We start from the raw sequence: 288358 nt of genomic DNA, 5'->3' as shown, positions 1-288358 counted from the left end.
CTCTGCCTTAAAGCTGTGAGTTTTCTCTGACTGAAAGAAGACAGACGGGCCTCATGGCTGTGGGAGGGTCTTGGTGAGAGCAAAATCAAATGAAAAGATTTATTCACAGGCACTTAAATGTGAGGCCATTCCTGGAGGTACATATTGTGGTGATGTTTTTATAGACAAAACATGTTTTTCCTGTGGCTTCTCTGCATGGGATGAAAGAAACACTGATTTGGAAAGCTTTTCTTTCATTCCAAGCCTTTTCTATGTGGAATGAGGGGAGTGGGGAAGGTGATTTGGAAAATTCTACTTTCACCCGTAGTTACTGCAGCCTCCCAAAAATGTTCAGTTTGTGAACAAATCTAGTCAGGGGCTAAATGTGCAAGAAATGTAACTTGGATTCATGGGATTCTAAAGCTGGAAGCTAACTAGAGCCATATGTTTACTTCACAGATGACGGAAGGGGTGCCCTGGTTAGTAACTGCCTTCCCAAGGGGCCACTGAGGCCGAGGTGGACTTCTGAATGGCACTCCCAAAGGAATGGTACTTTTAGTTATTTTTTTTAACCAGGAGGAGCTCCGAATAGGATTGTGCTAGCGTACCACACAGCCTTATTTTCATTCACTCAGTAAACACATCGGGAGGACTCTGTGCCAAGGAAAGAGAGGATAAAGATAGGACTGGGTTCTTGTCTTCAAGAAGCCCATCTTCTCAGAGGGAAGAGGGAGGGTCAAAGCAGAAGTGTAGTGTCAGAGCAGTGTGGCCAGGAGGAGAAGCCCAAGTATATGTGGCATGGCTGTTGGAACGGACCATGTCTGGAAGGTGACAGGCTGTCCTTTATTGATATGTGAGTGGTAGGGGCTGTGTAAGCTGCCTTACTCTAGGCTCTTTCACTTGCTAGGCTACCGTCCAGACTACTTAGTGGGGCAATGAACTTGTAGACAGAGTCTAGCTAGGGAATGCGGCCAGCCCGAGAATACTGGCCTTTCACCATAACTTAAACATTTGAGATCTGGATGATTAATGGTACTTAAAATCAAATCTGACAGTTCTCAAACTTCAGCTATACCCGTATTTTCATTCTTTAGGCAGGTAATTCATGTCTACCACGTGCCAGGGACTATGCTAGGGCCTGAAGACAGAGCAATAAAGAACCCACATGTGTCCCCAAGCAGGTTTTATGAAGCTCACAGCCCACTCCTCCCTTTCACTCTACAGAAATGGTCCCCACCCACTTTTGCATCGCTGGCTGTTTCATTGTTTAGTTCTTGCTGACAAGATTGTGCCTAACGTCACAAGCAAGTGCAGGCTTCAAAGGTTAACCTAAACATCTCTGGCTCCCACAGGTGAAGAAAAATCATGAACAGATTTGGTGTTGTCATGCTGGGTCCAGTAAAGCCACCGTTCCTTGAAGAAACCCATTTTGGACTTTGTTTCCTTAACACTGAGTGCACAGAAGACCTTAGTCAACCTAGCTAGTGCCCCCAGAATGGACTTTCCTTTCCAGAGTTTGTGACAAGTACGCTTTCTTTCTTCTGTGGGTCATAAGAAATCAATACCGGAAGGAAGGCTTGGGTCACCTACAGGAAGTAATTGCTACTCGTTTGCATGTGTGGTTCATTGGAACATTGAGGTTTCCCAGGACAAGCTTGTTAATGGTTGAACGAACTAAACACCAATCAGGAGCGAACCATTTGTTTTCCATGAATACTTCCACTTCTTGTGACCTGGAGCCTTCCCCTCAAATCCCATCTATTTAGGGAGAATTCGGGGACAAGGGATTAATGGCATTAATATTTCCCTCTTCACCTCCTGGAGAGCTTGCATTTTTCAGGAGAAGGTGACATCAGTGTGAAACTCACCCTTCTTAAGCTTTCAGAAACATGTCTCCTTATTTAAAGATTAGATTATCCTTCTGCCATTGTTTTCCATTAGATTTTGTTTCCTTTCTCCTTTTTGGGGAAGGCCAGCTCACTATTTTTAAAAGGTGATGGACCATGTCAGGATTTAGAAAGTGAAAGGAAAGAGATTGGTTTGGATTTTCTCACTCCCTTTGTGAGCTCTAAAGCTCAATATACTTCGAATGGTGACTGCAGGTATAGGGGCAGAGGAAGGCTTTTGTATCCTTAGAAAACCTAGGTTTCAGTTGGATTATAGAGGTAGTCAAGGGATAGGGGAAAAAAGTTCAAATAGCACTTTGACTACTTTCCATGTCAATGGATATGTATCAGCCATATTCCATTGCTATAAGAATCAGTATGGTTAAGTATTGATAAAAGTTTTTTAAAGGACACAATACAAGTTATCAAAAAATTGGATGAGTTTGTTGTAATGAAGACAGGACTGTATGTAGTTTATATTCAAGTTCATGGATTTTTCTGAATACTGAATAAACTGTCAAAATGGTACTAAAACTCTTTGTAAAAGAATCAGTCCAAACTGTTAATCTGCTTGATACATCTTTTTGTGATTTTTTTTTTGAAAGACTCTAAGCAAAAATTTTAAGCTCATTCCAGCACTACTATATAGATTCACTGGGATTTGACTATATTCACTTATTGTGTAGGTCTAATGTCACCTTTCTTTAGAGCAATTTACAAAATACCACAGCATACAGCGTATCTACAGCAAGCGGTAAAACCAAGATGTGTGATTCTATGGCAGGCTTATAGAAAGGAGGGCAGTTTTTTAGTCTATGCTTAAACTCTGAAACTCAGCAGCAGTCGTCGGTCAGGATTCATCAGCCCGTATGCCTCCCCAGTTTCTTCGCCCAGTAAATACATGCTACAAGAGCAGAGTGGCCTGTGGCCACTCACGGGTTAAAATATTAACTTATTAAAATTTTCCAGTTTTCACCACTTGCCTCTTGGGAGAACTTGGGGATCTCTGTGAGGGACGAGAAGCAGGGAGTTAGCGAACTTGAATTCACAGCCAGCCCTGGAGCTCATTCACCTCCTTTACACAGCTATGTTGCACTCTTCATTTCTGAGTCTAGCTTAGAGATCTCTTTCTGCTGCCGGAGAGTTGTGCATATTAGCAATGACTGAGAAAAAAGTCAAGTTTTTATGTGCATGAGGGATTAAAGATAATACATCTACCCAAAGTTAAGGAATGACTGAATGACACAGGGTACTATCACTTTTTTGTCGTGACTGCTCTCTAATTTGGAGAAAGAAATGCTGTGTAATAATTATCAGATAGCCAGTGCTGCCCGCCACTCTTTCTTTTCATGTCTTTTTATTTGTGTCCACATATGTATAAAGGGAGGATAAATTAATTAACTGTGCATAATTACCAAATTCTCCAAACACACGCAGACTTTACCCAGTGGAAGCAGAAGCAGGCTGTACATCGCACGTAGTTGGTGTAGACGGTAGATAGCCGTCATCTATTGTAAATCTATTCCCACAGCAGGATTAAGTGAATTCAAATTCAAATGATGCATCCATAATATGTTGTCTAATGTGAAGCATTGTAAATTTCCTCATTGCAAAGATGGAATAACACTTTCCATACAGGGTATTTTTCAGAACTGTACTAACTACAAGATGCATGTAGATATCAAAAGATAATGAGAATATAGAGAATATAGGCTTTATATAACTTTAAATTTTTGTGATTGGGTAGCTTTGTTATTTGGCTAGGAGTACTAATTTAATTAAATGTACAAGAGGACTTCCTCCCAATACCCAGAGAAGACTATTTGCATTTTTAAAAATTATCACAGCTTGTTATATAATTGCAGCCACTGGGGCTGGATGCCTTGCAACAATGCCCCTAGTTTTCGCCTCTCTACTGCTTCTCTAACGCTAATACGGTTTCCCTTCAAAGTTTTCCAGCGTATAGCATTCTATAACTCACATCTTCTTCTAAGAAGCAAGTTTGTTGGCTCATTAACACAAAACTTACAGAGAAGGTTCACTACATATTGATCTAATTATGTAGTTTTTGAGTCAGGACAACAATAATAATGGGATTAATTATTGTAATTTGTGCAGCTGAAGTAGATACATAAATAGGTAATCTTTATTTTTCAATATCACCAGTGGAAAATGATTTCAGACATTAGGACCTGGGAGAGCCGGGAGCTACAGCTGCTGAGCGAGTGCCCCTCCCATGGTTCTGGCCAGCAGCCCCGACATCCTTGCACAAAGTAATCACAGATCACAGCATTTAATCACTGAAAACAAGCACTCCAGAGGACAGCAGTGTCAATATCCCACTCTCTCATTATCTGTTTGGATTGCACATCCACACTGTCAGATAAACAGAGTGGAAAATTAAGATTAAAAATATGGTAATTTCATTTCAGGCAGCAGGCACCACTCACTGCCCCTATTATGCTATTGATTACCTCTGAATTCAATTTTTCTTTCAATGCAAACTTTAATCTGTTTGCTACCCAGCAATTCAACTCCCCAAGGGCTATTTGAGAGTAAGTAACCATTTAATCTGATGCTAACTGAAAAATCACCGTCCTTAATGAATTGTGTAAATCATTCAGCTCTAAAGCACCTTTGACTTCTATTTCATTTTTTATTTTCTACTCAATATAGGAAAGGATCGGCGTGTGAATAATTACAAAGTAGCAAGTATTTTTACATAGAGCAAATATGATAAAAACCCTATTATAGTGGGGCATGTGTAATGAACAGTACTTTTTAATTTCAAAATAGCTATTCATTAAAAAAGAATGGAAGATTAAAAAGAGAGGCTCAAAGCTCAAGGTAAAAGTTGATAGACATTGTAATTACATGGTTAATTTCAAAGATTTATATGCTGTTATGATTTAAAAGGAATTTTTATGACCTGACACTTTCATTTGAGAAGATTTTTTTATTTAAAATTAATCTTCGAGCTCCTATTCTTAATTATTTCTTGGCAAGCGATAAATGAGAATACAAAAAAAAATGCCCTATATCAAATTTTAAGCAGAATAAATGCATGCGAATTTTCGAACAGCAATAAAGTGGTTTTTACTTATTTGAATTGCTTTACATTGAAATCCTCGGTTGGAGGAATTTGTGGGAAAGAGCTGGAAATTATTGGCCCATTTAAGGGAGCAGCAATCTTACTGCAATGCAGCTTTTATGACATTTCAAAGTATCAAATTGGAGAGAGGGTTTTGCTCGGGCGATTTGATTGTCTTTCAAGTTGGCCTTAAGAGTTTTCAACAGGTCTCTTTCCCTGCTCGTCCCAGACCCCGAGGGCTCCCAGGAGGGGGAGGGGGGGGCGCGGACAGCTCGGCCTCGCTCTCGCACCCCTCGCGGGCAGCAGCAGGAGCCCAGCCTCCCGAGTCCCGCAAGCGCCCGCGCCGGGTGGCAGCTCGGCCTGCTCTGCGGGCGCCCGGCTGCGCGACCGAGGCTGGGGCGCCGGGCGGCCGAGCGCTCCGTCGTTTGGCTGCTCCCAGCAAGCCGATGACAACGGCGCTTCCCCATGAAGAGCCCCACAAAGTGTAGGGCCTCGGGAACAACACGGCGTGGCGCCTAATTCCCCGGCCTAAGAGGCCCGCGCGGCCGCGGAAGGTGGTGCCCGAGTGCCGGCCGGGGGCTTGCAGCCCGCCAACCCCTGCCTCCGCGGGCTCGCGGCCGGGGCGCCCTTCACACCCTCGGCCTCCCGCAAGCGATCGTAGCTGCCCGCGGGGCCGGTCCCGAAGTTTAGGGTCGAAAGCAGACAGGCAGGTCCTTTCCTTCTCTCCCTTTGCTGCTTCCACGCTCCACGGGGGCACGGGGACTTTGCAGGCCCCGATTCCCCATCCTCGCCTCCACCCTTGTTCCTCTGCTGGGTTTGGGCACGGTCCCTGGCTCCCCCTTCTGTCCTCCCCCAGCACCGCGGGGCCTCTCACCGGGGTGGGGGGGGGCGTCCCGAGCGCTCTGGGGGCTACAGGGAGGGGGACCGCCGTCTGAAAGCAGGAACGAGCTGGGAGCGGGTTTAAATCGTCGAGTCCCGGGAGGAGCGAGGTGGCCCCCTCCCCGGGCGAAAGGGGGGCACCCCGGCAGAGAGCCCTAACCAGGTCCCAGAACTCCTGGGCGCGCGGGAAGGGGTGGGGCGGCGCGGGGTGCGCGCAGCTCGTTCGGGTTCTGGCACCGGGCGGGGGCTTTGCTCGTTTCGCTCGCGTGTCCCGCTCCACCGCCCCTCCGCCTCGGCAGCGAGCGGGCGGCTGCGGCGGCCGCCGCGTGTGCCCGAGGGCGGCGGGGTGCCCCGGCAGCCCCTCCCTGCGGCCCCGGCGCCGGGGAGCGCCCGCTCGGAGGCCCGCACGCGGGCGTCGTCAGACCCCGGCTCTGCGGCTCCGCCAGCACCGAGCCGCAGCGTCAGCCTGCAATCTCCTCGGCAATTTCACTTCCCCGGGGGAGGAAGGGAGAGGGGCAGAAAAGAAAGGAAACCGAGAGCGCCAAGCAAGGAAATCATTTCGGCCCCGTCGGAGATACCCTTTTGCTCGAACTCCGGGTAACTTAAGAGTCTGCACACAGCTCGGGGCCGGCGAGGAGTCCCGGAGTGGAATGTACAAAAGTCGGTTGTGCCGGCCAAAAACCGAGGCTGAAATCCTATCCTGCCCCCAGCCCATGCTCTGAAATTCTGAGCTTGAGCTGACGGGTGTTATTTCAGGTCAGCCGCACTCCTGAGAAAGCAGGAGGGCAAACTTCTTACTTGGTGCGATTCGCCTCTTCAAGCTAAAGTATGAGCCTCTCTAGCCTACAGCATGGTCAGGGGCCCAGGTGGAAACCCTTTCGGTCTGTGGATTTCCACTTGCTCGGAGGTGTAACCACTCTGTAACTAAGCCTTTAGTTTCTTTCTTTCTTTCTTTCTTTCTTTTTTTTTAAATCAACATCAGCAAAGACTTATTTCATTCATTAGCTATTTACTGAGTATCAGACACCGTGCTAGGCAGAACCCCGTCACGGTTCAGGCAGTTTTTTAAAAGCATTTTATTTTGTGGAAAGCAGTGCGCGGCTGCATAACAATACTTAATATATTTTAAATACATGCATTTCTTCTCCAACTGGCTGAAGTAACTTCCTTCGAACTCATCTGAACTAGACTGGCCATGAGGGTTTGAAGACCGTGAATGCCACAGATTACCAGCTACGAGGTGCTGGCCTGAAGATGAGCTGTGACTTTTTAAATGTATTTAAAATTGTTAAAAGAGATCACAACGCCGAGAATTCTGATGGGGCTTATATGCAGAGCATATTTTGACTACACATTGATTCCTTTTTTGCACACCTACATTTTAGGAAAAAGTTGTCTTCTGTTTGCTTTTTCCAACATTCCAAAGACCATGATCTCCATGTGTCTATGAGGCAGCACATTTTTCAATTTTAAAATATTGAATCATATGCAAATCTCAAAGGGAAAAGAAAAGAAAAAGCAACATTTGTCCTGATCTTTGCTCTAAAAATGCCTGGGCCAATTTATTTTTTAGCTGTGGATTTTTAAAGGAACCCTTTCACTGAAAGGAAGGTGGGACGTGAAGAGGCTGAGCCATTAGGTTTGCATTTTCTCAATCCGAAAATGCATGCAAAGCAGCGACATTTGTAGACGCAGACCTATGACAATGTATGTAAGTGAAATAATCGATGCAAAACCCCTTTAAAATATTAACAGTCTGATACGTGTCATATAATATGGCAAAAACGCAGGTTTGGGTTCTTTAGTGAATTGTATTGAAAAACTGAGGATTTCCGATCACCGCTCTATATTTTCTTGATTTTTTTGAAGTTGTTTTATTGTTTAAATGATCGTTTCTTCTGGTATGACTATTGGGTGGCCATCAGTGAAAGAGGCTGCTATGAGAAGTATAAGGCTTTATTCCCTTGCTAGTGTCATTCCCCCCTCCTCTGTCCCTAAAGTATATGTCAAAAGCAACCAAGCGCATGAGTTATCTTTAACATACAAATATCACTTTCCCTTGATTTTTAAAATCTAACAATGGGAAATAAGTGGCATTAAAGGAGCTATCACTTTACAGTGACAGTGTTACTGTTAGAGGTAATTGGGAAAACAAGCCCAAATGATTCTCCTGGTGAAACATTTCTGAATCCAAAGCTGGTCTGACCAACAACCACCTGGACCCGGTCTCCACTGAGGAAGGACAGTGTCAGTGGCATTATCCGGGGGAAGGGGGCGAGTCCATCTGGAGGAGGTAAGGATCATGCCAGAAACTCTACACAGGGAATCGCATACACGGAAGCTCCCAAGGGCAGGGGACCAAGAAGCCTGCTGAATGCTCATTGGTAGAGAACAGTTGCTCTGCACTGAGAACATTTACAGAAAATTAAATAACAAACCTGTTTGTGGTTAGTCTAGATACGGGAGATCGCTCAACTTTTTGCAAGGAAGTGGGGAAATCCATGAAAAAATATATTTTAAAGGTATGGGTGTAAATTATAGAAATGTTCAAAACTGGACGAAAAGAGTAGGAGGGAGAAAACACATCAGGGGTTTGGAGGCATTTGTTCTTTCATTTGTTCAACAAATGTTTATTGAGCACCTACTAGCTCCAGGCACTGAGCGAGCTCTGGGGTCACAGACCTTTCCCAAATGGAGCTTACACTGCATTCATTAAAAGTAATGCATTGTTGGGAAAGAGAAAAAGCATTCCTAATTTGTTACTGGGTATTAATTGAATGCTTTGCTTTAGGACTATACCGTCTCTTTGGTCAATGGAATCAACAAAATTCCAAATGGAGTTTTACCCATTGACTCATTCAAGTTCAGTTGAATGAACTCAGGCCATCTGAACTCATCAACTTTCACATAGGGAGAGGAAAATTAACATTTCAAGCACCTACACTTGTTCTGGGGGTATTAGAAACATTAGCCCATTTAATCCACAAAATGACACCCAAGGCTATTAGTATCACCTTCTCACAGATGAGTAAACTGAGGCTCAGAGATGTTAAATTTCTTACGCATGCCATGTAGCTCTTTAGTGGGAGAAGTCGATTTTGAATCTAAGTCAGTCTTCCAGAGCCTGCCCTCCTCCAGCGGGAGAATCCATCAAGCTGTGTGAAGTCACCTTAGAAACGGCAAGGTGTTCCCTAACTGCAGGTAACTCTTGGTTTACTTTCAAATATCAATTCTTACAGTGATACGTAACAAGACATGACTCTCATTTCATTATTATTAGTGAAATGACACTTAAGCATCTTCTTCTCTAGTGATTTTTTTTCGCTTGAATTATTGGTATAGAAATAGGGCCAAAATAGTCTGCCTTCGGCTCAGGGCGTGATCCCGGCGTTACGGGATCGAGCCCCACATCAGGCTCCTCTGCTATGAGCCTGCTTCTTCCTCTCCCACTCCCCCTGCCTGTGTTCCCTCTGTCGCTGGCTGTCTCTATCTCTGTCAAATAAATAAATAATTTTAAAAAAAAGAAATAGGGCCAAAATAATGATTTATCCTTTTACCCATAGATATCATATCACCGAGGCCCCTGTCCTGAGGTAGTCTGTTCTGAACAATTTGTGTCCTCAAGCTAATACCTCTGACCCAGGCTCTGTGTGTGTTAATCAGCTATGGTAAAGATTAGGTTTCTTCTAATTAAGGCACTCCAGCAAAAAGAACTCAATTAGAATGAAAACAGCAGAGTCATTTCAAGCTTCTAGACAACCCCACAGCTACTAACTAAATTTTCTTTATAATCACTTTCTGTAACTCTCAGAATAGTTCAGCATTATCTGAATGTCAAGAAGCATCCTTGGGACAGAAGCGATCTCTGCAGTTTAATTACCAAACTCTAGAAAAATACAAATGAATCTCTGGAATCTGAGCGAGCGAACACGGCCACTGCCGGAAGTTTCTCCACTGCGCACTGATTGGTGGAGCCATGCGTGACGTCACAGTCTCAAGCAACAAAATGCTGAGCTTCCGGAAACGTCGTTTTCCCTTTCTGGAGACGTTGAAATCAACTCAATGGGAAGGATCAACGGTGGCGGTTTTCAGCTCTGTAGAGCGAACAGCGTGTTAAGGAGAATCCAATATCCCGTAGATAATCTGAAAGGAAGGCAGGCACAATATTGAATGATTCACCTAAGTTTGTAAGGCTTTAAAGACACAAAAATAAATGTTAAAATGTTTATTTTCTCCTCCGAAGTTTTCTTGCCAGTTACGTTTCCTTCCTGTGTGCCTGCTGCCATGAAGATGTGTCCGCAGAGAAGGTCACTTCATAGGTTGGTTCTTAATCACTGTTGTGGGGCTTCACTCTTGTGTGTGGTTCCAAAACCAATCTGGTCCTTTTTCAACATCCATCCGAAGCTAAGAGTTTTCTGTCAACCTGTTTTCATGGAAGCCCTTCATTTTGTACCGTGTTTTTTCAATTCACAGAGTTCTACAAACGTTCTCTCACTTTGGTCTTCAGGCCATTGGGAGGTGGGGAGGTCTGATGGTGTTTTCTTCGATTTGCAAACCGAGACGAGGCATCTGAGCTGCAGTGAGATGCCGGGACTGGTCCACGACAGGACAGCTAGGGAGTGCTGGAGTCCCACCCCGGCAGTCTTCCCACTAACCGCCCTGCCTCCACAAGGGAACCAGGTTGGGTCCCACATTGAGCTGTCAGATTTTCCACTTAAAAGTTCCCAGATCTGGGGCGCCTGGGTGGCACAGCGGTTAAGCGTCTGCCTTCGGCTCAGGGCGTGATCCCGGCGTTCTGGGATCAAGCCCCACGTCAGGCTCCTCCACTGTGAGCCTGCTTCTTCCTCTCCCACTCCCCCTGCTTGTGTTCCCTCTCTCGCTGGCTGTCTCTATCTCTGTCAAATAAATAAATAAAATCTTAAAAAAAAAAAAAAGTTCCCAGATCTGCTCAGACATATAAATGATAGCATGATCAAGCTTAATTAACAGAACAACAAAGTTCAACGCTCCGTTTCCCGTGAGACCTTTTAAAGCGACCTTTAATTCTTCAAGTCATTTTTTATTTCTGACCAGGTGGCATAATATATGATCTGTGCCCTATGGAACCATGTTTATTTTCAGGCAGCTTAAACTCTTGCTTCTACTCCGTAGAATATTTCAGGTTCATGTTCAAAAGCTGCTTAGCTGTCCAGCTGTCGGTCGATTGGTCAGTGGGGGTGAGTGAATTATGCTAAAATAGTGCTGGCTTGGCTGAATTTTAAGGAGTTATTCACAGGAACTAAATGTTTCTACCAGCCATATGGATCTGAGGCTAGATCCTGATGGGTTTTTTTCCAGTTGCTTAAGGAGATTCTCTTTTTTTATTTTCTTAAATATGCATCCTTAGCTGGTCTGTCTCCATCAACTGAAGACGTCTGAGGGACAGTCCACATTCCGGCCATAAGACGATGGATGCTGCTGGTCCTGGATCCAGCCGCATCTGCGGCATCTCGGCCTCCACCCAGGGTGTTAAACAGATTATTTTTCTATCACTCTTGCCCATACTGAATATGCTGAATGGCTGTATCTCTAAACTAGCTAGCCCACTCTCACAGCCTGAGTCTCTATTATCGGCAGCCACCGCATGCATATTTCTTAGTTTCCAGTCCTTGGGGAATCCTCTCTCTGTGCCCTTCCTGAGTAACAAAATCTTTGGATTTTCCCTTTTCTGTTACATCTCCTGAAATACTCATCTTTGAATGTGTATTCGGAACGGTTACAGATAGCCCTCCCACAACGGTAACGCCCCTGCCTGCTTTGAATTCTGGCACACGGCGTCAATGCCATCATTTTATGCATGCTTGCCTGTGTCTTCTGGCGGCTTTCAGTCCCAGTGCATGTCTTGCTGCAGTTTCCATGAGCACAGTGGTTCACAAGCTGTTCTAAAACGCGCACCCTTCATCACAAATCCTCGCCTGTTTGCTTTGGATGTGCAATTGTAAACCAGTCTCCTGGGTAAGGTACTAGTTAACTCTCCTTAAGCTGCCAATATTGGGACACTCCTATAAAACCAACACATGCAAAACAGCGGATTTATATTTGTACACTGAACCCTCTAGTATAGACAATAACAGAGGCACTAAAATGACATTGAGAATTATGGCTGGAGCGTTGCAGGTGTGCAGTAGACAGACTGGCTTCCCTACAGACAACACACTTCATCGCAAGGACAAATTCGGCATTAGGAAAGAAACACAGGATGGAGGACCTGCTCTCTTAGCCCAAAATGCCCCCCGGAATGGCACATCTTTTCTTTGCAATTGAATCTGTAAGATGACAAATTTATTCCGGTGTTCTTCAAAAATAACTCATCTTTATTCCTCTTCATGGTTTTCAAACTACCATAAAATTGCTAGAGGCATGTGTCTAATATGCTCTGTGTACCCCCATGGTTTTGATCCTTTGAAAGAGAGCAGTTGCCAAGGTAAGGATCTGGGAATATGATTTTGTTTACTTTCTGGATACATTTTCTTAGGAACAAACAAGCCCTTTGCCAGCTATGATTTACCCAGGAGAAAGCGTGACTAAAAGCATCTCGAGCACAAGGAGCTTTCTCTGACTGAAGAGTCAAAACAGGCTTGCCTTTCCCCAGGAGCAAACTCACTCAAGTAGCCACGCTTATCCTTACCCTTAATTAGGGCTAATTTGCACTTCGACTTGGGAAAGGCGGATGTCACAGCCCCTGACGAGTCTTTATCAGGATTCCCATTTTAGAGGCAGAGCAAAGGAGGCACAAGGTCAAGCGATTTGCCAAAGGGGGCAATAAGTCCTTCCATCGGTGTTTCCACAGTACCTGGGATCTCAGGGACAGAGATGTGCTCCCACAGAACTATTAGCAGAAGGAGAGAGCAAAAAAATTGCATGGAGCACTGGCTGTTATACGCAAATAATGAATCATGGAACACTACATCAAAAACTAATGATATACTGTATGGTGACTAACATAACATAATAAAAAATAAAAATTAAAAAAAAGAGATTGGTGGAAACACGGCTGAAACCTGAGGCTTATGGTGGGGAGGAACAGCCAGGAAAGCTTGCTACAAGAAGAAAGAGATCGGGTAGAACCTGCCTTTAACTGGGCCGTGGGATCAGTGGGTAACCAACCACCCATGTTTCCTCGCAGAAGGGAAGTAACAGAAACAGTCATCCAATGATTGAATGTGTTTTTACCAAGGGGCTGCTGTGTAAATGGCACTGTTCCAGACATCTTGTGTCAAAGTACAAAGAAATATTAAATTAATCTTCTAGGACTTTTCCATACAATCAGGGAAGCAAGACAGATAAGCATAATCGAAAGCACCCAACCAGGAAGTGCCAGTACCGGTGTAAGTCCTGGGCCACAGGAGATGCTCAGCAACCATGTGTCAAGCTAACAGTTCTTCACTCACCATCAAGCCCAAACTCACACTCTGCCCAAGTGGTCGTGCATGTGATTTGACTGTCGAAGGTTTAGGTAGTAGGTTTCAGGGAAATCATGCTTAAACTGGTTGTTAGAGTAAGTTTTAAAAAAAAATGTGTAACCTTCAATTTTCAATAATTTCTGACTTCCAAAAAAGTTGCAAATACAGTAAATCAATTCCTGTGTATCATCTTCATTTTTTTCTTTTTTTTCTTTTTTTTTCATGTTTCAAGTTTTTATTTAAATTCTAGTTAGTTGGGGTGCCCGGGTGGCTCAGTTGGTTAAGTGTCTAACTCTTGATTTCGGCTCAGGGTCGTGAGATCGAGCCCCTTGTGGGGCTCTGTGCTGGGGGTGGGGCCTGCTTAAGATTCCCTCTCTCCCTCTTCCTCTGACCCTCCCCCCTCCCTCTCTTAAAACAAAAGTCTAGTTAACATATAGTGTAATATTGGTTTCAGGAGTAGAAGTTAGTGATTCATCACTTACATACAACACCCAGTGCTCATCACAAGTGCCCTCCTTAATGCCCATCCCCCACCCACCTCCCGCCATCAACCCTCAGTTTGTTCTCTATTGTTAAAAGTCTCTCTTATGGTTTGCCTCCATCTCTCTTTTTATCTTTCCCCTAGGTTCACCTATTTTGTTTCTTAAATTCCACAAATGTGCGAAATCATATGGGATTTGTCTTTCTCTGACTGACTTATTTCACTTAGCATTATACTGTCTAGTTTTATCTATGTTGTTGCAAATGGCAAGATTTCATTCCTTTTTATGGCTGAGTAATATTCTGTTTTATATATTCACTGATCTTCTTCAAATGTTAACATCTTACATAACCACAGAACAATTATCAAAGCCAGAAAGGTAACGCAGTTACAATGCTATTAACTGGTCTACAGACATTCGGATTTCACCAGTTGTCCCATAAACAGCTGTTATCTGATCTAGGATACAATCCAGGACCACACATTGTATTAAGTTGACATGTGTCCTTCCTCATGTGTAATCTGAATCTGTTCCTCAGTCTTTCTTTGCCTTTCATGACCTTGACACTTTTGAAGAGTTCTGCCCTGTTACCTTATAGACTGTCCCTTAATTTGAGTCGGTCTGATGTAGCCTCTCGATTAGATTTAGGTTGTGTCTTTTGGGGCAAGAATTCCACTGAAGTGCTGTTGTGCTCTTCCCAAGAGCATGAGGTCCCTATGGCTTAATTTGGGTGGTGTTCCTTTTCATCACTGGGTTCTGCTGGTATCTGACAGTTTCTCCACTGAAAGCTTACTGTTTTCCCTTTGTAATGAATGAGTTTCTTATGGGAAGATACTTAGATACTTGCAAATACTCTGTTTCTCGTTACACGTTTGCCCATTAATTGGAATGCTGCACCCATGAGTCTTGCTTGCAACAATTACTACTGTGGTATTTGCTGAATGGTGATCATCTTCTTCCGCCATCCCTCTCACATTTATTAACCAGAATTCTGCTATAAAGAAGAGCTGTTTCTTCCCACATTCATTTATTTACTGAACTGTTTTTAAAATAAAGAATAGGATTTCCTGAAGGCAGGGTGCTGGGCTCTACCACAGCGAGCCCTGGGCAAGCAGTGATCGCCAGGTTGAGTGAGGCTAAGAACAGAAGCTGGGCCCGTGATCAGAAATATCAGTGTCTGACAGTAGAAAATAAAGTCTTCTAACAGGTTCTGAGAAGGCAGGACCACATCAGAGGGCTAGTCAAAGAGGGACATCTCAGGTACAGTTGATGGCCGACGGAAGGCTGGCGATGAGGTACAAGGTATCTAAGGACAGCTGGCAGAAGGGTGAGTCAGTTCACAACAGGGGAAAAGGATGATTCTGTCAACCTTGATGATGACAAATCAGTGCAAAAAGCACGGCAGCCACTTCGATGGTGACTGGAGGGGTGGGAAGTCCTGGGGATTTTGTAGGAAAATGCAAGGAACCCTCCTTGAGTTGGGACGAGCTCCACCTGTGAAGCATCCACACCATGTCCCGGAGTCTGAGAAATGAGGGAATGGAGGCAGCCAGTGCTGGAGGGCAGGGCATTCCCAAATCTGGGAATCTGGGGGATACCGGCCCTTCATGCTTGATGCTGCCTCACCCAGAGTGAATCATGCTATCTTGCCCGGGTCGTGTCGGGCAGGGCAGAGCGCTCCGAGAGTATTTAGCGATTACATAACTTTCTGCATTCTTTTGAAAGAAGAAAGGACTCCTCCAGGGTCTACCATAACACGCTCCCCCACTGCGTGAGCCCAGCTCATAGAAGTCAGCTCCGTGTGTGCAGCTCTCCTCAGCAGGGAGCCGTGAACCTGCCGAGTGGGAGGGAGCACCTGAGGCTTTTCTTATTCCATCTTCTCTTCCAGCCTCTCCCCCAAAGAAGTCTGGTTTGAGCACCTCAGGCCGCGTGTATCCCTCCAAGTACCTCGACAAGGCCGGTCCTAGACCCCCATGTAAATATGTTTGAAATACAGCTTTGGGGACAATGGGAATTTGAACGAACTAAAACTCCTTTCTGTTCTTTCTTTGGTTGATGAGGGCAAAGGTCACCTCTGTAAACCCTGTCCTGAGCCTTTTGAGCCATCAGAGCATTAACCCATTGCCACCGCCAGCCCTTATAGGGTCACTAAGCCTGTCTGTCAGGCAGAGGTGGCCTCCAGTGGCATCTCTCTTTGCTCTAACCCTTCATTGAGGGCTAGCTCTCGCCATAGGGCAATGGAGATCCCAGCTTTCAAACTGGTAGGGTGGCAGCAAGGAGATACCCCAGGAAAAACCCCAAATTCCTTTGCAGAGATGCAGAGCATTGCGTGGCTGGCTGCACCTCTGTGTGGCCAGCAGGGGACAGGCGGGTCAGGGCATTGGCCTAAAACCTGCAGCAGAAGAGAGAAGGGCAGCCCCCACCATCACTGCACAGAGCTCCCAGCCTTTCAGAGACTGAATTTTCATTTTCTTGTGGAGAGAGAGTACAGTGCTGCTGGTTAACAGCAAAGCTTCAGCTTCAGACCTGTGTTCACACCTCAGATGACAAGTCATCTATTCTATACATTTGTTTCCTCAACAGCAAAAATGGCACTTGAGTGGCACTCAATGAATGGCAGCCATGATTAATATCATTGGCGAAACCGGTTGTCCCATGGCCCTATTCTGATGCTTCTTGCCTCATAGTTCGGAAATCTGGGGATTTTTTTCCTCATGATTACTCAGATTATCTTTTTACACCACTGCCATCCACTTTATTATTCTTGGGAAACTGGATAACGTCTACTAGTCAGAGTGTTGTGCATATGGGGACAGATTATTAAGGCATCGTCTGTTTAAAATGTCATAATATTATATTTAAGTATCAATGGATAAAAACCAAAGCGAAGTTCAACAAACCAAAACTGCTGCTTGCAACAGACAAGTGAAACTGTTCTTGACAATAGGTTTCTCAGTACACTCATTTAACCCTTAACGAATTCACCCTGTGCCTGGGAGAGTCATCCTGGTTGGCCACACCACGGTACGTACTTTGTTTCTTCAGTTTTACAAGTGTAGTTTAGTTTCCATTATTTCTGATAGTTCTTAATAGCATATATTATCCAAATAATGATGACCTCGTATTATGAGACCTTACTGAAGATCACTGTTATTAAGTCCTGCTGAGAAGTGGGGCACGACTGCCAAACTTTTTATAAGAATTACAGGTTTCCTGGGCTCAAAGCAAGGTATGGCCAGACTCGGCAGTTCAAGACAAATGCCTAAGACTATTAAAGCCAGTGGAGGCTAGAGGCAGCTCTGAGGAAGGAAGTTAGTGGACGGAAAATATTGTTCAAGGGCTGGGTGCCAAGAATCTCATAGAATTTCTGTGAAAGGAGCACTTGCATTAATTATTAGTTTATTCCCTTAAACTGGGAGTAAGATATCTTTGCCTAATCCAAATATATGCCTATATTGAATAACGAATGAGTGTGTGTATATGTGTTTCCTCTAATTACACGTGGAAGATCAGAACAGAGATGGAAACTCAGAGGCGCTGTGCCTAAGAACTTTCACCAATAAGCAGTACTTTTAAAAGCCCAACCATGTGTGGAGGTTGGAATCCTGCCCTGAATATTTTTTAGGATTCTACTGAAATATCCTCTTGGTCACTAAGTTTCTCGTACAGCCTAGTGAAGGAATTTACAGGCTTGGGTTTTAAGTCGGTTAGTATCCAGAATGGCTCTGGGTGAAAAGTGACATGCGCTCATCTCTACTTTCTCCCCGAGAGAATAATCGGTGGCAATGTGCTCTTGCCTCGCTTCTGAACGTGTGCCCACTGAGCCCTTAGAAAGAAATGACTTATGTCAGGCAGGTAGAAAATGATATAGTTTTTATTACTTTATTACATGTGAATCTCCTTGTGTGTGGCAAGATGATTAAAACTTTCTATGGCCTGGTCTATTTTCATGCAGATTTGCAAGGCTGCCTTGGCATTTCTCCATTCCTTATAATTTGGGCATTTATGACATACTTTACAAGGCACTTGTGTAATATGATATCAAACTTGAAAGTGGTATTGTGTACACAGAAACTCTATTAATAAAAATTACTAAGTGGTGCCATTTGTTTATAGTAAAAGGAGCCCCACTTATACATAAGATGGAAGATTCTTCTATGCACAGTGATTTAATTAGCGATTTGGAGGTTCGTTTTCCAGTTTAGCTATCTGAGAGACTGATTTCTACAAAATTCCTTGGCCAAACTTATTTCAACTATTTACCTGTCCCTTCCAAATCCAGGTATTTTTGATTCTCACACATGGAAGAGTGTCTATATGATTTTTACAAAACATGCATGAAGATATGTTTTAACTCAACGCTCTACGGGATGTTGACCTGGTCAATGCAAGCGTTGTGTTGGCTGTACCATATGCAGCCATATCCCTCACTCCACTGAAAAACCCAGTGGAATAAACTGAGTCTAGGTTGCCCCTCTCAGAGTGTATCTCTCTCAAAGCGTTTTTAACAGCCCTCTCAGGCCCCAAATTCTGTGAATTAACTGGAACCTAAAGTGACCTCCTCATCTGACTCTATCCACAAGCAATCTAAATTGCTATCCTTACCTTGACCCCATTTCCATCGCAGAAAGTAAATTAGAAAGAAGTGCTGAGTCGGTCCTACTGCAGCCAGCGGAATGACCAGCAACAGATACAGTGGGGTGTGAAGCCCAGAGACACTGATTTCGTGCAGTTTCTCACCTTCCCCTTCATTAAGTCCTCTTCACCAAGAAGGATGTAAAACAGTGGTTCTCGAAGCATAGCCCTCAGACCGGCAGCATCAATAGCATGTGTTAGAAATGCCAATTTTCAGGTCCCACCCCAGACCTACAGAATTAGAATCCCTGGGGTTGGGAGCCCCCCGCCCCCGAGTCTGTGCAATTCGGATTCACCCTGAAGTTGGAGGAATGACTGAATGAGAGAAATACTTCCATGCGTGGCAGCGAGAAGCAAATCTATCAATTGTTCGGGCCTTTTCTGATGGCTTGTCTTTTTAGGGGTCCTTGCCACCAAAATTTCTTTTTAACTACAAACTTGCCCTAAGTCCCAGCATGAAGACCCTAGCATTTTCAAAGAATTTATATGAGGCCTTATTTGTCCATGCTTTTTCTGACGCTCAGCTAAATTCTAATTCAAATTCAGAGTGAATTCGGATTGACCTATACCCCTTTTGTGAGTTTAAATTTCAGAGAAATCTTTACCTAACCCCCCTTTTTTTCTTCTCAGACAATGAAACATTCACCCTCTACTCCTCTGACTAATCCAATTCATTTTCCATCCTCACAGGAAATAAAAGAACAAAATTAAATTAATCAATGACAGGACTGTGTCAAAGACCACATACATGGTACACGCTACAGACTCTATCTGATACATTTATCTATGTTTTTCCATGGAATTTCTTATGATCCTGCAAGTGCTTTTGCATTTTTATGTGTAATGTATAAAAATTAAGTATTTAGTTATTATATGGTTCAGCCTGGATCGGAGCATTAGGGTTATCCAAGGAAACAAAGAATCTTATAAATGAGTATCATAATCCCATTTCTCAGATCAGGAAACCGAGGCACAGAGAGGTTGTTTGGATATAAACATTAGGCAAAAGTCCCTGTTGGTTAGCTCAAAATGAAAACTTCTTCAAGGCAAATTTCCAATTCAAATATATTATAATCAAATAAGTGATAACAGAGACTCTATCTCTAGTATTTATGAATAAAATTCAGATTATTCATGGGCGCAGTGTGAGATTTAAATGTAATCACTATTATCGGCAGCATTTAGTAAGCAGCTAGATAGGATACAGCAGTCACCTTTAGTCTATGGGAGTGACAAAGGAAGTAAGAGTTCTAATCTGGGATCTGGAAAAGGGTAGAGGAAATGAGAACAAATGAAAATTATATAAATGAACACACACACACACACACACAAGTGATATGCAAATAAATACAGACTTACGTGGCAGAGAGATAGTGCTCACTAAATATTCCATGTCCTTCCCCACATTCCCAGCTTCCCTTGCAGTTAGATTGGCTATGGGATTAGTTCTAATTGACTGTGTGCAAGGGCTAAAGCAGTTCACACCTGGAGGAGCTCCTCCATTCCTTTCTTCCCCTTCTATGGCAACCTTGGAGGCCGTGTATTTCACATAGTGTAGCTGCAAAATAAGGAGGGAGGACTGCCCAACCCACCTAAGTACTGACCTATGAGAGAAGTAAAACATGATTGTATTAAGACTTTGAGAGTTGGGATTTGTCTATTGCAGTACCCCATGTTAATTACCCTGACTAATTCAACCTGGAAATGTAAAGCCCTGCTGTGCACCTGTGCTTCCCCTCTGGCTCACTCTTCCCTCATCAGGAATGCCCCGTACTTCCCCCCCGACCATGTAACTGAATCCTAATCTTCTATGACCTAAGTCACAAAGCCAAGTCACTGATTCATTAGACAAATATTGTTGCATACCTAGTATGTGTCAGGTATGCATTCATTCTTGAGGATTCAACTAGGACAGACACACCCAGGCCCTGATTTCATAGAGCTTACACTACAGCAGGGAAGACAAGGAAATCTAACAAGTAATTATAATCCAATCCCCAAACAGAAGTAATTTCTTCCTCCTCTGAGCTTTGGCAGACCCTCATACACACTCAGCCCTTTCTACCCTCCATGACTGTTGTTATTAGTAACATTGTCTCCCTTGCCTGCCAAGTGGAAAGCACTTTGATGGTAGGGAATTTATCTGTGAGGCTTCCCCCAGCTTTTTTGCACATGGGAGACTCTATAAACAATTACTGATGACATATATGGAGGGATATGTTACATGTGTGAAAGCAATTGTTAGAATTATTTCTGAGAATTAAAATTTAGAGGGGTTTGTCCAGGAAGCCTTTATGGTGACTTTTCAGGGGTGTCTGATTGCAATCTAAGAATTGATCATTTATATTTTCTTCCAATGTGCTTGGCACATGGGAAGCACTTTATACATATATTAAATGAATGAACTGAATGAATGGGCTATCCACTTTCTTATTGATCAATGGCTCTCCTGATTGAATGAATTCCTACCCTAAGGTATCTTCAGTAATTGAATGGGCCATGCCATGCAATTTTGTGGCAAATACAGACATTTCCAAGCCCACAGAGCAGCCAGAATATTTATTTTTTTCCTTTTAACATCTTGAAAAATCAATAGACTTACACTGTTTCTGATCATTTAAACCAACTCAAACATAATTTTCTTTATAAAGAAAAACTCAATTGGCAAAGTTTAGAAGGCTCTTATTTAAAGTTTGGTGAACTTATATAAATTATGAATTCATGATCTTGGGATTCTGCTAATCTAAAATAATTTCCAGGGTCGAAAGAAAGTGTATAGACTTCCATAGTAATGGAATGAATTCAATTTTCCAAAGCTGCTAACTTCCATAAAAAACAAAATAAAGACTTAAAGAAAGTTAGGTGATTGTATTTTTATACTAAATTTAATTCCACTTTAGGAAAACAGTTTGCTAAAATGTTTTATTAAAAATTATAAGACAATTGGGGAAATTATATTTTTACTTCATTTCCCACCGTCCCTTCCTTTTTTTCTGTGGAGGATCACCAAGGACATGCCATCATTTTGTGTCTGTTGTATGTTCTTATAGTCTTGCTTGTTATCGTTCTAGACACTGTGTGATATTCTAGGTTAAGTTTTTAACCACTATCTAAGCAATATCACTTGGGAATATTGGTTAAATAGTCATTTTGTATGCACTGATTTTATATTTCTAAACACTGTTTTTGCTTTTGAAACATTATTTACTTTGCCTCTTAAATTTGTATAAGTAGTGATTAAATTGTTAAGATTGGATTTGTCCTCAAATAGAAAAAAAGAGATTACCCTTACTCTATAATAATACTATTCAGTAAATATAAAATAGAAACTGCTGTTTGTTTGTTTACGGCTCAGAAGAAGCACAAAGTTAACCTGGCATAATGAAGCAAGTGTAAGTCACATTAAAGAGAAGGACATGGTAATAGTAGTAACATATGCTAATGACTTGCACGTTTTAATTAATGGAGTCGTTTATCGGGCTCCAGACAGCCAGGCAGGAGTCTCTCCTATTATTTTTGGAGGCGTACAATCTTGCAAATTCAAAGTTGTTGCGTATGGAACAAATCCAGTGAGCTCCATGTAATTCAGAGGAGCCTTTCCAAGCCTGAAGATTCATTTTAATTGTAGATATTAGTAAGATGTGTGTTTTTACCTATGTCCTTCTTTGTCTGGTCTTGCATGTTGCCTGATTTCTATGTCACTGTTGAAATTGAGACCAATTGTATTAATTTTGGTCATTCTCAATGATGGGACATGAAATGAATTAGAACTATCCTAAGCGAGTGTGTAGAAAACAAGTCCGATTTTTCAAAACACTTATTTCTATCAATGAAGGAATTAGATTGCTTTTCCTCCTACCAACATCTGCTGAAGTGAAGGTTGACTAAAGGCTTATCGAGCTCAACTGAACTCAGATGACTTCAATTCAAATCAATATAAACTATGAAGAATGAATAGATGGGTAAGAAATCTGGAAGGCCAAACTTGGGCACTTCGGTTTAGTGGAGTAGATCTCAGAATCCCAGAATCTTAAAGTTGGAGGGGATCTTAAGCAGCTACCTGGGTGTATGACTTCTGGCTGGACCAGGGGGAGGCCCTAGTAAAGTCACAGCACATGGTCATGGTCACCCAATAATAACTCAGCTGGAAGCACTGTCTGAGACCTACTCTAGCCGAGCGAGCTTGCACCCAGCAGGCCTCCTCCTTTGAGATCTTGAGTGAAATCTGTCTGTGTGAAATCACCAGCTGACTGTTTTTCAAGCTCTCTAATAAGGCCATGGTGAACAGGGGCACATCCCCTCAATGAAATAGTGCGCAGCCATGAAAGAGAATATTTACAAAGGTTGCATAATAACACAAGAAAGTCGCCGGAAGGGAACGATAAAAGCAGCAGGGAAAAAACTCTGTGTGTGTGTAATGACAATTGTTTCTGTAAAAGCCCTTAAATAGAAAAAAGAAGAGAGGAAAGAATTGAAAGTGTTCTGTATTTATATTTGAATGGTAGGACTAGCAAGAAATAGTTTCCCTTATTCCCAATTTCCAATACTTTCAACGTTATAAGCGTATCCTGTTTTTACTTTTTTAAAGATTTATTTATTTATTTGAGAGAGATTGAGCGTGCGATGAGAGAGGCAGAGGGAGAGCAAGAATCTTCAAGCAGACTTCACGCTGCATGAGGAGCCCTAACCGGGGCTTGATCCAACGACCCTGAGATCAGGACTTGAGCCAAAATCGAGAGTGGGACGCCCAATCTACGGAGCCACCCAGGCATCCCAAGCACATCCTGCTTTAAAGTGGAAAAGTGAGAACGACTGTTCTTCTATGTTTGAAGATAGCTACGGCAAAGTCCTTTTCAGTGGCTCCAAAGGTGTTTTCTGGAGCAGGATAAACACTCAAGCACAGAGCGCAAGCCATCCACTCAAGAAGTTGCAGTGAGGGCACTAGTAGCCATCCTCCGGCCTTTCTTTCTTTCACAGGGAGGCCCAGGCCCAGGAGGCAAGAGAATACTCCCCACCCCACACTCAGCCTGAGCCCTGGAAGAGAGGTGTATTTAACAGGAGCAATAGAGGGCATTTGTCCCAGGGAAGACAAATCCGTAACTAGAATCTTCTCCAAGCACCAGGGAGCAGACTTGAGCAACACACAGGAAGGCTCCCGACCCTGAAATCTGAGGGCCTAATTGAGATGGGGAAATCCTGTGCTCCCTCGCACTGTTCTGTTACTCATTTAAATTGTGATTATGAAACATCCTGAAACATGGCAACTTTCATGGTCCCTCTGCTTACACGGAATCCAGAACACCCTTTCTTCCATCATGCCTTTCAGCCATTTCTAAATTCTCTCAAGTGTTGGATTCCCAATGGCCTTTCAAATGGCCTGCTTGCTCTCCCAGAGGTGGATGCTAACATCTCTTTTCTAACAACTTTATTGAGGCACAGTTCACAAGAAACGAACTGCACATTTTTAAGATTTGCACTTTAAAGAGTTTTAACAAATGTATAGACCCATGAAATCCCAACCGCTAATATGACACTGACGTTTCTATCGCCCCCAAACTTTCTTTGTGCCTCTTTGCTTTCCATCCCTCCTGGCTCCCCCCAACCCCCTGCTCCCTTCCCTGGACAATCATTCATCTGTTTTCTGTTATTATAAGTTATCTTTCATTTTCCAAACATTCATATCAGTAGAATAGTACAGTAGATACTCTTTTGTGTCTGGTTTATTTAACTCAAAATAATGGTTTGGGTATTCATTCAACTTGTTAAAGGCATCTGTAGATGGTTTCTTTTTATTGATAATCAGTATTTCATTGTTTATTCACCTGTGGATGGACTTCGGAGTTGTTTCCATTTCAGGGGGTGTCTGGAGTTGTTTCCATTTCGGGGAGTGTCCCAAGAAGCTGCTACGAAAATTCAGCACAAGTCTCTGTGTGGATGTGTGTTTTCATTTCTCTTGGGTAAATGCCCAGGAGTGGAATGGCTAGGCTACATATTGGGCATATGCTTACATGTTGAAGAAAACACCGTTTTCCATCTTCTGTACCCGTAGCAGTGTATGAGAGTTCTGACGGTTCCACGCCCTTGCCATCACTTGGCATACTCAGTCGTTAGCCCCTCTGGTGGGTACTTATGGGTATTTGGTTGTGGGTCATGCCTCTGCATCCCATCCTGGTCTCCCTGGAAAAGCAAGCCCAGAGAAGGACTACGAACACAACCTACTCTCACTTCTTGTGTGGAGGGTTTATTCTTCTCTGTGTTTGAGTGTCTCTTCTGCTTTAGAAAAATCTTTGGACTCCATAGAAGGGCTTGGCTTCTGCCTGAAAATGATTCCAAATGCTTCTTTTCCAAGCCTCCTACTGTGTCCTGATCATGAAGCGAGACAGCATTCATTGAATTTTTACTGTATTCATTTGCTTGGGCTGCTGGAGAAAAAATAGCACAAATGTGGTGGCTTCATAAGGTGGAAATTCATTCTCTGACCTTCCTGGAGATCAAAAGTCCAAAATCATGGTGTTGGGAGGGTTGGTTCCTTCTAGGGGATTTGAGGGAGCATCTAGTCCATGACTTCCCTTGGTCCTTCTGGGGGCCGCTGCAGTCGTGGTGTTCCATGTCTTGTGACCACATTGCTCCAATCCTGCCTCTGTCTTCACATGGCCTTCGGCCCTTGGGTGGCTTCTCCTCTGTGTGTCTGTCTTAAACCTCCCTTTGCCACTCTTACCAGGACCTCGGCATAGGGTGTAGGGCCTACCTGGACAATCCAGGATGATCTCATCTCAAGATTCTGAATCTTATCAGAAAAGATCCTTTTTCAGGATTCTAGGAATTTGACATGGATATCTTTGGGGGAGATCATTTTTCAACCTCCCAAACTTGGTAAGAGTTAGGTACCAGACTAGACACTATATTGACTCTTTGATTTCCTCAAAAAACCCTGTGGAGTATGATTCCTATTGTTCAGGTAATACAAGCTTAAGGAAGTATGTTGTTGAAATGCAGAGCCGGGTAGACGGAGAACCAGTCATCAAACTCAGTTTTTCCTGCCTCCCAAAGTGCCCTTTGCCTCTCTGCCACAGAGATTTTCAAACCCCCAAAATCCTGAAAGTCCCATTGAAACATATTTATTAAGTGGCTTCTTGGAGGTCTACCAATTTTGCTCCATTATTGAATGTTCTAAATGGTCTTTAGGTCAGTGGTTCTGAATCCTGGCTAGATAGCAGATTCACTTGGAGAGCTTTTTAGAAATGATTGATGCCCATTTCCCCCCTGAACCATTAAAGCCAGATTCTCTTGAGGTGAGGGGTTGTCTAGCTTTCTTTGAAAGCTCCTCAGGTAATCCTTTTGTACAGCCCGGGTTGTGGAACCCTGGGATGCTTTACCAAACCCATGGTTTCCACGCTATATACCATTTTCCTAGGAAGTACTCTGAAATAGGTCAATTCTATTCAATGATCAGAAATGACCCTCAAATCTTCCAGTATCAAGGCCCAATTCCTGTTTTCTACTTACCCACCATGTCTTTGGAAAGTGCAAGATGAGTGACTCAGATTATCAGCTCATTGGCTTATCAATTTAAGTTCTATATATAGGAATGAATGAAGAATGAATGAGCTTATTCCATAGATCTGCCCACTTTCTCTGGCTCTTCAAGTCAGCCATCACCAAGGTGCTTCTGAAGACAGAGATTTTTTTAAAGTAGGCTCCACGCTGGCCAACGTAGGGCTTGAACTCATGACACTGAGATGAAGACCTGAGCTGAGATCAAGAATCAGACGCTTAACCAACTAAGCCACCCAGGCGCCCTGAAAGAGAGATCTTGTAGACCTTTATCTTTAGAAAGTTACATATCAAAACTACATCACCAAAAACTTCACACAGAAAGACTAAATGAAAGACATCATTTCCATCAAAGGAACATAGAGTCAATCGTAATGTTTCTTCTTTATATTAAGAAAGGCGTCTTATTTTCTCCTTTCACATAATTAAAAGCGGCTGGGTGGATTTCATCTGATTTTTTTCCTTTAAAAAAAAAACTGCCTACGGATAAAAAGCGAGCATGGAAAAATTTATCTCCAAAGTAAATATTCAGGAGACAGTTGTGACACCTTAGTATTTGCTCCTTTGAACACAGTAATTAAGGAATTTAGATACCTGTGTTGATATACTTCAAATGTTCACTTAGAATACCTTATTCTGTGTTCTCTATTTGTCGGTGCAGTTCCCATGTGCCTTTGAATATGACTCTACTGGGCTCCCTTGTACGTGACATTTCATTGTGATTTCTCTCACCTGACACACTTCAGCTGAGACATTCCCCGTTTTCGGGCTTCTCTGCACAAAACTCATTATGTGCCATATTTTTTGCTTTGCTCTCTTGTATTCTTAAGGGGTCTGTTTGCATATTTTCTGTAGAGAACCAAGGGCTACTCAAGGCCGCTCTCGAGATTCACTTTTCTCTGTGTCATCTACACATCGGAATAGAAATTCGGCTCAGTTGCCAAGTAATCTCTGAGTTTTTCCCAAAGTCTCTTTTGCAGAATATTCAACCGAGGGTAATAAGTTGTACTCAGCAGATCAGATGTCTGAGTTTGGGTCTTGTCAAATAGAAGAGTCCCTGAGGGCTCCTTCTGCGGAATATGAAAGCTCCTGAATAAAGAATGTGTCGTGGATCTGTCCTCTGCCTGGATGCACAGCAAAATGCACCGAGGACCCTGCGTGGTAATCATACAACCTTATTCCCCAGTGCGATCTGAGTAGACCCCTAAAAACAATAGCTCCCTAGGGCACTCTTTTCCGAAAGAATTGTGCAACTTCATTTTTTCCCAGAAAGGATTCAGCAGGGACATTTTTTTAAATTTCCCCTCTGGGTGCACTGAGAGGGCAGTCCTCACCTGTCTGAATGGTTGGGAAGAGAAGTTCCAGAAAGTACAAGTGGAGGCTTGCCAAGAGAATCTGCATGATAACTCGGTCCTCAAATGCCCCATGGGTGGAGGGTGTGGCCTGAAGAGAAGGGAACACGTAATAATTTTCCATTTAGTCACACAGTAAGTACAGTTCCCACAGTCCGTTGATTGGGGTTGTTTGGGCCATTGCAGAGCTGACTGGAATGCCACATCCTTGACCTGCTTTAGTTATTAAGAAGGCCAAAAGCGAGGGAAACTGGCATTTCAGAGGCCAGTGATTTCGGCCAAATCTATTCCTGAATCAGATGTCTATGAAGGGTTCCAAATGACTGTTAGGGCATCAGACCTGAAGTGCCCGGAAGTCACTGGTCAACTGGGCAAATCAGTCTAGTTGCAGTCTTACTTGATCACAAATGATGGATATTTCTCCACTTTATCTGACTTTAAAGAGGGTTAGCCGGCATCTATTACTCAGTCATTTGGGGGGAAACATATTGCTTACAGAGAGCAATAAATATTTATAAAATGTGGCCTTTGCCTTAGTGGACTTCACAGTCTCGATGAAAGACACACCATTAGCTCATTGACGGAGCTTGAATTAGTAACAAAACATAGGGCCGGAAAACCTTTCTTTGGGAGTCTTGAAAGGAAGCAAAGCATCCGTGGAGAACAGACATCAGTGTGCTCATCCCCCATGAAGCCAGCTACTGGAGGTGGCAGATGAGTGAGGGGAACTGAGTCTCAGAGAGGAGGACAACAGAAGCCAGAACAATGGCACGGGGTGGGTACTTACTCTGTGTTTGCCAAATAATCATAATCCAGAGCCACTGCTCTAGGACTCTTTCAGTGAGCGTCAAAACACCCACTTAAATTTATTTAAACAAAAAAGGGGGGATGGGAAATTTATTAATGTTCCTGAAAAACTCAGACTTGCACATAGACTTTGCTGGATACAGGTACTCCTCATACTCAGGTTGCAGTCTGTCTCTCATTTCTTAAGGTTGAATAAGACTCTTATTAACATCAGCTGGGTTTTCTGTAACATAAATTCTTAGAGTTGGAAGAGCCTTTGAGAATACTTGGCAGCCACTCCAAATTCCTCTTCATGTGTTGCTCTAAGGAGCATAAGCCAAGCAAGGCTCATTGAATCCACTTTGGGTCATGTCCCTGTTCCCAGACCAATCGCTGTGGGTAGGAGAGATGAAATGTCTTGATCGGCCAGGCATGTTTATCCGCTACGGCCGTCCCTTGGCCAGGGTGGTTATGCATGGCAAATATGAAAATATGGTCTCTGTCCCGAAGGTGAGGCAATGGATGTGAGTCCAGAATAGAAGATAAACTTCCACTATAAATAACATGCCGTGTGTATTCAGTAAGTGCTGGGAACAGTACGGAGAGCGTTATAAATGGTAGAACATTTCATCTACTCAACACTCCCATGAAGGTGGGAGGATAGTCAAAATATTTACAGTCACCTGTGAATCAGAACAAATGTGGGGGGGCCCCTACAGACCTGGAGCAGGTTCCCAGAGGCCCATCCTGCACCAGGCATTGACCCCTTATTTACTGGGTCAGAAGGACTTCTGGAGAAGGGAGGTCTTATGGGAGAGACCAGGACAGCTGGGTGGTGGACAAGTGTGGAGGGCTTGAGGCAGAGAGCCCTAGTAACTGTTCCAGAAGTACTTCCCTATTTTCTAACAGCTGGTGTGGCCATATTAATGCCTACCAGCTAGTTGGTAGTCATGGATTTAGGGAGTATCTCTAGTTTGCAGATGAGGAAATCATATCTTCCAGAAGTTAAGTAACTTGCTCAAAGTCACATTAGTAAACTGCAGGACTGAAATTCAAAGCCAGGGCTATGTGATATGAAAGCCCATGCCTTACAAAGAATTAGAGTAATCCAGAGATCCTTCCTATATTATAGTACGTGTCCATGATGATGCCTCCCAACTGGTCGAACCAACTGAAGGTCAGCCCTCAAAGCAGCCCAAGTGTGTTTCTTTCCAAGCAGGACAGAGAAGAAGAACAGAGAACGGATGAAGATTGAAGTGTCAAAGGGAAAACCACCACCACACACATCAAAATCATTAACAGATCTTCAGATGTGCCTGGTCTACTATGAAGACTGCTCACTGTGACTTTAACTCCAGCTGGCTTGAACACACATTTTAAAATATCGTAACATGAAACTGGACCACTTTATTTCATCATACACAAAAACAATCTCAAAATGGATTAAGACCTAAACATGAGACCTGAAACCATAAAAATCCATGAAGAGAGCACAAGCAGTCATTTCTCTGACATCAGCCATAACAACATTTTTCTAGGTATGTCCCCTGAAGCCCACAAGAAATAAAAGCAAAAATAAACTATTGGGAGTACCAAAATCCTATAGACTGGGTGGCTTAAACCAGACATTCACCTCTCACAGTTCTGAAGGCTGGGAAGCCCAAGCCCAATATGCCAGCTGAGGGGAACCCAGCTGGCTTGGTCAGTAGAGCCTGCAACTCTTGATCTTGGGGTTGTGAGTTCAAGCCCCACACTGGGTGTAGAGATTACTTCAAAAAAATTTTTAAATAAAAATTTAAAAAAAGAAAGTAATATGCCAGCTGATTCGGTTCCTGATGAGGACCCTCTTTCTTGGCTTCCAGATGGTCCTCTTCCTGCCATACTCTCACACAGCAGGAAGAGAGAGGAAGTTCCCTGGTCTCTTCTTACATGGACACTAATCCCATCTTGAGGACTCCTCAAGGCCTCATCTGAAGGTAATCATCTCCCAAAGCCCCACCTTCTTACAGCGTCACGTTGGGAGTTAGCCCTTTGACACCTGAATTCTGGAGGGACACAGTCCATAATACTACCCCTGCATCCTCAATAAAACAATGTAAATAAAATACTTTACAAGAAGAAAAAGAAATCCAAGATGAAGGAGTGAGGCCAGAAACAACGATAAGCCCAGAAACTGGGGTAATGTACACTGGTAAAAGTTAACAAATATTTATTGATAAAGCTGACCGATTCCTGTGCAATAAAAATGAACATTGAATTGCATTGTGTTTTTCAAAAAGGCAGAACTTCTAATAAAACAATAATAAAAGTAGTCTGTTTCTACATCGAACCGATGCTAAAATTTAGTTGACCGTGGCCTGATTTTTTTTCATGACAGCTATAATTTCTTATAGCCTCAGGCCTTATAGAATGAACACATTTATTCTCATGACCAGGTGTGTTTTAAATAGACCTTTTACTTTAGGATAGTTGCAGACTTACAGAAAAGTTGCACAGACCCAGCCCACCCTGTTTTAATATCTTGCCTTCTTATGGTACGTTTGTTACGACTAAGGAAACAACACTTTTTTTTCTAATGTCCCTTTCCTGTTCCAGGACCATCCAGGACAGCCCGTTACACTGAGTCACTAAGCGCAGCCCACACTCAGGGAGTGGCGGGGTGATCCCCCTCTCCTTGAGGGCGATATCGACATCAACTATTTGGAATTCTGTACCGTGTATTTACCTCTTCTCCCGAGTTACTGAATTATTCAATGACTCTTTCGTATCAGTGTGGACTCCTGGATATTGATTTTATACTTTTGATTACAATCCAACATTTATTACTCGATTGTTTCGGCTTCGGCCGCTGTGAGCTCGGACAGGTTGTGTCCCTTTGACGCGGCCCCATTGTTTTGTTTTGAGCACCTTCCTTCCTTCCTGCTATTTCCAGATGCTCCAGGCTCCTGTTGTAGACTCCCTGCTCCAGCCCTAGAATCAGCCGTCTGTCCACAGAGCCTGGGCTCTTTATCATGACTAGCTTTCAAACAACCCCAGAACAAAACGAAAATTAAACTCTGGGATCAGAAGCACATGATTTCTAGCTCCTCCTTTAGCCCACGGAGCTCTGGCCTATCAGCAAACGCAGTGCTGGTGAGCTAGCCCGTGACTAGCGCCACTGACCAAATGGTGTTGACCCGAACAGCTTTTTTAAAAAGTCAAGATGCCTGGGCCACCCACGTGGGGATTCCGACTCGGGAGATCCGAGATAACGTTCAGACCCTTCAAGTTGCGTAGGTGATCGTAATGAGCAGACGGGGCTGCAGACAATATATAAATTGGCAGCTTTAAAATGTTTAACCTTTGATAATCTAGCATTTATTGAGCACCTACTGTAGGCTGCATGCATGATCTTACTTACTCACCACGACAGCCCTAGAAATGAAGGTTATAATCCCGCATGAACCAAGGCTGAGTCATCGGCTCGAGGTCTCAGAACGGGTGCGCCCACATTGAAATGGTTTTAATTGAAGTCACAGTCTGGGCTCAATTCTCTGCCATCTTGTTGCCCACTTAAAAGCCCTTCTGCAAAGCGGCTCGTTAGGGTAAGCAGCACTTCCCGTCCGTGGTTGGCCAGCCACTGGAAACAGCGTACTTGCCCTCATTTTAGGGCCACTTATCCTTTTCCACAGCAGCTGAAGTAATACACTGTGTTCAGTTGAGTACCCAAATCAAATTATTCTAGACTTTGATAAATTTGCTATTAAAGGCTATTTAGTGGAAAGGAAGGAAAGCTAAAACAAGAGAAAATGGAGAGAGGAATTTGACTTAATGTCCTCCCAATAGCCAGGCAAGATTTGAGGCCCTTCATCATGACTAAAGTTGCAAAATAACGATGTGGACTTTAAGCTTGTTAAACCAATTCCCTAAAAGGCACCAAATTTAGGGATCCACTCATTGTAAAACTTCTAATCTTCCAGGGGAGGATCCCTTGACAAAAACATGGAGGAGATAAAGAGACAGAGATTGTGCGCATTTTCTGTTGCCACATAACAACTGACCACTAACTTCTGTGGCTTAAAACCACATCCGTTTATTAGCTCACGGTTCTGTAGGTCAGAGGTCTGGGGGGACAGCGTGAATAAAGGTGTCAGCCGGCCTGATTTCTCCCCTGGAGACTCTGGGAAAGATTCTGCTTCCCAGCTCATTCCAATTGTTGGCAGAATCCGGTCCCTTGCGTTGTAGGACCAAGAACCCTGTTTCCTTGCTGTCAGCGGGACCTGCCCAGCAGCTAGATGGAGGTGGCCCGCACATCATGTCACTTGGCCCTGCCATCCCCGTGTTGGCCAGTCCCTGTCATGCTTCCGTTTTCTCTGACTTCTTTCTTTCTCACTTCCAGACCCTGAGTCCAGGCCTACCTGTTAATCTCCCTATCTTAAAGTCAACTAACTGATTGGGGACTAATTACATCTGCGAAATCCCTTCACAGCAATACCTAGATTGGTGTTTCATTGACTAAGTAGAAAAATATGTGTTTACACCAGGGGCCAGGATTTGGGGAACATCTTAGAATTCTGCCTACCACAGAAAAAGAGAGAGAAGAGGAGGGGGAGACTGAATCATTAAGCAAAATCATTTTGTTTTCATCTCTCTGTTTGCTGTCTTTATTAATAATATTTCTATATTTCTTTCCCTTTTCTCTCAATTTCTCCTCTAACCAAAAGGTTCCCTGCATTGAGTGTTACGTTGTAGGTAAAACTGAATTGGAAAATTGAAATGCCCTGAAATGTATCCAGTCCAGGGGTTTTCCAACCTCTTCGTGACCAGTAGGGATTTCCCTGTTTCTAAAGATGGGCAATGGAAGGCTGGAGACTGCTACCTGCCACTTTGCCCTCCCTTCGAGGAGTCCCAGCAAAGCCCAGGAAAAGACCCACCCCACCAACCAACCAACACAGCCTCGAGGGGGCCCCATCTACTGGATGGGGATCCCCGAGTGTTCCTTTTCATTTGGATCTGAGGAAGTTGTGGACAGACCGTTCGTGGGGGGTAAGGGCGTGGAACCAGCTCTCCCCCTCTCCAGGACAGCGAGGCTCCAGCTAAGCCTACGGTTCATACTTCATACCCGGTGCTGATGTGTACAACATACTGTTGTGCTCTTCAGAAAAAAAAGAAAAGCGTTAGGGGCGCCTGGGTGGCTCAGTCGGTTAAGCGTCTGCCTTCGACTCAGGTCATGATCCCAGGGTCCTGGGACCGAGTTCCGCAGTGGGCTCCTTGCTCAGCGGGGAGCCTGCTTCTCCCTCTACCCCTGCCTGCCGCTCCCCCTGCTTGTGCTTTCTCTCTCTCTCTCTCTCTGACAAATCAATAAAATCTTTTTTAAAAAATTAAAATTAAATTTAAAAAGTTAGATTTCTTGATGTTATATGCTCCTCAAATTATGCCCCCCACCCCCCCCGCTTGTTACCAGACGATAATTTTTTGAATTCCCACCCCTGTATCAGAAGGAATCACTATCAGAAAATTTAACAGAGCTGCTAGCCTGAGACAATTGAGGGCCGCATGTATTGCTTCTCAAAGCCTGACAAATCTTCAGAATGACTTGGGGGAGAACAGGGAAGGCCCTACACAGACCCAGAGACTCAGAATTCCTGGTGGGAGAGGGTTGCACTGTCGCAAACTCCTTCCCCAGTTGACGTTTACACATGCTAACGTTTGAACTCAAGCGATCTAGAGTTCAGAAAAAATTCCATAAAATAACGGATGTGAATCAGTTTGGTAGTGGTTTTCTCCTTAATGGGCAATTCTTTAAAACAAAAATTCTATGCAAAGAGATGTCTTCTAAAATGTATTTAAAATACATAAGACCAATATTAAATATATTTATATAGCAGTTATTATTAAATTCAGGTACTCTACCTTCTAAAATGGCACAACACACGTGGGGAGACGAGGAAGTCGGGTGAGCTGGTGCACACGGAGGGATGATGCCCGAGGGTCCGCAAGCACCCGCGCTGATTCACTGCGCATGCGCTCTCTTCCATCAGCGCGGCCCGTTAGGAAGCCGTCACCTCCGCCCGTGCGTGTGAGAGTATTCAGCGCTCTTTCCGTCAGAACGCGCATCGCACCCAGCTTTTCTCATAGGTGTAGCTGAGAGAAGGCAGTTTTAACGAAAAGCCGATCTTATGGCTCTGAACAAAGCGTTGAACAGTTCAGAGCGAGGATGAGTAATTCAGCCTCCAGATCCTGAAAAACGGGAAGGTGAGCTCTCCAAGATGAAATAATTAATGATTTTTGGAGCAGCCCATTGCAAAGATACCCAAATATTGCAAAACATGCCATTTGTGTTCTTCTTCCCTTTGTTACAACACCCTCTGCGCTCCAACAAAAACAGCGTAAATGACTAGACTTGATGTTGCTCCTGATACGAAGTTCTGACTCAGCCCCATTGTTCCAAATGTTAATACCTGATAAAGAGACATAAAATAGAGTTCATTAAAAGTCTGTTCAGTATAATACAAAGTATAAACTGAAAGACGTTTATTCTATGCATAGTATGTCATATAGTTGTTCAATAATATAAAGCTGTATTTCTATAAGGTCTTGTCTGTGATAGTGTATATTAAAGGCATATAAATTATTGATAATAAAAAGACAATTCAGTAAAAATTGAGCAAAAAAGGCACCTGGGTGGCTCAGTCGGTTTAACATCTGACTCTCGATCTCAGCTCAGGTCTTGATCTCAGGGTCGTGAGTTCAAGTCCCGAGCTGGGCTCCACGCCGGGCGTGGCACCTACTTAAAAAAAAAAATGAGCAAAAGATTTGCATGGACTTCTCACCAAAGAAATAAACAGATGCAGAGACGTTCCACATCACTACCTAGGAAAGACATGCAAATTAAAACTAAATGAGACACTACCACACCCGCATGAGAATGGCTAACATTTTTTTAAAAATTGACATTACCACATGCTAGACCTCAAGTTTCGACATGTATTTTTTAAAAAACTGACATTACTAGGTGTTGTTGAGGATGTGGAGAAGCTGGCATTCTCGTTCATTGTTTAACATGACAGACCTTTATTCTCTTACCGATCTGGAGGCCAGAAGCCCAAAATCGAGGTGCAGGCGAGACGGCTGTCTCTCCGGAGGCCCTAGCGGAGAGCCCTTCCTCTTCTGCTAGTGCCGGCTATCGGCGTTGGCGGGCGTTGGCTGCGTCTCTCTCTGCGCTCCTCCACGGTCTATCTCTAAACTCCCTCTGCCTCTCTCCTGAGGGCACACCAGAGGGCTCAGAGGGTCCACCCAGATAACCCGGGACAAAGTCTTCCTCTCCCTTCTTATCTCAATCACATCTTTTGCCGGGTGAGGTCATTTTCACAGGTTCTGGAGAAGAGGATGCAGATGGATCTGGAGCCCACGACACAACCCGAATGTCCGTCAGCTGGTGAATGGATAAACTGACAGATGGATCGATCCATGCGGTGGAATATTACTCAGCCCTAAGAACGAACTAGCTGCCGATAAATGCAATAACATGGATGCATTTCAGAAGCGCTCTGCTAAGTGAGGGCGCCAGATTCAAAAGGCTCTACACTGTATGATTCCATTACAGGATATTCTGGAAAGAGCCACACTGTACGGATGGAACCCTGACCAGTGGTTGCCAAGAGCTAGAGGTAGATGAAGGGGCTTGACTTCCAAGCGAAACAGAGAACTTTTGGGGGTGATGGAAATGTTACCTATATTGATTATGGTGTTGGTTACATGACTACATACATTTCAAAACTCATGAAACTGCATATTTAAAATTGACAAATTTCATGTTATATAAAGTTTACCTTAATAAACCCACTTTTAAAAGGCCTATTAATGAAATTTTGATAATTTCTTGAATTTAAATGGTCATTTTTTTTGAGCTCCTGATAATGTTCTGCCAATGAGTTATAATTTTTCATGTTGTCGTGGAGTTTAAAAAAAGTTTGGAAAATGCCTTCCTTCTGTGCTTCCGCCTTAGAAAACATTATTAGCCACTGTGAAGAAGATAAGAATTCTATACCAAGATCACATTCCTCTGAGGGACATGGAAGTCATCTGTTTCTGGAATGTCTTGTAATAACTCCGCAGCTCGACACATTTCTTCCCCAGCCATGGCACCCATCTGATTAGTTTATGGGCCCTCACCTCTCTCCACTTAGATCCCTACTCCACAGCGACACCAAGGTCACCTTCCCAAGAACCAAAGCTGCTCATGTACATTTTAGGCTAAACAATTATTTTTGTTCTCTTTTCCCTGTAAAATAAATGTATATGCCACGCCAGTTACAACTCTAAATAATAAACACTTCAACGTGTCTTCCAGCCTCATCATCGACCACCTTTCATAATGTACACTCTTCCAGCTTCTGAACCTCTTAACTATTTCTCGCATACAGTGCATTTCACACTTCGTGTTTTTGCTTATGTTCTTTCTGGGTCTCTGTATTTCCTCCCTGCCACTCACCTCATCATAAGCTCATTGGCTTAGGCCTCAGGCGGCCGCCCATCTCTGACCCCATCATTGTGGCAAAGGGATGGGAGTCCTCCGATGGTTTGCACCTGCGATTCTCAACGCCACTCCACAATCAGCCCCCACTCCGGGGATTCCCATTCGATTGCTATAGGAGTTGCTGGGCGTCGGAGAAGCTCCCAGGTGGCTCCAATGTGTAGCCAGGTTTGCGGCCAAGCCCAAAGAGGCTGCCGCTCACTGGCGGTGGTGAGGATGGATACCAAGAAGGGAACCACAACGCCACCTACCAGCACAATCGCATGGCACTGCTGTGCTCTGTTGATGGGGCAAATGCCTCTTGAGGAGCGCTACCCTGAATTCAGTAACACCTCATTTTTTAAAAAATATAAATTCAATTAGCCAACACCTAGTACACGGTCGTTTCAGATGTAGTGCTCAACAATTCGTCAGTTCAACAATTCATCAGTTGCTGTAACACCCAGGGCTCCACGTCACGTGCCCTCCTGCAGTAACACTTTAAAATAATTCTTTAATTAGTCCCACCCCCTCCATAAATTTGAAAGACAGCACTGCCTGTTTCCTGGACATGCCATTTGGTTTCGTTTACAGGTAACGCTTGGTGAGCCCATGCACGGAGGGACTCCCTCCAACAGCTCCGCGTGGCCTTGTCCATTGAGTGGGAACCCTACATCCACACACCGGAGGTCAGCTTTCCTACGCCTCCTGTAGGGCGGGCTAGAGGACCTGAGGGCCCCCAACACACACGGCAGGCAGGGAAGGCGGCTCGGGAGCCCACCTGCAGCGCGCGGGCCACCAGCGGCGGGATGACAGGTGAACTAACCGGGCATCGTCACACCCGGGGTTGTGGGCAGGATCCGATCCCTTTAAACCCGATCCAAGCCTGCCTGCCTACTTCATACGCACTTCATTCTTTCTTTTCTTGTGGCCAGGGACCTAAGAGGGCAGATTCCTCAAAAAACATTCTAGAAGAGCCCATCCCCAGCGCGCCCCTGACTAGGCGGCTATCGCCGGGCGGTGACTGCGGGGCGTCGAGCACAGCCTCTCCTGGGGCCGCTTAGCACCGTCCTCCCTTTCGCCCCAGAGTCCGGAGGACTGCCCCCTCTCCCCGGCGCCGCCTTCGCACCGGCCGAGGACCCCCTGCGGGTGATCCGGGAGAAGCCCTCGCCGAGCCCCGGACCCCCGCGTGGGAACGCGCCCGCGGTCGCCCTGCCCCGGGGCCGTGCCGCGCCCCTCCCCGCCCCCGGGGCCCGGAGGCGCGGCCTGTGATCGCGTTCCAGGGAGCAGGCGGGCTCCCGGGCCGGGCCGGCGGAGGGCGGGCGCCTGTGATCTGCGGCCAGGGAGCGCGCGCGCCGAGCGTCCCGGGGCGCCCGCCTCTGATCGCCCGCCAAGCGCGGCTCCGGGCCCGCGCCCGGTGCTCCCGCTGGGGGTGGCCCCGGACAAAGGGACCAGGGAACCCGGCTCGGGCCGGCGGCCTGGGTGTGCTGCGGCTCCCCAGAGGCCTCACGCGCCCGCCTGCACCACGACCTTGGGCGAGTCCGGGGAGGGCCCCCTAAACCTTCGCAGCAGGGATCCCTCCGGTCCACTTACGTCCGGACAGAGCCCGGGGGACCCCCCCCCCCATCCCAAGCCGCATGACTGGGCCCTCGGCTGTTCGTCACGTGCGCGAAAAAAGAGGAAAAGGTGGATTCGTGCCGCCTTGTGGTCAGCGGCGCCTCTGCGGAGCGGGGGTCCAGCCAGAGAAGACCGCCCTGGATAATACAGGGTGGTTATTAGAACAGGTGTGAATCGTTTAGCCAGAAAGAAACATTTCTCCCATAAACGACTCCCTGGGCAATCTCAAAGCAGACAAAAGCCTCACATTAGCATAGGTTTGCAAAGCCACCTGTTCAAATAACTCGGGCAAATAGAGAAAAACAGCCCTGGAAGAAGAAAAGAACACAAACCAGTGCAAATACTTGAAAACAAGTCTAAGGATTAAGCTTCATCAGAGTAACAGGCAGGAACGGGGAGAGGAGTTTCCCGCTTGTAACACAAACTCGCAGGAGATATTTTTAGCGGCCTATTTGATTCCATTAGATGTTGAGATAGCAGTTTTCACAGCCTTGTCAAAGTAAAAATGCGGGAGGAAAATCCAGCCTGCTCTAATCCAGCACGAGTTTATGTTTGGAAATCCTGATTTCAGGTAATGGGTGAGCAGATGCGGTTCTTACCGAACAATAGCTGGGCACTGGAGAGACCGCGTCCCTGGTTCTTAGTCTGCTTAGGTCCCAAGAAAACAAAAACACGATTTCATCATCATTCATTTTCAATATTTTTGAAATGTTATTTTTACATTTGTTTTGTGGCGTAAGAGAAAAGCGGGGGAAGGAGTGGAACACTGCAGGGAAAGGAGCCAAGAGAAACTTGACTTGGGGAGAGTGGGTGGGAGATCAAAGCGGGTGGGGGCAGAGCTGGGGGGGGCAGGGCCTCGCACTGTGGGAACAGAGCCCGTTGATGCAATGGGAACACGGGCAACAAGGGGCCAGAACCTCCCTTAGATCAGGGCAAGAGGCCAGTCTCCATGGGGTGACGTGTCTGAGGGCCAAGGGACACAGCTCTCCGGAGCCCCTTCATTCGCGGGCTCAGTGCGCGGCGTGGTCCATGAGCCAGGAGCGTCGGCATCACCTGGAAGCTTGCGCAGTTCGGGCTCCCGGCCCTGCCCTCTGACCCATAGCACGTGAGCAAGAGTCCCAAGTGGATTTTATGCCCGTTAAGGATGCAGAAGCACTGATCTAGCCTCCTCAGGGCAGCCAGGATGCCGGAATGGCCCTCCCCCACGGCCCCGGCCCACTTGAAGGACGCCTTGCACGGACCTGTTGCCTGACTCCACCCTCAAAGGGGCCACGTCATCAGGCAGCACTGGTGGTAGGAGTTGTCCTGGGCCTGGGAGAGCCTACTGGCCAGGGTAGGGGGTGGGACAGCACTTCCTCTGTCACAGGGGGTGTCCTGACTTGTGCGACTGAGGCTGTTGCTGGTGTGGGCTGTGGCCGTGGGCCAGCGCTCCCCACACTTCCACCTTTCAGCCCAGACCTCGGAGAATCCGAGAATTCTAAATGTGAACCAGGCCTTCCAGGTGATTCTGAAGGGTTTGCAAGATGGGAGGAGAAAACGTATTTTAGTGAACATTGTGTTAGCTTGATTTTAGCTTTACCTATTTAGACATATGCTATGTGGGCCTCTATTTGTTCTCTTGCTCTGAGCTGGAAAATATTAGGGTGGGACCTGCCAGTAGTAGATACTTTCTACATTAAAGCAGAGAAAAACCAGAGAAATAATTGGCATAAATAGCACACTTAATACGCAAATACACGTCTCCAGTGATCTAAAAGTTTGAACTACATCTGAATTTTTTGATGTTGAGATGCCCATGACAGTTGTTTGCCTGAAACAAGGATCAACTTGTTCAACAATACTCAGTATGAAAGCCACTCATTCTTTCAGCTGACACTGATTATTCTTCTACTGTGGTCCAGATGCCGTGTTTAGCCAGGCTCTGGTAAAAGAGAACTGGCTGGCCTCGAAAACTCCCTTGGCACCTTAAGGCGGAGAAATTTCTCTTGACTAAGCCAGCCTAGTTCTTCAAGTTCCTTCTTCCCAAAATGATCTACTCCAAGTCAAATCCTCCAAGATCCTTAAACCATCTGGGACTCAGGATGGATTTGAAGGATAATTCAGCTTAATAGGCAAGACTGGCAGGTGGCTGGGGGTCACATGTGTCTATTTGTCTATACACAGTCAAGCCAAACTCAATTGCCTGTGTGTGATACAGGCTGTTGGCAATTTCCTTATTGTGTTTGAGATTATGCGACATGATTGTTGAAATATCTTTATTGGTAAGGTTTGTGTTGTTTACTAAGGATGAGTTCTTCTCCCTTCCAGACGGCTTCTGAATACCACTTCCTCAAAATCATGTGGGGTATCCATTTCTTCTTCCGTTAGGGAGAAAGCAATACAGTAAACTCACTCACCTAAAATATTAGTGACTTCCTGTTTTACCCCTTCATAAGAATACAGTATCTTATTTTTAAAAGGAAAGAGCACAAGGTATCCGTATGGATGGATCACCAATCATCGCCCTTCAAGCATCAGTGGGAGACATATTTTGTGTAAAGGATTTTCCCAGGGCTCCTGAAATCACAGTACATGGGTGAGTACCCGGTCTACCTACTCAAAAGCCGAGCTTTGAAGAGAGGCTCTGGCACTGATGAAATGAACATAGTGATATCTTTATCAGGTAGGGGTAACTATTGCTGGCTTCGGAGTGGAACTGATTCTCAAAAAGACTGTACTGTCTCCATCCAAAGACCAATAGTCAGGAAATTCTTTAAGCTGGAGTCATGTTCTACTTAGTGGGAGAGGGAACAAAGGCGAGAAAGCAAGGAAGAGAACCCAAAGCTACCTACAGACGGCTAACCTGTCCTCCTCCATGGGCGGCACGTGTCCGGGCACGGACATCACGGCTGAGCTGACTTGTTGATACAGTCTACCTACTCAGCCTCTCCCCAGGAGCCCACCTGCTCGTGAAAGACTTGACAGTCTAATTGCCACCCAAACAAGTAATTGTCTTAGACTCCTAGCTGTCATCTGCATTTCTGCCCCTACCCATATAAATCCAAAGCTCGGACATTATTACAAAATGGGGAAACACCAAGTTTCTCTGGGAAAATTTGCCTAAACATTTGTCTTTGCCCAATAATTTGATTTTAGGTGCCTCCCCCAAAGACATGTGGTAGCAAATTTAGACCCATTGTGTAATTTAGAAGCCAACATTTCAGTGAAAACTAATGTGATACATAGCCAGACCATTATTGTCGTTGTTTGGACGGTGCATGGACAAGGTAGGTTGGGCTCATCACTGTTAACTTGGTTTTCTTCTTAACCCTTCCATAGTGACATGTATGTCTTTATAAAAAAAGATTTCCACGTTTTAGAAGTAATTATCTGTCCTAAAAGTGTCATTCAAAAATTGTTTTTGAATGCAAAGCCTCACTAAGTCCAGGATTCACGTGGTCTGCACTTTTAATGGGAATAACATTGGAATTTTCAACTGGAACTGGCCAGCTATTGCTAGAGAATAGGAACACTGGAACGATACGTAGACAATGAGACAAAACTTTTCCGCGGAAGCGCACAACTCATGAGGTAGCCTAGCATCTGATGTAGAGATATTGAAGCTAAGAGCATCCGCGTGGACAGATAAGACATTATTCATAAATAAAATATAAACTCACTATCCTAACTGAAAGAGGCATTGTGACTTCTCTTTACATAATTTCTGGGCCTTAAAATTAACCCATGCTTGCTGTAGGTAATTTGGAAAGTGAAAATAAAGAAGAAAAATAAAAATTAGCAATAATCAAACCAGTCAGAAATAACTATTGTTAATATTTTGATTACGTAATTTGAGAGCTTTAAAGTTACAAATGTGCTTTACAAGATGTTTAAAAATTAGATGATTTTTCTCATTTAATATTATAAAATGAGTATTTACTGACATCATTAAATTATCTTTGGAAAGACTATCTTGTTGGCTTCTTAATACTTTATTGCATGAATATACTAAATTTGGATCCTTTCTGGGATATAGCTTATTTCCATTTTTGATATTACAAGTAATATTGCAACAAATAGGTTTGAATGTAGGGGTTTTTTGTTAGAATTTATAGTTACATCTTTGGAGTAGATTCCAAGAAATTTTTGAGCCAAAATATAGGAACAGTTTAAGGACCTTAACGTGTTACTATGTGACTCTTCAGAAAGTTTTCAATTCACACCTCCACCAGCATTTTTGAAAGTGCTCGGTTTGCTGTGCCCTTGCCAAAAGTAAGCATTGTCTGCGTTAACTTTGGCAAATTGAAGAACATAATGCACCCTCATTATTTTCACTATAGTCACCATAAAACAGCAAGGAAGAAAAACTAGAAATACTTAGTAAAAGAAATCAACTGTAAAAGTGATTCTTAGTAAAAGAAATCACTTTTCAGAACTGTAAAGTGACCAGAGGTGTTCATCTGTTTTGTAAAATCAGACATCCCTATTTCTCAGCATTCTTTCAAATTGCCAAGGTGAACTTTCTTGAAATTGGTTTCCTATTTGAAGGAAAGGGATTCTAGAATGAATATCCTTGTCTTGTGTGTTTGTATGTTGTCTTGGTTACGACATTTACAAGCAGCATCCACCTAGCCACAATGCTTTCTTACAAAGTTCACTGGTGGCAGAATCAGATCGGTTAAACCAGATCTTTAAGAAAACGAATGGAAAGGAGTTAGTTCATTCTCAGATCAGGAAACTGCATACCAGGATAAGCTTGACCGGTCCAACTCCGGATAGGAGTATCTATGTATCACGGGGAAGAGAGAGAGCCTTCTGGAGAAGAGGAATTGACACCAGGACACAGAGTTTGGAATCGTCCACAGTGTTTCTGTTGAACGGCAATGAACAACACTCGGTGTTTCAACTGTGTGTGGAGGCCCCAGGCATCCACTCCTACCGCTGTTCTGTTATTGACAGAACCTCCACTCAGAACCCAGGGGGATCCCACAGGTGGCTGCTCCCTCCAACAATGGAGTGAATAACAGGCCTGGAAATTTGGCCCATAGTGATTCTGCATTTGACATTATTATATTCTTAAAAGATCACATCATGCTGTATCTTGCCTACGTGAAAAATAATGTTGTTAGCAGGAAGCACCTTGACTCACACGCTCCCTCGTGAAGAAGAGCTTTCGCTTCTGGCTAGACTGGAACCCTGCAGCTCGAGGGGAGCTGTGCCAACCATACTCACAAAACTAAAATTGTCTGATGATTTTTATAGACTGCATAGGGTCAACGCTGGCTTATCCGGATATGGGGTCTTCACTTCGTGGTTGCGCTGTGGAACATTTTTTTTTTTAATTTTATTTTGAAAAAAATTTATGTCTACATAAAAGTTGCAGTAATGATACAATGAACTCCAGTGTAAGTTTCATCTTTTCATCAACTCCAGTGTATCTTTCATCACTTGTTTAACATTTTTTTTTTAAGATTTTATTTATTTATTGGACAGAGAGAGAGACGCAGCGAGAGAGGGAACACCAGCAGGGGGAAGGAGAGGGAGAAGCAGGCTTCCCGCTGCGCAAGGAGCCCGATGCAGGGCCGATCCCAGGACCCTGGGATCGTGACCCGAGCTGAAGGCAGATGCCCAACGACTGAGCCACCCGGGCACCCCTCATTTAACATTTTTAACTACATTTGCTTTCTGTTTTTATAGATAAGATAGATAGGCATATTGTTTCTGATCCAGGATGATATACAATATGTTATATAATATATGACATATATATAATATCCTTTTTATTGAACTATTTGAGTAAGTTACAGACATCATAACCCCTCCCTGCTAGATACATCAGTGTGTATTTCTTGAGAATAAAAGGACATTCTCTTACATAACACGGTATGAGAAAATAATGAGAAATTTAATATTGATACAACTCTATTATTTACTATACAGTTCTTATTCCCGTGGTGCCAATTGTCTCAGGACTGTCATGATTTTTTTTTTTTTTTTGGATCCAGGATCACACATGCTTTCAGTTGTCATGTCTTTGCATTTAATCTGAAATACTTCCTCCACCTTTAATTGTCATTGACATTTTGAAAGAGTACCGGCCAGAGGCCCTGGATGTCTCAGTCGGTGGAGCACGTGACTCTTGATCTTGGGGTTGTGAGTTCAAGCCCCACATTGTGCATCAGATTACTTAAAAATGAAAAATTTTTTTTAAAAAGAGCACAGGCCAGTTGTTTTGCAGAATGTCCTCAGTTTGAGTGGGTTTGTCTGTGGACTTGAGGTTATGCTTTTTTTTTTTCCTTTAGTGGAGAGGCAGAAATACCCTGGAAATGCTATGATGTGGTCATTGCCTCACACATCAAGGGGCAAGGGTGTCAGGTGGTCCATTATTGGTGATGTTAACTGCTCACTTGGTTAGGGTGGTGTCTGCCAGATTTTTCCACTTTAAAGATACAATTCCTCCCTTATGAGCTAATAAGTCTGAGAAGATACTTTCAATCTCTGAAAATGCCCTGTCCCCCCCCAATCCCCCCAAACCCATTCACCCTATATTCATTTAGCAGCCAGTGTTGGACTGCGTCTGAATTATTCTGACAGTGAGGACTGCAATGTGGTACTTCTGTCAATCGTTCCACAGGTGCTAGTCGGTATTTTACTGGGGGGGGGGGGAAGCTTTCTCTTTTATGTATCACCTATCTCATTAGAATCAGTGTGGATTCATGGATTTTTTTTTTTAAGATTTTATTTATTTATTTGACAGAGATAGAGACAGCCAGCGAGAGAGGGAACACAAGCAGGGGGAGTGGGAGAGGAAGAAGCAGGCTCCCGGCGGAGGAGCCTGATGTGGGGCTCGATCCCAGAACTCCGGGATCACGCCCTGAGCTGAAGGCAGACACTTAACTGCTGTGCCACCCAGGAGCCCCAGATTCATGGATTTTTTAAAAGCCCTTGTGTTATAAAATTGAAATTTAAAAATCCTCAATCCTCTGTTGACTGTTCCTTTCTTACAACACTCTTAACATGATATAAACTCTGTCTCAAAGAGACTCGTTTTTAATTTTTGTCTAGTAGTTTGCAAAATTTAATTTAAAAAATGTTTTTCACGTAATGCCCTCCAAAATTAAATATGATTAACTTTTGGATCAGACACTGTTTTGGAATACCCAAAGCTTCCATCTATTGGGATGGATAATTGTGAGTTGGCTAGTTTTATGAGCATGGTTGCTGAAAGACTGAATTTAGTCAAAACTATCCAATGTAAGCTTTCCGTAAAACATTCTTAGTGTATCTAAGTCTTGATCTTGGTTCTTCTTGAAGAATCTTACAATCCCAATGTTGACCCCCAAGGCAAGTTAGATGGGCCTGGAGTATACACGGAGGTCTTTTAGGGCTGGGGCATGTTATTCCTTTTATTAATGTTATTTTTAAGTTCTAAAATCAAATAAACATATGCTTCTCTCTGTTTTTCAATACAGACTGCTGTTTTAGTTTTTAGGGGAAAATGAGGTTATTTTCCTTAGAACATTAGATTTAAAAAGCAAAAAGCTCAGTTAATCCATATTCTTTCTGTTTTTGAAGGGAAATCAAAAGCTTACACATAAAACCTTAAGTTTTTCAGAGGATTTTTAAAGTGGCCTGGTGTGTTCCCAGGTACCTTCTCCAAGGCCATGCTGTAGATTCAAGAATATAGCGAGTATAGGGGCGCCTGGGTGGCGCAGTCGTTAAGCATCTGACTTCGGCTCAGGGCGCGATCCCGGGGTTCTGGGATCGAGCCCCACATCAGGCTCCTCCGCTAGGAGCCTGCTTCTTCCTCTCCCACTCCCCCTGCTTGTGTTCCCTCTCTCGCTGGCTGTCTCTATCTCTGTCAAATAAATAAAATCTTAAAAAAAAAAAAAAAAGAATATAGCGGGTATAAACACATGCATGGTATCGTTTTAAAATATCTTTTTAGACTAAGGGAAAAAACCCTCTAACTTCTAGCAGGAATTTAATTATTTTTAACTTTTTAATGTCATTAAATATTGCAAATGCATAGTAGAGACTTTTGAAAGCCTATGAGGTTGAATTTTAACCATAAATACCATGGAATAATTTTTGCCTGATATGGTAACAATAAAGAGGCTAGTATTTATTGAAAGCTAAGCACCTTTTCAGCACCGCTGAAAAGCAGTGCTTCTCAATTAGAATCAGTTTGATGATTTTATTTTTTTTAAGATTTTATTTATTTATTTGAGAGAGAGAGAGAGAGAGCACAAGCCTGGGGGAGGGAGAGGGAGGGGAGAGGCAGAGGGAGAAGCAGACTCCTCACTGAGCAGGGAGCCTGATGTGGGACTTGATCCCAGGACCCTGGGATCATGACATGAGCTGAAGGCCGATGCTTAACCAACGGAGCCACTGAAGCACCCCTATTTAATTATTTTAAATTTTCAGTCCATTGCAAACACAGATTCTACTGCTCACGGCTGGGGGATGGCTCAGGCTACATGTTCCTCACCACGCAAGGTCAACACTCAGATTGGTCTCTAGCCTGTTGGACAAGATTCCACCAATCCAGAGTGTGGATGTCATGGCAATGTCAAATGGCTGAAGTGTTTCTAGTTTTCTTGAACGTCCTAGTACAGTTCATGGGCAGGCACTAGTCCACAGACCTTACACTGTGTCACAGTCTCGTTTAATTTTTGCAAGAGCCCTCTGGGCAAAGTACCATCCCCACCTCAGTCTTACAAAGGATTGAAGCATAGTGTGCTTCCTGACCCTAAGATCCCGCAATCAGCAGGCAGTAGAGCTCCGGTCCACAGCCAAACAGCCAACGCACAGAGGAGCCAGTATCTGAACCTGCAAGACTGTCTCCAGACCTTGGGCTTGTTTCCTTTCAACTCCATGTGAAGTAGGAACAGTTTGGTGTAGGCCATCAGATGATGAGCTCCACAAATGCACCTTCTATGGTCCGCAAACCCACCTTCATCCACACCCACCTTGCTCTCTTCTCTTGGTGGAAGAGGGGGACCCTCTTCTCATCCAAGTCAATGATTCAATCCTGTTTCTTTGGGTGCTCTTGGTCCAGTGATCATCCCAACCAAAGCAGCTATGCAAGGGAAGGATAGATATTCCCTTTACAGATGAAGCAGCTGAGGTTCGCACAGATTGAGAAACCCAAGCATGGGAGGCAGGCCATGTGGCCAGAGGGTGACCATATCCTGTTTTTTTCGAGGATGGCGCTCGTTTATTGCCCTGGCACCTTGGCTGCTTCATGCTTTCCTTTCAGTCAGAAATCTCCCACTCTGGACGGCACATTCTTTGGTCACCCACATTGCTAGCGAATGGCAGAGATGGAACTGGCGTGCAGATCTGTGGGACTCCAAACCAGGGCTTTCTATCATCCCAGGCTACCTCTTACAATGTCAGAATTATAAAGTTTAGAAGGAAGATTTCTTCCGTGGCCCCTGGGTGGCTTAGTTAGTTAAGTGTCCGACTCTTGGTTTCAGCTCCAGTCATGATCTCAGGGTCGTGGGATTGAGCCCTGCGTCAGGCTCTGCGCTCAGCATGGAATCTGCTTGTCCCTCTCCCTCTGCTCGCGGTCTCCGTCTCAAATAAATAACATCTTTTTTTTTTTAAAGGAAGATTTGTTCTGTCATTATTCATTCCAGCAAACATTTATTGAACACCCCCTATGTGGCACTGTGCTATAAGATGTAATTAAAAAAACAGGGGGCACGGCTCATGCCTGTAGAAGCTCTTGGTTGAGTGAGTAAACAGGTCATCTACACATACTTCTAGTTGGGGTAGGCTACAGAATTTACAGGGCCCAGGGCAAGATGAGAAAGCAGGGCCGTTTGTTTAAAAATGAAGTATTTCAAGATGGCAACCAAAGGTCATCACATCAAGTATGGTTCAGCTTAGCAAATGGATTGGTCGGGTATTACCAAAATACATAGGATATAAGATGGCTTCCTAGCAGGGATGAAAACTGCGCTGACCCTAGAGAATGAGCCTACGTCCCCTCCATGGACACTCTCCTCTATTTTTTAGACCAGGGTATTGAGGACAATCATTTAGTCAATCACCAAGAGTCCTCTGCCAGCACACCCTCATCATCCCCCTCCAGAGCCGGGACACACCACGTGGACACGGACATACTCTGCCCAGACGCCCCTTCAAGGACGTGGCTCCAGCTGCTGGAAGTGCTGCTAGGGGGCAGCGTCCAGCCACCAGCCCTTCTGGGGGCAGCCCATATGCAGTGGCCAATCAAGGCAGGGGCATCTTTAAAGGCCTGGCCATCGGCCCATGGCAGGACAACCCTGATGGGCCATTGAGCTCCAGAACCCCCAGAGGGGTCAGAGAAGTCACCCAGCTGGCATTCCAGCTTCATTTTTCTCTCTGCCCTATCCTGTTTCTTCCCTCTTGATTCCACAAGCACTGATCTCAAGGGCACCCCTAATAAACATCCCCAACAGCAAGTCCACCTTGCAGTCTGTGTGCCAGAGAACCAAACTAACATGGATCAAAAAAGATTCTAATAATTGGGGGGGGGGATTTGAAAATGTGGTTATCCTTTGTTTAAAATACTCAACTTGAGGGGCGCCTGGGTGGCTCAGTCAGTTAAGCGTCCAACTCTTGATACCAGCTCAGGTCCCGAACTCAGGGTTGTGGGATCCAGCCCCAAAGGGGGCAACATGCTCAGTGGGGAGTCTGAGATTTTCTCTTCCTCTTCCTCTGCCCCTCCTACCCCCTGTCCCCCCTACCCCCTGCCCCCCATGTGCTCACACTCTAAAAAAAATAAATCTTAAAAAAAAATACTCAATTTGATAAGGATCGGCATGCCCATGAAAACACCTGTTATATTTTGTGGAAGTGAATCCATGAATTCATCGCAATTCTTAAGGAAACCTACGACAATTTTTCAGGCTGTACTTGTGGATAATGTAGTTTAAAACTTTCTGATGAAGAATATAATTTCCTTTTATTGACATACTCAATTTTTAATAAAAGATCTTTTGAGAATTCACTCAGTTGATCACTAAAACGGGGTTAATCATTAACATGGCTTTTAGAATTTTTGCTGTTTTAATTTGAACTTTCTTAGTTTTCTTCATTCCAAGTGAAGGATGTCTTACCTTTTGGTCAAAATACATCAACCATTCCCTGAACTACATTAGAGGAATTACAAACTTTTTTTTTCCCCCTTGAGACATGGTGGCCAGGAATGTCATACGTTTTCTAGAGTAAAAATGTATCTTGAAAACACTCCAAAACAGAATTGTGGAAAGTGACTTCACGTTCCGGTGCTAAATTTAACACACTTCAAGGCATAGGATTTCTAAACATCATTAAACTTTTCAGAATTAGGTAGGATACAAATACTCGGGTAATCTCTGGTCAAATCCTCTGTAAGAAAAACAGATTTTCATCAGCTCACACAGGAACAAGGTAACCAGCTGGTAAGTTAACCATTCACTAAACAAATTATCACAAACCTTGACAAGTCTAATTCACTGCAATGAATTAACTTATTTATTCACAAGGCAGCAACCAATTACGGTGTCAGGAGGAAACTTTTGGAGGTGATGGGTAAGTTTATGGTATCGATCGTGGTGATGATTTATGAGCATATACTGATCTCCAAACCCATCAAGTTGTACACCTTAAAGATGCGGTTTTTTGTATGTCCATGTACCTCAATAAAGTGGTTGTTAAAAAGGAACCCGGAAAGCTCTTATGGTTCTTTTTTATTTCTCCTTAGAGAGGAAGTGGAATGTATCTTATTAATTGGCCACAGAAAATACAGACCCGGACCTCTCCCATACCAAGAGCTTCACATGAGGCCATTAGCTATGGGTCACAGGACAAGGCTTCACCAAGTTCGTGTCTTAAGAACTCAGCACAAGTAACTTCCCAGATACAGGTTAGTCACTGGATGTGAATGAGAGTCTACAAGAAAACCAAGGCTGAGAACTTTTTCCCCCTGAATTGCAGAAAGGGCATCAACAGAGAAGTGCAGAAAATGAAGGAACACAATACTGATCTAACCACCGCCCAGTCAAAACCAAAAACCAACCAAAAAACAAAAACACGTATATATCCTAGAAACTCCCTATTTCCCCCAATTACCAACACCTTCCACCTCCCCAAAGTGAAGCAAGTGTCATGACTTTGAACCCTCTAGTTTGAACTATGCTGAAACTTTGCATGAACAGAGTAGAGTCATAAATATCTTTTGGGGGCAGATTTCGGTTTTTGAGATTCACCTGTGTCGTCCATGTGGTTTAACCGCTTCCATCGGTGTGGACTGTTTATCACATCAGTGTGTTTTCCTTCTGCTGATGATGAGCTTTTGGGTTATTTCCGGTTTGGGGCTACGAGGAATTATGTTTCTGGAACATCTTCAAACATATCTCTCGGAGGACACGTGTATGCACTTGGAGTAGAATTAATGGATCACAAGGTGTGCAGCTTGAGTAAATGCCATCAAAGTGTTTTCCAAAGTTGTTTATTCGATACACACTTCTTTATAACACACGGTAGCGCGTGAGAGTTCCCATGGCTCCAGGGGCACTCGATGGGTATTCTTTTTAATTTTAGCCATGCTAGTGGGTGTTTAGTGCTATCTCATTGTGGTTTTAATTTGCATTTCCCTGGTAACTAATAACAGTGAGCACTCTTCCAGATATTGGTCGCTTGGATATTCTCTTTTGCAAGGTGCCTATTCAAGTCTCTAGTCCATTTCTCTAATTGGGCTTTTCTGTGTTGTTCTTAATGAGCTTTTAGCTCTTTATGTTCTACGGTACTGGTTCTCAGACGTTCGCCTGCATCAGAATCACCCTAAGGGGTTAAGACAGATTACTGGTCCACACCACCCCCGTTTCTGATTCAGTAGACCTGGGAAGAGACACAAAAACTGGCATTTCTAACAAGTTCCTAAGTCCAGGGACCACACTTTGAGAACCAATGTTCTACAGTGTTCTAGGGTAGCAGCAATCAATGTTTCCTGGTAGTTCAGGGCAAAGTCACCTTTCAAAAAAAACAAAAACCTCAACAACTTACTACTTGTTAAAGCCTAGGGCATAAGCTAATACTCTCTCCCTTCCTGGAAGGGGTGCAACCAGGCTTCGATAGCAGCTGTTTCAACCTGTCTGAAACCCACCTAGCTACAGAATATTTGGTACAGCTAGTTAGCCAAGAGAACCAGTTGATAATGAAGACATCTTTTGATCTCTGGAAAACTCGTTGGCTTTCCACGGCAAGGACGTGAGTCAGTAATCCCTCTAAGAACAAAACACAGACCTCGGAATGGAGATGAAAACTGTCATTTATTTCAAATGAGTTTTGTTTCATTAAAAAAAAATGCTATGACATTAAAACAGAAATAAAAGAGAAACATGCTTTTAAAACTGCCTTTAACCTCTAAAGACCAAATAAACACATACACGTTTCCAGTATTTCCACTGTTTTAACAAACCTCATTATCATCACTGTTGTCATTTCAGTCTCCTGAAATGCTATCCATGACTACGGAACAACTTACTAAACATTCACCATATTATTTCTAAATACAAAGAGTCGAACAGCGACTGCACTCGATGTATCTTGTGTCGTTTGTTGTGTTTGCTTTTTAAGGCTTGATGCTACAAAACAAGTTTCTCTCTTTGAAGAGTCCAAAAATCTGCTGTGTGAGGGCATAGCGATTAACATATCCAACTGCAGGGTGGTTACCCCTTACTCTAGAGGTCACGAGAGTCCACTTGCAACCACAACCGTAAGACCTTCAGCAATCTGAACTCCCATATCACAGCCACCACCCGGAAAGACGAAGACCCACGGTTCAGATAAAGTGCAGCAGGCCTTGGGAGTATAGTGGTTTGCGGATTCACGAATCAGAAAGACCCAAACAAAGTGCTCTTAGTGGTCAGAAGGAAAATAACCTGGGCAGGTTCATAAAAGGGAGCCTCCCGGGTGCACCCTGAGAACACGCTGCCCAATTACAGCCATTGCTGGCGACGATGTTTGGTTCTTCTCACCAAGTCAGGAGAGCCCGCACATGCAGTACAGAAGGGATTTAAAGAAAGTCTAAACCAAAAAGGCTTATAGTCAGCAGACAGCCATCGGTAAACCAGAAACCCAAGTAAGACGACCGCTCTGCGGTCCAGAATTTCAGCTAGCGGTTGGGCCTTCTCTGAAAACGTCACCATGCAGAGTCGTCAGACCACAGCGGTCCCCATGCTGGAGTCGCGTCCATCTAGAAGATGATGGGTGATCACACTTGCGTCCTTCACGATCAAATCACCTATGGGGGCTCCAGGGTTGAGAAAGCATTATTTTCTCTTCCTTGTCTTTCAGAACATGTAATTAAATACTGCCCTCCTGTATGTTAAGCGTGTATTTTTTTTGTCACTATAACGTCACTTAAGTGTATTTTAAGTTTTTCCTATTAGTTGTATCTGTACGATTTCAACCAGAGGCCTTTAGGGAGAAATAATGGATCGTAGTTATGTTAAAGGAAGTGGCCAGACAAAATGGCAACTTCACACAGTCTTCAAGTAAATAGAATCCCTGATATCGCTGGCAAGTAATATGGAATTTGGGAGGGCAGTTGAAAAAAAAAAAAAAAAAAAAAAAAAGGTCTGTGACAACTTTGTCTTATACGTAACAAAATGAGGCTTGGCTCTGAAGTCTCTTTAAGGCACCAAACCTAGTCAACAGCTTTTACTGGTGTCCTGCACCTGTGATTTGGAGAAGAAAAAAAAATACTTTAACATATAAATAAAAAAATATTACATCATCCTGCTAGAGCTTGAAATCATTGAGTGAAGCTGGAGGAAAAAATCCAAACATCTTGCGTGTGTAAAATATTTTTTGCTAGTGTAAAAAAAAAAAGTACAATATATAGTTACACAGTGCAAAAACTATTTTTAAAAAATGCCTTTGGAATCGACTTGATGTTGTGGTAGGATCACAGGGCTGTCTCAAAAATAGTAAAGGCTGAGGGCTGTCCATTGGAAGCATTCATAACCACATGGTCACTGTGAGTAATATCTGGATAATTCCTTTTGAAGTACACCTGTACAAAAAAAAAAAAGAAGAAGAAAAGACAGGTATAAAAACAACACGTTTACAAGCTTTCAAGCCCTCCTCCCCACGGTGATGCATGTCTACGTCCACTTCTTCATGTGAAGGACATCACATCGCTAGTGGAGGTACAATTAGAAAAACAGGGATGTGTTCCCCTCAGTGAGGGAAGCAGCCCTATTAACCCCTCGGCGGGGCTGGGCTTCATGCCAAACAACGCGTAGCTCCACTTTGCTTCTGATCATTCTGATTCACAGATATGTTTTATCACTACATTAAATTGATAAAGCAAAATCATTTTACTGACTCAAAACCCGGAGATAAATTAAAAACAGGGTGACAAAGAGGCCGGGGAATCTAGCGTCCGTACGAGGGTTTCTCATTTTCACGCATAAAATGAGCACAATAGATTTGGATGTTAATATCAGGTTGTAATCCCTGTATTTTATAAACTCTGATTGACAAGCATTGAAACGCTGGCGTATATGTATGAAATATCCCAGTGTTTAATTTGTGCGGCAAAGCAGTTATAGGGCCTATAGAAATGGGATCTGTGGATAGTGGGCCACAAGAATGAAAAGAGAAGCAAAAGCTTTAACAATGACTCAACCAAGCAACTTCTCTAAAATGTAAGATGATACCAAATAATAGGACAGTTCTTTGCAAAGCCTTTGAGTTCTTGAATTCTACCAATTTCTAGCGGAACTAGAAGAGATACAGGTTTTCTGATAAATGTATAATCAGAACATAAAGGGAATGAAATGCTGTCAAGTTTCTCTGTTCCACAATCATCAGTTTTCAGTAGCTGTATCCTATCTCAGCTCCTTGACAGATGTGCGTAACAAAATGAAATAATGTCAAGACTTGTGAGCTCTTATCTCAAAATGTGTTTGGGTGAAAAAGGACTTCAAATGTAATTTTTTTCCCCCAAAGAAGAATGTGAAAAGTTTTGTTTGAGTCTTTAAAACAGAAAATGTACCATCTATCTGAAGGTTGACACGTGTCATGAGCCGGGGTCTCTTAGTCATATGATTCTGGATCTATTTTATAAAACCTGGCTCCAAATATATTTGTGGGTACTGTCAACAAAGTTATCATAGGAGATAATGGGCTTCACATACAAAAAAGAAAAGTGCTGGGACACCTACCTGCAGATTAAGTGTATGTACTTTCTTTTTCCCTTGTTGCTTGCATACTTGCTACTCCAAAAATAACATTACATTTGAAATATTATATATTAAAATGTCACTTAAGGAGAAAAAGAAGGATTTCTCCAAGAATGTTTGGATCGCACTGGGAGAAATCTGAGGCTATTTCCATTATAATGTAAATATTTAAAAATAATACCTTGGGGGGTAATTGTTTAACTTTTTTGGTAAATCTAAAGCTGGCCATACTTTGTCTGGTTATATATTTATGTACTTCAAAAACAGCTATTTCTTGTTGAAACTAAAAATAGCCAATAGGATAAAAACACATCTTCATTTTCTACTGTTTGATAGTCCTCTCCCAAATAAGCCGATGCCTTTCCCCATAACCCGCTCAGTGTAATTTTTTACAGAGAAAATGTCATTATTGGCAATGCTTCGCTGAAATGGTCTTATCTTCCTGGTCGGAAAAACCTGAAGCCAAACACTGAAAGCGAGCTTCCTGTGTATTCAATCCTCGATTGACCCTTCATTTCCTCCTGTGTTGGCGTGTCTGGGAATACACTGCAGGAACAGAAGGGCGAGGGGAGGCATCCTTCCCCAGGCGGGTTACGAAGGCACCTAAGTGAAGGGTCCCCGGGCCGCAGGCCAAGCCTGGGATGGGGAGGCCCACGTCCACTGTCTCTTCCCGGGACTCACTGCTGATCCCGGGAAGAAAGAATCGCTCAGCCCTCTCCGTCCCGGCTGCTTCACCTGCGAAGTGAGACAGCAACTTACCCCACAGGGACTAATTACCGGCTACAAACTGCAGATGAAAGACAGGCCACGGTAAGTGGCGGGTGTGATTACGAGGCCGCTCTGAGAAGTGGCCCCCGGCCCGTGGAAAGGAGCAGCCCCCACTCGAGTGAGGAAAACAAAACAGCTGGGAGGCCCTTCTGTGGCTCTTTTGACTTTACAGAACCCCCGGGGGGCAGCTGAGTCGCCTCCAATTCAGGGAACACGGTCACCAGGTGGCGGAGGCGTGAAAAGACGACCCGAGTTGCAGAGTTAACGCTCACTGACTGCTGGCTGACCCCTTACGTAGGCTCTTCTGTCTCAGTTTCCCCATTGTCAGAAGGGACAATAACAATGCCGGCTCACAACAGTTGGGAAGAATCAAGGAAACAATGCTGCAGAAGTTCGAGATCAGGACAAGAGGACGGTGAGACCAGTGAGTATCGGGTTTCTTGTCCCTGCCCCCTCCTTCTCTTGGGTTTGGTTCATTGCGGTCCCTCTGACGGAGGCTGAGACGAAGTTGAGCGTCTGACTCCAGCGTGTCAATCAAGCAACCAGCACGGACACAGACCTCACTAAAAGCAACACAGCAATCAAAGCTGCCCATGCGTGGTGGAAGCCCAGCGACGGGGCTTTTATTTACACTGCATTCAGAAGGCATCGGTTCACTATGTTGAATTCAGGCTCCAGACCCTGTCCGTTCATTCTCACTACACTGCATGGGCCTGGCTCCGTTCCAGTAACTCTCCAACTCGTCTTTACAGCAGGTCCGACTCCGGTGCACACACTGGTAGCTGTGTCAGCAAGGTTAAAGAGTCCTGGAGAGTCAGAGAAGACCTCTGCTTTCACCATAATGGAAATGGATTTCCCCTCCCCTTCTCCTCTCAGAAATCACTCCAGGCAGCAAGGGTGCTGTGAGATAGAAAATAAGCCCATCTCTGATGAAATGAGGAGTCCTCGGAAATCCCAAATGGCAGGATACCCAGATGGGCTGCCAGATGCCACCGGATCCAGTGCGGCTGCAGTAAGCCAGAGCAGAGATAGCTATGCGGGATCTGGGCAATTGTGGGAGAGCACGGGTGTCCAACTAACTGGCGAATTCTAAGGTGTGTCAATGAGGAACCGATCAGAATCACCATCTCTGCCTGAAGCATGCACGGTGATGAGGCCCTCGGAGACGAGAAATCCTGAAATGCAAGGAACCGCCTATCTCTGCAGGCTCGGAAGGAGGACAGGCCAAATGACCATGCATTTTCAATTTCTCTCTTTTGCTTACACGCACACACTCTGGGTCACAAGGAGCTTCTATGTTAAGGAGAGAATTCCCTTTAGCCTGAAATAACGCCCGAGCCACCATTAGCCTAAATATACGGTCCAGGAAAAACTCAATTCAGAGGTTGGTAGTAGGAATAACAACAACAACAATAACGCAGTAGTAGTACACGGTCTGTAACAGTCACCAACAAAAAAGGGAGGAAAAGGAACAAGACAAACATACGGCAAAAAAAAAAATACCAAACAGATGAAAATTGTAAAAAAAATAAATAAGCGATGCAGTACATTCAAAGAAAATGTAGTAGATCGGCCTGGGGACAACAGAAATTCGAGCGTTTAGAAATATGACACAGCAACACAAAGTGATGAACCAGGAGCTGACGGAGGCCAAAAGTGAAGCAGAGACTATGAAAGCATCACGGAAATGACAGGTGTACGAATGCGGCACAAAGTGACTTTGCCACTGCTGGAAAAAACAGGATGAGACATGGAGGACAGGGTTGAGAAAGCAAGCGTAATTAAAAGTTAATAAAGAATTAAAAAGGATCCAGGAGAAAACAGCTTTATAACACAAAGGACAGACAACATGTACATGATAGATATTTGTAAAGGCGAGACTCCAGTAAAAAAAAAAACTTCAAAGCTATAATTCAGGTTACTTCCAGAAATAAAAGACTTAAAGCTAGGGACCAAAAGAGTACAGAATACCCTAGGAAAAACTAAGTGCCTTCAAAATAAAGAAAGAGTCCTTCAGGCATCCAGGAAAGAAGATCGAGTTACTTCTAACTTGGCCTTGGACTTCTCCATATGAATAAACAATGGTAGGGCAAAGTTTACAGCATACTAAGTGAAAGAAAGTGTGACCCAAGAATTTTATAACCAGAACATTTGAATTAGAGATGCAGCAAATACTTCATACATGTGGTAAAGTCAGGGATTCTAACACCAATGAACCCTCCTTTAAGATGGTACAGAGCCCTGTTTTCCAACCTTTTATTTTTACTGTCACCCACAATAGTAAGTACATTTCATATTACATTGAAACTCAGGAGAGATCAACATCTATATTGAAAGGACTTCCAAGAAATATTTACTATTACTATGAAAGACACACTGTTCTTCTTCTTCCACTCCATTCTTTTGTATCTCATATCTTAAGACACACTGGTCATGACTGACTAAACAGATTTTACAGCTTCATGAATGGATCACAACCCAAAGTCTGAAAGACAATATACTAGAGGACAGATTTTAGCCAACTAAGAGATGGAGAAAGTAGCATTTGAAACAAGTAAGTAAGTAAAGTAATAGGGGTTTAAGTATTTTTAAAGATTTGAAGGTAAATAGTAGAAGGAAAGCTATTTAAACAACTAAAATCTGGTGGGAGCACAGAGAGAGGGGGAAGAGATGTTGTCATTGTTTACAATGGGGAATCAATAATAATAAAGAAAGTGTTCCTAGAAGAAGTGAAAGGTACACACATAAAACAATGAACAACAATAAAAAAATAGAGGTGCCTGGCTGGCTGACTCGGTAGGGCATGCAACTCTTGATCTCAGGGTCATGCATTCCAGCCCCACGGTAGGTGGAGATTACTCAAAAATTAAACAAAAACAAAAACTTTAAAAAAATACATACTAATTAAAAAGCTTTTAAAAGAACACTAAAAGCTGAAAGCATAACATAAGATAAAATATACCTGTAATCTCAATAAACATAAATGGACTAAATTCATCTGTTAAAAAGGAGGGGGCGCACCCTAACATTAAATCTCAGAGCTAAACTGAACCATATGCCATTTACAAGAGATATATCTATAATTTGATACTAAAAGACAAAGACATACCAGGCAAATGAAAACAAAGTGAAGAGCAAGGGACTCAACTGCAGTTTGAACCTGCATGCATTCAGAGCCAGGTGCATTAAATAAATCTAAGAAACAAAAGCACTTTAAAATGGTAGAAAATATAATTCAGAGCAAAAATCCAAGTCATGAATATCTGTGTACTAAAATATTATAGCATCAAAATTACCAAAAAATTTTGGTAATTACCAAAATTACCAAAAAAATGACAAGAACTACAAAGTAAAAACCTTTTTACAATGAGACTAACATAACATGACATCTCTAAGCCACATCAAATGGACCAAAGAAGGATAGAGAAGACCTAAATAATACAAGGTGTATCTAATTAAAAGTTATTAAATGCTATACCTTAAACAGACAACAGTCCACCTTTTTACATGCCCAAAGAACATTCACCAAAATTGCCTATACATTAGAACACACAAAAGTATTACTAAACACTGGTTTTGGGTGGAAACAGCACAGACAACTTTGTGATCACAAGGCAATGAAACTCAACATTGATGAGTAAAACAGAAAACAGAAAAAACAAACCCCAACTCCAGGAAGTTTTAAAGACCTCTTTCTCAAACAGTTCTTGGACCAAAGATAAAATTAAAACCAAAATTGTAGATTTATATATAAAAACGTAACTATGACGGAAGCACTATGTATCAGGACCTATCGCATACAGCTAAAACAGTATTCAGAGAAAAGTTCACCGCCTTAAAATATGTGCATTAATGAACAAGAAAGAATGACAAGCAAATGCAGTCAAGAAGCCACAACAAAATAAACCACAGAAGGAAGGAATTAATGGATATAAAAGCAGAAAGTGATAAATTGTAACACAGAATACAAGAATCAGTTAAGTAAATCTGAAAGCGCATTCTTTGGGGGGGAAAAACAGAAAACAATAAACTTAATTAGAAGAAAAAATGGGGAAAAAGGAGTGAAGAAAGCAATACTGTGCAGCCATTAAAAAAAATGAGATAACTATATGCATTGATATAATCGGAGATGAGAAAGTAAAACATGGCTGTCATTGGTGCTTAAAACACAGAAAGGCTGTGTCCGCACACGCTCGTGTTCCTACACGCACGGTATCAGCAGAACGGTCATAAAGGGTGCCAAGGCTCCATTCTGAGGGAGGTGCCGAGTCACAACAGAAGTGGGCAGATGACTTACTTTTTCTTTGTAAACTAGAACTATTCTAAAAAACAGCAAAGATTTTGAATTCTGTAGCATTAGCGTGTATCATCTGTTGAAAACAACTTATTAAAAATAAATTTCATTTATTGAAGAGTCTCTAAAGCTACCTAGAAGAACTCTGGGCACTTCTTTTGTTATTATAGGGAGGTAAGAGTTCCATCGACGGCTTTTAAGAAACTAATCCCCCTGTGATCGTTGAGAGATAAAACTCTTCTACCTACAAAATGCTCTGTATTCTTCAAGCAGGTAAGTATACACCGTCTCATCTGATCCGTGTAGTGAGAGCTCAACGAGGCGGGGCAGTGCTGGAACCCCAGCACGGCAGATAAGGACCCCGAGGCTCGGAGACCTCAGGAGACATACAGGGCCATGGGGCTGCTAAGCGTTCTTCCACGTATTCCAACTGGGCCAGGCTCATGGGTCATAGGCTATCAGGATTTCCTAACTTTGGGGCTGTATCTGGTGATCTCACGAATAGTTAAATGGCATCTGTTACACACTGGGAACAAAGGAACTCCAAAAAACCTCAACTGGTCTGCTTCATCATGGAAGAGAACGAATGGCAGGCATTCACCCTTGGTTATGGGCTGAACTGTGTCCCCTCAAAATTTGTATGTTGAAGTCCTAACCCCTCCGTATCTCAGAATGTAACTGTATGTGCAGATAGGGGTCAGTTAAGTTAAAATGAGGTCACATGGGTGGGTCCTAATCTATTCTGATGGGTACCCATGAGAGGTGATGAGGACACAGGCAGACACAGAGGGAAGACCATGCTAAGAGAGAAGAAGGCCAACTACAAGCCAATGAAAGATGTTTCAGAGGAGACCAACCCTGCTGACACCTTAATTTCAAAATTTCAACTTCCGGAACTGTGAGAAATACATTTCTGTTGCTTTAAGACACCTAATGCACCTTTCAGCTTAATGTTCCTAAAACACAGAAAGGCTGTTTCATGGATCATCTACGAGGGTCAATCAGAGAGTGATTAAGCTTGCCTACACCAACATTTTCAGAAAAACAACTATGTGGTCAAGAAAACATGACTAGGAAGTACCTTTCCTAGATGCTGAGTTTTCTTTCCAAAGGAATGAATTCCAATGTGTTAGGAGCGGAAAGCTTGTTGACTTACACTAATCTTCCTACTGTTATTCTCAGTGGTGCATTGCTATTTGAAGGTCACACACTTAAAAAGCTGACAATCTGAGAGCCTGTTCTAAGAGGACCAAGCATATGCAGAAATCATGTCAAGAAGATACTCAACTGGAGTGAGAACTGGGGCATGTATTTCCTCACATCTTTCCAGAGAGGGGACTTGAGCCAGTGGCAGGATCGAAATCCCACAGGGATGTTCTGCCATTATGAGAACCTGGCCCCACCTTGGACACCACATAAGAAAAGGAGCAGGGTTTTAAAACTTAACACCTGGACTGAAGCAGCTCTCAGCCTCACCCAGCAATCTGCCCTTGCTCTCCACTGACCAGCTCTGTGACCTTAGGTGAGTCCTTGATTCACTGTCCTCATCCATGAACTGGTATAAGAAAAAACCGCCATGAGGATTAAGTGAAATCATACACGTGAGAACTGTGTAAGATAAATGATAAAGAACGACCCAAATGTGGGAATGCAAGCTGGTGCAGACGCTCTGGAAAAGAGTATGAAGGTTCCTCAAAGGTGAAAATAGAGCTACCCTATGACCCAGCAGTTGCACTACTAGGTATTTACCCCAAAGATACAAATGTAGTGATCCGAAGGGGCACCTGCACCCCAATGTTCATACAGCAATGTCCACAATAGCCCAACTATGGAAAGAGCCCAGATATCCACCGACAGACAAATGGCTAAAGAAGATATGGTGTATATACACAATGGAATATTATTCAGCCATCAGAAAAAAAAGAAATCTTGCCATCTCCAACAACATGGGTGTAATTAGAGGTATTACGCTAAGTGAAAGAAGTCAATCAGAGAAAGACAATTATCATATGATCTCACTCATACGTGGAATTTAAGAAACAAAACAGAGGATCATAGGGGACGGGAGGGAAAAATAAAACAAGGCGAAGTGAGAGAGGGAGACAAACCGTAAGAGACTCTTAACCATGGGAAACAGACTGAGGGTTGCTGGAGGGGAAGGGGGTGAAGGGCTGGGGTAACTGGGTGATACACTATATGTTAATTAATTTAATTTAAATTAAAAAAAATTATAGAGCAAGATAAATACACACACACACACACACACACACACACACACACACACCGAGAACTACCCAAACGTAAATTAATATTGTTAAATGTGGTGTGAGATTACTAGACCAGGAACCACAAGATTTCTAACTCTGTGACCTATAAACATTTCTGTACGTACCTTACACTTGCATTAAAACATGTTAAAAGAACAGATTTCTAATTCTCTGTCCGCTGCAAACTAGAGTTTAACATAAGTTAGGGCCACCTTCCTTCTACGGGGCCTTAGTTTCCTCATTTGTAAAATGAGGGTGTTGAACTACATACGATCTTATGCTATCTGGAACTATCTGTGATTTATTTCTCATTCCTCAATGTCTTGATAATATACAACGATAACACATTTTTAAAATGGAGGCTTTGACACGTAGGTGGGGACCCATCTGTTTGATGTGAAATGCCTGAGGTCAAAGAACAAAGGGGTTTGCGAGATTCCTGGCTGTTTTATGAGTAGATGATACAGGGGATCCCCAGGGACTGACTGGGTGTCATGAGGGAGGTGCTGACTGGGAGACGTCGAGTAGATGAAAGCAGTCTAACTTCAGGTATGAGAGCAACACGGGCTCCAAGTATAGCTTCTCTCCATTCACATACAACGCACGTATTTACAAAAAGTTCAGGATACAGATGTCCTCGTCCCTAACCCTCGGTCTGAACTCTGAATCTGCCTATTATACAGCCAGCTGTGTGACTCTGGGCCATCTCCTTCCCCTCTCAAAGTCTCAGCCTCTTCAACCAGCACCCACGCAAGAGAAGCTCTATCACAGCCCAGGGCGTGGCGCACGACGTCAAAGCCTCGTCCTCTCTTCCACATGGCTCAGCATGTATACGGAGTACCTCTGCTCTTCTCCATTCTTGGGTTTAGAGACGGGATGACTAAGGAACATATCCGCCACGTGAGTTCCCAGCATAATACTGGGCACACGTCTACACATTTACCGAACAGTTTTTGAGGATGGAAGCAGAATCCAAAGAAACCCCCTACAAACAATGGAAGGTCAGCTCTTCATTTCTAAGGAGGGATGAGAGGACGCAGGGACAGAAGAGAATTCAGGCTGCGTTTCAGATAAATCTCTCATACGCAAGTACTGTCAGATACTGGGACAGATTTCCTTCAAATGCTTAAGATATCACACAAGTAATTTTTTCTTAGAGTGAAAATCTGGGAAAGTCCAAAAGGATGAAAAGAAAAATGTACCCATAATTATAATGCCCAGAGATAAAGGGTTCCGATGGGGAGCCTCAAAAGACTGTTGGTCCCATTGCACCCCTGCTATGCATCTCAAATGGCAAGAACACCTGACTTTCCTTTCTTCCCTCCATCCTTCCATAATCCAACTCCCACCTTGGATCAGGAAGTTACAGACGCTGCCGGGCATTAAGCTGAGTCCCTGAGAGCAGCCCTCAGTTTTCACGTCACACCTGCACAATGAGATACTCCACTACTGTTATTGGAAAGCTACCAGATCGTCACACACATCGTCTCTGTGAAAACGCTTTGTAAACCCTCAAGCACCACACTCAGACTACCGCATTAGGATAGATTCTTGATCGTCCCAATGATGATGTCATCACCGAGAAGGCAGAGGAAGCACACGGTGGTAACGAGGCCTAATTCTAAACAACCAAGAATCAGGGAGAAACCTGGGCAGAAAGTGTCAGCATCATGTACTTTTCTTTACAAATTATAAAACAGAAAAGCAACCTACAGATTTCCCAGCTGGATCTTTCTAGACCAGACAGAAAATAACCCACATTATTTTTTCCCCAAACTCTCCACAATTTCCTGGACACGCCTTGACCACATTTGCATCTCAAAGGTGAGCACACATTAGACTGAAATGTAAGGGGTCTGCAAAATGCAAATATTCTGTGCCCCAGGAGAATCAGTACCCACAGAATCGAACATGGGAAATCTCTTTAGAATCTGTTCTCTCTGCAACTAGGCACAGGTGCCCACGCACCTGAGCAACCCACGGTGCACCGAGCACCCCCACATGCCCTCGCACCCGAACATCCCACGTGCCCGCGCACCCGAGCGTCCCCACCTGCCGGCGCATGTAAGCATGCGCACCTGTGGCACACCCCCCCCCCCGCCACTCCCCCACCGATTCTGCCGATTCTCAGCAGACCTGACTTCAACCTGGGACGTGTTGTTAAGACCCAGTCATGAAGCGCTGTCTCTGAAGGCTTATAATTGAAAAGGGCACAGGGTGCTTGTTACAGCACCCCTGGTGCCAGATTGCGAGGAGTGAACGGCTGAGAGCAAGTTTAATTACCACTCCTCGCGGCGCGCTCACCTGTTTTGCTGTTTCAGTGAGGGCAGCAGCTTCTGCCTTGCCCAGCTGCTGCACCATCTTGTAAAATAGGCTCTCTTCATTCTGCAGCAAAACATACGGTTCATCATATTCTTTCAGTCTTCCTGAATCCAAAACCTGTTCATCAGCAGAAAGAAACCCATTAGCACACAATGTTTTGCAGTAACATATTATAACTCAGACAATATTTCGGAAGGGGGCAGGAGAAGGAGAATAGAGAGAATCCATTTGGGTGGTAGGCCTGGCTGGTGTTTAAATGGTTTGATTACCCTGTTTTACTAGGCAGACAAAGGCCTAGCCCGACCTTTTATTATTATAATGTTATAGGAAAGGAAGAAAATGAAAGTTTTAGAGTATGATTATGGGCACTCAGCAGTCCTGTGGCGTTTTATATTCTGCCAAAGGCATTTTGGGCTGTTATTAGTTAGTGCTTTTAGTTCTCAGACTCTGAGTTTTGAGGGCTATTTATACGTACATTCAGACTTGGGAAATTTCTTAAGAAAATCAAAGTCAATTTATCTTAAAAAGTAGGATGATGTCAACCAGACCAGGTGGCAGTGACCTGACCGCAAATTAATTGCCGAGCTGGCCTGAATCTGAGCAGTATTTGGTAAAGAAGTCAATGCTTCTGGACTTTCTTTAGGGTCCTGGACTATGTCAGCCGGTAAGAGGGGACAAAACACCCCTGTCGGCGAGATGAAGGTGCGTCCTGAAGTTGGCTTTGGCTGGACCTTATTATCCTGGGAGTGAAAGACTGGCTAAAAGAGCTGCTACGTAGGCAGCTTTGGCATAATTGCTCTGCACAGAAGAAACCTCCAGAAATCCAATTTTCTCTTTGGATAAGACTAAAGAAGTAATTAAGAATCTGAGCTCCAAATTCCAGCGATCATGGCCTGCACAGTCCACGGGGGCAGCCCAACCTCAGTGGCAGAAGACCTGAATATCTGTTTTCACAATTATCTTCCCCCGCTTCCTTTTCTCTCTTTCTTCAGCTGCCTGCCTTTCAGCCATTTTATTGCTCATTAATACGTCCACTAATTGGAAATTGAAAGGGAGAGGAAGGGGCTCTTAACTCTGCATTTCTACTTATTAGTAGCTCTGGTTAATGGTTTGGGAGGGAAGAAAGAGGCTGAAACAATTGGCCCAAATGACGTACCTAGGAAAACAGTTCTGATGTTAAGTGGTACTTAGTTCTTCATTTCGGTGGTATTTAGAGTAAATTTATCTTAAGGGGGTACGCGGGAACTCCAAGCAGGACACAGGTTGGCTGTCCACATCTAGGGACTGCAGTTAATTTCGTCCCGCGGTATTTAATCGGAAACATTTATTAAGTCTCATAAAGGGCATTTTCCTGTTAATCTTTTGTTTACTACTGTGAATCACTGCTAAGGGCAGCTTTCTCAAAAGAGTTCAAGAATAATTGAATCTGTCACATCCACATAATAATTAAAATGTCCTATAATTTGGCATGCCAATTTAGGTGCCCCCAATGTGTAATTTTACTGAAGCATAGCATTATAGAGCATAACCACTCCTCCTGATGTTGAAGAAGAAGAAAAGCAATTGTAAAATACAGGTTTCTCTCATGCTTAAAGACTAAGTAAATAAGTGAATCAAATTACTTCATACAATGAAGAACTTTATATTCGGCAAAAGCAACAACTTTTTTAAAAAATCACCAGTTGAGAGTTGGTGGAAAATGAGTTCTCCAACTAAAAAGACTCCAGTTAATTTTTAATGGAATGAAAAGTATTACTGATATTTTGTCCTTGTCCAACTTCCTACTTTATTCACATTTGAGTGAATAGTAAATTTTTCCATTTTCTGTCACATTGTCTGAAAACACACAAATGCCACTGAGATGACTAGTTCTCAGAATTGACCGGTATCTGAAAAGGCAGAGCCAGAAAAAAATTAATGCTTTCAAAAAGCAACAGGATTAACAATATAAATGACCAAAAAGATCATTTTGGTCAAAATACTTTGAGCATTTTAAGTATTAAATATAAATGCAATGTAACAAAGAATGACTACCTTAAGATAAAAAAAAAAATCACTCCATAACTAAAATAGCGGCCTTTTGAATTTGAAAAGGAATAAAAATAGCTGTGGACTGAACACTCGCTGTATCACATGCTTTACAGACATCACTGTTAATTCTCAAGGTAGACAAGGTACATAATTTATTTCCCTCCTTCCTTCCTTCCACCCACCCACCCATGTGTCATTCCCTCCTTTTTCCCTTCCACTCTCCCATCCACCCACCCAGGAAATACTCATGCCTAATAGCAAAGCACTGTTCTAGGAACAGGAAATTCAAAGGATGAACAAGACCCACTCTGTCCAGCCAGAGATGAAGACTGAGGGGCAGGTGTGTGAAGTAATCTGGCTGAGGCTACAGAATCAAGCAGATGGCAGAGGTGGGCTTCAAACCCAGGGCCGAATCTCTATTCTCTCCTCTCCATAGGAGTTCCCAAAGAAAGACACTTTGATTCTTTATTATCAGAAGCAAAATAAGGAAGATGAGAATTTTAACATTCAATTTTCTAAGATACCTTCCCATATGGATAATATCATATATTAACTTTGTATAATTTAAGAAAATATGCCTATAACTGTAAACATTTCCCACTGTCCACTTTCCACTGCATTATTATTGCACTCGGGGTTCAAATTATTTACTGTGCCTGGTGGATAGAGAAAAAGAAAACCAATTTTATTCAACTTTTAGGATTGATAAAGAGCAAGTAACACACGGCAAAAACACATTTGAGGAAAATAAGTAAACTTTCATTAATTCCTGAATTTATTCAGCAAACATTTATTGCATACTTAAGTGTGTTCACGTCATTATGAGAGATGCTGTGCAGGAGGCAAATCTTTTTATGTAAGTCACAACCCCTGACTTTCTGGAGTCTATACTGAGAAAGAGAGAAGAAAGTCCTCAAATGTCTATAATGCAAGAAAAAAAAAAAAAAGAAGCACAACAAGGGGGAAGTTAGCATCAGAAGAGAGGACTTCTGGCCAGAGGTTCTGAGGACGAGCTTCAAGACGGAGAAAACGTACAAAACCGAGCCTAAAGAATGGGGAGGCTTGAACATGCAGCAAGTGGGGCTGGGGGGTGGAGAGTGGTCATTCCAGACACAGAGAACATGAGCCAAGAGGTCTGGAGATGAGCCTGTCAACTCCTTAAGGGCAGGATGCCGTGGTTTCCCTTGTCCGCTGCTGCATCTCCAGGCCATGGCATTGTACATGACGAGAAGAAGGTGCTCCAGTTAAATTCAAAGGAAACTAAATTTGGGGCATGGCGGTGCATGCCCGGTGGTGTAGTTGAGAGGACTCCGGGGTGAGATCAGGTGGGGAATGAGTGTGGCCGGTCCTGGGAATCGGGCGGTGGGATCCAGGGATGACAGGACCAGGGATAGAGACTCGGGGGTCCACACAGCTCAGCTTGCTGAGTGGGCAAGATGGAGAGGCACCTGAGGGACAGACAGAGCAGGGTTGAGGACGGAGGCTTGAAACTCATTTATCTCACCTATCGGAAAAGAGACACGAGAGAAGGGGCAGTCAGAGAGGAGGGAGCGCTGGCAGAAACAAGAGCGCCCAGCCTCCAAGACTCACGCCAGGTGCTACAGAGCCCCCTTGGGGTGCAGACTGAAAAAAGGCCGGGAACAGAACTGTACCCACTTCGCCTTTACCTTTCCTGGTTTGAGCAAAGATTCCAGATCTTTTAGAATAAGTAAACATAAAGCAACTCCAGATTTTATGTACAGAAAAACAGGTAGAATTTTGAGTTTTTATGTTTAACATCTTTTATATCTGGAAGAATAGGCTCCTGTGATCTCCCGCGGTGCCCCCAACTCTCAATAGGCCGAGTTAAACTACAGATGAAACCACACATTCAAGCTGGTAAGAGAGCAATCCCGTGGCGTCAGCATCTCTCCAGGAACGCCAACCTCAAATCACTCGCGCTCTCTAGCAGGTTGAGGGAAAATACATCCTATTGGATGAGTCAGTCAGTTACATAAACTCAATGAGGATGTGCTTATCAGGCCTGTGTATCTGCAGCTATTCCCGATAGCTGTCCTAAATATAAAAATTAAATGGACCCACTGCAGAATAATCTAATCCATTTTTAAATGGCGGGACGCCATCAGTGATAGTGGGGTGGCTGCAGGGAGAGGTGGGGGGAGGGGGCACAGCACAGTGTGGAGGAGAAACCTGACAACGGCTGAGGGATGCCTGCGACAGTTTTCAGTAGGGCAACAAGCAACAAAGGGAGATCCCACTTGGCAGTAAGCAGAGTGGGAAAGATTGGAGTTTCAGACATCTGCTTTTGGTGGCCTTGGAAGTTGGGTCCCTCACTGATAAGATGGATGCCTGTGATTTTCTCTGTGCAAGATACTGTGGCAAGTATTACTCAGAATCCTTTCTTAGGTCTTGAAATGGTCAACCATCGTCCCCTGGGGAAGCTGAAGGCAAGGTCACAGTGACCGCCAGAGCTGCCCCCCTCAATTCCTGCTATTGCATGTAAGCACCCACCCCCTCTCCCCAAGTATTTCTTCTCCCAGATCGTGCTTTCAACCTTCACAGTCCTTCTTTTTCCCTCTGAAAACCGGAATGAAATCTCTTGGCGTATTTAAGGAACTGTTCTCTTCTGAAATGTTCTAACGGTGGCCACGTACGTAGGCTTACCGAAGCCAAGTTCCAGGAAGGAGAAAAAGAGAATTTAAATAAAACTCCAGTTAGCTCTGAGGTGCTTTTGTGCTTTTCCAGGTGGGTATTTTACAACAGCGTCTGGGCTTGATTTCTCCGGGAAAAACTCTACTGAAAAGAAGCTGGAGTTTAGGAAGAAGGTAAAGACCAAAACAGCGTAACATGACGAGGCAGACTCTGGCTTTCGTTCTGCACGACTCCCTAACTCTGGATAGTGGAAATGCTGACCCCAGGCAGCAACGCAGGGCTGCGGGGGCCTCCCCACTCCTGCTGTCGGGGGGAGTCTGGGGACGCTGTCAGGCCTGCGGGGACGCGAAGAAAAAGCTGTGCCACTGGCTGAAGAGAAGACGGGTCACAAGTAACCAGTTAATCCTCCAACAACAGGGAAGAAGCCGTCTTTAATGCCGAGATAGTGGTGAGTATTAGGAGAAAGAGGATTTCTAATTTGTCTGTCTTGCTCCACTGTTTTGTGGCAACTGAGCAAATGAGGAAGATTAAATTAGCTGTCATTATGACTACATCATGTTTAATAAAGTTAAAATTGAGAGAACATCTTTGTAAAATAGAATTCTAAGCCTAACACATTAATGGCGCTTAATGAACCAAAACTGGGCAAATCCCTTTGGAGAGCCAACACATAAACAAAGCTATTAATTAGGTCACAGTTGTTTCCCAACAAGCCTTTGTTTGATTTACTTACAGTAAACAAAACCATATCCATACGTCTTTGTGCAGAAGTATTCACCAGTGCAACAAAATGTAATTATGACACCGTGAGCGCGTGCAATTACACGACTTTACGATGACAGGACTGTTGGTTATGCCCTTCGTTACATCCGTCACTTCCCAGCCACTCCCCGAGGCCGGCCACCCTCCACCACGCTCTGGAGCAGTAGGCCTTGCAGCTGACTGACGCGTCTTTACGCCCCTGAAGCTTTCAGAATAACAGAACAGACCATTGCTTGCTTTTTGGAAAGGAAACAGGTATTTCTAAAGCCAGCAAGAAAAAATAATTGCTCCCAAAACCAAAGGTTCAAGAAAAGAACATGATTTATGGTGTTTTGCTGGACTGAAGGCCAACTGGGAATCAGATGCTCTAGAATAAAATAGAACGTTTCCACCTGGAGTGGATGCAGCACAGAGGACAGCTCCCCCACGGTGACGCTAGGGAATGCAGGCCACCTGGGTCCCCTGAGGTCCACTCCTGCCATTCCTGTCAAAGGAGTCAGCAACCCAAACCAGCTCTGACCAAGATGTAAGCAAGTGGCCGGGTTCACCTCTCCTGGTGGGAGCGGCAGCCCCATGGAAACATGCAGAATCCACCACAGAGAAGAAGGTCCTTCCAGGCACAGGTCACAGGCTCGAAAGAGAACCCTGCATTTCCCGTCTCCAAACTGACTTCTTCCTCAGTCTCCCCAACTCCCCCGGATCTCAGGCCCCTTCCCTCACGTGCCAGCCTCGACCCATCACACTGTCCTTTTCTGCCCCCAATCCAACCATCTCACCATTTCCATTGCTGGCACCTCAGTTTCAGCCGCCAACATCCAGTTGAACCAAAACGCGACTGACAGTTCTAACTAAGCGGTTTTAACTGCATCTTGAAGGAAAGAGGGAGGGCAGAGTAAGGCCAGGCTAGAAAGGAAGGGAGGGGCTGTAAATTGCTTTGCAAAACCGTATTAAGGATTTGGACAAAGACACTGACCAAGAGAGAAAAATCTGAGGTTCTCAAAATTGACCAGGAAATACTACTGGTAAGGACAGCATTCCGCAAATGAACCTATTTTGATAATGGGAACGAAGCTGACTGCTTAAGAGGATACAGAAGTTCCCACCAGTGGGTCAGACGCTAATAGGTCAGATTTAGAACAACCGGCTGATGAGGCTGCCAAGTTCTGTCCTTTGCTGATTCCTAACTGATCACGCATTCCAAAGCCACAGTACTCTAAGTATTTCTAAGTATGAGATGATACAAAGAAGCTGCTACCATCACTGTCATCGTACCAAACACTAAAAATAAATCTATATGGTATATTTAGGAGCAAGGGTGTTATTTGGACGGGCCCCCAACTGAGCTGGAGATCAAGCCAGCTGGCTGCCGCTTGGCCGCTCAGCAGCCTGACAAAGCGTGGCAAACAGGGAAACGTCCCGGCATCACTCGTTTACCGTCGAAGAAGGACGCTTCTGGGCACAATCTGACATACAATGATGAGAGAAGAGAACAAAGTGACAGGAACACTAATAGAAATGAAAGGTTATTTTTCCAGTTACCATTCAAGAACACACAATGAAGGACTAAGGATGCTTGAGACTAAATGTTTCTGGAATCTAAGAGTCATGGTCCCACTGTCATGGAAGGCCACAGCTGGGGTGGCCTGCTTCCTACTGTGACGTTCCGGTCCAGACTGACCACCCTGCTTGAAGGCTAAAATATCCTTTTGGTTTGAAATATCCAAATCCTGTCGTCTGCCTCATCAGAGCTCATTCCTACACATGTGCAGGTCCGGGGAGTGCTGAGGTTGAAGGCACCGCTTCACTGTGGACAGTCTGGGATGTTCTCAGTGCCCTCCCTCCCCAGCCCCCCTGATGATCCCATCTGATAATACATATGAAGCAGGGTGGGAGGTAATATTCCGGAAACTGCCCCAAAGAATCAAAAGAGACAGTTCCGTTTTCACCGCACATAAGAAAGCTTCACTATTACTAATTGTTTATTCCCGATTAATAACCTATTTAGTACAGACCATCAAAATCACTGGTTAACTTCATCTGTTGCCTCTCATGCACTATGCGGGCCTTCTTTATCTATTTACTTCTTCACCACTAATCAAAGCATCACTGGACACCGTGGTGTCTGGTAAAAACGGTCAGCGTCCACATGATAGGAGAAAACGAGCCTGTTGCCACAGGCGGGGAGTCAGCCTGAAAATAACTTGCATTCCTTGGGATTATTTGCATCCAAAGGCTTTTTCTTTGAGGGATGGCTCTCTTATTTTATAAAGCCACATCCTAAGATTTATTGAAATTGCGCAAGCAGCAGAGGGGAAGGAGACAGAAGAAAAAAGAAAGGAAGAGAGAGACAAAAGGGAGGGAGGAAGGGAAAAAGGAAAGAAAAATAAGGAAGATTGAATGATTAAGAAAGAAAAAGCCAATCAAACCTAGAAGATACCAGACAGATTATCTAGAGACCAAAGCCTGGAGCCTGCCACGTGTGCAGTCGCCAGTTCTACTGTGTAAGAGGCTTGCTGGCTGGTCGTCTAGTCTCTCAGCCCCAGATCCACCTTTCCTCCTACTCTCTCACCTGAGATGGTGGGGCTGGGTTTCTGCAAATCCCATGTCAGAGACGCTTTGGCTAGTGGGTGCTCTGTTGGCTTCCACCAGCAGGGGGCACTAGAAGGGTGAGGGCCTGAAGGTGGGACACAGAGCAAAAGGTCTCCCTGGTTTATGCCACTCCTGCACCATCGCCTGGGGACTGGGACCTGGTATCAGCTCCCATCTTCCATTAGAACACACATCAAGCACCAGCTTCACGGTGCACCTCCCAGACCTGCAGCTGGGCAGTGGCTCTCCTTGGAGGTCTGAGCATAGGAGTTTTTAGGGTCTCTCTTCCAAGCTCTGAGGTCTGGAGATCTGTCCTAGAGCTCAGTAGGTGCTTCCTAAAGTCATCACCCTGGTGTTTCCCTCCCACTTTCCCAGCCCTCCAATTCCTACGTTAAATCCCCTACATCAAATCCTTTCCGTTGAAATACGTTGTTTCTGACTGAGGCCTCTCTTCTCAGACTCCCCTCTGACACTGTATTTTGCAAACATCCCGACAGCCAGGAAATTCTGTGACTTACCCAACAACCAAACGGCAGCCTAAACGAAAGCCCAATTTTTTGATTAAGAGAATCCAAAATACTGAAACAACCGTGACACGGTGAAAATGACTGTTTTACCACACTGTAAGAAGAGGCCAGATTTCGGATTTGAAATATTTCCATGGCTGACCATCATACAGAAAAAGGACAATTCAAAAAACTTTTAATATGGAAATATGAAATTACTATATAATTTCACATTCTAAAGGTATAGCTAAGTACTTGAGTTATTATCAGGGATGAGAGGAAAAACCCAACAGAAAATGAACTCATTGGAGGTTTCTATCAGGTTGTACAAGGAAGGTCAAGTTGAAAAACTGAACATTAATGGAAACACCTGGAATGCCACAGGTGAGGGTCTTACCATGATCTTGTCGCTGTCAATAATGGTATTCAACCTGTGTGCAATGGTTAGCACGGTGCACTGGGCAAATTTCTCACGGATTTTTTTTTGTATTAATTCGTCAGTTCTAGAACCAAAGGAGTTGGATTTAGTTCAGTAGAAGGGGAAAAGCAGACTTAAGACTGAAAACAATGACATTTTCATAATGTTTTTAAAAATCAAAGACATGATCTTGTTGTTGAAAAACTGAGTATAAAAAATCTATTTAGAAATTTCCTATTTTGCATATAATGATGTAGAACATTCTTCCCTCCAATTGCTTGAAACTTTCAGAAGTTGAATTTAGGAAACCAGCTCTGTTAGGAGGCCTAATAATACCATTATTTGGGTTGCTGACCTTGTTTTGGTTTCTTCCTGTTTTCCAGAATTAATGTTATCAAGAGGTGTCTTTGGGGCAAAGAGAGAGCTTAAAAACATTTCTCAGCATCATGAAATGTTTCTCATCGACCACATTGAAAATCTGGATCCCAGGGTTCATGGACCTCAGTTCTGTACCTTGGGTCCACATTTGCTGTTGCTTCGTCAATGATCAATATCCGGTTTTTCCTGAGGATGGCCCTGGCGAGGCACACCAACTGTCTCTGTCCCACACTGAAATTCGATCCTGATTCTGCTAATTCGGTGTCCAATTTGCCAGGAAGATCTTCAATGGCTTCTTTAAGCTGTACCTGTGGATACAGAAAGAATGACGTCTTCCTACACGAACTCCTACTGAAGTAGACAATCCCACTAGACACACGAGCTCTGACGTCCTCAGGACGCCTCAGAGTCCTTACGAGTCCAGTCACGTGATGGGAGGAGTTACTGCCAATCACTGTTCACTGAAAAAGATGGTGGCCTCCACTCAGGACAGAATGATTCTGACTTAGGAGCACAAGCTTAACGGGAGTCGAGACTCCACTATGCTGCCATCAGTAGGCACCATCTGTTCAAGCGTGAAGAGAGAGAGACTAGGCTGCATAAAGCTATCCTCAAGGTAACACAGGGAGTAATTTAAAATGTTCCTTCTTAATTTTTAGATAAAAGGTAACTGAAGGAATTTATAAAGACAAAAAGGAGAACGGTGGTTGCCTAGGGGCAGAGGGTAACTGTAAATAGATAAAAGAGAATTTGAGGGTGGTGGTGACAGAAATGTTCTAAACTGGATTGCTGTGATGATTAACTACAAATTTACCAAAAATCACTGAATCACACCTATAACGAGGAAATTTTCTGGTATGTAAAATGATACCTTAATCCAGTTGGTGATAAGAAATCATCTGTGTCCCCCGCCCCTGCCACATGACATCCACCAGGAACCCCTCCCTCGGGATTAAGGAAATTTCTCAAAAAATGAAGGTATTTCTCTCAATGTAGTCTAAAAATTTAAAAACGTTAAAAGGATCATATGGTTGAGTCAAGTTTCCCAGAATACATTTTGTATGGGAGTTAGTACACTAAAGGGAGAAAAAAAAATTTAATTATTGCAGGAAGCATGGCTCTCTAAAGAAATAATCTTGTCAGCACTTTACCATTTTGGAAGGTTTTCATCTTAATAAATAAACAAATTCAAACAAGGGCAAACCACACCTCATATATTAGCAAACCTGGAACCTATTTTGGGGATGGCTCTTTCCCAAATTTAATCCATACTGCTAGACCAGTCAAGGGCATTTACTTTAATCTCATAAATGACTTGAAGTGAATGAAAACTCACGAAAACAGGGCACAACATCACATCTTATTTCCCCCAGACTCTTGAGTTTATATAGTGCTTATATTAACCTACCTTCATAAAATTGTAAGTTCCAAAAAAACCCAAACTGTTAAACACCAAAGATAATCTGAAACCACACTGAGTGGTAGAGCTCAGCTCCAAGCCTACATGTTTGGGGAAATTTTACACGATCCAACCTCAGGCTCTCCTTGAGAGTTCAAGATCAGAGAGTAAACACACTTGGAATTAAGAGATCGATGGGTGATGGCCAACAAGCAGGGACACAGAACTGCAATGTCAAGTGACAAAACCCAAGGGCACGTGAGCAATGTTTTTACAGCATCGTCAATGCTGAGGCACTTCTGTGAATGTGATGATTGTGCTTAAGACCCAAGTCCAATGCCCAGAAATGGGGATCTGAGTCAGGATTAAATATGGTACTGGTACTCAGCATTCACATGAAAGGTATACAAAATCTGAAGTGTAAGATCTGGACGGTGGGGGCCAGCCCTGGCACTGAAAGTTATGAAATGGGAAGTGTCGGCCTACTCAACCCCCTCCACTACAAGGAGGAGGGCTCACAGGTGATTCTTCTTATGAAACTGACTCCTAGATCTGCACCCCAGGGGATGGAGCCGATCGAGGCTTTTATCAGCACTTCCTTCCGGGTTGCCTTTGGTCACACTTGCCTAAGCCAATGGGGCTTCCTAAGACTGATATCCTGACGTTGAAGAGAGAACCTCATGCTTGCCCCTGACTCAGGTGATAGCTTACTAGCCTGCTGTTTGCTCCTCCTTTGGGTTGCCCACAGCTGCCTGACGAACAAACATGTTTTCCAGAAAACACTGTTTTCTGAGACTCTGTCTTCATTGATGAATCAGGGCTGATTATGAGAATGGTATGAATGTGAAAGCCCTCTGCAGCGTTTTCATCCACTCCATCTATAATGAAGTATTAGACCCGAGAAAAGATGAGAGAGGCAGAAGACAAGAAGGAGTTACACTGAGGGAATCTGAAAACCTCTGCGATAACAGCATAATATTACTACTCCATGTCTTGAGTAGGATGAGGACTATGTAGGAGGAGGTCCTTATTCTTACACCGTATATACTTAGACATCTGTAAGTGAACTGTAACTTACCATGAAAATTTCTACTTATTTTCCAGTAGGTTCAGTACAACACAGACTGTAGAAGAGAGGAAGCAAATGTGGCCACATAATAACCGGTGAATCAGGGTGAAGGGTGCATATGTGCTCATCATACTATTGCTTCTACTTTCTTGTGATATGAAAATTTTTCAATACAAAATTGGGACCCTGAAGCCAGAAAGCCTGGGCATGAGTACTACCTGGCTCTGTCCATTGGGCAAGTTCCTGAACTTTCTCTATCTTAGCTTCCTGACCTGTAAATAAGACTGTAACAATTTTAAAGGTGTCTACCACCTAACATTGTTGGAATATAAAATGCATCAGTAAGTGTAGAGTTTTCAATAGTGTTTGATACAAAGAGATTGATAGATATTACCTCTCCATAATGTGGTCAGTTAACCTCCCTCAGTGTTCTGCTTTATTTTTCTTCTTTGCATGCATCAGGACGGAGACTTGATTACATATGCACTGGCTTATTTTCCATCTTCTCCATGAGAATTTTAGCTCTGAGAGGGTATGGTCTCTTTTATGACTGTAAGAGTCCCAGAATCTACAACCTCTGTCTAAAAAGATCTCATTGGGTATTTGCTGGATGTATGAATGAAGCTGCAAGTGTTATCTCACTTTGTGACATATTTGATCATATAAAAATCAGAAAATAAATCCATATAATTTATATAAGATACCATTTTCTTATTAAAAGTCATTGTAAAAGAAATAAATTCTTCACGAAAACTACATAGCTTCAAGATATCATAACATCATACTTTAAAGTACAGAAAGCATTTAGAAAATAATTTAAGGAAAACAGGTCAAATAATGCTATTCAAAACTATATATCTCCATAGAGAGTACTTCAGAATATTTTCAGTATTCAGATTATTAGGAAAATAATAAACTACAGCAAAACTGAAAATAACAAACTGAATTCATAAGACGCCCATCTGCATCTTCGTAAACCTTGTCAGAATAACCCACCGTGTGTGCTGAATCTACCAGGTGCCAGCACCCCTCGCAGGACGCGAACTCAGATGTCACATTTTGTGGGACTTTCTTACTTTTCAAAAAGAAAGGCTGATGCAGGCTGGAGAGCGAAGAGAGTCTGACATACAATCAACAGGTGGACAAGAGCTCTTACTAGACCTAAACCAACAGTAAATGAAGCGACGGGAGAGCCCATTTACCAAAATACACAGCCTCAGGAGAAATGGAAATACAAGCCACCGCGAACAAGGGCTGCATTAATTACATTCCCCACGCATACACTGCTGACGCTCAGCGTTCCTGGCCTGGGTTCCTACAGCGTGAGAAATCCCTGTGTTCTAACAGAGATGCCATCCGTGCTGAACGTACTGGACGATTCCTCCACAGTTCTAACATGACGTACCCTACTCTTAATCGCGTATCCCAGTAGTAAGGCTGTCTGTTGTCGTGGCTTTTTAAAGAAGTATCATACTGCTGAGTTTTATCTATTATGACCTTTTAGCCCCTTGACCAATAAACTGTTTCACTTCTAGTCATTATTTATATTTAAAAACTGCCAGGGCTTCGTGGGTGCCCTAATTGCCACTAGTTTCTAATGAACTTTCTTTGGTTTGTGGCTGTTTTTCAATATATGAAAAAAGAGGCCGGATGAGACGGGCACCATGCACAGGACTGCATCCTTCTGACCGTCTAGCTCGTCCCGGAGAGGAGGAGACACAACCAAAAGGACTTAAAACACACACACACACACACACACATTTTTTTCTTTGATGGTAAAGTTGTTTTTTTTTTTAAATGTTTTTTTATTATATTATGTTAGTCACCATACAGTACATCCCCGGTTTCCGATGTAAAGCTCGATGCTTCATTAGTTGCGTATAACATCCAGTGCACCATGCAATACGTGCCCTCCTCACTACCCATCACCAGTCCATCCCATTCCCCACCCCTCTCCCCTCTGAAGCCCTCAGTTTGTTTCCCAGAGTCCACACAAACTTTTAATTGAAGATCTTAAAGAGGAGAAAACAGTAGTGCTCTCTCATTGGCTCTCAAGCCAACCCTATGAGTTTGGGATCCTGTTTCCAGTTCGGCACCATTTGTAAAGCAGCTGGCCAGGGTGGTTAGTCCACCTTAAAGGGCGCTGCCAAAGATACCAGGTCTCCTACGTCTCCTGAAGAGCAGGACTGGTTACGATGCACTCACAGGAAGAGGCACGCTGCAGAGAGGGTGGGTAGACTGAATATGATAAATCAAGAACAAGCTGAGTGGCACTAGACTGAATCATCTGTACGGTGTCTCTCCAGATAAATGCACATATATTCCATCATGAGTACAATTTTAGGGAAGGAAGCTTCTTAGTCCACAATCTAAAGGCCTGGAGATTCTAAGGATTTGAAGTGAAGGGTCCCTGACCTATCACAGAATGAGCCCAACCTCCCTGAACAGGGTCGTGAAACCCATATAACTACTGTGAAAAGTTTATAGTACTTCATGTGCCAGGAGTATGATCCAGATGATAAAAGCAATAAAGTTCACCAGAGAAAATCTGGAGAATTTCAGAAAAGCCAAAGGGAAGAGGGAAAAAAAAGATCACTATTGTTTTATTATCCCCCAAATAAGCAACGTTCATATTTTGATGCCTTTTAGGTGCATGTATCTACATATGACTAAAACGGCTGGAATCATACTGTAAATACATTGATATATTAAGAAATATTTTAAGAAAATCTACCAAATCTTTTGTGGAAAAACATACATGTCGTGAAGAAATAGTTTCTAGAGAAACACAACTATGGGATGAATTCTCACTCTAAGAGGTATCACTAAGGCAATGAGGTCAATTCCAAAAGTAACACATGAAAACCACTCACTTCACTTTGTGAAACACTTGTTTATTTCTGTTTAAGAAAGTTCCTAATGTCTTTGAAAATAAAGGTAGATCTTACTATTACCACTTCCATCACATTTTTAGAATTCTGACAAGCTACTAAATTTTATTTTAATTTTGGCAGAAGAAACAACTATAAGATGAAATATAAGTTATAATCAAAGTTCTAAGATAGTTTTTATAGGATTTGTCTCCTAATTAACATTTCTTCATGGTCCTGGAACAGTGTGTTTCTAGAGTAATTTTACTATCTGAGAATCTATGAGGAGAGAGCTCAAGCTCTGAAACAAATAGAAAAATAATTTACCAGTAATTCCTGTTTTATTAAGGTGTGTCACAATTGCACCATCAAATTTGTCATAGGAATTCAAAAGCAAATCAATGGTCGTCCTATTTTTTTTTCTTTTTTTTAGATTTGATGGCTAACTGTTCTGCTCACCTCTTCTCTTCTAGAATTTCACCGGAGAAAGACTCACCAAATTAAATGAAATCGGAGATCAACTGCTTTCAATTAGGAAGAAGAAGGTGAAGTAATTGGCCCAACTGAGGCAAATAAAATCCCTACGGTTACTGGAAAGCAGGGTGGGTGTGTAAGACGCAGCACTGACATGCCTTCAGAAACCAGAAATGACTGGCAGAAAATCGTCAGGCCTCCAACGTGGCCTGCTCACAGTCAAAGCTCGTCTAGAAACTGGAGGAGCTCAGCTTTTCCTGGAAGGGTGACACTCAATGACAGACAGACTGTCGCAAAACAACAACAATGTGAGCTATCAGTCACTGGGATGCGTGCAATTGTTTTTAAAGAAATAAGCCACATGGTCCCCAAATGAAGAGATCAAATATTTACTGCTTACTTATTAAGTGTTGACTTTTTAAAAGCCAAAGATGCAGCTAGGTCCTACGAGGGATTAGAAGTCTAAGGTTTAGGGGCGCCTGGGTGGCGCAGTCGTTAAGTGTCTGCCTTCGGCTCAGGGCGTGATCCCGGCGTTCTGGGATCGAGCCCCGTATCAGGCTCCTCTGCTAGGAGCCTGCTTCTTCCTCTCCCACTCTGCCTGTGTTCCCTCTCTCGCTGGCTGTCTCTGTCAAATAAATAAATAAAATCTTAAAAAAAAAAAAAAAGCCTAAGGTTTAGAAGTCTGACATGGGGGGCGCCTGGGTGGCACAGCGGTTAAGCGTCTGCCTTCGGCTCAGGGCGTGATCCCGGCGTTATGGGATCGAGCCCCACATCAGGCTCCTCTGCTGTGAGCCTGCTTCTTCCTCTCCCACTCCCCCTGCTTGTATTCCCTCTCTCGCTGGCTGTCTCTATCTCTGTCAAATAAATAAATAAAATCTTTTTAAAAAAAGAAGTCTGACATGGTTTCCGCCATCCAGGAGCTTAGAATCAATTTGCAGAATTAGGGCAAACACACAAAACAATTAGTGTCAAAACATACAAACCAAAAGCATCCTAACAGCCTAAATCCTTTCCATGCGAGGGCAAGGAAATTCAAAGAAGTGGTTCAAACGATAGGAAATACTACACAAATAATAGAAAATCCCCTAGACATGGATAGTATCCATATTAAAAACGTAGCAAAAGTTGCAGGGTTCTATTACTTCCATTTACTCAGTAGCATTAAAATGACATGTTTGCCAAAAGTAACTTTTACACATTCTGTTTTACTTTTATAAATGCTTTCTTATAAAACCTCAAAGCATTTTATCAGTATGATTTCATTTATCTTTCCGTTAATAATGAAAAACTATTATTGTCTTCCTTCAGTGGATGTTCCTAAGAACGGAGAAGTTCAAATGAATGTTGCAGGCTAACTGGTCACTAAAACTTGAATCCATAAAAACAACTTCCAGTTTAGGGCTTGGCTAAAGACAAGTAAGATAATGTATCTAGTTGCTTTGGATTCTAGGAAGAAAGTTACAATGAAAACATGAGACATTTTATTTTTGGTTTTCATCATCACCAATACATACATTTTAAGTGTATCCAAGTCATCAATGCTCTCTTGGATGCTGAACAAAGTAAGTTAAACCAGTAAGTTCCCATTAATTACCTGCAAGGTACCACAGGCACATACACACATACTGATGGTAATAAGCTTAATAATTACATTTTATAAATTACCTCCGTTAAGGCATTCCACAGTTCCTCATCTGTATGCTCGTTAAAGGGATCCAGATTTTTCCTCATTGTTCCAGTGAATAAAACAGGTTCCTAAATATTCCAAAATAGTGAATGTTATTACTGTAGCCTCTTTTCATTTTATTTCAATGCTAAATTCCAGAACAGAATTAAAATATAAAACCAAAATTCACTATAATCATTAATAATAAGGTTGCAAATGCCTGTTGACAAAACAGTATCTCTATTAATTTTCCACTACACAAAGTGTGACCCAAAACATCTTCCGAACCCCTGAACACTAACAGAAGAAACTGTTGAAGTGTGTCATCTTAAGAAGAAACTGAAGAAGAGAAAGGAAGATTTGGTTTTTCGAAATGCCTTCCTAGCAGTATCTGCTTCAACAGGAAAAGCACGGATGTAATTATTTAAGGAACGTTACATCAAGAGAGCTACGTAAGGTCACTGTTGCTCCTGGTGCAACACCGGAACACACGGATGGGTGGACACCTGTGACTCAAAGCAAAACTGGGAACTATGTTCACAGGTGCACTGATGTTCTTAAGAAGCTATGGTACTTCCTCCACTGGTAGGACAGTCTTCTGGGATGGGGAGTCTCTCCCCAGGGATGAACGGGACACCCTGTTTTTTGGCCAAAGAGAATGTAAACAACTGGGCCCAGCGGCGCCTCTGTGCATGAGGAGGTGCCTCTGATTTTGCACCGGCTCATCCCCACATTATCTTGTCTGTGCATCAGGATTCCATGCCTCACACAACCTCGTTATTAGCTGCAAGGGCAGGAGAACCTGAAACCCATTGTGATGTGCGTCATAATAAAATTAATTTAAATAGCTCTTCCCATCCATGTGCTTGAGGAGGAGCGACAATTAAATGACTCTTGCGATATATGCCTCCTTCTGGGTTTCAGGAGAGAATCTGGTACATAAGCTTATGTAGGCCACGTACGTTTTCTTCTGGAAGGCTCTGGTAACCCCGGCCAAAAGAATATGGGCAGCAGAGAGGAGCCCAACTGGCTACTTTCAGGGTGGGTGCAAGAACCATGAGATGCACCGATGTGGGGACAAGAGAAGATCGGACCCTTCCACGGGCATCCAAGAACGGCTCAAGGGAATCACCAGCCTCAGATCTCGCCTGACCTCGGGGCTGGACTGTTCCTCCTCGCTTCTCGAAAGCCTGAGAAGATGAAGACGGTAAACTTTTCTTCTCTCTAGCCATGAAGAAGAGTAACACTCACAGGGCCCCCTGTACCTTCTTTCCCTGTGCTCTCAGTCTTAAGACTGGGGAAGGGGAAGTGGATGCAGAAGACAGTAAGTGTGCACCAAAACACATGCCTGCCTCAAGGCAAAATCTAAATATTCAAAGACACTTTAGAAAGGGCGCTTTATTTTTACAAAGTAGATTAAGTGGCCCATATGCCCCCAAAGCACTGAAAAAATCACTGGTCATATGATGTTGCAAAATGATTCCTGAACTGACAGACCCCAAGACCCCAGTTCAAAGTCTCCCTTGAAACTATTGAGTTTGGGATCAAAGACTAAACCATCATCTAAGCAATGGTAAGAGTTCCTCTCCAGGGGGGAGGAATCCTCTCCAGGGGGGTAACAATCATTGTATTTGGTATTTCAAAGTCTTCATTCATTCTATTTCAGAAATCCTTCAGATTCTACCTTATCTTACTCTTTGTAATGGTCAATTCCAACAAGAGTTCCACGAGCTAGGCATTTCTCCTCCTCCAGCTGATTCCCTGGAGATTCCAGAGAGGAGGAGGGCTGCTACCCATCCTTCCTCACGTTCTGACCCTCGTCCTCCTCCCACCAAGGCTCTAAACCACGGGCAGTATCCGCTCTGGGGCCCAGACGGAGAGACTCCAAGGACTGGTGTTTGAGGAGGGAAAGGGGCTGAAAGAGAATGGGTTAAGGAATCAGCTTCAAGACCAGAGAAGGGGAGAGATGGTCTCTTGGCTTCTAATAACCACAAGCCTGTCGAGGTGCATAGGACCCAAATACGTTTCCCTTCACGTGCCTCCCATAAAGCGCACTCCCACGCAGTTAGAGGTCTAGGATGCAGTGCCCCCTGGTTTTCCAAGTACATCCTGCAGAGGTGTTACCTAAGCTAATGTACAAAAAATGGCCCTGTGTTTAAAAGACAGACTTTCCTTCCTTTGTTAAATGCTGCAAGGGCCCGGGATTCGCAGGTGCGGGAGTCAGACTTTCAATGGTTCCGGAGAACACGCATGGGAGCACACGTTCAAAACTGGATCACCTATTTCATCCACAGGAAGGGTCTCTCTCGTCACCTCCCTCACCTTAAGGTCTTGAAAAGGCTGACTCCCTCCAAAGACTGGGGGACTAAAGTGGGATTCTTTGCAGAAAGAGGAGTTGCTCCCCTTGACACTGAGCTGCGGCTGGTCTAGGCTGAGCTCGAAGCAGACACCCCAGGTACCCGCAGGCCCAAGGGAGGCTCTGCTCATTATCAGCGAGTCACCATGGTCATCAAAAGAAAGAAATTAAATGTAACCGTTTCCTATTGCAATCAAGGGTCACCACTTCAATCTCGACTGTCAATGTAAAGGGAAATAGTAGGCGATTACTCATGTTTACTTAGCAGTCATTAGAAGAAAAGAGTTTAGTAAATTAGAGTATTTTTCTTTGTTACGACATGCCAAATATATATTTCAAAATGAGAACGATTTCAGTCAAAACTTGAATGAAGGGAATGATTTATTAGAACATTAACTGATTGAAGCCGTATTTTTCTTCAAAACCAGCAGGCAATTTGTTAACAATGTCTGTCTTAATATGCCAATGTGTTTTATGCACGGTGTTCATTTTGGTTTCTATTCATTCTACTTTCATCCACTTGCCAAATAAGAAACCACTATATTATCTTCAAAAGGTAATAAAAGTGCTCACAGTAGACACACACTGCAGCAGCAGATAAGGGTCAAATTAATTATCATTTCTGATAGATACTATTATTTAAAGTACCCACCTCCAAGCAATGAAGTTAATACACTAATCTTATAAATAAATGTTGTAAAAATGTTTGCAGGCAGAACATTTCAGTGTCGAGATTTATGGACGGACATACACCCTTCATGTAAACATATAATATGTACTAAATATATTAGCCAAAGTATATTTTTTTCTGAAGGTACACAATTAAACCTCATTTAATAAGAGTTAGCTGGCGTGGTAGAGTTAGGAAAACAAATGTTCTTGTTCTGTGTCATCTTTAAATGGAACCTTAGTATCAAATCTGTTTTTCATCAGTTTAAAGTTGACTTTTTTTTTTTAATCCTTTGTGCCACATTCAGTAATGTTTTCCTTTGTTACCAATGGAACACAAGTTCCTATCAGCCATGTGACCCAAAAATAGCCACTCTGAATCAAAGCATTTAGTGTAGTAAATTGATAATCCCTCGACACAAGAGTAAGAGAAGCACAGTCTTACTAGGCCTTTTGTACATGCTATTGGAAGACAAACCTCTCATTATCCTAAAAAGAAACCCTACCCACTAACCTTCAGAAGCTTAAAACGACCCTGGTCCAAGACAAAAACACGTACAAGTGGTTACAAAGCAGGCAGATAAAGTACAACACTTTACTATACCCTAATCATGTCAGCCCCCAACCAAGAGCCTGCCCTTGACTAAAATGTATCTACCAGAGTGGCTGCTGGTCCCGGTGCTAACAGCTACATTTTCATTTCTAATCAGAGGACCTTTATTAAGGGCAGCTTGTCTCCCTGTTCCAAGAAAGAGAATCACCTGAAGGAGCTTTAAATCTTGCTTTCTTTTTTTTTTTTAATCCTGTAGCCTCTGAATGAACCGATCATCGTCCATATTCAGAAGAAAAGAACATTGTTTGCCAACAAAGGGAAAAGAATTTAAGTCCTGTAAAGTCCTCTTTCGATACAAAAAGGTCAGGAGCTCTGGGGAGCAGTTCCCTGGGCTTTAATGAAGACTTCAGTGTCAGAAACAAAAGGCTGACTCCATTAGGCTAGAATCCAGTTGTATTTCTTTACTAGTAACAGCATACCCACCTCTTCTCTCTCTGAGTTTTGTTCTCAACAAGAAAAAAAAAGAGGAAAGAAAACCAGGTAAGAATAAAGAAGTCTTAAAGAGACAGCTCTGGTTAACCTTTTCCGCCTACGGAAGATAACCCAGGCAATAGAAATACCAAAGGAGCAGAGTGGATGGTTTAAAAAATACCTTGCTTTTGCTTTGATTTTAAAAAGTCTATTAAATGTAAAAAATGAATCCGTTTAATCATGATAAAGATGATAGCTGTTGATCTGTGCCAACCCTTGGGGTGCAATCATAAATAAAGAATTTGCATGGAATCACTTTTCAACTGAAAACATTTTCTTGGTGCCAAAAGGAAAGGGGCCTTAGATGCAGAGAATCCATCCAAAAAAGTTTTGAAATCCATTTTTGCAGATCCTTTCAGATAAGCAAGCTATTCCCTAAATATAATCTCGTCTTGCTGCTCTCTTTGGGGAGCATGGTTAACTATTTCAGGTCGTGAGCACAGAGGCAAGTGTCCATTTCGGCGACTTGTTCTGTTTGGAAATTTAGAAAGTGCTTTCATTTTTTTCCTGAAATTATACAAATCGCGGAGTATGTTAAGAAGACAGTATTTGTTTTTGAACATTCCCTGCGGGATTGGCCCGAGTGTCCCACCATTTGTGCCACCACTCCCTTGCCGCTTGCTCCGATGTCGGGCCTGGCTGCGATCACCTCTCCCCCAGATCTGATCTCTCACAGAGCGGTCAACGGTGACCAGGATGAGCCCGGGAGAGTGGGACCGCCGTGGAAGCTCCCGGCTGCAGCCAGGCTCCCGCCGAGCACGGAGCCAGGGAATGACGCAGGCCTGGCTCACCTAAAACGGGAACGCAAGAAAAACAAACCTCCATTCTCCTTTGCAGAGACTGCTCCAAACTTCGTAGGTTCCCTAAATCAGGGTGAGACACAAGGACGCTGCTTCCTGTTCATTTGAGGGGGAGAGGGATGGAAGCTGTCTGCGCTATGGACAAGTAACTTTAAGTGACCAGGCCAGCAGCCCTTCCCACTTCTGCAGTCAGACACTGTAAGTAGAAAGGGCTCTTAGGTCGAGCAAGGTACGCTTTCCAGTCCCCACTCCTGATGCTCGCCCATGACATGGAAGTGAATTAACCCCTTTTCCTAAACTGATTTTCTTTTAGTGCTGAGTGTGCCTCAAGTTTTTCAGCAAAAGGCACAAGTGTTTCAGCCTTTCAAAACCACCACTGTCCCAATGGGAAAAATAGCACCAGGAGAAGTGTCTTTTTACTTGGCTCTCTAGTTAGTCTCCTTTATCGTGGTTTTTTGGAATCCTTTTTGAGTGGGGTAGAAAAAAAATGGGTGATATAGGAAATCATTCAGTTCCAAACATGTACTGTATAGATATTTGAAGTCAGACAGTCCTGAGTTCTGATTTTATTAATATTTATTATCATCTGTTTATTAGCTGTCTGACTCACGGTATGTTATGAGCCACCCCCACCAGCCTTCACTTCCTTTCCAGCAAATGGGGCAAAGCCGGCAGGGCCGCGGTGAGAATCGGGGCCACCCGTGAGGCTCCAGGCCTGGGATTCATCCGTAGCAGGAGTCCGGCCAGGCAGGACAGTGAGGAGAAAGTGCTTTTGCAAACTGCAGGTGCAGCCAATGGGTCATGAAATCAATTTTGTGTCTCATGACCATCATTTTGGTTTTTATATGAACTAGCATAGAATGGATATAATAGAAAATATGAGTGCAGGGCACTAAGAGTGATAGCGTGTGGGGAGATCCGTGTTTCTGCACGTGTGTGTGCACATGCGTGCGTGCAGGACCGTGAGGTGCAGTCGTTATACTGTGGACGGCAGTCCCCGGGCACTATGGGCCCCAGCAAGGCAGTCGGTGGCTTGGGATGTGGCGTTGGGAACCTCCCTAAAATAAATACAAACCCTGGCTCTGCCGCTGATTGGTGTAACCATATCCTGTGAGGATGGATTTGGGAGACAGTAGGGAAAGAGGCCAAAACACGTGAAGGATTCCATGAACGTTAGGCGGTATGGATACTTGTGTCATCTGTCAGGACGACCAGCAGCACCAGAGCCACATAAATGAGAGACAGCCTCCAGGAGAGGCAGGAAATAGCCAGGCGTGTGGGGAGAGCTGAGAAAAAACATCAGGGTCTTCGGGGGGGGGGGGGGGCGCCAACTATTAGTGGGGTACAGAGCAGTGGTCAGGAAAGAAGCCCTGGGAGAGGAGCCAGAAAACAAAAGAAAACAAGTGATCCTTCTCTCCTCTTGTTCCTGATGAGAAAAGCATTGGCTAGGGTTCTGTTCCATTTACCCTAAAATTCACATCACACTCACTTTTTTTGTTTCATCGTTTACATTTATCGAAACAAGCTGGTTTCTGTGATAAGCAATAGATATAAAAGACATCACTGAGGACCACAAAAACGTAAACAGAAATTAAAGCACAACGTCGCTCCAGAGCCGGTTCCTGCGTTTACTTAAGTAACATAGTACCGGGAAGGCTAGTGGCCTGATCCTTAGTAATACTACTTACTACTTACGAAGCATTCCTAGAGCAGGGTATGGGGCCACCAACATTTTCTCATCCCGTTAAATCTTCAGGACAAATCTGTGAAGCAGTAATTACTAGACCTGGTTTAAGGACAAGGACAGTGGACCTTGGAGGCTAAGTGACATCATCAAGGTCACACACTTGTGAGACAGACTCGGAATAAAAACGTGGGTCATGTTGACGCCTGGTCAGCGCTCTTAAAGATTCTATCCCTGGCTGCCTCCTGCAAGATTTCCTGGGACCCTTTAGACATTTTGCACAGTCTCTCAAGACTCGCTTTCATCAACCAACGTTGAGCCTTAGAGACAAAGGCACATAAAGTGAGAAAATAAAGACTCTGTGTTTACAATGGTTGGTGATCATTATCTACATGGATACAAAGCTTAGTACTGTTTTGTAAGCACAGTCTCTGGAGTATGCACGCACCTCGAGCATGCTCAAAAGTAGGGTGGGAAGTTATGGAAGAGAACCAAAACCTGGTGATGTCAAGGTGTATTTAGTCTTTGCTCAGATGTGCTTCCAAAACATTAGTGGCAGAGCCAAGAATCATCTAACGTTATTTCTTTATTTATACAGTTCTTTTAAGTACACAAGCATACAACCATTTCTTATTAAGAAGCATTAAAAATAATGCGGGACATGTTCCTAGATCCTTTCATCCAAGGACATGAAAGTACTTTACAGACACGCCCATCATTTCTGCAAACTGATCTCGTTTGGCCCATTTCAGAGATGGGTAAAACCAAATTATAAAACTTGGGAATTTCAACTCATTTATTTTCCACTGGAGTCCCTAAGTCATGAATCTACTAGCCAGAGGGAACTGTTAAATACAGGGATTGAATGCGCTGAAAATTTCTTTCCATTTTTTCTGAAAAGGGAGATCTTTAAAAAAAAAAAAAATTTTTTTTTTCCTAATGGACAAAATAGGTGAAGGGGATTAAAAGGTCAACTGGACGTGTCGTGTTGACCATTTCATAATGTCTATAAATACGGAATCACGGTGACGTACACCCGAATCTAATACAATATTGTATGTCAATTATTCTTCAATTGAAAAAAAAAAGAAAAAGAAAACAAAAGCATAGAAGCATCAGGGATAGGAGAGCTCTTAAAGGTTTTCTAATTGTGCTAAAATACACACAACACAAAATCTACCGCCTGAATCATCTCTGAGTGAGTCAGGTCAGGAGTGTTTCAATACATTCACATCGTTGTGTAGCTATCCCCACCGTCCATCTGCAGAACTCTTCATCATTCCAAACGGAAACTCTGTACCCATTAAACACTAATGCTCCATCCCTCCCTCGAGCCCCTTGGCAAACACCATTCTACTTCCTGTCTCCATCAAACTGACTACTCAGGTCCCTCATAGAAGCAGACCATACGGTATTTGTCCTTTTGTGACGGGCTTATTTCACTTAACATAATGTCCCCAAGGTTCTTCTGTGCTGTAGCTCATGTCACAATTTCCTCCCCTTCTAAGGCTGAATAATGAGAGTCCACTGTGGGAACACACCTCCCTCGGCTCATCCATTCATCCACCCCAGGACATGTGCATTGCTTCCACGTCTCAGCTCCTGAGAACACTACTACTGTGAACATGGGTGTACAAATATCTCGTAGAACTTCTGCTTTGGAACTGCTAACAGGATAGGATATATTTCTATATGATCACTCATACATGATTCTATTTTTCATTTCTTGAGAAAACGCCATTTTGTTTTCCTCAGGGGCTGCATTTTACACTCCCACAGGCAAAGAAAAGGACTTCAAATTTTTCCACAACCTTGCCAGCTATTTGGTGTTTTCTGCTGTTTCGTTTTGTCTTCTAAAGTAATCTCTATACCCAACAAGGGGCTCAAACTCACGACACCGAGATTAAGAGTCACCTGCCCTCCTGACTGAGCTAGCCAGGTGCCCCAGTCTTTTCCATTTTATTGAGAGTAGTGACTCTAGTGGGAGTGAGGGGGCATCTCATTGTGGTTCTAAAAGGGGTATCTTGATTTTGATTGTGAAATTAGTTAGAATAATTCCAATTATTTCAGTGGCCAGTGGTAGGCGGCAACAGCTATACTCAACCTTAAGAAAAAAGTCCACATTCTCCTCCGTTTTGAGTGCCACATTCTATATACTTTCTCATAAACAGGCATTTACGAGCTCTTTGTATCCACATGCCAGGAAGCACATTTGCATGGCTTTCTTTGTCTATGTTTCTCATCTCGTGTGTGTGTGTGTGTGTGTGTGTGTGAGAGAGAGAGAGAGAGAGAGAGAGTTTCTCAGCCTCCCTTGATAGGCAAATGATTGTAGACTATAACAAAACCCCAAATGAAAACAAAACAAAACCAGAATCAGTTAAGTCTGGAGTGGAGTATGTGTAAGGGCCAAAGCAGAGCGCAGCATGGAAGACCAGTCCCCAGGGCTGCACCGCAGGCCAGTGGGCACGGGGCCTATGCTGCCCCTGGCTATATACTTGGAGGACAGTAGTTGCTCAATAAATAATTTCTGAATTTTAATTGAAACTGAACAGGTGAACCACAAGGAATGACAGGAGCTTGTACTGTGCATAATTCAATCTCTGGAACGTTTCCTAAAAGTCACACTTCTATTAAGAAGCAGAATAAGAAAACAAAAACAGGTGACCATACGCACCGAGCCAGGCCTCACAACGGCTCTGGGAGATGGTACTAGGAGCTGCCTTGTGAGGGAGAGAAACCTGAGGTCCAGAGAGCCGGCTCTCCTTATTCTGTGTTCTCACTATTCTCTACTGCCTTCTGGTCAAAATTCATGTAGTAATGGCTAGATTCTTAGTCTCCTCAAAGCATCTATATGCACAGTAATGCTCAAAGCCCAACAGTTTCACAGCAAGCCCTCCATGGAGACTATTACCTTTGAAAAGTTAGCTTTATTTCCTACAGCAAAACTGTAACATTAAAACACTTAAAACCGCTTTTTCCCTAGAAGCCTCTCAAGCGCTAAACAAATCATTCGTCATTCTCTTTTCAGAATTAGGTGTTTATCAGTGGATAAAACTGTGGTACCTGGGGAAGTCTGAGTCCAGAAATTTCTCTGGGTAAGTTATTAAATCCAACACACACACACCCTGGGATCAGATAAAAATACTTGCTGTTAAAAATATACCCTATTGGGGCAAAAGGATCAACTCTTCATTTTTTCTTTTTAAAAAAGCAATACAATTAAAAGCAATTAAACTTAAGTTCCCTTAAAAAAAGAACACATGAGAATGCCCTGACTTGTTTACCTGAGGTATGATGGACATTTTCTTCCTTAGATCGTGAAGCCCAATTTCAGTTGTCAAGATCTTATCAATCCAAATTCTACCTTCCGGTTCTGACAATCTAAAAAGGGCCGAGATGAGGGAACTCTTCCCAGCTCCTGTTCTTCCCACAATGCCAACCTGTAAAGAGATCCAGGAGGTATTAAGAATAACGATATGTAACATACCTAGGAGAAACTCTGGTAGTTGAAGACGGATTAAGGAAGTTCTATATTGAATGTGGTCCGAAAGAGTTTCTCAGCTTTGGCACTGTTGACATTTTGGGTTAGACAATTCTTTGTTGTAGGAGCTGTCCTGTACATTGTAAAGTGTTTATCAGTATCCCTGCCCTCTGCCCAGATACCAGCAGCAACCCCCAAATTGTGGCAACCGAAAATGTCAGACACTGACAAAAATGTCCTTTGTGTCCCAGGGGGGTGAGGGTGGGGGAGGAGTGGGGTGCACTGTCCTTGGGTGAGATCCATTTGGTCTAAAGAAAAGTTAAAAATAATACAATCAGCCCACTGGCAGTGAAAACCCAGCAATCTCCTCGGCGGCTTGTAAGTCATTTTTAAAATTAGCGTTATTCCTAGTGTCTGGGTATTTTGAACCTCGATAATTTCTTGGATAATTTTACACAGATATCAACAAGTCAGAAGCGTTATACATAAACAAGTAATCATTTCCCCAGAATTCTACCACCTAAGAGGAATTCTCCTTTGGTAGAACAACAAAAACATTTCTGGTATTAAATGGTTACATTACCTGGTTACATTCCGTCTCAAAAGGAAACATCTTAAAATTTTAAAATGTAAGTCTCAGCGTCTTAAAAAACAGTAGCCGGTACTAAAATACCCATAATGAGATCATCATCGACAACAACAACAACACAAATAACATTTGCTTTTTATATGGGGCCTTTCATCTGAGCAGTTCAAAAGGCATTTTGCAAAGTAATTAATACTCACAATTACCCCCTTGGGAAAGATCCGTGTCCAGTATCAGTCTGGTTATTAGTACCGAAGCAGAGAGAAATTAAATGCACTGACAAGATCAAAGCACCAATATAAAGCAGGTAAAATGCTGGTCAGGAATGAAACTGTATTGTACAAAACTGATTTTTAGCTGTGTGCATTTAAACCCGTAAGCAGAAACTGGCTGTTGTTGGGGGTTTTTTTTTAAACACCAATGAGCTTGCCCAACACCCAGCTACAAACTCCCTGGTGGGAGCTTCCGAGGAGATGATATCATCTCATCTAGGTATCTGGAATCAATGAAGGGTATAAGATACACTTTCAATCGTTTGTAAATTCATTCAGTAAATTTTTAAAACTCACAGCTTTCAACAGAGAAGAACTTTCTGAGCACTGATTCTATGCTGGGAACTTTACATATCATCTCAACGGAATACTTGCAAAGTTTTAAAGCTTCACTTGTATAACTATGGGTGGCATTTCAAAAGAGAGCCTAGCTTCATAGAGATAAATGTAAGGAAAGTGTCTGTGGCTCATTTTATCATCTGTATAGGCATTTTGTATCTTACGGTAAGTCCTAATTTATATTTCACAGATGGGTCATTTTCTGCACATGGGTAGGTCCAAGAGCGCGCACGCGCGCGCACACACACACAGCTCCCATGTTTCTGTGTATTTCTAGGTGTTTGCAAATGTAAATCAACACATATCAAGATACAGGCAAGAACTGTGTCTCTGAGAATGCGTGGATGTTCCCACGCTATCACCCCAACTGAAACGCATCCATCCGTGTAAACTGGAACATATGCGGACTTTAGTAAAGGGCCGGAACATGGCAGGGGGCACGGACGGCTGCCCATAACCACAGGACTGTGATCGCCAAACTCAACTGAGAATAAACACAATAAGGCAATTCAAAGAAAACCAGGTTCTAGCTATTTCTCTCTATTGTTCAGTCATCCAAACCGTAGCCCATGTCTTTCACAGTTCACTAATGGGCTTTAACAACTTCCCATGGAAAATATCACCAAGACCAATAAATTTACATATTCAAAACCAAACAGATACTTCAAGATATTCTTATTTAAGCTGATTTACAATTAACGCTTTATGTTTTCCCAACGAGGCTGAGGTTGGTTTCTGTCAACCACACCAGCACGTGAGACACTTGTATCTGGGTCTCTCTTTATAGATCAGTCAACCTGATTAATACCCCATTTCCCACTCAAAACAGCTGCTTTTTCTAACTTCCCCGTCTTAATCTCATAACTCCTTTCCTAGGCTCATGGGCTCAACGTGTCCACCTTACTTCTAGCTTCCTCCTCGTCTAGCACGGGACCAAGCCCTCAAGATTCTACCTCCACAAGCTTTCCTGACTCAGTCCCTCACCTGACTGCAAGGCTGCATGACCCTTGAAAACAAAAAAACCAACTCTTCTTAATCATAATCCGTGAGAATGAATGTAAAAAGTCAATAAATACCAGGCATAACCCCAGCCCTTTGATTTAAAACCATTCTTCAGATGATATATTTTCTTTCCGGACCTTTGTGTATGTGTGTGTGCTTAAAGATACAAGCTCATAGATTTAAACAAAATGAGATTATTACGAACCTCTTGTAGTAAACTGTTTGCACTTAATATTTCAAGAGAATATTTTAATGGCCATGTAATAGGAGAGTATATGTGATCATTTAACAGACCCGCCCTATTTGTGGATATTTGGGCTGTGTCCAATATTTTGCTATTATAAATAACTGTGTTAAATATTCTTGAAGCTAAATCTTCGCAAGCAACTCTACTTCCTTAAGATAAATTCTGACATGTGGAATTGCTGAAAAGCAGGTATAAATATTTTCCAAGGAGGCTGGTAAGCGATGCCAAGCTACCCTCTAGAAATAGGGTACCAATTTTGACTCCCACCTGTTTCCCTGCATGTTAAGAAGCCTGGGTGTTATAACATTGCTTTATTTTTATTTATTTATTTTTAGAGAGAGAGTGAGTGTGTACGTGAGCAGTTGGGGAGGGGCAGAGAGAGAAGGGAGAGAGAATCTTAAGCAGGCTCTACGTCCAGCACCGAGCCTCGATCTCAGGACCCTGATGATCATGACCTGAGCTGAAACCAAAAGCTGGACGCTTACCCAACTGAAACACCCATGCACCCCTATAACTTTGTTTTAATCGACACTCAGTTTGAGTCCAAAAAGTGGACTCACTTTCCCCATTACATCTTGCTAGGAGTCACAACAGCTACTGGCTTCCTATCTCCCGCCTCTTCCCACCTCGGTCCACGTGCGCTCGCTCACTTCTCAGACGGGGTTTCTGCAGGACAGCCCTGAGCCTCTCACACTGTCCCAGGAAGTCCCTTCTATGAAAGCATCCCAACTGACTCTCCATCCTTAAATGGCCGGCAGTCAGCTCCCTTGGGATTTACTAGGACGTTGCAAGGATCACACATGCAAGCCTGTGCCACACACCCGGTCGTTCACTTCCCCCAACGCTCTGCAGGGGCTGGATCCTTCGTTTGTGGATCAAGGCATCATGCCTTTGCTGATGCTGGTCCCACCACCCCAAATGTTCTTCCCATGCATTTCCACCTGCGGAGATCCTGCCCGCATGTCACCAAGTCTATCTCAAATGCCTAATTCCTTGTATACGCTCTTCCTGTTTCCGCCTGTGCGCTTCTCCCACACAACAGAGGTAGACCATCTTTTTCTAAACTTCGATAAACATTATGACTGCCTTCTAGCTTAGTTAGTAGCCAATTTTATACAATTTTGTCCTGGATTCACCTTTGCGTTATTTTTATTATATGTGGCGTCCTGTGCCAAACAGGCATTCTGTACAGAATTGAGGCGTTTAAGCCAGGATGGACAAATGTATGGAAAATCTCCTGCAACAATGATGAGGTACAGGTACTGGGCAGCGAAGACAGACATGGCAAATGGATCCTATCACCACAGAGACGAACGCAAATGGCAGACAACAACATCCGCACTGGAGTGGTTATGGCCATGCTACACCCCAAGGCAGTGATGGCTATCGTTGTCCGAACATGTTTGTCACCAGTCTTGGAGCTGGGGGTCTCATCCTGTTCAAGTGTACAACCCTAGATGACCTATTACTTTCATTTTGCAAAAGATCGGAGGGAGGCTTACTAAGACTAATTAGCCTGCCTGAAATAACAGAGCCAGTAAGGGGCAGAATGGCACTGAGAGCCAGGTCCATTATACACGGACGGCCTGGCAGCTCACTGCATCCCTCCACCTGGCTAGAAGAAAGTGGGGACAGGACAGGTGTGGTTGCAATCAAGGAACTGGCCTATCTTACTGATCCTACTGCCTGACGTTTGAAGCGTGATGTGGATACCAGTTACATGGGGGGTGGGACAAAAGACCTGACGTCTCTGAGCAAAAAGGATACCCGTGCTCAGGTGGGCACCTACAGCTGGAGAAAGAAGAGAGGCACAGAGTGCCTGGGAAAACAGGCCTACTGCCCTGCTTGGGGCAGTGAGATGAATTTTTCATCCCAGCAGGTGGTGAAAGGGCCTCAGATACTTTGCTACACATGGCGGTCTGTGACTCCAGGCCCAAGGAGGGCCCAGCCTGATACAGTACAGATGGACCCTGTAGAAGGGCGTGGGGGGGGGGGAAGGCCATACAGCGGGAGGAATGCTGTCTGTGATGCAGACAGACTTCACCAAAAGGACAAACTGATGCATAAACTTAGAGTCATACAGAATTAAATTATAATGTAAATTCATAACTTACAGAATATAAAAGTAAATAAATCTATATAGGATAGGGATACAGAACTCTCTAGAGTGTCATGATGAGTCACAGGAGTTGGGTAATTCACAAGCCCAATTTCAAATTGTCAAAGGACAATCACCCAAAACCGCCTATGGGAGGAAGACTTTTTACCAGGGCGGGGGCTCGATCAAAGGGAATTCAGAGACCAGAGGTCTGGGTGGGCTTGAGAGTCAACATTTCTAAGAAGCTCTCAGATGATGCAGGTACCACGGTCTGGGCAGCAAGGAATTAGAAAGTCAGCAGGGGAAGTGAGACAAACTGGAGGGAGGTGTGGGGTTTCTGAGAAGACATTATGTAAAAGAGGAGAAAATGTAGGAAACTAATATTTTTGCACATTATAGCAAGGTCTAGTACACATCTGTAAAAATGTATTATCCAAGTAATAGCTCTGAGCAAGAAAAAAAAATAACGAACCAAAATCAATCTACCTCTAGAGCTGGAAAATGCTTTAAAATGGCCCAGTACTCTTTAAAACGATCAAATCAACCACAAAATCACCTAAATGAAAAATGCAGCCAGTGTTCAGAATCTAACCAGGAAGCCCAGGGTGCTATTTACCTCATTTTGGTTCTTTATTTTTAGTTGTTATTTCTTCCATGAATTAGAAACCTGCTTAGTACCTATTACATTTTCCTGTTTACTATAACTTCGAGGAATCCGGACAGGAGAGGAAAAAGCTGGAAGAGAATAAAGCCCCCCCCCCCCCCCCCCCCCCCCCCGCCGCCCGTCATCAACCCTGCAACAGTCTGCCTCGAGCAAATACAACACCAAAAGATGGGGACAATGGCGTCCCTGCATGACAGGGCTGGGGCTGGTGGGCTTTAGCTCCACAAGCAGTGACGTCACGTCATGACTGCATGGCCTGGGTATAATCACTAATTACATAAACGGAGCGGAAGGGGACATGGTCCATGCACCAAGAAAGACACAAACCCAAAGATACTGTCAGTATTACAACTATCTCCAAATTCAATCCGCCCCCCAACACTGTGGAATCTCAGATAATCCTATGATTTTTGGGGGGGAGGGGTTTAAAGACGGAAGAATACAAACCTGTTACGTTTCTAAGTTTACCATAGCTTCTTGGGTAACTCAGTGTATGGCTTCGAGGGAAATTAAAGATGCGTGCAAATTAACAGAATTATGTCTAGAATGTGCATTCTGACGGACACACGGTCTGCGAGCAAGCTAGCATCCCCGACGGCGCTGGTACGGACAGAACCAGCTATGGTTAACGTTCTTCGGACACGGCTGCTCTCATCGTCTTCAGATCTGCCAATGGGGCTGGAAATAATGAACCGCCAGCTTTTGCCACGTGACTTACTAAAGCTGCTCACTGGGTATCATTTGGGCATTAAGCCGAACATTTATTCTTTCATGTCACAAGGGTATAATCATTAAATTATGGCTACGGTCCACTAAATGGGTGTGTGGTAGAAAGAGCTTGGAAGAGCAGGTCTTCAAGTGTTTAACGCATCTTGGCTGTTCGCAGGAGCCGTCTGGGATGCTCGTATGTTTTCATGACTGGTTTGCTTCACACCTGCGTCTCACTCGCTCACCGTCCCCGCCAGCAGCCCCTCGGCACCCACGATGTGCCCTGCAGAAGGCCACTTTCGGGGGAGTGAAGATGAAAATATGCAGCCTCAGGGTACTGTGAGACAGCGCCCGAATTACAAAGCCGGCTGGGAGAGCTTCCCTTTATTTGTTCATTTTCATTTTTAATTCTTTTTTTTTTTAACCTGTGGTCACATGCACGTAACAGAATTTACCAACCCAGCCACTGCTTCCGCGTACAGTTCAGTGGTGCTAAGTACACTCATGCTGTCGTGCCACCAAGCTGCAGAATTCTTCTTCCCTTGCAAGACTCTCACACTCCATCCGCGTGAAACACGAACTCCGAGTTCACTCTCCCCCGGCCATCACCATTCTGTTTGTCTCTACAGATCTGAGCAGGTCAGGAATCTCGTGTAAGTGCAATCAGACCGTATTTGTCCTGTTTTGTCCTAGAGCTTATTTCATTTAGCATAATGTCCTCGAGGTTCTTCCATGGGTCAGAATTTGCTTCCTCTTTAGGGCTGGATAATATTCCACCATATGGAGGTACTACACGTGCAGATCCGTTCCTCCACCGATGAGCAACTTGGGCTGCTTCCATTTTCAGCATTCGTAACGCCGCTATAAACACGGGCGTACTGTAAACGCTCTCATATAAAAATACATAAGATGCCGTGGAAGAATTAAGAGTCTCGTAGAGGCAGATGCATGAGTTGACAGAAAATGAGACGACTTTCACCAGCCCGACGACAGAAGGGAAGGGTCTTTGGAGGCAGAGGGGCCGTGGGCGCATGCTGGGGACAGGGAGGACAGGAGGCTCTGGCAGCAGCTGCATGATACTCAGGTGGGGCTCTGGCATGCTAGGAGTTGAGGCTGGAGGGCGCCTGGTGGCTCAGTCAGATAAGCGTCTGCCTTCGGCTCAGGCCATGATCCTAGGGTCCTGAAATGGAGCCCTATATCGGGCTCCCTGCTCAGTGGGGAGTCTGCTTCTGCCTCTCCCTCTGCCCCCACCGCCCATACCCATCTCACGCTAGCTATCTCTCTCTTTCTCTCTCTCTCAAATAATAAAAAATATTTGAGGAATTGAGGCTGGAGAGGTAGGTGGGGAAAGAGCTTCTAGTCTGTTCTAGTTTCACTCCTTCTTCCAGAGCCTGCCCTGGTGTGGGCTGAGGGATCTGAGGCCCATTGCTGGTGAACTTTGACACTGGCAAGTGCAGGTCACAAACCTCTCAGTGCTCTCCTGCGTGTGTCAGCCCCCTTGGGTTTCCTTTTGTCGACTTTGAGTGAGTCTCTGAACCCTTTCCTGCCTCCCGCTGGGGGCTCTGGCTCCTGAGCCCTGACTGGGTCACAGATACCAGGCTCTTCTCTGGTGGCTGAGACCTGGCCATGCAGCTCCAGCTCGAGTGGACCTGGGGCCTCGCTATGGCTCTGCCCCCAGCGCACCGAGACTGGGAGCTATCAGGAGGTCCCGTAAGAATCAGATCTGTGTTTCAGAAAAGCAGTCCACAGGTGGGAAGACAGGGGAATATGGGTTACAGGAGGGCAAGTCTACAGAAAGGGACAGGGACGGAGGGCTGTAAATAGAGGATGCCATGGGGGAGGAAGAGAAGGATTTGAGAAATACAAAGAAATAAGAATAGGTAGGAACTAGATATTGAAAACGTTAGTGGTGAGGAGCTAGGGTTGATGTCCAGGTCTCAGGCATGAATCTTTAGTGTGTCCTGGGTCAGCCCACCAACCACCATCAGGAAGCTCACAACACGAGGAAAGTCTGGCATCCCCATTCCATGGTCAATTTCTAAGAAAGACTTCCCAACAGGATCACCCTATCTAATTTATATCCAGGAGCCCTGTGACACATTCACCAAGATGCCAACCAGCAGACGCAGTGCTAACTCTTTTGTGGAAATTTTAAAGAGGCAAGATGGTTTAGACAAACCTTTTCCCTTGATTTAATGAGCACTGTCAGGTGCTTCAAAACCAGAGGCCCGTCTAAACTGTACGTGAAGTTAACATTATCAAAGACAATCGTGCCGTCCTGGGGCCAGTTTGGTGGAGGACGGTTCTGGTATTCCCAAGGAGCTTCTTTCTCAAGATCTGTGTACTCCAACACCCTTTCCACTGAAATCATCTGAAAGACACAGGACATCACGAGGCTTAGGAACGGAGGTTCTCACAGGTGTTAAGAGATTAAAAATGAATTGTTGCTCTTTTACACCAGCTGGTTAGGGACATCTCAAGTCTCCATATTCCCAAAGGACAGGAGGTGGAGTCTGATGACGACTTTGATGATTTACAAACCTGTTCACGGTCCTGTAACACTTTCCCTAATGGCTACTTCCTTCAGCATTACGTTAAAATTAAAAGAATTACAGAATTATAGAGATTTCTAGAGAATTTTAAGGATTTATTTTATTTATTTTTCCACTTTTCACACCTGAACAAAAAAATACGAGGATTTTGCCAAAGAAAGGAATACTTGCGTCCAACAATCCGTAATCTGGCTATAGAAGAGCCATCTGTCTTAGGGGAGCTGAACTGGCTAAGTCATCAAATCTCATTTTAATGATTAGTCACCTTCTCTTCTATGAGAAGAGCACACTGGAAAGATTTCTTTCTCATTGTTTTTCTCTTTAGGAGAAGGTGCAAATAATCCAAAGAGGAGGTAATTTATGTACTGACTAAGGCCTCCTAAGCAACCATCCTGACACCTTTGACTAGCACACTCTGAGAAGGACCTTATTCTACAAGACGGGACACCAGCAAATTCAACACATACAAGAATAAATGCTAAAATGGGGCGGGGGGGGGGCGCATGCAAGGGGAGACACATACTAATTAGACAAACACCCTCAAAACACTGAATTATTCTTTTATCAGGAATGAGGAATTACCCATTAAGAAACAAACAACAACAACAACAACAAAAAAACAGGCCTCTAAGAAATTAGCTTATATCCTCTCCAGGATTTCAGAACCTCCCTCCTACAGAGAGAGACATTTATTACATTTGAAGACAGTTTGTGGTTTATATAAAACCTGCTGACACAAGCACACAGAAGACTGAGAAAAAGATGTATATATTTTATTTTACGTTAACCTTAAACAGATGGAAGAAGGATCTAAAAAACTTGGTTAGCTACGATGTAAAAATAACAGTTTTAATATTTTACATAAGAAGTGCTTTTATGCCATTTAATGGTAGGGAGACTTGAAAAGGCTCAGAACGTTCAGATAAACATTACCATATTCTCCACTTCGGCGCTTTGCCTGACACACCACTGGAACATCCCCATGAGTGTGAGGGCGTAGGACAATGCCAGGCCAACCTGCCCAGCATCTACAGCTGAAACAGAAAGAAGGGGAAGAAAATCAGCCCCATTCTTAATCCCGAGCACAAGTCCTTTTGTCACGTTACCAACAAGATTCCTTTATAATATTTAAGTACTTTGTATATAATGAAAGTAACAATTATACTTTTATTCTGATGATTAAGATGATAATAAAAATAGAAAAATCGTCATAAATTCAGAAAGACTATTAAATGAGCTTATTAATCCCAACAGGACTGACACACACTTGACTGTATTCCACAGGTGAGAGATAATGTCATTATTGAGACTCCCAGCATGACGGTTTCAAGAACCCTGTTAACCTAATTTCACTTTCTACGGCCAATGCAACCGCTGTTGGAAACCACTAAAAACAAGGCCATGGGTTCTGCGAGCCTGTGCTTTTAAATCTAGACGACTACTCTCACTGTCCCATTATTCAACATTGTGACTCAGCGTGGTTACTATGGAACCGTTAGGGAGAGGGAAGTCAAGCCATGCACACCAACACCTGCTTATCTGGTCCCCACCTGGCAGGGAGGACAGCACTCCTTCCCGCTGAGTGTCTTTTTCAACCCAGTGAACCAGGCAGATACGACCAAGAGATCCGAATAGCCCTCAAGTGAAAACCTAAAGCCCGAAGCTGGACAAAACGCATAACAGAAAACTTGGTTCTCTCCTCACAACAACCAGACGCCACACCGGGAACATACAGAAAGTTAGCTGCTAGGCCGGCTTGGTCCTCAACCTATCCGAAGATAGAAGGAACTCGTCAGGATCCAAACGGCTGCTCTGCATGGACCAGGCCACAGCATCACACCCAACCTGACACACGGCCAATGCTCTCATGCGATTCACTAGCACCAAGCAGTATACAGCACTGGACAAGGTGGCAAGAGTTTAATTTAATAACTGTAAACGCAGCTATAAATTGTAATCATGCCACAAATAGTTCCTCACATCTGTACTTACTTTTTGCCAGAATCAGGGACCCGAAGGCAACAACAACGACAAAGATGGCGCAGATGGCGTCCAGACGCACAGCGAACCAGCGGGATGTCGTCAGGAACAAGAACCAGGCCTCTGGATTTGGGGAAGCATAATAAGCAGAAGGAAGAAGCAGGAAAACCATGTTAACTACTCCGAATGAGGGAGAGCATTTAGCAAGGGTGAGCTCCAGGAGACTTTTACACAACACGGACGGCAAAGTTCCACACCTGAGGAACCTGAAAGTTCCAAAAAGCTAAGTTCTGACACAGGACGATGTATGGTCCAGGTAGGAACTGGTACAGTGGCTTTGTGGGAAGCATGCATTGAAAAATTCAACCCAGAGGTTACAACAGAAATAGGATCATTAGCAAAACACATGGAAAAAAATGGGCTCATCAGTACATTTCTCACAGTGCCAGAGCTCAACGTGAAGCTTGTCCTCATACCTGGTTGACTGTTCCCAGTTCTCTGATAGCAGAGAGCACAGCTCCCACTTTGTTTCCAGCACCTTCCGTACTTACAGGGCCCTGCACACAGTGTTTATTCCTTAGGATCCAGTATCTCAAGGATCACTCTGCTGAAAGTACCTACTTGCAGCTTTCAAAATACCATCTTATCTTCAAAATACAATAAAGACTGGAAAGATGGGCCAGGATTTTATAAACTTAGAGGAAACTCTGAAACTTCTACATAGCAAAAAACCTCACCGAGACAAAGAATAATACATATCAAGTGGGTAGCAAATCTGATCATCAGGAAACTGATCTCCTCAGCAATTTCTGTCACCCTGCATGCTCTGAAAATAAGAACAGGCCAACTACAATTTGTGGGCCAAGAATGGCCCACCACCTGTTGTTGTAAATAAAGTTTTATTTGAACACAGCCATGGCCATTTGCTGAGGTACTGTCTTTGCTTGTGTTCCTGTTACGACAGCAACACTGAAGAGCTGCGACAGACAATAACGCAAAGCCTAAAACTAACTATCTGGGCCCTTACAAAAAAAGTTGACCCCTGCCCTAAAAGGACAGAAAGCCACAGGGCGTGGTAACGGAAGGACAATGCAAGCCCCTGGGGTGGTGGGGGGGACCAAAGCATTGGTGTCTCAGGGGAATGGGGAAGCAGGCAGGAGATTCTAAGGAGTCATGGCCAAGAGGGGACGACGACATGCTGAGGAAGGATGTGGTGCTGGGCCAGAGGGAGACAGAGAGGAACTGACCACTAAGGACAAGAGAGAGAGCCTATCCCATCCTTTAAAACCATTTCCAGCAACTTACAAACCTGAATGCAAATCCTGGTGTGCGTCGAACAGTTCCTGGAACCTCTCTTCAGCTTTATATGCCCGGATGGTCCAGAGTCCCTGGAGAGAGGACGACAAGTGGGAGAATACCGGACTCCGTGCTGGGGAAGCAGAGACAGACAGAAAGTCAGTGAGGCTGGATGTGGGGAAAGCAACTGCTTCCCGTGCTCTGTGGCTGCATGGCCCCCCAAAGAGCACACCCAGAGCTCAACAAAGACGGGCTGCCTGGGGAAGAAGGGACGATGCCCCTCCTGGAGATGAACAAACATGTCAACCTTCAAACCCCTGGTCACACCATGCCTCACATTAAAGACCCAAAAATGCAAGTCTCTCTTCGAACCTATCTTTGAACAAATTCAAATCCTTGCTAGATTTGAATAACTAAATTCTTTCTTTGCTAACTCATTTGTCAAGGTCCTCCTCAGACATGGCCTCCCTCTATAACACTTCCCTGACAGCCCTTTGGAGGAAATTCTGTTTATTAATTTTTGAGTCACTGACGTTCTTAGATTTAATTCTGCTAGAGTACTCACCACACCGAATCATGAATGCCTATCTGTGTGTCCACTCCACTATGTGACTATTACCTTAAGGGCTGGGATAAAGTCAGAGTATCCCTGAAACTAACAGGTGAGTGATGTGTAAGGGGACTGGCCTGCCTGCCATTCTCCCTGCAACCTGGGGCATCGCCCTGTGCCTGTTCCTGCACCAGAGTCTCTTCCTGGAGTAACGGAGAACCTGAGTACTGCACCGCCCTTGTGCCCATAGGGCCTGGGCAGCCATGGCATCTTTGAATAGTCTTGACTTCGGCTGAGGGAGCCTGTCCTGCTGGACACCTGGTGTTTGGAGGTTACCGTGTGACATTAACATCAATCACTCTTCCAGAACCTGATCATGGCCTTAGAGGCCATTCTCTTTGGACTAAGTTCATGTTGGTTTGAGTTGCCATTCATTCCCCTGCCACCTTCTCCAGGAGCACGCTGTGTGTGGGTACCAGGCTTGGCTCCTGCCTATCAGGGAAGAGGTGGGCGGCAGGCTGCTGGGCACCATGAATGAGGGGCCTCTCTCTGGGATGAGTAACACCTGTGCTTTACCAGCAGGTAACGCTGACCTGCCACTTGGTTACCTGTGCACGTCCTAGAGAAGACTTGTGGGCAAAACCCCTGGGTGTTCAGGGCAAGGGCAGATCACTTAGCTCATGAGAGGCTGCAGAAATTATATCAAATGATGGGGAGAAACAATTTAGGGGAAAAATGCAAACTTATTTTAGAGCCTGACTCCTTAGCCTGGCATCCGATGCCTCTCCGTGTGAGAGTTCAGTCATGCCCTGTGCATACGGGAACTGCAGGTATGGGGGGGGTGCTGGGTACCAATGTGCAGACACAGGACCTCCTCTTAGAGCTTGGTGACCACAGCTCCTAAGCACGGAAGGAGCAGACTTCTCCGTGTGAGACACCGGGGCTTGGGGAAGATCGGATGCACTGGGCTAAGGGCCTCTTTCCTGACTGGGATATCTGACTGGGATATTAAGCATTAAGCGCCCTCGCCTGGGATGCTGCTTTCAAGAAAAAACCTTCTCTGAACTGAGGCATGAACTAACACTTCCCCTTGTATCTACTTTAGGCAAATAGCCTTCCGTGAATTCAGTGGTGGTTTGGACTGTCCAGTTGTTGGTTCCTGATCTAGGATCCACAACACCCTCTCTCTTCATTATACTGAGGAATCTTTAGCCTTTATGCATTTTAGCTTCCATTAAATCTGTACTTTTTAAGACATTAATATGAATATAAGGGACCAAGCCCATGCTCTAAATAAGAAAGGCTAGAAGCTCTGAGAACAGGCCTTCTTTGCATTCCCTAGCACATGCCCAAAACATAGTCAACATGGAAACAGGGTGCTTAGCAGGAGGACTCAGGAGAGTTCCAGGCCCATAACCCTATAAAGAAAGTACCAAAAGTCCAGCTCCAGAAAGCACAGAGTACTCACTAGAACCATGTTCTCATTTCTTGAGCAAATGTTGGGACATTTCTGAGACAACATTTCTGAGAAGGAAGAAGATGTGGCCATTTGGTCAAGGAGAGAGACCCTGAATGAAATGCTTCCATGTGGTCATCCTCACTGGCTTCCCTCATCAGCAGATCAAGGTTGCGGTTGATTTTCTCTGGCAAGGTTTCAGAGCAGGGTCGACTCCGGAAATCAGGGGCTGTCCCAGCCTTGAACACCGGGGAACCCAGAGACCACATCACCAACTTTACCTCAGAACCAAGAGTTACGAGTGGTAAGGCAGCATTCCGTACCTGGGAAAAGCTATCCTGTTCTTTCACACCCCACTTAGGACTGAGCGGGATGCCAGGATGAATGAGTGAACTGGAGGGTCTGCAATGAAAACTAACTGGCACAAAGGGAAACGGAGTACTAGGGCTCTGGTATATTCTCTTGCTCAATACAGTGCCTTTCTCCCCACAATGACTGAGCTGGCTATCCTGAAGTAGACCTCTATAGCACCCATGGCATTGGCCAGCGGTTAGACAAATGCAACCCTACCTTTCACAAGACTGACAACCCCGTGTCCCATGACCCTGAGGACTCTTTGGAACATACCCTACAAGAACTGCAAACCCTCCCCAGGAGGGAGAAGGCAGGGATCTGCCTCAAGGGCCTGGCTGACAACCCTGCTTAGGTAACCATTTATATTAGGTGAAGCCTGCTAGTTGTTATGTTCTTAATTCCCTCATGTTCAAGGTTCTAGCACCTTTCCATGTGGCCAGGAAGCACTTTACAACCATCAACACAAATAATCCTCCCGAGAGCACCAGAGGGCAGGTGCTATTATATCCCTGACAGAGGGCAAAGTAGGCAGAAGGATTAAGAGCACTGGCCAAGTAGTAAATTAACCCAAGTGGTAGAGCTGGGGGTCAGACCTGGCTCTTACTCCCGAGGCTGTGCTTTATAATCACTGCCACAGTGTCTCAGAGGGAAAATAATCAGGTTAAATCAAGATGCCAACATGTGACTAAATGCATTTTTCTCTTAACTTTGTAGTTTAAGTTTAGAAAACCCCAAATTGTCCTTTGTGCATGTCCAGTAGCCCTATTCATTACTGTGTATCTTATCAAGCACCTTCATTTGAAAGTCCCTGGAAATCCAGCATGAGAACAAACAACAGCAGACGTGAGCGTCTATGGCCTGAAACACGAGACACACAGTTAGCCCTCCCCAGCGGTGCCCATGGCAGACATTCCTAGCTGATCACAGTACCCTTACATAGGGAATCTGGATGTGGCTTCACAACTCAGGCATGGCCAAACGATGAGAGCTGGCTAGAAAAATGCAACCAAGCAGATCCTGGTTATGTGCACTTCTTTATGACTGAATGGTGCTACCATGCTCACTTCTGCAAAAATGGGAAACCATCATGATTAACTACAGATTTGTCATTAAAGTGGCTTAAACGTCAGTCAGAGATTTCAGAGGCAGCTAGACCTGAAAATCATCCTTGGGACTTCAATAGTCCTTTCAAAGTACAAGGAGGAAGCAGATTTATGCCTTGTGGCCATAGCAATCAGGTATGCCCCTTTTATCTTCCTTTTTGCTAGTGGGTCCAGCAGTGGCCTCAAGAAATACTATCACTTACTGCTTAGAGATAACAAAAGAATTGTTACTTATGGCACAGACCCACAACCCAGAGAGATGACAACACACAGTTCTGACCAACTGGCCGCCAACGTTTGGTTATCTGGGTGCGTGGAGGTAGGAATATCTGTACTTAATGTATTGTTGTAGCCTACTGGGGTACAGGAATATTCCACATTATTTCCAAATATCCTACAGGGGTCATGCTAACATTCTCAAAATCTCCAGATCAAGCCCTGGGAAAATCCTATACTGTTTCTTGAAAAAGACTCAGGCTATCCCCCTGCTCTCCACTTCCACATGGATGGGAAGTGGCCCTTGTTCCAGGCAAAAATCTCTTATTCCAGAGACTTCTTTTAAATAAAACTGAGACTTCCTCTGGAACAAGACTGATGATGACAGACTCCATTTCATGAGTGGCCTCCAATCATAAATGTTTGAAGCCTTGCTGTTTACACAAAAGACTGGCTGGAGCTCATCACTTATTCTCCCGCCTTCACCACCTCCCGCCATGGTAACATCACATCAGCACGACGGTCCACACATCTGGACAACACCGCTCCACCGCCCCAAGGAAACGCCTCGCAAAACCACACCTCACGGTAGTTTAGCTGGTTCTCAGAGGACTGAAAAAATTTTCTATAGCTTTTATGAAATCAATGCCCATTATCCTTTATGCAAATGCTTATGATAAATCCCTCTCAAAAATTTATTATTAACCATAAGGGCATCTGGGTGGCTCAGTCAGTTAAGCGTCCAACTCTTGATTTCGGCTTAGGTCATGGTCTCAGGATCATGAGATCAAGCCCTGTGTCAGGCTCTGTGCTCAGTGTGGAGCCTGCTTGGGATTCTCCCTCCCTCTCTGCCCCTCCCCCGCCTCACACATGCTCTAAAACAAAACAAAATGTATTAAAAATAAACACACATACGTCCTAACGTATCCCGATGAACTTGTATTTTTCCACTTGGTAGACTGGAGAACCATGATACCCAGTATGTTTCCCTTCTTAGCCTGACTTCCAGAAAGCTAGGTTGGTATTAATTTGCAGTGAGTATCTACAGTTGAGGTTTCTGATACAAACACCTTCCTTTTGTTTAGGTCTTTATACCCCCTTTATTTTTTAAATATAACAATCAACTCTCCTTATGATTTGTTTTAGTAATAATGAAATATGTTTGTGCATTAATGAGATAAGCTCTGAATTACTTCATCCTCTACGATTAACCGTGTTTTCCAATGATTCCAAAACTAGGAAGTTGACTAGAGAACAATTAAATGCATACTGAACAGAACCCTCTCCTGTGTCCTCCCAAGGGAATTATATTCAGGATCCATTTATAGGAACAGCCTGGGGGTGGGAGGGACTTCAAACAGTGTGGCATGACAGGAAATACTAGTGATAATAAAGAGTAAGACTGAAAATAACAGTGCTTATCTTCTCAAAACATTTAACAACCGCAACTTTTTGGCCATTTTTTGAGTATGCGGTAGTAATATATTTTGCAAATGTATCACTTCTGACATATGACACCTTCTTCTCCTTTCCCGAATCTTTCCCTTTCTTTGTCATTTCTAGAACCTTCAGGGAAAGAAAAATTCCTTATTTTTGCTCTGTATTAGTTCCAACATGAAATATTTCTTTAAAAACATTTACTGAGTGCCTGTTCTACGCTGGAAGTACATCATGACGGAGACAGAAACGGCCCCTATCTTCATGGTGCTCACATTCCAGTATAGCTTTATTGCACAGACTTCCTTGTCCCTTCCTAGGTGCTACCCTGCAAAGCTGTACCCGGCAGGCCATCAGCACCATTTGCCCTAAGGGCCACACGGACTCACCGTGGACATAGTATTCAATGACTTAATGTTAACTTGGAGAAAAAAATCTGGAAGATAAAATCTGCACGATTTCAGGGTCTCCTTAATTATGGCATAAACGGAAGTGAGCCCGAATCGCCTTCCCAACCTGAGAGCCTCTGTACTCACTTGTAGATTCCAGGCGTTTGACATCTCTTGAAGTTTCTAAGAAATACCGCCGAAGAACAAAGAAAAGGATGCCCAGGGGAATTAGAGGTATTGCAATCCACGGGATCACGGCCACTGCCACGCCCACCACACCTAAAACTTGTAGAAATGTCTGTAAAAGAGAAAACAGATACAGAGGGCTTCTTATGAAGAATTCTCTTCAAACATAGACTTTAATGGGTTGTTTTGTTAGGATTCAACCCCTTTCTTCCAAAGATTTGTTGGAACGGCAGGGGATGTTTTCCCACCAAAGAAATAACAGAATATTACAGGTGGTCCTGATGATAGTCATTGCATACCTGCAATGTGCCAAACACAATAAGAACTTTCGAGATATAAGTTCTTTTGATATGCTCAGTAGCCTTAGGAGAGAGGCGATACAATCTCCCCTACTAGTCTCAGAGAGAGCAGGACTTGAATCCCAAACTATCGGGAGTTAAGAGATACTATCAGGGAAATCAGCAAGTGAGAATCAGAGATGAGAACTCCATTAAGACTCAACTATACATGTAGGGATAAAGAAGTGGTTAATTACAAATTCAGTGGAAACATTTAAGTGTTTACCTTTACAAGTGGGGATTCCTCTTTTTTGGTATTCTATCCACAGTTAACATTTACTGAGTGCTCACTGCATACAGGGTACAGGGCTACCCATTACATATTTCACACGTATTAACTCATTTAATCCTTGAACAGCCCTACAGAATACTAGTATTATCTCATTTTACAGATGGAAACTGAAGCACAGGGAGAGGAAAAGCAACTTGATCAAGACTGCAAAGCATAAGTCACAGAGCCAGGGAGCCTGTTAGCCGTCATGATATATTTAAGCTTGCCCTCAATATAAAGGCAACTTTTTACTGTTCAGGAGAACATTCTTGACATATTTGAACCCCCTAATTTGTCCTTAATTTTTCCTCTAAAGACCTTACTTAAGGAATTTTAGAGTTCATCAGCATGCCTAATATAGAACAAGAAGAGAAATACAATGCAACAAATTTTTGACATTTCTTAGAAACCCGATGAAAAGTTTTGATAAGGAAACAAACTGAGGGTTTCAGAGGGGAGGGGGATGGGGGATTGGGATAGGCCGGTGACGGGTATTTTTTAATATTTGCATTCTGTTTTCCATGGTGGCTGCACCAATTTACATTCCCACTAATGGTGCATGAGAGTTTCCTTTTCTCCACATCCTCAGCAATACTTGTAATTTCTTATATTTTTGATGCTAGCCATTCTGAGTGGTAGAAGATGATGTCTTATTGTGGATTTTGATTTGCATTTGCCTCATGATTAGTAAGGTCACACAGAAACAAATACCACATAATGTCACTTATGTGTGGAATCTAAAAAGGAAACAAACAAAAAGCAGAAATAGACCCATAAATACAGAGAACTGGGGGCGCCTGGGTGGCACAGCGGTTAAGCGCCTGCCTTCGGCTCAGGGCATGATCCCGGCGTCATGGGATCGAGCCCCACATCAGGCTCCTCTGCTGGGAGCCTGCTTCTTCCTCTCCCACTCCCCCTGCTTGTGTTCCCTCTCTCGCTGGCTGTCTCTATCTCTGTCGAATAAATAAATAAATAAAATCTTTAAATAAATAAATACATACATACATACATACATACATACATACATACATACAGAGAACTGATGGTCGCCCGACACAAGGGGGCTAAGGGACAGGCACAATGGGGGAAGGGGAGTGGGAGATACAGGCTTCCCGTGATGGAATGAATAGGTCACAGGGATAAAAGGTGCAGCATAGGGAATAGAGTCAATGGTACTGTCATAGTGTTGTATGGTGACAGATGGTAGCCACACATGTGAGCACAGCCTAAGTACAGGGTAGGAGAAGCACTCTGTTGTATACATGAAACTAAGTAACATTGCGTGTCAACTATTACTTTAATAAAAAAAAAAAAAAAGGCTGATCCTCGATGCCCCATTTTTACAGGCCTGGCCATCATATTTCTGAAATAAATATTTCAAAGGAAAATATGACAAAAAATTTGTTTTACTGACAAAACAATAAATTTTGTCATCTGGATATTACATTTTCTATTAGGATAAGCATGTGCAATCTTTATTTCAAAGGCTAATGATGATAACATTGGCAAGCGCTACATGTCCGGTGTGGGCTACATACAGGTGCTGAGCAGAGTTCTAGGAACACTCAACCATGACCTCGATCCCGGGAGATAATTTTATCTTGGGAAATGATACTGGTTAAAAAGACCAGGAAGCATAGAAACCCAAGTCACTGCATGATGCTGACTGAAGTATCCATCCTTCTCAGGAAAAGCAAGACATCATGGCACACAACTTCAGGGGATACGAATGTAAGCAATACTGCATCTGCCTGCTCGGACGGTGGGTCGTCGAGCGGTGGGAGGGGGTACGTTCGCATGGCATGGGCCAAGGCCTCCAAAGTTTGTGAATTCAGATGGATTCAAACCCAGGATCATGTGAGCAAGGCACAGGGGGCAGTGGAAATACAGGGAAGAATCCATGAACACGTTTTAGAAGGTTCTGAGACTTGGGGCGCCTAGGTGGCGTAGTCGTTAAGCGTCTGCCTTCGGCTCAGGGCATGATCCCGGTGTCGTGGGATCGAGCCCCGCATTGGGCTCCTCCGCTATGAGCCTGCTTCTTCCTCTCCCACTCCCCCTGCTTGTGTTCCCTCTCTCGCTGGCTGTCTCTATCTCTGTCAAATAAATAAATAAAATCTTTAAAAAAAAAAAAAAAAAAAGAAGGTTCTGAGACTTAACGACCAAATTTCACAGACTAATTTAACAAACAGAAAGAGCGGCAATGAATAACTTGCAGTGGTAATCACAGCTGATGGACACGCTGCCCAAGAGGGAGCCGGGCTGCAAAGGTTAACGTAGGTTGTTCTGCGGCCTCTCAGAAGGCGCCAGCCAGGGCAGCAGGCCCCAGCGCGCATCTCCGAGGAAAGGATTAGCAGGGTAATGCCTGACAGAGACACAGGTTATCATCTCACGGCTATTTCAAATCAGTTTTCTCAGAGCATCCTCACAACCAGCTTGTGAGTGAATGAGAAAAGGAGGAGCTGTCATTTCCATTTACAGATAAGGGATGTGAAAGCTAGGAGGTTAAGTGGTGGTCCCAAGTTCTCCCAGGATGTTGCTGTGTTATGGAGAAAGCCAGGAGCAGTGACTATGCAGGGAATCCTGCAAGCAGCAGGAGCATGGAGGAAGGAAGAAAGTTCTAGAATTATGAATGTGTGGACAGGAACCCCGGTGAATCAAACTGCATTACTTTGATGTAGACTTGTGCTTTTATGGTTTCTGCTAGTCTCTACTGTGGTGTCCATACAAAACCCAAAGTGAAGAGGCATGGAATTCTGAAGGAACAAAGTCCAACCATAAATGGAGAAAACAGGGCCGTCTGGCCGCTCTGCTTTCATACCTACACCTGACCAATTTCTGACAGCTACTGGATTCACTGATGCATCCCACCCTCCTACACCAATTAGGAAGCCAACCTTCTTCCTTCATGCTCATGAGGAGGGCTCCTTCTAGCTCCTTCTATGTCCGGTCTTAAGTAATCACGAGGCATGCCACTTTTAGTTGTCAGGGAAAAAAAATCTGAGATGTTATTAATCATAAAATTATTCAAATTTACAATTTTTGGGGTGCCTGGGTGGCTTAGTCAGTTAAGGGTCTGCCTTCAGCTGAGGTCACGTTCCTGGAATTGAGTCCTGAGTCGGGCTCCCTGCTCAGCGAGGAGGCTGCTTCTCCCTCTGCCTCTGCCCCTCCCCCTTGCTCATGCTCACGTTCTGTCTCTCTCAAATAAATAAAAACAAAACAAAAAAAATTATAATTTTTTTTAGCAGACTAACATCATTTGATTGAACAATTATTCCCCAGTTTCAATTATCTGGCTCTCCCTAGGGTGGGGCCCTTTCATGGCTAACCAAGCCCAGCAGATTACCTGGGCAGCACAGGTAAGCTCAAAACACTGGGCTCCGTTGGAATTGTGCCAATGCTCTCTTTTCTTGGGTAGCCATTAAAGACCACTAACTGCTACTCACAGAAACTCCCAAGTTAGATTAGGTCTTTCATATTTGATGCCCCCAAATTCTGAAGCAATTCAAAGAGGGTTTCCAAAGGAGTTTTATTTCTACTTGTGGGTCATGCCATAGCCAGCCTCGCAGTGAATTAGTTGTTATACTACACTGTAAAAACATAATGTGCAGGTTTACATTTATACATATTTGTGTATAGACATATATTAATCTTTTACTGCCAGCACACTTTTTTTTAAGTAATCTCTATACCTGACATGGGGCTCAAAATCACAACCCTGAGATTGAGTCTCGCGCTTTACTGAGTGAACCAGCCAGGAGCCCCCTTCAGGCAAACTCTTTATGGAAGTCGGCAAAGGACAAAAAATGGTATCCAAGCAAAAAGGGTAAGATTCTGAAGGGGGACACAGAAGATTCTGGTGGAAAACAAACCCCTATCCCTTCCTTGAAGCCAATCTCATTTCTTCCTTCCAGAGTTGCAGGAATTCCAAGGAGCCTAATGCAAGGTACACCCTCAGCTCCTCCCATCTGACTGGATTCCAAGCCCATCTGATGACCCACCAGCGCTTTTGTACCTCTCTGATCGTGCTAAGACACAAAGACACAATGATCTATACACAGCAAGAAGCACACTGACCCAGAAGCACATGAGCCAAGCCTTGAGGCCCAAGATCTAAGAGTAATCTTTATTTTGATATCCTTGCATCCCAGCTGGAACATACCAGTTAGGAATTCGATCCAAAATCTATGAACCCACAGGAACAAATACAAACAATTCTTGTATGCCGTTCACTTGAGAGAGCATGTGACTCTTCATAATTCAGAGTGATTCTGTAGCTGACGGAGAATGTTAGCCTCGGGCTGGGGGGAACTGCGTTAGCCTGTGCTATCTGACAGAGTCTAGGACCAATCCTCTGGAACAGGAACCAGAAAGGTAACACATTTCACCATTTTGTCTTTACTGGGACATCCCACCAACATAAAAGGCCGAGGGGAGGTAATGGGAATTAAATGAGATAATGTATACAAAGTGCTTAGCAGTCCAAGCTTAACATCCTAAGTACCATTATTATTACCCTTCCATGTGCTCTGGATGCCAGGAGTCTGAAGAGGAGGGATGCTGCACTGACAGACTTATGGGCCCAAAGAATCTTAAAAATATCATGGGAGTTGGATCCCAAGACATGGCTCACTCTAACCGCTGGAACAACTTAGTACTACCCAGGGACACATCAGAGCAGAGGTTACCACTCCCTGCAGGTGGTAATGTCATCACACCTACCAACGTGGCTGTGGCTTTTCTATGGCTATCCTCTCTGAGGTCTATTTTGTGTGAATATGCACGTTTGAAATAAGAGGACCAATAAACCTCATAAGTACTACATTTTCAGTCCTCTCCATTTTCGCCCCACCTGTAGGCCTCCCAAAGATAATGGAGGCAACTCAACATTTTTTGAGATTTTTCTTTTCTTATTCCGTATTCTTTTTCTGCTTCAAGCCTCACTTCTTAGTGAAGACTTCGCGCCCTGAAATTGCTCAGCACGCCTGGGAGAGTAAGGAAAAGGGTGGAGAACCTCCAAATCAACCACACCAAACCAAACCAAACCCCAGATGATTCAGTATGGCCGCAGGAAGAGACCAGCTTGGCATCTTCTAGCTCATCCATAATGAACCAGTGTCGGTATCAAGGGAAACACAAAAGCTGGATTTTGTGCACTGGTGAATCCCAGGGAATTCAGTGGTGTCCACTCCAGGTTGGCCTTCTTGGTAGACAACCACACTGGTCTGAACACCAAGGAGGACCCTGTTCCCATCCCATGGAATGGGTGCCTAAGGAACCTCTCTTCCTCAGAAAGGAAGCTGTCCTACGAGCTGCTGCTCTTTCTGATTAAACCACATGGGCATCTAAATAAACTGTTAATGCGGTTTACAAAAGCAATAAAGGAAAAAACAATTTTTATGAAAAATGTTAACTGCTTTGTTTGAAAAACTGCCCAGCTACAAATCTTGAGAAAAATGACATTGCTTTACTCTTAGTGCCGATGGCAAATTTCCTCATAACGCTGAAGAAAATCTCCATATTTACTTAATAACCAAAGAAAGGGGGTGCCTGGGTGGCTCAGTCGTTAAGTGCCTGCCTTCAGCTCAGGTCATGATCCCGGGGTCCTGGGATCGAGCCCCGCATTGGGCTCCCTGCTCAGTGGGGAGTCTGCTTCTCCCTCTCCCCCTTCGCCCCCCGCTTGTGTTCCCTCTCTCGCTGTCTCTGTCAAATAAATACATAAAATCTCTATTAAAAAACAACAACCACCAAAGAAAGGTACAATCGCCCTACCCTGCCCCCAATACCAACAATGGATAACATTCCATGAAGCTTGCCATGTGTCCAAGCTCTTAAGTATTTCACATGCTTTATGTCCTTTCATCCACACGTTCAATCGGAACGGGAGGGATTATCACCTCCACCCACACGGAAGGAAGCTGATGCTGATACTCAGAGAGGTTTAGGGATTTGCCCAAAGTTTGAAAATTCAGTCATCGTGCCCCCAAGGCTGTTCTTATAATCTCTGCATGATACTGCACCCCATATAAAGATTCAGACTTTACGCTCCTGTTTTATGTTTTCCCTTTCTTTTGCATTTTACAGTTTTGCTGGGTTTCTTGTGGTTGTATCTGGTCTCCCCCATGAGGCACTCAGTCCTAAATTCCCAGCTCCTAGAGAACAGCAGCCTGCTCGGCTCACAGAGCAGAGCCGATCATTACAAAGGTCCTAAAAATGCTTGCTAATAGAACACACAAACACATGCTGATATAAGAAATACTGTTTGAGTAAGAAAAATAGAAGTTTCATGAGGTGTAAGCCCAGAAAGCAAACAGATTTGGGGGAAGTAGGGAAAGAGCCAAATCTAACTTAAATAAATACACAAAACCCCAAACCCAAAACGAGACTATTCTACATGCTTTGTGTTTGGATGGCTGTGAAAACAGTTTCCCCAGGACGTATCTTCCTCTAGAATTCATACTGTATCCCTGACCTTACAGATTTTAATGTATTTCTTTCACAAGCACAAGTAATAAAAAAGGGACTGGTTTGTCTGTTTGGCATTTAACTACCCAACTGCTTACAGCCCTGTAGGAATTCCTAGGTATCTACCCACAATTTACTTTAAACTTAATTCCATGGGATTCTGTTCCTGCTAGTCTTTGTGAAGCTTGTGCCAAGGAACATGTTTCCTATAAACAGCAGTAAAAATGTATTCTTCTTATTTTATGCAAATAAATATGTCATCCATACTTCTGGCTCACCCCATTCTTATTTGAACTCTTGCTTGCTCTCAGACTTCTATTAGGCACAAAGTGAAATATGTATTTAATCAGAGGGCCACTTAGTCAGTAGACAGTACTTTTATTATCTGCTTACAGTATTAAAAAATAAAATCAGGATCATTAAGATTGCGAACACCTCAAAGGAATTTCAAAGCTTTGAATTCTGCTGTCAGTCAGACTCTTATAAATTCAGTTCCAAGTTCTGATAAGTACAAATCGTCCAGATAGCCTTAAACGATTACTGATTTTGCAGAAGATAGGACTTACGTGCAATAAACAAAGCAAGATTCACTTCTTGGCAAGAAAACACGGCAAGATTTTCTTCTGATTTAGAAGAAAAAAACGATGCCTAGTTTTTAATCAGTAAGCTGTTTACTGATGTGGGTGTAGGAGAGATTCTTCTACCTATTTATTCTGGAAACATATGAGATAAAAAAAAAAAATAAGCTTTCAATGAAATGACTATCACAGAGATTGTGCTCCTGGCTAATACAAGATCCTTGTGGAGGCAGTAAAATTTTGAACAGCCTAAGCGAAACTCAAAGTATTAAGAACTAAAACGTAATTCCCATCACCTCCTCGTTACTCTTCAATTACTGGATATATAAAAGCAAAGGAACAAATATGGAAGGCTCTTAAATATAAGCTCCTAACCCTTAACACCGACCTATGGTTCCTATTAAGTCTGCAGGTGTAAGGGACATGCTTATAAAGGCACCTTGCATATCTCGGAGTTCAGAAATCAACTTTGGTTCCCAGATCCCTCCTTTTTGTCTCTTTTGACTTCACCCAACTCAGCTCTGTTAAATCAAGACTTTATGCAATGCTGGTGTGTTGTATTTGTATGACTACATCTATACAATCTCTAAGATTAAACTTTTCTAAACTTGTCCTTTCCTTGAGATACATTAATCGCTCCTTTCGCCCTCCATTTGTTGGACTTGAATCTTTTTACATCCATACCAGCTCTTGATCCTGAGTCATAGCTAACTCCACTGAACAGTGGATGGTGGTGGTACGCTCACAATTTATTAACCAACAACAATAGACAGCATTAGGGAAACACAGTACACTTCTTCTTCTTCTTCTTTTTTTTTTTTTTTTATCTTCAGTGTATCTCCCTGATCAATAGCTTCCTTCTATCTTTTCACACTGTGAGAGCTTAGTTTGAAATTCAAGGACTGAGCCCATCGATATGCTACTTTTAGAAGGCACACCTTAAAAATAAAGATGGAAAGAAAAGGTTGGAAAAGGGTATCCCTTGAAAACACTAACCCAAAGAAAGTTGGAGTATCTATCTATACCACACTAAACAGAAGCATCTAAGTTAGGATGCATTCCCAAAAATAAAGGAAAACATTTCAAAAGAATAATTGGTCAATTTATCCATAAAATATATTTTAAAAATCTAAATTTATATATGCTTAATAACACAGCTCCAAAATGTGTAAAGCAAAATCTGATAGAACCCAGGAGAAACAGACAAGTCCATAATCACAGTGGGGGATTTTAACCAACTTATTATCTCAATATCTGATAGAATAAGCAGATAAAAATAAAATTACAGAAGATGTGAAAACATGAACAAACTTGATCTGATTAAGAGAGATACAATACTGCAGCCAATAACTGTACAATACATCCTTTTCAACTAAACATACAATATGCTATAAAGCAAATATCAATAACTTCAAGAGCCAGAAATTGTACAGAACATATTTTGAACTAAGTGGATTTTTTTTAAAAGATTTTATTTATTTTGACAGAGAGAGACACAGCCAGCGAGAGAGGGAAACATAAGCAGGTGGAGTGGGAGAGAAAGAAGCAGGCTCCCAGAGGAGCAGGGAGCCCGATGCAGGGCTCGATCCCAGAGCCGATCCCAGAGCCCTGGGATCATGTCCTGGGCCAAAGGCAGACGCCTAACGACTGAGCCCCCCAGGCGTCCCTGAACTAAGTGAATTTAACAAAAAAAAATCCATTACCTAAATATAACCAGAAAGTCACTAAATATTTGGAAGTTCAGAAATACACTTCCCTAACATCTGGTTGAAAGAAATTATAATAAAATTAGAAAGTATCTTGATATAAAAGAAAATAAAAATCTGCTAATATTAAAATTTGAGGTCTGCAACTAAAGCTGTGTTTAGAGGTAAATTTCTACCTTTAAAAAAATTTTTTTTTAAAAAGAAGGACTACGGGGGGCGCCTGGGTGGTGCAGCGGTTAAGCGTCTGCCTTCGGCTCAGGGCGTGATCCCGGCGTTGTGGGATCGAGCCCCACATCAGGCTCCTCTGCTATGAGCCTGCTTCTTCCTCTCCCACTCCCCCTGCTTGTGTTCCCTCTCTCGCTGGCTGTCTCTATCTCTGTCAAATAAATAAATAAAATCTTTAAAAAAAAAAAAAAAAAAAGAAGGACTACGGGGGATATATATACGAAACCTCTATCTTTCTCTTATATTTGCTATGAACCTAAAACTGCTCTAAAAAAATAATAAATAAGGCCTATCACAGGAGAAAAAAAGAAAGGCTAAAAGTCAGTCAAGGGTTTAAAAAGGTATCTTAAGAAAAACAACAGCACATTAAACTGAAGTATACAGAAAAATGAAAGAGAAAAGTAGACATTAATGAGACAAAAACTAACTTCCAAGGAGAAAAATCAACAAATCCAAAGCTTGACTCTTCAAAAGCACTAATGAAATTAATAAACCCTGATCAAGGAAAAAAGAGGGGAAAACAACCATTATCATGAATTAAAAAGGGGATAACACAGCACAGGTACTAAAAAGAGCGTATGATAAACATTGTACTGATAAATTTTTAAAAGGATTTTTAAATGAGGCTCCATGCTCAGCATGGAGCCCAACGTGGGGCCTGAACTCACAACCCCGAGATCAAGATCTGAGCTTAGACCAAGAGTCCAACGCTCAACCGAATGAGTGACCCAGGTGCCCCTAAATTACAAAATTTTAATGCAAAGGACAAATTTCTTGAAAAATGATGTACAAAGCCTGACATAAGAAGAAAGAGAAAATCTGAATAATTCTGTACCAATTTAAAAATTTGAATGCATAATTTCAAAACTTCCCACAGAAGTTTTAGGCCCAGATGGCTTCACGAGTAGATTGTGCAAAAAAAAAAAAAAAAAATTCACCAAATTCTTCGAGAGAATTTGAGTCCACCTTCATCATGATATAAAAACCACACAAAGGTGGGACGCATGGGTGGCTGAGTCTGTTTAGCATCCAATTCTTGATTTTGGCTCAAGTCATGAGACTGAGCCCCTGCACTGGGTGTGGAGCCTGCCTAAGATTCTCTCTCTCTCTCCCTCCTCCCCCCGCCCCCCCACCAGGGGTGCATGCATGCTCTCTCTCAAAACTAGCAAACAAAAAAACCCCACATATACACACACAAATAAATTTAAAAAAAGAAAAATTATAAAACAAACTGCCTTGGGAACACTAAACAACATACCAATAAACTCAATCTAACAATCCAAAAAGGATGCTCAAGTCATAATCAAACTGGTCTTGGCAAGCCGGAAATCTGCAGGGCAGGAGGTCAGAAAGGTGGGCTGGAACTCTTGGGTAGGAGATGACAGTGTTATTCACAGGCAGGATTTCTTCTTCTTCAGGGAAGCCTTAGCTCCCAAGGCCTTTCAACTAACTGAAGCAGGCCCACACAGATTAGCGAAAATAATCTTCCTTAAAGACAATTGATTATGGACGCCAATCACGTCCACCGCGACCCTCGGATTACTTTTTGATTGAATAACTAAGGACTGTAGCCTAGCCAAGTGGACACCCAAAACCGACCACCAAGAAGAGGAAATACTTTCCATTTTGTTTTTATAAGGCCCACATAACTCTGATACCAAAGCTGACAAAATATTTCAGGGAAAAGCAAATTGCCAGCCAATATCCCTCAAGAACAACAGATACAGGAATTCTTGACAAAGTATCAACAAATTGAATGTAACGATACATGAATAAAATGTGACAACATGACCAAGTGGAGTCTATTCCAGGAACGTAAGGTTAATTGAACCCGTAAACATCAATCAGTATAATGTATCATGTTAGAAGAGTAAAGGCGAATAATCATGAATCTGAAGAGATGTAGAAAAAATATTTGTCGAAATTCAACACCTATTCTTTAAAAAAAAGTAAAAACTCTCACCAAATGAGGAATTAAAAAAAAATTAGAATCTGGTAACAGATATCTATCCCCAAAATTGCAGTTAACATCATTCTTAGTGGAAGAATATGAAAAGATTTTGCTTTAAGATTATGAGACGATCTTCTCATCATTTCTCTTCAACATTGTACTGAAGTTCTAGCTCTCCACCCACAGCAGTAAGAAAAAGCAATACGAATCATATATTTTAAATAAAATATATGAACATTATGAACAGCTGACATGATTGTATATGTAGAAAATTCTACAGGAAACAAGAAACACCAACTCCAGGAAATGCAAAATGACCTCACAAGTTCAATGAAACAACGCCGATATACATAAATCAACTGTATTTCCGTACACTAGCAACAAGCGATTGGAAAATGATATCAAACACAATCCCAAAAATAGAATTAAAAAACATCAGATACTCAGGAATAAATTTAACCGGGAGTGCAAAATTTTTAAACAAAAAACTACAAAACACTCCTAAAATTAAAGAAGACCTGTGTAAGTGGAGAGATATACCACATTCATTACTGAAAGATTTAATATAGTTAAGATTCACAGACTCCTCAAATTAATCTACAAAGGAAGGATCAAAATCCCAGCAGGATTTTATTTAAAAAAAAAAACAAACTGAAAGGCTTCTAAAATTTATATATTCTGGTAAAGGACCTAGAATGATCAAAACAATCTTGACAAAGCAGTACAGTTACGAAATTTCAAGGCTTCCTAAAACGTACAGTAACAACAACTGCAGCGTGGGGGTAAGGACAGGTAAACAGACCTGTGGAACAGAATAAAGAGCCACAGACTTGCTCACGAACAGTCAAAGGAGTTTTAACCAAGGTGCCAAGTCAGTTAAACGCATAAAAGTCTTTATAACGAATGTGAATAAAATAACGGGAGAAGCAAGCAAACAAAATGCACCTCATTTGATACACAAAAATTAATACGAGATGCCTCAAGTTTTAAAAAGGTAGAACAACAGAGTTTCTTTACACCCCTTAAAGATACAAAAAGGATCTCTTTCTTAGGACACACAAAAAAACATGGATTACAAAAGGGGGGGTGGGGGGAAGGCAAACATCTGACTTCAACAAAATTAAAACTTGTTCTTCGTTAACAATATAAAAGAGGCAAACCACAGACTGGAAGAAAAGTACTCAAAAAAGGCCTAGATTAAACTAGTATTTTTTTAAAAAGTAATATTAAGAAATACATAAAGGGGGCGCCTGGGTGACTCAGTGGGTTAAGCGTCCAACTCTTGATTTCAGCTCAAGTCATGATCTCAGGGTCGTGGGATGGAGCTGGACATGGACCCTGCTTAAGATTTTCTTTCTCTCTCCCCACCACCTGGCAACCTCTCAAGTGCACACGTGCTCTCTCTCTCAATCAATCAATCAATTCCTGTAAATCAACAATAAAAATAATTTTTTTAAAGTTTAAAAAATCAGGCAAGAGATCTGAATCAATATATCACAAAAGATGATATCTGAATGGCCAACAAGCAAGCATGAAAAGGAGCTCAGTACCATTAATCATCAGGGCAGCACAAATTAAAACCACAATGAAACCAATCTCCACTAGAAAGGCTAAAATCAAAAAGTCTGATAATACTAACTGCCGCAAAGATGTTGAGCCGCTGGAGGTAAGTATATAAAATGTTGCAACTATTTTTGCAAAACTTTATGGTAACTTTTTAAGCTAACCTACACATATCTTTATGACCTAGCAATTTCATTTCTAGGTGTTTGACCTAAAATAAATGAAAACATATGTCAACACTTGTGCAAGAAGGTTCATCGCTAAAAACAATCAACAACCCGAATGTCTGACAACTAGGGAATAAACAAATTGTGAAATCGTCATTCAATGGAATATCACTCAAGGAAAAAAAAATGAATCACAAGACATGCAACAGAGATAGGTCGCAAAAAGATGCTAAAAAAAAAAAAAAGGCGGCAGCCACATAAAAACATGTACTATGTTGATTCCATTTACATGTATGTAGCCCAAAAATAAGAATCCTGATTCTATGTCAGTGGAAATCCAGGACAGGTGTTGGGGTCTGGAAATTAACTACAAAGCGGCAAAACAGACGTTCTGAGGTGATGGGAAGGTTCTACATCTTATTTCGGGTAGTCTGTCCCAGGGAGACACACAACTATCAAAACTCCTCAAACTACTAAAAAAATATATATATATATTCCATTGTATATAAACAATACCTCAGTAAAAATATCAATAGGCTCAAAAAAAAGATTATGACACAGAATTCCTTTCCCATTCCTTTGGTCATGCTCGGGCAGGTGTTGGCAACGTGTGAATACACAGCCATAATGTCACATGGTGGTTTCCTGGGGAGCCCTGTGGGGAGGGAAGGGGAAGGCACAGGGGAGGGCTACTGCGAACCAGCCTGTGCGCCTCAGAAAAACATGGCTCCCGAGCCGTGTCTGGCGTATCTGCCATGCAGCGCTGGCCCTCAGTCTCAATGCCAGAGATGTTCTTATCTCCTTTGTGACTCAACGCAAACGCCGATCAGAGAACACTAAATCAATGAACCCATGGAAAGGGCTCCAAGAAACGAGTGAGTCATGAAACTCACCAGCAAAAGACAATATAGACTACAATGAATCATGTTCCACATCAGATCTGAGAGAGAGATCCATACAGAAAATAACAAGTGCAAGACTTTGCTAAAATGGAAGCGAGTTCTCCAGTCCATCCCTCTTCTTGTTCGTCTCATCCCCAAAACTTATCAAGTAGCTAGGATTGAAGGAATGTAATCAAGAACAGCATACGGAGACTCTAAAGGTCCTCCGACAGAGTAAATATTTGGCCACTTTCCTGTCCCTAGCAACAGCTGCCCATGTAATCATCCCTAAAGATGCAAGATGGCAAGGCAAGAGTGCCCCGGGAGCGGCCACTGTTCTGCAATGGACATCATCCAATATTGCCGTAATGTAGAGTTCTATGCTCTGCACACTACCACCGCGATTGATAAAAATTAGATCCTTATTTTTTTCTTTAGGTCTTAATTAGCTTCTTGGTAAACGACAAACATTATCATTGGAGCACACATGCTGGGACGGACAAATTGGGCACCGGCTGCCAGCCTGGGAGGGTCCCTGGTGATTAACTGTCACGATGCTGATGTGGACGGTGCTGCTTTTCTAATTGTGCGAACCATCATGCCGGGGAAATACCAACCGTCTCATCTTCCATTAACATCAACAACAACAAAAAAAGACAGGTAAAGGAATCACATGAGTGGGCTTGTGTGAATCCTGTCACCCCGATCTCAGAAACCTAAGGGTCAAGTGTTTGTAAATATTTCCAATAACCCGTATCAGCAGTTCTCCCTTCTCTTAACAAGGAAACGCACTTTAACTTGGCAGTTTGCATGAATCATTCATTATCGCTGGGACTGGCACTTTCCTGGAATCTTCCATCCTTGCCACGGCTCTGGCTAAATGCTTTGTGTTGATTTTAAAAGCGTGAAAGCACTGTGGTTCCGTTAAAATGGATGAGTTTACTTTTTAAAGAGTCGGTAAAACAGAGATCTTCCAAATGAGAGCCAGGCAGCCTAACTAACCATCGCCTTTGTCCAATGGGGATTTCGGGGCGGGAGTGGGGGAAGGGGCCAACACACCATAGAAATCTCAAAATGACAACGTCATTGTTCGGTGAAAGAGGCTGGAATGCTTTCTACACACTTTCCCTGACATCTTTACACAATGCAAGGCAAGGGTCAGTGGTACTGAGACAAGGAAAGGCAGTTCCACTCCTTTGCGTCTATAAAAGCAAGTGACCCAACCTATTGTACCCAAGTCTTAGGCTGGCTTTGTTCTCCATATCCAGATGCAGCAGCTTTTTCTTCCGCGCTCCCCCCTCTGGGAAGAAATGACTGCGGACACCTCCTTCACATTTTCTTTTTTCTCGGGCATTTTCACTTCATAAAGCTGCAGTCAATGTGTTTTGTGTGTGGTGAGGAGGGAATGACACGTTCCATGGTGGTCCCCACCACTGCCTGCATTGGTGGCTCAAGTGGCCTCAGGATTAGCCCTTTGTGTTCCATGAAAGGATATGAAAAGTCAGTTTAAGCTCAGTGAAGCTGTTGATTTTTTTTTTTCTTTTCTTGGATGAGGGGTGTGTGGGGAAGAAAGGTTTTGCAATTCAGTGTTCCTCAATAAATGACAGCATTTTGCTGAGGGCAGCCGTGTGCAAGTTCACATGCTCAAGGAGCCCAACATTTTTTTCTTTTTAATTAAAATGCTTAAGTCAAACTTCCGGCCTCTTACCTTCCTTTTGACTTGTTTTGCTCGTAGGAAGACTTCTTGAAGGTGATCACTGTTTCAGGTCATGAATTCTATATAATTGAGAGTCCCTATTCAAATATTAGCGGGGGGAGGGGGCGGCTTCCAGAAATTGCCTTAAGTTTGTTAATATGAAATATGTAGTGTTCCTTACGAAATTCACTGATTGTGACTCCACGAGTCTACATGTAAAAACAGCCATTAAAATCTCCAGGGAGCTCAAACTTAGAATCTCTGTGATACAAACTCATGTGGTGATATTGGGCCCCCCAACTCTATGACAATTCCTTTGATGCAACGTAGTGCCAAACTATTCCTCCTACTTAAAAAGATAGGTAGCGCTTTAAAAATAACTACTCGTTATTTAGTGCTTAACGTGTACTTAGACGTTACGCTAGGCATTTTATTAGAGTGACTTCATTTTGTCTTCACAACAACCCTTGTGAAGTAATACCACTGTCTCTATTTTACAGATAAGGAATGTGTGGCTCTCTGAGGGCAGGACAGGACAGACTCCAGGTAAAGACAACAAGGCCAAAGAACCGAGCAGAAAGCATGCGCATACCAGAGAAGCCACTAAAAGCGCATTTTATGCAACAGGGAGGAAAGAGCATCAGGAAATGCAGGGGTGGGAGAAAGTGGAGGAATGGCTTCAATACCAAGAACAGGGGCTGACTCCGCCATCTGATCCAGAACACTCGTTAGCGAAGGAAATAAGAAACAAGTAAAGGCTAATATTTATCTCTGGAGGGGCAGCGGCACGTTTAGAAGTAACTTCCAGCTTCGCTCAGTGCGTGTTTCACTAACTTCAACCAGAAATCTCCTGAACGAGACAGCCTCATAGAATGTATCCGATCACGAAACACGATCAGGTTCCCAGTCAACCTGGGGCCCTGGCATCGCGGTACACTGAACCGAAATGGGGGAAGCAAGAACCAGAAGCCCAGGGACGCCTCACTGGAGACCGTCATGGAACCAGGTGGCCTGCTGCCCAATCCTGAGATGCCAGTGCGGACGCTGGCTGCAACCAGCAAGGCAAGAGGAAGAAGTCCTCGGCCACAAAAACTTTTCCAGGTGACTGCACAGAGGAGAGAGAAATCTAAAACATTAAGACCCTTTACAGAAGCAGCCAAGGGCACAATTCACGGGCAACCACGGTGCCCATGCAATGCAAACCACATCATCAAACCTTGCTGATTTTCAGTAAGATCCACCCAATGGGAATAACATTTCCCAAGAAGATAGATGCCCCACCCATTCTCGTTTCCCTTAAAATTACGTGGTGAGCACCCACTTACCTGCTCATAGACCTTGGAAGGGGCCAACTGTTTACAGGTTCAAATCTAAATTCCTCAGACAAGTTTTCAAGGTTGTCTTAAAATGCAGACCGTGATTCACGCAGAGCCCTGTTCCAGCCACAAACATTATTTTCCTTGCTTCATAAGTTTAAGATGGGCATCAAGCTACTTGGTTTGAAAGGGTTACGTATCAACGATATAACTGCTCCTTGACGGTACATATGCATTTATGCCTACACACGTGTACACATGTATGCACATGAAAAACACTGACAAGCTCTGTTGTCAGAACTCAGGTACTTCAGACTCCTATCTTCACAGAAAAGACTGTTAATGCCTACATTATAAAACCTTAAAATTCATTTTTTTAAAGATCTTATTTATTTACTTAGAGAGACGGAGAGCATGGACATGAGGGAGAGGGAGACGCAGACTCCCCGCCGAGCAGGGAGCCCGACCTGGGCCTTGATCCCAAGACCCTGGGAGCATGACCTGAGCCAAAGGCAGACGCTTAACCGACTGAGCCACCCAGGCGCCCTTAAAATTTATTTTACTGACAGTTTTTCATAGTATTCAATATTTAAACTACTTGGACGTTTGTTTTAATTAAACCATACAGTGTTTATTTTTGTTGTATGAATGATAAAGCTATTATACACTGTTTATATATTATTTCCAGCATTTAAATGTAACAATTTAACTTTTAACTTTAGAATATCTGTGCCACTGTCTATAAGGAATGCATTTCTAATTCCTAGTGCAGCATAGAATCTTCTGTTCTTCATAGTTTTAAAGTTTCTGTTTTTCAACAAAACTTCAAGAAATGTTCATTTGTTTTCATCACGGCCAATTATTTGTCCTTGTTTACATAACAGTACCACAGAGCTGTGTATATCACAACCCAAAGAAACATGTGTCAAAATATGTGTAAATATGGTATCTTTTACCTCCTCGTGTGCATGCCTAAAAAATAGTCACAGCTTCTCCCGTACTTGTGTCTGAAATCAGGCTTATCACAAGCTAAGGAATAAAGTTCTGAAAATAGTAGTTCTTAGTCTGGACTTTACAACCAACAGACATTTCAAAAAGCATCTATGGAGGAGAAAAGTGATTTGTCCACCCTTAATTCTAAAGGGGAAAAAAAAGGCCAGTACCACAACCGTCAGAAGTTTGTATCTCAAATAGCATGGGACTGACTTGTCGGGCAGGAGACGTAGGCACCAGATGTCAAATCATTTATTATTATCCGAGATTCTACTTGGAACTTGCCTCAGCGAGAATGTTCTGATGTGATGGAAACACAGAAAGGGGCACCCTGCTTCTCCCTCCTGAGCATAAATGAGAATAACTCGAAATTATAAAAATAAAAGCTTCAAACTGATCACTTCCTCGCTGTGTGACCCTGGGCCGATTATGTCATTGTGTGTTGTGAGTCTCATTTCCGTCATCTGTGAGAACAGCACAGTAACTCTGTGTAACCTCCTGAGTTGCCAGAAAAATGAGATGATACAAATAGAAGATTTGAAACGAGGCTTGGCACCCAGGAAGGAGTCACTCAACGTTAGCTAGGATGACTGCTATTTCCAGGTAATGCGGACATGTCACCTTCTGTGTGACTTTAGACTTCCTGGCTAAGAGCCACTCCACTGTATTTAGAATACAAGTATCTAAGAGAGAAAAACTGAGAAAATTCAACTTTGCAACAACAACAAAAAATCCTACATCATCCTTACGCTTTCCTGTTAACTCAGCTGGGGGCAACCTGGTGCTTGAGAGCCACTGGCTGAGAAAGAGTAGCTTGTTGGAAGGACAAGAGGTCCACACTGACTGCAGAGAACCACCTTCCTGTCCAGGGACTGACAACACAGTGTTCACAACTTCAGTGACTGTAGTCACCACCAAGTACAGATCTGCCTCGGTTTCTGAAGCTGCGCTGTGGGGGAAGGGGTGCCACGCAATAGAGCCCCAGAGCCTTGCCTTTAAGGGATTACGCACATACTGAGGATTTAAAACATTTACAATACTTTTAGCCCTATGATTAGTGTCAAATACATATTTTTTTCCCTCTGAAATGTGAGGATGATGTCCCTCCTCTGTTTGAAATATTCCAGTGGTTTCCCACTGCATGCAGAAGAGAAGCTAAAGCCCTTAACCTGTGTGGTCCCGTTCTGCGTCTGCCTCAAGCTCCCTCTTGCCCATCTCTCCTTTCTGCTCACCGCCCGGCTTTCCCTCTCCCTGGGAACCTGCCACTTCGCTCCCATCCTCAGCGTCTGCACCTGTTCCCGTTCCTAAGCATGCTCTCCCACCCACCTGCATCCGGGTCTTTTCTGCATGGCCGTTTCCTTCCTATTTTTTTAAACTCAAACATCACCGTATCCTTGATCACCATGTTTCATTCAAGCACTCCCTGAAGTCACCTGCGGACACTTTCCTTTCCTTAATGCACTAGGAGATTACTGGAATTGCCTTGTAGGTTTCCCTGTTTCCCATCTGTCTTCTGCACTGGAATGTACATTTCTAGAAGCCAACACCTGGTTCTACACACCAAGTCCCGGGAAAAGCCCCTGGCACACCGAGAGTGCTCAGTACGTATGGCCTGAATGACGGGAGGTGAGGTTGAAATGAGATGCTTAACACTGCACTCGTCCAGGGTGACGGGGTCCCGGCCCTCACACAGGGCATAAGGATAGAGCACACTCTGTCCTGTGCTCAAGGGAAGTTTTCCCTAATGGGAAGAGAGACTTCCGCTGGTCCTTGAAGAATGAAGAGGGGACCCATTGGGGGTTGGGCCAAAGGGGTGTGTGTAACACAGAGAAGAGCCTCAATGGTCTGCCCAGCAGGCATATCGAGTTTCCTCCAGGAGCTAGGGAGAGATTAAATTTAAGGGCTGGGAAATCTGAATTTTACTCTCTGGGCCTGAGCTCCTTTGTAATACAAATCACCAGCAAACAAGGCACAACAAACCATTTAGACACGTATTCTCAGAGAGGGTTGCTGTGGAGAGGAAAGGGTGTGAGCGCCTGTTTCTGCCGTGGGGAGGCCAGTCTGGTAGGAAGATGGAATCTGGTTATCCCTTCAACGGTCTCAGCCTTCTAGGGCATACTAGAGTCTCTGGTTCAGAGAAGAAAACAAATTAAGTTCGAAAGTAAGCGAAGAGAGTGGCACTGAAAGCAAAGCACAAAGGTATCTGCTGACCTCGGAGGACCATGGGCAGGTTAATCTACGCGCCACCACATTCTTGAGGCAAAGACAGAAGAAACAAAGAAATAATAAAAGGCGGGTCTTTTTTATAATTACAAAATGTTAAATAAATTATTTCGGCTCTCACTGAAGGGAATGAGAAGGAGTTAGCTGAGGAAAAGGTTACAGAATAAACACTTCAAAGTAATAAAATTTATTAAAATGATCAAGTATCTTTCAAGGCTTATCAGATATACCAAAGATGAACAGAATCACTAGAAGGGAGTCGAACACACTTGGCAGGGACTTTACCCTTGAAAACAAAGCTAAGCAACTCCCCTCAAACTCTTTCCCCTTCCTGAGCCCACTCTCAGCAGGCAGCAGTTCCCATGTGGGAACTTGGCTTCCAGAAGGGCTTCCTCAGTGCTCAGTCGACCTCCTGGATCTAATAGCTTGCCTTCCAGGACTTCCTCTGGGGCACTCTGCAAAATTCGCATCCCAAACTTGGCAAAGGATGAATTTCTGGAAGACTCCCTCTCTTAGGGACGGGTGGGCGGGGGCTGGAGAAGATCCCTGAGGGGATCCCCCTCATGACTGTCCTTCAGGATCCTGACTCTAATCCCTGGTTATCGGTGGGATTATCGGGTACCCCCCACACACAATGCCCCAGAAACACAAGCTATAAAACCCAAACCACCCAGCGACACACTGAACAAACTCCTTCAAAGAACGGCATGTCTCATCCCAACTGCCTCTCCTCTGACTTTCAGCCTCTGCAATCTGGACTCTTTCTCTCCGAAGCCTGCTCCGGCTGCTTACCGGACCCCTCTTCGTCAAATCCGAGCCACAGCTTTCTGCTTCCTCACCTCCCGCTTTGCATTTCACACGCCTGTCCTCCTTTGGCTTCCCAGCTCCGATTTCCCTCCTCTCTTCCTTGCTGTTCTTTCCAGGTCTCACCTGCTTGCCTTCTCTTCTCTCTGCTTTCTCTGTCAATATCAAGACTTCCCTAAAGTTCTGGTCTTGGCCCCTAAAAATGCTTCACTCACTCTGGGCAATCTCATCCATCTTCCCAGCATCAGTGACTACCTGCTCCGTGAAGATGACACAGGCTCTACGCTTACCCCAGGGTTCTCAAACACCAGGTATACCTGCAGGATGCCTCCACTGGGAGGTCCCAGAACGTCCTCAAGATAAGCAAATAAAAGTGGGGGACGGGGACAGGAAAGCAGACTGCTCTCACGCGAGAGCCTTAGCTGTCCACCCATACAGTCTCCCTCCTTTTATAACGTCAGACGTCACAGTCACTGCTGACCTTCTGTCTCTCTGGAGAGAGTGTGCCTCACAGAAGACCAGGAATTAAACGTCATTCAACACCACAACCCAGCCGAGCAGGGTGCCTAGCATGCAAGACCCAGTGAGTGCTTGGTCAAATGAAGGGGGATACAGGCTCCATGTCTCTTGTCCTTCACCCCAGTGTACGACAGGAGCTCAAAAAAAGATGGGGTAGAAAAAGCAAAACGAAGACATGTTATAGGAATGAGAAATACTGGTAGAACTACGAGGCTACACACCACAGATATATTATAAAAAACAATGTCTCCCTTTTGGGAGAATGTCAGGCTTTTCCATTATGTATCTAGGTGCAAATATATTCATGAAACAACAGATCTGCACAAATATTACAAATATACCTGTGCACTTAAAATTTATCATTAAAATTCATTCTCATCATTTCATTAAAACTTAAATGTTATTAAAACATTACAAATATTACATCTGCACGGTACCTTTATTAATTAAATCAATCATTGCCTTCAGAAAATTAAAAGACTAGATTTAGGCTGCTGGGATTTGTGCTATGGTATGAGGAAGTCAGCCAAACACTTAAAAATGTGAATTTTAATTACTGCAGTGTCTACGTTTTTGTTTGTTTCTTTGTTTACCCAAATACATCATGTTTTGAATGCCAAAGTCCTGTTCAAAGAACTCCCCCCCCCATCATCGATTTCTCATATCTGACGTCCAGATGAAAACCGTGACACTTTGTATTTCCACCCCCATTTTCACAAAGATATTTAGTTTTAACACGTGAAGAACTATATCCTAGCTTGACAGATGACTTGGTTTTAAAATATATCATTAACACTCAACACTGTTCTGATTTTTGTGAAAGCAAATAAACAAAACGTGTCTGAACACCACCGATAAGCCAGATGTGCACTGCCAGCCACTGGCTAACCTATCTGATAAGCCCAGGGCAACCCTGAGGTAACCTGCAGACTGTTGTTACTTTGTATTTATAAATTATTTATTTCCAAGGATATATTCAGAAATTTCCCTCGCTTCTGGCCCAGCCTTCCAAAATGCCTCGCTGTCAAAAATGGATCTTTCTTCATTCACTACGGCCCCTCACCTGGGTGAGCACAGGTTCCCAAACCCCATACGTGAGCCCCACTGCTCTGCGGGATTTCTCAGTCTAACGCAGGACAACAGAAAATGCTACACATTTTCAAAATTCGCTTTGTCAGTCTCCCACTAGTGGGATTAGGAACAGCTACCTCTCCAAAAACAAAACAATACAAAACAAAAACCCCATAAACATTTACACAAATACAGATCTCCTGTTCAAGTCCAAGGGCCAGAGTTAGGTAAATACCCTGCACCTGGCCAGCATATCTGGTCAGAATTTTCTATCTCAATCATTTAGTCGATGGAATCATAAAATCTGCCCCTGATTTCTGACTTGCTTCCACAGAGAATTACCAACTCCAGGCATTATGGCTCCAATGGAAGGTTCCGATCTCAGGTCTCTCCTCAAATTTCTCAGCATCAGACTCAATTGGAAAAACAATTAAGTTCTAATCCAGTGGTTCACATTTCTGAACTCTTACTTACAAACCCAACAAAACTATCATTGTCTTACAGAAAAAGCAATCAAACATGCATAATCTGGATTAAAAAATTCACATGGATAAATGTAATCACATTATTTCTATATCTATTTGATTTTTACTCTTCCCAAAACACATGACCCTAGGCATATCTTTAGTATGGAGGAGAAAAAAAAAAAAAAACATCACACATGACAGTCTTAATTCGAATATTCTGATAAGTGGAAAACTTAACTCCGGCTTCACAAAGGTATCTACGCTTTGGATTTCGGTTTGCGTTCCATTCATTACCATGTAAATCCTGCCAAGTTCTTTCTGGCTCAGGAATACTAGATGTGAAGGATACATAAACTGGGAAGGACCACATCTCCTGCATGATCACACCAAAGGTAACTTCTTGACAAGGAGATTCCCAGTCCTTTTAAAACTCAACCGTTTCAATTCAACTCACCTGCCACATTTGAAAAGACTCAAGTTCTGTGAGCTTCTCTGAGCATAGGAGGGGTGGCTGGAGTTAGACAATTCCGAAGAAGCTGATGTGAGGCCTCACAACTGGGGGGCCTCCCGATGTCAGCAGCAGGTTTTGCTCTGGACATCAGAAACAAAGGTAACAAGGAAATGTTCTACTATCTCGATACCGAAAGGGGCTGACAAAACTCTTGCGAAGAGCTCATGAACTGGACGCGAGGTCTGAAAATCATTCCCCTTTCACCTTCCCGCATAATTGGGAAGGTGCTATTGTTCACACAGGTAATATTCCCAATACCTGCATGTTTTCCCTGAGTTGTTAAAACTCTTAAATGTATTAGAGGACTGAGGCCAGTAGGTAAAATGTCCTTTAAAAAACTCACACCCACCCACCTACAAAAAAGGCAAACAAAAACGAGATCCACTACTTCAGCAAAGCCACGAGGGGAGTCAAGCTGATTGTCATTTTGACCTTGCTTTGCTTTAATTCAGAAGCCTATTTAGAAATGTAACAAGCAACCCTCTTCATTCGGCTCAGCTAGCAGAGCTAATAGGCTTCTAATTAATTTCCAGAAGATTGCTGTTATAACTAACAGGTTTTAAACATTTGGTTGATTGGGGAAAATGAATTGAATATAATGTATTTGATTTGGAAAATTAGTTTTCATTCTATGTGCTTACCATAATAGTGTTTATTTTAAGTTTACATGATTCCATTAAGAGTCCCAGAACACCACCGGGGTGTTTTTAGCCTTAACAGTGTCCTATCCAACTTAAAAAAAAAAAAAAAATCAATTTACATTTTGATTTTTGTTGGCCTTTATTTGAGGGCAGGTTAAATTCATTTTTGTGGCTTTAATAAAAATCTTCGCTGGCTAATATAGCAAGAGGACCAAATAGCTTAAAATGATCCCAGCGATACCTCAGTCAAAAGCCTACTCATCGCATGCAAATCCTCTGGGGAAAGGCTTCTACACACAAAGTACGATGAACCAGTTATTGCATTGTTTAGGAAGTTTCCCTTGATTCCTCCTGACAACCATTTAAACAACGACGGTTGGGAAATGTCCCTCAAAGAATCAACCACAATGGCAGGGATCAGAGCTTTTCTATTCAGCTAATACTATTTTTAAAAGGAGAAAATATTTCTTCCTGAAGGGATTAGGAGAAGCCTTATTAAAGACACCTGCAAACAAAACAAGTGACAACAGGTCTTTATCATAATTGATAACTGAGTTATCCTTGAGACAAAACTCCTTTCCTGGAGACAATAACATCAAGATTTACCTCGGCTATTAGAGTCAAGAAATCAGCTAATTGGGACTACCGGTGATAAGTCTCACCAAGATTAAGTGAGCAGGTAATAAAAAGGCCCTTGTCTCTCCGGTGAAAGAGAAGTAGAGAGAGACTAGAATATTCTCTCCTCGGGCTGCTGAGAATGTTCTGTAATGAACTCAGGTAGCATCTATCCCTGTGCCTCCATATACCATGCAAAACCAGGTGGGCGATTCTGATCAGGAGGGCTGACTGTGTGCCGAGCACACAGTGGGCCAGCCATCGTTGGAAACAACCTCTGCCGAACTTGCACTTCAGAAGAACCTTTCCACAAATCTCAATGTAATTCAAAAATCACTGGGAGACTGTGACCCTGTTTTAGAGAAGAATTTCTTCTTGGGGATAAATTACATAGCAAACTCAGCAGGACACGTTTATAAAATAAGTTTGCAGAAGAGAGATGGAAAAATCAGAGATCTTTGCAGTAAAAGTCCTCTGCCTCCGAGTGTCCGTTTGGTTCACGCTGGTGACAGTGCGTGCCTTTGCCCGTGGGCTATCCTGTCTGCAGTCACATATTCACTGCAGCATTTCTGAGTGACTCACAGCAATGCCTGTGGTCATTTCAGACCTGTTAGTGATTTTTATAACATAGCTAATTTTCCAAATTAAGTAAGTCTGGCTCCTTTTATAACAGTGGCTCCAGAAAAGTCCCTAAGTTTGGACTTGTAGTGCACCTGGGCACTGAACAAAGTCAGGTGGGTGGGGGGGTTTGACCATCAGGATGAAGCCATGATTGCAGACCCCAGTGGCAGCATTCAACTTCCTGGCCTTACGTAAAATGAGTTCATGATTACTTAGAGAGGTAAAACACAAATTCAAGAAGTATCAGCAACGGCAGCGGTGATCTTAGAATATGTGCAGCTGTTGATAAATGCGTGTCATATAAAAAAAAAAAAACCCACTTGGAAATGAAGAAGAAAGTCCCGCAGCCTCACTCACTGAAAAGTAGACAGAATTAAACAGCAGGAAAATCATCCCACGTGTTCAGCAATACTGAGTGAGCCGATGAGGCACAAGATGACCCAATATCATTGCTCAGAACCTCAAGTTCACAGAACAGATGCTGTAGAGAAGGTATCTGTGGGATTGTTGGGTTTCACACACACACACACACACACACACGCGCGCGCGCGCACACACACACACACACACACACAAACACGCCTTAAGACTTAGAGCAATCAACGTGTGAAAGAAAAGCTGCCTAGAAAAACAAAAAAGACATTTTCTGAGATGACTTTGATCCTGTACTCAAATTATTGGCTTAAATGTACTTGCCTCTAAAGGCTTTGAGTCTGCAGTAACTGCTCTCTATTGTCCTTGCTAACAAAGTATTATTTTCACCTTATTATTACTAATCTTTTCTTTGTTAGTAACCACACCTGGTTTTATCCCCCAAAATGGTGCAGTAAATATTTGTCCTTTGTGGTAATACAATGCATAATTTAGTTAATCTGGGCTATCTTTCCGTGAGAGGTGATTGTTTCTATATTATGAAATGTGCTCACGGTAAAGGGAAATTCATGCCAGATACCTGGAAGGCAGATGGAGAACCACTTACCAAGCATGTAGCTGCTTCGAACCAACCTTGACAAGACTGTGTAGCCACTCCCACACATGAGGTATTACTCATGTTAACTTAGCCTCCGAATCAGAACCACACCTTTCTCTTACAAACACGGCCTTTACTGAGATAACATGACATCGTGAGGCCGAGAGGCCCACCCTCGGCCCCCATGGAAAGGACTTGAAAGAACAGGAACTGCAGTTTTCCATTCAAGAACTTGGCATCACTGTGACCTTACCTGGAAGAAATCTAGAAACGTCAGGGGTAGCAAGTCATCCATGTGCCCAACGTCTTTGGAGAAACGATTTAAAATTCTTCCTGCAAGAACAGGATATGAGAAATTACTCATTTCCCCAGATAGGCCCTTTAAGAGAAACAACTCACAGACAAATCAAAACAATATTTTAAATGCATATGTATTTAATCTATTACGCATTCATACGAAATAAGCCGATGTCAGTGGTAAAGAAAAAGAAAATAGGATGATACCTAAAGAGGAACAAAAATACCACCAAATGGTGGCAGGCAGGGAGTTGAAATTTGGCCCTGATTTCTAATAAAATGGAGGGGGGAAAAATCTTCTGGCAGTATCGGGAAGGGTTGGTGGATTTTAGAATGTTTCCTCCTTTTAGATGCCTTCTCCCACGCCCACCTGCCCAGGGGCTGAGTTGGTAAACAAACAAATGCAAAATACATAAACTGATCCCAATTGTTATACTAATTTTGCTTTAGTTATCAAAATTTTACTAAGTGGTACTTAAATAAATGTAATTATAACCTATTCCCCCCCCTTGCCCCGCCCCCAGGATGGTTCACGGAACCTCGCATTTTGAAAAATTTTGGAATCCTGCCACTCTGAGCTGTGGTTTACTACTAGGGTAGTAAGTCGCTCTCTTCTGAGGTACAACCAAGTATGATAAACAGACTCATTCTTTTTTTTTTTTTTTTTTTAAGATTTTATTTATTTATTTGACAGAGAGAGACAGCCAGCGAGAGAGGGAACACAAGCAGGGGGAGTGGGAGAGGAAGAAGCAGGCTCATAGCGGAGGAGCCTGATGTGGGGCTCGATCCCACAACGCCGGGATCACGCCCTGAGCCGAAGGCAGACGCTTAACGACTGCGCCACCCAGGCGCCCCAACAGACTCATTCTTAAATATACAATATGACCGGAGGAATGCAGGCAGGAAAACATAAATATTACTTAATGATTAAAGATCATTTCGTGGGCAGCCTGGGTGGCTCAGTCAGTTGAGCGTCTGCCTTCGGTTCAGGTCATGATCCCAGCGTCCTGGGATCGAGCCCCACGTCAGGCTCCCTGCTCAGTGGGGAGCCTACTTCTCCCTCTCCCTCTGCCCCTTCCCCCCCCCCGCCCCGTGCGCTCTCTCTCTCTAATAAATAAAATCTTTAAAAGAAAAAAAAAGATATGTGATATAATGAGCACTGGGTATTACGTAAAACTGATGAATCACAGACCTGTACCCTTGAAACAAATACATGTTAATTTTTTTTAAAAAAGTTCATTTCTTATTACTCATTGTATTTCCCTCCTCAGAATCCATGAGAACAGTACATCCTAAAGGCTTCAGAACTGGAAAGTGGGAACAGATTTGTAATAAATATCTAGTCTTTTAAAAGACAGAATTCACAGAAACTGAAGCTATGCACAGACAGAGAGCGGATTTTGGTATCAGGAACTCCTGAGAAATGCGTTTGTCTTGGCCCCTGAACTTCTTTTGTAATGGAGGCTTCAGCTTGCCAGGCTGCAGGTGAGATGTGGGGCCTCTACACACTCTTCCCAACATCTATCAGAAGGGACTTCCTCCTGAGGCCATCTGTACCAAGCCACGGCTGGGCCACGGCTGGGCCGTGACAGGTCAGAGGCTAGGAGCTGAATTGCTATTGCCGAATGTGCAGGGTCGCCCAGGCGCAGAGCTGGAGCGACTGGAAGCTTCCGCGCTTGGCCAGGCCATAGCATGACAACCCAGGCCTCCATGTCTCTGACTCAGGCTTGGGAGACACGGACTCCAGAACCCGTCTTCTTACAGTGACACTTCTGGCAGGCCGGGTGACAGCTTGTCTGAGCCTCTAATAATACCTCCTTGAGAGGGTGATTCTGAGGATTACCCCGGCTCATGCATGAGAAAGCACCTAGTCACAATGCCAGGCACGGTAACAGGTGCTCAAAACAACACAGCAAGGTGAGATCATTACTGCTGCCCACAGGCTCTGCAGCTAGCCTCCTGGGAAAGCCTGTCGACCAGGCACTGTCAGAGGTCAACCAGTGAAAATGCACACTCAGGAGCTGTAGGCTGGAGCATGAGATTCCGCATTTCTACCAAGCTCCCGGGGGATGCCCTCTCTGTGCTCCCCAGACCGCACTTCCAGGGGCCAAAGGTTCTGTGGTTATTTAACCAGTCGTGCTTTAGAAACATTAAAATCAGACGGGCAATTTCCCACATATTCTTAATGGATTTTGTGGACTACCTGGTTATGTTTTACTTTCCCGAAGTATCAATATCAAAATGAGGAAAAAATGCATTAAAATAATGTTAAAAGACATAGTTTAAACACTTACTATTTCTTCAGTGGAAAAGCCCAACTTTTCAACATAGGATTCAGAACCCTGCAAAAGTGTGGTTCAGCTTAAATAATACTGAGACCAATATTCAAGTTCAGGGGTTTTGTAAAGTTGAAAAGGCTACACAGACGAAGGATACATGACATCCACCCCTTTTACCTTGCACCAGATCCAGATCGGAGAGACCCATGGTGGGCTAACAGTATAAAATACAAGGAAAGCACAAACAACCGAGAAAAACCATCTTCCCACAGGGCTACTACAGTAACTGAGCTGGGTGTCAAAGGCCGTCAAAAACCTGAACTCTCTTTCACCAAAGGCGGAGTGTAGAAAAGTTGAGATTAAGAGAGTCAATAAGTTACTTCCTTGCTCCAAGAAACAATTAAAGGGACGAATGTGTTTGCAGACTACTTCCTCTGGCTCTGCCATAGACTGGTATAGTCAGAGCTGTAATTTCAAGTTCACGGCCTCATCGTTATAAACTTTTCTCAAATATCCCCAAATCAAATCTGGATGATGAATTCCCTTCACACACATGCCATGCCTCTTCATCCAAATGGCATTTGGCCCCGCTGGAACATCCCCAGGGACGTAGAGGGAAGGGGGATTCACCATGAACAGGGGAGCCCGATCCATTTTCCGATAGTTCTGTTAGGCAGGGCTTTCTGACATTAAACTGAATCTTGCCTGCCTAGAACATGCAACCCTCTGCTTATTCTGCTCTTATAACCACGCGGAGTGACTCTTGACATGACAGCCCATCAAATGCTTGAAGAAAGTTAATCAGATCCTTTCCAGGCTTCTCACATGCCGTTAGCCCTTGGTGCCTCAATTATCCCACACATGAGGCACAGTGTCCCATCTTGGCCACTGCCTCCTGCCCAGACGCAGATGGCCGGTCTCAGTGAACGCCTTGTGTCCGAGATTAAAATCAACAGCCCAGGCCTCGTTTGATTACCCTGGGGCAGAGTCACAACACCGTCTCCCCTCTCCTGCACAGGACAGATAACCGAGCATGAGACCAACAAGCACATCAGGTCTGGTGGCCAGATCACGTTTTAGACTCAGAGAGAATGAAAATCCACATTGCACAGGTAGATTTCAGGGAACGATTGGGCAATATGTATAAATAACTTAAGGAACACATCCCTTACGACCCAGAAATTTTAGGGATATATGCCAAGGAGTTAATAAATGCATCAAAGATGTTCAGTGTGGGTTATTTGGCAAATGAAACGTAGGAACCCAAACATTTAGTCTGAAACAAGTCTATAATGTATTATGTACAATTTTAATTTTTTTAATCAATGCTCTTTTTCTATAGTGCCTATGTACTACTTGTGTAAGAAAGTAAAGTGGGGGGAGTGGGGGCGCACCTGGGTGGCTCAGCTGGTTAAGCTTCCGACTTCAGCTCGTGAGGGTCATGATCTCAGGGTCCTAGGATGGAGCCCTACATTGAGCTTGACGGTCAACAGGGAGTCTGCCTGGGGATTCTCCCTCTCTCCCTCTGCCCCTCCCCTGCTCATGAGCTAACACACTCTCTCTCTCCCTCAAATAATGAAAATCTTTAAAAAAAAAAAAAAAAAGTAAAGTAAAGCGGGAAGGGGAATAAGGCTGGGAACAAAGGGGAAGAAGGGAGAAAGAGACCTTGCTTGAAGTCCACACCACCAGAGAACCAACTAGGGTCCTCCTAACTGTTCCGTCCACAAGATAGGATTCCATGAAAGAGGTCATGAAACTTCTTGTCCAAATACAAATCCCTAAGTGATCTTATTTTAAGAATGGATTCTACAATCTGCGCTGGAGTCAATCACCTGTCTGTCGAGTTCTGACGCGTCTCTCATACGTAGGATTCTTCCGCTTCCTTATAACCAAACTACAACGTGAAACTTGGAAGCTCCCATGTCTAGTGTGGACCCTATTCTTTTTTTTTTTTTAAACAAAAAAGGAAGTATGTTTACATATCATAAAATATTGAGGTGTATTTTTATAAAGGAACATACTTAATATCTTGTAATATTCACTCCATTTCGGGCATACAATTCAATGAATTTAAGTAAATGCTACTGAGCGATACAACCATCACCAAAAATCGGTGTCAGGACATTTTGTTCCCCCAGTAAGATGCCTTAAGCCATTTACAGTGACTTCCTATTCCCACTCTTAGCCTCAGGCAACCACTAATCTACTTCCTTTTTCTCTAAATTTGCCCTTTTTTGGGACATTTCATACAAATGGAATTGTACAGTATGTGGTCTCTTGTGTCTGAATTCTTTCACTCAGCCCGACATTTCTGAGCATCATCTATGCTACAGTGTGTCAGTAATTCCTCCCTTCTGAGCCCCATTCTTGAGCAAGAAGTGGTCTTGGGTACTAGCACAAAAGGCCCCATCAGGCCACACCACACCTGACCGAAAGGGTAAAAGTGGATGCGCTTCATCAACTCTTGGAAGTTAGCAACTTCTTTGTGCTCATGTTTAGTTTCATGGAAGATTCTAGAACCTAATTCTTTTGCTATTAATGGGCCACTAGTTTGATAGCTCTGCAGAGTCACAAGCCAGGAATGCTGGGTCTGGGCCAGGTTCTGGGTGAGTGTAGTGTGGAGGGGCCAGGAGGGGAGGACAAGTGAAAGAACCACTGTCCTAGTGATAAGTGGGATTTTGATCCAAGCCGCCTGTCCAATAGAGGATACGGTCTCTCCAAAAGGGCAGACAGAATGAACCTGCGCCTTCCAGGGACAATGCAATGTGATGGGGCAAAGTCTGACTGAAAGGAAAGGATGTTCAGTGGGTGCCAGAGATAGTCAACAGGCTGAAAAATCTGAGTGCAACATGTGGGAGATACTGAGGGAGTTGGACAAGCATGGACTTCCTTCATCATGCTACACAAACCACTTCAGCCTAAGAACAGGAGCTGTGCAAGTTTGGGAGTTCCACATGTCCATCACTTTTGACGTCAGAATAGGTCATCGGCATGGTGGCTGCTCAAAGAATGGCATGAAATAGAGCAGCAGGAATCAGGAAACCATCGGTGGGAAACCAGCAAGGTTCTTGTCTTCCTCTGATACTCAGTAGCAACCAGTCTGCAGGCAACTCATCCAATGCCCATTTCCATCCCTTGTCTATAAACAGGAAACTATCATATTTGCTTCCCCTACATCCCAGGATCAAGGATCATAAGGCTAAAAGAGACGGTGCTTACGACAGCACCCTCTAACGTGTGAGATGGCACACTGGTGCGGGGTGCTGTCCGCGTTATCATCCGGGGATTACAGAGCTTTAAGGGAGCATGCAAGGTCATCAGGGCTAGTCATTTCCAAACCTTGTCAAGAGTCTGCAATTCTGCAGAGGTGCCTTGAGGAGGAAGTGGAAGCCAACTTCACTTAGAGCCAAAGACTGCCCCACCCTTCTCCCCCGAGCTGCCTGTTCCCCCCTCCCCCTGCCCAGTACTACGCTCCCTGAACAGTGGTGGCCCTCTGGACGTTCAGACAGTGGTGGCTTTTAAAGAGAAGCTTCTGAAGCTAACAGAAATGTTCAGATCCCTGTAGATTGAGCTCCTTGTGCTGGGGAGGAGGACCCATGGTCCAGCTTTGCTCAGGGTGATGCAGTAGTATTTCGTAAGGGGCAGATGTTAACGGCCAAGCCATCCTGGTATTTCCACGCATCACAAAAAGGAGACATGAGAAAGTCTACTTTTTTCTCAGGCTAGAACCATCAGCCATTTTCCTCTTTTTCTGGGTCTCTTCCTACATTCTGCTCACTTTCTTTCTAAAGACTTGCTGTTTGCTTATACACACCACATTTTATCTCCATTCCTGATCTCCCAGGGCTTCCTTGGGCACTTGGCTATCCTGCAAAATATCTGAAGCTCAACACATCTAAACTGAACAGAACCCTTTGAGGCTGGCCCACAAATGCCCACATCCAACTTTTCCAACTTTGCCTTAGACCTCTGCTCTAACACCCAGCAGGAAGACTTATAAGCCATTCTGACTAAACTTTACCTCACAAAAATTACTAGCAGGACTTCACACCTCACTTAAACTAATTTCATGGACATCCTCGATTCTTTATGTGTCAAATCCAAAATATCAAACTTTTAGGAACAGCAATGAGAAGGGACAGAAGAGAGGTACCTACCTGACCTGTCCATCACTCCTGGCTCCATCCTTGTTCTCATGGGGGCCTTCTCACTCTTGCATTCACTTGCCAAAAAGGCAATCTGTCCCTGTTCACTCCCAACTAATCCAGATTTCTCAGCCCTTTCTCCTCCCTGAGACTATTGCTGACAAATGTAGCTCCAGGCACGTGGCATTCACTGGACAGGCTTGGGAGAACCGTGCTGTCCTCTCAGGAACCTGCCACAGGCCTCACCACAGCTAACAGACCAAAGGGGATGGGGTGGCCAAGCCGCTGACTAGCTGCCAGGTCATTCAGATTTCTCCTCTCAAGAACTATGAGGTCAGAGAGTAGCAGGAAAGTGGAACACACTCCTCACTCAAGCCGAGGGACCTAGGTGCATGCAGGGGCCCTGTGACAAAGAGCCCAGCCCCAGCTTCTGGAAAAGGGGGCTCTGCTTTGGCTCCACGGATGCTCGCTTCCTTCAGTCAAACCTTCCTCATCTGCACTAACTTGGGTAGATACCACTTTCATCCCAAACATCCTGACTAGAACTATCACCACAGATCCAACAAGAGACTTGCTTATTAAAATTAGTCAGGGAAATGATAGATTTCATCAAGTGAAATGTTCAAATTACTAATTACCCTTGGAGGTAACAAAACATTTTTTTTATTATAATCATTTTGGCAGAACCATTTTCATGTGAACTACAGACTTTTTTGTCTTTATAAACAAAAGATACAGAGCATAAATACATCTTTTCTTGATAACCCAGAACTAATGTCTGGAGCACCAATGGCTGGACTGTTTCTAAACATGGCGGGCAGTGTCCCCTGGGGCTACTTGAGGTTACCCGAGATGCACTCTTGCACGCCAACGCACTATGGTTTTCTAATACTGTGCTTTCAGCTGACACATTTTGCTGTCGTGCAGAGCCCGCCTCCAATCTCCCATTTTACGTATAGTGATGAGGACTGTGGAGACCCTGCAACCAACGAGGGCCTAAAATCACACTCAATATGCTCTCCGCAAAGATAGGAGCAATTTTCACAATCTCAGGCACATTTTTTCTGACACTTTATTTGATGAGAGACTATTTCAGCTTGCCTCCAGATTCCCCCTGGAGTCCGGGGAGGTTGTCAGAATATTTCATAAATCCATTCAGTGGTTTAACTACTTTTCAAGTATATCAGTCCTACATTCACAACTAGGTTGTACACCCTTTGTAAACATGAACCACATTTCACACACAACCTACATAATAGAGTGTCGGGTGCCCAGCGGCTGCACAAACTGCATTTGCTAATAAAATACCATAAACCCAGCAGCTTTCCAACTTTTTTTTAAAGACAGACTCCTACACAAAACGGTAAGCAAATCTATAAAATAAATATAAGAAAAAGCAGCTCTTAACTAAGGAGAGATGGTGAGACGTGGAGCCCATTCAATGACCTCTTCCTGCATGTCACTCAGCGCGTGGAAAGGTTCACTTTGACCACTAGGATTACACCAACGCTCTAGTCTTCTTCGAGCTGTAAACACAGCAGCAAACTCACCAGGACGTTGAGGGCCACTGAGTACCTGAGGGGCATTAGATCGGAAACAGCCCAACACTCGTAGGAACAATGCTTCCCAAACTTTACTCTGCGCACAGACCTCCCGCAGCCCTGGTGAAACTGTATCTTCGCAAGAGCTCGGGGTGCTGCCTGATATCCTGTGTTTCTAACAGCTCCGGGGGGATGCTGGTGCTGTGGGTCCAGAGATCACACTCTGAGTAACAAGGAAGAATCTGGAAAGTATGATCATGTTCCTTCTGTCTCAAGAACCTAAAAGACAACCTTGTCACCTTCACACGCGTAATTACTGCCCTTTTAAATTCCCTTCCTCGAGCCGCCTGGGTGGTTCAGCTAGTTAAGTATCTGCCTTCGGCTCAGGCCATGATCCCGGGGTCCTGGATCGAGTACCGCATCGAGCTCCCTGCTCACTGGGGAGCCTGCTTCTCCCTCTCCTTCTGCTTCTCCACCTACTTGTGCACGCTCTCTCTCTCATAAATAAAATCTTTTAAAAGAATTAAATTCCCCTCCTTACTTCCAAGAGCTAAAGACCACTTGTCTTTTTCTATTCACACAAATTAAATTTCAATATAGGCATCATTAGGACAGGGGCTTCTAGTTTAGTCACTGCCATTTCCCCAGGCCCTGAACAATGCCTAGCACACAGAAAGTGCTCAAACACATTCGGAATGAATACATAAAACAAGCCCTTCTGCTGTAAATAACAAATGGTTTGTTTTCAGATTGCGGTCTCTATTTCTAGTGCTTGGTATTTCATGCAGTTTTCTTTGGCAGTGTTTTCCCAACTGGGGAAATTCATGTTGTGACATGAAGTGTCTGCTTTGTCATACTTGTCACTTCCCTTGTGCTGTTGTTGAACCAATTTGTCTGCGCTCCTTCAAAGGCTGTCTGAAATTTCCGCGTGCAGGCCGAGTTTGGGGTACAGCAACGTACGAAGCCGGCGTGATAACAAGAAAGCACTAGAAGTGAGGGAACCTGGTGTCTCATGGTGAAACAGTGGAGGGGGGACAGCAGTCACTAGTGCTGGGTGGTGGCAGCAAGAGACGGGCGCGGAGCAGACTGGGATCACATGAGGATGAGAAGCAGGCAAAGGAGAGCAGGTACAGACAGACCGGAGAGGAAATGCACAGCAAGGAGACTAGTGACAGGTCACCGGATACTGAGAAGTTCTGGCCCATCTGTGGCCTAGAACTCCTCCAAAGCTAGGAAATCCCCCTAAGAACTCAAAGGTAAAACCACACAAAGAGACAGCATTTAATTTAAATGGTCGCCTTCAGAAGGTGTACCCTTACCCCACACCACTGTCTTAAGGCACTGAATTTGGTACCCAGGCCCAAGAGGGCAGCCTTTACCACATGCTGAGGGAGAAAGCCTACTGTTCCCTACAGACGGCCTCTCGAAGGGCCCTTCTTCCTCTTCACGGCAAACGTGGGATCAATGCACCAATGGTGGCTGGTTTTCTTCTGCCTACCCCACTTGCTTCCATGCCAAGAAAAGTTGAATGGAGTCAGGTCCAGGGGACAGATCCCAGGCATATCTCCTGCTCACTCCAGTGGCAGCAGTGGAAAAATTCGGGGAAAGCAACAGCTATACAAACCTAGGGAGTACAACGGGTGGTGGTCCAGTGAATCCACTAGGGATCTCAGTCTCCTCTAGCAATATGAAAAATTTTCTGAATCGCACTATGTTGCCAAAGTCCAGTGGTCACTTGCCTTTTCATATAATTAAGACATTAAAAATTGTAATTTCAAAGTTCCATTACATCACTTGACAGATTAGGAGGAGGGGGAGAAGGAGTTTCAAAAGGATGCATGTGCTCTTTCTCTAATTAGATATTTCTCATTTCTCTTCCCACCAGGAAGCTACCAGGTGGATTGTCCAAATACAATGACTTGTAAAAATCCCAATGTCTTTGAGACCATGGGCAAGCTGCTTTCTATACACATCTTCAAGCTTCCCTTCCTCCAGGCTACCACATTCTCTTACTCTGCACCTCTACCACCTGTAGCCAGTCAGGAAAAGCCTCTTTAACCCGACGCAGGGCTTGCCATTAAGATTTAAAACCCGACTGTTTGGTGTCTCTCGGGGCATTTTATAATCTAATGTTGGTGGCAGGTTAAGATAACACACAGAAGGGAATATAGCGTCTATGGCGACAAAGAATGTCGTGAACACACACACAGGTGGCCTGGAGCACACACTCGGCAGCAGTCAGTGTCACCAGATGATGTGAGTTACACACAAGGTTAGGCACGGTCAGCCGGACACATTTTCATGGAGGAGACACAGCCCAAGAACTTGGAAGGGGGCAGAGAATGGGTTGATGGAGAATGGAGTTTGTCCAGGCAGGGGGAACGACATGTGTGAGGACTAAGAGGTGGGAATGGCAAAGGGATGACAAATATTTGCCTAGTGGATGGAAAGAGCGTGACCTCAGGTGTGCTGAGATAGGAGCGCGCTTCGGTGCAGGAATGGAAAAAGCCAGGTGTTGGGGCAAGTCCAGGGAAAATTCCCTGTGGTCAGAAAGAGGTCCAAGCGCTCTCTTCCATCGTGCCTCTTCATAGTCATGGTTGTAAGAAGTACTGAGGGCGGCACTTGGCGGAGTCTGGATGGAGGGACATCTCCCACGCCCACCCCAGGCTGGCCAAAGTCTGAGGAGTGCTACAGAAGACGTCCCGGGACCCATTCTGTTTCAGCCTCTCTGTACGCTCACAAACCCCCACGCCGACTCCTCCCTGTGCCCTGAGCCACAGCTCAGAGAGGCAGGAGTTCTTCTCATGGTTGTTTAGTTCACTGATGCTTGGCTTCTAGAATACCAGCACCTACCACCACCACATGAGCACCACGTAAGTGCTGGAACTATTAAGCACACGGTACACATCATCTCAAAACTCTACGCAAGACATAGTCTGCATTTTACAGATGAGGCTGGTGAGGCGTAGAGACAGGAAGAAATTAACTGAAGGACACACAAGCCGGGACCCATGCCCGCTGTGACGGAGCTACAGAAAGTTCCTTAGCAACAGATCGATGGCACGCAGCTACTCCACCGGACACATGTGGAAGCTCTATTAAATATCTACTAATAAGAAAGAACCAATTACGTTATAGGCAGGGCTGGTATCAATGGCGATGGCCAGACCAGGCTCACTCTGGCTAATGCCTGCCCCACAGGATACTAAATACTTCGAATATCACTCCCATTAAGAGTTCCAGGAATTCTCTCTTAGCTAATCATAATTAAAGTAAGACATTTAAATAACTCCACCTCAAAATTAAATTACCCAAGTTACTGTAAGCTGAAGGCAGAGACTAGCAAGTAGGCAAATCAGAGAGAGAATGAACGAGCACACAGCTCTCATAAAACGTACAGACCTGATTAAGAAAGTCCAGGGGCTTGAGATCCAGCTCATCCCAAGCCTTGACCTGTTGTGTGACCCAGGCCAAGTCCAATCGCTGACTGCTGAGAAGTACGGTAGGAGACTAACCTTGAAGGTTGCCCCACGATTGCCCTAGGAAACCATTTTGTTACAGTAGCCAGAAATGTTTTGCCACAGTAAGTAACCATTATGTTACGTTTTCAAGTATTGCAAAGAAAAACACTGGAAAATTAGACCAGGCTAATTCCATGACCCCAGACCTCACACGTACATCATACAGGAGTACGTGCGGCCTCATGGCCCACATACAGTCAGGGATGTACAAACCACTGGACAACAACAGGTAGAAAAAGCTCTATGACAATGGCTCCGAAACACGACAGGTCTGACGAACACTATGGAGCCCTTCCACTGGAAAACGCCCACACGAGAGATCCGCAGGATTTCAGGGGATTCCTAAAGCAGGAACTACAGAGAGTGGAATGGCCACGGAGTTAAGAGGCTCAGGTGGGAACCTCGAACTCTAGAAGCTGACTTCTCGTGCCACAGGAATGCACCACTCGGTCTCCAAGGAGGATTTTTCTCCTGGCGCACCGTACCCCGAGGTCTTTCAAGGCTGTGTGCACAGACTCTATTTCCCATCTCGGGAGGAACGAGCACTTAAAACATGGAGCTGTCTCACCTCGGGGATGTGTTTCCACAGAGGCGGTGGGAGCAGTACGTGTTCATGAAGCCTTCACCTAAGCAAAGAAGTCCCACTTCCACACAGACAAGTATGAGGCCCAGTCACGGAGAAAACCCCGATTGGAAATTACCAGTCGGCATGCAAAATCAATTCTTATACGTAACGCTCAAAAATAGGACAGCAAAATGTCTGGTGTGAGAACGTGACTAAACTTGAAGACAATGGGCCCTCCCACTACCCACCCTGTGTAAAGTAACCGGAGGTGTGCTGGAGACAGATCAACCAACACCCGAGTCTCCTCTCCGGCGCATCATTTTAATATCCGGGAACCGCCAACAGATGTTACACAAAACTGGCTGAGCTGTGTTCAAGGTAAATGGACCTTTGTTTTTTTTGTTGTTTTTAAAAAAAAAAAAAAAAAAAAGGAACGCAAGAAAAAAAAAGAACACCATTTAAAGGGGGGGGGGGCGCCTGGGTGGCTCCGTCAGTTAAGCGTCCCGACTCTTGATCTCAGCTCAGGTCTTGATCTCAGAGTCATGAGTTCGAACCCTAAGTTGAGCCTACTTTAAAAAGAAAAAAAGGGGGGGGGGATCATTTTTGACATTATTACTTCTTGCAAAAAATTCAGATAAAAGTGGGCAGAACTGGAAATAAGGCTCTAAGTGTTGCAAATCTACGGGTCTGCCAGTTACAAGAAGCTCAGGGTACATGCTACCTCTTAGCCAAGAGGCTGCCTTTTTTGCGCATGGAATCGCGACCTATTCAAATACCTCCCACCCCTTTTCAGTTCAGCTTCTGTCCTGTTTGCACATTGGTATGAACCAGTCATCCCTGGTCCTCGTTCTTCTTGACTTTTTCTGTAGCATCTCACATTCTAATAACCCTCTTTTTGAAACAGGCACGTATGCTGGGATGGAATTTTTTTTTTTTAATGTAGTCCATTCATTCATTCATTCATTCATTCATTCATTTATTTATTTATTTGACGGGAGAGAAAGAGCACAAGCAGGCAGAGTGGCAGGCAGAGGAAGAAACAAGCTCCCGCTCAGCAAGGAGCCCGAGGCAGGCCTCGATCCCAGAACCCTGGGATCATGACCTGAGCCAACGGCAGACGCTTAACCGACTGAGCCACCCAGGTGCCCCTAGAATTTTTTTTTTAATATCCATCTCTTTACACTCCCGTTACCCTGCTCATTCCCGAAATACAACGGCCTCCCCTCGTATTTTGAGGGTCTCACCTCTCAGAACTCTATCCCCCGAACCCCCTCTCTCACGCTGTCGGCCACTCTCCAAGGACACGGACGCCCAAACCAGAACCTGCCACTGCTGCCTTCTCTCTCCCTTTCCTCTTCACTGTCAATGCATCCAGCTGGGGGACCTCTCCCAGGGACAGCTCATGTGTGCACGTGGGACGCACGTCGTTTAACTGTGAGCTGAGGAAGCCTGTACCCTTTCTTAAAATGTTTAACATCGTCCAATAAGTAACTTAAAAAGAATTTTAACATAAAAGAAAAGCTTCACAGACTTACGCTTTAAGTCGGGGCTTCCAAAACACTTTGATATACTAAAAGAAAAATTAAAACCCAGACTCTATTCGGGTTTCTGACACTGAGGGACATTCCACGAGCTTCCCGCAGCCACAGAGGCTGGCCTGTCAGCAGCAAGGTGCAGAAAGGACTGCGAGGACTTCCTCAGCACCGTGTGTGTTGTTACATCAAATAACTTAATCAGAACACAAACTGTTCTTAGATTTCTGTAGAGGTAATTAAATAACAATTCAATGCCAATTAATCACAGTCAAATAAGAGTCTGTCAGAGAAGAACTCTATACACATTGGAGGGTATTTCATGGTCAAATACTTGGCAGGATCTTAGTTAAACAATGATTCATTAAACCCCCTTTGCCACACAATGGCCAGGCTGAACCAGAAGGGAGAGAATCGAAACTCTTTTGTTCTCCCATAAAAAGACATCAGCCCTCCGTGCGTGCTATTCTTTCCTTCCTCACTTAGCAGACGGCTCGACTACATGATTCAGACTGCGCTCGGCTGCTCCCAGGCACACGGGCATGGGAGCCCTGGGTTCCCAGCACTGTAGCTGGGCCGCTCTTTTCTTCCCAAGTGGAAAAAGGAGGGCGAGAGACAGCTGACCACACCTACGGAAAGTGTTTATTCGCTCCCAGCAGGGAAAAGAACAGCAGACTCAGAAGCTACCTTTCAGCCCCAAGGAAAGGCAAGCTGGGGCCATTTTGCCAGCAGCAGACGACCGACTGCCCACTAGAAAAAGCCTTGATCCGCACAATTTGGTCAGCAAAGACCCGGTCAACATTTTTGGTTGCCTGCACCACCTCCCCTATCAACTTGGTTCCTTTAAATTAAACATCCCTTTATAACACAACTGCCCATGAAAACCCAGAGGTCCGTGTTAAGTTGGGCTGATAATTCCCAAAGACTTTTCATCACATTTCTCAGAGGGACTCTATTACCTTCCAGCAAGTTCATTTCTTCCTAAGGAGACTATCAAGGAAAACGACATCGCTCTGGATGCTGGTTTTTGCCTACACTAGCATTACACGCGCTCCCATAGTTTCACTAACGCTGCTATTTTTAAAATGCATGATTTCTGCCCTTCACTGTTGATTCAGATCTGAATTAGAGATCGCCGAGTTGGCTGAAAATGGGCTTTATGGGGTTATATTGCAGATATGGCTGACGATTCTATTTGCCTCTTTAGAGAGGAGTTTCTAGCCTGGCTTTGTTAAATGCGAGGTCATCACTAGTTTTACCAAGCATTTTATAAAAAGATCTAAGAAATGAAATTAATTGCATTTCTCTTAAGAACAAAATACGTACGACCTAATATTTTTTAAAGTAATGTTTCACGCAAAACAAAATTTTTTCAAGGGGATATAGATCATCTCCCCCCTCCCCGTTGGACTTATTATAATGAATCAAAGCTAAATATACATGACACGGTTTTCATGAAAAGGTTAAGCAATTTCATGGAAAACTTATGAGCAAAATATAATTTCAACTCTGCTCATTAAATTGGGCAACAGGAAACAAAGATCCACTTTGACGGGGTCTTGTTGGATATAAAATATCAAATTCACATGCAGCCGATCACAGTGAATGTAGGATACACTGTATATTGTTCAATAAATATATTAACTATAAATCAGAATACGCAGTCTTAACACAGTAGGGGGGAAAAAAGCACTAAAAACCTGACTTTAATCATGAATATCAGACCTACTTAATCATGAATATTAGACCTATTTTTGTGATCCCTCTGACATGAAACCCAGCATTTGATTTACACTGCTCTGATACAGCACACGATGATAACAGCCTTACATGTGTCTATTTCTCAGCTCGACGGTGACACAGAACGATTTTGAGAGGGGGGAAAGTCACACTGCGTCTATACATAAACATACCATAGCAAAACAAATTTTCCTGCAAATATAAGCAGTTTTACAGTCTATCAAAGTCGTGCCAAAAAGTAGATTTATTCACATTAAGTGCTGATGGGAATGAAACATTTCAGCAGTAAATAAAGTACATCGTAACCCCATCATCCAATCAATGAAGTCATTAAAAATAGACTGCATTCTTCAAGGAAATGGTGAGTTTAAGGGAAGGGGGGAATCCTCGGTCGCAACAGAGGACGTATCTCCAACACGGCTGACAGTCACTGATCTGGACCCTCTCTCCTCCCGTGTGCCTACAAAGAAATGTCTATGAGTTCCTTATCTTTCTTCGTGTGTATTTAGGCATGTGAACTGCCACATGGCATTTCCAGCTTCCCCACAGGCATCCCATAAATACAAATAAGAAAATACACCCTGTTTTTCTTCTTCTTTTAGGCCCCAAACTGACAGAGTATTATCACTTTTGTAGACTCTTGCAAATCGGCACAGTCGTGTTGGGCAGAAATGTGCTGAGATTATAATATCCATTTATCTAAACTGCCAGCATGTAACAAAATTCAGGTAGGGTGCTTGCCACCTAAATTAATTTACTACTTGAAAAAGACTTCTTATGGCAAGCCTGTCAAAAGGAAAACAGGGAAGGAGTTAAGAAACTGTAAATAAATCTAAACACGGTTTGCGTTTGATCTAATTTTCAAGTGTAGGATTAAAAAGGAGGACGCGTGCCAAGAAAAGACGACAGGAGGAGAGTAGCAACAAAGCTGCCTCCGCTCAGAGCCCAGAAGCCACACAGGGACCCGCACGCACGGCCAGCCTGCTCTCAGGAGCGAGCAGCCCAGCTGTTCCAGGGGCCTGGCTCCGGGTGCCACTGAAGACTGGCGACCCCCTCACCTTCACGGGGGTGACTACGAGTCACTCCGCAACACAAAAGACAGAAAACAAGAAGTGTTGGCGACGAGGTGGAGAAATCGGAACCCTGGTGCGCTGCTGGTGGGAATGGAAAATGACGCCGCCGCAGTGGGAGATGGTGTGGCATCTCCTAAAGAAACTGAACAGAACCACCGTGTGATCCAGGAACTCCGCGTCTGGGTGCATGCACAGAAGGACCGAAGGCAGGGTCTTCCAGAGATGCTCGTCTACTCGTGCTCACAGCAGCGTTATTCACAATCACCCAAAGATGGGAGCATCCCCAGTAGTCACCGATGGATGAATAAAGACAAAATGCGGTCTCTCTCTCTCTCTCTCTCTCTCACACACACACACACACACACACACACACACACACACACACACAGGAACATTATTCAAGAGCCCTTGGGTGGCTCAGTTGGTTAAACGTCTGACTTCGGCTCAGGTCGTGATCCTGGCGTCCAGGGATCGAGCCCCTGGGGTGGGCTCTGCACTCAGTGGGGAGCCTGCATCTCCCTCTCCCTCTGCCCCTCCCCCTGCCCATACTCTCTCTCAAATAAAGGAATGGAATGGGGGGGGGGGTTGGAATATTATTTAGCTTCAAGAAAGGAAATCCTGACACGTGCTACAACACAGATGAATCTTGAGGACATTCTGTTCCGCGAAATAAGCCAGTCGCAACAGAAGGTATACCGTATGACTGCACTTATCTGAGGTTCCTAGAATAATCACATTAACAGACGGGAGAATGGCGCTTGTCACCGGCAGGGGGGCAGGGGGTGAGGACGGGGAGGTACTGTTGAATGGAAACAGAGTTTCCGTTGGGGAAGATGAGAACATTCTGGAGCTAGATGGTGGTGATGGGTGCATAGCAATGTGAATGTGCTCAAATGGTACTGAATGTACACTTAAAAATGGTCCATTTTATGTGTATTTTATAATTTCTTATAATTGAAAAAGAAATAGGATTCAAACTTTATAGCTATCCTTGTCTTAGAATCCATCCTCTCTGTCCCACTTGTCTACTCCTGGGGACCTTATTAGAAAGATTAGCTCCACGAGCACACTTAGCACCCAGTGTGGCAGGGTCGAAGAGTAGGTGCCTGTGGCGGCCGCCACCGCTGCCAAGACCCTGAGGAGGTAAGGAGAGACGTGCGCGCTCACGGGGACCAGGAGGTTCCTTGTTCCCCCTCCCCCGACCCCAACACAGAAAGACTTGCTCTCTTGGAGGATGAGGAGAGCAGAGTGAAGATGAAGAACACGGGGTGGAAATGAGCAAGGGGAGGGGCTGCCTGCTGGTGGCAGACGGTAGCACCGAACGGGCAACAATGCCACCCGCCCACCACACACCGAAGAAAAGGAGAGCGTGGAATGTGTTAACATTTTAGTCTGCAAAGCACTGCTTGACCTTTAGAAGATGCTGTAGCAATTCACCTTTCTCGAAAAATATTTTACACAATCAATATTCTGGATGCCCCCGTCTTGTCCACTCCCCAACCCCTTGAAAAAACTTCCATGTTAAGATGCAAAAAAAAAATCAAATATCAATGGAATTCAGCCCCACCGGATGACATGGCCAAATCAACAAGCAGCATGCATTTAAATCCGGCCATTCTGCAGCATTTCCACTCCAGGGCAGCCCCTGAGAACCCCATGTAGGACCTAGGTTGGTCAGCAGCACCCGAAGGCATGACTAAGAGCCTCTGAGAAGTGCTAATGGCCCTTGTCTTTTGTGAGTTTATATAACCTCAGAACAGGAAACTAACAGGAAACACCAAAATAAAACAAAAGTGAATCTAAATGAAAGACGGCAGGGAAGTATGTATATTCTCTGCACTTCCAGGGCACATGTCTCTTGCAATGAAAAGCAAAGGTGAATATAATCACTGGATCAAGAAAGGTCAAGGCAGACTAGTCTTGGCTTTAAAGAAGGAAAATACCAGAGAGTTTTCTAGAAAAGAGTATCTAGGAACACACATTGAGGGAAGTGTGATCCTGCGAATCATTTAAATGATGGAAAAGAGCCTCGAAGCTGAGTGGGCAGGAAGAGAGGAAAGGATCCTCCAGGCAAACAGAGCTGGAGAGGGAAGGGGCAGCACCAAACGCCAAACAGAATGCCCACCACGTGAGGATTACTCCCAGGACCCTTGGGGCCTCTTTCAGAATATATGTAACTGGTTTGGTGATTTCTAAAACTGGAGGGCAGGGTGGGGTACAGGACCTAAATGACTAGACTTAGATAGAGACTCCTGTCCCCAGAGGTTCACGTCATGCAAGACAGCACATGGCATCACTTTTAATGTACATTCTTAAAAGGCAGTAAGTTAAAATCATTAGCTGATTTGTTTTCTATCACAATTAAAAAGTTAGCTAAATATTTTCTCCCTTAGGCAGCAACTGTTTGAAAACCTCCGAATAAGCCTTTAGTGCAGGTTAACTAAAGATCAGGTCAAGGAACTCACGATTCCTTCACCTTCTTCTCTTACCACTCAGCATCCACCGCCAACACCAACGGGATTCTGAACGTGATGCCATTTTAAATGGTTTCTCTGTCGCCCATGTAACCCAAAATAACAGGGACAATCATGTCGGAATCAAAAATAGTTAAATGGGGAGCACAGAAATTCAAATTTCATAAACCCAACCGAGCTTTTTTTCCCCTGAACCCTACATCTCGGGATCATAAAAAATCCTAATAACAGCCGTAATTCTCATATAGAAAATCAACGTGTTACTAGCATTCTAAATACCAATGTTAAGAAAGAGAAAATATTTTGACAATCATATTCAATGTAACTTTTCATTTACTAGGCATAACATCTATCCATACCTAGCATTAACTTTTCATTCATCTATCGATACCTCTCGTGTGTAACCGCAGAGATGGGATGGTAAACAGCAGCCTGAAGCCCCTACTTACTTCACAGACATAAAAGACAAAAACTGTTTGTTTTTTTAAAGATTTTTTTAAGGGGGGGGGAGAGTGGGGAGAGTCAAAGGAGAGGGAGAGAGAATCTCAAGACGACTCCACGCTGAGCACAGAGTCCAACGCGGGGCTTGACCTCACGACCCTGAGATCATGACCTGAGCGGAAATCAGGAGTCGGAGGCTTAACCAACTGCACCACCCAGGCACCCTGACAAAAACTATGTTTAAAAAATACCCCACTAGTTTTCAGAAGTCAAAGATTTTTGAACATTAGGTCATGAAAGCAGCTTCTATTTTAAATAATTAACCTATGTTTCAATATACATTTTGCAAAAATCAAAATGATGGATTTTTAGACGTTGGTATATCATGGGGTGCCTGGCTGGATCTGTCGGTAAAGTGAGTGACTCTTGATCTTGGGGTTTTGAGTTCGAGCCCCATGTTGGGTGTAGAGGTTAAGAACAAATTTTTAAATACATACCAATAAATAAATGTCAGCACATCGTGATTTTTCAGATGTAACTTCATGCAAAATTCATTAAGTGGATCAATGGTTCTCTGGTTTTATAGTAAGGCTTTTATTATTGAGAAAGGCGATCTCAAAAAAAAAAAAAAAACAAAAAAGGCTGGGTAACGATGGTTTGGGCAGACATTTCCGGGGGTATTCCCAGCATGAACTGACAGCATCGGAAGTCTAAGCCAAGTTCTATTGTTAAAGTCACTGATTACAAGGCTGGATTCCTCAGAGGAGAGAGCCGGCCTCCAACTGAAGGCAAACGTTCCTCTCCAAATACGCTAACTTGGAGAAGACAGAGAATTCTGTAGGCCTTCCAGCTAAATTCGCCTACCTTGAGTGAAAGTCCTTTCAACTCTCAAACCTCAGGGTGGTCGACACGCCAGGGAGGAAAGAAAGGGTGGAGAATCACACACCTGGAGAGGTAATGAGTCATGGGGAGTGCCCAGGAGCCCGGCTGCCAAATGCCGACCTGCAGACACCTCACCAGGTCAGCGCCATCCAACACAAGAACTGTGTGCTCCTATTGCAAAAAGGCTCCCGAGGTAGGGTGGAAAGCACCACATACTTCTGGAGAGACGAAACCCAGAGTGGGGCCAAGGGTGAGGGATAAGAGGGCCAGGGTTATACTGTGCATGGTTGGCTCTGGAGAGAATACTGCAGGCACCGTTCAGAATAGGCACACAGGTAGGCAAGACTTTCTCTTCAACGCTGTCCCTTCACACACTCACCTGCCCCGTCCTCTCCCACTCCTGCCCCCTGGACTCCCAGCCAGAGGACAAGCAAGGAACCAACTTGCTCATTTACCAACGATCAGATCAACCAAACCCATGATCCTTGAAACATTCAGGTAAGAACTTCATCCAAGGAGGGGTGCCTGGGTGGCTCAGTCGTTAAGCGTCTGCCTTCGGCCCAGGGCGTGATCCCAGGGTCCCGGGATCGAGCCCCACATCAGGCTCCTCCGCTGGGAGTCTGCTTCTTCCTCTCCCACTCCCCCTGCCTGTGTTCCCTCTCTCGCTGGCTGTCTCTCTGTCAAATAAATAAAAATAAAATCCTTAAAAAAAAAAAAAAAAAACCTTCATCCAAGGAGACCACTGGAGTTTGAGACCTTCCTGCTTGGAACACAAGAATGCCACCACGCGGTCCCGCCTCCAGCTCGTTCTCGGTTGCGCCTCAACTGCTCAAGGCGCTTCCTCTTTCAGAGATATTAGTCACAGCGGCACTACTGTGTTACTACAAAAAATCTTGCTGTTTTCCACTTAGATGGTAGATAGGACGGACTGCTAAAATCTACAAAATGAAACCCATACTTTTAATGACAGTCTTTAAAAATCCTACGTAGGATTAATAATATTGAAGGAAAAAGTAGAGCAAGAATCTATTCCCATGTTTTAAAGGAATAACAGAAACATCAACAGTAAGGTGTGGAGATACAAGAGCCCAGGGCCGCCCCGGCGAGCTGACTGAAATCCGGTCCTGAAGGAGAGCCACAGATGCCCCACACTCAGCACAGGGGAGAGGAAGAACCCCAGTTTGGACGGGCTCTTCACCAGGTTCTTCGGTCCCCATCTGAAACATTCCTCAAAACATGATGTGGCTGGTAATAGCTCTGACTCAGTTCTTCTAATACAAATCATTCTAGGGACTGGCCTAAAGTGCTGTGAAGAGTTCATAAGACACTGGTCTTTGATCTTTGTGGCTTTGCCATGTATGTTTTTAAAATTTCTGGAATGCACCCAGGGAGGCAAACTGCTTGACAGAAAACACTATAAATATCCAAATAAATAAATACATACAAACATCTGGAACCCTGATTAAGCACTAAAGTTTTCTTTTTTTCAGGGAAGGGTGGGGGGCAATCACCACTGAACAGCATTTTTATTTTTATGGAAAAATGTCCTGTTCTTTCCTGGTGATAAACCCCTCTAACACAAAGGCAATGTGTAGAAACCTTCGGTCTGTAAGTCCAAAGGAAAATGGAGCTGCTGATGTCTATCCCTGCCTCCCCACGAAGACGCAACGTAAATGCCATTCCAGAACCAAAATGTTACTGCAACTCACTTCTTAAATAACCCATGCTCGATGAGTATCTGTAATACAGGCATCAGTATTTCTATCTACAGAAATAAATCTGGGCAATAGGCTAGGCTGTTCTGGAGTAAACTCAGCGTGCACAAGGACCGATCTTCAGGCATCATGCAACAGCGGCTAACAGTGGATTTCCGTGGCTAATTTTTGCATACTACTTCTTCCCCCCTTTTCCCTCCAAATGCATATTCTGCCCACCATTCCCATCCCTCTCGGGGTACGTGTGCTATTATAACCTACACGAACAAATATTCATCTCCTAAGAGCTATCCTGCACAAGTTTTTCATGCATATTAGGGGAAAATCAGGCTTCTGCAGGACATCAAAGTCCTTTCAGACCATGACCTTAACTGTGTTCCTTTCCAGCACTCGAAACTCGCTTGCATTAAATAACACCTGTACAGGCTTGTAACGAAGCAAAAATCACTACAGGATCGCAACCTCTCTGGCAGCCACCGACTCCACGGGCCTCAGGTGAAAAGTCAGGTTGCTCATCACGGAAAGGTTTCCTTCAAGCTGAACAGACTCACTAGTCACAAATCTGAAATCGCTAATATTTTCATCAGAAAGGAGTAAGAGACCTTTAATTCACCAAGACGCTACAACGTGGAGGCAGCAAGCGGCTCAAGGCTAAGTGGGTCGAGGTATCAAAGGCTTGAGATGTCATCGAAACATGAATGGAGGAGAGAGCCCAACGCAGCGCTCTTCTTTCCTCGGGTCAAAACACATTATACCCTACCCTCGGACTTTCTAGGTCAGTTCGCTTTTCACCTGTGTCTCACTTTGTCTCCAGCATTTTGCCTGAATACGTTCTTTACCAGCCAGTCGCTTTTGCGTCGCATTTGTCCCCAGACTCAGCAACAACAACAACAAAGGTTCAAAAGTCAAAGAATGCAAGATTCCTTGGAAGTGCAACATGAAGAGAGAGAGCACAGGACAGACCATGAATATGAAGTTCTGTACGCCATCCCTTCTGACCGAAGTGTGCGTTCTACAGGGCACTATGGCGGGAGACTAATGACATTTTTGATAAATGGACCTTAATATGTTTGAGCCAATATTTGAAAAGAACCTTACAGGCAAGGGTGGGAGTAAAGGGACCACAACCTTGTGTTACTTAAATCCAACAAAGGTGAAGCAGGTACAATCATCCCAGGGAGCCAGCCACCCCCATGACAGCAAATGGCGGCTTTGTTAGGAAACCTATTCCCACATTTCTGAGTTTTTAAAAAGATCATCAAGGGGTGCCTGGGTGGCTCAGTTGATTAAGCATCTGCCTTTGGCTCAGGTCATGATCCCAGGGTCCTCGGATCAAGCCCCAGAGCCCCACGTCGGGCTCCCAGCTCAGCCGGGAGCCTGCTTCTCCCTCTCCCTCTGCCTCTGCCTGCCGCTCCCACGGCTTGCGTTCTCTCTGTCAAATAAATAAATAAAATCTAAAAAAAAAAAAGACTATCAAAACATAAATGACACTGGAAACAGGTTCTCCCAGGAGCAGAGGAAACAGTGACGCATCTACGTTATACACCCAAGTTTGCAACAACAAAAATCCAAACGATGGCTAAAATTAGGATTAAATCCTGTCCTTACACTATTTGTGATAAAGCGAATGACCACAAGTACCTCACTATAAAATGTTGAACTTGTAGTAAGATTTCCTAGACACTACTTTCCTGCAAATTTCCAAATACCATTTAGCTTCTGTGGAGAACAACTAAGAAGGCAAAACTCTCCGTTACTGCAAAACAATGATGACACAGGCTGGAAGACACGATGGCAGAATCTTTTTGTCTTTCCGTTACTGTAATTTGTGAATGGAGCAGGGGAAGTATCTAAAAAGTGGACTGCATACCAAAGCCTGAATGAATCAATAAAATGTGTTTTTAAGTGGGATTCATTGGGAGTAATACACCCCAGACTCCAAACTGCTGTTAACTTAAGTTCTAAGCCCATGACAAGTGTGGTATGAACCACAGACCTTAGCAGCATGGTTTATCGGAAAACATCCAACAGGAGAATTTACTCAGTCTTCCGTCACACCCCACACCCCCATGCTTCTTTATATCTATAGGACAGCTGGATGGGATTCCTACAATAGTGAAGTCATTTTGCTGTGGTTCTCCCTGTAGGAAACTTCCCAGAACTCCATTCTATCCACTCCAACAACCAAGACCTCCAATCATACTTATGATTCTCCCAAAGTCAAGATGAGTCCTATCAAACACTGAACGGCATTTCCAACATAGCCAACATGAAGGTAGTTTTGTCTTCATGCAAATGACTGCACACATTTTGGAATGGTTAGCAGTACCTCTAATATGATAGGATTTAAGAACCACTACTCTTTCTGAGTCCTCTTTAAGTTATTTTAAAAAAGGTCATACCAAACACTATGTTGTTTTCACTCCCCCTAAGAACCCACATGGCAGAGAAGGGTCTACTACAATCCCACGATCCCATGTTGTCTCTTATAAAACCAAATACTATAAATGTCAGAGCTAATATTTTCCTAACATATGATCAGCTACAAAATTATAAAAACCTTAAAGTTATGACAGAAATGAAGCAGGTTGTCATAGAGATAGCTACACTCCCATTTCATTACAGTCTTATTCACAACAAAGTATACAAACAACCTAAGGGTCTCTCAACAGATGAATGTGTGATGATGTCACACACACACACACACACACACACACACATACACACACACGAATACTATTCAGCCATGAAAAAAAAAAAAAAAAAAGAAATCCTGAATGGACCTTGAGGACATCCTGCTAAGTGAGATGAGCCAGACAGAGAGAGACAAATACTGTATGCCGTCCCTTAGATGTGGAATCTAAAAACACTGAGCTCATAAAAGCAGCGAGGAAAATGGTAGGTGGGGGGCTCGGGGGTGAGGGCATAATCTAAGGGTATGTACTTGCAAGTCCTAGAGACCTAATACACAGTACAGTGATTACAGACAACAAAAGGGTATTATAAACAGTAAACTTGCTAAGAGACTAGACCTTAATTGTTCATGACACAAGATGATCATGTGACATAATAGAGCTGTTAGCTAACACCATAACAGCAATCATACTGCAATACTGTATACTGCATACTGTGTCAACTCGATATGCTGTGTGCTTAAACCTGGGCCGTGCTACATGCCAGATAGGTCTTCCCCAAAAAAACAAAAACAAAACAAAAAACCATGAAGTCATGACAAGGTACTACTGAAAGTCTTAAACATGTAGGGCCATGAGAAGAGGTTAAAGTGATCCTCTGGTTTTCAGAAACAGTAACTTTCCCAACATCCACCTACCCCACCCCATTTGGGGACTAATTCACTTTCAAATGCTAAATCCTCCTGAAAATGGATAAAAGCAAGAAAGAGCATATAAAAGCTGAATGAACAGAATGAGGACGGTGAAGACCACAAATCTTGAAGTATTTCTTACTCTCATAGTTGTCACTCAAATTAGAATTTAGATATCAACACACATGCGCGCGCACACACACCCCCAACGACTGCACACACTTCATCACACCTGTACTATGTGATAGAGTCTCCAGGTCATGCAAATTTTCTAAAATTTTAAAAAATATTTCTGATTAGTATGATGTCCACACCCATTTCACAGGAAACTATATGCGAGACAATTTCACCTTGCCCTGAAGCGCTACCATTATTGTGTAAAATATTATAATGCCCAGGAACAAATGACATGGCTTTAGAAAAGGCCCATGGAGAATTCAGAATACAGTATCTGGTTCCCTTATGCAAAATTCCCAGCACACTGGCATATGGAGATGCTTAATAAATATTTAGTTATAATCTGTATGCTGATTATAATCTGTGGGCTGATTAATGATTGGGAGCAAGCTGGTGCTTAATTTTCAATTACAGGCATCGTAACTCTACGGTTCCCACATACTAACCAATGAGGACAATAACAACAGGCGTGAACAAGGAGGCGAGGACGAGCGTGCTTCTGCCGGGTACAAGCTCCAGAGGCTCAAGAGAGCGCAGATTTCTCGTTGCCCTGTTGCTTCTGAAGATGAAATGAGACAATGGAAGTGACGGGATTTTGAGAAGTGGAAACTGTCAAATAAATTTACGATGTTGCTATAAAATGCCAAGACATAGGGAAGTAGTCCAAAGGCATCAGACTTCGGGCCGATCCTCAACTTGATAAGCAACGGGATTATAACCGCCAACACACGACAGCCCGCCATGGAAAAGTGCCCTTAAACATTGGAGGGTGCATGGAAAGGAGGGTCATAAAAATCCTCTTGAGTCTTGACAACCTAGTTTTGGTTTTCTGTTTTATTGAACGGTTTCTAAGTGACTTCTGCAGGACAACAGAACCATTGAATTTCGGAGCCGAGGGCCCTCTCCGACATTATGAGGCTGAATAAAGACGAAGACTCAGGACTCGTTAGGAGCTCACTGCCTAACCACTAACACAGCCACCTGGCAGACAGGTGTTCAGCCAGTTAAGTGCTCTATCTTCACCTGGGTCTCTCCGCCAAAACTATGTATTTCTTCATATGCCTCCACGCTAGCATAACCGGCCAGTAATTTACGGCATTTAAATTGTCAGTTTATTAATGCTACCTGGGCGGTATATACAGAAGAGCTGTATTTGTTCTAGTGGGTTTATTATTCCTTTAACTGCTGTAAAAATATAATCTACAGTTTATAAGAACTACCCCAGAATCTCATTTTCTTCCCCAGCTGCTTTAACCATATTTTGTGCAAGACGTTTTGAAGTATCAGAATGTCCATCTGATAGAAATGCAGAAGGATTGCCTGGAATTAACTGGAGTGAACAAACCACAAAATGTCTCTAAAAACATCCCATGAATAAAATTTGAAGGCTTGACAAGCTAAAAGTGCCTTAGGTCCACTTTAACTTCCCCTTGTGAAATTTGTCATTTTTCATGCTTTTTGAAAAAGGTGAATACATAGAAGTTCTACATTTTGACAAGTTAGAGCATTTTTTAAAAAAAATAATAAGTTCCTGCTACTCCCAAGAAGTATACCCACTTCCCTGGAAAGATTCCAATGTTCCATTTAAATAGAACTTACTTTATAAATTTCAAACTGTCTTTCCTTAATTATACAATAGACTTCTGTAATAAACTTCAGCCATATCATTTTTAAACAAAAAGTAAACCAGATGTTTGGTACTTATATGCAAAATTGAGCTCTCATTGTGAAACCAAATTAAATTAAAATGAACTCTGGAATGAAGCGAAGCCCCCAATGAAAAACAACAAACACAAAACCAAAAAAAAAACAACAACGATGTTGTTTTGTGGCTTGTTAGTTTTGGTCACTTACTATTTTTCCTTGCATCTGGGAAAACACACACCCTTCCCCATCCCCACTGTTTTATCAAAATTAGCATATGCATTTGGATTTTGTTTATTAAAAAAAAAAAGAGGCAAAAAATACACTCTAAAATGTCAACATGTCACTTAAATAGTCAAAAGTTAATCAACGTCAACTATATGGTAGGCACTGTTTTCAATGCTTTAAATATATTAAATCTCTTAATTCTCACATTAAAAAGTTTGGTTCTACTACCCTATTACCGTCCCCACTGCACAGACAGAGTTGAAGCAGAAAGAGATGAAGTCAGTCAGCCACGGTTTGCCAGCAGGGGGGCTAAGATTCACATTCAGGGAGGCTGACTCCAAAGTCGGCTCTCTTGACCATGGAACCCGAATTATACTTTGGCTCAAGACCACTATTGGAAAATATAAGAAAACCACTCAAATTGGTGTCATTAAAAAATCAAAGGTCATTTTATTTGCTGGTTGATTTTCCAATGTTGAGTTTTACATCTCTTTAATAGAATTCAACAATATGAACCTTATGCTGGTGTGACAATCTGACTAAAAAGTCGTCTCTCTCACACAGACACACACACACATACAGACCCCCCCACACACCCCAACCCTCATCAGTGCTGCTTAAGACAACTGTGCTTCAGTCAAGAGGACCTTGATGGAGGGGCATAAGAATTCAGGGAAGAGAAAAGATGGGCTATTTTTTTAAAAAAACCCCATGTTTTCCAAATGTAGAAGATACTCATTTTGCCACCTCACATGTCAGAGCCTACTCTTATCTAGGGAAAATGTAGTTACCTTTGATAGAGCAAGAACCAAGACAAGACAACATACCTGAAGGCCAGGTCAATTAGGCCTTACATTCCGGTCGTGTCTCCTTTGGGAAAGAAGATGTGAGTGCTCAGAACACTTGGCATCAAGGATTAAAGCTTCTTCACTCAACTTTTTAGAATTCCCTAATGTATGATAAATCTATTCACCTGGTCTGAAGACCTGACAATTCATTAATGAACAGCCTCTTATCTGATTGTACGATAAACCACTGTCTGGATTACACAGGTGTTGCCTTTTATTACTTGGCTATTTACGTCAACAACTATTTATTTCATCTTGAAGTCAAGGAAGAACAATTTTCTAGTAACACGGATGCCTCATCATCTTGAAATATGCGTTTATTTTCCTTTCATATACAGGACTATGTCAGGACCAACAATTAAAAGTTAGCACCAGGAACAAACAATTCTGTCTACAAGAGAGCTTATAGGTGGAACTCCTCCAACTATATTTGACTGCCTTTTCAATTTTTATGCTAAAAGGGTGAACAGAGAGAAGATTTATATTAGCATGAGATATAATTCTAAGATATTTCTACCATTTTATTCTCCAAAAAGCTAAAATAATGAATTTATAGTTCCCCCAAAGGAAATAAATTGAATGAGCCCAGGCCATTCTGACACTAACAGAAGAAGAAAGTCTAAAAGAAATGACTATATACAAGAACGCAACCACCTCCTTCTTAATCTACTTTTAAATATTTAATGGTAACGAAAAAAAATAATCCATGATTCTTACATCGCAAAGCACCACTGTGATCTAGACATTTGGAATTATATGTGTGAGAATATATATTTAAGGACAAATTCATATACACTGCAATACCTGTTTGTATATCTTTATGCATAACGTGTACGTGCCGTACACGTGAACCCAATGTAACCCTGTGTGCGCACTACACTGGAATTACAGTTTTTTAAAAAGCACGTGCATTGTTTTTCTTACCACTCTCAAAGAAATGTCTATATTTTTTGACTACATGCCTCAAACTGAGTCAAGAATGAGATCAGTCACTGAACCAAAAGAATACTTCCAGAAACCTCCACGTAAAATTGAGAGACAAATCACAACTATTGACTTCAACATCGTAAAATCGGGGACTTAAGCTGAACATCCACCAGAGCAGATACACTGGTTTCTACTGACGTATTTACAACACATGGCTCTACAGAGCACTCTTTCTACCAACGGCAGACCCGGAGGCAGGATGTCCCTATCACCAAGAGCACGACTGTATTTGGAATAATGTCTGGATAAAGATTTTTAAACACAGAACAAGTCTAAAATAGACTTTCCAGGTGTTCAAGAGGTTGAAACGTTTCCCCGTGTGATACAATCTATTAAAATGCAAATGCAGAAAAGAAATGAAAGGAAAATATTTCCAGAACAGAGAACTTGATTTTCTGATAGCTTTCCACTTAACCACAGTGTTTTAATAAATTTCCATTCAAAGTGTTCTTTGAAGCCTGTTGTCTTTTTTTTTCTAGATGTTAAAGAGTTTCCACCTAAAGGAGGGGAAAATTTCTGAAAGATTGATCCTGGTTACTAAGAATGAAAAGAACGCTCAACGGATTGTGGCTGATTTCATGACAACATTCTCAGGGAGAAAGCTGCCACTGCTTCTGTTCTGTCCACGGGCAAAGCATCTGTAACGTGCTCCTGGGACGCCTGGGTGGCTCAGTCAGTTAAGCATCTGCCTTCGGCTCAGGTCATGATCCCAGGGTCTTTGGATCGAGCCCCGTATCAGGCTCCCTGCTCAGTGGGGAGCCTGCTTCTCCCTCTCCCTCTGCTGCTCCCCCTGCTTGTTCTCTCTCTGTAAAATAAATAAATAAAATCTTAAAAAAAAAAAAAAGCATCAGTAACATGCTTCTAGAAGCCCAAAGAGAAGTGTGTGCTGACACTTACTAAAAGCTGACTTCCTTCTTTCCTCATGCGCTGTCCGGAGATGAGCTCTACCATCCAGATGGTTTCTGATGGATTAGGAGAGCATTTGACTACCGTCAAAAGTCTAGTTAAAAGCCAGGCTGGGTTTGCTGTAAGCTTAGAGATTATTATCTTTAAGTAAATCACTTACTTTTGTTTCCTAAATTTCTCTCTCTCTCCAACTCGTGTGATTTCATTTTGAAACAATTGGTCTTGAAGTTCCAAGAAAACAGTTTTTGGAAATGTTGTGAAATCAAGGCCAATGATTTACATAATCGATTATGAAAAAGAACTATACCACAGCGCCGTGTGTGTGTGTGTGTGTGTGTGTGTGTGTGTGTGTACATGTGAATCAAGAGTATCTGCTCCGCAACTATTCAGTCTTTGAATCTGTATCTTTCCTATATGGAATCATCGAATACTGACACTGGATAGTTCTTTTTGGTTTGGGGTAGGCGGGGGGAGGGGAGTTGGTTGTCTTAGAAATAATGCATTGTCTGCAAATATTTAAGTTTGCAAATGCCTTGAAAATAGGGCCTTTTTGTCCCAATGCTTGGGACCACAACTTACAACCAGGAGAGGACCAGGAAATGCTTGAGGAGTGAAAAAAACTCCCTCTTTTCACCTGCGAAACCTGAGGCAGAGAAGTGATGGCACAGCTACTCCAAAGCTACGTTCCAACAGCACAGGGTCTTTACCACACCAAAACGTGTATCTCAACTCCCTACTCATAGTTCAAAATATCGACTGAGGTTTTAAAATGCATGAAGTAAACTATCAGGTACCAAATATTGAAATGCCAACATTTGTCTTTGGTGCACAACTGAACGCCAAGGAAATGCGTTAGGTGTTTGGTGATTTCCTTGACTGGTAGATAACAGAAGTTGGAACCTTGCGGTGTACTTCCATGAACCACAGCTTCCGAAGAACCAACCGTGTATGTGGTTTTCTCTTCGTGCCATCATATACCAGAAACACGGTCCACCATAAATAATCTATTACAAGTTCTACTTTGGAAAATAAATAGGGAAGGGTTCAATTTAATATAAACATTGAGTGTGAAGACAAAAGGCTCTAATTCTATTTCAACACTCTAAAGTTGCATTGTTCTTAAAGGGCGTGACACAGGGAGATGCAAATACGCTCCTGAAACCATCCCTTCTTCTATCCCGCCAACAAATACTAATCAGCTACAAAGTGTCCAATCCTGGGTTCAGAGGCTTTTGCAATAACATAATAGATGGGCTCTAGGAGGACTGAGGCCCCAAGGCTAAGAGAAGAGACAAGCAGTCAACACGTAATTACCTAAATAATAATTTAACCATAATTGGGACAAGTACTATAAAGATGTGATTTAAAACATAACCAAATTTTAAGCTTTATGTGAAATAAAATGTCACAGGCTCACTGTTGTAAACATTTCCTCATGTCAAAATAAATGATCATGCTGAAAGTGAAGGGGGGCAGGGAAGCAATGATGAGAAGATGAAGATTTCAGTTATAAAAGGAAAATCAAAGTTCAGCCTATGTTGTCACAGGAGAGCTACGAAGTCAAATGGTTGAGGGGGCACAACTGACCTTATAGCAAAACCATATAGAATTCTCATCCAGCAAATTTCCATCCACTCCCACCTCATGTCAGGGCACTACGCTTTTATATATATGTATCAATATTTATTCGTGTTGAAACTGGCCCAGAAATACTATTCCAGATTCTCTTGAAATGGTTGCACAAAAGTCATAAACTATGTCATAAAGATACCTTGATGCATTTTCTGTCACAAAGAACTACAAAGTTGAAGTAGTCATCTGCCTGTGATTGGGGTGGGGGAGAAAGACTTTAAATAACAGTATTTGAATGACTGTAAATCACACACCCCATAAGGTAATGCCAAAGTACTAAGCAAACTAACACGAGAAATTGGGATACACTAGTGAGTGAAGTCCTGAGTACCAAAGACCGCCTAGCTCCAAGCTGGCTGAAAACGGAGGCAACACAAATATGAAATTAATGAAAACCGAGGAGTTTGGGAGTATAAACATCATAGCCACAAATATCAGAGTGAAGTGGAGAACTTCTGTGTTATGATATATATAATCACTTAATATGTGCTCTACTGGGAAAGAACACAAGTAAAATGTCATACTTACGAACTCCTGAGATAGTACATGATTACCACTTTGAAAAAGGCACAAGTTTCCCAAATCTTATCTTTTTAACATTTTATTGGACAACCACCAACAGTGCTTTCTCTGTTACTAAGCTGTCAGTATTTCCATGTCTGATTATTATGGGGGGAAAAAAAAACAGGAATAAAGAGTAATCAGAACATTCTAATAGATTAAAAATGTTTATCACAATGGTGCAATATTTACCAGCCGTGGACAAGAGCTATAATAATCACCTTCACGGAGATTACTGACAAAATAACAATAGTAATCAAATATATGTAACTATGTAACTATTTAAACTCCTAACAAAGGCTTTTATGATACTATTAGCAGTAAACAAGCAACTCCCATAAAATATGACTTAATATCACCCTGATAAGAGTTTAAGTACATATAACCATTGTTACGTGAAAAAACATTATTTTTAATATGTGACAACCCGACAGGATTTAATTACCACACCTACTTCAAAACTATTAGCTGTTTGATTCAAACCTGAAAAAACAATATTTATACGGCTATTGAGAATCATTATGATTGATGCAAACTTTTGTGTTATTCCCTTGACAGTCACTTCCATTTGTTATTATTAACAAGGAAAAAAAGAAAAGGGAAATGTGTGTTTCTGTTTTGCAACAAAGCTTTTCTGATGATGACTAACTTCTTCCTTTGAACACAAAAAGCCTCTTTAACTAATGTACATATAAATATGTTCTTTACAATGTGCACCAAGCAAAGAAAGAAAAAGAAAAAAGAAAAAAAAAAAAAAGCAAGCCTGTAGGACTTAAGCCAGAATTAAAAGCAACCTAGGCAAGATGAGTACATGAAAGCTGTCAGGATAGAGGTTATTCTTACTCTCAATTTCTTACAGCTCATCTGCGCTCAAGGAAGAAAAACCATAGTTTCTTTTAACCATATCCACAACAGATCTCACTTGAAAGGAAACACAGGCAGTGATTTGGCATGAATGGGCACATTACCAATGTTCCAGCATCACTACTGAATATTTATGTCGGTGACGAATGATGACACCAGTGAAATATTTTAACACGAAGCCTTGCCTTGTAAATCGTCTCGATGCTGTGTCAAAACAACACCGACCATAAATCAGAGGTTTGAGGACCAGTATTTCTTGTTCTAACATGCTACGTGCTCAGCAGAATCACTTGTGTGAACAGGCATAGATTAATGTGGGCTAAGCAGAGCCATCTTCCCTCCTAACTTATAGAGCTATAATTTAACAGGCCTATTATCGTCAAGGTAATTTTGACAGCGCTGAAATATTATACTTGTTAAAAATATGCATTAAGCACTAACTCCAGTGGTCATTTGAATGGAATAAACAGAGAGGTATCCCTACAATTATCTTGCTTCTCTACGGATGACTCTTTTCGAGCCAGGCAGCACCACGTTGAAACTGATTTCATAAAGACTACGGCAAGACGGTTTTTCTGATAGCACAAGAAGCTCACCATGCTGCTTTCGGTTCACTTTTCACTCCTCCTCCAGTTATTTATTAGAAACTTACAGTGGATGCTAAGATGTCCCTTTCCAAGTTCAAGAAACAGAACGATTGTTCAAACCTCCACCACCCACCTCGCCCCAACGCCCAACTCCTACCCATGCATATCCCAAAATTCAGGATGGCTCAGATTTGTGAAAGCATCTCCAGAGCCTCATTTCCCACTCAAATTAGAAACCTGAACCCTTTGGGCAATTCTAGATTTTGGATTAGGAGGATACACCCATAGGTCTCTCACTATTCACATTCCATACCTTACGGGGCACAGGCACCTTCTATCAGGAGAACAGAACTGGCAAAAAAGTGACTACATTTATTTTTCTCCTATTATACTACTTAAGCCCTAACTTAATCTGTAAGCGGGGAAAAAAAGGATATATGTTTGTACTCTTTTTAATCTGGACACATAAACAAGGCAACTCACACACCACTGGAGAAAAATCGGTCATGTGAAATGAACGCACTGGCCACAACCCAATATTAACTTCGCACTTCCCTGAGACAAGAGACAACACCAACATCTTCTGACACCAGCGGCCGACTTTCCTAGAGCCAACTTGACAAACGGAAAGCAAACAAACAAACATTTATCTGGAATCCATTAGAGTCGATGCACTCAGCAAGTGTTATGTCACCATTTCCAGGCATGAAGAAACAGGACAACCCTCCACGCATCTCGTCTCCAAAATGAAGGGTGAAACTCTAGAGACTTGGTAAGAATAGAACGTCTCTACAGACTCTGCTGGAGTGGAAGGAAACTGAAGAAACTGTCCGGTCCTATTTCTCCCTAAACTAATGTCATACAAGCCCCCATATTCTACCCTTAGGAATTAAAACATATCCCGTCAAGAGGTCAGTGGCTGCCCGATTCCAGTTAGGAGGCAAGAAGGTGTCAGTTAAGAAATCCAAGTGACCTTGTTTGAAATGCCAGATATTCTGGGACAGCACTATAATTTATTAATCAAAGAGTTCAAGGTCTCAAACATAATAAACTACAACAACGGCTTTAAAATTCTGTATCGACAGTACAAAATGCAGACTCAAGCTTTAAAAAATGGAATTTCTAAGCTTTACATTAAAAAAAATAAATAAAATAAAACAGGTTTTTGCAATAAGGTGCCCTTACATTAGATTCTTGAAATAATGTAGGTCATGCTGCCCTCTTGTGCCAGACATAAAAAATAAAATGATTTCAACCCATCCAAGGAAAACATGGTTTTACAATGAATACAGAAATCATCTCTTAATTTCTGAATGATTTCCTTTTGACCTGGGATTTGTGTTACCTGTGTATTAAGATCTGATAGAACGGAGATGGTGGAAGACAAATGTTGATCAGGAAGAGTTAGGTGCAGCCCACAGCACAGGGATGCGGATCACGTCCACAAAGGCACTGCTCAACTCAAGGTGCAAGGAGAATGTGTGCGAAATGCTGGGACAGCTGAAAACGTGCGGTTCTTTCACACACACACACACACATACACGCACACTACCATTACCAAAATCCACGGAGGAGGGAAGGGTAAAAATAGAGGAAGGAAGGGAAAAAGAAGAAAACTAGCTTTTGCCCGTCTGAGACAACACACTAGCCAATGCAAATTTTACCCAAACAGCTTAAGATTGATTGGTTTATGAAAAATCATTGGGTAATAAGGCAGCGCTTACAGAAGCAAATAAGCTAGCAAACTTCATGCAACCACACATAGGTTCAAAATGGAGAGAAACTAAAGTCGTGGAGCTTGGAACCTTCTTAAAAATCAGAGCTCGGGAGCGCTCAGAGAGACGTGGGTACCAACCAGAAACACCATTGTCCAGGTTCACCTTGTCCTCCCGAAATCCAAGTCAGTGAGCCTGGGATGTCGGCAGGGTAGCCGGCGTTTCGGGGCCCTTCACTGAAGGCCTGGTTCTCTGGGTAAAGTCTGAAGGATCTCCCACTGATGAACAAGATGGGAGAGGTGTGAGAAGGGAGGCGGCACATCGGGGGTGGGAGCACCCGTGAACAAATGTAAAGAGACATTTCTACCACCCAGATCAGGGTCACTGAGAATATTCCGGCAACAAGTGGGAACTGAAGGTGACCACGGAAGGGAACACGGGCAGGACACCTGAAAATCTACGCGAGGCTATGGTTCGGGCAGCCCCAGTCACCACTCCAAGTCTCCCTGCCTGGAAACTACCACCTGTACCTTCTCTTTTCTGAACTCCAGGACCCTGTCAGGATCGTGAGCGCATGGGAAATGGACTGACTCCTCCCTGAGAGGGTGCTCTGAATGACAAAGTGCTGAGAAGAGAACAATGTGTTTCCTGATCTCTCCATGCCACTCAGAGGACACTCTGTAACTCAGGGGCGCGACATTACACCCGGCACTTGTATCCATTTCGTGTGGATACTTAACGGAACTTAACAATTGAGTGCGTCTGCCCCTCAACTCCAGAGGGGAATTACTTTTTAATATTATGTAACCATTAAAGTACATACATATAATCAATGATGTCTTCTATGAACCCTAATGCATGGTTTTGGCTTGTTCTTCCCATTGGTTTAGAAACTACAAAAATTTTAACCCAAAGGTAAAATCTACCACTTAAAATATTTTTAATTAAAAAATATTTTTTTAATCTACCACTAAAAAGAATAAATAATTCAGGGCCCCTAAACATTCTGGGCAAACCAGGCCTATCTTTGGAGTCCTTATTTGGCTTCTATTTTCAAGGAATGAATCCTGGCTCACAGATACGGGAGGGGGCAGGCAAGATAAACACTAGTGCACTGCTCTAAGATTAGAAACCCTGAAGATTTAGACTTGGTCCCAAATCCCTGGATAATAAATAAATCAGCATGTGGCGAAGCCTACAGGTCTTGAACAGGAAGAGCCTGGTTCACTGTGGCCACGAGCATTCAGAGGCCGTGATAACAGAAATGCAGTCCCACTTAATGCTCCAAACTTTATGACTGTAGCTTTCAAATTAACTGGCAAAGTGGAGCGACCTCCTGGCCGTCAGACACGTAAGGCCTCCAATCCCCTTTCTGACCACAGCTGTAACAAGACTGCAGACTCGTGGGGGCCTCTGCAAGTCACCACCCCCGTGCTCTGCACAGGGCCTGGGCTAAATAAACATGTGGAATGGACTGCACCAAATGCTCTCCTGCAGTCTTATTTAACCCTCACAACAGCCTTGTGAAGCACAAAAGGCAGCCCTTCTTTCCATTTCCCAGGTGAGGAAGTTCCAACCCACCACGATGTCACTGTGGCTAAGATCCCGTAGGTGCTGACCGGGGAGCGAGCACGGCTGCGAGCCCCGTGAATGTACTGATCTGCTTTATTCCCACAATATCTTTTTGTAAAGGTTTTATTTATCTGTCAGAGACAGAGAGAGAGAGCACACACAAGCAGGGGGAGCAGCAGGCAGAGGGAGAAGAAGGCTCCCCGCTGAGCAAGGAGCCCGACCGACTGAGCCACCCAGGCATCCCTTATTCCCACAATATCTTGCCAAGGGAGGAGTACACAGCATCCCCATTTCACAGATAAGAACACTGAGGCGCAGAGAAATTTAACTAGCACCTGAGGATTAACAGAACCATAACCAGGCATTACAGTAAGTATCTAGCACCAGGTCTGAACCCAAGCGGCTGGATCCACAGTCCACACTGTTAACCAGGACAACATCCTGCTTTGAGATCTGCCTGCCCGGTAGTATCGACACACTTTGGTCTGGGTCACACGACTAGTTAACAACCACGCCAAGTCCACGCCTGTGCTCCCACCAGCCCACCTCCCTGCCTGGACAAGCCCTGTCAATTATGTCCTGCAGAAACAAAGCCACGCTGGGCCTGAACAGCGGCGACAGGTGCTGACGGGCTGACTCTTCATAGGAACCCAGGTCAGGGGCCTGCCTCCAGAAGCAAGACGGGTCGAAGGCCTCAGGCTGGAGGCATCCACCACTAAGGCACCCCCAGGTACGCTCATGTCAAGGAACGAGTACTGCAGATCAGTGTGCATTTATGTATAAATTGTGTCATTTATTTTCCACAGACACAAACACCGGAATAGAAGCTTGTATGCCCCCCATAGTTAGATTTTGTCTGGTAGGAGCAAACTGCCAGTGGAGCTTTTTGTACAAAAGGAATCAACACGTATAGCCATTTCTCCCAAGCCTCTCCTCCGTTTTCAAATGCTGAAACGGGATCAGACACTAACAAGGGAGAGTGACTGAGAAACCGGGTGTCTGACTTACCTACTGGGTTTCTATCGAAGAACAACACCGGAGCTCTCAAAATGGACTCGAACATTTTGTTGTGCAAAGTTTGTGAAGAATGAACGAGGACGTAGAACACCAACAGAGATCTCGCTATGCCAAAGAGGACAGTAGCCACAGTTAGACCTGAAAGAAAGAAACCTCGCTCAGAGAACATCTCCTTTCTTCAGCGATGCCAAAGCATGTCAGGCAGTTTAGAAAGATCCTATGTATTTTTTCCCATAAAACACTGTGGATTCTGTAAGAGTTCACTGCATTTGTAAGATACATTTGTAAAGAAGAATATAATTTCTTTTTCTCTCATTAAAGAGAAACTACATGTAAAAAACAAAATCAGGTGTAAACTACAACTTCCTGCTAGGCTTTCCTAATTCAATTACAAGTTCTATTAAGAACTCAGAAGAAAAAGAGGTAATTATAAAAACTAGTTCATCTTCCCTTCATTATATTCCAAGTTTTACTATTTACGCGTCTCATAATCTAACACCGCGGTTCTCACGCCAGCGTGTGAATGAACAGGGAACGGGAGAAATGATGTACCATTTCTTCGTAGAAAATACCCAGGTGGCTTTTAAAGAATATGAAAATACCATATTAAGTGGCAAGTAGGAAAATCTCTCAACTGCAAGGAAATACAAATTCTGTGTTAGCATGAAATAACCTCAGTGAGCAACTAATCTCTCACACCAAGTGTTTTATACAAAAACACAAAGCATTTTTAAATGAATGTAATCATTTAAATTATAGATTTTATTAAGGACATAAATGAGTACCTGGTATGCACATGAAAATCACCTTCTTAGCATCTCCTGAACTCCCAACGCTAAACAGACTGGAGATAACTTCTGCGATAAACACTCCCCATCAAGTGCATTTTTCCCCTTCAGAGGAGACCTCACTGTTGTTTAGACTCTCAGTGCTGCTCAAATGCCTAAACTCTGTCCACAGGTGTTTTCCTGAGCCCCCCTCCCCAATCCCACTTGAACGTGCAGTAAAACCGCTCCTTCCTCCCTCCAGGCTGCTCATGACCCACCAATGTGGAAGGTAAACTGCTCATGTGTTCAGGTTTCTTAGCAAGTGATCAACGAAATAAAGACAAAATTTCAGTGAGTAGTTTTCACAAAGATCGCTCTGTCTTTGCAGAAAGCTTGTATGAGTGTTTCCGGTGAGAATATTTAAAATTTTAGATGAGGATTTCCTTTAAAAAGTATGTGATGCCACATATATTCTACGCACTCTTGTGAAAACAGAGCACTGTGTTAATATTAGTCTGGCAAGCCAAATGTTAAATTAATCACACAGTTGGGGACGCGATAACATTGTGATCTCAAGGTAAAAAAGAGAAGGAATCCTAATTCCCAGACACTGGATTTTTCCCTGCTTAGCTTCTCTCTTAAGTAATTAGTGAAGCCCAAGAGATGAGCAGTATGGGGAAGGGAGCTTTGCATACCTGCGAGGGAATAATGCTTTTATGTGGGGGAACCTTGCTGCCAGAGGATTTCATCCAAGTTCAATAAAAGCCAGGGGTTTATTCAGACAGAATTGGAACAATCCGAACCACAGGGTGGGGATCCGTTTCTAATCCCCTTGCCCATCCAAATAATGATATAAGATTTAGCTAAAGCAACCTATTAGAATAGACAATAGCCACAAATTTCCAGTGGCTGATTTTCTGAATGCTCAATCCTGGTTTAACTTCCAAAATCCAGTACAGAGCAAATTAAGAGTCTTCATTCAACCTCTTTCTTCTAGTAGATTTTAAAAATAATTATTCTAATTAATTCACAGAGTAAATGCGACTCAGACTCTTAATCTGTTAAGACATTACTGAATTACTCCTGGAAGCCCTAGTTACTCACACAGGCTCATTGTAAGCACCTCAGACTCCCGGATAATAAACCGAATGATTAAACTTTACCTGAATAAATTCCTAAGTACCAGGCAAGATCGAGCTTCTCAGTGACATTTTCTTTTCCATTTACTGTGACATTCAGGGCACTTTGTTCATTCGCCCTGTGGAAAACGGAAAAAAAAATATTCCACTATAGATGGAATTTAGATAAGTACAAAAAGAAAAAAAAAATTAACCTGACTTTGGGAGACATGATTTATGCTGGGAAAGGATTCCCAGCGAGCAGGGCCCCGGGTACATCTCCTTATAAAAATTCAACTCTCAGTTCTCAAAACTGTCTGAGGATCCGACGTGGAGAGAGGCTATGGGAGGGTCATACTCCACCAACAAGAACGCTAGTTTTTCTTTCTCTTCGGGGAAACTAAGGGAGGATTAGGACAGGAGGCTGAACAAACCCGCCTCTGCCCAACTCCGTGGGAAAGAGGCTGCCTGCTGATTTGGTGGCCCCTTGCATCAGACTGGAAACAACTCACCAGTAGGAGAGCCACCAGTCCTGAAGAACATAGGCAACCTAGAACAGGGAGGCAAAAAGATCACACATCACTCAGCACCTCGACACTCTCACTCACCCAAAGCCACTGTTGGAAGGCTCTGGAAAACGGACATGGTTCTTCCAGCTCTGGTCTATGCCAAGCCCAACATCCCGGGTAACAACACGTCAAGTAAGTGCACATTGCATTTTAAAATCTTTAAAAGACATCCTTTTTTTTTTTCTTCCCTAGAAGCTCTCTGTCATGTACACGCAACACCAGTAAACATCAGTTACTTTGTCCCCCAAGATAGCACGTTTCAATGCAAACCCAAGTGGACAGCAAAATACAGTAATAACAGAGTAAATACATAGAGCGTAAGCAGTCCTGTAAACAAGCTGAGGCCACAAAACAAACTAAATGCCCGTATCTACCTGAGCTACGATGTTCAGCAGAATGAGGAACACAATGACCAAGCAGTGCGCACCGGCTGTTAGGTAATTCTTGTAGGCCTTAAAACCGACTTTTCCTTCCGAACGACTCTCCTCTGACAGAGCAACCTGTGTATTCTCGTTCTGAGAAGGGAAAGGGGAAAAAAAAAAAAGCAGTAAGAGACAAAATTTTGCATGACGTACCCCAAAACTTCAAAAGTTCAACAATGCACTCCATTGGCAAAGCCGTGAGCAAAGAGGCCCATCTGACACACAGGTAGGAGAGCAAAATGGTACATCTCTGGGGAAGGCTGTAAAAGCATCTAGCCAAACCACCTATGTACGCACCGTTGTCGGGCCCAGCCATCCCACTTCTAGGAATCTACTAGCAAAAAGGAAATACTGTTTGTACCAGGTTATTCACTACGACGCGGCTTTGCTTAAGGGGGAGCATCGTGATTTCCGGCGCATGCACAAACTACCCGATTCACATACAAATGCAGCAGCTTATTCCGCAATAATAGACAAGAGGATATGAAGCGGAGGTATCACCACAGATTATCTGTGTCATTCAATGATGGAAACACAAAACATAGTAGGAGCTCGAACTATGAGCCAAATAGAGTAAACTGAGTTCAAACGCAAGAGTAACGGGCGTCGGGACAGCAGTGGGTAGCCCGTGGTGTGAATCTTGTTGGTTCCTGAATTTCAGACAGTGATTCCCGAGTCTGGAATGTGAGGGAGGGATTCGTCTGCATCCTTATCAGAACCATCCAGGCTCCCAGACTTGGATTGTGAGGGTTTGGATACTGAGGACTGACTACCTGGGCGTGTTTTTAAGGGAGACGGAGAGCATCTCTGCACGTCTATCTGGAGAACAGAATATGCTGTAGAGTCACATAAGCCAAGGACGTCCTTGCCTGGACGCGGGCCTCTGTGCTTTCAAAGACGCATGAGATATGGTTCTTGAACTTGAAGTGTAAGAAAGGAAGATGGGAACTAACTCTGAAGTGTCTGCTATGGGCCAGATCCTTCGCATGTGCTACTTCTGGCCTATTGCCAACCCTCTGACAATGGGACGAAATAATGCCATCGGTCACCTGCAGCGGCAGAACGTTCCACCATATCGGAAAAGTAGCTGATTTAATGGGGACCACAGCAGGACTCGGTGGGAGGGGTCTTCAAGTTGAACACCGGGATGCAAGGAGCCAGGAGGACTTACCTATGGTACATTCAAGGGTTCTAACAGCCGTGTGAACCACTGCCAGGGATTTACAGCAGTGCACCCACCACTGAGCCCCAAGAGGTTCACCACCCAACACCCAAGGGAGAGCCCTGACCAGGCCGGCTCCCTTCATTGTGTTTTAATTCTACCAAGGCCAAGGAACCTCAGAATCCACTGTGGGACCAACAAAGCTGTCATGAGTGCAGCAGAACGAAGATGCACGAGGACACCGAGAGCGGACAGAACCCGGCACGTGGCAAGAGGACAACTCACAGCTTGCGCCTCTGGCGCACCATCTTTCACTGACGGTCGGGACGACTGCTGGGACCAAACGGAAGACGCTGAGAAGCTCCGAGTCCTCAGAGCGGGAGATCCTGGAGTCGGACTCTGGTCAGCCTCCTCGTTTTCCCTCTTTAAAAGGGAGCCGAAATCTACCCCGGATTTTAGAAACTCCGTGTAAGTCCCCTTCTGCACCATTCTGCCCTAAAATAAGAACAAAAAAATTTGACAGGAGTTCATGTACCTTTGATAACACTACTCTAACGCTAATCAAAAAGAGTTAACTGGTCTTAAATGACCATTTTCATAAGAAAATGACCCTGAGGCCTGGAATTCTGGTTGACACACCTAGTACAACTGGACACAGAATCGCATTCTGTTCTCTGTCAAATCCTGTCTTAGGTGCTGTGTAACCATGTGCTAAGGATGGAGGCCACGAACTACCACAGGCAGTTAAAGAAGCAAAAAGGACAGATGTTGGTAGGGCTATCAGGACAGTCTTTTTAAACAACATGGAAGTCAAGAAAAGAACAAGGTCACGCTGGGGAGGATGTTCCAGGGAAGAATGAACGTGGACACCAGCACCCGTGCGTGGTCAGAGTCACGCATCGAATCCCTGCTGCCCACGGCCGTGCGTGCACGTGCTACACTGGGACGAGACACGTGGGAGGTCGTCTTTAGGCAAACTGCCCACAAACTCAGGAAGTTCCCAATGGAAAATTCACTACTGCACCTGCTACAGTCATTAACTTAGGCGACCATCAGACTGGGGTGACTCCAATGCCTTGGGGATCCGTCTACACAAGCAAACCAAAACCTAAGCCAGGGTCAATGCACTCAAATCCATGAAAATAAAGCTTCAGAAGGCACTAACCACAAGCAGCCAACCGAGCCTCCCCAAATGAAGCAACTTCGTAATTAAGCTCTAGCAAATCAAATAATTTTCTTGAAACCCACGTGACACGTCACTGCACAGTTCCCCTTCCTTACAAAGTTATAGAAAATACAGCGCAGGTGTCTTCACTGCCTTCTCACCCCCATAATAGAATACACAGCTGTTCTACTCAGGGGCAGACAAAATATTAGGCGAAAGCCCAGGGTGCAAAACAAAGCAAAGGAGGGCAGCTCTGGGGAAGGCAGGCCAGGGGAAGGCAGGCAGCCCAGGACCCTACCTGGTACCCCTCCCATCCCGTGCCCTGACGTGGGCCACTGAGAAAAACCCAATGAAGTTTTTGGGAACCAGTCTGATACTGCAGAATTAGAAACTTATTCATGACTTAATGAAATTACCACTTTCCCCTTAGTAAGTGCAGATGCACAAGGAAACGACTCGTGGTCTAGAGACAGCGAGCTCACTCGGCAGCCCAGCACAATTTCCAGAGGGGACGCGAGGACAGCCATCCCCCCTCAGCTGCTAGGGAGGGACCGGACGAGCAGTAGGGACGGATCTAACTCACCCAGGGTTGCTCACTGGTGGACAGATGGCTGCTCTGACAGTACTGAAACTGGGAGTGACGTCCTCAGGACAAAGCAATAGGGGACTGGCTACCCGGCTTGTTCTCCCACCCGTTGGTTCTGTACTCATAACCCTGCCGACACTGGGGCTTTCCCAGACTCGCTTCACCCCTCTGTTCTCTAGATGGGACATATTCCCGAGGGCTGCCTAAGGGTCGACACGTGGAACTGCTTCAAAAGAGGCAGAGATTCCGCACTCTTGTCAACCTTCTTAGGGCAGAACTTCGCTTGATGAAGTGAGGATCTGACCACGGGCCTGCTGCCGTGGACCAGGGTTCGCGACCGAGGGGCCACGGACTAAAACACCAAACCACCACTAAGGCTGGTAAATGCTCACTAATCCCCATTCCCCTCCCCCGAACCCAGGCTAGCTGTTGGGGCCTGAATGGTGGCCCTCAAAAAAGATAACATCCGAGGCCCAAACAGGATACCTATGGATGGGACCTAATTTAGAAATAGGATCTTTGTAGATGTGATGACGCTGAGGTCGCACTGGAGTAGGGTGGACCCCAAAGCCAGTATGACGGACGTCCTGGTTAAGAGGAGAGATCAGACGCAGTGAACACCACGTGACAATGGAGCTACAGACCCCAGTGCTGCGGCTACAAGCCGAGACCAGCAAGGACAGCTGGCAAACACCAGAAGCTGGGAGAGGCAACGAAGGATTCTCCCCAGGAGCCTTCAGGGAGAGCACGGCCCTGCCGGCCCCTTGATTTGGGGCTGGTGGCCTGCAGAAAGGTGAAGATGATAGAGTTCTGTAGTTGAAGCCCCCACTCTGTGGGACTTTGTGATGGCAGCTCTAGAAACTGATACACCAGCCTGAGCCCATGCATCCGTCTTCTGAACTTTACTGAGACTTCTAATTGCGTCTGCTGTTGGCCCTCCAGCAAACAGCAAGAGAGATCTTTTAAAACCATGCATCAGACCACATCGCTCCTCTGCTGTGGGCTGTCCGATGGCTTCCAACCCATTACCGGGCCAGCAGCCCACTGCTCCAAGCCCACCTTCCTCACACTCCTCACTTCCTCTGCCTCAGATACACTGGCCTCCCGGCCATTCCTCCAACATGCCAGGTCAGGTCCTTCCTTAGGATCCTACAGCTGGACCATCCGCCTTGGCCACCTCTCCCCCAGACGACTGCCTGGCCAGCACCTTCGTTCCACCCATGTCCCCTGCGGCACCACCTCCCCAGGGAGGCAGCCATGCTATCAGCGCCCCCCCCCCCACTCCTTCCTTACATCTATCCCCATAAGGATGGACATCCCTGATGGCAGGAACTGGACTGACTTACTGCTGCCCACTCTCGCATGTACCGGGCATGCACAAAGCCCTGTGCTGGGAGACTAGTGACTGATGACACCCTGGAGAGCACAGCTCCACCAGGGGCCTGTTACCCCCCAACCACACCTGTTATCAACGGAAGACGCTCTTTCAGGAAACTGCAGATGACAAATAGACACAAACATGTCTGCGTAGCTCTCATCTCCAAATAATACACTTTGATGTACGTCGTGGAAGAGGAAGACAAAAGCTCTAACCAAAATAGCATCATTATCCCAAATGATTTTACCAGAACAGCTGTAATTTATAACTCTGAGGTAGCAATTTTATTTACTTTAGGGTTAAATGGCTCAGCATGCAATAGTTACATTCCTAGATGTGTTTGGATTCATGCTCAAAGGCACGGGTACCAGCTCTGGGGAGAACAGGATGCAAAACTGAGGAAGGAGAGGGAGTTCAGCACAAACCCAAGCACAGACCTGCTGGGAGGTCTCACCGTCAGCACACCTGAGTGCTAGCAAGTTCCACAGACTTCTAGAAATTACTTACATCTTTCAATATCAGAATCTGACTTGCAGCTTTTAGGTACTGCAACTGATGAGTCACTAAGATTGTGATCTTCTCATGCAAGGTTTGGCAAATACACCTATAAATGTAAAAGGTACAGTATGCAAAAACCACATTAATGGGGGTGTTCCAAATGGAAAAACACACACTTTGAAAACACAATGAGACAAAGACAACACAGAAGTCAAAGATTAAGTACCAGTGCAAATACAAATCAAATACGAATGCAAACCAATGAGCCCAACCAGGCCCTCAAATGTAGCAGCAGCAAACTTGAGTCTAGAGCTGCTAAGAAATTTTAAAAAGCAGTCCAGTGAAGAAGCCAGCAAGTGTTAAGGGGCCCCCACCAACTAAAACTCAACAATTATTTATATATTTCACGATGAAAGATAATTGAGCAATACTGAGATTCCAAAACCTGACTAAACGAAAATACTAGTTATTTTATCCCTGTATAGGAATGGGAGAAGGAGGGATCTAGGTCATACAAAAATGTGCCCATTTTTCTTAGTCTCCTAGGTGATTATGATTTATGATGTATATAGTAGCCAAAAGAAAATCCTAAATACTCAGTGACCTTCACCAAAGTGCATTCTTTTTTTTTTTTCTTAATATTTCATTTATTTGAGGGGGAGAGAGCAAGCGCACGAGCAGGGAGAGGGGCACAGGGAGAGGGTAAGAATCCCTAAGCAGACTCCCTGCTGAGCGTGGAGCCTGCCATGGGGTTCGAACCCAGGACCCCGGGGTCATGACCTGAGCTGACAGACTGAGCCACCCAGGCACCTCCAAAGTGCATTTTGTAGACACTTCTTCCTAAATACTATTAGAAGACAAATGCTGGCATGGCCTCGATCAGTGTCTACAATGTCCCCACAGTCCCATCCAGGAAGCACATCTTCTTTCATTAGGACTGAAAACCTCCCCAATATGAACATGAAAGAAGAGATTCCAAATGGCCCAAATCATAGTGGAAATCATCCAATGGCTCAAAGGAAACACCGATTCTCTCAGACAAGAGCCGCCCCTCTCAGTACTCAACACTCCGGTGTTTTGTACAGTAACTCAAGCTGCTCCTCATTTTAAATGTAGACCCCTAGGAGCTGCACTCCAGCCCGCACTCTGCCATGGCCTGCATCCTCTCCAGCTAAGTGAGTAGCCCAGGTCGGGGCTGCCGGACCACAGACAGGGCGCAGGGACACGTTCTGGGAGCCCGAGCCCCGGGCAAAGCAAATCTCAGCAACATTGGGCCACAACTCCACCTGCTCATATGGGTCAGATCAAGAGTTCTGGAGGCACCCAGACTGGAGTTCAAAGCCCTCTTACCAGCCTGACATGGTCAAGGGAGCTACTAGACCTCTACGAACCGCAGTGCCTTCATCGCAAAATAAGACTGCTGACAACTCACAGGGCATGTTGTGGGAAGAGCACTGATCCGCTGGGTAAGTGGACCGCTCACCCCCTTCCCTAACCCACAAGTGGCCCTTTGCTTTGGACTCAGGATAGCGAAGTCCTAAGGAGACTTCTGAGACTGGGTCTGAGATCAGAAGACCCCAGGATGTAGATGTATATACTATTATTCCATTCTTTGCGTCCAGAAGGATTGTTTCCCTTTTGACAGGTCCTGGTGAGGCTTTCATTCCTAAGCGTGCTGACCGAGTAAACCCCTCTTCCAGCTTAGCACTAAAGCATTTAATGGAATTGTTTCTCCTTCGTTCCCGATTCCGTGCTGGCAGTCCCTGAAGGGGCTGTTAACCGAATCTGATGGGCTGCTATGACCAAGATGGGCCCACGCAAAAGTTTCTTCCTAACATCCACCACAGATAAAGGAAGATAATGATGTTATTAGGTGATGGCTTTAAATTTTTTCTAAATTATAATTTTTAATGAAAACCTCCAGGAAAATACTCTATTTGCCAAATTTTTAAGAGTAAAAATTTCCAAGTCATGCCATAAAAAAAAACATGATTCAGTAACAAGTTATTTAACTCTTAACCTCTGTAAGGGCTGTGTTAAGAAGGGCCATGAACTTGGTAGAGGGGATACAAGTAAGACAGTCACTGCCCTCATTCATTCCATTGACAGACATCTGTTGAGGTGCCAGGCACTGTTCTAAGTAAAGAGGACACCCACAGACCAGAAAACAGCAAACACTCTGCATTATGTGGAGGGAGGATCATTCAACAAACACAGAAAATGTACTCTCGAGGCGTGATGTCTGCCATGAAGAAAAAGCCAGGTGCGGGCTGCCATCCTGGATGTAGGGGACACAAGGACCATGAGACTCTCTGGGCGAACATCCCTGCAAGAGGGTATACAGCAGGTGCAGCGGCTCTGGGGACAGAAACCATCCTGCACAAAGGTGCCTTGGTGCATTCACCGTGGAGTCGGGTGTGGGGAGAACTCGACAGTGACCAAGTACAGTGCACCACAGGCTGTGGGAAGACAGAAGGGCACAGGGTGGGGATATGCTGGAATGGGGGATGGGGCAGAGGGCAAAGAACCTTGCTCGGCGTTTGAGGCCGTGGAGCTGCACCCTGCACATGAAGGGGGTCTGTGAAGGCCTGAAAGAGCAAAGGTGAACAGAGCAGGCGGCAGTGTGGGGAGATCCAGTAAGGACAGACTCAGAGAACTGATTATGCAGGAAGTAGGGGGCCTGGGGGAGGGGGCTTTCTAAAGTAGGACAGGCTCCACAGCCAAAACAGGTTAGACTGAAACCCGTTCACCTAAGGGCCTCCGACCTTCTGCATGTGACAAAATCCACGTAAACGTTTACAACATATAGTTGTAAAACTCGCAAACCTTAATAACCTTGGATGTATATTCACGACTGAAGTAAACTGTTAATGGTGAGTAGAAGTGTAATTCATTCACTTTTAATACAAAACACTTCACATTACTGAGCTCAACACAACCGCCATCTTTCATAGCATATTGTTCAGTCCAATTTTCTAGCTCGTTGAGAACATTCTCCAGCTGCTGCTGAGTGATTTCCTAAATTGCATTCGTGCTCCCTGCCCTAAGTTTCCCCAAAGAACGTGGTTCTGATTAGCAAACAACAATTTTAACAAGCTTGCTTCTATCAAGTGTATATACAAAGCCATTAAACCCGAGAGGACTTTATAAACACCTCCCGTGTTCAAAGAAGAACTTGGGGGAGCTTCCGTGATAAACATACAAATACTCAGCAATGAGAACGCCTTCTCTCCTCCCAAGTGACCCAAACGCAACGGCCAGTGGACTCTGTTCTTGGAGCGATGGAGAACTTGCAGACCCACCCAGGACGGGGCGACACACATTCTTGACTTCAGGGTGAGGCTCTAGAGATAGTGAGGCTGGGCTGCTCCTGATGCCACCAAGGGTGCGGGGCAGGGAATCTCAGGCACAGCACTGGGCCCTATCACTGAACTCAGTCACAAGCCACAAGGCACTTCCCTGAGGGAAAATTCATCAAGTCATGACTAGGAAGGGACAAGCAAGGGGGTCAGATCAAAGAGCTGGAGGCCATGTCAAGTATCAGCTGCTTGGCTCTCCGAGTTCTCAAATATTCACTGCTGCTATACACTTTTTCTTTAAACTGTGGTAAAATTTGTACAACATTTACTGTTTTAACTATTTGTAAGCATATATCTCAATGGCATTATGGACACTCGCACTGTGGTGCAACCATCACCCCGACCTATCTCCAGAACTTGTTGTCACCCCAAATCTAAGTACTTCATACATACACACTTGGGGCGGGGGAGGCGGGTAGTCATGTTAGGAACCCACACTGAGGGGACACTGAGTCCCAGGCTCCTAGTATCCCCAACCCAGAGCTGCCTCACGCTGCTAACTCTGTTAAAATCCCTTTACTTTGCTACTTAAATGATTGTGTCTCCCTATCCCACCCCCAAAATTCACATGTTGATGCCTTAATCCCCAGTAATTTAGAATTTGGTGACTGGACCTCTAAAGAGGAAATTAAGTTAAAAAATGAGGCCTTGATGGTGGGCCCTTACCCAACCTGTCCTGTATCCTTAGAAGAGATTAGGACATACGGAGATGGGGCATCTGGGGGGCTCAGTCAGTTAAGCGCCTGACTCTTGATTTTGGCTCAGGTCATGATCTCAGGGGTTGTGAGACTGAGCCCCACTTTGGGCTCCATGCTCAGTGGGGAGTCTGCTTGAGATTCTCTCCCTCTGCCCCTCCCCCCAAATCATGCATACACACGCTCTCTCTCAAATAAATCTTAAAAAAAAAAGAGAGAGAGAGAGAGAGGACATAAGGAGAAAGCCACCACCAGTGCACGTGCACAGAGGCAAGGCCATGTGAGGACACGGTAGGAAGGCGGCCACCAGCCAGCCAAGGAGAGAGGTCTCAGGAGAAACCAAGGCGCCAACACGCTGATCTGGGATTTCAGCCTCCAGGACTGGGAGAAAATCTCTCTCTGCTGTTTCAGTCCTCCTCTGTAAATGAAGATGTTTTGTGCAACACCATTTGCAAGAATATCAACCTCAGTGCGCACATTAGGGCTTCAGGAAGTGCATGGAAAGCGCTCACGGGCTTTGACAAGGTGAACAACAGTAAGGTAACTATGGGGTAGACGTGGATGCCATTTTAGCAAGAGCACATTCATGATGCTTCCAAATATGGCAGCCTGGATTCCACGAGGAGCACGAGTCACATATGTTAGGTTACAGTCTGTACAGAAAAGATTCAGAGCTGTCCTTCTTCAGTCGTGTGGTGACAAAGCAAGATCCAATGAAAACAAATTCCAGGAACACAAAGTAAGAGTCAGCAGGTGAGCTAGATTCTAGATATCTAGTTTCAAATTCAAGTTAACCCTACATGTGGGGGTCTTACGTATTAATTCTAATAAGAATCCAGGAAGCCATACTGTGATACGGAGTAAGTCATTCTTTTATTTTTTTTAAGATTTTATTCATTTATTGGACAGAGAGAGACACAGCGAGAGAGGGAACACCAGCAGGGGGAGTGGGAGAGGGAGAAGCAGGCTCACAGCGGAAGAGCCTGATGTGGGGCTCGATCTGAGAATGCTGGGATCATGACCTGAGCCGAAGACAGATGTTTAACGACTGAGCCACCCAGGTGCCCCTGGAGTAAGTCGTTCTTAAATTCTAGACTTTACCAAGTATTTCCTGACCTACAGGGTAAATAGCACGAAGGAGCCACGCCACGCCACAGAAGCGCTATGTTGGTATGAAAAAACTGCACTTCTAACGTGCCAGCAACAAAAATGATGAAGGAAAAGAACTGGGAGCCAAGTGTCATGTTACCAAGTCCCATTCTTCAATTTAAAAACTGCACATCCACTTTCTTATCCCACCAACAGTGTCTTGGTGATCAACGGTAAGCAGCAAGGGGACACCTGCCATCCGTTTCTTCACCCCCTAAAGCATGTCCTCCACTCACACCACACACAGCGAGCACCAGCTGGGTGTTCCTTGTTTTCTCTAAAACAGATCTTCCGTGGAGGGAAGGGAGGAGAAGGAGGGACACCACAGCAGAAGTGGAGTCTTCCAAAGCACCCCGGCTTCCCCGAGCACCTTTCCCCAAACTCTACAGGGTTCTGAGAACACAGAAACGACCAACACGGGCCAACTCACAGTTCAAACAAGTGCCTGCCGACTTCTGCATCTACCGCACTGAGAGGATCGTCCAGGAGGTAGATGTCTGCGTCCTGATACACCGCTCTAGAAAACAGAAGACGACATCAGACGGGGGAACACCCAGGCTCCCTGGAGCTCATCTTCCAGTCGTGACAGCCTTCAGCAACTCGGGGCGCGTTCACTCCGAGGGCCAATGGAATAACGTGGCGCTTGCCCCCCGCCACGCAGCAGGCGGTCTCGGCTCAGCCACCCCTGGGAGCAGTGCACGGAGCACGTGCAACCAAACTGTGGGTACCTTGCGAGGTTGACCCGGGCCTTCTGCCCTCCGCTCAGCGTGGCTCCCCGATCGCCTATCACGGTTAAATCTCCGTCCTCCAAAAGCTGCAAATCCTGCATGGAGACAGAAAGGGGGGGGGGGGGGAAGATTTCAAATGTGTTCTCCTGTCATCCGAAACTTTCAGTACTGGTTCTTCATACATGTATGTGATCAATAGTGATAGATATATTCCAAGTGACTAAATGGTAACCTTGAACCTTTCCAAGAAAACTCAGGGCTTTTTGCTTTCATTTTGCAGCTTTTCCCAGAGTGTTTGTGCATTTCACCATCTTAACTGATGTTTACCGAACATTAACCAGATGTCTGGCATTGTTCTGGGCACAATGAATTTGGTAGTAAAAAAAGACAAAATTCCTTGAGTTTCCATAGAGGGAGACTGACAATATGAAAAATTAGCATGAGGACAAGTCCTAAGTACTAAGAAAAAATAATAAGCCAGCTCGGGGGACAAAGGGACAGGGAAAAAAATCCTACATGGGGGTCAGGAAGGGCTCTGAGTGGAGGGGCTTTTACAGACAGACGAGGGCGCCTGCATGGACCCAAAACATGTTCCACGTGCAGAAACGAGCAAGTGCAAATGGCACGTGCCCAACGTGTTCAAGAACTAGCAGGGAGGCCAGCAGAGCTGGAGAGAATGAGTAAAGAATGGGGAGACCAAGAGCAGAGATAAGAAGGGAAGGCCATGGGTTTCACCCCCAGTGAAATGGAGAGGGGTTGTAGGGAGGAGGACGTGACCTGGCTTAGGTTTTTCAGAAATCCCTCTTGTCTCTCTGTGGAACATAGTTATTAGGGAAAAAGAGTGAAGCAGGGCGCACATGAGGACGGGACTGCATTAACGTAGATGAGCGAAGACAGTGGCTAGAACCAGAGAGGGGGCAGTAGACTCAGAGAGCAGTGGGCACGTTCCAGAGAAAATTCAAAGGTGGAGGCTGTGAGACCTGCTGATGAACGGGTGTCGGTTGTGGTGGTGGAGATGGAACGATGTACTGTCCTGTCCTCCACTTGAGAAAGGGCAAGAACAGCCTCACCACTTACGGAGCTGCGGAGACAGTGGGTGCAAACTGAGACCTTGGTTATTATGGGCAAGCCGAGATGCCCACTGAGGACGTCAGGTTGCAGCTAGATGTGCGAGTCTGGACATCGGTGCCAGGGCTACTTATGAGAGCTGGCAGCTCACCCATAGCTTGGGAAGCCCTGGGACTTAGTTTCTCGAAGAAGAAGTGTGTCTTAACTGGCCAGTTTGCTGATCTCGGCCTCAGCCCCTCACCCTTGCAGAAAGGTTAACAGCTGACCCTTGCCTTCACATTTAAGGCATGGTGATAGAGTGAAAGACGAGATTTGTACAAGAAACACGAGCAAAGAGAACACTCTGGGCAGGAAAAACAGAAGGGAGGTAACAGTGTGTTCGAGGGACACCGATCTAATCCAGTGAACGAAGGAGCTGTTCATTCCATGCAAGCCAGCTAACACGCAAAGCTGTAAAGAATAAACTAGGACATGAAGATGTGAGAATCTACCAAGTTCTACCCAAGGCTCTCAAGCTCCTGGCAGAGACCAGCAGAGTTTGCGGGAGGGTGTTGGTTATCGACCACACCTCTCAAGCATCGACCTAGAATACACGGCAACACCTTTCTACAAATGAGCCCTCATCCCCTGGTCTCTACTTTGGCCAATCTGGGGAGAAAGCATGTTGGAATGTCCAGGACAAGCAACTCCTCTGACCTCACTAAAGCCTCTTTTTCCTCTTCGACACAATGTGCAGAGACAAGAATGGCGAAGCTCAAGGGTGCTGTAACAATCAAACACGTGGACAGACACCGTCTATACACAGGAGAAGGACACGCATCAACTGTAACTCGCTCTTAGTGACAGATACATATTTTCGGATCAAACCCACAATGGGACCTCATTCACAGTGTGAATCATAACACGCAAAGCACGCCACCGAACAGAGAAGCGACGGAGAGTGTCTCCACCCTCACCCACACCCTGAGGGCCCCCAGAGGCACACAGAATCCCCTGCATGCTCAGAGCTCCACTGGACGGCAATCAATGAAAGGCAGCAATTGCTCAATCATGAAAATCCATTATCTCCCATTACTTCCTTGCTGCGCTCAGAATTCACCATCTCTCCCTTTTGGTTTCCATGAAAAACAACAGGCCGTTCTGAAACAGGCTCCCGGCCTTCCCCCGCCCACCCACATGCACACAGTTTACTTGGCATCCGATCCACTGCTGAGAGTCCTTGCAAAGTGTTCTTAGTTTTTAAGCCTTGATTTTATGTGGCTTTGTTTTCCTCCTCGAAATAGCACCAGGCTGTAGCAAAGCAATCTGAACCACTCTCTACAGAAGGCACTTCAAATCCATCCTTGCTTTTAGCAGTTAGGGAATAAGGCATGGAATCGCTCAGAGCCCAGTAGTGGGACTTTGAGTGTGTTGTTGACTCTGCAAACTATTTATGGACAAGCCTCAGAGAGAAAAAACATTTCAAAGAATATAAAGTAAAAATCTGAGTCAGGCTACTTTCCTAGCCACAATTTTCTGGTTTGGTTAAAGGGAAGAGCCTGAGTTGAGCATGAATTTCCAAATCTTCCCAATGAGCAGAAGGTATTCTAACATTAGTTACATCTCAGTCACATTTAACCTACTATTTTATCTGTAATGGTTTTCACTAAAAAGCAGACACAGAGACCAGAGGGAAAGCCAAGAAATGGCTCTGCTGCCTGGATGCCACCAAGCCAGAAAACTACAGCAGCCCTTTGGTGACGGTGGAGACTTCAGGAGAAATACCCCTGAGCAGACTGGTGACGGCTTATGGCAGTCAGCTGTGAGGCCTGGGCCCAAGGAAGGCTGATCCCAGAGTCAAACAGCAGGAGATCCAAGCCTCCAGTCATGATTGGCCTTCCTACCGTGGCCTGTCAGTACCCCACCCACCCTTCCAGGCCCAGCTCAAATACTCTCTTCCATGAAACCATCCCCGAGTTTCCCAAATCACAAGTCATCCTTCTTTTAGGGGATTCCCAAGACTTGGTATTTCTCACAAAGGGCCCACCTTATTCCGCATCATAATCTGTACACGTGTGCACAGCTTACCTCCCCAGCTCCTTGATGGTAAGACTGATGCCCCAAGCCTGGCACGCCTGGATGCCTGATAACGATGATCTCTAATCTTCACAAGCTGCAAAGTATTAGCCCCGTTTCACAGGTGAGGAAACTGAGACCAGGTTATATAATGGTCTAAGGACTGTCAGCTCTTAAAAGGAATGGGGGGAATCTGAACAGACCTCCTCTCAATTCGTACGTAGCCTTTTATTCTTCCTGCCTCATCATGCTGCCCCAAATGGTTACTGAAAAGTACATTCAGAAGTGAATTTAGGGCTCCTGGGTGGCTCAAGGTTGGTTAAGCATCTGCCTTTGGCTCAGTCATGACCCCAGGGTCCTGGGATGGAGCCCTGCGTTGGGCTCCCTGCTTAGCAGGGAGTCTGTTCCTCCCTCTCCCTCTGCTGCTCCCCCTGCTTGTGTGTGCCCTCTCTCTTTCAAATGAATAATAAATAAAATCTTTAAAATAAAAAAAAGTGTATTTAAAATAGAAAGTGAGGGTGCCTGGGTGTCTCAGTCAGTTAAGCATCTGCCCTTGGCTTGGGTTGTGATCTCGGGGTCCTGGGATCCAGTCCCGCACTGAGTTCCCTGCTCATCAGGGAGCCTGCCACTCCCCCTGCTTGTGCACGCTCGCCCTCACGCTGTCAAATAAATAAATAAATCTTTAAAAAATAATAAAGTGAACTTAAAATATCAAAATTAGCTAAGACTTGATCTCTATATCTACACACACAGAAGTATCAATAACTCATTCTCCATATTTTGATTAGCCTCATATATCCCTTATGTACTCACTTATTTCCTATTAAGTCATAGGTGAGTAAAAGTTATCCCAACTGAGAGATAAAAAACTGAAGATAAAACCATACTTATTCTATAACCGTCAAGGTGATCAGAAAAGAAAATGTCCAGGGGCACCTGGGTGGGACGGCGGTTAAGCATCTGCCTTTGGGTCAGGGCGTGATCCCAGCGGTCTGGGATCGAGCCCCACATCAGGCTCCTCCGCTATGAGCCTGCTTCTTCCTCTCCCACTCCCCCTGCTTGTGTTCCCTCTCTCACTGGCTGTCTCTATCTCTGTCTAATAAATAAATAAAATCTTTAAAAAAAAAAGAAAAGAAAATGTCCAAGTTGGCAGAAATGTAGTAAACGTGAAAAGAAACTATAAGCCTGTGAGCACCCCAGAGGGGCTTATAAATTCAAGGGATCTATGTGGGAAAATATTAAACTTGAATTTATCAATGCTATACCTTCAAATATGTATTGCCTAAAAATGCTCAAAAGTCTTCAAGTGGTACAATATGCGAATGTCACATGATACATCATTTATGTTAAAACAGTATTTTTATTGGTAATTTATGTAATGTGTTAGGGCACCTACACAATTATCAACTCAAATAATGGAAGTTACAGACTCAAATGCCTTCTTCCTAACATGTCACATTTTTCCGATGTGATTCTACCCAAAATTGGCTGCTCTTAAAATTAAGAGCTACTATCTCTTCCACATGATTCTAACATTTATCGAATGCTTGTGATGTCCCTAGCAATCAGGTGCTGCAAGATCATCATTGCCTCTCATCCTAAGAAACATCTATATGTTCTATAACTCACTACAAGGTCACTTTGACTAGGTCATCAGCCCAAATCGATGTTGCTCAGTGTGATTACTTCTTATCTTCCCATTTTATTTCAGAAATGGTTTCTGGGGCGCCTGCGTGGCTCAGTTGGTTAAGCGTCTGCCTTTGGCTCAGGTCATGATCTCGGGGTCCTGGGACTGAGCCCCGCGTTGGGCTCCCTGCTCAGCGGGGAGTCTGCTTCTCCCTCCACCCCACCCCCTGCTCCTGCTGTCTCTCTCTCCCTCTTACTCTCAAATAAATAAATCTTTTTTAAAAAATTATATACATATAATTTACTCATTATTTAAAAAGTGGCATCTATTCAGGCTACAAATAAATTTAATTCCCTTCTTTTCAGGAATGCTCCCTTAGCCTCTTAGGCAATTGAATATAATTTATCTTGTCATGTTAGGGGTCAATGTCAAACATAGCATTTGCAACTGGCTCAGTGTTAGGAGGCAAATTCAGGCAAAAGGTTTACTTTTCTATTGTGTGTGAAAATGCTGTTCATGATTTGGGCGCATGGGTATCTGTCTGAATGTTACTGGCCATATAGATTGTTGGTACTTATCTATTACTCTTAAAAATTCTTCCTCCTGGGGCACCCGGGTGGCTCAGTCGGTTAAGCGACTGCCTTCAGCTCAGGTCATGATCCTGGAGTCCCAGGATCGAGTTCTGCTCGAGTCCCCCCCCCTGCCAAGCAGGGAGCCTGCTTCTCCCTCTGACCCTCTCCACTCTAGTGCTCTCTCTCATATAAATAAAATCTTTTTTAAAAAAAGTCCTTCCTCCTGGACATGCACAGCCACCCGTATTTAAAGGGTCATTACCGTGACCAGGGCTACCTAGTGGCTTAGGAATGGAAAAGGCAGAGGTGTAAGTATGAGAAGGAAAACCCTCAGCTTCTAGTACCCACTTAGGGTTGAAATCTTCAGAAGTGGACAACACGAAGGTACGGGGACCACACGCTGGCCTCTTTGGCCACTCACTCCCGGCAGCCACTGCACTGACGAGACTCCTCCTTGCCCTAGTTTTAGCAACTGTAAAATGAGGACAGTGCCATCAAAGGCCCTGGTAAAAGATGAAAAACTCATATACCTTTGTGTGCACGTGTGTCTGCGTGCAGGGAAGACAGGCAGAAAAATGATCAGCGCACGGACTCGGGATAAACGGGAGTTATTACTACTGTTTCACATCTGCTTTCTCCGTCTTCCTATACAGGACGTGCCATTTACAAAAATCCAGCCCATCACTGCTAACTTGATGTCATTTCTGGAAACACACCACCTCTCATTAACAATGACCCAGGGGAAAGAAATAGAAGCCCATTAAACAGGCAATTATGTTTTGTCCACATCATAAAATGCTACTCACCTGATAAAATCTATGATGTCCAAGCCACTGTTGAAGCAAAATTACTATTTCCTCACAAAGCTGGCTTGGAGCCTTCAATACCCTCCCGTTAAAAGTCTGTCCCAGCCTTTTCCGCACAGCATAAAGGAACAGTCGGATGTCCAGACCGCATTGAACAGACCCCGGGGAGAGCCCTTTAACGCTATTATCCACTGATTTTTATAACCCAAAGGGAGTCACAGAGTATCAGTATGTGCTTTTTTCCTTTTTTTTTTTTTTTTGCTAAATTATATTCTCCCATCAGGTAAGTTCCGTTTTCATCATGCATTCATCCATTTTACTTAAATCCCAAGCACAATTAAACAATTCATCTTGCCATTTTCTGCAAAACAGTGTCATTTCTGAAAACAATCTCTCCCCTTGTGAAATGATGTAGTATTCAAACGAAATTTTAAAGTATTTCCTTTTCTTTAAATAATAAATCACACGTGAAAAATCAAGTGAAGAGGAGACCTATGGACTGAAGGGGACCCAGGAGATCAATCAACCAAGTGCAAAGAACAGACCTTACATGGAGTCTGATTCAAATCAACGGCTGACGAGATCCCCTCCTGAGATAATTCACAAAACGTAAACTTGGACGAGAACGCTGATATTAAGGAATCGTGGTCATTTTTCAAAGATGATAACATGGTTTCTTTTCAAAGGAATTCTTACCTTTTAGAGATGCCTAAGGAACGACCTGCAGATGAACTACATGAGGTCTACGTTCTGCATCAGAATTCGGGGTGTGGGTGGGAAGGCAGAGAGCAGGGGCACCAGGCAGACAGATTCACCCCCAGCAGAGTGTGGCTGACGCTGGGGGATGGGTACATGAGGGGTGATTACATGACTGTCTCTGCTTTTGCAAATTGTTGTAATTGTCCCTTTAAAAAGTTAAAAGTGAATAAAACTCGGGGCACCTAGGTGGCTCAGTCGGTTAAGTGACTGGCTCTTGATTTCGGCTCAGGTCAGGATCTCAGGGTCATGGGATCCAGTCCCAAGTCAGGCTCTGTGCTCCGCGTGGAGTCTGCTTGAGGTTCTCCCTCTCCCTCTGCCCCTCCCCCTTGTTCATGCTCTCTAAATAAATCTCTTTTTAAAAAAAAAAGTGAATAAAACTTCCCACAACAAAAAAAGCATCCTGTGACTGTCATCCTCACATCAGGATTAACACAGCAGGGTACACGGGCAGATAAATACGGTGCCTTCGCCCACAAGACCCCCTTGAAGTGTTAAACAATGTCCAAAGATCTTCCAAACATAAAAAAGGACGTAAACCCCATAGTTTAAACCAACACTTTTATCATCTGACATTCAAGTTACATGTAACTCCAAAGTCCTTACCTTTTTCAAAGCACAAGCCTTTATTACTTTTTCGTATCGTTCCTTTTCATATTTCTTCCCAAATAAAATGTTACTCCTCACAGTTCCTGAAAACACCCAGGGCTGCTGAGAAACGTAGGCGATCCTTCCATGCACGCTGACCAGCCCGTGGCTCCGGGGCAGCTCCCCCAGAACGGCACTTAACAGTGAGGACTGAAACAGAGGGTAAACAAGCACGTGTGCATAGCAGCGCTCAGCACAGAACCGGCCACGCCATTCACAGCCTGCCCCGGCCCCGGGGCCCCGAGACACCCCAGGGCTCCTTCCCTTTCACTACCACACAGTACGGCCCCGAAGGGGCAATCGAACAGGTGAATACCCACAAAAGAGAGTATCCCAGCCTGCTCTGCCCAGGGGCGTTTCCCCCCAAAGACTATGAGTGTTGACCATTCTCAACAGAGAAGGCTGGCACGGTATGCACTTTCTAAGTCTGAGGTTTGACACCGGTGGCCCTGAGCCCAGGCGAAGGCTGTAACTCATCGATCCAATGCATCAGCAACTCTGAAGTGAGTCAGGTTTGCAAAGAGAAAAAAATCCGTCGTAAGTAATCGTGCAGCACGCACACTTCCTTCAAGTCTTTCACGAATTACAGGCGTGGTGTGTCTGTGCCTACCGCTATCCGAATGCCCCTAACGCTGAGCTGAAGTAATCTCCGGCGTATCTGTCCTGCCCCACGACCTGGCTGCTTCTTGAGGGCAGAGGAGTCCCAGCCTTCTTACATGTGTATCTTTTGCTCCCAGCACAGCGCCACGCGCGTGGTGGCACAAAGAATTTCCCTCACTGAGATACCCAACTCCCAGACAAGCATTTCCAAACTGTGCAACTTGAAGCACCAAGAAAAAACACAAAACACACTGACCGAATTGATCTGGCCGTGCAACCTGCTTGCAGAACTGAAGCTCCATGGAACCGCTGTTGAGAAATGCATTCTAGATATACGCAAGTCAAAACTGTGTGACACATGGCCCAACCTCAAGAACGTCACACGAGACGTGGCGTGGCAGTGAGCTGTCACAAGACATAATATTAGGACTTACCTTTCCTGCTCCCACCGGTCCGATCACAGCTAACAATTCCCCGGGTCTCACAGTAAAGGAAAGGCCTTGTAGGGTTGGGGTTTCTGACGCCTACAAAGCAAAGTTTAAAAAATATGCCCATTTCAATAAAGTAACACAAATTACCTCAAAAAGAAAATAAAATCATAGTCACTGATACATGACATAACCCACATCTGTCTCCTTCCTATTTGAAGATACTGTGTCCTGGAGGCCTTTTCATTCAACTCTATTTCTCTGGGGTTTAGCTGCCTTTCGGAAGACCTGTTCCCTTACCGGATTTGCATTATGACCCCAGTTCTAGACACTCACAGAATTTAAGCGGTAGAAATGACAAGGCACGGGGGCGCCTGGGTGGCACAGCGGTTAAGCGTCTGCCTTCAGCTCAGGGCGTGATCCCGGCGTTATGGGATCGAGCCCCACATCAGGCTCCTCCACTATGAGCCTGCTTCTTCCTCTCCCACTCCCCCTGCTTGTGTTCCCTCTCTCGCTGGCTGTCTCTATCTCTGTCGAATAAACAAATAAAATCTTGGAAAAAAAAAAAAAAGAAAAAGAAAAAAAAAAAGAAATGACAAGGCACCCTACTGAAATGGAAATTTCTTAGCACACGGTGACATTAAAAGAATATAGCTGACAGAATATTCAGTATGGGAAGGGCTTTTTTGTCACAATTAAATTTTTTTTATTTAAATTCAATTTAGTTAACATATACTGTATTATTCGTTTCAGGGGTAGGATTTAGTGATTCATCAGTAGCGTATAAAGCCCAGTGTTCACTACATCGCGTGCCCTCCTTAATGCCCACCACCCAGTGACCGCATTCCCCATCCACCTCCCCTCCAGCAGCCCTCAGTTTGTTCCCTAAGCTAAGAGTCTCTTATGGTTTGCCTCCCTCTTGGTTTTTTAATCTTTTTTCTTCCCTTCCCCTATGTTCATATGTTTTGTTTCTTAAATTTCACATATGAGCAAAACCATATGGTATTTGTCTTTCTCTGACTGGATTATTTCACTTAGCATAATACCCCGTAGTTCCATCCATGTAGTTGCAAATGGCAAGATCTCATTCTTTTTGATGGCTGAGTAATATTCCACTGTGTAAACACCACATCTTCTTTATCCATTCATCAGCTGATGGACATCTAGGCTCTTTCCATAGTTTGGCTATTGTGGACATTGCTGCTATAAACATTGGGGTGCAGGTGTCCCTTCGGATCACTATGTTTGTATCCTTTGGATAAATACCTACTAGTATAATTGCTGGGCATAGAGTAGCTCTATTTTTAACTTTTTGAGGAACCTCCGTACTCTCTTCCAGAGTGGCTGCACCAGCTCGCATTCCCACCAGCAGGGTAAGAGGGCTCCCCTTTCTCCACATCCTCACCAACATCTGTCATTTCCTGACTTGTTAATTTTAGCCATTCTGAGTGGTGTGAGCTGGTATCTCATGCTGGTTTTGATTTGTATTACTTTAGTATGGGAGATTTTTTAAAGCTTACATTATTTTTTTTTAAGATTTTATTTATTTATTTGACAGAGATAGAGACAGCCAGCAACAGAGGGAACACAAGCAGGGGGAGTGGGAGAGGAAGAGGCAGGCTCATAGAGGAGGAGCCTGCTGTGGGGCTCGATCCCATAACGCCGGGATCACGCCCTGAGCTGAAGGCAGACGCTTAACGACTGCGCCATCCAGGCGCCCCTTAAAGCTTACGTTCCGACCCTTAGTTTTAATCTTCTATTTCACTAACCCCCACAAGGTGGCAGCATAAGTACACGGCATGTCAGGGACCCTTCGCTAATAAGTAATTTGAAATCTCCAATAATCTCTCTATGCTCATGTGATAAGGAAGGAATCTCAGTAATGCTCATGATGCAAGAAAGCACTTCACATTATAAGGTCACCAGGGGCAAAAAGACTGCTGTCAGTGGTGGTCAAGCTCTGCAATCAGAGCTCAAGTTTAACACGAACAAAAACAATGAGTAAATGAGAATGGGATTGTGGGCCACAGTGATAAAGTTCGAGTTTTCCATCTGAAGCATGCATTACCTGTCCCTAGCTAAATAGGGACAGCAAAGCACCTCTACTGTAAAAGACACATGGAGGTGTGCATGACAGCACAGAATCCAACACAAGGGAAAAGGATAAAGCAAAAATCACGCTAATCAGAAGTTGTATTCCTGAACATTCTATAAATTCTAAGATAAAGGGGCACCTGTGTGGCTCAGTCAAGCATCTGCCTTCTGTTCAAGTCATGATCTCAGGGTCCTGGGACTAAGCCCTGCATCAGGCTCTCCGCTCAGCAGAGACTCTCCCTCTCCCTCTATGCTCGTGTGCGCTCTCTCAAATAAATGAATAAAAATCTTTTTTTAAAAAATCTAAGATAAAGAGATTTAGGGTTAAGAAAATTTGAAGTACTCATGTTAAAGAAAAGTTCAGTTTTACAGTTACACAGTTCAATCTATTCTTCAAGAGATCATATTGGATTCATTTCCATATATAACTTCCAAATATTAGAAAATCAACTGCTAAGAGGGAAGGGTGTATTGAAGAAGGGAGAGTTTAGCAGAGCATGGTAAAAACCAAAATGAGGAGGTTTCCTTTTCAATCAATACTTGGAATTATCTTTTAAGCAAAAGGCAGAGGGTACAAAGAAGGATAGTTTAAATTGAGATTATAGACCTCAGCAGTAGTCGCCAACTATAAGAATGTTTGTCCAAACCCAGAAATTAAAACTATCAGAAGGACGGCACTGGAGGAGATAATGCTAAGTGAAATAAGTCAAGCAGAGAAAGACAATTATCATATGATTTCTCTCACCTATGGAACATAAGAACTAGGATGACCGGTAGGGGAAGAAAGGGATAAAGAAAGGGGGGGGTAATCAGAAGGGGGAATGAAGCATGAGAGACTATGGACTCTGAGAAACAAACTGAGGGCCTCAGAGGGGAGGGGGGTGGGGGAATGGGATAGGCTGGTGATGGGTAGTAAGGAGGGCACGTATTGCATGTTGCACTGGGTGTTATACGCAACTAATGAATCGTGGAACTTCACATCAGAAACCAGGGATGTACTGTATGGTGACTAACATAATATAATAAAAAAACTTTTAAATAAATAAATAAATAAATAAATAAATAAATAAATAAAACTATCAGAAGAGGGGTGCCTGGGTGGCTCAGTCGTTAAGCATCTGCCTTCGGCTCAGGGCGTGATCCCGGAGCCCTGGGATCGAGCCCAGCATCGGGCTCCTCCACTGGTAGCCTACTTCTTCCTCTCCCACTCCCCCTGCTTGTGTTCCCTCTCTCGCTGGCTGTCTCTCTAATAAATAAATAAATAATCTTAAAAAAAAAAAAAAACTATCAGAAGAAGATTGATAGGAACTGTTTAAGGTGGAATTTCTAAAAAGCTACTATTTGGGGATAATCCGGACTGTGGGCTTGGTTCCACCTGTTATGATCTCCACCTAATTTCCCATGGGATCCTTCTGTGAGTCCTGACCATGCACAGACCCATGGCTGAGGATCTAGTGAATGCATCTGAATCCCAAACCCTTTCTGAAGACCGCTTGCAAGGGGCGAGCGTTCTGCAAACACAGGTGGGGAAATGTCCTCCCACATCACAGGAAGCTGACCAAGAGCTGATGCAAGGCAATGCCACCTTCTGCGTTCTAGAAAAGGATTCTTCAAAAACAAAGGGCAGAGAAATGCACACAGCTGCGATTCAGAACATCCCTTGCGAGTACAACAACCTGGGATGGCTGTAGGAAGAATCCAACCCACGGATAAGCGAAAGCCGTGGAGTTTGGCCCGCTGAGCTAGCCTTCCCACAAACAGGTGCAGACCTGAATGTTCTGGTCATGAGCTTCAGGACCTCCCTCTACATCTTGAGCGGGTACGTGCAATTAAGAAAATGCCCGAAAGACAACAAGCACAGCAGAAGTAAAAGGTCTGGATAGTTTTCAAAATGAAAAATTTCTCTGGGAAGAACTGAACTGATTATAAAATGGGTACACACTAAAACAACAATAATTACATTTAATCACCAAAGAAAAACCAGCCCCAGATTTTATCAGAATTATAAAAAGTATTAAGAAGCTGGATTTCAATACAAAGAAACGTTTTTTTAAGCTTCTCCACTCCTTTCTTCATGTCTCATAACTAAGTAGTTCCTATTTTACTACATTTGACTCAGTTACAACTACAAACTAATAACCCACATGCCAACACTGGCTTCCTGTTCCCTGCACCTCCGAGTTTCTTGCTGGGGCCAGGCAGGGAGTCGCTTCCCTGTGCCGGCCGCAGGAGCAGATGCTGCTCGTGCGTGACCAGCAGGGGGCAGCATCTGCCAGTTCAGGGGCGCTCTGTCACTGCTAATGCAACACACCACACTGAGCCTGAGCTCTGGGCCAGACACCTGCTGGGCCCTGGGGAGGCAGCCATGAACCACACAGGCCAACACCCCTGCCGTGTGGCGGCTTAGAGGTTCCCACCGGACCATGCACTTCAAAGCTGAGAGGCTGAAACCAAGTGCATTCATTTCATGAATGAAACCAGGTGGGTGAGGCCTCTGTCCAGCTACCCACCCAGCTGTCTAGCGCAGCTGGTTAGCATGTCCACGTCCCTCCGCCTCCCAGCCCAGCATGTGCTGCATTCGGCCTCAGCTTCTCTCCCAAACCCCCAAGGTCTGTGCCCCTTCCCCAGCCAAGTCTCCCCCATCTCTGAGTCATCAAACAGGCTCTCGTTTCTCCCGGCATGAGGCACAATCCTCCCACAGACGAGGCCAACACACCAGAATGCAGTGTCCTGTGCTGCAGGGCAAGCCGCGGAAACAAGGCTGAGAACATATTAGCAAGCTCTGGAAGAACAGAACTGTTCGTTCTGCGGTGCTGCGGAGTTCGGCACAGAAGCAGACCATACACGGCATGTGGTAGCGACCTCGGTGCCTTCTAACTCAACGGCATTCACAGAAGGGACTTCGGCGGTGCTTTCTCGAAGTGCTACTGTGCACCTCGAGGACAACAATCAAGCTGGAGGGGATCTGCTGCATGAAGGTAGAAACGGCCAGGTGAGGCAGCGCACCTGGTGTGAGCACCCATGTGCAATGGTGCGTGACGGGGGCTCTCTGCGTTTGGGCACATATTGTCGGCATGGACGGCGGCCACCAGGTGAGAAGTAGGCAAACACGGCACAGGTGGCAAGATACTGAGTCACAGGCATGAGAGGCCAGGAAGGCTCCACAGTTAGGACACTTGCAGCCCCAGAGCAGGTGGGCATCAGTGCCGGGAGAGCACCGGGTGGCTCGTGGCCCCACTGCTCAGCCTTCCCCTTCCTATGCCCAGAACTGGCTCCTGCCAACGTCCAAGCCAACTGCAGCTCAGCCCTGGGGAGCACTGGTCTGAGCACAGGGGTGGGAGGGGGGAGAGGCTGGCACCCTAGCACCTCCATCGGCCGCTTCACCTCCACGGTGCCCCCAGAGGAGGCCCTCACACCACGGTCACCACTCCTGCCGGCAGCCAGGCTCCTGAGCTCTGCTCCAAGCGGGTGACCCTCTTGTAGAGGCCACCTCCTCCCTGCGTCTCTCCAGCCACTGCTCACCTCTGGGTTGCCTCACACACCATTTGCCCTCTTTGCTCCATTGTCCTTTCGCTGCTTAGGTAAGGAATTCCCTCTCTGGTGGTGTGAGTTCTGTTTTCCTGACTAACCCAGTCTCTGATGGGAGAATGCGCATAGAAGACCACAGAAGCAGGCAAGGAACGTGTTTCAGTTTTGGACAAGGGAGGCTGCACTGGGCCTGCAAGGCTGAGAACCTGAGAGTGGTCACCTGGCCACACAGCAAAACCCTTAAGCTGGGAATCACTGGCACTTACTTTGCCCACCTGCTGCCTTCTCCCCGCCCTAGGCTGCCACCAAAGTTGCCAGAACCTTCCGGAAGCTTAGCACAGGGGAGCCATCATCCTACCCCTCAGCGAAGATCCACATCATGGGCTTCACTCAATGTGTAATAAGATGGTCTTATAGGATCAAGGTAAAAAACACACAAGGGCTCCCCAAAGTCTCTCCTCTACAACCATGTGTATTTGTTAGTTAACCCATTCTGTGCAGTATCACTTGTCTGCTCAACCCTATAAATTCTAACATCGCAAGCTTACGTACGTACTCAAAAAAAATGTAATACTTGGAAAGTTCTCTTACAGATGAGATAAAGAACAACAGATCAGTGCCTTCGACTGATTTTATACTTAATCTCTACCAATTACAAACCGTACTCCTGATTTTGAGAATTTTTGTAACATACTTTCAAGTAAATGAGGCCAGTCACATTTTATACGGTGTGAGAAAAATCTCAAAATTCACTATCACATCTACGTGCCCAGTCGTCGCTTAGCAGGTGTGATCTCGTCATGGAGAAATCGTTACCTTATCCCAAAAGGCAGTGAAGTCCTGCACGTGCACTATCATTTTACCATCTGACGGCAGCTGAGGGGGGCGCTGTGAGACCTCGTCCAGTAACAGAAAGTTCTGCAGAAGAAGGAAAAAGGCGGGTTGAACTGCAGGAACAAAGCATACGCAGAAGTAATTGCTTTCCTGGGAATCTGCCATGTAGCATTTTACGCAGCCCGTGTATCACTTTACTAACTGTATTTGAAGGCTGGACAACAATCACAACACACTATGCACTATGTAATTATATAACAGAGTGTGTGTGTGTGTGTATATATATATACACACACAAATAAAGAGCTCACAAAGCTCTTTGTAACCTTCTCAACAAGTGTCCTGATTCTTCCCTAAAGAGAAAATATGGCTCCAAAGAGTGAACACATTTAGAACCTGGACATTTTTATTGTTTTACTTCTGTGTTACCAACAATAAACAGGGTAGCAAATGGTAGGAAATGATTCCATAAACATTTACCTAATCCCACCAATGTGCCAAGCACCACTCCAGATGCTGCGAACACAGATAAAGGCCTTCAGGAATCAAGTTGGCCCAAAAGGACAGGCTGGGAACTTGAGACCAATGGAAGAAACTCCGAATGAAAAATGTGGCTCTGCCCATTTATTTGTTGTGACCTTTCCCTGGGCACTTAGGTGCACTTTCTCCCTGTACGTGTCAAATCAATGTATCATTTGTCATCCTTTATTTTTTTTAAGTTTTTTTTTTTTTTTTTAATTTGAGAGAGAGCGTGTGCAGGCATGCGAGCAGGGGTGGGGTAGGAAGTGAGAGCAGCAGACTCCTGCTGAGCAGGGAAGCCGGATGTGGGGCTCGATCCCAGGACCTGGAGATCATGACCTGAGCAGAAGTCAGACGCTTAACCAAGTGAGCCACCCAGGCGCCCCCTCCCTTGTCATCATTCTTTAAAAAAAAAAAAAAGAAAGAAAGAAAGAAAAAAATTATTCCTAAAAAGTATTTTACAAGCACTTTTCATTATCCCTTTTCTTTTCTCCTTAGGAAATACCCACTCCTTGGCAGCAGAAATGGCCCCATCTTCTACTTCCTCCTCTTTTCCACACTACTTAGCAGCTACCCCCAGCAATCTGAATTAAATGAAGTCCCGCTGTTACAAATATAATCACATATATAGGAAAACTCCTTCTTGTTCTGCAAAGCCTAGACATAATTCAACGAGAAAAGCTGCACTGGTACAGAAATGGGATAAACAACCAATACCACCTCCACCCCCAAAACTCTGAACATGTGACAGAGACTGTTAATGGCGCTCAAAATCTGCTCTCATTCTCCAGTGGAAACAAAACCCTAATTTTGAGCTGGCGCACGGCAGCCTGGAAAAGGAACCACTCTTCCCAGCCTCCCATGGAGCTCTGTGTAGCCAACGGGATTAAGTTCAGGCCAGTGGAAAGTGACAATGTCCAAGAATCCTTTTTCCACCCAGTGGCTTGGAAGTTGCCCGCTTAGCCAAGGCCACACACAGTGGAATAATATGAAAGAAAATGTCTGGGTCTCTAACATCACGGAACAGAACAGAACTTCCTTTGGGGTGAACTATGTCCTCCTAAAAAGATATGTTGAAGTCATAACCCCAGTTACCTCAAAATTTGACTGTATTTAGAAATAGGGTCATTGCAGATGTGATTAATTAAGGTGAGGTCATAGCGGAGTAGGGTGAGCTCTAAATCCAATGTGACTGGTGTCCTTGTAAGATGCAGAGGAGGGGGGCGCCTGGGTGGCTCCGTCGGTTAAACGTCTGCCTTCAGCTCGGTCATGATCCTGGGGTGCGGGGATCGAGCCCCATGTCTGGCTCCTTGCTTGGTGGAGAGCCTGCTTCTCTCTCTGCCTGCGGCTCCCCCTGCTTGTGCTCTCTCTCTCTCACTCTCTGTGTCAAACAAATAAATAAAATCTTTAAAAAAAAAAAAAAAAAAAGGAGGAGGAGGAGAAGAGGCCGGCTCAGTCGGTAGAGCACACAACTCTTGATCTCGGGGCTGTGAGCTCGAGCCCCACGTTGGGCACAGAGATTACTTAAAAACAAAATCTTAAAGAAGCAGCAGCAGCAGCTGCAGAGCCACACACAGGCAGAAACCAGCTATACAACGAGGAAGACAGAGATCAGAGTGACGGCAACGGCAAGCTGAGGAACGTCAAGGTCGGGCAGCAACCACCAGAAGCCGGAGAACGCAAGCAAGGATTCTCCCTTCTAGGCTTCAGAGGGATCGTGGCCCTGAGGACACCTCGATTTCAGACTGCTGGCCTCCAGAACTGTGCAACCACAAACTTCTGTTGCTCTGAGCCACCTAGTTCGTGGTACTTTGTTATCTGTTACAAGCAGCCCTAGGAAACCCACACCCAACCTCGGGAAGATTCTTGCAGGAGAGAGATACCAACCGCCCTGTGTATGCAGCTTTCACGCAGATATCCTAGGACCCACCGGCAAACCGAACCCCAACCAACCAAACCCCAACGAAGCAACGGACGTAAGCCTGTGAAAGCATTTTAGGGGAACAACATATAAGTCACCTGCTGCTCCAAAACTCACCAACATGCTTGACGTCATTAAAACCTCGTCTACCAGACACAAAGCCACAAGTCTGAGTACCACATTCTACGTCAAAAGAACCGGCAAAAGCTGAACATGCCGTTTCTTCTGTGCAGGAACACCTGCTCCTGCACCTTTCCCTCAAAGAGCCAGCAGGCGAGCGGCGTGGTCTGCTCGCTCTTTCTCCCCACCCCTCCGGGCTCACTGGGAACCTTGCTACCTGCCCCCCGCCTGTGTCCGGCAGGGAAGCAGAAAGGACAGACGATGGTCTGAGGGCTCCTCTGCTGGCTTCAAACCCAGCCTGGCCCAAACTCTCTTGCGCCACCACCTCTCCCATAGTCAACCAGGTAGCAACTCTTGCCTAGTCTGCCACAGTTCAGCTCCCTCCAATTCTTCATTCCTCTTGAAACAACATAATTTTGGAATCTCACTAGCAATTATTCATGATTCTGACACAATTTTTTGCTGTCTCCCTGTACCTTCCGGTTCCTTCCCTAGAAGTCCCCAACACCACCAAGCTTATTCCAAACACCACTCCCTACTGATCTCACTGAAACACCTCTGAAAATGTCCACCATGCTTATAACCCTTCAGTGACCCATGAACACCCAAGTCCGCACTCCCGGAGTGGCCTCTACCTTGATACCCTTGAGTACTAAACCAACCCAGCCTTGTCAGCCCGTCTCAGATGCTAACCGTCCTGGGAACCAGCTCACGACGGCCCCAGCTGGCATTGCCCACCCTACTTGAGTCCCCAAAGGGGTATCAAGTCATGGCAAGGGAGAAGACTATGCCATTCACGCACTTACAAACAGTCCCAGCTCCAGTGTAACACTGAGCCTCACAAAGGGTCAGACCATCAGGGATATCCCCTAAAGGAATGAACAGACCATACGGCTGGTGCAAGTGAGTCTGAACACTGACCATACCGCTACCATCTTACACAGTATGAGTTAACAAGGCAACAAGCAGAAGGTTATAGATGTTATAAATCTTGTCTAGACAGAATATAATTCCAATTTTATAGCATAAGCGTATTACCAAGATATAAAATTCAATATTCAGTATGTACACATTAGAATAGCAATTCCCCCACCTTCAAGAAAAGAAAGAAAAAGAGAAACTATGCACAAAGTAAGAAAGTAAATCTATCGAGCATTTGTCCGGAAATAATAGGTCTGAGTGGAGAAAGAAGTCATAGTCTCCCAGTGGTGAAATGAGACTCCATTCAACACATGAACGGCTTGTAAAGGTGCCAGCAGCGCTGGTCGGATTTTTCTTTAGTACTCAGGCTGATGAAAAAGCTGACATTAAATTGCCATTACAGCCATGAAGCGCATACCCAGAGCAGGTCATGCGGGAAAGTATCAGGCGTCAGAACTCAAGCCAGAAAGATTGACTTCGGAGTGGCTGGTAGGCAAAAAGCCTAAGCAGCTTTATGAACAATATAACCTCAGAGACACACTTTACTGGGTGTAGACGTCGTTAAGACTTCCAGTGCTTTGAAGTTAAGACAAGATCTTTTATAATCCTATTGGACTCGTTCAATGTCACTAAGAGAAAAATAGAAGGAACTTCTTGGGCCTCTAACCTCAGAATAAACCCTTCATTTTCGGTACACGGGAAAAAGGAAATTGAAAAGTATGTGTAGAAAAGAAGACACTACACCATATAGCCCACCTGAGGCCTTCCGCCGGGGCTGCGGACCACAGCGCCATCTTGAAGGGGGAAAGGTCTGCTGGATTTACCGCCTACGACTCCCAACCGCGATCTTACTGGAAATCCTGCTGGATGGCCTGCCCAGCCTACCGAGTCTGGGCTGCAGGAGACAGTGTCACAGGTGTGCCCGCCAAACTCCTGACTCTACGAGTCAGATGTCACCTAGTCCTGACCTCCCGGTGAATGCACTCCACGAATCTTTTCTTCCTCTCCTGCTGCCATGTTTACCTCTAACTGCACATTAACACATTCAAGTGAGAGGCAGGGAAAGGAAGAAGAGTGAACGCTGGATCCGTTCATTCCATTTAGTGCCTACTACCTCTGTCAGGTGCCCAAAGTCAAGACGTGCTCCTGAGTGGCTCTGAAATCAATACACTCGAGATCAAAGGTTATAGAAACCACACAGGTTGAAAAAGAGTCTAAGATCTAAAAGAAAATAAGATACTTCAATAATTCCATCAAGCCACCCTGCAGCAGCTTCCCACACTAACCACCCCCTTCAGTCAGGCCAGTATTTATCTGATGCCCATGACGTGCCCAACATGGACCGACCACTATGCAAAGAACCATCAGATATGGTCTGCTGGGGGGGGGGGGGGGTCAGTATAGTCCCGGGGAGTGAGAATCACCCACTCGATATGCTGCTGAGCAGTGGGGTACTGGCCTGGCCCATAAATAGGGAAGCCTGAGCTCAGCATGAAGAAAAGTGCTAGAGCAGGTGGGGGGGGGGGGGGGTTCCACTGGAGGACTCAGTAGCATTTGCCTAAATCAAGAACAGAAGAAAAGGCAACCCACACGGATGAAGAGCATGGGCAAAGACCCCCACGTGCACATGAGTGTGGCCTATCACAGACACAAGCCGCTGCCCCCCAACTTCCACCGCCAGAATGGAGGGTCGTGCACTGCAAACACCCAGCACAACCGGCGGAGACTTAAACCCACAGTTTAAATTTTGATTCTGCAGGAACCTCTGGGGGCCTCTTCAGAGGAAGACGTGCTGACGAAAACCACACGTAAGGAAATACTCCACATGCCAGAAGGTACACTAGGAGGGCAACGGAGGCAACGTAACGATGGGTAAGAAAGCAGGGTCTGGAAGAATCCCCGTGCGTCCCTGACCAGCTGTGTGCAGACGGGCACGTTGGCTCACCTCCTGCAGGCACGTTCTCCTTACCTGTCAAGTGGGGACATGCATGCGTACGCGCTGCGATCGGGATGAAGGGAGATCATGTGCCCCGACCACAAGCACAAAATTACAGCAAAACTTATAGGGGAGGCCGGCATCTGGAAAACTCCTACGTACACATAGAACATCGCTATGGCCAAAGTACGTTCCCAGATGTGCTCTTTGGAGAGGCAAAAGCTACATGAGAGAAATGTTACTGAGGGGCACCTGAGTGGCTCAGTCGGTTAAGCATCTGCCTCCGACTCAGGTCACGATCCTGGGGTCCTGGGATCGAGCCCCACATCGGGCTCCCTGCTCAGGGGGCATCTGCTTCTCTCTCTCCCAAATAAATACATTTTTTAAAAAAAATCTTTAATAAAATCAAGAAATTCTATTGAAATGCCTGGGTCACCACTTAAAAGTTGCTGGAAGCCCGTCAGAAAGAATGATACACTTGGGGACCAGAACTGACCCTGTAAGACTGATCTCTCTTCTGGGTAATTTTATTTTTATAGGATAGAAACTTCATCATAAGAAAATCTCAGGTTTTATGACAAAACTGTTTAAAAAAGAACGAAAAGGGGCGCCTGGGTGGCATAGCGGTTAAGCATCTGCCTTCGGCTCAGGGCGTTATCCCGGCGTTCTGGGATCGAGCCCCACATCAGGCTCCTCCACTATGAGCCTGCTTCTTCCTCTCCCACTCCCCCTGCTTGTGTTCCCTCTCTCGCTGGCTGTCTCTATCTCTGTCAAATAAATAAATAAAATCTTTAAAAAAAAGATAAATAAAAAAAATAAAAAAGAAAGAAAAGAAAAAGAAAACAAAATCAAGCCCAGAGCCATCGAGCTTCACTAGAGCTGTATTACTACACATCCAGCACTAAGGAGGAACAGGAAAACGAGATTTATTTGTAAAGCCCAGGTACTCAAGTTCATGCCCTGGCCCCTCACGGAGCCCATTTATCTTTCTTTGAGACCTATTTATAAACACACAAATACTTGAGCACCTAGCACGGGCGGGGCCGTACCTCAGTGATGTAAGTTATTGGCCCTGAGCAATGGAGGGACAGCTAATCTGGAAAAGGAGGTAGTGGGTATGTTGGGGGGGGGGGGCGATTTGGAAGACCTTCCCAGAAATGGGCTGAGACAGGCAGAAAGTGAAAGGAGAGCCACAGGCATACTCAGAAACCACAAGCCAGGCATCTGTGGAGGAAGGAACCCATGTTTGATCAGGGAGTAGTCCTTGGGGCTCAAGCCATTCTCCCTGCCCAAGAAGCAGGACCCTTCTGCAAGTTCTTTCCTTCCCAGCCCAAAGAGGAATCCTCTTCCCCCACACTCCCCCACCCCGGCCAGACTGCTACCAGTCGCTCCCTAGTCACTCGAGATGGCCCAAGGGATGAAACCTGGTTGTGCATTTTTCTCTTGCTTTAGACATTTTAATCACCCTGCAGTTATCACCTGCACCCCATGAGCCCTGTGCCACCGCTGTTTATCTTGCTGCCCATAAATGAGCAGCAACTTAGTTATCTGTAGTGCACTCCATCTAAGAAGACAGGGAGGGGACTACGTACAACATTCTGGGATGACTGCTGGCTTTGATGCTGAGAAAGTTAAACCTCACCTAAGCGCAACATGGGGACACCAAATTCCAAGCAGGCCTTTTGCTTAAAATCCACCTACAACTTAAAAACGTTTTTTGTTGGGGCACCTGGGTGGCTCAGTCCATTAAGCACCTGCCTTCGGCTCAGGTCATGATCCCGGAGTCCTGGGATTGAGCCCCGCGTTGGGCTCCCTGCTCAGCAGGGAGTCTGCTTTTCCTTCTGCCCATCACCCAGCTCGTGCTCTCTCTCAAATAAATAAATAAAAATCCTTAAAATTATAAATAGATAAAAAGGTTGTCAGTAACCAGACCTTGATTCTTTGGATGCTGACGACTGCCTCGGATACCTTCTCAATGGCCGTGGGGAAGAAGAGGGTAACAGTCAACCGCACAGCCCCATAGAGCGACAGTGCGACGAACACACGGCTGGCTGTGATCACATTGCCAAGAAACACATAGGTGGTGAAAGTCACAAAAACGATGATTTTGCTTGCAACGAAAAATGACGCCAAATTCATTCCTCTGAGGTAGGAACTGCTCAGAATCTTGGAAATTTCCTTCCTGGAAAAGAGAACAGGATACAAGTTTCCAAGGAAGCATCAACATCCAAGTCGTGAATTCTAGTGACTGCTGCATGTGGCCCCTTTCCAGGGAGGGGTCGTGGATTAAGACAAGTTGTTCCTCACATTATGGAAATATCCTACAGCACACAGCCCGGGGCCAACCCCAACCCAAGGACCACACAGTCGTAACCACTGCACTCATCTGAACTACACGGAGGCTTAGTGTCGCACGTTAACATCCTGGGTCAATCTGACCGGTGCGAACATTCAGTCAACACACGTGCCTCACTACAAGTCCTGTGCTGGGCTCCTTGCTGACGGCAGACAGACTCACAGCCTGTCTCCCCTAGGAGTTCATGGGAGAAGAGAATAAGCAACCCAAAACGTGTGCATGAGACAGAAAACAGTTCGCACAGGCCCCATGGGCGCACGGAGCAGAGGGGGCTCACTCAGAGCAGAGGAACCTGGAGGGGGATGAAGCTAGGTTAGTCAGACTTGCCGGGGGGCCACAGGAGAACGCAGCTGAGTGCACTCGAAGCAGAGGGAGGAGCCGTTACACAGACGCGGTGGTGAGCAGAGGCTCAGGGCCCACAGAGAAGAACCGGGCGGGGGGGCAGGGGGCTCACCAAATAGGTCAATCAAGACAAAACAATTCCACAAACAAAAAGGAACAGTGTTTCCATGGCTCTGTTTCTCTGTTTGGCACAAATACTACTGATATATACGGTTTGGCCCAATCTCCCCAATCTTCCTATTTGTGCTCCGTTAACATAAATTATAGTTTCCGGGTAAATGTCGTACTTGCAAATACTACCAGCAAGGCTTGTTTGGGATCTAGGGTATTAAGAAACATCTGGAATTTCATTTTTGTACTAGTAGAAGCACATACACTCTCTTCCCTTTGAGACGGTAAATGGAAAAGTAGGTTAATACAGTGTATAGCGCGAGGCAGGGTGGACAGTGTTTTAATTCACATTCTGAACTTCAAACGTCCGAAGACGACTCAAACATTTCAGTGAAGGCAGGAGACAGAAAAGTACAAAAACAGGCTGTGACAGACACAGAAACTTACCTTCTCAAATGGGTGATAAGGTCTGCAAATGACTTTTCCCAAGCATACATTTTTATTATTCTTATGCCAGTTATCACTTCATTCATGGTCCTGATCCTGGTGTCCGTGAAAGTTGCGGTCTTACTCCTAAGGGGACACACGTGAGAGATGAGCCACAGCCCCACTCCCCTTGGCAGCAGCAGGAACAGCCCGAGAACCAGGGATCAAATGGTTCCCTACAGCACCTTTGCTCTGACAACACAGGCAGCTCCCTACTCAAAACACAAATGGAAAAAGACTTCAAGTAGGAAGTCAACAATCCATCCCAATTCAAGAAGTAACCTGGAGAACTTGCAACAGGGGCTAAGGAAGACACGAAAGAGAGTCAGATACAAACCGTCTGCTCCAGGAGGTCATGGTTGGGTAGGGAAGGCAGAAAGGCCCCCGAATCCAATCATAATACAGTTGGCTGCAGTGTAAGAAAGTGGGAACAAAGCGCTGGGGAGCAGAAAAGAAAGAGCTGTCAATTCTGGGCAAAGGGGAGAGCAGGAGAAGCTGCAGGGTTGCAGCAGTACTGGAACGGGACCCCAAGGACACAGAACGTTCTCCACGGCAAAGACGGCAAAGCCAATTCCAAATTTAGAAAACACCATCACAAAAATATACACAGCCAGACCTGGGCCTCGAAATACGTATTTAAATTGTACTGCTATTTCATACATGCTTAAATAACTTTATCCTATGTAAATTCTGCTTACAGACACTACTTATGAGGTACAGTGCCTGAAAGACTACCCAGGAGGAGCCAGCAGGTGCCTTCACCTTTCCAGCTTCTAGACTATTAGCCCTTGGCTTAAGGCTGGAGTCTCCAGTGGCGAAGCCCGAGCAGCCCACAACCAACAGAAAGAAGAGATCACAGAAGACGTGGTTTTGAACAGAAGCACGGGGCAGACCATGGACATTAACCAATACATATTACCTATTTTTTAAACCAGTGTTTCTCTTACCGGAATGATGAAAACAGCTTCCCGAGGCAGCTTTGCAAGGGTAGAAGAATAATTAGAACGGCGATCCCAGCAAGACAGGATATGCCTATTTCCATCCAGAGCAAGGCGGTCACTGCGATCGCTTGCAGTGGCCCTGCCCACAGAAAGTGCAAGAATATTGTCACCTTAAAAGAAAAAAGGCAATGCTTTCTTAGGACGACATGAACACAAAACCAGTTAAGGACCCAGTATAGAAACAATCTGCTCTGAACCAGCCAGAAACCTACACAAAAACGATCACAGTGGGCTTTAAACCTACTAATGCAAAAATCCAAGCATCCACCCCCGATGAAGCTGTTCCAGAACACCACGGAGCAGGCTTCAGGGACGTCCAGAGAACACCTGACGAGACCAGCAGCATCGGAAGGAAGATCTCAATTCTGTCCGCCCCACGCATGGGCTCAGGGTTCCCCCAAACTTCCTCCCCTGGGCTCCCCAGTACCTCACAAAAGCCTGTATTATGGAACCTGCCATGCCCTCTAGTAATTACTTAGCTATTTATCCCCCTGATAGACTGTGGATTCTCCAGGGAGGAAACTAAGTCTTATTGATCGCTGAAACTGAATAGGAGCCTTAGTTCATGTCTGATGAATGAATAATTGGAAGAGAAGTAGTCTAGGGCAATACAGCTCAGACAGTTACAATGCCCTGGAGAGTATGGATCATTCACAAGGTAATGTAAATGGACTGTGGTAGGGTAGAAAAGAATAGGCTGTTTCTGGCTAGGGATTATCCATTTGGCATTTTTTCATCAAAGGCTTCCCAGGGCGCCTGGGTGGCTCAGTTGGTTGAGTGTCTGACTCTCGGTTTCAGCTCAGGTCATGATTTCAGGGTTGTAGAATCGAGCCCTGCGTCAGGCTCTGCACTCAGCACAGAGTCTTCTTGTCCCTCTCCTTCTGCTCCCCCTCCCTGCTCATGCTCTGTGCTCTCACTCGTTCTCTCTCTCTCTCTCTCTCAAATAAATAAGCAAAATCTTTTTTAAAAAATGGGGCACCTGGGTGGCTCAGGCGGTTAAGCATCTGACTCTTGATTTCAGTTCAGGTCATGATATCAAGGGCATGAGACTAAGCCCCGTGTTGGGCTCTGTGCTCAGCACGGAGTCTGCTTGAGATTCTCTCTCTCCCTCTCGCTCTGCCTCTCCCCCAGCTCATGCACTCTCTCTAAAATATAAATAAATAAATAAAATCTTGGTGGGGGGAGGCCTTTCCTATGTAGCTGGCACTCTACAGGGCACAGAACAACCCCTGCCCACCAGGAGGTCATCACATGAAGAAGGAGAAAGAATTCAGCCAGCAATACCAACACGGTGTGCTCAGAAGGGCCACTCCTGAAGGACTATGGGACATTTCACCAAGCTGGGCAAGAACACTGCTGTCTGCTTACATACTACTGAAGAACGCTATAAACGCATTCAGAAAACAAAACTCTTATCTACCGGACAGCACATGTTATTATGAGTGGCACACAGAAGAAATGAGAATTGGATAAAAACTATCCTCATCTCAGGGACCCTGGGCGGCTCAGTGGGTTAAGCATCTGCCTTCGGCTCAGGTCATGATTCTGGGGTCCTGGGATTCAGCCCCACATCGGACTCCCCGCTCAGCAGCGAGCCTGCTTCTCTCTCCGCCTGCTTCTCCCTCTCCCTCTGCGTGCCACTCTGCCTACCTGTACACACACTCTCCTCTCCCTCACTCCCTGTCAAATAAATATATAAAATCTTTTAAAAATAAAGAATAAAACAAAAAGTATCCTCTCCTTATGTCCTCAACAGAAGTCTGGCCTACACCAAACTCCGGCACCTAGAATTCCAAGAAACTAAAGCAAGTAAGGGGGTGGGACTGCAAAAGGCTCCCTCAGGAGCAGCTGACCTGGTCAAACTTGTTCACGTCATTGGACAGCAGATTCACGATCTGGCCGGTGGTCGTCTTCCCCATGGCCCTGTTACTAAGGCGAAGCCCCTGAAACAGAAGAGGGGAGTGGAGGATTATATTCCTACAGTGACATCAAGCCACACCTGGAAAAGCAGCAAAGTGGAGTGTGTTTTGACGGGGTCTTGTGTGCTGTCAGGTGAGCAGGGTGACCCGTGACAGCAGGGCTCTGGGAACCTGGGTGCGGCCTTCCACTTCCCCATGTGGTGGCGGCCACGTCCCACAAGGAACAAAGGGAGCAACAGAGGTACAAGCCAACTCTTCCACCCCATTTTTTGATGAATTTGGACGTGCCCAAAGGATGTATACTCGGGAGTCAACTAAAGTAATTTCGAGCCACATTCTATGAGAGTGGAGGGGCCGTCTAAGGACAAAAGCTAGAGGAAGGACTATACATCTGGAATCAGTCATTAATTCTGTGTGTGATGTCACACGAACACTCTGGGTCTGAAGTTTCCTCGTTGTGTGAATGGAAATAACCCCAGATGCTGTCTAGATAGCACAGAGTTCCTAGGAGTGGAGGACACCAGGTGACTGATGAGTGGTGTTTCTCATTTAGAGATGGGACAAGATAAGGACAAGCACCGGTAACTCAAGTGTGACTTGGACAGTGGGGACAGCAGCATAGGGAGCTGGGGGCAGTTTCCACTGAGTGACACTGTGGGCAGGACAGACCCTGCATGATGAAGAGGAGAAACCCTATGGAGAGAAGGGAAGAGTGCTGTGGCCGGAAGGAACAGCATGCAGAGCCAGGGAAGGGAAATGTAGAAGCAGCTGAGTAAGGAATCCTGAAATCTGGCTAGAAAGGTAGAATGGAAAGCAGCTAGTGTCTGGAAAACAAAATGGAACAGTAAACGTCTTTTTACATTTGAGTGAGAAACTCAACTTTAGGAAGACTGAACTATAGAAAAGACTGGCCAGAAGCTTAGGAGAAGGGGGGACAAGGGACACCTTATGATATAGTCCAGGCCAAGAGGTAACAAGACCGTGCATTAGGATTATGTGAAAGGAAAAGAAGGGCCAGACATATGTGAAAACACTATGAAAAGTACAAAGTGCTACACAAATGTAAATAAATCAGTCACAAAAAATACAACCCTTTCCCACTAAGGAGAAAAAAAGGAAGAAATGCCCCTACAGGAAAGAAAGAAACCTTGGTGTGCCTTAATTACTGAAAGCTCTTTTGAAGACATTTTTAAAGTCAGTTTTACATACAGATACACGTGAATCCCTCGTGCAGAGAAAAAAAGTGGGTATCTGATAACTACTTGTAATAATGAAAGTAAGACAGAATGGCACACAAAACCGATTCTAAAACTGACTGTTTTCAAAAGAAAAAAAACACCTTAAGACAACTGCACCCAACTGGAATCGTCATTCACAGACGGTCACTGGTGCTGACAATGAGAACCAGAGGGTAAGACGGTGCAGATGACAATTTGTGTGAAAGACGAAGCTCCTCTCGGCGGACCATCAGGACGAGCAGTCATTCAGTTATGCCTGAGACCGAGTATAGTGACGGACTAAAGGGCTGGCTCTGGAAGAAAAGCTCACGTAAGTTAACAGCAATGCTGCAGCCAACACAGAGATGAATCATCTGTCCAAAGAAAGTCAGTCACACTCCAGCTAGAAAGAACAGTGGAGCGTCATTAATGTTATTAATGAGAAAGACAGAGCTTACAAGCAAACTGTCAGACTTCTGCTTCCAACCACGAGAGAACAGTCGGCACTGGACTCACCCTCAACTATAAGACTGGACGGAAAGTACGAAGCAGTTGTTTCAGTTGCCTTCAGAGAAGGGAAATACCAGAGCAGAGCCCCGGAACCAGCTGGCTTTCTGCCCAGGGGCATTTTCTGACCAAGCACAACTGCAGTTTCACTGCAGCCAAGGAGGAAGAGCTACCTGTTCCAAGTTGCAGAAATGTCTGGAATTTGCAAGCCAGAGTGGCAGAAGGGCAGGCCCCAAAAGTTTTTGTAGGAAGTTAGCAAAAGGGATTGAGCAGCAGTGGTGGGCTCAGGAGAGACTCCAAGGTCAGGCGAGGGGACACGGAGTTTCTGCCCAACCAGAAGAAAGAGATCTTCACAAGCACCTCAGACACTCCATTCAGACACCAGAAGGGCCATGCCTTAGTAATAAAGATCATACTCTAGAGTAAGAGCCGTGCACTTGGACTGAGTTTAAAATGGAAATATGTGCCATAGATAGATGTACAGACCCATGAAGAAAGAAGGTAGGTAGTTACACAGGTAGATGGATGCAATCCTAACAGGACCAGTCTGCCAGGAATTGCTTATAAGAACAAAACTCAGTAGGCTTTAATCAAAACTCCCTATACTATAATGTGACCCCTTATAGCATCCAATATAGTAAACAAGTACTAAACATGCAAAGAAGAAAACGTGACCCATGATCAAAGACAAAGAAGATAGGCAATAGAAGTAGACCCTGAGGGGCGCCTGGGTGGCACAGCAGTTAAGCGTCTGCCTTCGGCTCAGGGCGTGATCCCGGCGTTATGGGATCGAGCCCCACATCAGGCTCCTCTGCTATGAGCCTGCTTCTTCCTCTCCCACTCCCCCTGCTTGTGTTCCCTCTCTCGCTGGCTGTCTCTATCTCTGTCGAATAAATAAATAAATAAAATCTTTAAAAAAAAAAAAGAAGAAGAAGTAGACCCTGAGATGATCCAGTTTTTGGAATTAGTAGATGAGAATTATAAAACAATTATTATGAATATGTCCAAGGAGTTAAAGGAAGATATGGTTATAACAAGTGAAGTAGAATGGGTAATTTTAGGAGAGCAATGAACACTATCAAAAGGAAACAAATGGAAATTCTAGACCTGAAAAGGACAATATGAAAAATTCACTAGGTAATTTTAGTAACAGAAAACTTCCATTGATCTGTTCCCAGGTTCATCAACTCTTTTAGATTACAATCTGAAGACTAGAAAAGAGAGAGAGAGAAATTGAAGGAAAAAAAAATCGTAAGGGTTCAGTGGGACAGTATCAAGGAATGAAACACACATGAAACTGGATTCCTGGAAGAAGACAACAAAACAGGAAAGCAAAAAATATTGGAAGAAATAATGGCTGAAATTTTTCCAAGTCGGGTAGAAAATACTAATTTACATATTGAAGAATCTAAGCAAACACCAAGAAGTATCAAAACAAAGACTTTGCCTAGGCACATCAGAGTCAAACTGTCGAAAACAAAAAGAGAAAGTCTTGAAAGAAGCCAAGAAAAACAACACATTACACACAAAGGAACAATACAAGTGATGGCTGACGTCAGAAACAACAGAGACAAGACAGTGGAACATCTATCGAGAGCTAAGAGAAAGGAAAGAATAAGTGAATTCTATAACCAACACAAATGTGCTTCAAATGATGACGGTGAAATTAAGACATCTTCAGATAAACAAAATTTGAGAATTTATCACCGAACGAAATATTAGGAAATTATAAAAGAAATTCTTCATGGGCACCTGGGTGGCTCAGGGGGTTAAGCGTCTGCTTTTGGCTCAGGTCATGATCAAGAGTCTGAGAATCAAGCCCTGCGTGGGGCTCCCTGCTCAGTGGGGAGCCTGCTTCCCCCTCTCCTCTCTCTCCCTCTGCCCCTCCTCTCATGCTCTCTCTCTCAAATAAATAAAACCTTAAAAAAAAAATTCTTCAGGTTAAAGGGAACTGGTACCAGATGAAAACTCAAGATATACAATAAGGAATAAAGAGCAGCCAAAATGGCAAATATGCAGGTAAACATAAAAGATTATAAATTTCCTTTTAATTTATTTGAAAGACAAATGGCTGCTTAATGCAAAAAATGGTCACACTGCACGGTGTACGTAGATGTCAAATATAACAGCACAATGAATGAGGAAGGATACCAAAATTTTTTTTTTTTTAAGATTTTATTTATTTGACAGAGAGAGACGCAGCGAGAGAGGGAACACAAGCAAAGGGAGAGGGAGAAGCAGGCTTCCTGCTGAGCAGGCAGCCCGACACGGGGCTCGATCCCAGGACCCTGGGATCATGACCTGAGCCGAAGGCAGACGCTTAATGACTGAGCCACCCAGGCGCCCCAGGATACCAGAATTTTATGCTTGTATGTTTCTTACATTTTATGTAAAATAGTCCAATATTAAAAGTAAACGGACTATAATAAGCTAAGATGCCTATTTAGTCTCTAAGTCAACACTAAAAACACACAAAGAGATACTGCTAAAAAGCCAATAACACAATCAAAATGGAATACTAAAAAATATCTGATAAACCCAGAAAAAGTCAGGAATGGAAAAAACGAAAAACAGATGAAACAGATAGAAAATAAATAGCAATGTGAAAAGCTGAAGCCCGATCACATCAATAGCTACACTAAATGCAAATACACTAACACCCTAAAAGCCAGAGACTGTCACAAGGGATTAACAAAAGACCTAAATTGCAGTGTAAGGAAGATGCACTTTAAACACACTGACAGGTTGAAAGTCAAAGGATAAAAAAAGATATGCCATGTAAACAACAGGTACAATGAATGTGGTGTGGCTACATTAATATCAGACAATATAGACTTTCAGACAAGGAATATTACCAAAGATTAAGAGGGACACTTCATAATAAAGAGGTCAATTCACCACTCCTAAATGTATACAGATCAAATTACAGAGTTTCAACATACATGAGACAAAAACAGAATTAAAGAGAAAAATCAGGGGCGCCTGGGTGGCACAGCGGTTAAGCGTCTGCCTTCGGCTCAGGGCGTGATCCCGGTGTTGTAGGATCGAGCCCCACATCAGGCTCTTCTGCTGTGAGCCTGCCTTTTCCTCTCCCACTCCCCCTGCTTGTGTTCCCTCTCTCGCTGGCTGTCTCTATCTCTATCGAATAAATAAATAAAATCTTTAAAAAAAAAAATAAAAGTAAAAAAAAAATAAAGAGAAAAATCAGAAAAGACCACAATCATAGATTTCAACATCCCTCTCTCAGTAATTGATAAAAGTTCCCCCCACCAAAAAAATCCTAAGGATACAGAAGATGTGAACAACACTAGTAACCACCTTAATCCGACATTTATGAAACACCACACCCAACGACTACAGGACAGTTTTCTCAAGTACACACTGAATATTTCTCAACATAGACCCTATATGCTGAGACCATAACATAAATCTCAATAAATTTCTAAACATAAAATGTTACACAGAATGTTCTCTGATGACAAAAGAATTAAATTGGAAATCACTAAGATAGCTCTAAAACCTCCAAATATGTGAGAATTAACAACATACTTCTAAATAGAAATGTGGCAAAGAAGACCTCCTAAGAGAAATCAGAAATATTTTTAAATAAATGAAAATGAAAATATATCCTATCACAGTTTGTAGGATATAGGTAAGCAAGTCTTAAAGGCAACTTCTTGCTTTAAATGTTTGACATTAAAAAGAAAGAAAGGTATAGAATTAATGATCTAAGAGTCTACCTAAGACTAAGACCAAAGAAACACAAACACACACACACACACACACACACACACACACAATCACTGTTCACACCTACAGAAGAGCCTCTAGTAAATCAATTATGTGTCTGTTGCCCCCAGGACCCATCAGCTCATTGGGATCACAGAGCCTGTCATATTCATTTATATCAGCATAAAAACGGCTGCCCTTTATTGAACACCTACTACAACCCAGACACCTGAATAAGAAACAACCTTACAAAGCAAGAATTACTCCTATGTTGCAGATGAGAAAATAAGCTGAACATATTCATGCCTGACGGAGAACACTCGGTATTTTTTCTTTTAATGAAGCAAAATTACCACTCTTCATTACTGTAAAAATTAAAGTTTGGTTCTACGAAATTATATGTTATAGCTGAAAAATAGTTCATGTTGGGTGTAGAGAAAAAACAAGGTACGAATTAATGCATCATCATCCTGCCAATGTTGTGGTTTCACATTTCCTTAAGTTGACAGGGTATAAAAGGATACCATTTGGTTCAATTTGTTTTCCTTGTGAAAGCAAAATAGTTCCACCATGAGAGCAATAAAAAACAAAAGAAACTGGAATCAATTATTTGCACTGCCAGACCCAGAATTACTGTCTTTACTAAATCAAAAGCGCTTAAATATCAAGAAGAATTATAAAGGTCTACCAATTTTAAAAGGGAGGCAAATAACAGATGCAGGAAATTCATGAAGGAAAACACAAATGACTAAGGAAAATTTTCAAATACTCAAATTCATTATTACTCAGAAACGTAAGTTAAAATCACGACAAAGCATTATTTTTCATCTAGAAACTGGTGAGAGTGGCAAAGACAAAAAGTTATAACATCCAACCTTGGCAAGGGTGGAGGCCATGTCATTTTCCCAAAGAGATTGTAAATAGCTACCAACTCTCTGGAAGGAAATCTAGCATTCAAAAGCCTTGCGGGGTGCCTAGGTGACGCAGTAGGGTCAGTGATCGACTCTTGGTTTCAACTCAGGTCACGATCTCAGGGTCATGAGATCAAGCCCCACATCAGGCTCCACACTGAGTGTGGAATCTGCTTAAGATTCTCTCTCCCTCTCCCCCTGCTCTCCCTCTCTGAAATAAGTAAAATCATTAAAAAAAAAAAAAAAAGCCTTGAAATGTATATACCCTGATAAATTAAGGATGTCTCCAAAGGTTTCGCTTTGGTCATGTTCACTGCACTGACATCGTTAATATAAAAAACTGAAAAACAATCGAAATATCTCATTATTGGTTCTATTAGACTCTATATGACTATTAAAAACAACATTGTCAACTGTGGGATGCAAACTCGATCAGAGCAGGCATCCATATTATACAGTTGGTTCCTTCTCTGGGTGGGCATGAAAATACCTCTGGGGTTATAAGACAACACTACAATCTTGACCAGAACAATGATTTTCATCAATTTTTTAAAAAATAAGTCTGTCATTCGTTTGAAAAATATACTGTTTCTTCTTTCTCAATTATTTTAATCAGTACAAGTAAAACACAAAACCCAAGTACGGACACACAAATATCACTTCCCTAACAGTCCTTAAAAACAGAAACCGTGTTTCACCATCTTCATGATGCGGATTCCTCATCACCACCGTGCCTCATACACAATGTCAACGACCCTCAGTGTGTATGGAGGACGCTGCTCCCACAGACTGCCCCAAATGGCCATGGTTTTGGGGTTCTGCAGCCATTCTGTCCCTTGCTATCAAGCTAGCCCTCTCACCAGTGCCTACTACTGTTTCTAAACTAGAATGGCTTCATAAGATTTTAAGTAAAATCACAGCAAGTAGGCTCTGAGTAGGAACCTAAAGGATTTTCAGAACAAAAAACCAAGTACTTGTGTCACCTATTTGGCATTTTTCGTTTCCTTCCTGGTTCATACCCCAGAGCTGAGTCTGTCAGATAATGTGGTTTCCAGGTACAATGGGTATTACTGCAACAGGCTAGTGGGAAGAGTATGTTTAGCTCACCTAAAGCAGAAAATTGCCTGTATTTTTCCGACATCGTTGCCTAGAGTTGCTTAGTAATGCTGCCCCATCTTCTTTCATGACTGCGTAATCTAAAGCCATTAAACTTCATTTTGGAGGGGAGGACACAGGGACCACCTAACATCCTCCTTCCCCATAAATATAATGGGTGACAGCTCCATAAAGATAATCAGAGTCCCTCCATGGTTCTTAGAAGAAAAGAGATTCAAGGAAATGAAAGCCAAAGTGCATACAAAATCAACAACCTCTCTATAATCTGATAGCTCCATTGCCTTTTTTTTTTTTTTTTCTTTTGGCTCCTGGTTTTCCATGGCCAGCGCACAAACCAGTACACCGGTACAGAAAGCTCTTTGCAAGCTTTGCAATTTCCCTCCTGGGGCTACCATTAGTTTTCTTTTAAGTTCGTAGGCCACCTTTTCTTTTCCTGTGATCTACTGGAGTCAAGAGGCCAGAAAGACACATACAGACTTAACACGTTCTGAGCAAAAGGGCCACAATGTGGACCCCGAGAAGCACCTGGGGGCCTGTGATATTTTCTCTGAGGTCAGACTGACTCCACATTCCCTGTCTCATCACGTCTAATGGCCATAAGTCCCTGAATGTGTAAGGCTATATGATGGCAGTTATGTTCAAAGTGAGGTCACATCCCCAAATAATGAAAGACGCCCCTCAACCCAGGCCCTTGTATCACCAATTTCCTGCTCTGAAAGAGAAGCCCCATGTGACTGGTTTCCCACACAAGAGAGGGGAAGAGAGAGATGAACAACACAGAACAGTTGTGGCAAAGGTGAGCTGATGCGGTGTGAAGAACCCAATGCCAAGGAGAGAAAGGAGAGCGAACACACATACATACACACACACACACACACACACACACACACACACGGTTACAAACACACACTTCAGGGTTAGGGGAGAGACTACATTCATGAGAAAATATGAAGTACACCCTCAACGGAAGAAAAAAAAAACTATCATCAAGTTTTAAAAATATCTTTTAATAGGTTTTTCTGTTTCTAAAAATTATAAAACACAAGGGACACCTGGGTGGCTCAGTCGGTTAAGCATCTGCCTTCGGCTCAGGTCATGACCTCAGAGTCCTGGGATCGAGCCCCACATAGGGCTCCCTGCTCAGCAGGGAGTCTGCTTCTTCCTCTCCCTCTCTGCTCTCTCTCTCTAATAAACAAATCTTTTTAAAAAAATTATAAAACACAAAAAATGTGAATATAAACTATGTTCTCAAAAACAGTAGGCTTAGTCGTAAAAATTTAGACATGAGGCCACATGCTAAGTCTTTTATGGCATACTTAGAACTCTTTAGTCTATAAACCAGTTTCTAAATTTTAATCATGTGCCCTCCTTCACACCAAGACTACAAAAGGGAAGGAATATGCTCTCTACAAACTCATCCATTGTCCACAATTTTACTGTCAAAATGAGTGTTTGAAAATGTGAATTTCCTTTTTTCCTAACGTTTTATATTTATCAACGTATTGAACTTGAAGTCAGATATGCAGCACACCTGAGGAAACAGTGCACATTTCCGCGATACCACAAAACAAGTTGTGTTATTATTCATTCCCTTGTTAACACGGTGCTTGAAGCTTTCAGAAAATGAGCACATCTGTACAGAAAAAAAGACAAAAAGAGATGCTGTCCAACTCATGATTTTCACAGCATTTGTTTTTAGAACCGAACTAACTAAAAGCAGCAATGCCTTAACATCCATCATCAGTACATCCAAAGGAACGAAGAGAAAAGTGCACGGAGCAGTAAGGAAAACGTCCTCTCACAAAGCAACCCATCACCATCACACTCGCTACCAAATGCCATTATCCCAAACCCCACGCTCTCCTCCTCACTGGAGTGGAGTGTAACCAACAGCAGCTGGGTACCAACGGCTGTCAAGTCACACAGATATCAAACAAAGAAAATAACCCGGTCAGTTCAGCTAATGGGTCCCGGGGGGGGGGGGGGGGATGGGGAGGAGACGGGGAGACGAGGACTTCAAAACGTAACCCAGCCACATCTGCTTGCTCTCGCAGGGAGCCAGAGAGGGGTAGAGTCCTCTCTGAAATGCTTCCTTTTCCTCCACAAGTAACTGAAAGTTTACCGCCACTGCTGAGCAGGAGGGTGAACTGTAATTTTTTTCAGTGAATATCGAGCAAATGTATGACCCGCACCCATTCAAAAAATGAGGTTAACCTTGAAGACCTTATGCCAAGTGAAATAAAAGCCAGGCTCCCAAGGGTAAATCCTGTGTGATTCCACTCACATGAGGCACCTAGGCAGGCAGTGTCGTGGAGAAGGAGGTAGAATGGGGGTTGCCAGGGGCTGGGGGCAGGGCATGAGGAACTGGTCTAATGGGGACAGAGTTTAAGCTTTTCAAGATGAAGAGCTCTGGAGACGGACGGTGGTGATGGTTGCACACTGATGTGAATGTACTCAAGGCCCCTGAGCTGTACACTCAACAATGGTAAATGGGGTCAATTTTAAGTGATGTGTATTTTACCGCAATTAAAAAATTAAAATTCATTAACTTAGGGGCACCTGGGTGGCTCAGTCAGTTAAGCATCTGCCTTCGACTCAGGTCATGATGTCAGGGTCCTGGGATCGAGCCCCACGTCAGGTACCCCACTCAGTGGGGAGTCTGTTTCTCCCTCTCCTTCCGCCCCTCCCCCCACTCATGCTCATGCTCTGACACACTCTCTCTCAAATGAATAAATTAAAAAATCTTACAAAAATAAAAATAAAAATTCATTAATTTAAAAAACAAAATGGGGGTGCCTGACTGGCTCCATCATAGAGGATATAACTCTTGATTGCAGGGTTGTGAGTTCAAGTCCCACAGGGGGTGTAAAGATTACTTAAATATTTAAAAAAAATTAAAAATCTTTTTAAAAATAAATAAATATAAAAAACAAGATGATTACCTTTGAAGATGGGGGGGGGGGAAGAGCCACCAACCAAAAATTCTAAACCTACAGAAATACTTTAAGATAACTAAGAAATAGAAACATTTCCAGACTAACATAAAAATTTTAAAATTAACTGGATTTTGAAAATCAAGTATCAGTCATGTTTTCAGCATAAATCCCGGGGAAAGGAAGCCAGACAGTCATGCTGTGCGCTGACCTTCCAAGAAGGAAACACCACAACCACCACTGCCCGGCCATCGTTCCCTTCACCGTCTCTCGGGACGGTGATTCCCCAACTTTCCTGATGAATCCTGGGGCACAGATTAAATATACAGATTTCCAGGGCATCTCTTCATTGTGAGGGAGTAGGTCTGGGATTACACCCAGGTTCTGGGTTTTTATTAAGCACCACAATGACTCACAACAGAATCCAGTGACCCGCAGCCTGGCATATGTCCTGCTCACCCGTGATGGGCTCGGCAAGGACGCTGAACAGGTCCGTCGCCCAGCAGACACTCACCCAACCCCATAGTGTACACAGAGCTCCCTGCTTTTAAATGCCGTGCGCCGACAGCTGCTCTGTGGCCAAGTTACTGATAGCCGGCCCGCCCCACCTCTGCCATAAGCAAGTACATAACTGCACAGAATTACATGTCTGGGCACCAGATAACAGGCAGTGCAAGACAGATCCCTGAGGGAAGGGACACTCAAGAGGTCGACGCTACCGCTGTCTTGGCTCTCAGCCAGCAGACCATTTTCCACCTGCGGCCAAGAGCTGGATGAAGCCCATTCGGGCCAGCAGCCCCCATGGAGCTGAGGCAGAGGTGAGGCTGGGGTCCACCGAAGCAGCTGGCATCTCCGAGGATGAATGAAAGGGTCCTCCAAGTCCTGGGGCGAGGACGGGGTGCAGCTGTAAAGGTCTTAGCTGAGGGATGGGCTACAAAGGCCCAGGTCAACACGGCCTAAGGCTCACCAGAGAGCTGGTATGAGGAGTAACAAGCAGGGCAAAGGGGCCCTGAAGGTTAAGTTAGGGCCCTGGAGTTCTTGCCCAGGAAGAATGGAAAAACCTTACTAAATAAATGATTAACAAGGCTGGGATACAGCTGAGACACCAGGAAGACCATACCTTAGCATTAAAGACCACTCTCTGGAGCAGGGATTCTCAGCTGCGCCAATTTTTCCCCCACCTCCCAGGGGACATCTGGCGATGTCTGGAGACATTACTGGTTGTTATAACTAGAAAGATGCTACTGGCATGGCGTGGGTTGAGGCCACAGTTGCTGGTCACATCCTACAATGCATGGGAGGCGGGGGAGGTCCCCACCATCTCCCCTGCCCCGGAACAAAGCATCACATGTCCTAAACGCTGGTAGTGCGGAGGCTGAGAATCTCTTCTCTAAATCAGATTTGCTCTAGGCTCATCCCAGAAGAGATTAATACCCAGGCCTAACAAGTTCCCGCAAAGGACACAGAGCTTGAAGGTTGAAATCCACCAAGCTGAAGCTTGGAAAAAACCACCTTAGAATTCCCAAAAATATAAAGTATAACAAAGCATAAATCAAGCCTACGCCAAGTTGAAAGACATCAGCCAGTAAGCGACCTATTAATGCAAAAGTCAACATTCCTCAAGACTATCAGAATGCAGACCTGCAGTGCATTCTTAATGCGCAATAAACTTTAAGTCTTAGACATGCAAAAAGAACCAAAAAAACAGGAAAATGTAAACTACAGCGAGAGAGAAAGCAGTCTTCATAATAAAAAGCAAATCCTCCAAATATATAAATAAAAAGAAAAAGAAAGTTTGACCCAGACATTGGATTTTTTAAAATTTTATGTTCAAAGAGTTGAAGGGAAATACAAGTAAACAGATCCTTGGCAGAAATATACAAACTGTAAAAAAGAGCAAAGTGGACATTCTATAACTGAAAAGTACAAAACTGGGGGGGGGGGGAACGCACTAGCTGGTCTTAGTAACAGTTTGAAGATAACAGAAAAGGTTGTCAGGTCGATTAGAAGAAAACTATCCAATCTTAAGAACAGAGAAAAAAACTGAATAAAGGGAAAAAAGAGGGAACTATGAGATACTTTCAAATGCTCTAACATACATGTAACAAGAATCCAAGAAAGAGGAAAAAGTGAGAATGGATCAGAATATTTTAGAAGATATAATGGCCAAATATTTCCCAAGATTTTAGAGAAAGAATTAAAGATCAAAAAGTTCAACGCACCCCAGGAGGCATAAATTCAAGGGAAATCACCCCTACAGTTCATTATCAATCTTCTAAAAATTGAAATTTTAAGAAGAAAATTTAAAAAAAAAAGAATTTTATTTATTTTTATTTTTTTTAAATGTTCTTTTATTATGTTAGTCACCATACAGTACATCCCCGGTTTCCAATGTAAAGTTCGATGATTCATTTGTTGTGTATAACACCCAGTGCACCACGCAATACGTGCCCTCCTTACTACCCGTCACCAGTCTATCCCATTCCCCCACCCCCCTCCCCTCTGAGGCCTTCAGTATGTTTCTCATAGTCCATAGTCTCTCATGTTACATTCCCCCTTCTGATTACCTCCCCTTAGAAAGAAAGAATTTTAAAACCTTCCAGAGAAAACAAACACACAGGAAGACACACAAAAGAGAGTGAAGTCTTATCAAAAACAATGAAGGCCCAATGACAATGGAATGATATCCTTTACATAATAAAAGGGGTACAGGGAACTATTAATTCAGAATACAATATCCAGCCAGCATAGCCTTCAGAAACAAGGGAGGAAAAACAGATTTTCAGATAAACAAAAACAGAATTTATCGCTTGCAGACCTGTCCTTAGGAAATGCTGAAGGAGGGGCGACTGGGTGGCTCAGTCGGTTGAGCGTCTTGACTCTTGATTTCAGTTGTGTCATGATCTCAGGGGTGTGGGATCGAGCCCCCCATCAGGCTCCGCACTGAGCGTGGAGCCTGCTTGAGGTTTGTTCTCTCCCCCGCCCTCCCGCCAGCCCCTCCCCCCAGCTCGGGCTCGCTCTCTAAATAAGTAAATAGACAAAGGTTTCTCAGATAGAACACGGGCAGCCATAACCATTAAAAAAAAAAAAAACCTGATAAACAGGCCTTCATCAAAACAAAAACTGTCCACTTCTCAAAAGATATTATTTTTTTAAAAAAATAGAAAGGCAAGTCACAGACTGAAAGAAAATGTTTGTAATTTATATATCTAGCAAGTGCTGGAAGACCTTAGTTATAAGACATAAAGTGAAAGCTGAACATGTATTTAAGGCCTATTAGTAACACCTGGCATCTTTTAAAACTAACCCCTCACACACACACCAATTCGACAGAATGCCCGGGGAGAGGGATCTGGCATCAGTGTTGTTTTAAGAAATTTCCCCACATGCAGCCACCGTGCACCAGAGTTTGGGAACCACTTAGCTTAAATCCTACCCTTTCAGTGTGTACCACACCCCCGAGAACAGATAATGTATCTGATGGCAGAATCAGTCCTAGACCCTCGGAACTCTCCAGAGCAGGAATTTCCCCTTTAAAGAGAGCTAAACCAGGGGCGCCTGGGTAGCGCAGTCGTTAAGCGTCTGCCTTTGGCTCAGGGCGTGATCCCGGCGTTCCGAGATCGAGTCCCACATCGGGCTCCTCCACTGGGAGCCTGCTTCTTCCTCTTCCACTCCCCTGCTGTGTTCCCTCTCTCGCTGGCTGTCTCTCTGTCACATAAATAAAATAAAATCTTTAAAAAAAAAAAAAAGAGAGCTAAACCAAACAGCCTCTCCTTCCTTAACTTGCTTTGTCAGCCCCAACTCCTAAGAGAAAATTAAACCTGTACCCAATGCCTCCTCTTAGCTCCTCCCTAGCAAACTAGAACACTGACAAATTGCCCCTAGAGATTACCATTTCGCAAAATGCACAGGTCCAACTCAAGTTTACATCAAAATAAAAAGAAAAATGGAGGGGAAAATATGTTTAAAAAGAAGGATTTTAGGGACTCCTGGCTGGCTCAGTCGGTAGAGCATGCAACTCCTCATCTCAGGATTTTGAGTTCAAGTCCCACATTGAGTGCAGAGATTATAAATAAATAAACTTTTAAAAAAAAGAAAAGATTTTTGGGGCACCTGGGTGGCTCGGTCGTTAAGCGTCTGCCTTCGGCCCAGGGCGTGATCCGAGACCATGGGATCGAGCCCCATATCAGGCTCCCCCGCTGGGAGCCTGCTTCTTCCTCTCCCACTCCCCCTGCTTGTGTTCCCTCTCTCGCTGGCTGCCTCTCTCTGTCAAATAAATAAATAAAATCTTTAAAAAAAAAAAAAAAGATTTTAAAGCATTAAACAATGTAAGAAGCATTACTAGCTCATTCTAATTTTGTCTGAAGTTACAAAATACTATTAGAAGAGAGATTCCAACCCAAGTATCCCACGCTTCCAGGGAGATGCCCCATTTCCATAAATATTGCACAGTTTCACCATGGTGGTACTCTCAAGATGCCAGCCCCTCAACGTTTTCAGAAAGGAAACGTACACACAGACTAATAGGCAAAATACTGGACCAAACCATATGAAATTGCTGTTTTTTAAGCGCTCGTCAGCTGAATATCTGCAATTCCATGTTATCCGGCCTAAATATAAAGCAACGCAGCGTGTCTACACTGAAAGGAAGTTCGTGTTAAATAAAAACAAAATCAAGTTCTGTCCAAGCACTATGGGCTTGACATCACATGGGTGAGATGCCAACAGACTTTCAGAAGGAGGTGGAGGGGTGGGGTGGACCCCCCCCTTCTCACGGTCAACACGCTCTGCTGCACAGGGTTTGGTTTGGTTTTTAAAACTCTGACTCCATTTCTTGCAGCGGGTTGCAAACATTGCTCAGGAGAAGCCAGAAGCTGGCTCTGCACCCTGCACGGGGCCCTTCTACTTCCTTCTCAGAGTCTGTGATAAAGAATGCCTCATGTCCTGACTGCCCATCTTAAAATACAACTGAGCTGGAGAAGGGGCTAGAAAGGAGAAGTAGGACGGTCAAGAGAAGAGGGTCTTAAGAGAAAACATTAGAAGAAAGGGGAAGAGTCCACTCAGAAAGACCAGGGGATCTGAATGGTGTAGATACACAAAAGCATGCCTTCTTCTCCAAATTACAGAAGTCTAAAAATTACACTGCAACTACACCCCCTAACACAACTACACCCCCTAATACAACTACATCCCTTAATGCAACTACACCCCTTACTGCAACTACACCCCTTAACGCAACTACACCCCTTAATGCAAATATGCCCCTTAACTACACCCCTTAACACAACTACACCCCTTAATGCAACTACACCCTTTAAATGATTAAAAGCACACTGAGGTAAGTAAAAATATTTCTCTACAGAAGTCACCCACTCGGGATGTGCGGCGTACATCTCAGTAGTCGATTCTCCTCATTCGTGCTAGTTGAGTGCTACAGTCACTGTGACCATGAATTCTACTAACTGCTCCCGGAGAAAATACAGAGTTCAGTTTCTGCCAGCCTTTGATAACATTTTAACAACTGATCAATATACACAAAATCTGATGTGTTTCTATTTAAAGACATTGTATGTAGTGTCCATTGTTGACTCGTTAACATTGGACTCAAGCCAAAAGCACACTAACTCATAACCTGAACCGAGTTTGGGATGCCTGGGCGGCTCATCAGGTCATGATCCCAGGGTCCTGGGATCGAACCTCGCATCAGGCTCCCTGCTCAGCGGGGAGTCTGCTTCTCCCTCTCCCACTCCCCCTGCTTGTTCTCTGTGTCAAATAAATAAATAAGATCTTTAAAAAAATAAAAAATAAAAAAACACCTGAACCAAGCTTATCTAACACAAGCATTTTCTCCTTACCATGTGTCATATTTATCCCACAGGGCACATCACAGCCTTGTTGTGCTCAGAAACACTAGACGGCGTCTTAGCATTCTGTGTGGGGCCATTTTAAACAGCAAAATCACCAACAAAAAGCGCAGAAGTGCAGAAAACAGGCACTACATATAAACAGCCCACGCAAAGAACACTTGCTTACAGAATGGCAGCAGAAACAAGAAGGAGACCCCAGCTGGGAATATGCATGTCAAGTGATGCAAAATCTTAGTGACTATGTGCATGCCCACGAATGACCGTGAAAGAGCTCCAAGAATTGATTTTGGCGTTACAAATAAATTCTAGCAAGTAGGCAATCTGCAAACAAAGAATCTGTGAATAATGAGTTTACTGTACATAAACTCTTGCCAAGACAGATCCATGATAGCGGATAAAAGGAAACTCGGATGTTTGCCAGGAGTCCACTCATCTTCGAAGTTCAAGCAAAGAAAGACAACTACTCTCTCACAAACTATCCTTTGGGTAACTCTAAAGAAGGTGAAGATGAGAGTTTAGCCAGAATAAAAAGTATGGTCAAGTGATCCAAGTCTGTAAGGAAGTCTGCACCAAGGAACAAGGAGGGAGAACAGTGTCCATGAACTCAAAAGCTGACCGCTCTGGCTCTCCCTGGCATGCAGAGCAAACCAACCGTATGAAGGTCCACCATGGGAACTGCCACAGTTCTTCAAACTGGACACAGACTCAGGAAACCCAGGGCCAATCAGGCTCAATTAAGATCCTAAGGAAAGGGGCGCCTGGGTAGCGCAGTTGTTAAGCGTCTGCCTTCGGCTCAGGGCGTGATCCTGGCGTTCTGGGATCCAGCCCCACATCAGGCTCCTCTGCTGGAAGCCTGCTTCTTCCTCTCCCACTCCCCCTGCTTGTGTTCCCTCTCCCGCTGGCTGTCTCTGTCAAAGTAAATAAAATCTTTAAAAAAAAAAAAAATCCTAAGGAAAAATGCCCTATGCATTTTGTAATACAAGAAAATCTCTGTACCATAGGACAAGACCATCCTGATTAAGGAGAATGCCATCCTGGGTGACCCCTAGAACTAGAGACCTAGAACATTCAGGCTCACTTGCCCCCAAGCCTGAAGCCAAGGTCAGGTTGGCAAACTCGAGATCCATTTCCACCAGTGATGGGGCTGAAGATCACCCTCTGTCTTCAATCCGGGCTCACCCTGCCTGAAGCTACCATCTTCCCCCAGTCTAGCCCTACCTCCTCAGCTCTGAGCTGGGGAAGTAGCCCCTTGAGATTTGAAGCTGGACATGTCCTGCTTTTTTCTGTGGCCTGGACAAGAACAAAGATGGGAAGTAAGCCACTGGTCCCACGGCAGAGGTGATACCAGCCCATGCTGGGACTAGGACCCATGACTGGTGGTGACTTTCTCAAATGAGCAGGCATAATGCTCAAAACATCACTACAGTGAGGACCCTGTGTGCTTCATGCCAATCTGTTAACTTTATAAAAGACGCAGCTTGTGTTGCACAATCCCTTTATTTGGTAAAAAGTTCTAAAAAATAAATAAATAAATAAATAAATAAATAACCTATAGATTCAAGGAACCTAAATAGAACCCCATGGGCTGTGTCAACAGGCGACCAACCAGAACCACCCACCCAAACAAGATGTTGCAGTTCGTAAAAACTCCTCTTCATCTAGTCCTCACATTTCACAGAAAAATCATTGATCAAGTGGGAAAGTAAAATGATGCAGCCACTGAGGAAACGGGTCTGGCAGTTCCTCAAAAATTCACCATAGAGTGCAGCGATTCCACTTTGGGGAATGCACCCCAAAGAACTGAAAATACGAACTTGAAGAGGTGTTTGCACACGCACGCTCACGGCAGCATTATTCACTGTCGTCAAAGAAAGGAGCCAATCTCCCAAATGCCCACTGACAGATGAATGGGGAAACAAAACGTGCTCAGTGTTTATTTAGCACGTACAGAATCTCCATCCGGGGAGACAAGAAAGTTCTGGAGATGAAAGGTGGCATAGTGGAGACAGCTGCACAACAATGTGAACGTACTTTTAAATGTCACTGAATGGTACACTGCAAGAGTTAAAACAGTCAATTTTATGTTATGCATATTTTACAGGAAGGAAAGAAGACAAGTAGCAGGCAGGTATGCTCCAGACACGTGGCTGGCTCAGTTGGAGGAGCCTGCGACTCTTGGCCACAGGGTTGTGGGTTTGAGCCCCACGTTGGGTGCCAGAGATTCCTGTGTAATTTTACCAAAACTGTGCAAAGGTAAACAAGTGAAAAGCCGTTTTTAGATAGGATACATCCCGGGACATCATGCAATTTTACCAACTCCAACTACGAACTTAGCAGCCATTCCAGTGACGACACCAACCTGATGTTCTCCCAGAATCGGGGATTAGGAGGCAGGGCCCGAGCCCAAAGCACAAATGTTCGGAGGGGCCTCTCAGAGCTTTGCTGCAGTGCCAGCTTCTGCTCTAAGCCATCAGCCCACCTGTGATGAAAAAGTGTCTTATTTCTTCACCCAGCAGGATTCTAGACACAAGGCAGTGCCTGAGGACATCGGTCTTTCCCACGTTTCTGGAATTTCAGGTTACGCCTATAGTTTGACCCAAGCCAAGTCTTTGTAAGGGGGCAATTCTTTTAGGCTAATCAAGCCAGCAAATTAACACCTTTGGGAGATGTTTACATTCAGCAAATGTGCCAGATCAGATCAGATTTCCCAAAGGCCGAGTTCCAAAATGTTAGTGGAAAGAGGAAGAAAACCAGCAGCTCACCTGGGCAGCCAAGAGCTTTGTTGGACTGCATCGTCACCTCAAACCTGGCTCCTGTGGTTACGGTTTTCACAGGAGTCCCAGTGAAATGTCCTATTTATTGATGGGAGCAAAGCATGACCTAGCTAATTTATAGAGAAGTCGGTCCAGTCTCCTGAACGGTAGAAGCGACTGCAATAGAATAACCAGGAGGAGGAGGACAGCAACAAAGGCCCCATGACTGGGGTGGGCAGGCAGGGCTACCATTTCCACCTCACAGAGGAGGAACCCGGCGTTGCGTGCCACAGCCTACCCAAGACGGTACGAAGCCTCCAAGATTCACACAACTCCAAGATTAAGAAGACTCTGCCCATCTTGCGTTTTGCTAAGAAAAGTAGTCACGAGAAACAGAAGGCTTAGATAAGCAGCAACTAGGTGAAAGAAGCAATATTTTAAATTTAAATTGCTTGGCTTTAAATTTCAATAAGGATTTTGTTATTTTTAATAAAAACTGTATATGTTGGGCACCTGGCTGGCTCAGTCAGAAAAGCATGGGACTCGATCTCAGGGTTGTAAGCTTGAGCCCACACTGGGCGTAAAGGTCACTAAAAAAAAAAAAAAATTAAAAAATACTGAATATATATAAAGTGTAATGTCGTATTTTGACAGGCATACATTGAAAACTGAGTATCACAGTCAAGCTAATTAACACATCCATCACTTTACATAGTTATCCTTTTGTGTATATGGCGGGAACACTTAAGATCGAACTCTCTTAGCAAATCTCAAGTATACAATACAGTTAAAATGAAGTGTTTTTGTTTTTAAAGCAAACGGTCCAAAGCAAAGAGATATCCGGGGTCCAGTTTGTAAAGCGCTCTTCAGCTCTTGCCATTCTTCTGTCTCTGGCAACTCCTTGGCAAAGACACCAGAAATCCTCACTCCCTTCATAATACTCAAGACCAGGGTAAACTATGGGAGAATTTTATGGCATTTCTCAATACAAAAACACTGAACTCATCAAACCGGGTCTTGTCATTAAAACTGCTACAATGTACAATAAAGGAAAAGAAAATAGTGCAGAAAATAATAACTTGAATGGAAAGCAACATAAAGAAGAACGTAAGTTCTCTCCAAAATTACTAAAAACAACGTAAAGTTTAAAGTTTCATCCCAAACATCAACTATTTTCTTTAATACTATTAGAAACAACCCGGGCGCCTAGGGTGCTCAGTCGGTTAAGTATCTGCCTTTGGCTCAGGTCCGATCCCAGGGTGCTGGGATGGAGTCCTACATGAGGCTCCCTGCTCAGCAGGGAGTCTGCTTCTCTCTCTCCCTCTACGCCTGCCCGCTGCTCCTTCTCTCTCAAATAAACAAATAAAATCTTTAAAAAAAAAAAAAAATACAGCCATAACTACAGAATACAGTGAATGTGTTTGACATGGACTTTATTTTTCTTTAATTAACACAATTATACTGAACATGGTTAAATGGTTCATTTAAAAAAAAAACAATTATTCCTTCTCTCAAATACAATCTTTTCTCTGAGATTCAATTTTATAGATCCAATTTCACAGAAGGTCATTTGTAAAATACAATTTTGATGTAAATGAAAGTTTTAATCCACAACAACAAACTTTCCATTAAGTACAACTCTGAGATTTAGACATGAAAACACTGGAAATTTTTCATGCCTAAATCAATTCGATACTTATTTTTGATACTTATTTTTTAATTAGATTCCATTACCAACAGAGTATTTTGCAACAGCGCATGGCCAAAAATGATCGAAGGCAGCTCTGACCTGATCTCAACAGAAAACTTCCACTGTATATCAATAAAGTTCCCTTAAAAGGGGGAAAAAAATGCCCCTGCTATAAATAATAAGCTTCTCTGGTAAGGTATAAATGATTCTAGGGGCACCTGAGTGGCTCAGTCGGTTAAGTGTCCAACTCTTGATTCTGGCTCAGGTCATGACCTCAGGGTCCCGAGACAGGCCCAGAGTCAGGCTCCGCGTGGGCTTCCACACTGGGCGTGGAGCCTGCCTGGGATTCTCTTTCTCTCCCTGTGCCCCTCCCCCGCCCCTGAAATAAATAAATAAATAAATAAAAATAAGATCCTATTTACAAAATTTTTAATTTACGAACTTCCCAAAATGCTTTTGATGCTTCGGGTGAGGCAGACATTCTGACACCAAATGGCACTTACCTTCCGATAAATCATATGGCACATGGCGACTCGCAGCCTCATGCCGGCGCACTGAACATGATAGAAGTATAAATGATGCATGATGGCCAGGATGAGTGTGCAGACGGCCAGCGCCGTGGTATAGGCGTAGGCTTCGTGCAAAGCCACAGAACTAGTGGAATCATGGTTTTCAAAATAATTAATAATTTTCCCCAAAAATATGGGCTGGATTACTTTGATGCCTTCCTAAAAGGAAAGGAGAAAGCCGTAATTAGAAATACAGGTCCTACCAGTTTTTCTCAACATAGCTCTGCGTTTATTACTAGCAGGTTAAAAAGGCATTTTAACAAAGCGCTACATTCATCACTCATCCCAAAGAAAAACAGAACTCCTCTCTTATGTATGACAAGCAGATAATAGTTTAACCTTAAGCCAAATTCTAAGTGCAAAAGCCATAAACCTTTAGATCGTCATGCTTGGGTACACCATGGGTGCTCGATAAATACTGCAACCCACGTTTAGAACGCATCTGGCAGACTATCAGATAAGTCTTGGCCCAAGATGAATAAAAAAAAGTGGCAAAGGAAGGGTAAGGCCTGTGCTCACAGGCGGGAAGCCCTGGCTCAGAGTCTGCCTGTTGGGGCTCCACTGTCAACGTCCCAGTCCAAAGCAAAGTCGCGAAGGGCTGGCTCACAGGACGCACGCTCTTGCAACCCCTTCTGCATGAAAAGAGCTTTGGTGAATGGAGATATGGGCGCAAACACAGATCCGAGGAAAGGTCCCTCCACTCTTGCCCAACCCCAAATTCCACATGTCAGTAGATCAAAAGAATGGAGTCCAGTCGCCAACTTCTGCTGCAGTAAGGAAAAGGACCAGGCTCAGGAGGCTCGCAGGCTCAGGGCCGTCGCTTTCAAATGTCTCTACCCCCTAGAAGCTGAGCACTGCCGCCTTGGAGTCAAAAATTTAACATGGCAGAAGGCAAGCTCAAAATAATTCCACCCATGGTTCACCATCCATGGTTCGCCATCAGCCATACATTGTGGGGGCTAGTTTTGAAAAATTGTAACAATCCTCCATTCCCCAAGGCAAAAAATTAAAATCCTACACCGCTGGGGCTTACCTCCTGAGTAAGACTTAGGGAAATAAAGGCCAAGGACATGGCAAACCTTGCCGCTCCATGCCAGATGGCCACTCCACCCCACAACCTACGTCCACTCTTGTAAGGTCCCTTCCTATGGCAACAAAGAATACCAAACACTCGGAGCAAATGCCTGTCACCAAAAGTAAACACGCAGGCCCTCCACCTCACTTCATCTAATGCCAAAACTCTGGAAATCTTTCAAGAACTCGACTTTGAAACAAACATTTCCTCTTGAGCAATCTGTCCTTATTAACACAGACATGGCAAACAACAAACAGGTTTGTTTCTGGTGGCTCTCCTCCGTCTGTCCCAAGTGAGGAACCCATACCACAAAAGGGCAAGGGAACCCCACAAAAACCAAACCCAAAACGCAACTAACATGCATTTTCTTCTCAACCAACTAGTGCCCCTTCAGGCTATCTACAGAAAGCTGTTCCCATCCCTGTGATGGGTGTGACATTATAAACCCCAACGCTGCACACTCACGCACACATTCGTTCACAAACTTCACCGCCAGCCTCGCCTCTCATGAGGTCATGGCACTTTTGTGCTACAAGGAAATGCTGCTCATTGAAGACCATCAGATCTCAAGAATACAAAGGCTCACTGTTACGTGTCCAGCATGCCCAATCATTCGTCCCAAGAAGCAGTGAGAGTTTATGAAAGTAACCCAAATATAGTGGGCCATGAAACAGTTTATGGGATTACTGAGATGAAAATCTGGAGGCTTACACAGCGAAGCAAGAATATCGAATTGTACACATGGGTGGTCCCAGCCCAGGTCAGCAGCACGCCACCCAGGGGCTGTCCACCAGGAGCCCAGAGCTAACACCTGCTGGCCCAAACTTTCCTAAAACTTCGGATCGTCTCTGGGATGCAGTGTTTGTTGACTGGTCCTCAGCTCTCCATTTGGGCCTAACATGGGCATGGGTATAGGAAAATATAATCAGAGTCACCCATCAGAGAGAAAACCCATAGATGCAACAAACCCAGTGAAAAAGAGCACAAAATAAAGACAGGACATTACCACCCAAGCCCCTGGATTTTTCTGCTGGCAGGACCTAATAATCGATCAAACAGGTTCACTAATGAATAATGCTAGCTCACGGCCCCTACCGTCCCACTCATCCGTCCATTCCTGATCCTCTCCCTCAACTATGAAGAAATAAAACCAGAAAAATGTGTATTATCAAACTTGAAATTAACCATATTACAACTTTCTGAAGAGCGGGAGCAAGGTCGAAAATTGCTCAAACATGCCCATCTTTTGACAGTCATCTCTGCCCGGTGAAGATTCTTCCCACAAACCAACTGAGAATACAGTCTCTATTCTTCCTTCACAAGAATTCTTCTTGATCATAAAACCATAAGGGATTTTTAGAAGAGCCCAACAGGATACCACAACACCCCTTGGTTCAAGGTCCTACCGGAGTTTCAGAGTCTTCGAGGCAGGTACTTCTTAATGGGGTATTTGGCACTCAGCTCCCTGAAACACACCTGACATTTCAACCCCACCTCTTGCTTCTTAGGGTAACTTATCACACGGCTAGATGCCAAAACTTCCCCCACGGACACAGTTGTCCCGTGTAGGGGAAACATTTCTTGCCCAACCCCACCATGCCTGATCCGTGAGAAAAGAAAGAAAACATGGGAAATAGAAATAAGCTATCAGACAAAGAAAAAATGATTGAGTGGAAACATAACAGCAAACAAGGGAGCCTGTTTGGAACAGCCCCTCCCAACTTCCTGCTTTTTCCTATAAAAAGAGCATTTGGCAGGCTTGCCTATTGGTTTGGCCAGAGCTTGCTAGCCCCAAGTTGCAACTGTCTGCCATCCCTGAATAAACCCATTTTTGCCAGTGACATAACTGGGAAGTTCTATTTTTAAGGTTAACAGAGAGAAAGCAGTGAATGAACACAGGAAGAATGAGAACCACCCCATTTTGCAACCGTCTAGTAAATCAGGATCTTGAGCAATGACCATGAATAGTGCTAACATCACCCGCACAATACAGACAAGCAGACACGATGTACGTAATAAGCGGGGCGCACCACCAGACCTACGAAGTAAACCTGCCAAAGAGAAGAAGAAAAAAGGAGGCAGAGCAAGCTTCAGATCTCACCACCAACTTAACGTTCCAGAGAAACATGTTCAGTGACACAGGGCCTAAGTTATGGGCCAAATCCCGGACTGTGGGAATCTCTACAGGACAAACAACTTGGTGTCGAGTATTCGATTTGAAAAAATAAATAAAATTATAGTGAGAGAGAATGGAAAGGAACCTAAACAACTCTTATCAGCCAAAGGCACCTGATTTGGATACGGATTCAAACTGCAAGGGAAAAAAAAGAGAAATGTGAGCACTGGCTAGATACTGATGACACCCAGCATCAGCGTTCATGTTCATGCATAATAATGGCATTAGCTTACATAGGGGAGAGAGTCCATAGCGTTGGAAGACACACACTAAAATACAGATAAAACGATGAGGTACTAAAAACTGCTTGAAAATTGAAAATAATCTTGGGAAGCATGAGAGTGAGTGGGGTCCAATGGGCCAAGACCGGTCATGAGTTGATACCCACTGCAACTGGCTTAGGGGGACATGCAAGCTTAATCTGCAGGGGAGGAATAGCCATCTTGCCTCGACCCTTCTGAGCTCTGGGCTGAGATCCTCTGTAAAAAAAGATTAACAGGAGAGAAACAAACAGAAGTTTACTACCAGGTATATCTCTAGCATACATGAGAGAGCCCCAGGAAAACGGAGTAACCCCCAGAGGCCAGACCCACCGCCATGGGGGGGGGGGGACACAGTTAATAGGAAAAGCGTGGGAAACAGGGGTAAGGCTTGGTTGTGCAGATTTAAGTCGTCCTAAAGACTTCTCTGTGGATAGGAGGCTCTTGTGATTGACAGCCACCCCTGTCTTCCTGGCACAGAGGGAGACATCCTTACAAATGGAGGTTTCCTTTATAAAATTAACTGTCCCTTACAGAAGGGTAACTTCTGCTCTGTTTTCAGAGCTTCTGCAGCTGATGCTTCTCAAAACCAATCCACTCAGGGGCACCTGGCTGGCTCAGCTGGGGGAACATGAGACTCTTGGCCTCAGCGTTGTGAGTTCAGGCCCCACACTGGGAATGGAGCCTAGATAAAAAAAAAAAAAAAAAAAAAAAAAAATCAGCTCAAAATGGTCTGTATCCCAAAGAGGCATGTTCTGGGATGGCATGTTCTGCAACTCTTCAATCATATTCTAGGTTTGTATTTTTGAAGTATTCTTAAAAAGCCGCGGGGGCAGTGGGGGAGAAGCCGTGTGTGACAGTGTATGAAGCAGTTGACAGAGGAGCACAGATCTGTTGTCAGAGAAAAAGCACTTGTCTCGGCTCCCTGACCATTGTGGATGGGGGCCCCGGCAAGAGAAGGTGTCAGGACAGAATGCAAAGAGCACTCATCCAGCAACCGGAAGGTTTTGCTTCAGAAACCAGGCTGGTCACTTGCATGTCACATGACCCTAAGTCCATCCATGGCCTCCTGAGCCGCCGTATCCTTATCCATGGAAATTCCTGCCTGGTCTACTTCAGAGGGATCCACGGACAAGTAAATGGGATGCAACAGCTCACAGTGTCCGAAAACCAGCATCAAAAGCAGTATAAACTAAGATCACCCTTAGGATACACGAGTCCCAGGAGAGACCTAGTCCATTCTCTTGGCAGAGGCTAGTTTCACACAGGCCTTGGAAAACCCACTGCTCCCCTACAGGCAACAACGGTAGAACAAGAACTCTTGGAGGAAAGTCACTCATAAAAGCCAACTTTTCTGGGGAGTTGCCAGAAGTTTCACGTCTAAGCAGATTTTTTTTTTATTTAACCATTATGAATATAATCTTTTTAAAAATGAGTCACTCCTTCCCTGACATCTCAAACAGAATGCGTGAGAGGCATTACGTTTGTTTGTCACTCGGGGTCATCGCTGTGGATACCACTAAACGAACCCTGCACACCCAAGAGCAGGCAGGGCATACACAGCGGGTGGCCCTGCCGGTCTCCTCCGAGGCTTCATCTCGCCCTGCCCTGCCGTCCTTCATGGATCTTCCTGGCCCTCGTGTTGGCTACCAGCAGCCACTCCTCAGCCCCCCAGGGCTAAACAGACGTGAGGGGGCTTGGAACAAAGAGTCGGGAGGGGCGCCTGGGTGGCACAGTCGTTAAGTGTCTGCCTTCAGCTCAGGGCGTGATCCCGGCGTTATGGGATCAAGCCCCATATCAGGCTCTTCTGCTGTGAGCCTGCTTCTTTCTCTCCCACTCCCCCTGCTTGTGTTCCCTCTCTCGCTGGCTGTCTCTATCTCTGTCAAATAAATAAATAAAGTCTTTAAAAAAAAAAAAAAAAAGAGTCGGGACATAAATGCAAAGGCCCAGGACAGTTCTCAAGGAATCAGCCCTGAGTCGAGGCACAAACTATGGGGGGGTGGGGGGGACACACGACGGGACTCAAAAGGATTTTGTTTACTTCTTGCCCATCAGCTGAGTTCCAGCCTGAAGATGAAGGCCAACATTGGCCTCCCTGCAGCCTCCACCTGGATCAGAAACAATTAACAAAAGCAGCCTCAGACAAAGACCAAGTCACTGCTCAATGCCGGCAGCCACCTGGGGCCATTTCCGAGGGTCACAGGTAGAGGACCCAAGCCCTCGGCCACCCCTCCCCTCTCAGGGCAAGGGGACTGGGAAAACCCACCCACTAACACACCAGCAGGCAGAGACCACCTCTCTCACAGATAAGGCACCGGGCGGTGTGTAAAGAGCCTTCAGGCTCCTGCTCCCTACCCTCGGGGCTCTGGGCAGGAGGGCACTCGCTCTGTCCCCACCACATCCCCATGGAGGTGCACACGGGGGCCAGGCGTGCCGGGAGCTCGCTGGCTGTTCCATTCTGCTTAGTGCTGGCCTGCAAGAACGCCGTGTTCGACGTCAGCATGGAGCTTGCTTCTGCGAGCCTTACAAGCATTCCTCAATTCTCACAGGACAGAGATTCTCACCCCTTTGAAATCCAACCCCCAAAGTCTCGCCCTGGCCTGCATCACCCTGCCTCTCCCCACTGGTAGCTGCCAGCAGTGCCCGGGGACGGCCCTGCCCACACTTTGCTTGGTAACACGACACTGCTTGCAAACCATGGATAATCAGTGAGCCTCAAACTTTTCAGAAAATCCTCAAGTTGAGTTTAGAAACTCCTACCACCTGAAATACGAAGACCAACAAGCAGCAGGAAAGATGACAATACGGGAAGCTGCCCCATTAGCCCACTAGCATACACCCCACCTAGATTAAAGGAACGACCTTTAATCACTGAAAACCCAAAAGAGCACCTGCAAGTGATTTTGAACCGTAACAGATCCTCATTAGCTCCACTGCACAAAACCATTTCTCATGCCTCCAGAACAGCATTGTGTCAACAGGTGAGTCTAGAAAAACAAGGGTATTTGTGTTGGACTTCAGGCTTCTTTTGCTGCCAGAAACAATTCAAGGCTTACTTCTGGTTGTGCTCTGACTCCGCGGGCCGCCTGAGCATCCCGGCACCGGGACACAGCTCTGGCACATATTCTCTCAAAGACACAGAGTGGGAACGATCACCACGGGTGCCGGTCAGCAGGCTCATTGAGACCACTGTCTCGTTTTCTACCGGCAACCCCCGAGATATGGGCCGTGTAACAGCACGAAGCGGCAAGCGCCCCCCGGGGTAGCAGCCCAGCCCCACTCCACACCAGATGTGTCTGCTACCAGCCCCGTCTGATTCCACCCCGGACCGTCACTGTGCTGCCCCAGGCCCGCTCCACATGCTGCGTGTGGGGAAGCGCCCACACGCCGGTGACCCAGGGTCCTCATCCTTGCCCAGCAAATGCACACCCACTGGGAGAGGTACAGACACCATCTCTCAGCAGGGAGCCAGGGGCACCCGCTAAGTAACAATGGAGAGAGCTCGGCCTCTGCCCAGATCATCCGAGTCCCATCTGAGACCCCGGCCTTCCTGCTGGTCAGTCTCCAGGAGCTCACCTAGAACGGGGTCTTACGAATGTGGATGCAAGTTTATGAGCTTGGGCACCAGGGTAGCCACCCCCGCATCCACTAAGGTAAAGAGCAGAAGGTGGCTTTCTGAAGGGCTCCTGGCCGATCTGAATACACCATATGCTGCGGGTGTGAACGCCCCAGGATGTCCAGCAGCCCGGGGACACCGACACCTGAGCTCTGCCCAAATTCACAGTCCCCAGTCTGACTCCCTGTCCAGGGAGGTCTTGGCATCTTACATTTATGCTCAAGCCAAGTTCAAGATGCACACGTCTGAGACCCTGAAGTCAGAGCTCTCAAGACAAGCCTTCCTGCCACTGGATGAGCGATCAGTCGTGCAGATGGTCGGGCCCGTGCGTCGCAGCAGCCACGACTGAATCCCGGCTCTGCCCTTTGTGCTCTGTGGGACCCTGGGCACACTGTGTAACGACCCGGCACTACGCGGCCTCTTTCTGAAAATGCGGATAAAAATAATACTCGCTCACTCGCCTGAGCTGGCCAAAGGCATGAAACAATATTGCACGTAAAGTGCTTGCAGCACGTTTTATTAAGATTTTATTTATTTGAGAGACAGAGTGAGAGGGAGAGGGAGACGCGGACTCCCCGCTAAGCAGGGAGCCCGATGCAGGGCTCGATCCCAGGACCCTGGGAGCATGACCTGAGCTGAGGACAGACGCTTACCCGACTGAGTCACCCAGGCGTCCCTGCAGCAGTTTCTGAGAGTTTTCAAGTACTTATTATTATACTACTACTCTTACTACACTGTACTACTACTGGTATTACATTACTACCCCGCTACCAGTACTGCTGTTGCCACTGCAGCCACCACTGTGGAGTATGAGCCCCGGCCAAAATTGCTACTAATAGTACTATTACCACTGAGTGTGAGCTATTACTGTTGTTGCTGTTACTATGGAATATGAGACTCTGCTGCTAGCAACACTACTACCCAGTATGTCTCTGCTGCCCCTGCTGCTAGCAGTAGTAGTAATACTACTAGTAACAGTGCTGCTACTGCTGGTAACACTACTACTGAGTAGGAGTCTCTGCTGCCCCTGCTGCTAGCAGTAGTAGTAATACTACTAGTAACAGTACTACTGCTGGTAACACTACTACTGGGTAGGAGTCTCTGCTGCCTCTGCTGCTAGCAGTAGTAGTAATACTACTAGTAACAGTGCTGCTGCTGCTACTGCTGGTAACACTACTACTGCATAGGAGTCTCTACTGCCCCTGATGTTACCAGTAGTAGTAATACTACTAGTAACGGTACTACTGCTGGTAACACTACTACTGAGTAGGAGTCTCTACTGCCCCTGATGTTAGCAGTAGTAGTAATACTACTAGTAACAGTACTATTGCTGGTAACACTACTACTGAGTAGGAGTCTCTACTGCCCCTGATGTTAGCAGTAGTAATAATACTACTAGTAACAGTACTGCTGCTGGTAACACTACTACTGAGTAGGAGTCTCTACAGCTCCTGCTACTACCAGTAGTAGTACTACTAGTAGTAACAGTACTGCTGCTGAGCGTGAGTACACGCTACTGAGCGTGAGCCCCCATGTCTGCCAGGTACTCCACGCCCCAATAACCAACATCCTCAAACAGGCCAGCGCTCTTACCAGTTGCACCCTCCTTTAGCCCCCAGTCCTGGAATCCCTAGATACCAGTATTACCAGTACTAAGTATTACCAGGGCTGGACAACGTGGTCATCAACGCTCCCTGCGCCAAAGCAGAGCCTATCCTCTCAGGAAGAAGCCCAGCTTCTGCGGGCTCAGGGCTCTGTGTCTACTGTTCCCGTGCCCAGCACAGACCTGCAGCTTGTTTTGAGATGGGACCACGTGGACTTAGAGACAGGCAGCCGCCCACGACAGTGAGGAAAAGCAGAAGCTCATCCACGTGCGGCCACAAGGGCCACCCTTTGGGATCCGCCATCTTCAACTTCTTCAGCACTTGGCAGCAAAGAGAAAGGAGAGAACCAGAGGCCACATAGGGGGGCCCGCTCCAGGATCCGATCCAGCACCAGACTCCAAGGACATGGGTCCCTGTCCACGCCCAACCAGACAACAGACATGGGCCATAGGCATATGCCAAGGCTCCTGGGCTTCCCGACAAGCCGAATGCACGAGCACTCTGCTCTGTGAGGTCAGCGGCCACCTCTCATCAGGAAATCCTGCACCCACCGGCCACAATAAACCCCAGCTTCTCACCCTGTGTATTCCAAACTGAGACTTATCATGAGGGCATAGAAACACCGTGACTGGGACATAAGTACAGAGGTCAAAGCCAGGCCGGGACAGCCTCAGAGTGTGCTGTCCCCCCTCCCACCTCCCAGTCAGTCCCACTGCTTTACACTTCCATCCTCCCCGTCACAAGCCACAGCAGTATCTCGGTGCTGATCGGTGCCCCCACCCTCTGGCCAACCCACCTAGTCATCCAGGGGAACTTCAACCTGCCAGGACCATTAGTCACCTGTTAGCTGACAAGCTCTGGTTTTTTCCAGTGACAAAGGGCAGGGATTACCTACCTACCCACTGCCGTTCAATACAACAGGGCCTTCGACACAGGAGCTGCCTCTCCCACATACAAACCGACCAGCCCACCCATCTCACGCCCAACAAAACACACTTAGGACAACTCATGCCCCTCTCCACCTAAACCACTGTTTCACAGCAACTGCAACTCCTATCCCTACTACTCTCCTATGCTCACAGGGCCACCAACGTCCCTAAGGCAGTACTAAGGTGCGACAGAGAGCAGAGCCAGCAGGCCCCAGCCCAGCCAGGTAGAGGCTCACTGGCGCCGTGCCCGGGAGAACATGGTCTTACTGGAGGATCTTGACTGAGGCCCATCGGGCTAGGAGGTCGCGGACCTCTTGGCTTTCTGCCTTTGCTTTTCCATTCCACATCACTCCTAGAATAGCTGCGATGTCACGCTACCAAAGCTCCACCTTCCAACCAGCAATCCACGCCAATAATCAGGGACAGGAAACCAGAATGGGTGGGGCGCGAATCCTCCAGAATTCACGGAGCCAGAGCTCCTCCACAGAGGGGGTTTTGGCTCATGGTACGCGTCCTGCTGGAAAGGGGGCAGCCCAGAGAACCATGGGCCTTTGAGAGCTCGGGCCAGGTCCAGCCCAGACACAGGGCCCGGGGTTCTGACCCCCTGGAAGGGGAAAGGCAATAAAGCCTTCTCGGGAAAACATTTATCAGATTTGGCCTGGTCAGGTTAGCTGTTAGTTGCTGAACACCTAATAAAATGTTTTATGTTATTCTGGGCTCTGACCCAAATTTACTTCCTCCAAATCAGAGGGCACATATTCTTTGAGGTTGTAGAGCCTTCTTCGGGTCAAGGATCACCCTTTGCATTTGTAACATTCACTGAGCACCAACAGTACCCCAACAGGGCATTAAACTCAGCACCATCCTCCCGCAACACTGCCCTTCAATTCGTTAGAAGAAAAACAGTAATCCCCGTGAGGCCCACTCTGAAGAGGAATACAACCGGGGAGCTGCCGACGTCACGTCTCCTAGATACGTTTTACCCTCAGACCTTAAGGACTTGCCCCTTCCCCGCACAGCGCCGCCCAGCGCCGTCCCCACCCGCACACGCGGAAAACCCACGCACCGCACGTAAAAGCTTTTACCTCAATGAGCGTAAAAATTCCCAAAACTAAATAGGATTTCCAGTAACACTTTATGATCGCTTTTGTTAAAGAAGGCTTCCGTGAGTCTTTCTCGGCCCTCGAAACTTCTTTATCCCAGTACCTGCACGGAGAAAAACCAAGCGCGGTGAGAAGCAGCAGAGCGAGCACACGGCAGAACCGGGGAGGGGGCAGGCCAGAGCGCGGATGACCGGGCCCTGCTCGCTCAGCACCGGGGGACTGTTTGCGCCCGTGAAAGCCGTGTGGTGAGAAAACATGCCTTGAGGGGAAAGGTTCCAGTCTCAGGAAACGAGTCGCTGCCAAGCGCTGCCGGACGAACAGCGCCAGGAGCAGGCCAGGAAGGCAGACAGGCACACAGACGGCCTCCTCCAGCGACACCACCTCTGGGGTCAGAGCTTGGCATCCAGGCCTTTGGTGCTGGCAACCTCCGCTCCACAAACACACGGGAAACACAGGTTCCCCCCACCAGCCGCCAAAGTAGGCTAAGCCGGGGTCCAGCCTGAGGGGAGGGGAGCGCACGAGATGAGGGAAGGAGGCTCCAGAAGGGCCAAGGGGAAGGCAAAACCCGTCCCAAACCACTGGACACACAGAAATTCTCAGTCCTCCTTTCCCTTTTCATTCCCGCCTGTGGCTTACCCTTGCAACTCTTCTCCCAGATGCTTTGAGCGATCTTCTGGAAGCACCGAATACATGTCATCTTCTTCTAATCTCCGTTTGTGACCAATTTTAAACAAGGGGTTCAGCCACCTGTTAAAAATTAAGAGAAAAGGAAAGGAATACACAACCAAATTACACATCTGTCTAATTAGAATCCTACATTCATGGGATTTAAAAAAAAAAAAAAAAGTGTGGGGCGCCTGGGTGGCACAGCGGATAAGCGTCTGCCTTCAGCTCAGGGCATGATCCTGGCGTTATGGGATCGAGCCCCACATCAGGCTCCTCTGCTATGAGCCTGCTTCTTCCTCTCCCACTCCCCCTGCTTGTGTTCCCTCTCTCGCTGGCTGTCTCTATCTCTGTCAAATAAATAAAATCTTTAAAAAAAAATAAATTAAAAAAAAATAAAAAATTTTAAAAAAAGTCTGAAAGACTAAATACTCTATGATTTCACTTATAAAATATGGAATCTAAAAACACAATGAACCAACAAAAAGCGGAAACAGACCCATAAATACAGAGAACAAACTGATGTTGCCAGAGGGGAGGGAGAGGGGGACGTGCAAAAAGGAGGATTGGAGGTACAGGCTTCCAGTTATGGAACGAGTAGGTCACAGGGATGAAAGGCACAGCATAGGAAATAGAGTCAGCAGTGCTGTAATAGTTTTGTGTGGTGACAGACGGCAGACACGCTTGGCGTGAGCAGGGCACAACCCACAGACTCATCGAGGGGCGACATCGTACGTCTGAAACTAACGTGACATCGTGGGACAACGATACAATTTTTTGAAACTCTACATTAGAGATATGGGGGGGGATAAATATGTGCTTACACACACACACACACACACACACACACACACACACACACAGCTCTATCCACTGAGGGGCCCCAGAAGCAAGGACATAAAAAATATTCCAGGGTCCAGATCTTGGGTTGTTTTTTTGTTTGTTTGTTTTTGTTTCTGTTTCTACCATACATAGTAACAAAAAAATTTTTTTTATGATTAGATCTTTTAAGAGCTATTCTCTTAGCCCTTTCAAATATGCAATACAAAATTATTAACTATAGTCACCTCCCTGGGACTGACTTATTTTATAACTAGAAGTTTGTACCATTCGGCCCCCTTCACCCAAATCTGCGTATTTTCATATCTTTCTTCCCTAAAAGGAACCAGGTCTCCTAGAAGACAAGTCTGATTTCAAGGTTGGGATGGTTTATGAAAGCACCTGACAATTAGCTTTCCTAATTGTAATTTAAATGCCTGACATTATGCTCTTGACTGCTGAGGCAACCACTTCAAAGAGATCCATCTCGAAGGAAGACACTGCCAGCCCACCCCACCCACAGCTAGTGTTCCCTCTTCTTAAGAACAGGCAGGCTGACGTAGATAACTGACCAGAATTCTGCTGCTGGCTTTTCCATTCCTGTGCTTTAATTCCCTCTTAGGTTTTAAATTCACCAATAAAGAGTGAACTCTCGAAACCCCAGGCACCCCAGCCTCGACCTCTGTAAAGACAGAAGCCCAGATCCAGGTGTGTGCGTGCACACACGTGCTCCCAGCCCCATTCCTCCTGCACCCACCTGGCCCTGCAGCCCCAGGCACGCCTCAGGCATGTCACGCAGCCCTGTAGGACCCATGAGTAATAAACCTTCTCTTTTCTAAAGTTCCCTAAAGGCTGTTGCTGAGACACGACTTGCAGCCATAAGAGTCACAAGGGCTGGTCTGGCCACAGCGCTGGCTGCAAAAGCGAAATATCTATGTGGCCACGCGAGGAGTACGGTCCCGGGCGAGCAGGGTCCAAGTCATTCCTAGCAACAGCACCGCTTCCATAGGCTGACACTGACACAGGACAGGCAGGGAAAAGTACAAGATGGGCCTGGAACATCTCACACCATAAAATAAGGATGTGCTCAAGGAATCACGAGGATGTGCCCAAAGGCCAAGGGAGACAGCTCGAAGGGCTCTCCCCAGACAAATCTGGGATACGTCCAGCATCAAATAAATAAATAGCAATGAGTCACACCCTTAAGTAACAGAAGAATCCATGAATCCTTACTGCCACATAAACGGGAGAGAAGGAAAATTCTAGAATGCAAACAAATACAAAAGAAAGCATGGAGTTAGGGAATTACCAATGAAGTTAAAACTCACGGATGAAAGTGTGATGTAGGCACAGTATTTATATTAATTTCAAATGAGCTCTACAAATGACTAATTATGAAAACAACTGTACAGAAGCTCTAAAGAGCCCTGTACAGATCCATTATACATTACGTAAACAATAATTAACGCAGAACCAGCCTAACAACGAACACCATTTTACTGGTTTTGCCAGTAAAGACATTTCAGAGGCCAGACGACAACCTGGGAAAGTAGAGATCCTATTTCTCTTATTCACGGCTTTATCCCTAGCACAATACCAGGTACAGAAGAGCTGCTCAAGAATTTTCTGTTGTTGAATAAATGAATTCTATGAATTCCAAAGGAAGCAAAGAGAGAAACTGCACTTCAGATTTTGCTAATCCTGGTAGCTTGGTAGCTCTAAAGGACCCCATCCAGGAGGTGGAAGGCTGGGCTCCAGTTCCAGCAACGGTACTGGGACCCCGCGGTCCCAGACTGCTCCCCACTCCAAGTTTAGCACCTCCATGACTGTTTGCTGGTCACCCAATCTCTCTCCATCTCAACTGCCTTCCCAGACAAAAATATACATCTGTGTGAGCTTTACCACCAGACAGGCTGGAACCGTACAGGGCCACCTTTACTGCACGGGTATTCCCTGTAGAAAATGCTGAGGCAATCAGCAGTGGAGTTCACTCGGATGACGACACCCTGCCCTGAAAATTCTGTCTGCAGAGGAAAAGATGCTCATCACTAGAGAAAAGGAAATCAAAACCACAGCGAGACAAAACCTCACACGTATCAGCATGGTGACTATCAAAAAAATAAGTACGTAACAAGTTCGGCGAGAATGTGGGGAAATCGGAGCCTTTGCAGGCAGCCACTGGGAAATGTGACATGGTGCTGTCACAGAGGACAAATATTAGGATTCCACCACTTGAGGTACTTACAGTAGTCTCATACAGAGAGCAAGCAGAACTGTGGTTGCCAGGGACTCCGAGGAGGGGGACATGGGGAAACACTAAGGCAAGATGAAAAGGGTCCTGGAGATGGGTTGCATAACAGTGTGACTGAGCTTGCCACCCCTAAGCCATGTACTTAGAAATGGTTAAGATGGTAAACTTTACATTATCTGTATTTTACCACGATTTTTTTAAAGTTAATGAGAAAAAAATTCTGCTGCGTGTGCCGTTAGGTGCCAACTTTCTGGTTGTATGACCTTGAACTAGCCATAGGACCTCTCAGTATTGACCTCTGGCAAATGGGGAGAACACCTCCCGAGGCTGCTGAGGGGATCAGCTGGGGTTGCTCTGAACACTACAAAGACCCACCAGACAAATACCAGCCTTGACGATGCCACTGCTCGTCACACTCGGTCCCGTTAAAAAGGCTCTAATAACTTTGATGAAGTTTCTCAATTAAGCAAACTCCTTTCACCCCAGCTCTAGATTTAAAGACTTTCCCAATCCCCTTCAGTGCCCAAATCCCAAAAAGCCAGGCTGAGCCCCACAGATACCGACAAGGGCCAAAGGGTTTTTTCCCACCTGATGGCGAGCCTCCTTTGTGCCACCAGCTAAGTGAGGAATTGGAGACCGGAGTCAAAGACCTCTGACTTCCAATTTATCCCCAGGGACACTGAGTCAACAATTCCAGACCGCTGCCAAATGAGCCACCCTGCAACCCAGCTCTGCCCCAACAGTCCTTCCCTCCCCAGCTTACTCTCTCCTTCCTGCCCCCTGCACAGCACTGAACACAGCCGCAGGATTTCCTCCAGTGCACCAGACTGTCAGCCCCTCAGGGCAATGACAACTCACATATACTTGCCGTCCCCATGACCAAACACAGAGCCTGGTTCACCATGGTGCCTGGGCACAGATGTCACGGGAATCCACCCAGCGCAAGGTCCGAACACCCACCCTGCAGGCAAGCTATCCTCAACATGGGTCGCTACCCCGGCTCGCTCTGCTCCCTCCACCCCCTCCAAGCTGTGGACCCTCTCGACTTTGGAGCTTCCAGGGCTCACGGCTGGCCTTCCTGTCTTCCTCCTCTCCTACCAGAGAACCCAACACCTCTTCTTCGTGTCCTCATCCCCACACACCTCCCCACACCACCACCAACACCAAGACTATACAACCATCATCCATGGATTACTGTCCTAATCCCCTTCTTGAAAAAAATTTTGCATACAATTCAGTACCAGTGAGAAGAATCACAGTAAGGTACTCACTCCTGCGGGCCACCTCCCAAGACTGTCCAGGGATTAAAGCACCACTGGTTGGAACTGGCAAGGAGGAGACAAGCAGCGGGTGATACCCTATCTAGTCACTACGGTCAGCATGGCCCCCTAAGCACAGGATTCAATCATCACCAAGATCCCCTTCCGAGCCCGAGAGTGCCTGATGCGGCCTCTTCTCTGAACATCTGGCCATTAGTGCCTGTTCAATCAAATGCTTTCCTCCAAACTGTTGAACCTCATCCCCGTAAAGGAAGCTCTTCCTTCCAAGCTGCCACCTACAGTCTGACCCCTGTCTCCAACCCTCCCTCCCAGCCCTCCATGAAGCTCTCTGGAATTCCCTCCTCCGACTGGCAAACTCCCCTGTGCCCTCAGCTCCGTGCTCTCCAACCCTGGCTGGCCCCTGGGGACACCACTTTTTTGCAGCCTCGGGGTGGCCCTTCAGTTTCCCAATTTTGCTTTCCAGCCCCGTGCCCTGCCTGTGCCTCCTAGCTGTCTACACCCCTGGCACCTCCAAAAGCCACAGCACCTGCTATCACTGCTGCATCTAAAACGTTCTCTGTCACTGTCATTCTTTGGGGACTTTAGGGGATCAGGCTTCCCCTCACCCCAGCTCCGTGCATCATTCTAAGCGATCTCCACATGCAACACAAAGGGCACCCCAAACCCCAGCCACTCACATTCTTGTTCTCATCGCTTCTGGAACCTTCCTACCTCTCGCTCTTCTGATGAATTCATCAAGAATGGGCTTTCGGACCTCCGCAATGCTCTCCAATGCCTGTGACCCCCCCACCTGCCATGCTCTTACTTACTCTGCAAGCCACTGGAGTGCAGCCTTGTGCTCTCCCTAGGGAACAGCTGTCCATCCCCGGCCTTCCAATACCATCCAACTGCCGACAGCCAGGCCTCTCCCACCAAACTCCGGGTTCCTATGGCTAAGCGCCTACTTGTCATCCCCTCTCAGATGCTAAGAGGCCGCCCCCTTTAACCTCCACGATGAAACTCCTGATTTCCCTGCCAAAACTGTTCTTCCCCAGATCTATAAATGTCAACCTCAAAAAAAAAAAAAAAAAAGCCAGAATGACTTTTTTGTTTTTTTAAGATTTTATTTATTTATTCGACAAAGATAGAGACAGCCAGCGAGAGAGGGAACACAAGCAGTGGGAGTGGGAGAGGAAGAAGCAGGCTCATAGCGGAGGAGCCTGATGTAGGGCTCGATCCCATAACGCCGGGATCACGCCCTGAGCCGAAGGCAGACGCTCAACCGCTGTGCCACCCAGGCGCCCCCAAAAAGCCAGAATGACTTCTTAAACACACAAGGCCATGTTGCTCTCCTGCAACAGAATGACACCTAACCTCCTAATGGGGTGTCACGCGTGACCGGGTCCCTTCTGCTCACCAGCCCCACCTCCAGCCCAAGTCCCCTCGTTCAGTGTTCCAGCCCAGCCCGCCTGCTGTGGCTCCAAGCTCCTGTTTGCTGGTCCCTTTGCTGAGAACAAATGCTCTTCCCCATTTGCTCCCATGATGGCACCTTCTCTCCTCCAGGTCCCAAACTCACGGTCACCTCCACGGCAAGGCCTAGGCTACCTGCTCTTAAAAAACTAAACACACCGTGATTCTCTACTTTATTTCCCTCTTCTTTCTTTACCCCTTTACTACCATCTATTTGTTGAGAGAAAAAAAAAATCCATTTATTTTGTCTCTCTCTGCTCTAGAACAAGAGCTTCATGAGGGCAGGACACAGTCTTTCTATGGTGTTCCCTGTGCCTGGCACACGGTGGGTCACTCAAAATGCTTCCAAGTAAATGAGTGCATGATTCTCCCCTGAGTGAGAAGCGGGGGCAGCGAACACTCATACAACCGTCTCTAAGTTCTTGTATGATCGGGGAATGTGCAGGTCAGCCGAGGTCAGTAAATCATTCAACAAATGCCCTAGCCCCAATTAAATAAGTCATTTATTGTTAAAAGGATAGATTTTAAAGCATTTCTGGCTGTGGCTAATTATTAGTCATTTGGTTGATTTTCCCTGGAGATTCTGCCAACCTGTCACTGGAAGCGCCCATGGTCCAGCCAGGGGCTCCACCAGGGCAGAGCTGGGGGGACAAGAGGTAGAGGGAGGCAGGGTAGTCAGGGTCAAGGAGACCAAGACAGGGCCTGGGGTGAGGGACAGATGAGAGGCACACGGATCTCACAATAAGATCGACGCTACCTTATCTGAACCCCCTTCCCCTAAAAGGAGTTCTTAAGCTCAGCACTGATGACACTTTGGGCGGGATGCTTTTAGCTGCAGGGGCTGTCCTGTGTATTACAGAACGGCTAGCAGCATCCCCGGACTCTATCCTCAAGATGCCAGTGGCATCTCCCCATCCCAAGTTGCGACAACCAAAAATGTCTCCAGCCATTCCCTGGGTGGCAAACTCCCCTGGGTCAGGACCGCTGTCCCGAGGCTTTTCTCTTTCTGGAAAAAACATAAAACTTTACTTCAAATGTTGGCCCCAGAGAGTCGCCACAGGGCATCAGCAGCAGTCTCCTAGCCACCAAAACCAGGATAATGGTAAAAACCCGTTTCTGTATTCATTGGTCCAATTCCCCTCCAGGAGCTCATAGTCCAGGTCCAGTGAGTGAGGGATTTATGTTGAAGAATTACAGTATGACATGACAAGGGTCACCACAAGTCCTGCGGAAGATCAACTTCTTGGCTTTTATCAGGTCACTCACCAGTGACCGATCTCCTGTACAGCAGAGATTCTCAAAGCAGGATCCCCAGACCAGCAGCATCAGCATCCTTGCTGGAAACCCAGACCTCCAGGCCCCACCGCAGACCTATGAGTCAGAAACTCTGGAGTGGGGCCCAGCACCCTGTACCTTACCGACTCTTCCAGGTGCTGCAGACACAGGCTCAGGTTGGAGACTGTGCTGTTCAGTGTACTTGGCATGACAATGGGGAGGCTCTCGCCTGGGACTTCTATCAAGAGTCCAAACCCTGGCTAAATATCAAATCCCAATCTCAACCTGGAGAGTTATAAAACCAAGACCAAGAGATGTAAAAGCCCCGTCCAATGACTGAATCAGAGTAAGCCAAGATAGAACCCAACTGGTTGGCCTTTTCCAAAGGCCCCCAAGCCCTGCCAATTCTGGTCATTGACCAGGTCCAAGAACCATTTGCACCACAAAGCGTGGAAAACACGTACACCTTGGGGCCCTCAAAGGAGGTTTGGAAATATTGCCAGGAAGACACAAAGCTTTTGAGTAAAATTCAGGAGAATCATTTGGAGCCCACTGAGGAGACAAGGTGAGAAAGAAGAATTTTTCAGAAAAACAAAACCAGACATGCAAAGACATGCTGCCTAGGAACAGCGGGTGCAAAACTGCATGGGGTTTGGTGTGGTAACAGCGTATCCAAAGGTCTTATGTTCCAAATGAACTTTATCCTGTATCCTATAGAAGGGAAACAGTACAAGTTTTCAAGCCACTTTGTAGATGATGGACTTTGGAAGGTAAGGAAACCAGTCAGGAATGGGATTTGAAAAAACATTAAGAAAGGAAAATAAGGGGCTCCTGGGTGGCTCAGTCGGTTAAGCGTCTGTCTTCAACTCAGGTCACGACCTGGGATCGAGTCCTGCATCCTGCTCCTTGCTGAGCAGGGAGCCTGCTTCTCTTTCTGCCTGCTGTTCCCCCTGCTTATGGCTTGTTCTGTCTCTCTCTCTGACAAATAAATAAAACCTCTTATAAAAAAAAAAAAAAGACAAAACAAGACAATGAGCCACATTCCTTTGTGGAAGGAAACTAGATCCAATTTGCTCTCCCAGCCTTACTCCCCTCTAATTAAAACAAATCTCACCTCCCTTTGCTTCGTCCTAACTCTGGGACTGCCACTCCACCATAAAGATAAGTCACATGATCAAAAATCAGAGTTTAAAATTCAACATCCTATTACTAATTTACTCTATCAAAACAAGAAACACTGCAACTCAAACCATACTTTAAAAAAAAATCTTAATATTCCTATTTAATATAAACTGAAGCATCTATCAAATTTATTCTTAAATTCCTTAAAATTGGCATAGCAGTGACATATATATTTTAAAATTCTGTATTTTATTTACTAAAAAACTACAACCACAAGCAGCTCTGCTTACCATCAAAACACACTAAATTCATTCCCATTAAAATAAGATACTAAAAAGGGATGGCTCGTCACATACTAGTAACAGCTGTCAAAGGGGTGGAGGGACACAGATAAAGAAAAGTAATAAAATTTATATACAGATAGTTTTACAAAGGTAGAAAGTCCAACTCAAAGGTACTAAGGGCAAGTTGTAAGATGTGTAATAAATAGACCAAAATCAATTGCATTACTGTATTCTAATGATACTGTGGAGGGAAGTGGCTTCTGATGATAAATTATTTAAGATATTAACTTAAAGAATAAGTGGCCAGAAAGCTTTTAGAAATTGGTAATTACCCGGAAATGCAGAAACCAGGTAGACACCATCTCAGCCAAGTGATTCAAGTTACCACCACCAGGAATGAGGCAAGTGGACATCATGTGCCTAGGATTCCACTGACCATTGACTTGGTGTTCCTACTGTGAAGAAACATCAGACAAACCCAAATTGAAGAATACTCTACAGAAAAAAAAAAAAAGAATACTCTACGGAGTAATAATCTACATATTCTTTAAAAATATCAACAACATGAGAGCTTGCATAAGCTATTTCATATTGAAAGATGCTAAAGAAATATGAAAACTAAATACAACGCATTATCCTGGGCCTAAAATGGGTAACATAAGCAAACTGGTTATGCAATCCGAGAATTGGAGGGTAGTAATGTATCAGTATTAATTTCTGAATTTGGATCGGAATACCCTGGTAATACAAGAAAGTGTCCTTATTTTTAGGAAATCCATACTAAAATGTTCAGAGGGTAATGGAGCATCATGCCTTCAATCTACTTTCAAGCAGGTCAAAGAGGAGTAATATGATAGAATGGCAAATGTGGCAGAACCTAATGTTAGGGAATACGGATGAAGGATATACGAGTTCTGTGTACCACTCCTGCAACTCTTCTGTCAAGTTGAAATTATTTCAAAGTAAAGAGTTAAAAAAAAAAAAAAAACCGTAGCAGGGGCGCCTGGTTGGCGCAGTCAACTAAGCATCAGACTCTTGATTTCAGCTCAGGTAGTGATCTCACGGTCCTGGGACCCAGCTCCAAATCAGCCTCCTGGGATCAATCAAGCCCGTGTCAGGCTCCAAGCTCAGGGCAGAGTCTGCTTGTCCTTCTCCCTCCGCTCCTTCCCCCTCCAACACACACTCTCTCTCTCAAATAAATAAATAAAATCTTATTTAAAAAAAAAAAGTACCAGAGTTTAAAACATTTCAAAGACAATCATCAAAACTCTACGGCCCACAGTGGCTCCTGGGTGACGCAGTGGGTTAAGCATCTGACTCTTGGTTTCGGCTCAGGTCGTGATCTCAGGGTCGTGAGATCCAGCCCCACCTCGGACTCTGCGCTCAGCTCAGTGTGGGGTCTACTGGGGATTCTCTCTCCTTCTCCCTCTTCTGCTCTCTTTCTCTTTCTCTCTCTAAATTAAATCTTTTTTTCTTAAGATTTTATTTAATTATTTGGCAGAGACACAGCGAGAGAAGGAACACAAGCAGGGGGAGTGGGAAAGGGAGAAGCAGGCTTCCTGCCGAGCAGGGAGCCTGACTCGGGGCTTGATCCCAGGACCCTGGGATCATGACCTAAGCCAAAGGCAGATGCTTAACAACTGTGCCACCCAGGCACCCCTAAAATAAATAAGTCTTTAAAAAATAAATAAATAAAACTCTATGGCTCACAGCTAACTTCATACTCATCAGTGAAAAGCTGAACGCTTTACCTCTAAGATCAGGAACAAGACAAGGATGCCCACTCTCATGATTCATATTCAACGTAGTAGTACTGGAAGTCCTAGCCAGAGCAATTATGCAAGAAAAATAAAAGACATCCAAATTGGAAAAGAAGAAGTAAAACTTTCACTATTTGCAGATGACATGACACTTATATATAGAAAACCCTAAAGACTCCACCAAAACCCTGTTAGAATAAATGAATTCAGTAAAGTTACAGGATACGAAATCAATATACAGAAATCTACTGTTTCTATACATTAACAACAAAGTAGGAGAAAGAAATTAAGAAAACGATCCCATTTACAACTGCATCAAAAAGAATGTCTAGGAAAAAATTTAACCAAGGAGGTGAAAGACCTGCCCTCTGAAACCTGTAAGACACTGATGAGTGAAGACATGAATAATGGAAGGATGCTTTGTGTTTGTGAATTAAAAGAATCTTGTTAAAACATCCACACTACAAAAGCAATCTACAGATTTAATGCAATCCCCATCAAAATTCTAATGCCATTTTTCACAGAAATAGAATAAATCTGTATGGAACCACAAACGACCCCAAATAGGGGCACCTGGCTGGCTCAGTTGGTTAAGCATCTGCCTTCAGCTCAGGTCATGATCCCAGGGTCCTGAGATCAACCCCACGTCAGACTCCCTGCTCAGCAGGAAGCCTCCTTCTCTCTCTCCCATTCCCCTTGCTTGTGTTCCTTCTCTTATTGTGTCTCTCTCTGTCAAATAATTAAATAAAATCTTTTAAAATAAATAAATAATTGGGGAAAAAAAGACCCCAAATAGCCAAAGCAATCTTGAGAAAGAAGAACAAAACTGGCATCATTACTCTCCCGAATTTCAAAATGTACTACAAAGCTACAGTAATCAAAACAGTATGGTATTGGCAGAAAAAAAGGTACACAGATCAATGGAACAGAATAGAGAGCCCAGAAATAAGCCCACACATATAAGGTCAATTAATTTATGACAAAGAAGACAAGAATATACAATGGCGAGAAGACTGTCTCTTCAATGAATGGGTGTTGGGAAACTGGACTGTTACATGCAAAAGAATGAAAATGGACCACAATCTTCCACCATACACAAAAATTCACTCAAAATGGATTAAAGACTTGAGACTATAAGACCTGAAAATAAAACACCTACAAGAAAACAAAGACAGTAAGATCCTTGATGTTGGTGTCGGCAATATTTTGGATTTGACACCAAAAGCAAAGGCAACAAAAGCCAAAACATACAAGTGGGACTATATCAAACTCCCCTTTGCTCCCTTCTTGTGCAAAAATATGGATGGATGGACCTAGAAGGTACTATGCTAAGTAAGTCAGACAGAGAAAGATAAATCCTGTATGATTTCACTTATATGTGGAATCTAAAACACAGACAAAACAAAGCAGACTCAGCTTTGGAAAACAATATGGCTGCTGCCAGTATGGAAGGGGTAAGGGGACAGGCAAAACAGGGGAAGGGATAAAAAAGGTATGAACTTCCAGTTATAAAATAAGACACAGGGATACAATGTATAGCCATAGGAGATAGAGTTAAGAGCATGTAACAACTGTGACAGATGGTAGCTAGATTTATCTTGGTCACTTGGATAAATCTTAATCATTTGGATCACTTCCTAATGTATATAAATATTGAATCACTATGTTGTATACCTGAAACTAATATTATATGTCAACTACACTTCAATAAGGAAAAAACTAAAAAGCTTCTGTACAGCAAAGGAAATCATCCATGAAATGAAAAGGTAACCTACTGAATGAGAGAAAATATTTGCAAATCATATATCTGATAAGGGGTTAACATCCAAAATACATAAAGAACTCATACAACTCAACAGGAAAAAAAAAATCTGATTTACCAATGTGTGGAGGATCTAAATAGAAATTTTTCTATTGAAGACATACAGATGGCCAGCAAGTACATGAAAAGATGCTCAACATCATTAATCTTCAGGGAAATGCAAATTAAAACCACAATGAGGTATGGTCTCACACCTGTTAACATGCCTAATATCAAAAAGCCAAGAAATTATAAGTGTTGGAGAGAGTGTGGAGAAAAGGGAACCCTCAACCACAGCTGGTAGGGAGGTAAACTGGTAGAGCCACTATAGAAAAAGAGGATCCTCAAGAAATTAAAAATAGAATTATCACATGGTCCAGCAATCCCACTTCTAGGATGTATCCAAAGGAAATGAAATCATTATCTCAAAGAGGTATCTGCACTCCCGTGTTAACTGCAGTATTCGCAACAGATGTGTGTACCACATACACACACACACACTATGAAATATTATCCGACCTTTAAAAAAGGAAATCCTGTTATTTGTGACAACATAGATGAACATGGAGAGCATTATGCTACAAGAAATAAGTCAGAGAGAGACAGACGAATACCACATGGTATCACTAGTATGTGGAATCTAAAACAAAAAGTTGAAGTCATCTAAACGAAGAGAAGAGTGGTTGCCAAGGTTAAGAAGGAGGGGTGGAGGGGGAGGAAGGAGAGACTGGTAAAAGGATACATACTGTCAGCTATGAAATGACTAAGGGCTGGGGCTCTGACGTGTAATATGGTAACTATACTTGATAACACTGTCCCATATCATTGAAATTGGCTAGGAGAGAACTCAAATGTTCTCACCAAAAAGGGGGGGGAGGAATACGAGGTGATGATGGAGGTGTTAATTAAACTAGATGGTGGGGGAATCCTCTTACAATGTATACATATATCAAATCATGACACTGTACTCTTTAAATACCTTACCATTTTGTCAATTATGCCTCAACTGGGGGGAAAAAAGACTTTGGCTGGCATTGTCCCCCCTTCCTGGACTTTATCCTGGTTCCTCTAACTCCCTGGAATTTTACAAGTAACAAGAGTGTGGGCCCTGATGATTTATGCTAACCAGGGTGACTCATGGCAGCCCCAAGTAAGTTTATGTTAACAGATGACTCAGGATGAGGGTTCCAGAGACAAACCATATGACTGATCAGAGCATTGGGGCTTTAAGTCATATTGCACCAGCCAAACCTCTGTGGGAGGACGCTGGAGATTGAAATCAATCGCATTGTCGGTGATTCCATTGATGGTGCCTACATAAGAAAACCACAACAGAAACTCTGGACACCAAAGCTTGGGGAAGGTTTCCTGGTTGGCAATACTCTGAGTATTGTCTGTCACATACTGATGTGCCAGGAGGGTGACACATCATGAACCCACAGGGATAAGACAAAGAAGCTTCAAGACTGGGACCCTCCCAGACCTCACCACCCTCCCTTTGGTTCCACTCTGTATCTGTTACAATAAATCTGTAAGTGTAAAGACAGCACTTTCCTGAGTTGCAGGTGTTGTTCTAGCAAATTACTGAAATTACTGAACCTAAGTGGGTCAGAAATGAGGGCAGCCTGGGGAGCCCCAAACGTGAAACTGCTGACTGAAGAGAAGGCAGTCTTATGGAGGGCTGCACCCTTCACCTGTAAGGTTTGGATGAACTCCAGGTAGTTGGGCCAGAACTCCATGCAGGGGGAGGTCTCACTAGAGTTCCAAACCTGGTGCTCACATCTCAAGACACCACCTCCTTAGCTTGGCCTTGAGGTCAGTCACCACTGACTGCCCTGCTCTGATCGCCCCTTCCCCCATGGCCTCCCTGTCCTCACCTAATTTAATAGAAAAGGACAGTCCCAGACCTGGCACCCACCAGCCTGTCACTGTCACTATGAACACTTCGGCCAGCACTGAATCAAAAGACCAGAAAGGTCTTAAAAGCTCTCTCCCCTTGCCTTGTGGCCACATGCTCTAACTCTAGGACAGAGCTCTCAAGTAAAATGCAATGAAATCACCGGAGAAGCTAACAATAAACCCAGACCAACCCTCATCGGGTTCCTGTTTCTGAAGACCTGAGGCAGAGACTGGGGATCTGCACTGCGAGAAGCTCGTCATGGCTTTGGTCTGGCGCTGCATGGAGAATTAATCACGTTTCCACACAAGACAGTCATACAAACGCGGGTGGTAAATGATTCTTCGATCATAGGGCGTCAGAGAACACACCCTGCAAATCTGGTACAGCCTATGAACCCCAGAGAGCAGACCTGGCCCTGAGGTGTCAAGGTAAGTTAAATAATTGAACTAGGACCAAAATCCCAGGCTTCAGGGTACCTGGTCTGAGGAAGCCTGGAAAGGATAGATCCAAGAGCCCTTCCTCCCCAGAGAACTAGCTGTCATGGATGCCTGGGGAAAGAACAGGGAAGCAGGGATTTCGGATATTGCCCAGTAGACCAGCTACCGAACGAGGACATACGAGCCCTGCCCCCAGTGTCCCCGCATGATGCCAGTCATGTCACCACTGATCACTGGCTCAGAAGTGGCTCCAAACAGCTGTGAGATGTGACAGCAGCAGCACACATGAAAAACAAGGCCTCTCGGCAGAGGGAAGAAGAGCACCTGGGCTTCACCACACCACCATGAAGAAAGTAGGATTCAGGTCAGGGGCACCTGTGAGGAGAAAACTTGGTCCCCCCTCACTGGTTAAGGGGCCGCTTGAGAAAACAGCCAACATGCTCAGGAAACCCAATAGTAAATCATGCTGGGAGACCATCAGCCTCGCTGGGAATCACAACTACAACAAATTGAAGGTACTACGCCAGACCCAATTTATATACATATATATGTGTATATGTATATAAATTGTGTGTCTATATAATGTGTGTGTGTGTATATAGATACATACACACATAATGTGTGTGTATAATGTGTGTGTATATCTATATATATACACACAAATAAAAGGAGGTTTTCTTCATTCTAATATTGGCTGGGCTATGAGTTAACAGACACATTTACAAGATTTTAAGATCTCAAACTGATCCAATTTTTCTCTGAAACAACTCAGGAAGGGGCACCTGGGTGGCTCAGTCAGCTGAGCGTCCAACTCTTGGTTTCAGTTCAGGTCATGATCTGAGGGTTGTGGGGTTGGGCTCCATGCTCAGCAGGGAATCTGCTTGAGATTCCCTCCCTTTGCCCCTCCCACCACTCAAATACATGCACATGAGCTCTCAAATAAAATCTAAAAAAAAAAGAAAAAACACTCAGGAATACGTAATTAAACCTACAAAGCCAGAGTATCCTTTGCCTCCACAGAACCAAGCTTTAAATCTTGTAAGAGAGAGGGGCGCCTGGGTAGCACAGTCGTTAAGCGTCTGCCTTCGGCTCAGGGCGTGATCCCGGCGATCTGGGATCGAGCCCCACATCGGGCTCCTCCGCTGGGAGCCTGCTTCTTCCTCTCCCATTCCCCTGCTGTGTTCCCTCTCTCGCTGGCTGTCTCTCTGTCACATAAATAAATTTAAAAAATCTTTAAATAAATAAATAAATAAATAAATAAATAAATAAATCTTGTAAGAGAGAGCCACCAAAAAAAAAAAAAAAAGGAGAGAGAAGGCCACCCCTTTCTGTTCCCAGTGCCCAGGCTCGTGCCTGGGGCAGAGAAGCTATTGGATATGTGTTTTTGAGAAGAATGATTATATGGTTCAGAATTAAATAATACAAAGAATCTGATGATTATATTCGAAATCCTGCTTTAAAAGTACCCAAATTGTAAATGCCCAAAAACGGATAAATGGCTAAAATACATTAACATGATGGAACATCTTAGAGCTATTTTAAAAGACAAACATAGGCCCTGTGCTACTAAAAGGCATGTTTATATTAAACACTGCATTTTAGGGGCGCCTGGGTGGCTGAGTTGGTTAAGCATCTGCCTTCGGCTCAGGTCATGATCCCAGGGTCCTGGGATGGAGCCCAGCATTGCGCTCCTTGCGCAGCAGGGAGCCTGCTTCTTCCTCTCCCTCTGCCTGCTGCTCCCCCTGCTTGTACACACGTGCATGTGCTCGCTCTCTCTCAAATAAATAAAATCTTTTAAAAAATAAATAAACACTCCATTTTAAAAACAGATTGTGAAACCACTGGAGTATGCACACATGAAAAACACGACAAAACAGGGGCGGCTGGCTGACTCAGCCGGTAGTACACGCAACTCTGATCCTGGGATTGTGAGTTCGAGCCACACACTGGTTGTAGAGATTACTTAAAATTTTTTAAAAATCCAACAAAAGAAATATATACATATTAAGATTTAAAAGAAATACCATGGAGAGTTTGAAAGCAACTTTTAGTTCTTTTTGAGGGAAAGGAAGGGCTTGTGATAAGGACAGGATATGGGGGAGCTGGCAAAATCTTTTCTTTTTCTTTAAAGACTTTATCTGACAGAGAGAGAACACAAGCAGGGGGAGCAGTAGACGGAGAGGGAGAAGCAGGCTGCCCGCTGAGCAGGGAGCCTGATGCAGGAGCTCGACCCCAGGACCCTGGGATCACGACCTGAGCCGAAGGCAGACTCTTAACTGACTGAGCCACCCAGGCGCCCCAGGAGCTGGCAAAATCTTATTCTAGAACTTGGGTGGTAGTTACAACGGGGTTAACCTTATAATAATTCTCTACTCTATGTCTTTATTTTGTATAATATTCTGTGCCTGTTTTATAAAATAAAGGTGAAAAACCGTGGCGTTGAGTGAGAAGTATAATGGACAAGTGTAACATATACATAATCATACATTGACCATTTCCTAGAAATATTTGAGAAAATCATATAACAAATGTATACAGTGACCTAATAACAAAAGTAGGGATTTTGCTACCCTCCCTTAAGAAAAAAAAAATTTTTTTTTGCTTTAGGCTGCTAGGACCGCCATAACAAAATACCACAGACAAGATGGTTTAAACAACAGAAATTGACTTCTTCACAGTTCTGGAGGCTGGAAGTCCAAGATCATGGTGTTGGCAGGGTTACTTTCCTCTGAGGCCTCTCTCCTTGGCTTGCTGATGGCCACCTCCTGTGTCCTCACACCGCCTTTCCTCTGTATGCGTGCCCCCTGGTCTACGTGTGTGCAAATTTTCTCTTCTTCTAAGGACACACATCAGACTGGATTAGGGCCCATCCTGATGTCTTCCTGTCAATCACCTCTTTAAAGGCCCTATCTCCAAATACAGTAGGTACTAGGCATTGGCGTTTTGGGGACACACAAAATTCAGCCCATAACACCCACCAGACTTACCCCCCACCCCCCACCCCCAAAAAAAGGACACAAACATCCAGGACAGGAAGAACAGAGTTGGGGCAAGACTGGCCATGAGCTAAAAACTGCCAACACTCCTAAACGGGTACTCAGGGTTCATTATACTGTTCCCTCTACTGTTGCATGTGCTGGTCATTACCCATCATAAAAGGCAAGGAGGGTTGGAAGAGGGAAGAAGAGAAACAGGAGGAAAACCCACATTTGTGTAGATCTTGGAGGCTGGGTATTTTCTCCATAAAAGTGAGTCATCCAACAATTCAGTAAGTGTCATTTACGGTTAAGAACAAAATATTTTTTCTTTAATCAGCAGTAAGTATACTTTTTAAATAATTTAATTAGGGGCGCCTGGGTGGCTGGCTGAGTCGGTTCAGCATTGGAGTCTTGATTTCGGCTCAGGTCATGATCTCAGGGTTGTGGGATGCAGCCCCATGGTGGGCTCCACACTCACTGGGAGTCTGCTTGAGATTCTCTCTCTCTCCCTCTGCCCCTCCCCCCCTTCATGTGCACGCACTTGCTCTAAAAACAATTAATCAATTAATAAAGTGACTTAAGAAAAAGCACTAGAAAAGGAACAGTGGAAGGAAAGATGGACATCTATTGACCACTGAACCATACCCACCGCGTAGTTCACCTAATTCCACTCCTTGGCCCATTGGTGAGTCTGACGCTCCCTCATCCCCCTATCCCAGGCACAGGGTTTGACTCTATTTCCTAGGCCCCTCCCCTTACAGTTAGGTGAGACCCTGTGGCATGGAAGAGGAAGGGATGCCTGTCACTCACAGGACTTTGGGCCTTCAAACCATGTGCAGACTCTCCACACTCTCCCTCCTCCCACCTCCCAGCCTGGATGAGGAAGCAACCCAGCTTCAACCAGCAGGAGCCTCGCCTACGGCCATGCATACACATCATCTGGGATCTGTTAAAATGCAAATTCAGATTCACCAAGTCTGGGAAGGAGCCTGAGACTCTGCATTTCTCCCAGGCACCGGGTGATAGCCAGGGGCTGGTCTACAGACCACACTTCCAGTAGCAAGGGTCTAGGCAGAGCCTCCCACCGGAGAGGTTCTCCTCTCGGAGGCCGCAGACACAATGATCAAATGATGAGCAGTGGAGAAGACACAGCAGAAAGACCCAACCAGAAATAGCCAGTTGGCCTGCCGCTCTTGACCCTTATCATAGGTCAACTCAGACCCATGATTAACTCCAGTCTTAAAGCACAGCTCGTGAATGTATGCCGAGACAGCTGCAGACAGATGACATTAGCGTGTGCAATATGATAGGCGCTGGCTGGCTTCTATCAACAACAGAATCTGCCACCCTGAGTCAGAGGACAGGGCTGTCAACAGAGGGATCTGTGAAGGCGGTCACTGCCACTGCACGGAAACCGCGGCGGCTGGCCTGGGGGAGAAGACTGCTGGCCTGCAAGAAGGTCACGCAGCCTTCGCCAGCCACGCTGCTCTTGCACAGACAGAACCCCACACAGAGGCCACCGTGGTGATTAACAGAGAGCTTGTCTACAAAGCCTCGGCAAATATTTGTATCACCTTATCCCTTGGCATCCTAGCAGTCCGGTGTTTATAAAACCTGCATGCAAATATCACCATGCTTGTCCAAAATTTGCAGGAAGCAGATAAGAACTTGGCAGTAAGCCCCAAGGATACCTTGAAAGGCTCTGGTTTGCAGTGGGACTTTCTCGGGTTTAATTTCAAGCTTAGTTAACTTTAGGTTCCTTCTCTACTTAAATAACAGGTGACCTAAGAGAAGCAGAGCTCTCCACCGGCTCTCGCCTGAACCTGTGCGAGGGGAACAGGGTTCCCTCTGCCCTCAATCACCATCAGACAAAAGCCTGGAAAACATGCTGCACAGCCAAGAAGCTCCCTCCCACCCAAAAGCTCTAAGCTTGGCCCACTACGAAAAAGCCATTTGAATTTGAATTCCTGAGAAATCTCTATTACTGGCTGTACTCAAAGAGTGCAGGTTGGTTAACCTCAAGCACGCAGCTGAGGTAACTTCCTTGGGGGAATGCTCTCAGGGTTCGGCTGAGAATGACTTTAGCGGGGCACTTTGGGTATTTGCAGCGAAATGCACTTAAGACGCTTTCCAAGTTCATGCGCCCTAGACAAATCTTTCACTGGCAGGGAAAACAGTGCTTCCCAGCCCAGCCTCTCTTGTAATTACCACGGATTTCATAAGCAAACACGAGCTCTAGGGCAGTCCCCTATACTCTGAGTGGTCCAGAAGCCCCCGGGGTCATAGGTGGTTTCTACTTTTTTCTCCTTCTTCCAAAAAGCCTAATATCATGAAAAGTGTATGCTGGGCAAACCTAAAAGCCTTCTAGGGGTGTCTGGGTGGCTCAGCCGGTTAAGTGCCTGCCTTCAGCTCAGGTCATGATCTCAGGGTCCTGGGATCTATCCCGGGTCAGGCTCCCTGCTCAGCAGGGAGTCTGCTGCTCCCTCTCCCTCTGCCCCTCCCCTCTGCCTGTGGGCTCGCTCTCTCTCAAATAAATAAAATCTTTAAAAAAAAAAAAAAAAAAAACAAAACCCAAGCACCTGCTACTTAACACAGAAATAACACCCATACACCAAATGTGTCACCTCATTTATTTTAGGTCTTCAAGGCAGACAAGGAAAACACATTTAGCCCAAAAAGTTCAGGAAGAAGCATCTACTGCAATCAGTTTTCTCCCTAAGTCAAAAGCAATTTATTCGAAACAAGTTCCCTTATTTGGAATCTCCCCAAAATTTCCAAAATCTTTTTTTTCTAAAGTCTGCAAATAGCACGTGGTGTTATGGTTTTTAGACATTTTCTTTTCCTGGTGATTCTTTCAGCTCTGATGATCTCGGGCCTCCTGCCAGGTGGGAGCAAATTTCAGGGGCAGCTCCACCCGGCCCAGGTTCCCTGAGGCCCAGCCTCCCCAAAGCCCAGCCAGCTTGGCTCAGGGGCCAAGTCCTGAATCACATCCCCCAGTATCATTTGCTTTTGTGCCTGCTCCCTTCCCTTGGGGTAAAGGGCCCACCTATCAGACAAAGTCATGCCTTCAACTCCCCGGAGAGGATCACTGAAAATACAAAAAGTTAAAGGCAACACCTGCCAGGTGCACGCATGTCCTTCTGATCCACTGAGTAAGCTAAGGGCCTAAGACTTCGCTGGAGCACCACGGACTCGCTTTCTCGATGCCTCTTCCAGATAACGCCAGGGTTTTCTTTTAAGATTTTTTATTTGAGATTGAGAGGAAAAAAAGAGACAGAGAGAGCAAGCGCAGGGGAGGAAGGAGGAGAGAGAGAATCTCAAATAGACTCCACACTGAGTGCAAGTCTGTCCCAGGGCTCCATCTCACGACCTAAGCCAAAACCAAGAGTCAGACTGTATTTATTTATTTGACAAAGAGCTCAAGCAGGGGAGTGGCAGGCAGAGGCAGAGAGAGAAGCAGGCTCCCCGCTGAGCAGGGAGCTGGATGCAGGGCTGGTCCCAGGACCCTGGGATCATGACCTGAGCTGAAGGTAGGCGCTTAACCGACTGAGCCACCCAGGCGCCCCTGGGTTTTAACAAGCCTGCTTTGGCTATTATTTCTGCCCAAGCTCCCTTCTCTGACCTGGCCATCGATTTCTCTCTAGATCATCATACAGCAAAGCAATTGATACTTAAGGCCCCACTGGACTGACAGAGACTTCAGCCCCTTGCCTGGTTGCCGTACAATCCAAAAACAATTTTTTTTTTTCTGACAAACAGTATGAGGTGTGGAGGGAAAGGGCAGGTGGTTGCACAGCTATGATTTTATTCCAAGTAAACACAATAACAAAGTAGTCGAGCCTAGTTTTTCCTTTAATTTTTACACATTCTTAGGGGAAAAGGCAAAGGGTTAACAAGCGCTGATTTGACTTCGTATTTCTGGTAATTATCCATGAGTTGGTAACAGAGGCTGCTTAAAGTCCATAAACAAAACCTACAGGGTTCTCACAGCACCCAGGCAGAAATGAACGTGTGATCAAAAACTCGCCAGTGCTCGGGCTAGCTCTGAACTTGAAATCTCCCACACCAAACCAGTCCTTCAGGACCAGCCCGCCCGTCCACCTCTCTTCTAGGCAACCGTTTGTTCAGAGCTCTCAGCAGAGACTCCAGACCTGGAATATGGAATTTGTCCGCCACATTCTGACAAGCAAAAACAATCGTACCAGAAAATAGAAGACCAGAGAACCATATTTTATACACAATACAGGGAAGAGCTGTTCCCAAACGATAACTCCAATTTAAAATGTAAGAACCTCTCTGCCTATTATTCAAGAGTTAAGGGGGAAAAGCTAATTACAAATCATACACTTTTCTCTTTGGGCAATACTATGTCAATGGGACAGATTTTCGGAAAATTCCAGCTAACCCAGTTCATTCTTTGAAGCATTAGGTCAATTACAAACATACCAACCCTAGCTGCGTATTCAGAAAGAACAAAACATCCTTTGAAAAGCCTCTGTACGAGGTCTAATAAAGGGCTTATGCAGTAGCAAGTGGAAGAGGGAAAGTTCCATCGGGAATCTTAGGACACACTAAAACAGCTTTCTTAATAATCTTTGGACCTTCTCCCACTCACTTGGAAAAACGTTTCTTATAACCACAAAAACTCAGAGGTGGGGAGCGGGGAAGCAACTGCGAACACAAACGGGTTTAGCAGAGAGCGCAGGGAATCCCACGTAGACATCCTCTGGCCTGTCTCTGGCCTGTTTCTCCAGCGATCCGGATGCCCTTTCCCAGCAAATCCGATTCCCTCTAGCAAGCCTCGCTCTTCCTCGTCCCTCCACGAAGGTCGCCTGAACTTCATCAGAAGGAAGGGGGAGGGAATACAGACCACCCCCCCCCCGACACACACACCAGTGAGGACCCAACTGTATAACCTAAGAGCAGAGACACCACCCCCTTTTTCTTCCCCCAAAGAGGCCAGAGCCAAATGGCCTCTTCCTCCCTCATCCCCACAGAAGCAGCCCTCAAACGCTCTCAAAGCACACAATGTGTACATGCCTTTATTAAAATTTTTTTAAAAAGATGCAACCCACAACTCACTTTTTTTAAGATTGTATTTATTTATTTGACAGAGCGAGAGAGCACAAGCAGGGAGAGCGGGAGAAGCAGACTCCCCCGAGCAAGGAGCCCAATGTGGGATCGATCCCAGGACCCTGGAATCATGGCCTGAGCTGAAGGCAGATGCTTAACTGACTGAGCCACCCAGACGTCCCTCACCTTTTTTTTTTTTTTTTTTTAACCAGGAATCTCAACAACAGGACTGCAGGAAACAGGAATTTTAACATTCACTAATTCAAATGAAGTCTTAAGCGCTGGTCCACCATGTGACGAGCACTCTTCTCGACTGTCGCCCACAGATGGCATCTTCTGGGGAGATCGGAGGTAGGAAGGAAAGCAGGGGACAACCACACTAAGACAGGTCCAGAACAGTGACAGCGATCAGACAGAAGATGAAACAGAGATGCGGCGGAGGATGGGTGGTTCCCTACCTGGGGTTGAGGCAAGGCTCTCAGAGGAAGCCAGGTGTGTACCAAGTCCAGGGACAGCATGTTCCAAGAAAAAGAACAGCAAGTGAGAAGCCCTAAGGTCTAAAGCGCTTAGAGAAAAATCCGGAACTACTAAGCACTTGCCTCTGAGCAGAGATAATAAAAGAATGTCCTATATAAGGGAGTGAATCAGGGAATCTGGGAGAGGTAGCGGGGCTTCAGGACTTCTCCCATCCACCCAGAGTAACTACTAGCAAGTCCAGCAGACAAATACAGAAACTGGCTGGGACTGGATCTGGCCCAAGGGCACACACACACTGTAAGTTAATCAGCCAGGACAGTCCCCACGGCAGTGCCAACGCACCGCTTCTCATCTCTACCAGCTCTGCGGACCCCAAGGGCTGGGCCCCGTGCAGGGCCCCTCGGAGGCCTCGGCCCACCCAAAACTCTGGGACCAGGTGATGAGCTAAGCCAGCCAGGCCACGGTGAAGGTCCGCGTCATTTCGGGGGACTTCCAGCCTCTCCCCCTTCCCCAGGACTTCCCTGGTTCCCAGACTGCTCACCACAGCCCCCTGGCCAGCTCGCGCTCTCTGCCTCACACGGCGAAGCTAAGGGCAGGACTACAATGGCCTTCGCTGGCCGGACTCACACACATCCCAGAACACCCCTCCAGCCCCACGAACTGGACCACCGTGAGACGTTCCCATCCACGTTCCCACTACCTGGTGGGACCCGCCTGGTCTGCGAGGGGTCACCTCCAGGGCCGCACACTCTCCCTGGAGCTTTCACAGCCCGCATTCTTACCGACAAAGTAGAGGCCGCCAGTGGTTTTCCCAGGTGGGGACGGATCATAGGTTTTCACTAGTCACTACTCCTGGTACAAGTGTAGCAAACACTGGCATCACCCTGCCCACATTTCCTTCCAAGTTCCATGGTGGGGTGAGGGGTACAGTTTATGGAACATGAACTTCAGCTCACTGAGAGCGATATTATTTATCATCCAACCTAAGACACTCCTAGGAGTACAACGTGATAACAGGTGTAAACCAGGCCTGTCCTGGGCAAGCCAAGAGTTAGAAGCACGTGGTACAGGTGAAAAGAAAAATTCAAAACAACAACAAGACTGGCAAAAGCTCTATGACCTCAGGCAATCAAAAAAAATTTTTACGATTTATTTATTTCAGAGAGAGAAAGAGAACACGAGTGGGAGGGGCAGAGGGAGAGAGACTCTCAAGCAGACTTCCCACTGAGCGAGGAACCCCAGGCCGGGCTCGATTTCATGACCCTGAGATCAAGACCTGAATCAAAACCAAGAGTTGGACGCTTAACCCACTACGCCACCCAAGCCCCCCTCAAAATTTTATTCTTAATCTGATTTCATTTCACGTCAAGGTAGGATTTCTTTTCCTTTCTTGGGGGGGAGCGGTAGGAGGAAGACTACCACACCAACCCATTTCCTTCCGAAATAAAAAGATGCAAGAACACCGCAGAGAATGGAGGCCTATTAGGAGACCCAGATATAAGGGCGCCTGGGTGGCTCAGTGGGTTAAGCATCCGACTCTTACTTCAGCTCAGATGATGATCTCAGGATCATGCGATCGAGCCCCACGTCGGGCTCAGCGGGGAGTCTGTTTGGGATTCTCTTTCTCTCCCTCTGCCCCCCACCCACACTCTCTCTCTAAAATAAATAAATATTCAAAAAAAAATAGGAAACCCAGATACAAAGAACACACATGCTCTTCTCTACAATCTGACCTAAGGCTACACTCCATCAGGAGCCAGGGGCCCCTTCAGAAGCTAAGACCGGGCCCGAACACGGGCACCGGATGGCGGGCGCTAGGGAAAAGTCACCTGTAACACAGGAGGCTTCTGGGGGTGCACCTCTTCAGGGATTCAAGGAAAGAGAACTTCTGCACAAGCTAAAACACCGTGTCATTCAGCAAGCGCCACCTGTCCCAAGAAGCCATTCCCGGATCACAGCAGCTCCTCAGACTCACGCACACCTGCACGGACGGCTCCCTCCTCTGCCTCCAGAGACTTCCAACATCGGAAGCCGGGAGTCAAACAGCCCAGCCCCTCCGTGTACTAACTCTGTTGCTGTGGGTGCAAAACGTAACCTCTGCACCTCAGCTGGAGGCAAAGGGGCGCCCTTGGCAAAGCGTGTGCAAACGTCACCACAGTTCTGGTAGCGCCGCACCTCATGCGACAGGAATTTACGTTACAAGGCAGAAAACTGTTCGTAGAAGTCCTGGAGTGATCAGAATGGCTGTGCCCAAGATGAGGGCGGCCACTGCCTCTTACTTCAGAGAGGGAAGGGAGCTGAGAGAGGAAGATGGAGGGGAGGGGGCGAAGCCCCCCCATACTCAACCCCTCTTCACAAATCTCCAACCCCCATCGCAGAGGGATTTTGTGGAAACCAGGAAACGGGGCTGACTTGGGGCAGAGGAGGGGGGAACAGAGAAGGTTCAAGAACACAGCAGGTGGGAGCATGAGGCAGGAGGAAGTGAGCACAGCACCGGCAGGAAGCGTGGAATGGGACCTCCAGCCACCAGCAGCTCCCCAGGAGCCACAGGGAGGAGCCACGGTGGCCTGGCTCCCTGCCCGGTGACCACCACCGAGGAAGAACACGCTAGCCTCACCCGTGCTCCGTCCTCCCCCAAGCACGGCGGGGTCGGCCCTTCCACACACCCACACACAGGGTGCCGCACAGCTTCACGGTCACCCCCTCCTTGAAATTCCTGCCAGGAATTCGTTGTGAGAGGGAGGAAACCACTAACGGCTTTGAACCAGACCTTCTGTCTGGGTGACCCAGGGCCAGCTTATGTCAACCTGCCTCTGGGTCATCTCAAGCTTGCCAGTCGGGGTTCAATCCAGCTGCCACGGTCCTCACCCACCTCACACACGGCCTTCCCCACAGCCCGACACTGAAGGAGTAGCTATTTACCCACTTTGTTCTGCCCTCAAGAGAAACGCCAATTCCCAGAAATCAAAGGCGATGAATTCCCTTCTCAAAAGTGTGTGTGAGTCTGCTCTCTGTGGGAGTCCTTCCTGCTGCACCTCATCCTTCCTGGAAGCGTTTCTAGAAACTGTGCCTCCCCCTTACAGGAAAGGAATCCTTCCCTCCCAAGGAACTGTGTAGATGAAGCAGCCCTGGAGAATTTCCCTTCAAGACTTCAACTGACTTTCTGAGCGGCTCCTAGCAGAGAGGACCAGAACCCACGAGACAGACAAAGAGAAAGAGACAGACAGACACAGAGAGAGGAGGGAGGCAGGGGACCCTAATCTGGCTTACTCAGAGGGCCGAATTCTCTCTTATGCTCTGTTTCAAGGGAAAAAAAAGTATGTTTCAAGGAAAAAACAGGATGTTATATTCAAAAGGGGAAAAGCAAAGGGGATTCTGAGTATGCCTGAGAACAATGGAGTCACCTCTTTTTTTCAGCTCTTAATACTTGATACACTAAAGACTTGCATGGGGCTTTCACAAAAGCAAAATAATTTGGTTAAATTTACATGCAGATGTAAAAGAGAAAGTTCAGAGCTCGCGTCTGAGTTACCCCATCGCCTTAAAGAACATAACCTCCGCTGGCTGGTCCGTCACCAAAGATCCACAAACCCAGTTCCGGGGAACTAACGCGATCATGAGTGATCCCATTTCAAGAGCAAGAATGATACTTGAACACCCGGCCTGCCTGTCCAGGGACACAGCTCATTCTCCTCCTGAGTCAAGTACTCTGAAGGGTATTTAAGGGCACTGCCTTTAAGTCTGAAAAGTTTTAAGGACTTTTACCTGAATTCGACTCAAAATTTATGAGGCAGCAGGCCTATAACCAGCAGGTCAACAGAAGGTTAAGGTCATGAGGTCGAAGTCCTCAGTGAGTTCGGTGTAATAGAGGATAAACGACCACAATACAAAACAGCTCTGATCAGTGACAACCAGTGGCACTCACTCCGACCAACACCTCCACGGGACACGGGGTGCCTCAGGTGGCGGGGGCTACACGGCCAAGTACCACTGATAGGGCGACTTAAATAACAAAAACTGAGCCTCTCACAGTTCTCCAGGAATGGAGTCCATCCAAGATCAAGGTGTCAGCACCATTAATAGAAAGACAGTAGGTGCCAGAAGCTGACTTGGGCGGTTTCGGCCACGTTGCTCTGCTGTGGAGCTGTTTTCTAGAAGACTTCTGGAGGATGTAGCTACCATCACCTGATAATTTCCCAGGTGCTTCCACAGACAGTGGCCCAGTTCTGAGTATAAATTACACTCCCCTTCGCTGCTTTCTTTTTTTAACAAACCTTCATTTCTGTAGCAGTTACTAACAGGTCACTTCTCCATCGGAGATGGGTATCACACACCACACCACTTCCACATTCCCTCCCTGCTGACTTGCCCTGCTTCACTGCAAATGGGGAAGAAGAATAAGTGTATAGCATTTTATCCATTTACTATACTTAAAAACATAAGTTCTAGAATATACCGAGCTTGGGGCGTCTGGGTGGCTTAGTCTTGGTTAAGAGTCTGCCCTCGGCTCAGGTCATGCTCCCAGGGTCTTGGGATCAAGTCCCTCATCCAGCTCCTTGTTTGGCGGGGAGCCTGCTTCTCCCTCTGCCTGCTGCTCCCCCTGCTTGAGCTCTCGCTCTGTCAAATAAATAAATAAAATCTTTAAAAAAAAAAAAAAACAACTCCAGATTAAGTTTAATTTTCCCAACTTGTGGAAGAGGATACTGAAGCCCAAAATGATTGCGTGTCTTGCCTAAGGCCACACTAGCGAGTGCAAGATCATGGACCAGCAGCGGGTCCTCTGGCTCCAGTCTGTGCTCTCTCCTGCGAAACTTAATAAAGGAAAACTCATTTAAGATGGAGTCAGGAGGGGTGCCTGGGTGGCTCAATTGGTTAAGCATCTGCCTTCAGCTCAGGTCATGATCTCAGGGTCCTGGGATTGAGCCCCACCTTGGGCTCTCTACTTAGAGGGGAGTGTGCCCGTCCCTCTCCCTCTCCTCCCACTTAGGCATGTGCACGCTTGCGCGCTCTCTCTCTCTCAAATAAAATCTTTAAAATACATAAATAAAAATAAAAAATAAAATAGAGTCAGGAGGCCAGAGGGGGAGCCCTCACATCCCACCACTCATGTCGTGGCTCCAACAAAAAGAAGCCTATACTTTACCTTCCCAGCAGGAGGAAGGGAGACTTTCTCCTGCTTCGGCAACACTCCCGCCAGTGAGAGGCAGTCACAACCCAGCCCAAGAGAAGCAACTACACTTCTGATTCACAGTTTACTCCAATGAACTTTCTGCTTATAGCAGCCCCCTCTCCTCTATAAAACAGGGTTCCTGGGACACCTGGGTGGCTCAATCAGTAAGTGTCTGCCTCCGGCTCAGGTCATGCTCCCAAGGTCCTGGGATGGAGACCCCAAGTCGTGCTCCTTGCTCAGCAGGGAGCCTGCTTCTCCCTCTGCCTACTGCTCCCCCTGCTTGTGTGCTCGCCCTCTCTCTTTCTCATAAACAAATAAATCTTTAAAAAAAAAAAAAATAGGAAAGAGCCCACAAGAGCCAGCCCGTGTTCATTAAGAGGAAATCATGCTAATTCCTGTCTTCGTCGGATTTCAGAATGACTGCCCGGTACATGAGTACGGTACCTCTGGACCCCCTAAGACAGATGGCACGACCTCCCACAACACCTGTGGCCAAGTTCATCTGCTACCCAGTGTTCCTGAGTGGATCAGCCACAACCTACAGGACAGTTCCAGGACCTGTCCTTTCTGGCATTCAGAAAGCAAACTACAAAAGTTATCAAAGAACTTTCAACTGACAACAATGGGATACTGAACTCTGACACCAACAAAATGAACTTAAGCAGAGATACAAGAGCAGTTCGTGTGGGGATAAACCCCATGGACCGTGACGTCAGTTCACCGTTCGTCCAATATAGCCCAATTGCATACATTGCTCACCGTACCCAAATTTCATCGCCAGCCCAGACTTCCAGGAGCCCCCGACACATGACCAGCTGCCCACTCCCCCTCTCTACTTAAACGTGGAGCAGGCGTCTCACACTTAACATGGTCAAATCCAAACTCCCAGTCTTCTCCAACCCACTCCTCCTGCAGGCTTCAGCAGCTCATTTAATGGTCACTCCATCCTTCCAGGGGCTCAGACTGAACCCAGAGGCAACCCTGCCTGTCTCTGCCTCTCAAGTTCCACAGTCTAATATCGAAGATGCCCAGCTCCACCTTCAAATAAGCTCTTCCCTGAACCCGACTACTCACGACTGCCACTCCCATCATCCTCCTGGTCAAAGCCACCTCTTGCCTGAACCACTGTGAAATCTCCCACAGGTCCCCCTGCTTCTGCCCATGGCTTTCTTCAGTCTATCCTCAATACATCCCAAACATCTAGAATGGGGGGGAGGGGCGCAAACATTTTCTGTAAAGAACTAAATCATAAATATTTTAGACTTTGCAGGTCATACAGTCTCTGTAGCAACTACTCAACTCTGCGGCTATAGCCCAAAGACAATACATATATGAATGAGCATAGCTATGTGCCAATAAAACTTTATTTACAAAAATAGACATAAGCTGGATTTGACCTGTGGGTCATAGTTTGCCAACTCCTGCTCTGGAACATTACCTGGAACACAGCAAGCACTCAAAAATATTGGTTAAATTGTCAAATCAGTTACTTCGAACACGACCTCTAGCAAGAATAAACCTAGAATAGGTCTAGTTCCAGATGCCACATTAATATAAAGACACTGAGGGGCGCCTGGGTGGCTCAGCTGGTTAAGCGTCTGACCTTCAGCTCAGGTCATGATCCCGGGGTCCTGTTGAGCTCAGCAGGGAGTCTGCTTCTCTCTCTGCCTCTGCCCCTCCTCACCTCCCCGCTCATGCTCTCTCTAATAAATATGATGTTTAAAATAAATAAAGACATTGATAAACCAAAGCATATTCAGTTCAAGCAGATGGAAAAGGTCTGAAAACCCTGCCATTTAAAAGCAACCTAAGAACTGGAGACAATCCTCTGAAAGATTTAATGGATCCATGACAATGGTCTTTGAATACCAGAAGGCCATCATGGGGAAGGGGGAGTCAATTTGTTGTGCACTAACCAAAAAAAAAAAAAGAGAGAGAGCGAGAGCGAGATACAGATGGGCAGAAACTGCCCCAAAAGAAAACTGGCTCAATACAGCATTCTTCTGGCATTCCAGGATGAAGATTAGTAAGAGCAGTAAATTTCCCCACCGCACAATGTCTGGAAGGGATTCCTGTATTGAGTATGAACTTAAGATCTCTCCCATTGAACCCTGTAATTCCGGGACACTGGAAGGAGGGCACACAGGAGCTAGCCTGGGGAAAAAGGGCAGACAGAAACCAGCCCCATGAAGAGGCCGGCACAGAAATGGAATGAGCAGCTAGGAGTGTTCATAGAGGACAGGACTGGGGAGGAGAGATAAGGATGCAAGTTGGTAGGATGAAACGGGAGAAGAGTGTGATCCCGAATGACTGTATCAAACACTTTATCACTGTTCTCAGGACACACTACCCCTTTCCCACAATTCTGTGTCCTACCCATGCCCATCCTCCCCCAGATGACTCCCCACCTTCTTCATGCTATCCCTCCCTGAAACCCCCCACTGGAGCGTGCCTTAGTCCCACGTCTACAACAGCGCACACCCGATGTGTTGGGATTCACTCTCACAGCAAACTGCGGGACATGAGGACCACACTTTCTAGCCCACCTTATGGTCAGAGGCGAACGTGTGACTGACACCTTGCCAATAAAATGTGAGTGCAAAGGACGTAGGCCACTTCCAAGCCAGGAACACAAAAACCAGCCACAAACAACTTCTTCCCAGCTGAAGAAAGAGGACTTGGAGAGGTCCCAAGGACTGAGCCACAAGATACAAAAAGTCCAGCTACTGAAGAAGTGTGTGTAGTTCCCCACCCCCAACAACCCGACAAGGACTACAAACATGAGATCAAGTGTGTTGTTTTGTTTTTTAACTAAATCACTAAGATGTGGGGCTTGCTTTGTTCAGTAGCTAACACCAGTTACAGAATTAAGTAGAACAGACTGTGGGAGCTCTCTGAGAACAGGAAGGTTATTTTTATGGATTTGAATGCAGGAACACAAAAGGCACTCAAATGTTGGCCGCACTCAAATGCTGGTCAAAAGAATTACCTAAACCACAAGGAGGCTGGACCAGTACCCTTGGCCTCCCACTGTGCTCTCAAACAGAAATGGATTTTAAGGGCTGAGAAAGAGCCCAGAAAGCTTAGCATGAGTCACCCAGAACCCTGTTAAGAAAAATTCTGACTCAGGATGCCAACACCTGCCCCCCACCGCCAAGATTATGTTTCTATGGGTAGGGAATGACATTCCGAAATTTACATTCCTCCTCTATCTGGGAAATAAACTATGGCAATTTACAAACAAAACTGTTAGTTTACAAATGCTAAGTAACAAGAGAAGGTGGCGTGGCTACCTTTCAATATTTATTCACTGTTCTGGTAAACCCAACATTGTTTGGTTCATTTCATACTCTCAACAGCCCTATGAGATGAGTATCATGATTCTTCCCATTTTACAGACGAGGAAACCTGCCTTTGGTCAGGTAAACAGAGTTCACATTTATACCCAGACACGTTAGCTCCAGGCGGACACTGCTCCACTGTACCTCACCTGGATTAGGGCTCAGGGCTGTATCAATGGACCTCTGGCAATGGTACGGACATCAGCCTGCTTTCCCCCATTGGCTCCAAAACCCTGGTAACCAACCCAGTAGTTCACTCAGAGGCCCCTCATCAGTCAGGACCCCAATCCTGGCTCTGGGGGCCCTGCACAGACAGGATAGTTACCAAATCTGTCTCACCTCATCAGAAAAGTCCGGTGGTGTGAGAAATGATGGAAGACAAGACTCAAAAAGCAGCTCTGGAAGGACTCTGAATGCCACCCTTAAGACCTGCTCTTGAAAGCAGTAAGGAGGTAGGTGGTTTTTAAGCAGGAGGATGGCATGGATTTTAGGGGAAAGACAGGTGGCAAGAAAACCCACTGGGAGGAAGAAAAGCCAAGAGCATAAGCTGAGGCTGAACAGAGTAGAGGGACACACGCTCCAGGAGGAAGGGCACCTCTGTGCATTTCCATCCCCTTGGCTCTCACACACACACATTCTGGAAACACTTGCTGAATGCAGATTCCAAGGGCATGTCTTAAGTTTAATCAATGGGATTTGATGCCCGCAACATCTGCAGGAACGGACAGGTTCGTGCCTTAAGAATTGGACGGCCAAGGGGCGCCTGGGTGGCACAGCGGTTAAGCATCTGCCTTCGACTCACGGCGTGATCCCGGCATTATGGGATCGAGCCCCACATCAGGCTCCTCCGCTATGAGCCTGCTTCTTCCTCTCCCACTCCCCCTGTTTGTGTTCCCTCTCTCGCTGGCTGTCTCTATCTCTGTCAAATAAATAAATAAAATCTTAAAAAAAAAAAAGAATTGGACGGCCAACACCACACATGGTAATTCAGGAGACAGCATGATGAAGAGAGGGTAGGGGAACGTGCTTCAGAGGCGAGCATCTGTAAAGAGCATACTCATTCACTAACAAGACGTTTACGTGTCCGCTGGCGAGTCAGCAGACTCGTTTATTTTTCCACTCAACCAGTGTTTACCTGTGGGAGCCAGAGCCATGGAGGACAGGAGCCTGAGCACTTTGGCCACTGCCTGTGCTGAGGATGTGGGCAGGATACCAACTGGAGCACTGCGCCCACCCCCCCCCACCCCACCCCCAGCTGTGCTGTCCCTGGCAAGTTGCCCAACCTCTCTGGACCTGCATTTCCTCATGTGTGAAATAGTAGTCACTGCTTATAGGACTGAGGATTGACCGAGACAAGTCTGAGCCCATAGGAAGCAGTCCATGGGTGTTAGTGATGATCAATGGACCCATCTCTGAGGACGAACCACCTGCCCAAGGGCCCAGCAGGAACTTAAAATGCAGATCCCCAAGTCCCACCCAGCCCAACCAGAATACTGGGGAGAGGGAAGGACCCTCATCCGCATTTTAAAGGCATCTCAGAAAACAGTCACGAAACACAAGTTTGTTTTGTTTTAAAGATTTATTTGAGAGAGATAGCAAGGGGGGGGGGAGAAGCAGACTCCCCACTGAGCAGGGAACCCAAAACAGGGCTCGATCCCAGGACCCTGAGATCATGACCTGAGCCGAAGGCAGACACTTAACCAACTGAGCCACCGAGGCACCCCGGTAAACATGAGTTTTAACTTCTAAAAAAAATTAATCTTACCCTCTACTAACTTACATTTTTAGTTATCTCACTGTAGGTACATAAGATAAAGAGATCTTAGAAGGATTAATCTTTAAATGGATCAATCTTTGGGGTGACTGGCTGGCTCAGTCGGTAAAGCATGTGACTCTTGTTCTTGGGGTTGTGGTTCAAGACCTACGTTGGGTGTAGAGATTAAAATATTTAAAAAGTAAAAATAGGGCACCTGCTCCCCCTGCTTGTGTGTGAGTGCTCTGTCAAATAAATAAAACCTTTAAAAAAATGAAAATAAAAATAAATAGATGGCTCTAAAACTTACACTCCAGTCTTCAGGAGGCCCCTGGCCGTGACAACATGAGGCCTTAGCTCGGGACTAGGTGACTTTGCATTAACAACCATCCCCAGTCTCCCAACTGCAAGGCTCAAATTATTCACTTACAAGTATAGCCACACAGAATTTACAGGGCCAAAGAGAAGAGTTGAGCCCATTCCAAAGCCCAGACCTTTCCACTGCATTACTGGCAACCACCTTTACACAATTCATCAGCACAGAAGCCCAGAAAATATTTGCAGGGGCTTAGAGTTCACACAAAAGAAACCCCCCAGAGGCCTGCTCATGGTAAGAGACAGGGTTTCCTGGCCCCACCGAGAAGTGACAGACGAGATTCAGGACAAAGGCTCACGTGGTGCATGGGCTCCACACCCCAGAGCAGGCACAACCTGGGAGATACACAAGGGGGAGGGGGGGGTCCCCTGGAGAACCCAGAAAGGCAAACTATCTACTTGACACACCTGAATGACCACTAGTTAACCCCACTCACGCTGAGCAGATGCAGAACTCTAAGGATAAAAACAAAAATCAAACAGAAACTACAGGAGAGAAACTTACCAAATTTTGTTACTGTTTATTTCACTTCAGGGGTTTTAGTAAATTTCAGTACACCTTCCGGGTGTTCCACTTCTTGCTTGGGCCTGTAGTTATTGTATAAATTTGCCAAAAACTCATCAAACTAAATGCTAAAGAGAGGGGAACAGGCAGAGGCAAGAAAAAGGGCCCTGAAAAGCCAGCCTCCTTCTACAAAATTTGAATATTTGATTGTTAATGAACAACAGGAGATTAACATTAAAAGGTATTCTGGGAAGGAGCACCTGGGTTCCTTAGTCATCCTGACTCTTAGTTTAGGCTCCGGTTGAGATCTCAGGGTCATGGGATCCAGTCCCTCCTTGGGTTCCATTCAGAATCTGCTTATCCCTCTCCTGCTTCTCCTCCATTCTCATGCACTCTCAAAATCTTTAAAAATAATAATAAAAACAAAAGGCATTCTGGGGGCATCTGGCTGTCAGAACTTGCAACTCCTGATATCAGGGTTGTAAGTTCGAGCCCCGTGTTAGGCATAGAGATTACTTAAATTAAAATCTTATAGGGCACCTGGGTGGCTCAGTCGATTAACTGTCTGACTTCAGCTCAGGTCATGATCTCAGGGTCCTGGGATCCCAGCCCTGTGTCAGACTCTGAGACGCTGCATGTGAAGTCTCCTTCTCCCTCTTCCCCTCCCCCAACTCATGCTTGGGCGCACGCACACACTCAAAATCAAAAAAATTAAAATTAAAAAAAAAAAAGGAATTCTGAAAATGGTACAAAACCCCAGTCTGGTGTTTTTTGTTTTTTTAAGATTTTATTTATTCATTTGACAGAGAGAGAGCACAAGCAGGCAGAGCAAGGCAGATGGAGAGGCAAGCTACCCACTGCGCAGAGAGCCCGACTCAGGGCTCGATCCCAGAACCTCTGGGATCATGACCTGAGTTGAAGGCAGAAACTTAACCGACTGAGCCACTCAGGTGCCCCACAAAACCCCAGTTTAAAATGAAACATCTCAAATAAATAAAGCATCTCCAAAAAATAAATGATAAAACGAAACTTCTCACTGCACTCAGGATCACTACTGAGGGCCTAATGCAGCCAACCTCTGGAAAGCATCACAGCACTCAGCATCTGCACTTCCCTCCCAACCCCAGCTCTGAGATGTCTGCAGTCTAACACCAGTGGCAGTCTGGCAACAGCACTGGCTTTTCAAAGTGACAGTCCAGAGTGCGCCAGTGTCAGGGGAGTGAGAACGTAAGCACTCTCAGGTGGCCTAAATGCATGTGGCCTAAACCCTTCTCCGGGAACAAGTCTCAAGCTGCTAACAGCGGAGCGAGGGTAGACAGATAAACGTAGAACTCATCTCGAGGGACGCCACACAGCAGAGAAGTGGGACACGTCCACAGAGTCTCAGGGGACAGGACAATCTAGTAGTACCCAGCTGGATCAGCTTACACCACTTATTTCTAATAACAGGAAAGAGTAAGAATTATTCAATAAACCATGATGAGAAAATGGGCTGTTTTGGAAAAAATGAGGCCTCTCTTATACCAAATACAAAAGGAAACTCTAGCTGACTTTGTATTAGAAAGAAAATGCTTATGGAGATTTAGATGGTGCTGGAATCTAAACAAGATATATTACAGAACCAACAGGAAAAATTAGAAAGAAGAGCTCACTGATAAATTTAAAACCTCCTATCTAGGGGCACCTGGATGGCTCAGTCAGTAGACTGTGTGACTCTTGATTTTGGGTAGTGAGTCTGAGCCCTTCCATTGGGTATAGAGATTAAAAATAATTTTAAAAATCTTTTTAAAAATTCTTTAAAGATTTTTTCTATTTGTCAGACAGAGAGAGAGAGAGAACATGAGAGGGAGCACAAGCAGGGGGAGCAGCAGGCAGAGAGGTAAGCAAGCTCCCTACTGAGCAAGGAACCCGATGCAGGACTTGATCCCAGGACCCTGGAATCATGACCTGAGCCGAGGGCAGATGCTTAACCGACTGAGCCCCCCAGGCATCCCTAAAAAAAATTCTTTAAAAACAAAAACAAAATCTCTGATCTAAATTAAGAGTCAAATAAAAATCTGAAAAAAAAAAATAAGCACTATTACAAGTTATTTCAAAAATATAAATGCCTCATAGAAAAAATCTAATATACAATTCAAAGATACAAAAAAAGCTCCATCTCTATAAATCAAATTCAGATTACAACCTTGATATTTTTAATCTTTGACTTAGAAAAAAAGTAATTCAGCTACTGAAGGTCAACAGTGAAATATGCACACAAACCACAACTGAGGGTCAGTTGGTCCAAAATTAGAAAATAAAATTTTGCCTTTCACCAGTTATTCCACTTCTGGCAACAGAGAAAAAGGAAAGATGCACAAAAATACATGGCATGAATATGCATTATATCATTATTGGAAATAAACTGTATCTAGCAAAAGTGAAAGGCTGGATAAATTATAATTAAATATAATGTTTTGAAGATTTAATGCCATGATTAAATGTTAACCATAAAAAATTACGAAGCAATCCTGATTCAGAACTATTTGGGGGGAAGAAAAACTCTAGTTTTCTAGAAAAGATGTGTGTGCATATGAGTTTTAGGGGGAAGACTAAGAAACCAAAGTATCAGCAGGTGTACTTGGCTAACAGAAATAAATCATCTATATTCCTTTTTCTGTAGTTTTAAATTTCTTACAAAAATAGAAATTATACATATATATGTATAATTTTTCTTTTCAAAAATCCACAACAGGGGCACCTAGCTGGCTCAGTCAGTGAAACATGCAACTCTTGATCTCTGGTCGTGAGTTCAAGCACCATGTTGGGCATGAAGGCTACTTAAAAGTCCGCAACAATTACCAACAGCCATTATGTACAACTCCTTGCAGACCCAAGTCCACCCTTTGCTGTGAAAACACCAAAACCCCACTAAGGCCATTTGTACAGAAGTCCGTAAAGCTAGTTACTGGCATCATTTGGGTAGATAGCTATAAGTTTAGAAAGCAGATGAAATTTGAAAGGAAAAACAAATATCCAATGAGAAGGTGAAAACTCGGTTTTTCTCTACAAGGTGGGCCTCGTCTCCACGCAGCACTTCCCCGAGGGGCTCATTTCAACTTTCCCCACCTGCATTCACAGGGGTACACATGGAAATCACTAAGGTGGCCTCAGACTTTCAAATCCCTAAAAATGCAGAAGGTAAATAAATACGGGACGGCAATCATGGTCAACAGCTGACCTCCAAAGACATGCCCCTTTTTTAAAACTATAAAACTGGAACAATGCCAATGGGGACAGTGGCTTAAAGCAGTGAGCCAGGCTCAACCTTCCATCAGAATCACCTGGAGCACAGGTGTAAACCCCACCCCCACCTTCTACATAATTCACTCGTCAGGAATGGGTGTCAGGAGAATCTGCATTTCTAACAAGCTCCCAGGTGATGGGGATGCTGAAGGTGTGAGGGCCACGCTTTGAGAACAGCTGCCCTAAAGCATGTAAGAGGTCTCACATGTGTGTCCCAGACAAAAGCAAAACGTGTTCAACAACAGTGTGCCCATTCATTTAAATAAAAAAGTGAAATGAAATCTGCCACAACTAGCTACCAGGACACAAGGGTGAGGCGCACGCGGACAAAGAGAGAGCAAGACATGGTCACACACACAGGGCTCCCGGTGCAGTTTGCAACTCAGTGTCACGTAAGGAATATCAGAAGAGGTGGGGACGCTGTGGGGGGGATGGCAATGGTCCAGAGCGCTAATTAGACTTTGGTTTAGATAAAGGAAGCTGTTCAGAAGCTGCTTACTTAGGAAGAAAAGGGTGCAGCTTTAGTTTATGAGAAGGGCGAATTCCTGAGCGGTACTGGGGAAGGTGGCTAAGGGTGGAAGGGTGGGGGTCCAGTCGGTTCTCCAAGCGGTAATTCTCTCCGGGCAGCCTCGGTTCTCCCCCTCCCCACCCCCTGCTCGGGCTCCTGCGGCGGCCGCTGCTACGGCTGCTCCGCGGCTCCTCCTCCCAGACACCGGAGGCTGGCGGGGCCGCCAACGCCAAGGCAGGGAGCCCTGTGAGTCCCCGCCACCAGGTCCCCGGCTCCCCCCGCCCCAGCCGGGCTCCCGCCCGCCCCGCGCGCCAGGGCGCAGGCGGGGACCACGCCGCGCGGCGCCGGCGGCAAGCGCTGCCACGCCACGACCCTCCACCCTCCAGCCCCAGAAGGCGCCGGCGCGTGGCGGCGGCATGTCGCAGCTCGGGCGGGGCGCTCACCAGAAGAACACGCGCGAGCAGAGGTTCGCGTTCTGCAGCGGGTTGGGCTTCACCTCCGCGTACACGGGCAGCATCTTGCCGCCGGGGTCGCGCTGCTCCCGGAGACGCGGGCGAGGATGCTGGAACAGCGGCGGCCGCGCCGGTCCTCTGGGCGGGAGCCCAAGAACCACCCGCTTCCGGGAGCTGAGCGCCGGCGGCCCGCCCCGTTCCCGCCCCCCGGGCCGCGCGGCTCCTGCCGCCGGGAACCTGGAGCTTGGAGCCTGGAGCGACACGCCGCTTGCGAGGCGGCCGGACGTGGGCGGTGGAGACCACGCTGCCCGTACCCCGTGCAGGTACGAGGCGAGGCCGCCGCCGGCGTTAGATGAAGGCCGGCGGGCAGAGCTCGTGGCCCGCAGGGCCCACGTGCTCTTACCTGGCTGCAAACTTTGCAGAAGTCCCCGCTCCAGGGCACCCAGCAGAAGCTGCGGAGGGGAGGCGCTGACCCTGCCCACCCAGCTGCTCGGAAACGCCCCCTGGGCCGCGGCTTTCAGAACACGTGGGAGAGCAGCCAGACCACTTGAGCCTTCTGGGCTTGCTGCCCTCATCAGGACCAAACAAGGGTGCCAACGTGAGGGCCAAACATTTGACCTCGGACAAGAGCAGGATTTAGCACGGATTATCTTTGTAGAGCTGCAAGACCTAAAGAAAGGTAACAGGATTGAAAGAAATCATCTGATTTGGGAAGATGAATGCACGCTGTCTTCGGGGGCAGGCTTTTTGCATCTCACATGTTGCGTTGCACGGAGGAGCTCTTGTCAGCTTTTACTGCCCTCTGAGACTGGGAAAGGGGGCTACGTAAGGAAGAGAGCCGGCCTTATGATTTCTTTCATCATGCCCTCAGAGCCTGGCAGAATAAACGTGGCCGAGAGAACACCGGTTACTGCACTGCTGGGGACCTTACCTCACCTCTGACTCTAACAAGGCCAGAGTCAAGACGGTGTTATTATCCCTATTTTCCAGATGAGAAAGATAAGGCTGAAAGACAGAACTTTTACATCGTCTTAGAGTCAGTAAATGATGAAACCCGCCTGGGACTGAGTCAGAGTCCATCATGGTCTGTCCCACTGGTGATGGTCAGTGTGCATGAAAAGGGCTTGGATTGGGGTGCCTGTGTGGCGCAGTCGTAAAGCGTCTGCCTTTGGCTCAGGGCGTGATCCCAGCGTTCTGGGATCATCCCCGCATCAGGCTCCTCCGCTGGGAGCCTGCTTCTTCCTCCCCCACTCCCCGTACTTGTGTTCCCTCTCTCGCTGGCTGTCTCTCTCTCTCTGTCAGATGAATAAATAAAATCTTTAAAAAGGGGGGGGCTGGATGGATGAATGGATGATTGCAGGAGTTAATGAACAAAATCTTGGACTTCCACTCAGAAGTGTTAGGTTGTTATGTGGCCATCTCACCAGGGCTCAGCAGCTTCTCTTTCCTTCAACCCTAAATGAAAAAAAAAACCAAGGTTACATAGTACTTCTAGCAAGATCACTTTTTAAAAAAAAATTTATCAGGTGATTTCTAACCCAAGGTGGGGCTCAAACTCACCACAAGAGATCAAGAGTTGCATGCTCTACTGACTGAGCCAGCCAGGTGCCCCAGGATCATTTTATTTTTTGATAATTTCCCATTTACCATGGCTAAAATGGTGTTACTGATAATGGCTTTTTGGTTACCTGGGGGGAGTTAGGTGGGGGATGGGTGAAATAGGTGAAAGGAATTAAGAGTCCAGTTACCATGAATAGCACTGAGTGATGTATAGAATTGTCGAATCCTTATACTGTACACCTGAAACTAATAAACATGTGGGGCGCCGGGGTGGCTCAGTCAGTTAAGTGTCTGCCCTCTCTCAGGTCATGATCCCAGAGTCCTAGGATGGAGCCCTGCATGGGGCTCCCTGCTCAGCAGGGAGTCTGCTTCTCCCTCTGACCCTCCCCCCTCTCATGCTCTCTCTCAAATAAATAAATCCTTAAAAAAAAAAAAGATTTTTTTTTTCATTCACTCAACAAATGCTTAGTGAACGCTTTTTCAGTATATGACCTCTACGCCTGGCTCAGAGCTTGCAAAGCTTGACCTGCACATGTTTCTTGATCTTAAATAGTTCAATACTATAACTAAATAAGCAGTAAATGTTGGAGAGGATGTGGAGCAGTTGAAAACCTCACATAAAAGATACAACTGCAAAACTACATTACCCAGGAATTGCGCTCCTCGTACCTATTCGTTTGGAACCATCCCAAGACACTCCCTGTGTAATCTGAAACCAGCCTCTGTATATAAAGGGCAGGGAGAGACCAAAGAAAGGGGCAGGTCATTCCAGTTGGAAGGCAGCAGTGGTAGTAAGCGAAGAGAACTTACATACAAGGCTTGTCTTGGGGGGCAGCAAGACAAATGCATCCCCACACCCACCAGGCAAATCTTAACTAGGTTCAGTCACATAGAACACGCAGGTTCTCTCAACACCACATCATTATCTCAAGGCTATGCCCTTGGGGCAGCCTCTGGCAGTGGGAAAAACAAGTGGAGACCACATTGCAAGGACAGGAAGGGGGTGAGGAGACTCCAGTTGCTGGGGTACAGCTCACGGGTCAACTGGTGGTCATGTCTTTTCAATGACATACCTCAACACTATCTACCCAAGATAAATGAAAACATATGTCCACACAAAAACTTAAATGCAAATGTCATAAGCAGCACTATTTACAAAAGCCAAAAAATATATGTTGGGGTGGGGGGCAATGACAAACAAATGTCCAACAACTCACTAACTGAGGAATGGATAAATAAAATATGGTATTACATACAATGGAATATTATTTAGCATTTTATTAGAAGGAATGACATTGATGCATGCTGTCAGATGAATGAACACTGAAAGTATTATGCTGAGTGAATGAAGTCAGTCATTGACTAGCGAGGACGAAGAGCAAACATCTAGGGGGAGATTCCATCTTCTTCTACTTGATGACTTATTCCCAAACCTCAGAGACATGATGCAAATTTGTGCCTTTACAAACTATAAATTACTAGGTGGTCTCAGGATCCCTCTCAAATATCCAAATCATCAGGTGTTCAATCTGCGGTCGGTAGAGGGACTAATAACGCAGTCCTAAAACGGCTCAGCTGAGACAGTGCTGCTCTTGAGACAGTTTTCTACCAAGAAATATGGGACAAATGGCATTCACACTTTAAACATATTCCAGTGGGCACACACAGTTGAGCACAATTACTCCATCAGTCCACCTTCCAGTAAGTCTCCACCTCCATATCCTCCGGGTGGACAGCCAAGTCAGATTTAGCCAATCATAATATGTCATGGCCATGGCCAAAGGGATGGGCACAGAGACAAGTTCATGGCCCAAACCAGTCAGCTGGTTTTTTCTCCTGAGGATTTTATTCCCCCCTGGAGCTAGAAAGGGAAAATCTCATTTCCTTTTCTGATCAGGGAGTTAAAAAGATATGACCGGTAACTGCTGGAAGCCATGTCTCCCAGGTACATGGAAAGGTCTGAAAAAATAAAGCAGGTATCCAAAGAAAAGTCACACAGTCAACAACTATTTATTAAACACCTTTTATTTGCCAAGAACTGTTCCAGGAAGTAGGGATACATAAGAACATGATGAGTAATATGAGGGACAGTCTTGCTAGTATCGAATCTCGAGGATTCCCGAACCTAATAGGATCCCTACAGCTGTAGCAGGAACTATCACTCTCCAGTTCATCTTCTCTATCACGTCTCCAGGTCTAAGGCAGCTTATTCTCTAAGGCAGCTATTCTCTGCTTAAAGGTTATTTTCTGGCTCCGTAAGCACATCGGGCCCATATGCAAGGCAGCCAAAACCCTGTAATCAACCCTC

The 288358-nt window shown here is 44.8% G+C and overlaps 1 protein-coding gene across 2 annotated transcripts; it reads right to left on the bottom strand.

Annotated features, from left to right (window-relative positions):
• Nucleotides 1-51461: 51461 nt before the first annotated feature.
• Nucleotides 51462-284856, bottom strand: ABCC4 (ATP binding cassette subfamily C member 4). 2 transcript variants are annotated; one of them, XM_026493475.4, is made up of 31 exons: nucleotides 284482-284856; nucleotides 246169-246279; nucleotides 245515-245635; nucleotides 234704-234928; nucleotides 213412-213501; nucleotides 211505-211668; nucleotides 210519-210644; nucleotides 209195-209444; nucleotides 201828-201929; nucleotides 195396-195485; nucleotides 194320-194511; nucleotides 186830-186924; nucleotides 186532-186618; nucleotides 180908-181004; nucleotides 177557-177766; nucleotides 176062-176202; nucleotides 175631-175668; nucleotides 175164-175258; nucleotides 173225-173371; nucleotides 135219-135298; nucleotides 108338-108488; nucleotides 102699-102818; nucleotides 101402-101512; nucleotides 100343-100443; nucleotides 99037-99228; nucleotides 90745-90900; nucleotides 80867-80956; nucleotides 73525-73697; nucleotides 72991-73096; nucleotides 64036-64170; nucleotides 51462-53228 (listed from the first exon to the last, which is right to left on the bottom strand). In XM_026493475.4, exons 1-31 carry the CDS (start codon nucleotides 284553-284555, stop codon nucleotides 53121-53123), a joined length of 3978 nt encoding a protein of 1325 aa, XP_026349260.1. In that variant the 5' UTR covers nucleotides 284556-284856; the 3' UTR covers nucleotides 51462-53120. The 2 variants fall into 2 exon arrangements, with proteins under 2 accessions (XP_026349260.1, XP_044237833.1); XM_044381898.3 differs by lacking the exon at nucleotides 99037-99228.
• Between the last annotated feature and the right edge of the window lie 3502 nt (nucleotides 284857-288358).

This window comes from Ursus arctos, unplaced genomic scaffold, assembly GCF_023065955.2.
Source record: "Ursus arctos isolate Adak ecotype North America unplaced genomic scaffold, UrsArc2.0 scaffold_10, whole genome shotgun sequence".
Taxonomy (NCBI): Eukaryota; Metazoa; Chordata; class Mammalia; order Carnivora; family Ursidae; genus Ursus; species Ursus arctos.
This window is presented reverse-complemented; position numbering and strand designations above follow the sequence as displayed.

Bases quoted from the DNA above. Each gene is read 5' to 3' on its own strand.
- ABCC4 (XM_026493475.4), bottom strand. From the start codon at position 284,555: ATGCTGCCCGTGTACGCGGAGGTGAAGCCCAACCCGCTGCAGAACGCG. The intron at 64,171-72,990 runs GTAAGACCCTCA...GCTGATGAACAG, and splicing joins TTGACAGCGACAAGATCATG to GTTTTGGATTCAGGAAGACT. The intron at 53,229-64,035 runs GTGAGCGCGCCG...TTTTTTGTACAG, and splicing joins TCACTGAAACAGCAAAACAG to GTGTACTTCAAAAGGAATTA.